Genomic DNA, 279032 nt, shown 5'->3' with positions numbered 1-279032 from the left:
ATATATATATATATATATATATATATATACTTTACAAGACATATAAATTTGACATATATATAGATGTCAAATGTATATGTCTTGTAAATAAATGAATGGCAGCAACATGTTTGTTAATTAGAAACCCTCACAGCTGCCAATAAAACCAACCAACCAGTAGTAGCAGCACTGATATTACACATTGTATACAGATGATTCCTACATTAACAACATCCTTAGTTCCACGTTAATCATTTCATTCTCAAATAGAATCGTGAAGACAACAGAAATAAATTGTGTTCTTATAGACTTTTATAGCTTATGAACATTTTATTCATGGGCCCCTGGTTAGGTGACCAAAGATTCAAAGTTTGGTTGATGACCCTGGTTTGGTAGCCAAGCAGCCAACTTTTGGTTGATGGCCCTGGTTTGGTGACCAGAGTCAGCTTGGTTCAAGGTTTTCGTTTTATTACCAAAGAGTCAAAGTTTGGTTCACGACCCTGGTTTGGTGACCAAAGAGTCAAAGTTTGGTTCACAGCACTGGTTTGGTGACATCAGAATCAATGTTTAGTCCACGGCCCTGGTTTGTTGACATAAAAGTCAAAGTTTGGTTTACGGCCCTTGTTTGGTGACCAAAGAGTCAACATTTGGTTCACGGCCCTGGTTTAGTGTCGAAAAAGTTAGTTTGGTTTGGTGACCAAAGAGTCAATGTTTAGTCCACGGCCCTGGTTTGTTGACATAAAAGTCAAAGTTTGGTTCACGACCCTGGTTTGGTGACCAAAGAGTCAACATTTGGTTCACGGCCCTGGTTTTGTGACCAAAGAGTCAACATTTGGTTCACGGCCCTGGTTTGGTGTCGAAAAAGTTAGTTTGGTTCACAGCCCTGGTTTGGTGACCTAGGAGTCAGTGGTTCAAGGCCTTGGTTTGGTGACCAAAGATTTAGAGTTTGGTTCACAGCCCTGTTTTGGTGACCACGGAGGGTCAATTTAGCTCATGGCTTTGGTTTATAACATGAGAATATATTTGGCTCACAGCCCTCATTTAAGGCGAGTTTCATGGGCCAGGTTTGTTAAGAATAGATGCAAAGTTTGTTTCACGGCCCTGGTTCAGTACTATACTAAGTTGGCATTAAACTAAGAATAACTGAGATATTTAAAACATTATATGCGGAGCAGTTTTTAGCCATTATCCAATTGAAATGGTCACTGCTGATCAAAATGCACATAACATGAAATTGAGCGTTGCATGTTTTGAAACCTGGCCATAATGGATTGATCAGACACGGTCACCCACATGATCAAATGTATAAAGCTTAAGTGGGCCGTACACTAGCATCAAAGCCACCGCAAGTACACCACCGTCAAAATAACCTAGTCTGTGGGGGTAATTGCTAGCCGGTTTTTGTCGGTTTTTTTTCTCCGCCAATATCTAACATGCTTGATATTTTTGATGCAATGCGGCATGTTCACCTGAGTGTGCGCCTGTTTTGGGGAACAAAAATCAGTAACTCTTAGCCAAAAAACTTACTTCCTTTTGGTCAAAATGTTAATAGTTTGGGCCTGAATTAGAGCCGCTTTTTGAATGAAACACCATATTGGTTTCTTCGACTCCACAGTTGCTCTAACAACTGCCGAAAACCGTCTTAAGGAGCACTCCTAACTACGGAGCGCTCCGATGTGACGCCCGTGATTTAGGTGATTAAAGCGATTGAGGTGATTTACACTGTTCTCAGGAATAAAGAAAATGTTAGAAAAGGTCGGAAATCCGTCTATGGTCGGAAGATTTTCATCCCTGTACGATAGTGACAGACGCAGCGCATGAAGCTGCATCGTTGTTGCTAGAGTGTGGGAAAAGTTTTCGGCGTCATGTCGCTGAAAAGTTGTTGCGACATGGTTGTTGTGGTGGCTTTGAACCCTAAATGGGTTCACAATCTGTACTATAATGCGTCAATAACGTAGATTAGAGTCTGGAATAATGCGTTGATCAAACAAACGTCAAAGAGCTTCATCATAAAAACTGACAAATCGAAGCATTGATAAAATTTCAAATACTTAAACTGCTGATGATGAAACAACTTTCAAATAAACTGATATGATCGTGAAAAATGGCAAAATAATTGTAACAAAGAGAAATAAAACTAACCATTGATACAATGATAAGGAAAAAAATAATATCGTCTGACAATGTGACCTCGGATTTGCGCGACAATAATATTCATCTTCAGGGATGAGAAATATAGCTGTAAAGCAACGATAACGGGTTTTCTGCATTAATTATTCCGCAATCTCTAACAACTAGCAATAACGGGTTTTCTGCATGAACGATTCCTCGATCTTGAACAACTTGCAAGCGATAAAATCCGTATTGAATTAATTTGTCTGATTTGTAGTCCGCAGAATTCAATTGGTGCTGCCGATTCACGGCCGCTGATTCATATGGAAGCGTTTAGGGACATGCCAGTTGCTAGTTGCTAATTGCCATATGCTTATTGCTAGTTTAGTTATTACTAGTTTGTTTATTGATAATTGCTTGTTCGTCCGCTAGCACCACCTCGGTGCATATTTCTGTTATTTACTGCATGATTATCAAAAGATGATACCCAGTAAAAAACCATCCTCCCCCAGCAGGGATTCGAACCTGATGTCATAAAGACTGTCACGGTACAAAACCCTGTCACACTAGACAGAGTGCACACATACACGCACAGCTTAGATGATGTCATTATTATCAAATCAGAAATCCTGTTTTATTTTAGTTGGGTTTTCCCATTTATAGATCTTCTGTGAAATTGAACTCGGCGATTATACAACAAGCAATCTGATTGGTGCTGCAAGTTTTCATGTGGCAAAGCTGCACATGTTCCTGCCCCCGACCTAGCGTGGCAGGGGTTCATGCTGTGGGTGAGTGTAGCCATCAGGTTCAAATGAGGAGCAGAGATGCCAACCTATATTTCATCTTTTAAATATATTGCTTCGTTTCTGCATTCGTTTCTGCACCCCACCTGAATGACTCTCAGGTCACCAAAACAGGGCCGTGAACCAAACGTTGAATCTTTGGTCACCAAACAAAGGCCATGAACCAAACTGACTCTTTTGTCACCAAACCAGGGCCGTGAACCAAATGCTGACGCATTGGTCACCAAACCAGGACCCTAAACCAAAAGTTGAATCTTTGGTCACCAAACCAGGGCTGTGACCCAAACATTGAATCTTTGGTCGCCAAACCATGCCATGAACCAAACTTTGAATCATTGGTCACCATTACAGGACAGTGAACCAAAGCTTGACTCTTTGGTTACCAAACCAGGGCCGTAAACCAAAGGTTGCCTCTCTGGTCACCAAACCAGGACCGTGAAGCAAACATTGCCTCTTTGGTCACCAAACCAGGGCCGTGACCAAAACATTGAATCTTTGGTCACCAAACCAGGGCCATGAAGCAAACATTGAATCTTTGGTCACCAAACCATGCCATGAACCAAACTTTGAAACATTGGTCACCATTACAGGACAGTGAACCAAAGCTTGACTCTTTGGTCACCAAACCAGGGCAGTAAACCAAAGGTTGCCTCTTTGGTCACCAAACCAGGGCCGTGAAGCAAACATTGCCTCTTTGGTCACCAAACCAGGGCCGTGACCAAAACATTGAATCTTTGGTCACCAAACCAGGGCCGTGAAGCAAACATTGAATCTTTGGTCACCAAACCATGCCATGAACCAAACTTTGAATCTTTGGTCACCAGTACAGGACAGTGAACCAAAGCTTGACTCTTTGGTCACCAAACCAGGGCCGTGAAGCAAACATTGACTCTTTGGTCACCAAACCGGGGACGTGACCCAAACATTGAATCTTTGGTCGCCAAACCAGGGCCGTGAAGCAAACATTGACTCTTTGGTCACCAAACCAGGGCCGTGAAGCAAACATTGACTCTTTGGTCACCAAACCGGGGACGTGACCCAAACATTGAATCTTTGGTCGACAAACCAGGGCCGTGAAGCAAACATTGAATCTTTGGTCACCAAACCAGGGCCGTGAACCAAACTTTGAATCTTTGGTCACCAAACCAGGGCCGTGAACCAAACATTGACTCTTTGGTCACCAAACCAGGGCCGGGATCCAGACTGTTGACTCACAGGTCACCAAACCAGGGCCGTGAACCTAACGGACTCTTTGGTCACCAAACCACGGCCGTGAACCAAATATTGACTCCGGTCACCAAACCAGGGCCGTGAACCAAACAAATGGTAAATGAAAAATACAGCCTAAGAAGAAACATTGAAATTAACCCTTGGTCACCAGAAGAAGAAAGACAAAGAGTGGATCATCAAAGAAACATGGTCAAAGACAAACAGCATAGAGAGCTGATGAAAAACTTGCTCAAAGCCAAGTCGCCTAGATTAAAAAACCAGATCAAACCTTCCAAAAGTTATACTCTATGGAAAAACAAAGACGTGAAGAAAAGTGCCAGAAGAGACAAGAGAAACTACGTTGAAAACCTAGAAACTGAAGCTGAAGAGGCCACTGCTTGGGGTGAAATGAGCCATGTATACAATATCACAAAACAATTATGTGGGAAGATAAACTCCAGCCAGTCAGCAGCAATTAAAGATAAGAATGGAAATCAAAGGTAAGAATGATGACATGAACCAGACAACCCTGACAACCCTGAACCAGCACAAGCAGATTTAGAGCGAGACACCAGTTCTCCAACTGCAGCAGAAGTAAGAAAAGCCATCAGATCCCTGAAAAGTGGGAAAGCGGCTGGCATTGACTGTATCTACGCTGAGACCTGAAAGGTAATGTGAAAATGGCAACTGCAGTCCTCACCAATCTGTTTGCATCAATATGGGAGGAAGCCTTCATCCCTAGCAACTGGACTAAGGGACTCATTGTCAATATCCCTAAGAAAGGAGATCTTCAAGGTTGTGATAATTGGAGAGGGATCACCATACTCACAATTCCAAGCAAGGTATTCAGTATGCAGGTATGCAGTCCCATATTGATGGTGCTATTAAAGAAAGGGCGCATCTCAATCAACCAAATCTTAGCATTAAGAAACATCGAGCAATGTGCAGAATGAAATGCTTCACTGTACATTAAGTTCATCCATTTCAGAAGGCTTTTTACAGCATTCATCGATAATCTCTATGGAAAATACTAAGAGCATATGGAATTGCTACTATGATCAAACTCTTCTAGCATCATTTTGTATGCAGTATCATCCTAGAAAATAATCTTACAGAATGGTTTGAAGTCTGGTGTACGTCAGGTTTGATACTGTTGTGATGACTCATGGATGCCCCACGGCCATAGCTGATGCCAAACACACAGCTGTAAAGAAAGCCGGTATCATCATAGATCCAGTGGTCTTCAAGGAAGTTAAGCCTGAGAAAGAAAAGAAGCCTCCGGTCCAGCCCTTTTAGACGTAGAAGCAAGCCAGGTTCAAACCTTTCAAGAAGAAAGGCACCAAAGATTCCGTTTAGAATTTTACCTGGCAACGATGAAGATGATGCTACGATGTTAGCAGAAATCCAAGCTGAACTTGATATGCCCGATGATTTTGTTGACTTGCTGAATTATATGATGTTTTGATGTGTCAGAAGATATTGAAGACATCACAGACGAGCTGCTACAACAGATAGATGCAGCCGAATAGTGGTTTCGAAGATTGGCCAGATGAATGGTTACCAGTGTTCGAGCCTGATGCAGATGTCCGGCATGATTTGCAGGGAACCCCTTGGAGATCATCCCGTTAAGGATTTACCGGTCGAAGAATTGATTCCACTGGATGAGTACTCGGACTCTGGACCTAAAGATATGGTTCAGCGGCTAATTTATGGGAAGCAGAAACTCCCGGGGTTATTCTACAAACTAAGAAAAATCTCTCGCATCTTACCAACAGTACGTAAGACCACGTGGTCAATGCTGTCATCAAAAATGGATACAGGTTAAACATTAAACCTGGGTACAGACATATGTACCATGAAACTAAGGCCTCTGGCATTATCGATCAGATAGATGAGGTTTCAGTGAATCAAGGCACATCGAACCAACTAAAGAAACTGACCCAATACTATGTCACAGGACATATAAATGGGGAAACCTGACGGGTCTATGCGACCAATTTACGATATGTCTGACACTACTCCGTTGCTGAAGCCTCCCCGTTCAAGTTACCTACTGTGGCGTCCGCGTTAGATAATAAAGAACAGAATATGTTCTTTACGAAGATTGATATTTCTGACGCGTTTCTGCACATGCCAATTGATGAGAATTTTGAAAGCCCTTAGGATTACACTATCGAAGGGGTTACTACCAATTTACTAGAATGCCATTAGGGCATGCGTGCGGACCGTGGCTTTCACAATGTTTCTATGGAGCGTTAGTCAGTAGTCTTACAAGCGTATGGTTTAAGATATACATTCATGATATACTGTTGCAAAATCGAGGCCCTGGGTCCACTTCCACAGTTGTGAGTTAAGATTTAACTCTGAGTTAACTCAATGAAAATGAACTAACTTTAACTCAAAGTTAAATCTAACTCAGAACTGTGGAACTGGGTCCTGATCAATTGCGTTTGGATACTGAGAGCTAAATTCAACAACCAGAAGAAGAGATTGGTATACCGTTAATCGAAAGAAGAGCATTACGGAACCGACTCAAAGAATTAAGTACCTAGGATTATGTATTTTATTCGCACAGTGGAGAAATTATGCTAGGATATAAGCGAAAGCGTTCCCTATATCTATTGCTGCAACAAGCAGCCGCTGCCATTGTGACCGCGAAATAGGTGACGAGAATTTGTGGTTATGTATTGTTCATAGCGCAAACGTTACGCTGGCCTGTTGCCCAACTCACAGGAGAGTTCGACATAATGATTTGCCTAACTCACAGGAGAGTTTGACACAATGATTCAGTACGTGTTGCGTTACGTAATCGAATTGGACACTTGTAAATGCTACTATGACAAAGAAGAGACGCTATACACTGATGCATCAATGCGGGATATTGGCTGTTTGTATAATGATACGCTTTATACCAGCGAGTTTGAGTCGCCTCACATTTTCATTGGTGAATTTTTGGCGCGGTTGAATACTGGAGTTTCAAAGAAACAATCGTAAATTTGTTTGTGGATAATATCACAGTGGTGTATGTATTAAAACATCGAAATGTTCATGTACTTTACTTTAGATCTTGTGTGGAATCATTCTTATTATATATTTTGTGTGAAAATAATTCAAAGTTAAAAGTCCAATACGCACTTTAGCACTTAATTAATCCAGTGGACCAGGCCACCCAGGTATAACCCGAGGTATAAACACTAATATCGCGGCGGCCTCTGATTGGCTCCTGGATTAAGGGCTTAGATATAAATAGGGCTTAGATATAAATAAAGTCAGATGGTCATTTCTAAACATTCAACTGTTGTATCTTGTTGTATAATAAAGAAATAAATTAATCATTATCATCAACAATACTCTTTCTCATCACTATTGGTTGGGTTATGAGAAAGACCACTGAACATACTTGTCTGAAGAGCTTTGTCTACTAAACACAATGATATGCAGGAAAAAACCAACAGACTGAATTAATTCTTAAAGCAGACTGTGTTAAATGTAAACATCTCAAATACTAAAGCTATAGTTTGAATGCCAACGAAACTCCAGTGGAAATCGACGATGAAAATATTGAGGATGTCGGAGATTCGGTCTACCTTGGAAGCCTGATCAGTAAAGACAGTGGCACTGAAAAAAACATTGAGATCCATTAAGGCAAAGCCTGTGGAGCTTTAACACAGTTTCAAACTATTTGGAAGTCCCAACAGTATAGTCTCAAGACACAACTGAGGTTGTATAACAGCAATGCAAGTCAGTTCTTCCTTATGGAGCAGAATGTTTACGAATCATCAAAAGTGACACGGACAAACTTAACACCTTCCACAATCGATGTCTTCGAAAAATATGTCGCATATTCTGGCTCAACAGGATAACCAGCTGGTCTTATCTGGGACCAGGCTCAAAACACAGCTAAGGACCGGTCCAATTGGAAGAAGTTCATCATGGCCTTATGTCCCATATGGGATGAAGAGGATTAAGTGAGTAAGTATCGCGTTATTGATATTCACGTTTGATGTGCGGTAAAAAAATATATACAAATATGTATATTGAGGTGGCGCTAGCAGATGGATTGAAAAAAAATGCTCCACTGGCAATGAGCATTTGACAACAAGCATTTGGCAACTAGCAATTGGCAATTTGCAACTAGCAACTAGCAGCTAGCAACTGGTATGTCATTTTAGCCCTTCCATAGATACCAGCCCAGGCTTGTGGACAAGTGAACTGCTATTTCATAAACTGCACAAATTTGAATGGTTTCAATCCGCGGTGGATTGTTTCTTCAATGTGGGAGTAATAAATCCTTATGATAAATGTTTACGGCTTTCATAACGGTGATTCATCAAAAACAGCCACAGCATTCGAAGATCTTACAGATCCTGATGATTTTATCGGAATCATATTTTTCGTAAGGAATATATTTCACACGTAAGTCTGATGGGTTCGAAAGGCCGCTCGTAAACTTGGATGCAATAATACCTATTTGATGTTATCAATTAATACGAATATTAATTAAACTCCAACCATTTTATGGTATATGGAGGAAAAAAATCGGTATTTACAATTAATTACAACATACGCAATTACATTAAAACTGAGAAAATAAATTGACGTATTTCATACAAATAAATCAGTGCGATCTGAAATAATTCTGATCACAGAAATAATCTTAGATCCATAACTAAGATGTATAAATGTGCTACCAGTATGTGAGTGGACCCTTAGGTCCTTAAAATAGCCGTTTGTTTTTATGACTGATACGGATGAAACCTTGTACGCTTCCGAGTACGACATTTTATCCAGCAAGGCAGAAACCCGTTATCAGCTTTGCAGCTATATTCTAAGATCCGTAACTAAGATGCATAAATGCGCTTTATCAAAGTGAACTACCCACACAAAGTAGTGGGAAGAAGCTGTGCAAACTTGGGGTAAAATAAGATCAGGTTCTAAAAGATTTCCTGATATACGTATAACTAGTTCACAGGGCCTTTTATTCTGTTCAGAAAACAAGAAGTCTCAGCTTGGAATATACTGATGTCAATAGAATCTATTCAAAAATATGAAAGTTGCTGGATGTATAATAGAACAATAGTCTCTCTGTCTTTGTCAATCCGTGTCATCATTGTCCACCAATAAATTGTACAGTTGTTCCACCTATAAATTGTGCAGTTTATTTCAGAAAACGTGTCCCCTCTTTGTGAAAACACTAGGATAACTAACTACTATCGATATTGATCTATCTTCAAAAAGTGAAGTGATCTGTGCCGCCTACTGCTGAAGGCAAATGAAGAGAATCTGAAAATTGATTAAAGTGATTACTACTGAAAGCGTCCTGGGCACATCATTTACGAGAAATGAAAATTATATTTTCAGTTGTGATATTTCTCAACATAGCTATTATGTTATTGTCTCAGCATTAATTCATTAACGATTAATAAAAAGTTTAGCTGAATTGATGTCGAGTTATTATCTCAACATAAATTTATTTACGATTAATAAAAGGTTTTGCTGATTTTATGTCAACGTATATCTCAGCATAAAATCATTAACGATTAATGAAAAGTTTTCCTGATTTTATGCCAAGTTATAAGCCACGTTCACACGACGACTAGTTAGACCAGTCTAAATGGGTCCGTACCTGGTCCGGTCCAAATCTAGACTGGACCAAATTTTGGTGAGCGTTTACACGGCGTTCCGGGCTGTGAATAAAGTACGTGCGCACCTAGGGGGAGAGGAGTTTCAGAAATCCGCACAAAAGCTTACAGAGGGAGGGGAGGGGGTGAGCTCAAAGCGTACATACTTTTCTAAGGGAGAGGGTTAATGGTAGTATGTACTTTGTGCACGAAACACAATGTGATAATAAGATGAAAACCCACTATCTACAGATTGACGATGATCTCTAGGGTGAGATCGAAACGTCGTGTCTTATATATATTTTAGATTGAATTAATAAATTCTTGTTTTTAAATTCTTTTAATCTGTAGATAGTGGGTTTTTATCTTATTATCCGTTTACCACGTTTGAGTGTGGTTATCGTTCTACACAATGTGATTTTTACAAATATCCCCTAGGCCTATATTTGTTGGGATTTCCTGGGAATTCCCTATTCTCAGTGTTTCACTCCATCAATACGTACATACTCGTCGCTAGATAGAATGCTGGTGAATTTCTACTGGCAACGTATTCAAAAAGAAGCAGTACGCCACCAGCTTTCGACAGTAATTATAACGTAAATAATTGTCAAATAATCGAATTGCTCGTTAAGCTATATTTCGGTCGCAACCGCGGCACAGTTTCTACCATTCAAGTAAATTCCTCATTCATGGCCAACTTGAATAACAGCCCTAAAAAAATTGTAAAGTAAGTCCATTCAAATATCGGGGGGCAATTATCTCGCGACAGTGAAACTATGCGCACTAACCAGGGATCGAACCTGGGTCTTGTAGAAGGCATTCGCGATATAAACCAGTAAAACTAATAGTCCATTTAACCAGCTTGTCATGCGTAACGACTGTAAAATAACATGTACAAGTCTCGTTTAATGATGCCTTACAGTACCTAAAGGTGTTTCATATTAATTGGTTATTAGAATACAATAAAAAAATGGGACGCATTTTCTGAAATATCCTGAAGTTCAAGACTAAAAATAACTACCACGACTGTACCTGACCCTAAATCCCCACCCACCTAAAACCTTCACTACCGCCCACCTATACCCTAAACCCTACACTACCACCCACCTAGATCCTTCACCCCTCCCTCCAAAGTCCTACCGCCACCCATCGTCCCCAGCCCACCCCTACATCCCAACCTCCCTCATTCCATCCCTCCCAGACCTCATTCCTACCTCCCTCCCAGACCCAATCCCTGCCCCCCTCCCAGACCCCATCCCTCTCACCCTCCCCACCCTCCCAGATCCCATCCTCCCGCCCTCCCAGACCCCATCCCTCCCGCCCTCCCAGACCCCATCCCTCCCACCCTCCCAGACCCCATCCCTCCCGCCCTCCCAGACCCCATCCCTCCCGCCCTCCCAGACCCCATCCCTCCCGCCCTCCCAGACCCCATCCCTCCCCGCCCTCCCAGACCCCATCCCCCCCGCCCTCCCAGACCCCATCCCTCCCGCCCTCCCAAACCCCTTCCCTCCCGCCATCCCAGACCCCATCCCTCCCACCCTCCCTCTACCCCTGCCTCCCCCCAACCCTACCCATCCTCCCCAAACCCCGCGGTTAGATAAGTTGAAGTGTTACGATGTTTTAGTGACGGATGGGAATTGTGAAGGTGAGAGAACAATCACTGTTCAATCACAGGATGAAGCAATGTAGTGATCTGTGTACTCTGTATCTGCGCACAATGTTACATGTATCTGTAACTGTTCAATCAGTCCGAAAACTACAGCAGTATAATCTAAAGAAATTGTAAACACATCCGATTGTGACGAAGGAACGCGATTGATAACAGTTGTGTTATTGATATCAGGGACCAGTTTCATATTGAAAATAACATTCGAGTTTATCAATTTAGAAAACCTGTAAACCCGTTATATTCGTTCATGTATCACTGAAATATCAATCGTAAGTTTGAACTAGGCCTAATCCTTCCTAATCCTATACACCAACGATATAAAGACAATTGAATGGATTCAATAAGGGAGCATCTCAAAATTTCAATACTGGCGTCAATTAGAATACCTAATTCTTTCTTACCCCACCCCTCTCATTGATTAGACACATGCCTAAGTTGGAACTATTGATTTTCTAATGAGAGACCACAGACAAAGATAAGACATTCTCACGAGGAAATTTTGATCGTAACTTTTAATCGAAAAATAGATTAGCAAAATTACAAGTGAAACTATTTAAGTTAATTAACTAGTTCGGCAGTCGTGATGAATCCCCTGGAGGCCTTCAGCCCCAATCCCTTCCGCAAGTTATTCGAATTGGAGTAACTATCGAAATTTTGAGATGCTCCCTAAACAAATGTGAAAGCCCAGATTTCATTTCGAAACATAGTTTATGACAAACACTATAAAACTGGTCCCTTAAAATCAAATCAACAACCGATGAATAAGCGATAAATGTAACTTATCTTGAATTTCCATTCAGTGAATCCCGATGACCTGTGCAGAATCTAAGAGTCTTATCATAAAACAGTGATTCCGGGTATCCCCGCGCCGAATCTAAGCAAGTCTGATAGTAAAGCACTGCTTCCTTGTCCTGTATTGAATCCAACAAAGTCATGTTAAGTACTGAATCCTTGTCCTGTGTTAAATCCAACGAAGTGTTACTGTAAAGCACTGATTCCTGGTAGTTCTGCGCCGATTCCAAGAAAGTCTTATTTGTAATGCACTGATTCCTTGTTGTCCTATACCGAATCCAAGTTCCCGTTGTAGTGATCCATACCTATAATAGACGAGTCAAAGATTGTTTTCTTTGTTAAGATAACTGCAGAATTATCGAATTCAAAATTCAAACTTACGAATAAAATTGTTTGCTCCAATCTGTAGGTCATTTATCCGGGGCTTTCTATCTACGGTTTTGCCTCCAGAGTTCAACATCAAACATGAAAGAAAGTAATGAAGATACACGAATAGATGAATATTATCTGTTTCTGAAACGGATGAAAACATTTTAAAGATGAAATAAACTTACACTGTTTTCACCGTTTCCGATGTCTCAATTCTTTATAAAATGGTTTAACACATCTACAAATGAAAATGGAAAGTATTAAAATCGATACCGGATAAAAAACAAGGCATAACTGATTCACTGAAGAAACATTTAAGAACATATAAGGCCCACAACACAGCAAGACCCAAGCCCATCTAGAAATATCAGTCAGACAACCATTAGCTCAGGCGCCGATTCAGACGGTGCTACAGGCGCGTTGGAAGCAATTTTTGATTGCTGCGGCCAAATGCCGATTTTGGACAGGTTCTAAATATTTCCGCGGTGAATTTACTTAATTTCTTCAAAAACGTGACATATAGAAAGACAAAAAAACATCATTCAGTAAATTATTGCCGCGGCTTTCCCAGCTGCAGTTGCTGCACTTCCAATGCCGCTGTGCTACCGTCGCGAAAATCTTGGGCCCTTTTTTTTTCTTTTTTCTTCATGCCCTCTAAGAAGAAGATGGCATCTTTTACAAGATAAGGTAGATAGTTTTAAACAAAAAGCACATAGGCCTAATTCTTCAAGATTTCGCCTTCATTTCCTGGAAGCTGCATCCCAATGCAGTTAAAATGCTAGATAGCATTTCGCGTCAGGGTTTTAATTGCCTGGAATTTGTAGCAAAGAGCAGATTTTCAAAATTTCAGAATGCCCTTGTTGATTGAGAAATTAAACGAGACTTACCTGTAAGTTGAAGTTTGATTGTAATTCTTCGGAATTATACCAGATGCGAGTGATTACATGCGATTGAGGCTACTTCCGTTACGTCACTATTCACAGTCTTAAAGAGGCAAGATAGATTTAAAAGAAAAGCATGAAAATCGTTTCGGAATAAAAACGAAAAAGATGCGAGAATTCTTAAATTAATCTGTATGAAACACAGAAGAAAAATAATATTTTAACACAAACCCAGATGCGAGATGGGTGGGCATTAGAAAAGGGCGGGCATGTAATCACTCGCATCTGGTATAATTCCGAAGAATTACAATCAAACTTCAACTTACAGGTAAGTCTCGTTTAATTTCTCAATTCTTCTCCATTATACCAGAATGCTCGTAATTCCATGAGATTTCAAAGTCATCTATTTTGCCGAAACTTATTATACACAAGGAAACAAACATAAATACCTTAAATCAAATTGAAGCAAGGACCGCATTAGCCAATTGCTTCGGAGGATGATCAACTACAGTTTTATTGTAATATTTTGCGAAAGTCTGTTCGCAGCTCCAACCAACAGCCTGGAGAATAGTGTTTATTGGAATAGTCTTAACAGCCGCAGACGCAGAAGCTGAACGAGTAGAATGACTGGAGTATCGGTTGATATCAACTCCAGAGGCGAACAAGACATCTTTAATCCAGCGCGATAATGTCTCACTTGACGCTCGTCCGTGAGGTTTGTTAGTAGAAATGAAAAGATGATTGTCTTTCCTAAGACCAGCCGTTACACGAATGTACTCTTTGATACAAGATAAAACGCAAATCGATTTATCATAAGGATAAGCAAAGAACGAAATCGGATGAGTCGGTTTCCCCGGTCTATCTTGTTTCTGTTTGACAAAAAGAAAGGTTATATGATCATCAAAAATGTTCATGTCATCGATACGTAATTGATGAAGCACATTACGACGAAGTCCTGAAACAAGTGCCATTAAACATAAAGTTTTCTTAGTCAAATCAGATAGAGACAAATCATGTAACGGTTCTACTGATTTCAAAAAACGAAGGACAATACCAACATCCCACGTATCATTATATTTAGGTATAGGAGGACGATTCTCGAAAATACCTTTGAAAAGTCGTTTCACAAGAGGTTCGGAACCAATATTAGCAGATGGTGACACAAAACTGAAAGTTGAAATAGCAGATCTTGCCGTATTTATCGCACTATATGACAAGCCTTTCTCATATAATGAAGAAAGAAAATCAACTAAAAGTTCTGCAGATGGGTTTCTATAATCAAACCCTCGGCGAGTCACATAATCGATCCATTGTCTATAATACACATCATATTGCCGAAGAGTTGAATCTCGAAGAGATGACAAAAGCAAATTAATCGACAAATTCGACAGACCCAGAGAAAGCAAGTGTTGTGTTAAAAGCGACAAACCAGCAAACTTAGCTGTTTGTAAATCGGATGGATTTTCTCTGGATCTTGAGGAAGACGTAGTAAATTCTTTCTGCAAGATAAAGTGAAAGTTTGATTAGTCAAGTTAATCAACTTTGGATACCATGATTGTGACGGCCAATTAGGCACCATAAGAATTCCGTGACTTTTTTCTTGTTGAATTTTAGACAGACATTTAGCAATTAAACTAAATGGAGGAAAGGCATACCAATACCAATTTGACCAATTCACAGTGAATGCATCTATACAAAAAGGTTGAGGATCAGGATGCCAAGAAATGAACTTAACCCGTAGGGTATTAATTCTAGATGTAAATAGATCAATTTCAGGTTGTCCAAAAACTCTGATAATATCAGAGAACGCAGTCTTATCTAATTGCCATTCTTTATTGACCGATTGAACGCGTGATAAAATATCTGCATCAAAATTCGATATTCCTGAAATGTGAGTTACAGAAAGCCATGAATTAAATTTGAAGACTAATTGCCAAATCTGTTTAGCTAAACTATTCAACTGAGGAGATTTTGTTCCTCCCTGATTCTTAATGTAGGCTACTGCAACGGTATTATCTAATTGAACAAGAATATGTTTGTTCTGAATAAGTCCACTGAACGATAAAAGGGCAAACAAAACTGCCCTTAGCTCTAGAATATTGATGTGATTCAATTTCTCTTGCGCATTCCAAAAAAAACCATAGGTTTTAGTTTGATTGATAATTGCACCCCAACCTGAAAGAGATGCGTCAGTGGTAATAGTTATATCAGGCGCATGACGTGTAATTGGAGCAGAAGCAGAATGAGAAATATTCTCAATCCACCAAATTAAATCAGTCTTAGCTTCATCAGAAAGAGAGACTTTAGTATTGAGATCTCCTAACGATTGAGAAAGAGAAATAGACTTAAGTTTTCTCTAAATTTCGATAATATAATCGACCTGCCGGCACAGCAGGAAAGGAAGAAACTAGAACACCCACGACATGGGCAATATGCCAAATAGACGGATTTGGTTTGAGCAACAATGTGGAGCACTCTTTGATTATTTTCTCAATCTTATCCTGACCTAAGAAAACCTTCCAAGTCATTGAATTCAACCAAAAACCAAGAAACTTTCTCTGAACATCAGGTTTCTTCTCTGACTTGACCACATTAATTAAGTAACCACAATTTTGTAATTGTGTTTTAGAAATCGATACATTCGAACTGCATTCGATACAATCCAGCCCTTGCAAATAAATATCATCGATATAATCAGCAGAGATGTAACCTAACTGACATAATGGTGTTAAAACCGGTTTTAATAATTTCGTAAAAAGTCTAGGCGCCGAAGAAATCCCATTAGGGAGACATGTATATTGAAAAAGATGACCTTTCCAAATAAATCTAAGGAATATCCTATCTTCAGGGCAAATTGAAATAGAATAATAGGCATCTTTTAAATCTAATGAAGCCATATAACAACCTGGCGTCATTAAATTCAGAACAGTATTCAATGAAGTCATTTTAAAATGACAATATTTTACAAATTTGTTCAGATGAGTTAGATTCAAAATGAGTCTAAACCCAGAGTCTTTCTTGGGGACATCAAAAATGTTTGAAATAAATTGACCATGAGATGGAGAAGCAAACTCAATAATTCCCCTCTGAAGGAATTCAGATAATAAAACGTCTATTGCAGACTGCTCTTTACTCGAAAAGAAAATAGTTCGAGGCAACTCCAATTGACATGGAGGGAGGTTTTCCCATTCAATGTGGTAACCTTTAACACAATCTAATAAATAACTGTCTGAAGTTAATGACTCCCAAAGGGTCAAAAAATGTCGAATACGGCCAGCTACAGGTAAGGAATGACTTACCATTTTTTCTGGTCCTGAAACTGGCCCTTCCTCCAAAAATCCTTCTTGTTTGGAGTATAATTTGAAGGTCTATAATTAGGATATGGTTGAAATCTGCCATACCGAGCACGACCACGACCTCTCAAAGCGCTAGAACGGCCACGACCACGAAAATTAGTAGGAAGAAGTTTCCCAACCATTCTAGTTGTCCTTTCGATTTCTTTTAATTTTTCGTCAAGGTTATCCCCAAATAATTGATCCCCAATGGGATTCGAGGGTAGCCAAAGCGGCTTGAAAGAATCTTTAAAATCTTTCTTAAGAAGCTCTCTCCTTCTCAAATTCAACTCAAAGTTTCCTTGAGCGATAAACGAAAGCGCATCATACAAAATGGCCCCTAACGATTTCCTATCTAAATGTTTAGAGGAATCAGTTAAACTTTCAACAACACGAGAGATAGCTGTAACACCCCGAAGATTCCAATTTTGGATTTTCTGCAGTTTAACATCAAAGGCTGCAGATTCTTTAGGAAGTTTCATCCATATAGGCTGATTAACTTTCGTAACAGCCAACTTTGATGTATTATCAGGACAAGCATAGTCCTTAGCCTTACGTTCTAGCTTGTCTAGAAACTCTTTCTTTTCTGGATCGTTGGATCCGAAACCGGATAGAAGTTGAGTCAATAAAGACGAAATATCTTCATTTAACGGAGGTCCAGTCACTTTAAAAGACTGAACCTCAGATCTCAAAAAGTCTAATAAATCATTCGAATCCTTGTTAACAGGAAGATTATTGTTGTCATCTGATTTATTAAAGAGACTTAAAAATCTCTGACCGATTGAATCAGAGTTAGAAACATCAGCAACATTATGATCATCGTTATGACAGGCGATATCTGAAGGACATAATCTAGATTAGACTGCATGGTTGAAAACGATACCCAACGGGTCCGAAAGTCTAATCGAAAAATAAATAAATAGCTAGGGCCTAGGCCTAAAAGGCACTAGCTAAATAAATGAGACCAAAACAAAAGTAAATTTAATAATTTACAAGAAAAAAGCTACGGATATTCAGCGATTTCCGAAGACTTACATTAAAAAAGGAATAAAAAAAGGCCTAAAGGAGATGTTGAACGATATAGTTCAGCAAAAATAATGAGAACAAATTCTCGGACGTCTCGAAGTGACGGAAGTCAGCAACTCAGTGACGTAACGGAAGTAGCCTCAATCTCATGGAATTACGAGCATTCTGGTATAATGGAGAAGAATTTCAAAATTATGCCCTTTTTACAGCCTAAGTTCTACCCTCGACAGTGGTCCATGCATCCGCCCCTGCAGCTCTCGAAGTTTTGGGCCCTTACTCTAAATACCTAGATCCGCCCCGGTCAGTAAATTCATCATTGGCCCTAATTTAATTTTTAAACTTGTCTTCTTGCTTGACTGATTTTCACCATGTGTGCCTAGTAGATTCACCTCCGAATCAATATGATTATGTCGATTACCCACAATCTAAGATGAAATATTTTTCGCCATTTTAACTTATGTTATGAATACTTACCGAATGTTGATTTCTGGGGTTTTAAAGGAGGCTGACTACGTTTGAAATTGGGCGAGGTTTTTGCCACGCGTTAGTTTAGCACGCCATTTTGATATTGATATTTTGATAGTGTCTCAGATAACCGCGCATGTCAAAATGTACAATGTCGGTATCGAGTTTCAATCGAGGTCGAATCCTGGCAGGGGAGATTCTCGTGCAGAAGGTCTCAGAAATCAGCGGTCTTCAGAATTACGAGCTCAGCCGAGCCTGCCTACAATTGTTCGTAGCCCGAGCTAACTGTATGGCAAACCAACAATTGTTATTCCGGTTGTCGGTTATCCGAATTATAGTTCAACGCTTCAAAGGCCCCGCACTAAAACCAGAGATAAACCTGGCCAAAACTAGTACTGAAATTCATTTGTTGTTTTTACAGAATTCTGGTTTTGAGCATATACGATGCTGCACTTTTTATGATTTAAGAAAGGATATGGACTCGAGCTATGTCGTGAGGGGGGGGGGGGGTTGCACGGTCACCGCCACGGAAGCCGAACTCACTGGTCTTGTCCTGAGGGTGTGAACACACACGTGCCTCCGGTCATATTTTTCTAAATTTCAATATGCGCACCGTCACAGAATTGTCAAGTTGTACAAGGTTGAAGATCATTTTGTCCATTTTAATATTTTTGGTGGTTTTCTACGTGTAAATAGTCCGATAGTTTATTGTAGATGTATTGCTTGACGTATAATCCTCTAGGTTGAGCCCGCGTTGACTAGATAGAAAGGAAGCTGACATTTCGAAACGAAAATTTTCCAGATGACTATGCCACGAAAGACCAGTTTTATCATCTAAATCATTTGTCACTTTGACGTGTGAGTTGTCGTCTCGCATTTAAATAGTTATCAATGTGTGTGTTGTCGTAGGCTTCGATCTTTTAAGTCTCGCATTTAGATAGTTATCAATGTGTGGTTGTCGCAGGCTTCGATCTTTAAACCTTCTTCATCTTAAGCGGAATCTCATTACAAGAATCTTGGGCAGCGTAAAATCTGTCTGTAAAACTCTTTCAACTTGAGTCAAATTTTAGTTCATTTGCACTCGCCGAAGGAACGAAATCTAATTCGCGTTCGCCTTTTGCGCGTATTGAAGTGAATCTCAGTTGAGGAAAAGGCGTTCCAGGATTGACCTGACTATAAGCCATTTCAAACGGTCTACAATGGAACAGGTTTTGAAAAAAATGATCTTCAACCTAGCTATTAAAATTTCGATATATTGAATTAAGCCGGTTCCGACTGGTTGGAATATTGTTGAATGAACCGGAACCTAATTTCCAATTATGTACTTCGATTTAAATAAAAATTCTGCCAAACTCGACCGCCGATCACACAACTATATCTGCATTTCGATTTCCGATTTCCCGGCCGGTGTGGTGGGTCTGTAAGGGACACTCAATCAAAAAAATCAAGCGAAATTTACCATCATAATTTCCATTAATCGGCGCTTGTTTTGTCTCTTTTCAATTCTATTTTCAGGAAGAAAACATTTGTGGGATAACACTCTAGACGGATGTAGTTAGGAAACATTTTATATTGAACTATTAAACATCCAGAGTTACTTTACATAAATTCGTGGTGAATAAATTTTTTCTTACATTCCAAATGATTATACTGAAATTCATTTGTTGTGTTTTTTTGTGGAATAGCTACAGAATTCTGCTTTTAAGCATACGATGCTCGCTGTCCAGGGATACAAAACATGCAAAAGTGCCCTTTTTATAATATAAGAACACCCCTTTCAAAATCCTGGCTACGGGCTAAACCCAATATTTAAAATGATTACTCAATGAAGTGCATTGATTAGCCGAATCGATTTGAAAAATCAAGTTGATAAATGTGTAGAATTCACTTTGGTAAGCTTAAATGCATTTGAAAAACCAACAAGCGCCTTTAAATTGTGCTGCCTTACAGGATTTCAAATTTCATTTTGAAAAATGAAATGCGCGGTTTTAACACCAACCGCGGCAATCGATGCTTCGATAGACGGCAGTTTCCCGATTTCAAATCCAATTCCGTATTTTAGGCATGCTCACTACTATTACTTCCTTGTTGCCGTCAATTTGGAAATTCTACCCAGTTTTTTAAGTTTTCGTCTGTATCTTTACGATGAATTGAGGTATGAACCTGAATTGTTAATTTCTAGAATAATGAAGGCGCTTTCTGATGTTTTGAATGCAATTCTTAAGTTGTCATCATCCGTACGAATTGTTTTGAAGCGGATGTGGTGGCTGGGGAAACAGGAACTTGGAACGAAGGAAAGAGAGCCAGAGTCACTTTTAAGAAGTTAGAATCACTCTAACTTGTAAGATCTAAGGCGCAATTGTTTCGAATCGGTTTGCAAAAACGTTTTAGTTTTAAGGAAAAACCATTTTTTTCATGCCGGTTTGGAAACCGGTTTTGATACCGGCGTTTTTTAGTTTAAACCGAAACAGTTTGTGTAAACCATGTATGCAAGCGGTTTTCAAAGTCAAACCTGACTTTTCCAATAGGAAGTGGATATTTTGCCAATGCAGCATTATTTTAGTATACACTATTTTGCCAATGGCTATAGGCCTATATAGGCCTAATAAGAATCTTATAGTTAGTAATGAAATATACGCAGTGGATATTTTACCGTATACGACAGAGTGTTAATTTCTGCTATTTTACCACAGCCTACATCGTGGCTTATTGGCTGATTTATGCTGCGCATGTGCACTGAAGTGTGTGACTTAAAAAATTCAAGTTTGAGAAAATTGAGCGGAAAGAGCGAGACTAATTACTAGCGTAGAATGTCCCTAATAGACCACCACGCTTGCTGAAAACCAACGGAATGTGTCAACTAGATATAGCACCTTACCTCACCCTAATCCTATACCTAGGGGTAAAACAGACCCTAACCCTAATCCTAGACCTCTGGGTCCTTTAGACCCTAAACCCATCGGAACTCTAAACCTAAACACAATGAAACAATTTTTTATTGTTACTTTTATTGTTAAATACTATAATATATAGTAATAACGTACGTTAAAATAGCAAAGTAAACACTTTGCCGTTATATTTCACGAAGTAGAAATTTAATGAAATTATACAAATTAAATCATTATATTGGATTTAGGGTAAGGGTTTCGATAGGGTTATGGGTCAAGAGGGTCCAGAGCGTTAGGGTTAGGGTAAGGATGAGGTTGAGGGTCCATTTTACCCCTAGGGATAGGGTAAGGGAAAGATGAGGCTATATGTGGTGAAAACTTAAGACTGGTTTTCAGTGAGCCTGGTGGTCTAATGGAAAGATGTTCGACTAGCAATCTGCTGGTCCGGGTGATATGCTGCTATTTTCTCTAACTCTGATCTCCACCACTTTCCTTGAATCAATTAGCCAATTAGAACGCGTCATTGGCAAAATAGTGTTAACAGGAATAATGCCGCTTTGGCGAATTATCACCTGCCTTTCCGATATGGCGGAATCAGCAAATATCCTTCCTTAAAAATCTCAAACCGTTCTGTCCCATTTGTTCTCGCTATGGCAAATCGGTTTGGGACGTAATATTTAAACCGGTTTCTACAAACCGAATTCTTTCAGACAAACGCCTCTACTATTTTAGCGCCATTTCATTGTCACGCTTTTTTCAAAATTGACGAATGAAAACGAAGCAGCATTTTTCCACGTGTCGTCAGGCAATCGGGAGCTTTGTCGTTCCCGTATGCCACAGTAATGACAATGAATGGTGGCTGAACTGGAACTGTAATGCTTTTTCGAACCCTCGAGTCTACACAGAAAACTACCCGTAGTTATGTAGGCCTGGTAGCTGGACTGTATGGTTTAGTCGCTAAGGTCTTCTGTGACCGACATAAATGATTTCATATTCTAATCATTACTTACCTTTTATTCAGATTCCATGTGTGATTTTATGAAAAGAGGTCAAACTGGTAGTTAGAATGCCTGGTAAAAAGTTACACAATGCGCTGGTCGACTCGCTGGTCGTGTTGGGCATGGATCGACATTCCGGACTTCGACCATTACTGAGTGTAAGATTTGGTCTTTTCGTCTTATTTCCACATCCGCCCCTTGGCCTATGGAAATGAATCTAAGATTCACTTATCTTGGAGTTTGGTTAAGTATTCGTTGATAATTGATCAGAAAAGTTGATTTGATTGAAATAGAGAAAAGATTGAAGCGTGGAAGTGCTGGCGACATGTAGCGGATCTTCACTTGCCATGAATAGAATCCTCTATTGCCACAGGAGTTCATATCCTACTGCGCACTAGCGTAGCTGGTGGATCCTAACTTGCGGCCTGCTGGATCCTTATTTGCTGCAAGTGGAATCCTCCGTTTTTCACAGTACAGTCAACCCCCGATATACCGCCCTCCCATTTATCGCCACCCCGCCTATCGCCAGGTTTTCTCACTGTAGGCCTACATCTCTATACAAATACATTGTAAAACACCCCCGATATACCGCCATACTCTCTATACCGCCAAAATCATTCTGCACCGATGTGGGCGGTATATCGGGGCTGACTGTAGGCCTATTTGATATCCTACTGCTTACTGCCCACAATTGACATCCTCGCTTACCGCAGAAGATATTATCATCGAAATCATAATTATTTTCAGCCGTTGAATGGCCCCGTTGCGGAAAAACGGGCTGCGACTTTATTCGGTCGCGAATTCGACCCGCAAGTGCTCGCCGTCATCAACCAAAATACGGCGTCGTTCCCGCAGAATCTGATCAACCGCGACCGGCGCTACCCGCCGATCGAATTGAACCCGAACCTCCGCGGTTTAGAGTCGCCGCAACAATTCGACTCCATTCACGGCGACAGCGGCGGTCGTCATGGTTTTCAGGAAATGAAAGATCGTCTCGAGAATAAACGCCTGCTGTCGGCTGCTCATCGCAGGTCGTCGTTGCGCAAACTGTCGTTGCGTAATCGAGAGATGGCCATGTCGTCGGACGAAGTGAAGGCGCTCACTCTGTTCTGTTTTCCAGGTGAGTGAAGTTCATTGGCCCCGATATCATAGCCTTTCGTTTTGCCTTTTATCTTATAAAAAATGAGCAGGGTCTAGTTAGAACAGTTGTAACTTTTACCCTTTATGCAACTATCGACCTGCTGTCTGTGCACACCCCCCTCAGATGTTCGATGTTCACCTTTTTCCTTAAACATGCTCGATCAGATGTCACCAACCCCTGGGGCGATACCCCAGAAATTTTTCTTTGAAAATGAATGAGGGCGTTATGTCAGAACCATCAAGCTTAGACAGACAGTCACCATTTGTGAAAAATGTGTTCTGAGGGGTTGGATACAAACAGCAGATTGACTGCTGCATTGGGGCTGGTTTTATTGTCGAGTTAGGGGAGACCATTTAAATCTGAATTACCAGGGGGCTGGCTATTATGGACCAGTTTTACCTTGAATCTCACTGGCGCTGTTTTTATGGAGCTGGGGTCAGAATAAACTGCATTGAATACACTCTACTTAACCGAGAACTTGATCCGGATGTTTTTATCTCCAAATTTCATAGGGAGTTAAACTCCGTAATGATTGATATATTTTGATGTATAAATTTGAATTTTCGGTGCCTCGCTGTTTTTACTGCTGATGACGATGATCATGTAATTTCGGGTCAAGGATCAGGGAAAATCAGGGAATTATCAGGGAATTTTTGATTTCCAGATCTGTAAGAAACCTGTATTGTTTTTTCACTAGATGGCGCGTTTGTGAATCACAGCGCACACAGAGAGAGGGTTCATCATCTGGTTTTAACCGATATAACAGGAGTGAGAACCTACGCAACTTGTGTCACTATGCATAGAAAATACGTCGCTACTCAGGTAGAGAAATAAAACCCTTCTGGGCCGAAGATATCCAAAATCTAACAAAAAAAACCCAGTGGGGCTCATCTTCACTAAAATGCTATTGAAATAATAGATGAGGCAATTCCAGAGAACCAGTTAACATTCACATGGAATAACTTTCCTAGTGTTGAATTTAGTATGGGCCGCGTCCAATGTTTCAGTCAAGCCGAATTTGGCCGAAGTTCACCAGTCATGGACCAAGTTCGCTAAGAGGGTTTTGTAGATTTTATGGATTGAGTTGAAAGTGTTGAAACTGAAAAAAACCCCAAAAATTCCAAAATCCATTTTCCAAGAACAATTTCTTCGGATTGATGTGCTGAAGATTATAAAGTTAGCATCGCTACAAATGCTCATAATGCATCCGGAAGTGGTAGAATTCTGGAGGAGGACCTACGCATCCCCATATGGTTCCGTGATAGGATATCCAGGATAAGAGGCTGGCTACATGCCTGTGCCTGCAATCCACCAACTGTATCCCTTATTACGAAAATTTGATACCGGCGATACTTAGATGAATATTTTGTTGTTTGTTCCAGACTGATTCCCGGGAGATGCCATTTTCGTTAGAACCCCCGGACGACGACATCAAACTTGACGATAACCAATATTATTGTTATGTGCCGAGTTGTATTGTTCTCATTTCGAAGTTTCCCTATTTTACCGTCCTTAAAGATTGTCTTTCTGGGTAAGTTTTCTTTTTCTTTCAAATTAGCTCTTCAGCTGAATGAACGAATATTCAACTCCCCGTTGACAAACTGTGAAACTTGGTCCTGTCCGCAGTCCAAAACAAGCAGTGTTCTCGCTGGGTTGAAATTAAAGCATGGTGGTGGTCCGAAAACGAGCGCTGCATCAGGAACTTTATATAATTTCTAGGTGTGCAGATGCATTTTCTCAGCATTTTGGAATCAACTGGTTTAAATTCGGTAATTTTTATGCAGTAGCGATCGGCGGTAGTTTCCGTGAGGCGCTTTTCTGCCGTATATCGGTAGTCTCACTATCGAACCCGACAAATTTTGTATAAAATTTCAATTGCCACAGAAGTAGTCCCTGTAGCCCCATGGATTTAAGTTAACATTTGAAATGAATTCATTTCAAATTGCAGTTTATTAAACCTTGTGTAAATCACACCATTGCGAACTCAATTGTGTTATTTTGTAGTAAGATGTAAGATTTCATGTGGTAGGCAACCAAAATCATTTCTTTTTGGCCCCCCGAAATTCGTCCAAACCTACTTGAATTTGAAGTGAGCGCTCAGATCTATCATTTTCACATTCCAAATACTCGAGAAATTGAAAGAGGAAGATGTTGATTTCGGTTCGGTATTTTGAGCACTTGGGTGTCTAGTTTATGATAAGCTATTGGGTTCAGATCCCGCTGTAACGGTTTTTCTGCAGCATAAAAAAAGGTTACAGGGTGGATTCGGGCAGCTTGAGTAGTAATAGGCAGGGTGAATACGGGTGGCTTGAGTGCTAATGGGTTAAAGACTCGTGTGAACCTATTGTTTATTTCCTCGTCTTCGTTTATTTCGTTCTCGAAGTGATTTTGTGTCGATTGTTAGAATCGTATAAAGAAGCGGATTCAGAGACGAGTTGATCGGTAAAAATAAAACGGCCAGCCAAGCGGCCACCTGGTTTGGTATCTCGACTGAAAATACAGCGCAAAACTGAACGATTATTATCGGTAACCAGCAAAACAAATTACAAAGATTGATTACTAAACTCCTTCGAGCTAATACCAGTTCAGTAGGATCGGCTCTACCCGACCCTGATCTGCTTCCCGATACGAGTCTATACATCTGAGCGTATGTCGTCATTATTGTAGCCAATATTACCGTATTAAACAAAGCAAAAATGGCGAATGAATATTGCCAGCCATTGACATTGATCGTCAGTAAATTCATAGGTAGACAAACTCCGGTTGTACCATAAAAATTGTCTCCGAAGTAAGACGACGATGAGAGCGGTAGAATAGAAACAGTATTGATAACGAGCCAACAAACACAGCAAATACCGATAACGTATTTTGGAGTAGTGATTGGATTCCTTGAAAACGGGTTGACGATATTTGAATATCTCTGACGTGTTAGAATTAAGAGAAAAGTTAAAGAGCCTTCGCACGAAACAGTCACAATAACCCCTGCGAGACGACACATTGAACTATCCGTCCAAGTTTCTGAATTCAGAAAATAAACACCTTTAAACACGTGGTCAGCACCAGCTATCAGAAATAGATAGATTGACATCAGAAAATCACAAGCGGCAATATTCATGATGAGGATATCGGAAGAGGTGTTACGCGTTCTGGAGGATTCCATTCGCAACGCTTGAACACGAAATAAAAGAACCAGACTGTTCGCGAGAAAACTGAAAGATGCAATCACCCAGGTGATGGCTCTAAGTACACTGTTACCCATCAGATCAGAGCATGTTGAAAATTGATCCGCTTCAGGAAGGCACCGGTCAACATTCGGAGCCATGCAGCAAAATTTGTAAGCATCCGAAGCAAGGTATTTCAACGATGTCAGATTGCTGAGAACATTTCCTTCTACGGATATTACTTCTGAATTGTTGACGTGATCCAGAATTGTAAGTGCAATCAATCCTGAAAAAGCATGATTTGAAATATAATGGATTTTGTTATTGCTGATATTTAATGCTTGTAATATCGGTAAACCTTGAAATACATTTTCACTAAGAACGGATATTGAAACTCCATGAAGATCGAGAACAGTAAGTGATGTCAGACCTCGGAAACTACCGTATTCTAAATGTTGCAGCGGATTTGCAATAAGAAATAGTTCCTGTAAGCCATTCAAACCTGCGAATGTATAAGCAGATATGGCCGTTATGTGGTTACAAGTAAGGTCTAATGTATATAGATTGTGTAGTTTAGAAAATGAATAGGGAACGATGTAAGACAAATTATTGCGAGAAATATCGAGAAAACGAAGATAAACGAAAGAAAAGAATGTGGACTCGTTGAATACTACTCGATTCTTCGGAATAATTAAAACCCGACTGGATTCAGTAAAATAACCAGTAATATCTGATATACATGCATTTTCACAATTGATGAAATGGCCCCGACAATGACAGCGATCAGGACACTTAACGTTACAGAAAGCCTCGTCATCTGAGTTATGTTTACAATTTACGACACCATCGCAAACTTCAGATTGCGGAATACATCGATTTTCCTGACCACATTTAAACATTCCCGGACAGGTCCATGTGATGCAGTTATGTTCATCTTCAGAATTAGCACAGTCTGATTCATTGTCGCAAATGTGTCTGATTGGTATACAGTAAGATGCTGGACATTTGACTGTACCAGCCGGACATTGGAAATCAGCGCAACCTTGCACATGCTCAAGCCTTCTACATACTGGGTAACCAATCGGCATCCTTTCTAAAATACACCTTTGGTGGCGGGAATAACAATGAGGAGAATCGAAAGAACACCTTTGTTCATCAGATTCCCTACAGAGTTTTGTGAAACGAGTTGTACAGTGATTGTTATTATTACAATAAACCTCTGGATTCAGCATCTTGTTAGTGACTAATTCATCTTCTTCAAGACTCCCACTACAATCCACGACACCATCCTGATACAGCTGAGAACTGATACATTCACCATCTGCGCACAAGAACCCATGACACAGTTCAGGAGTGCATTCCATTTCATCGGAGCTGTCTTTACAATTAGTGATTCCATCACACCTGGTAGACCTACCGAAACATTGACCACTCTTACAGCGAAATTGTTCGTGCAAACACGGGGGATGAAAACAGGAGTTCTCATCAGAGCCATCCGGACAATCCTGTATGAAATCGCAGAAACCACTGATTGATATAACCTGGCCATCAGAGCATCGAAACTGACTGTGTAAATTTATATCCGTACAATTGAGTTCATCTTCGCCGTGTTGACAGTCGTGTCTGGTATCACATACACGATGGTTGCTGATACATCTTTGATCATTACATTCGAACTGCCAGAATTTACAACCGCTTATGGAAGCTAACTCTTCACCAGTTACATTGTTGGTACACACCACGGAATGCACTGTATCTGTTAGATTATCAAAGGGTTTCATGAACCATTCAACAGATTGAACATAAGTGATTTGATCTCTGGTCAACATTGGTTTGATAACTTGGAACCCGGCGTCGTTCATTGTTAGAATAGCTCCATATTGATGTTGATATCGAAATTGGTTCATCAAATTATCTATATTGCTTTCAAGGTTTGAGGTTGTTTTCATGTGACACATATCTCTAGCACTTGAAATATTGATACCTCGATTGTTATTCCAGTCAGTAAGTATCTGATGACATTGTCCAGCTATAGTTACCCAACCTCTGAGGCAGGTTGAATTTGTGACCGTACCATCATTGGGAATCCTTGAAGTTAAGGTTTTATTTAACTGTTTCCTTGTTGCATTGTATCTTGACTCGCATATGAATGTTGTATGCGTCTCCACAATTTGACACGGGAATCGAACCCAGTTCGCCGATCCTCGTGGATTATTCAGTATCATGGCTGTACACGGCATATCGATGTCGTTTATTGGTTGTTTTCGTAGAGGAGATATCAATCCTTGAATAACTTCTGGTATCGTTTCATTAACAGCAGGCTTGTACCATTCTGTGTAGCTCAATGGTTTCCCATCAGTCCATGTATAATGACCAGCATTCTGCTAGATGAAAAAATAATGAATGTCAGTAATTTCTAAATTCGTTTGTTTTTTTTTTGTGTATGTTATAAGAAAATTTGTATTACCTGCCATTTCAATCCAATCATCACTATGAGAGCTTTTAGTGAGTACGCTTTTGGTAGAAGATGTGTTGCAAATAATCTTTTAATAGCGATCATTTCCTGTTCTGAGTTGATACTGAGTAGATGTCCCGCGTACTTCTGTCTACAGTACAATTCAGCATACTCCCAATTCAGACGTTTTTCTCTGATGTATTTGATGCAGGAAATTCCGGAATACAGAAATCCTTCTTTACAGTAAAAACCATTGGAATCTTTTATCTCTAATAATGCCTTGTGTAAAGTGTATTGTATTTGAAATGTGGGTATATGATTTTTTACTTCGAAAAGTAAAGAATTTTCTCTGATACTATGAAAAATCAGCCCATGTACAGCGTTATCTTCACATATCTTAGTTTCATGTAGGAATGTAATGGTTTTTAAATGTTTTCCATTATGGAAGATGTTGTAATTGATCTCCTGTAAATATGATATTGCATAATAATATTTCAGATGTTTCCCGTATGTACTTGTTTGGCATGAAACCGATCCAATATTTTTGATGACAAATCTATAATATTGAAATATGTTCTCATGTATTGCGTTTTCAAACACATAGAACACTGATTCTAGTGAATATCCTGCTGCTCCTGGGTATTTTGGTGACTGTACAAGTCCACATTCATCATAAGTCGTAATCAGACGTCGTCTACCCATAAGTCCAAAACTGTCAGTTTTCTTCAATCTTAGGCATCGACGATATAGTTTGACTATTAGTGGTTGTTGCCAGAAGGAATACTCATTATTGATGAAATGAACAGTGGTTAATACGAGACTGTTGTTGAGAATCTGACTACTCAAACTGAAATAATCGTCGCACGGCAATTCCATCTTAAGAAAACATTGGTCAATTTTATATTCATGTTTTGATAATATGTGAATGTTCTTTAAAGGCAGTCGTCGGTTTTCAGGTATAATCAAGACACAGTGTGATGTTGTATTGATTTGAAGTTCTCCTTCCTGAAGAACAAAACTGTCACAATCAGTAGGAGCAAATTTAAGATATAATTTGCCACCTGTTAACTGATCGTTATAGTAGTAAGCGTATGCTACTACAGTAACCGGTCCACCTGATGTTATCAGACTGACGACAGAGCGACCATAGTATGAACCAGGACAATACGGACCGTAGCGTCTAGCTGTGAAATTACTACCATCAAATATATGAAAACCGGCTCGAACACAGTTTTCTGATTGCACTGTTAGTCCAAACTGTTCTTCATAAATGTTCACTTTCCAGTTGAATTTTAATGTAGTTACACGATATAATTTACTCATCGATTTGGGGAAAAGAGAATGTCCTATTAACGAGTGTCCTCTTAACGAGTTCACTATCATCGAATGCTGTAATACATAAGAAAATTAATCATAGAGATAATGATAATGATACGATAATGATAATCATACGATAATAATTAGAGAATCCCATAATAAGAACGACAAAAATAATGTGAGGTTTCCTTGTGCCAGTAGTTAATTCGACGTTATGGCTATTATTCTATTTAGTTATTTTTGGGAATACTGTATGAGTATTCCTGAAGATGCACTGAGAGTATCTCTTCAAAATATATTTCACAGAAAATATTATCACTTAGGTGATCTGGCAAAATATTTGAGAGATTCGCCACAGGAGGATTTATGGACGATGTCATATCCTCTGAGGTATTTTCGTGAACACCCCTCACCAGAACGCGTCAATCTTTTGTCTGAATACGAAGTATGTATTTAAAGATAATTCTAATCAACTTACCGATAACCATTTCTCGTTAATGTAGATATCCGATGTTGTCATAGATTCAACTTCAAATTTGATTTTTGTATTTGATCTAAAAACACCGGTTCCCATTAAAACGCATAGAATTACGAGAAATCCGTGTGATTTTACACTCAGTGATTGGAGGTAGTTGTGACTGAGTAAAATATCAGGTTCTACAACGTGTAGCCCTTCCAGTTTATATACACCGACGACACGGGGTGACGAGACGAGATCACGCGTCCAGTTAAAAACGACGTACTGCAGAACATCGACTGTGATAGACCAGCAGTGTAAGTGTTTAGAGCGAGTTACTATGTGTGGCATTCCATCAGTTGGAATGAGAATTCCTGATTTATTGTCGACTCGATTTAACGGATTCGAAATGTTCCAATCTGATATTTTGTAAACTTGCACGAGTAATTCAGACTGAAATGATCGGCGCCTATTTGAAATGGTTTCAATACGTGCTTTGTTAGTTTTAGTATAAAACGATGAAGGTGGATGTCCAGTTTGTTCTCGTATAAGAGCTATAGGTTCGCTGGTGCTGTTCCATCCGTCGTAAATTTGAGGACTAGTTTTCACTGGATCCTCACCGGGATATAATTGGAAATCTATCTGTATGAACGTTAAATTCATAGCGAAACCATCTGGCATCCCGATCCATTCTAAAAACAATTTACATCCCCATAGAAAAAAAAACATGAATCTATAACCTGTTTCAGATGGTGTTTCTTTTACTTCACCTTTGCGGCATTTATGTGTAATTTTAAAGCGACTCTGTTTTTCAAAACGGTATATGATATAAACCCGACTACCTTGCGCTCCATCGCGGCTTCTAAACAACAATGAAATCAAATCTTTACTGCTGATATCAAGTTGTTTTCCTCCATTGCCGCAGAATCTGTTATCAGACTCACCACCGATGAGAAGATAGTTATCACTACAGAATATTGACGGCTCGATGTCGAAGTAAAGTATGATGTTAAAAGTTCCCGGTAAAGAACTGTTGACGAACCAACGATATTCAACACCGCGCATTAATGAAGGGTAATTCGGTGTAACGATGTAACCAGACGTAGAATCGACGGAGTAGTGAGTGTTGTTACAGGATGAACTGATGGTCACAGATGATTCCTCTATGATAGAGTCTGCGCGGGGATCAGCCAACATGAATATACAATCTCTACAAGCGATCAGTAAAACTACAAACAACGCTTGCATTCGCTGCATGTTGAACAAAATTCACGGCATCAAAACGAATGCATTTCATGAGAGTAGCTTCGAAAATGATTATCAATTTGCGAATGAGGAAAATTGCGACGTATTTTTGAACAGTATTTAGGATTGATATTTGCGTCCAATTATTTTGTGCAGAGCTCGCAGTCAAACTGGCGTTGGTCTCGTATTTTTGATCAGCTCCGTATCGCTGTAATTACCGTAGTTTCTGTATTTAGAGGTGTTTCAAAGTGTCTCGCTTTTCAATAATTATTTCTCTAGAATTATGTATATGCTGATGCTACCGGACTGTGCTCAGGTTATAACTTCAGTTCGATATAGTATTGGTGGAGAATTGCAGTTGATGTATGCGCAGCCAGTTGCAAGCAACTCTTGAGACAAAATTGGTTCTTATTTTCAATTATCTTAACTCTACAGTCAAAATTGGTTCTTATTTTCAATCATTTTAACTCTACAGTTAAAATAAATTCATTTTCAATTACTTTAACTTTACAGTTAAAATCATCTCATTTCCAATTACTTAAACTCTAGATATTCAGATTGTTATTTGAGTTCTATAGAGCCAGGTCTCGGACCAAACGTTTAGCATGGAGTGGCCGAAATTTTAGATATTTCAAACTTATAAAAATAAATGGTATTTTAATTTCGTTACAGCTTGGTGAGTCGAATTAAAACGAATCCCGACGATTTCGACGGCTACCTGAAAGACATCGCGATCCGACTGACGCAGACACCGGTGCCCCCTGCTGGCATGTTAGCCCTCGTAAGTTTTGATTCCAAATTCATGATAATATTCCGTTATTGGTTGATTTGCATGATGCTTTTGTAGATGACAGCACGTCAAATTCCAATAGAAATTCCCGGCGGAATGCTGGTGTTCTGGGTTGTTCATTCGCAGGTGCTGGGTCTCCTCACAACATTTTACTCAGAATGTAACTTGCAGTAAAACAGAGCATTTGAGTCCACTGCAGATCCAATCTGACGACTTGGCTTCTACGCAACAAAAAAAAATTCTGAAATTAATTTCGAAAACCTTTTCAAGCTTGTTGATTCTTCTGTTTAGATTGAATGTGGTCTTAAATTTTGTGTAACCAAAGGCTTTGTTACATATTGAATGAGTTACATGTATTGCAATCAAATTGGCTGGATAAGAGTTGATGAAAACCCAGTATCAAGAGGCCTTAGCGTTAGGTTTTTAGGAATGTCATGAATATAGCTGCAAAGCAGCGATAACAGGTTTTCTGCCGTGCGGCATCTTCAAGCTGAACGGGATTATAGAAATAAAGTTTTTGTCTTCGTTTCAGAGGTTCAACTTATTCGGTGAGGCGGTGCGTCTGCTACCGGCTGCGTTTCCCGGCAAACAGGTCATCGATATTCCGCTGTCGTGTATATTTTACTGTCTGCCGGTCGACGACATTCTCAAGGTCGTTAGCTGCCTATTGCTGCAGCAACGAACGTTATTTCTGTCGGCAAACTACGCGTTGTTGACCATCACTCAAGAGGTTCGCATTTCTATTTCTATGAAGAATTTAAAAAACTTTTTTAGAATATTTTCGAACACGAAGTCGATCATGGTAATTTCTCTCTTTTTAAAAAATTTCAAATTTCAGTTCTTTGTTTAAACATCTTGTTTTCAGGCATTTTTGAATTTTATCTATCCATTTATGTGGAGGTATACATACGTACCAGTGTTAGCGAACAACTTACTCGAGTATATCGAGGCGCCTGGTACATGGATCATGGGCTGCAGCTCGATACACAGAAACCAAGTTCAACAGGTTCGTTCTTTTAACGCATTTCTACTCGTACATGAAAATGCTTCCTTTCTTGATCAGAAATATTTAGATTCATGACCAGACTAAGTTTCACTAAAGCTGAATATTCAACTATATGTTGAAAAAATGTATAAAAACCCTTTATTTGACAAATGTACTCTTGATTGATTGTTGTAATCTGCTTTAATGTTTAAATGTTTAGTTAAATGTCATGTGCAATGATTAAGTTTTTGTGGAATTGCGCTATACAGGCACATGAATGATTATTATAATCTAACAACATACATAAAACTTGTCTAAATTCGTTTGGTTTTTATATCTAACTATTCATAGACTCATTTCAGTTTTGAAGCGATTCTAAAATCTGGGGCTGGTCTAAGTTTATGTTTGTTTAAAAACCAATTGAACAACTTAAAAGTCCAAGTCTAAGTTCAAGTTATACAACCAATCTAGCAACCTAGACCGATCTAGACCGCTTCTATGATTTTAAACTGGGGCCTTCAAACTATCTCCCATGTATGTATTGGGGAAATGTTAAAGATGAATTAAAGATTAAAGTTTAATTAAGTTTGAATGAGACTTAAGTTACCGGTACTTAGAAATTTTCTTAATGAAAACTTTTCAGGTTGAAGGAATCGTCGTCGTGGATTTGGATTACGGATGCGTGAATGTCTGCGAAACCCTCCTAGTTCCCGAAATACCAAAACACTGTGTCGACGCGTTCAAAGAATCGTTCAAATCGGCTAAAGTTCACTACGAACTCGAAACGGTCGATCGCCTGTCGCCGTTGACAATGGAAGAAATGGCAACGTCGCGGCGACAACATCAGTTTCGGTTTCATCAGAATATCGTTGGCTGTTTCGTTCAGTTGATGGTGAATTTATTCGGGTGAGTGTTTCGATGAAAAGTTCACAGCGTTGCCGTTCTGATTAAATTGTTCTGACTTGAAATAAAACCAGTGTCGTTGTCCACCGATGTAGGTAGGAAATCATTGTTTCTTCGGGATATAAGAGTAATTTGATTTGGAACTATGAAGGCTGCCATCTTTTCTGTTAGAGTCTTTTGGGGTAAATTGATAATGTCATATGGTAATCTATATGAAGGCTAGTAGTAAAACAGGTCTATGAGAGTGATTTGATGATGTTATTGGGTTATGAAGGCATTCATCTTTTCAAGTTGAGTGTACTGGGGTAATATGATTTGTCACACGGGGATTTATGAAAACTAACGTCTTTTCTTGAGGGTCTTTAAGACTAATTTCATGATGTTATAGAGGAATTTATGACATCCATTCTAGAAGGGTGTATTTTTGAGCAATTTGATGAGCAGATTGCAGAGCTAATTGGAAGCTGGTCGAATTCTTATTTTTGCTACATGACCCTTAGTCCAAAATCTTCAATGATCGGTTTTTCTGAAACAATGTCTCATTTCAGCGATGTTCGCAGTTATATCAACGTCGATAAGGCTAAATTCAAACATAAAGCGTTCCTGTCATCAAGGGCAACAGAGGAGAAACCATTTTACGAAGAGGTACGTCAACAAAGTAATAGGAAATTTCATTTGATTCGACTCGGGTTCCACAGTTACGAGGATCTTTCTCTACAGTAATATTGAAAATGAACTAATTCCGACTACTTCAAGAGTCGAGCCTGTTGAACTGGGTCCTAATTTCTACCGCACTTCGTTTCGGACATTATTTTCCTAGAATAATTTTACTCATCTACGGTATTGCTTTTCTCGTCGCGCTCAGTTTCTCCAGACGGATTTGTTCAACAAATTTCTGCAAGAACGATTCGCTCAGAAGCGCGACTTGTGGTCGATGATGGAAGAAAAAACTCGCGCGCCTCCAACAACTCGGAAAACATCGCGTTCTTCGTCGCACAGGTATGCAAATTTATATTCACGTTGCCTTCATAATCAATATTATTATCATTATTACAGTAGAATCCGCTTAAATCGGATCATTTGGCGCCAAAACAATTCATCCGGTTTACGGGAAATCCATATTGAGAGGCATTTTCCGGAATATTAATGAACAAATGGACTGCAAATATTGACCGGATAAGACCGAAATCCGGATGACGCGGATTCAACGCAGTTATATCAACGTCGATAAGGCTTATGACATCATGAAACGTCCCCTTATGACATCATGAAATTATTCCTGGAGACACCTCGAAAGATGGCTGCATGCATGTATCCTCCCATGAGATTAGCGAATCACTTCAATAGACACTTCCGGAAAAGAGACACTTCCTATGAGATCATTGAATTTTTAAAAATCTGATCCTATTTATTATCAAGCGAACCGATATACGATACAAAAAATGCAGATAATTAATAATGCCACTCAGATAATCACAAGATAATGATAACAGAGTGATAGAACGAACGGGTGAATAACGAAAAACCACTGAAAATCATTGAAACTCTAGAATGATCGTGACTGTTGATGTGAAAGGGTGATTTATGGTGACAATCACCTCGATATTATTTGTGCGATTTTTATTGCTAGGGGCAGTCAGTCTGGTTTGCTGTTAGTTCGTGAATCGGACGATATCCTGGATTTTGTATTACCCAAATACGTCGCGAAGGGAGGACGACATTTTATAGAACGAGCGATTGATGAACTTTCCACCTGCATAACGGTAAATGACCCATTCCCAAAAATATGGCTGTCACCCCCTGGCACTTAAAACATATCAAACAACTGCGTAGAATCTTCTACAATAAATGGTTGCCATCATCAATCCTCCAATGACATCATCAAATTACTCCTAGAGACACTTCCGGGAATGATGCTTCCAGAAATCTCCCTTTGATATCATCAAATTGCTCCTTTACATTTATATTTTGAGAAAAGGTGTCCGCCACCATCAATTCCATTCTCCTATGACATCAAATAACTCTTAAAAATTTATCCAGAGATTCTCTGAGAAGATGTATCGAAAAATCCCTAGAAGACATCATTAGATTGCTGGGTTTACCCTTTGAGAAGAGATGGCTGACGCCTTAGCCTTATATCTCCTAAGAAGATATCCAGGGATCCTTTGACCTTTCATCTTTTGATGTCAAGCGCCCTGTCTCACTCAACGTAATGTGACCTAACTTGAATTTTTTTCATCCTGAAACTTGGGTGTTATATTTCTAGAACTCAAAGTCGTCAAGTTTAAGGGCGTCGTATTTGTATTTACGAGGAATGTTACATATAACCAGGGATAATGTGTTGAACGGATTGGAAGATTTCTGTGCACTTTCCGCCAATGACACGAGACTTTTCCCGAAAACGTGAGTTTTTTAACCGATCAGTCTAAACCAGTAGCTTTTTCTTGAAAAGCCCTTCTGAATATCTCTGAATACCTCTTCTTGTTGTATTTTGATAACACATCATGAGAGTTCTTGCAATTTGCGACCTGCAGTGCAAATTTGTTACAATATTGCATCTAAGATGGCTAAATAGGGGCCGTATTGAATTTTTGATAAGATATTAGCCTATTATTCTGAAACTCTTTCATGTAGACTCGTCTTATTTTGCATATGTGTGTCACATACCAAGGCAAACTAGCTGAACAAATGATGTTACTATACAAAGTAAAATGGCTGACTGGTAGCTATATTAGATTTTGAAAGAATTCCTATTTGTTTAAAAATGTAGAAGAATGTGTTCAGTTTCATGTGGATTTCAACGGGGTTTGTAATTGACGAGGCATTGGTTTGCTTGGCTCTGGCAGGCAGTTCTAGATTAAGGTAGTGTTATTTATTTACCTGTAGCGTAGTGGATAATGTTATCTCGGACATGTCGATCAGTTCACGAGAAGCGTTAATGAAACAACCGATATTTACTAAACTCAACCGACAGTTTAACGTGTCCGTTTCCACTGCAATGCTGGAGAATGTTGACTTCACGTTGGAGCACGAGGTTACGCCGGAGGATGACGTCGGTATGTATTGAACACAATGAGGCATTGTGGAAAGTGAAAATTCAGCTGAGGATCCACCAAGTGTTTCTAGTGTTTATTGCGTTCATGGCTATTCCGTCCGTCCGTAGACGGAATCCAGTTATTTTGGGAAGTTTTGAAGACGCTTCAAGGTAATGTCTTGATATTTGGTTTATACATGTGTCTATTCTAGACACATCTTCAGCCCAAAAACTGGCCCTCTCGGATTCAAGATGGCCGACTGGCAGCCATTGTTGTTCGTCAAAATCAGCACTTTTTACACTTTTTGAACTTTTTGAGGGAAATTTTAAAGACGCTTAAATCAATTACCTTGATCTTTCATATATATTTAAATCCCCCCAAGGCCCATCACCATAAGAAAAATTGGGTCGATCGGACGCAAGATGGCCGTCCTATGACCTTTTTAGTGCCCAAAACTGTTAATTTTGGCCCAAATTCTGAGTCCTGTAGCTTCCTACTGGTTTGCCATTTCTCATTGCAATTTTTGATGGGTATTCCTTGGAAAGGGTTGTTTTATACCTGAGCCAGGTATTTTTGATCGGCCATTTGTGACGCAATTGGCGGCCATCTTGGTATCAGTACTCATTGGAAGGTGGGAAAAAGTTTTTCCACATTATATTGATACGTAAGCATATTTTGTTACCATAATTAATTGCAAAGTTGTTGCTCATGACATCATCTATGATTGTGGTGAGTTTTAAGGACATTAGTTATTCTATATGGTCACCAGGGGGCGTTGAATAGTAGAATAACTTAGTATTTCCTTATTAGATTGGTACCTAGGCATATTTTGTTACCATGATCAATTGCAAAGTTGTAGTTTATGACATGTTCTATGATTATGGTGAGTTTTAAGGTCATTGGGTTTTGAATATGGTCACCAGGGGGCGTTGAATAGTAGAATACTTAGTATTTCCATATTAAATTGGTAATGAGACATATTGTGTTATCATGATCAATTGCAAAGTTGTAGTTTATGACATTTTCTATGATTATGGTGAGTTTTAAGGTCATTGGGTTTTGAATATGGTCACCAGGGGGCGTTGAATAGTAGAATACTTAGTATTTCCATATTAAATTGGTAACGAGACATATTTTGTTATCACAATCAATTACAAAATCATAGCTGCTGACATGTTCTATGATTGTGGTGAGGTTCAAGGTCATTGGTTTTTGTATATGGTCACCAGTTGGCGTTGAACATTGAAATTGTTAGATTGTTGAGCATTGGAAACCACTTCCCAAGTGGGCATGGTGTCCCTGGACCCCTAGTTAGGTTTATTCTTGCCTCAAAAAAATTACTTCCACATTTCAATTGAAATCAAGTGAACTTTTCTCTGAAGTAAATCCATGTATCAAATTGTCGAAAGTAGAAAAGTGAATCTGATATCTTTCTGAGGCTCGTTTGATATCATTCGGATTCAGAATCCGCCTCTTGTTGGCTGAAAGGTGTTCTGAAAATGGTGGATGAAAAACAAACAAGTTGATTGAAATACTGCCCAGGGAATTTTAACTTAAACACCCTCGGCTTGGATGAAAATGGATCTTAATTTTGATAACCCCTTATTTCCACGGTTTGATACCCTCTTTTGCTTTGCACAAACGATGCTTTTTTGGGACAGTTGCCCTTGTAGCGCATACATATTGAACCGATCGCTCTTTGAAATCCTAGATCTGGCCTGGTAAGTCGATTCTAGATGAAACGATTTGAATTCCAAAATTGTTTCCAATTTTTGCAGCGTTTGCTGAATTTGCCGAGCTGATCTCGTCCGTTGAAATTTGTCACGACTACGACACGTTGCAACGTCTGTTTAAAGCCTTAACGATCACGCGGCAACCGAACGGAACAATGGGTAAATACTATATCCCGCATGCGGTTCCGCAGTTCTCGGTAACGGTTTTTCGAATTAGTTCGTTCTCGATGCAGCTAGGTACTAATATCCTATTGAATTTTCAGGGCCGAGTTTGGATCCAGTGACTTTTGATATATTCCACGAGTGTTGGCGAGAAAACGAGGTCCACTGTCAATCATTATTGGCATCCGATGACCAGCTCGAAGCCGGAGAGATGATTTTGAAAGTTTCGCCCCTCGTGAAATCGGACACCGGCACCGGTTATCTAATACTAACATCTAAAAGGTTTGGAGTTAACCGATTTTAACTGTTGAGTTTAACTGTTAATTCTCATTACATTTTCATGAATTTTGTTTTTTCATTTTTTAGACTGTTGTTTGTACTGGATGGCCGAGATATGTTGATCGAAATCGTGATGTTGAAGAACATTCTGAAATTAGAGAAGTTTAAACAAACAACGTTTCTATCATCTGTAGACACGTTAGCCATCTACTCTGTGGGTCAGTTCATTTAAGATTTCCCGGAAATCATCGCAAATCGAATAGATTATCAATTTTTAGATTCAGCGCAGCTGAATCTATTAGTATTAAACAGAGTGTTGAATTCGTGTTGACCGCTATCTCCTCCGAGTGTGAAATGATTCACGGGCTAAGGTCTGCATTAAGTTGGCTGTTATAATGGCAGCTAAGTGGCGACTGCTTTTGAAGGCTATTGATGAAGCCTAAATTGGGTAAATTGGCAATTTTATGCCATTTTTGGGGATTTTTAGCGATGTAGTGTGACATCATCTTGATCTACTAATGTAAACAACATGAGCGAAATTGTACAACATTTGCTGTCGAATTTACAAGTAGGCTTTTTAGCCCACTTGGGACTAAGCATATTTTGTTACCACAATCAATTGAAAAGTTGTAGGTCATAATGTGTTCTATGATTTTGGTGAGTTTCATATAAATTTCGTATGAATAATAGCTGACTCCTTTGAGCTTCGTTTACTTGTCAAACCAATCACTTTATGTAGAGTTTTCCACCATAATACACTGGATGTGTTTATTTCAATATTCCACTCTCACAAATTAAGTGACTGTTAATTTGGAATGAAAAATCTCTATGCTATAATACCGAGTTCTCCCTTAATTCCGTTACCATAAAAAATGGTTTACTTTCACTTCGAGGCAAGTTATCACCAGATTTTTATGAAAACTAGATTTTTCTTTATTCATACATAGAACAATGTGTACTTAGAAAACGGCCTAGGTTGCTATAGTTTTTCAATAAGATGGTAACGGAATTACGAAAGTAGTCTGGTACCGGAATTACATATATACATGCTTTTAAGAAATATGAATTTCTTTGGAAATTATTTACTCTAATTCACTATAATAAGATGCTGAGTACATCTCCTAGGTCACCTGCGTTGAAACAACATTTAAACTGTAGATCTGTTCAACTATATTTTATATGTACAGAACCATGCAAAACCTTCTGCTATAGTCCGGAATGATTTCACAATAAGCAAACAATCAGAGGGAAAATGATGCTGAATCAGCGTTAGAAGTTGAAGTGGAAACATCAGTTGAACCTCAGCTGGAATCTGATTCAAAATCTAAAATGATAACTTGCCCAACAGAATTCAGACGAAATGGAATTTTGGAATGATAAAAAACAGATTTTGATTTTCTGACGTAATTCCGTTACCAGACATTACCCATGGCTGCCCAAAATCTATGTTCCAGACAAAAAATTTTCTAGCTTAAATAGACATCCAAAGGTCTCCATTCAGCTGTGTTTGGTGTCTTGATATCTAATCTAACTTGCCATAAAAATTGATTGAAGTGTCTGAACTCTAATTCCGTTACCGTGGAATTGCCCTGTAATTAAAACTACCATGGAGTATAGTGCCTGTCACTTGAACTTCATTCATTGACACACACACTGAGAACACTGTCTATACGCAGTTTCATTGGCTTAGGTGTGGACTATTATACCATGGAAAATAGGGTGGGAAGGATCCGTCTGGGTGATTACACTATCATCTGTAGGGAAGGTAGATATGGCCTATGCGCTATTACTGTTACACTACATCGTCAGCCACACATTTTGTTATTGCAACAGATCGTTACATTGAAATAAACTAAAAAAAGAACATTATGATGTCTTTAGAGAACAATTAATCAATTTATTTTCACAATTCCTCAAAGAATTTCTCTGGATTTGGGAAAAATAGGACCACTTTTGGTTGGGGGAAAATGTCCGTCTAACAATAAAAAAACAGGCCCACGGAAACCCTGGAAAATGTGAATTTGGGTTTTCACTGACAAAACTTACATCTCCCCATGCATCCACTCACTACTATTTAGTCAATTTTAAACCCTGTCTTCCATATGGACGTTATGGTCCTCTTGTCTTTCAAATCATGTTATAACTGTTAAGCCGGACAACTTGAGCAATCTAGTGTATCATCCAACTCAGATATCACTGGCAAGTCGAAAGATCCGATTTGTGTGCAGTCTACTGACTGAAGCATCCAACTTGTACATCCATCTCAAGTCGGCAACATTTTTCTCCAAAAAATATCCGAATTTGGGTGAACTGTACGTTAAACAGTGTCTGTTTGTTTGTCGTCGTTGCAGGTGGACCTCGCTACGTTGTTTGTTTGAAAGATCAGCGTAACGAATGGGCGATGTTAATTACCGAAATGTGGTCGGGTGTAACGATCGCCGGTGCTCTAAGAGACGGCGGTATTGTACAACAAGCTGCGCAAAATGTTCAACTGTTAGACGCCCTGATTTTCAGGTTCGTTCATGCAATCACCAGTCTGTCCGCAATGGTTCCCCATGAACAGGGAAATTGGGATAAACTTGGCAATTTGGAATGTTTTGGAATTCAATAGATTTTCCTTTAAGCTGGGAAATTCATTTAACACTTGACGTAGCATAGTTCTGTGATGTCAATTGCTTTTCCGAGGCAATCTTCAGCAAATTTTGGGCTATTTAACTTTTCTCGATAATCTTGATTTCAGCGGACGCGATGAGGAGTCGTCGCATCACCTGGTCGTCGAAAAAGCGGCGCGAATTCTGTGTCACTTCACGAACCAACGCGAGGCAGGCGGGGGCGTGCTACCTCAGGGTACAGAAGAGGTGCTGCAACGAAAGATTAACCCGAACGCAAACGAGTTGGAGAGATCGACAGTTGAAGCTTTGCTCTATACACCTGGACGTGAGTATGACTTTCATCGAAGGTGTTCAGGAGAGACATTTTTTATTTAAAATCACTAGATAAACACTAGATATTCGACATTTTATTCGTTCATTTTTAAAAAGAAAAGTGATCACCCATACCTCATATACCAGACATTGGATATTTCATACTTGCAAAAAGTGCTTGTCCACAGTTAACTTCGTGTTCAGGACTCCACCTGACATGATTTTTTTTCAATCCACACATTTTCAATGAAAATGAACTACAAATACCAGACATTGGATATTCATCAGCACACCTGCCATAAGTGATCATCACACTTCGCACTTTGCTTAATAAGTAGATACTCTATTACTAATGTCCTCATATACACGTGTCATGTCTCAATTCATCCATCTCGTGTAGTATCATATTAATCTTTTCTTTGTTTTTTGGGTACAGTCACCACTTGACTTGGCCCAAAGTTGTCACAGCCTGTGGGCTCTGTGACTGCACCCTCGTTTATCGATGTTAATTCAGCATTTATATTGTTCATTTCATTGTTATCTTTAAGTGAAAAGTAAATTATATATTATACATGTATTCTTGACTTGTGAACTAATAACCCTTGACTCTAGACTTTGTGGGTTCTTTTATTCCAGGTATGGATTCGAATGAACAGATGGCCATCGAGCCGATGTTATGGGTTGGTATGGGCAGCGGCAAAGTCAAAGTGTACAACGCCAGCAAATGGTTTCTCGTATCAGAGTGTATACAAGCTGAGAAAAAAGTTGTAAGTTGACGAAATATTCCTAAATATTCTGGCTACCGTATCTTATCTAATTATTCTGAAATTGTGGCAAGTCATGATACACTAATGGTTAGTGTGCAGTGGGACATATACTGCTGCCGCACTCGTGGAAAGTTGGGATTCACCTAGCGCATAGTGTGCTAGTGCATATTGGGACATGGACTACCATTGCAGTCAAGAATTCTACAAAGATCCACCAGGTGGTGCAGTTTTCAGCACTTCACTGGGCAGTATGTATGTATGTATGTATGTATGTATGTACGTACGTACGTACACTATTTAAGTGAATCAACCTATACCGAACATCAGCAGTACAAAAGTACGGTATACCTGAAGGACATGCTGATTGCCAATTGCTAGTTTTCGATGTCAAAGGCCTGTTGCATTGAGCCATTCTGAAGTGAATCTGATAATTGTTTTCGAAGCTCGTTTGATAATATTGGTTTAAGGAGTTTAAAAATCAAGTTTATAGTTGAAATTGAGAACTTATTTCGACCAGCTAAAAATCCGATTGATAGTCTCATCATTTGGTGTCTCATCGGGTACTATGGTGATGGTCGTTGTTTTTAACAGGTGTGTTTATTGGCTGTTGGTGATCACCAGGTCTGGGCCGGTTCATTCGACCATGTGATTTACATTATTGATGTCGCTACGGCAACGTGTAATCAGAAGCTATTAGAGCATGATGATATGATGTCACACATGACTTTATCTGAGGATAAAAGGTAAATGTCAGTATAGTGTCTAATAATTGGGGGGGGGGGGGTTAATTCAATGATGTCATAGGAGGATTTGTGAAGGGAGCCATAATTTCAATAACAATTATTAAGACATCAGTAAGTGTCAGTAGGAGCAATTTGATGGTGTCTTAGGGGATTTTGTAAAGGCGGCCTTTTCTGAAATTGTCTGTAAGGGTAATTTGATGATGTAAGAGGAGGATTTGTGAAGGCGGCTATCTTTTCTGGAAGGGTCTAAATGGGTAATGATGATGATGCTGATGATGATGATGATAATGATGACATTTGGGGTTTTTTCAATAAAGGCAGCTATCTTTCTTGGATACGAGTAATTTTATGATGCCATAGGGGGATTATATTGATTGTTTCAATTTTCTGTCCAATAGTCTGGTATTCACTGCGAGTTTAAACGGTCAGATTATCACGTGGGACGCCGAAAGTTTGACAAAAATCGGTTCAGCGATACATTTAACGGCAATACAGGGTCTACAGTCGATAGTAGTGAAAGAAGACTGCCTCTGGTGCGGTAAGTGTCGACATGTTACATGTGCATGTACGTTTACAGGTGCATGTAGATGTGATCTCATATTTTGATTAACCCATTCGGTGTGTCTACACCGTAGTGCGACGTGCTGTGTATAAATTGATAAATGTTGCCAGTACACCGCATTGCAGTGTATCAATGTAATTATTGCATATTAGTGGATAGCGTGTAGTTAGTGATTACGTAGTTATAATCTCTCGAAAGATGGCAGCATCTGTCAAACATTTTGAAATGTTAGTAACTAATGATACGTCGCACCACAGTGTAGACACAATTGTGCCTTATGCCAATGATACGTCGCAGTGGGGTGGAATTTTTTTCAAATTTTTCAAGATTATCTCCACCTTGGGGTAAGGATTAGGCAGCATTAAAAAGGTTATAAAACTAAAAGAATTGTACGAAAAAACTTTGTAAGATTCGCTCAATTGGTGGTCATGTGACACTTGCTATCATGGTTAATGCGTTGCTTTTCAAGGCGTTAAGAAAGAAATTCTAGTGGTGAATCGCCATGGCGACGTGCTGCGACGACTCTTCTACGAGGACAAACAATTGAAACGGAAAATTCAAATAGACTGCTTCCTAGTCACGAATAACGGTCAGGTAAGTTAGAAATTTGAATCCAGGTCAGTTAACAGTGAAGGGTTTCACCAAGTTGGTTATCCTGGCTACGTTCACCGTCATGCTGGATCTTGTATAATGCCCCTATTCCTAGGCATTCCAGCATGTGTTAACGGTTCATTTTCATGCTGTGGGTATCCTTTAGCAGCATTTCTTACATATTTCCGAGATCGATTTAGGGGCAAAACCCAACGGAAATACGTGTTAAGCATTATGGGTCAACTGAGTGTTTCTGTTTAATTGCTACAGCGTCATAAAATGACTACCATTTTGACGCTTATTGCATTATCGAGCGTGCCAAGAAGTGTTTTTAAATGCACTGATAACCAACTTTTAATTTACATGCATATAAACGTGTTGGCAAAACTCGGTACATGGAGCTGCCGACTGATTCTGATTTTCAGTATTCGTTACTATTTCCTAATGAGAAATATTGACTCATTTGTTTAATGCGTATGCAAATATGAAAGATGTTACTGAGGGTCTTACTGTTGATTACTGATTAATTTGAACATTTTCTTTCATTCTTCGATGAATTGTAACTGAGAAAAATTCAATTTTTTACCAGCAGCTAATGGGCTATATCCCTAATTTTGTGGGTGGTTTGGTGGTTCTGTTTAATTGAATCGTCTAGGCGTTCCACTCTGGTATGCAAGTGCATGGGTTCAAGTCCAATGCACTATTGTAATGTCCCTGGATGCCACACCTGTCCACCTGTGGTTGATTGCGAGTTTGAAATGAATAAGTTGGGTATTTCCAGGTATGGACTGGTAGCGGTCGTAACAATGAAATGATCGTGTGGGATGCGGAGAATTTCTCACAAGTGAAAAAATTCACCGTTGAATGCCGTGGTTTCAGTCGTATGGTACTAGTAGGGAATAAGGTATGTACAACTACACGTATAGGTTGATGATGTCATAGTGGGATTTATAGAGGCAGCGATCTTTTCTGGAAGGTTCTGCTGCAGTAATTTGATGATAGGAAGACTCATAGACAGCCATCTACTACTCTAGGCATATAGGCAGTTGATAACCCAAAAAATAGATCGATGAAGTAGGGGAATTTATGGAGGCAGCCATATTTTCAAGAAGAGCGTGCAGGGGTAATTTGATGATGTCATTGAGGGATTTATAGAGGCATACATCTTTTTGAAAGGCTTTCTATAGGACCTGGATAATCTTATAAAGTCCAGAGGTCATTGCTTTCTGATGGCAGCCATCTTTTCTAGAAATTCCAATAGATTATTAATTGATATCAGGGGAATTTATGGAAGCAACCACGATATGAGGGTAGTATCTTGACGCATAATAAAAGTAGATAAACTGATTATCAACGAAATTACGGACCAAAACGTAGCACGGAGAGCATGTGTGACATACAGTAGTTATTACATACATTATACATGACAATCATCAGGACCTCGGAAATCATTATACCGTAATTCTTATTTCGTTTGCGTCGTAGATATGGGCCGGTTCTAAGAACGGATTGATCTACATATTCAACACGTACGACTGTAGTTTGGAGAAGAAGGTTCTGTCGGCTCATCTCGGCGAGGCGATACGCTCGATGTGCGTGGCCGACGATCGCTATGTGATCAGCGGCTCCGTCACGAGCGAGGGTAAAATAGCGATCTGGAGTACGACGTCGACGACGCCGACGACACCTATTGTCAGCATGAAGAGTCGGTCGGAATTCGAGGCTATCGGCGAAGAGCCGGAAGATGAAGATGATGCTGCAGAGGTTTAGATATTCCTGGATGTAAGGAGTTCTAAAAATTTCATACTTCGGGGAAGGGGTCATTCATTTATTACGTACGCATTAGGGGAGGGGGAGGGGTCAGTGCATTTTCTTACTGTAATGCACTTAATGTATACACAGAGTTGCCACTTCTCCGGATTTCTCCGGAATTCCAGATTTTTAAAAAATCCAATTTCATTTCCGGTTTTTCGGGAGAAGTCAAATAACCAAAAAACAAAACATCGCGAAAAAAATAAAATCAATTCGGGATTCGACCCTAAACATCAAAACGTAACGGCTCCGTAGAGGGTTCGAAAAAGCCGTGCTGCCACGTAGTGGCAACAACCCCGCAGTACACGATTAAACCAAGATGACGCGACGATCGAAATCGACTGACGCTTCATTTGTTTTTGGCTCTGGTTTATATATGAGGTGTATTTGACGGAACCAATCGCTATTTGAAAAAATGGTCTATACACATTGTTGTTATTGACATATCTTGGAGTGAGTGAGTGTATAACCTTTGAGAAAATGCTTACTGAAAGTTTGAAGCGACAGATTTTCATTGGATTGTAATTGACAGACGTGAAAATTGATACACACTTCCGGTAATGAAAGTGAGGCCTATAACACGTATTGCGCCAGAACGCATCTCCTGGCGTTCTAATTTCAAAATTTTTAAAATAATTTCAAAAGAGGGGGGTTGAAAATCTCAAATTTTATACGTACGTAATAAATGAACGATCCCGAAGCGTCTGCATCACTTGTATATCCCAATTACTGTAGACTTCTCCTAAATCAGTGCTGCTTATCTCGGTAAGCGGGTAATCTAGTGGTTCTTAAAGCAAACAAGGTTTCTAATTCTGTAAGCGCCTAATTGGATGACAAAAGGTTCTGGTTCCAACGGAACTGATTTAGGCGGAGTCTAATGTTCTCAAAATTTAGGGAGTTAAAGGTAAACATTTTGCTCAAATAAAGGAGTTCCAAGCACCTTTAAAAGCATTTTCCGTTTTGAAGGAATCAAGGAGTCGTAGGGACCCTGATTCAAAAACATCAAAGAATACAAGTTTTGTGGTTGTGCTTAGGGGCTTTTCATAAAGTACATTCCGAAAACATCCATGGGGAGGGTTGGAAGTCGTGGGAAATTGGGTATTATAAGTCAGCAATAGTTGCGCTGGGCCAAGATTTGTGCCCTCCGGGTCATATAAATGTTGCAATGTTCACGAGGGCCACCAAAAATAATCATCAGTCATTAGAATCGCTTTAGAACTTAAGTATTATTAGGCTGAGCCTAGACTGCCCACAGGAAATGTGTCAAATTTCATCAGTCTTATGAATAGTAAACTATATAAGGAACATTTGTAATCTAAAGATGCTGTCCTCAGGATTAATATATATTTAGTGGCTTATAGAGATGTATATCAATGATCTTGTATTCTATGTTTACACTGCGCGATAATCTAGTCGAATAAATCAATGACTTTTAGATGGAAGCATGTACAAAATTGTGCGTGGATATCTCATGAGCCCAAGACAATTTAGTTTCAGAAGGTGCTTAATTATTTGACAATAAGTTGATTAATCAAAGCCAATTTGATGATCAAAATTTTGTTGATTCGTGCTGTAGCGATCACAGCCAACTTGTGATTTCAAAATATGCCATCCTTTTATTACAGCATGTCCCAGAAAATGATTAGATATCCGTACGTTATTATGTTAATCTATGTTGATAAATAAATCTTTGTTATGGATAAGTAATCAGTAGGATGTCTTCTTTACATATTAACCCTTTCAGTGCTGACTAATTAATACCCTATATTGCTAGATTACTAATTACATCAATACACCACACTGCAGTGTAGATGCACTGAAAGGGTTAAGGATAATGACTCATGTAGACCACTCCCGGTTGGTTTTCGATTGCATTTATCAAGTTTGGTTTTTAAGTAGAATAGGTCACTTCATAATTAGTATTTGAAACCCAACCGGGTGTCGTCTACATGACCCATTATACTTTCCTAATATGTAAAGAAGACATCCCACTCATAACTAATCCATAGTGAAATCTATTTATTAATATTGATTAACTTAAAAATATTTGATTATTTCGGAGGAACCTTTTTCTGGGACACACTGTGTAGATATTGTTTGTTTATTGTTTATATACGGACAGATTGAGTTGATTTTTGCAATATAGATTTATTTTTCTTATAATCGATACGAGACAATTCGCAATTTTTTGTCAGAATTCAATATTTACCTTAAAAATACACATTATTTATACAATATTTACTATAAAAATACACAATATTTATACAAATATATTTAATTTTTCGATTACTTTGATTGCTGGATCTGTGGCCATCCCCATCCTGGTCAGCGCTTGAGGATCCACATTGCCCAATTCTGGTCAGCATTCGGTGTCTACACAGCCCAATCCGGGTCGGCTTTTGGAAATCTGTATTCGTGGGCGGAGATCCCTACTTACCTAATATTCCTCGTATTAAAAGATTTAGATTCTTGAAACACACACTGGTAGGTCAGTATTTGGTGGATTCCTGTCAGCCCTTAAAGGCCTGTAAGAAAATCAGCCAGTCACGAAAAACAAACAAAACATCTTCAAAATTGTATCGTTTATTTACAAAAAATTGCCATCTCGATGACGGCATCAATTTTTTACAGCACTTTAAATAAAATAATTGTATATATCATCAAAAAGGGCAGCTGCGACGGGCACACAAAAACCTCCGAATTTTGATCCCAGAAAAGTCTGAACTTTTGGTTTCAGTTGAGTCCGGAAATTTGCTCTGTATTTTTAAGCCACTTCCGGCACATATACGTATGATATAAAGTCCACGATCATTTTTTATCCGGAGTTTGAAGTCCGTACTTTGCTTTCATGCTGTCCAGATCTTGTTTCTTTTTCTCGGTGTCGATTTTCTTGAAAGCCTGCGACAAAACGAGCAAATATTATTGACAAAGATTTATACAAAAGGAACAGGCCAAAAGCACTTTGGAAACTAGAAGCTAAGAACCCTCCCTTCAGGATAAAATTGGGAGAGGCGCAAGTTTATCAAGCACCAGGGGCCAGTTGCACAGAGGTTGGTCAAAGAAAACCGGCAGATAAATGCCATAGTAACAATGAACTTTTTATTTGACATTATGTCAGCTATCGACTGGGTAACTCTAAACAATTTTTGAGCAGCTGCAGCCCCTGCCCCTGAAATTCACGCGCAATTATTTCATACCTTATTCGACTGATAGTATAGAACCACTAAATACCGGTTACAAACGTTGAAACCCGATAGATGATCGCACGCGTTTTTAGCGTCGAATATATCTTCGTAAACGACGAACGCCGTACCTTTAGTCTCCGGCGTGTTACCGCTAGAAAAGAGAAAGCATATTCATAAAATTCCCGATCTCCATTTTCTGGGGGAAATTTTCAAAATTTGTAACGTATCATTCCGAATATTCTAGAGGTTGTGACAATGTCATAGGGGATCCGTTGAGGCAGCCATCTTTTCTGGATGTGACCCTAAGGCGATAATTCGATGATGTCAAAGTGAAATTTTGGGGACAGCCATCTCTTTTTAAAGAACTTATTTGATGATGTCATAGGGTGAATATTATGGACGTAACCACTTCTACTGGAAGCATCTAAAGGAGTTATCGAATGATATCTCATAAGGAGGCTTTATCTGTCTAAGGATGTACAGGGAAATCTGATGATGTCGTAGGGGGAACCTATGGTTCCTTTAATTAATTGAATATCTAATTCAATTAATTTGATTGCCGCTCTCACCCTAGCGTTTTTTGCCCGACCAGAAACGTTGGACCAGGCCCCAGCCCAATTTTAGCACAAGACAAATGATTGCCTTTGAATTGCGACTAGCACCGAAATGACCCACTTCGCTTTGTTTCAGCATTGTTTAGTATCGGGTGAACGCGATCTCTAATTAGGCATGGGCCAAATTAAGCTTGAGCCTGATCCATGCCGATTGTGCCCGGGCCAAATTATCTATGTGTGACTTATAATTGATGCATTTTCAATTCATGGTTCCCACAGTTATATCAATTCAAAATTCCCAAGTATTTCATGAGTGATTTTTCAATTTTCCCGAATACAAATGAACACATATCGGCGTTCAACAGTCAACATTTTAGCGGAGAAAGTTACCCTTGGCATATGCAATATGTGAAATGTAATGAATTTCCCAAATATTTCCCTGATTTGAGGAAAATTTTTCAAATTCCCAAATATTTCCAAACCGGGAATTATTATTTCAAAATTCCCAAGTTTTCCCAATTTCCCTGTTCTATGGGAACCATGTCAATTAGACAGCCCTGGTAAGTTGCACAGTCAAGATATTTGATTCGAGTGATGACTGCCCGACTGGATGCTGGTACGCACACACTTACACTCTGATCTGTCGAATGGCTCCGTATTTGCCGAAAATATCGTACATTTCTTCCGTTGTGATTTTATACGGTAGATTACGTATATAGAGAATCCTGTTGACCTCTGGCGGTAACCGCACCTACAAAATCGAACTTAACCGTAAAATTCAAAAACCTACCGAATCAAATATTATTCAACCAATCTTTCGAAAACTTGATAACTCCATATATTTCCCCTATCCGCGGGCAAGTCATGCCTGATATGGGAAAAAATCTTGAAGAAAAGGGCATCCCGCTGGCACACTTTTGGTACCTTTTCAGAATTGCTGATAAAAATTTGCCGCAATTGCCCTCTTCTGGCTCCGTTCATCCTCGCTTGCCTGGCCGCAAATCCTTCATTGGTCTATTACCATAGCCCAAGATTTCCTAGATTAGCCAGATGTAGACTAGCAGGCGCTGAGTGGGAACCTGTCTGCCCAAAAAATTGTGGGCGATGTAATAGACCAATGAAAGGTTTGCGGTCAGGGTTTGTATTGGTGCGAGCTCCAGCGGGCGGCAATCAAACCCTGGCAAGCGAGGATGGCTCTCTGGCGCTCCGCTCTGCTTTACTACACCTGTCTGTCCTGACCTAGTCCTACTTCCTTGCTATTTCGATTTTTTTAAAAAGAAAATGTGCGCTTTTTAAGAACCGTTAAAGAAGCTCCCCTCACAATTAACCAAAAGGTCAAGAAGCATATGAGCAAAATGGATCGTCCAATAGATATCCCGATCTAACAGAATATTCAACTCTTTTTAAGCAGAATAAACGCAGACTAAGCCGGCTACACAACAAAACTAGAGCCAATTAAGGACGAAAATGACACCAGAAATCTTCAATTGTCGGACGAAGAATTATCCCAAAAGATAGAACAAGTATTTTTCTTGCGGACAGATATGAAAAAACGTCCAATCGTCAAGTTATAACGGAGCTTCGACAAATTCTATTTCGATTTTACTTACGTTCGTTTTCCTGCTCAACGCCATTTTGTTTTTAATCTCGCCCTAAACCGGCAAAATTTCCCAAAAGATCTGGAATATTCACTTAAATAACGAAATATTCTATTTACTTAACTTGTGTAAAAGGAAAAAGATTAACAAAAAAATGATTATTCGATGTTTTTGTCAGATAATTCGTTTATAGTCTCGTCGTAAAAATAGAAAACTTCACAAATCTAAGCATTTTCGAGCCTTATATTCAATACAGAAATATTTGTCGACCATTTCTAAGAGGAAGAAATGTGCAGTGCTAAAAAAGTTTTAGAAACATTTTTCAAAATCAAAATGATGGATCTCGTTTCCGGGTTGGAGGCTATACTGATGACATCACCACCTCCGGCTGAAAACCAGGAAGTGAAAATTAAAACTTGGATTTGTCGTCTTTTTCCGAATTTCTCGCCACTGATTTCGGATTATTCGATCAGCGGACAACAGGTCAAAGATGGAGACGAGCGGTGAAAAACTTTACATGGGATCAGCTAGTCAGGGTAAGTGTCGAAAAGCACCAGAAATTCGGAATTTTGATTTACTCGGCTGCCAGAGTCGGAAGGGGGCGCCACGTTACGGCGTCGTGAAATATCGTCTAATATGCATATTTTCGTGCTAAATTTTGTTAATTGTGGGTAGGCCACCTATGTGCTATGTGGCTAAAGGGTTGGGGTTTTTATTGGTTGTTAAGTTTTGGAAGATTTCGTTTCTAAAATGAATGTGGACGATTTTCGCCAATTTTACTACGTACATGGGTATCGGTGGTCGGCTAGCTAGTAGCTGAGTAAGAGTTGTAGGTACGGCAAAAACAATAATCTGACAATCCAGCGTCTATTATATGTATATAAATAACATAGACACATGATTAACAGGTTTTCATTTTTACAGCAACTACAAATCACAGGGACTTGTCACAATTGATAGCAAATGAATAAAACCAGTATCAATGACTAACCCCAGTATCCCTGTATAATGTTATACAGGGATACTGGGGCCGGTTATTGATACTGGTTTTATTCATTGACTCTCAATCGTGACAAGTCCATGTGCTACAAATAGACTATAATACGATCCCTTGTATGAGTCGAAAGTCTGTAGATATTCTGATGATGGTTTTTCGTTTAATCACACATGACCTAAATATAGAAGCGCGCAGAGAACGATTACCCGGTTAAGTAGACTCTGCCTTCCACGGTAAACTGGTTTCATCGGTGAAATTCCGTGAAATGTTTCTGATCCCAATGCATTCGTACACTAAATTTATGCCCTACTCGGTACCGCTGTACTCGGTAAATTCACCCAGTTTGATCAGGGGATCAGGTCACCAAATTAGAAAGCATGAAGGATAGGAATTTGCTTGGTGGCAGCGCAAGACACCGTATCACAATTTCCTTCAAAAGCGACATATTGCATGATGCCCTAAACAAAGTTTCATGAAATCATCTTGAGCCGTTACCAAGAAAAATGCTACCCAAAAAAATATTTACTAAGTGTCCCCTGGTGGCAGCTCCGGACATAGTATCAGGTTTTCCTTCGATAGCAACCTTTGGGACCTAGTCAGTAACCTGTCTGTGGTTTAGTTTCACGATCTGATATTTTCGGAATGGGAAGGTCATTTTTCAATGAAATCTTCGTGAGTCAATTTGACTCACGAGTAATTTGCCTGGCATTTTCTGGTCTTTTGAGATATCCGTCTAATTTTTGTTGTAATCAACGCACAATAACATTCGTAGCTTGTTTGATACCTATAACACCTCACCTGACGATCTTAATCCATGTGCAAATCAGCCTTAAAGTGGGAGTAAATTTCTGTCAATTCAACTGTGGCCATTCTGAAAACTTGTAGTGGGTGCTGGCACCTGTGGACTGAGGCCAGGACAACAGCACAAACTAACGAAACGAAACGACGAAATTGAAAAAAATTAAGAAATCAACACTAATTCACATTTTTCTAAATCCATACTTTATGATTTCATTATTTGTGAATAGACGACGACAGACGAAGTGTATATAACACAAGTACATCTGTTCCGGATATACATGAAAGGATACGGATATATCTAGACCAACTACCAAGTGAAATGTTTGAAAAACCTTTGGGAAATGATGGAATGTGAAACATTTAAGTAATGTGTTCGTCAAAAAATATTTTGATCCCCGTCGTGTAATGTGTTGCCCGGAATTTAGTCGTAAGCAGTCCGTTTAAGTTTCAAGTCATTTTATTTCGATGCATCCTGATTCAGTGATCAGGGGGCAGTTTCACAAAACAAGTTTGTACTTGTCAGGAGTTAGAATCGTTGTCCTCATTGACCATAGAAGCAACAACTAAACCGAAAATCTGAGTTAGACTTATCGGTAATCAGAGGTAACAGCTTAATGTTATTGTAACAAAAATGGAAAATAATGTGAGAAAAGCCGATGATAGATATGAAAAAATTTGAAACATCTGGGTCCGGTTTCATGGATATGGAAGAAAAATAGTCCCTGGGAATATTTTGAAATTCGTCAGGCCTATAACCATGGTTTCTCATTGTTACTACGGTGGTTGTTGCCAAGATCGAGGATTTACCCCTAGGGATAACTTTGATACTCAGTCTATGAAACCGGGGCCTGGAGTTCATCAATCCAACCCCTACAAAATCCATTTTGATTACTGGGTTTCTGACATTCGCACGTGTTACGCATATCAGTGTTTGTATCATATCGAGTATAAGGCCTAGCCTATGTGGTCCCGGTGTGTGGATATTGAAATCGATATTTCATATGATTTAGAAATAGATATTTTATCCTGGCTCCAGGGGCCACTGTTCCATAGCCAAGACTTAAGACCAGAAGAGGTCTTAAACCTTAAGACTGGTCTTAATTTGTTAGATTGGCTATAGAACTAAGTTTGTCTTAGACCGGTCTTAAGTCTAAGCCCTGTCTATGGAACCAGAATCCGACAGATGCGGGAAACTATTTCCTTAAATTCGTCGTTTTTGAACGGTTAAACTAGAACAGGGAAATATAGCTGAAGGTCTGTGCGAAATGTTTCCCAGTGCTGTTTAGGTAGGGCCAAACAATTTTGTGCTGTGCATGTATTTTGTATCTAAGTTGTACTTCTTTTATAGGCCTATTCTGTAAAGCGCCTTAGAGCCTTTTGGAATGAGGCGCTTTATAAGTTTTGATATTCAATTTCAATTTCCTTTAAGTTATTGAGATTTTTTCATTCTTTTCCAATTCTGGGTAGAAATAGAAAAAGATTTTTCAAGGCCCTGAAATTTTGTTTTTTTTTTCTCTATGGCTATGGAATAAGGTATGGAAAATCAGAAAATGGTCGCACAATAAATTTTCTTCCAATTTTGAATCCTAGGTCACGCCTAATTGTCCTAATTTGTTAACAATCAGGGGCCAGTTGCTCAAAAGTTGGTTAGAGCTAGCCAGTTGATAGTGGACATAGTGACAATTGAAATTCCATTGTTATGGTATTTATCCACCAGTAATCTTTAACTAACTTTTGAGCAATTGGTCTCAGGATTCCTTTTCAAAGTTTCCAGGTAACAAACACATTGTTCATACCACTAAGCGTTTGAGAAAAATTTCTATGAAAACATTGGGTCATTGGTATCAATAATATACTTAGAACGGGACATCTAGGCCTATATGAAAATAAGGTTGGTTATGGTATGTGTAACTTGGGGTGTATGGAAAATCTGCACCCTGCATAAATCTCTCCTTTCTGCACACTATTCCTACCCCTCGATACTCCTTAACCTCGCCCCTCGATTTCCTATTCTGATCACTCGTCGCGGTCACCCATTAGTTCGTCGTTGTTTTTTACAGTAGAGAAACGGACATTAATTCTATTTCCCCGGCGACCGGCCCCGTACGTGTGTCGTTTCTATTTATCCATCTGCTCGACGCAGTGGGTTTCAGCCGCACGTTAATTCCCGATATCCTCCCCGAACGACTCATTAGATGTTTACCATCTACTCTACTTACTTATATATATATATATATATATATATATATATATATATATATATATATATATATATATATATATATATATATATATATATATAAGATATATGTAGTCATTATTCATCCCCTGCCCGGAAATGACCTTCAGAAAATATTATCGTCAATGTCCATTTGCTTGTCTTAGGAGAATTAGATTATGGAAAACGGCTCGTAAGGAATAGACGAAAAAAGCTATTTCGACTTACATGTACCTCCCTCAATCTTTTCTCTGTTTCCCTTCCATTCTACCTCTCTTCCCTCGCTCCACCTCCTTTCTCTGTTTCCCTTCCATTCTACCTCTCTTCCCTCGCTCCACCTCCTTTCTCTGTTTCCCTTCCATTCTAACTCTCTCCCCTCACTCCACCTCCTTTCTTTGTTTCCCATTCATTCTACCTATCTCCCCTCACTCCACCTCCTTTCTCTTGTTTCTCTTCCATTCTACCTCGCTCCCCTCACTCCACCTCCTTTCTCTGTTTCCCGTCCATTCTACCTCTCTCCCCTCACTCCACCTCCTTTCTCTGTTTCCCGTCCATTCTACCTCTCTCCCCTCACTCCACCTCCTGTCTCTGTTTCCCTTCAATTCTACCTCTCTCCCCTCACTCCACCTCCTGTCTCTGTTTCCCTTCAATTCTACCTCTCTCCCCTCACTCCACCTCCTTTCTCTGTTTCCCTTCCATTCTACCTCTCTCCCTGTAACTTCCTCCCTTGCCTTCATGAATGCTTCTCTCTCCTTCCCCTCTTCGTTCTCTGCCTTACTCTTTCATCAACTGTACCCTTCCCTCCCTTCCATCATCTTCCCCTGAACCATTAACCCTTATCCATTTATATCGTCCTATCTCTCTATTTCTACCCATACCTCTCTATCCTCTCCTTTTCCTCTTTCTTTCCCTCTTGTTTGCGATTAGTCTCCACTCCTGATTCTATACCTGCCCGCCTCTTTCAACCCTCCCATTACTTCCTGACCTCGAATCTCTCCAAGTCTTCTACATGCCTCTCCACCTCTTATTCAAAGAATCATGAAGCCCCCGTCCCGTCTCCTGCGCTCTCTCTCACTCTCGCGAACTCTCTTTATCCCGCCGCTCCTGAATTAACGACGTATTGCATAGGATTTACATTTATCGACTGTTCTGTCGAGGGTTCGGCGAATACATCGCCTCGCACTCCTCGCCGCGGCAACCGCTGATTCGGCTTATATTTCATCCTCTCACTCTTTCTCAGGTCTCGCAAGTGATAGACAGTCGTGTCTCTCTCTCTCTCTCTCTGCAATATCGTGATATTTCGATATTATGCCCTAATTTATACATGTTTCTGCGTCGACGGTGCACGCATATATATATGTATATATAGGATAGTTTTGACTGGATTATTCATCAGATCGCGTTCGGTAATTGCGCGTTTTGTCGGTCATCGACTTTTAGCGAGGGTTTTTTTTTTCTGTGGAGAGGAATAGAATGTTTATTTCGAAGAGAAACGTTCGGAAATTTCGCGGCGATTGTTTTTGCGACGGAAAAATTTCAAGTTCAAGGCTAAAATAAAACGATACCTCGTTTCTCGTGATCGGTCGGGTGATTTTGTAAACGGCGATGAAATTTGTGATCAGTTCTTCGGCTATTACTGCTCGGTCTGTAATGGTTTTATAGCTTGTTCTTGATTTAAAAAGAAAAGTAATGTATACGGTGTATTTAGAGGGTCGGCCGGGTCAACTTTCGATCAAGCTCATCAGAAATGAGGAACAAGTTATCAATTTTTTTTTGCCTCGTGAGATGATTTTTTGTTTTGTCATTTTTCTTATGTGGTTCCCGCAGAACAGGGAAATTGGGAAAAACTTGGGAATTTTGGAATGATAATTCCCGGTTCGGAAATATTTGGGAAATACTAAGAATCTTAGATGTTTGATTTCAATATTTTCATAGCTTTCAACGTTTGCCTTGTTCAGCTAGGGATTAGGATTAGTTGCGCAGTCATTACTCAGATTTAAGATCAGTCTCTTTAGACCATTTGAGACCTAGGCCTATAGCCGATCTTACAACTTTTGGCAGGTCTTACGATTTAATGAGACCAATTTTGGACATTGGTTTCTGACCGCCGTGCAACTGCGGCCAGTTCTAACTTTTAAGGTTTGGTTAAGAGTCTTTTAAGGTTTGGTCAAGAATAGACTATAGTCTTAAATCTGGAGAATGTGATTAACTCCCAAATTGATTTGAGATTCGAACTAAATAATTAATTAATGAAACTAGATCTATTTCAAAGTTTAACTGGAGGGCTCAGCGAGGCCGGTTCCTTAGTCGAGATTTAAGTCCGGGCCAGTTGCACAGTCATGACTTAAGTCCAAAAGTGGTCTTAAATCATACGATTGGTCTTGTAGATTGGTTGTAGAACTAAGTTGGTCTTGGACTGGTGTTAAGTCTAAGCCATGACTGTGCAACCGGCCCCTGGGCCCAGTTGCATAGTCATAGCTTAGACTTAAGACCAGTCTAAGACCAACTTCGTTCTATAGCCAATCTAACAACTTAAGATCAGTCTTAAGATTTAAGACCAATTATGGACTTAAGTCACAACTCGCCCCTGGTTTTATAGATCTTAAGACTGGTCTCAGGTTGTTAGCTTGGCAGTAGAATGACGTAAAACGGTCTTAGACCGGTCTTCGATCTAAGCCCTGGGGCCGGTTCCATAGTGGAGACTCAAGTCCAAAAGTGGTCTTACCTAAATGTTAAGACTGGTCTTAAGCTGTTAGATTAGTTATACAACTAAAAGAGTCTTAGACTAGTCTTAAGTCTAAGTCATGACTATGGAACCGGCCCTTGATTTTGGAACACGCACGCGGACTCTGGATTTAAGACCAATGAAAAGCCCATTTTGATTCTGCAGCCAATCTACAGGCATCCGCTCGCAACTGGCCCACCGAGAACCCAGGCCGTTATTAAGCACGAGATTATTCGGAAAATTGTGGAAAATTTTCTCCTTTTTTTTCTTGGCCGAGAATCTGTAGCCATTAATTTTCGGATTAAACGAGCGCTTCTCGCGGTATAGTCGAGGCTTAGTTTTTCGATTTATTTCATATACGTATAATGATTGATGTCTATGGATAGTCACCGGTATCAGCTAGATGATGAAGTTTCTGCGGAGTTATACGATGATTTGTGGCGGATTTTCGTATGGCGATGATTTGGTCACGTCCGCAGTGTTTTCTTTTTCGATTCTCCGCCGCCGCCGACTGTTTATCGAGTCTAGAATGGTTTTGCATTTATGGAGAGATAGTCGTCATTTATTTAGGGTAATTTGATGAGGTGGTAGGGGGATTTATGGAGGCGACCATTTGGTTTAGGGTAATTTTATATAGGCCTAGGGGGATTCTGGAGGCAACCATTTATTCAGGGGTAATTTGATGCTGTCATAGGGGGTTTATCGAGGCAACCATTTCTTTGGGGGGGGGGGGTGATTTGATGATGTCGTAGGGGGATTTATCGAGGTGACCATTTATTGGGGGGGGGGGTGATTTGATGATGTCGTAGGAGGTTTATCGAGGCAACCAATCTTTCGGGATAATTTGATGATGTCTTAGGGGGATTTATCGAGGCAATCATTTCTTTAGGGGTAATTTAATTGTGTCGTAGGGGGATTTATCGAGGCAACCATTTATTTTGGGGGGAATTTGATTATGTCGTAGGTGTTTATCGAGGCAACCATTTCTTTGGGGGGTAATTTGATGATGTCATAGGGGGATTTATGGAGGCAACCATTTCTTTCGGGGTAATTTGATGATGTCATAGGGGGATTTATCGAGGCAACCATTTCTTTCGGGGTAATTTGATGATTCCAGGCGTATGACAGGATTTATGGAGGAAGCAATTGATTGTTAAGTTTATGGTTGTCGCCATCTTTTCTTGTGTCTTATCAGGGTATTATGTGGTGATGTCAAAATGGCGCTGCCGTTGTCTCCGGTACAATTGGTCCATTATAGCGAAATGAATATTTTCAAACAGATGAAGTTTAATTCGATTATTTCTGATTTATTGAATCTGTTTGACACAGATGTGTTGTGTTCAGTGTATATGATGCTTTGTATGGACTAGTATGTGATTAGCGGCAGAAGGTTTTGACAATTTTTCTATGGTCATAGGTCAGGCCTTGAAGGTTTAGATAATGAATTCGATTATCACAGTTTTAGATTCTGTTCACGGTTGAGATTCAGGATTCAGTTCCACGGTGTTTTGGATTCCAGATTCAGACACTGTTTTGTATTCCGGATTCAGTTCCACTGTGTTCTGAATTCTGGATTCAGCTCCACAGTGTTTTGTATTCTGGATTCAGTTCCAAAGAGCTTCGGATTCCGGATTCTGTTCCACAGTGTTTTGGATTCTGAATCAAACCCCTGTGGAAAGGGATCCTTGATATCGAAACTTGATAGGTTGTAACTCTACAGCCGTCCCGCTTAAAGTAATCGAGAATTTTTGGGGAAAAATGTAATTCGTGACAGAAAACGACAAATTGTGGAAGCAGTAAAAAATCGGGAGAAAACCGTTGAAATATATCTTCTATCCAAAACGAGCGGACCTACCGACCGGACTGGATGTTGGACCGCACCGAATTCCTGAAACGAATTGCCGCCGTGCGGTGGCTGCGTAAAGTCCGCGTGGTCGTGACGAAGACGACAAACGATGAAAATCTCGCCGATCGCGAACTGGAAAAATGGACTTGGAAATCGCAGAGCGATTGGCTGACGCCGGCGGCGACGAGTCCGGACTCGGCGTCGGCGCTGTCGGATATCGCGATAGACGCATCGAGCGGCTGGTGTTCGCGGATGGCGTACACGCCCTCTATCAGCCCGTCGGATAACTATTATTCTTACCTGCATCTCGTTCATCCTGCAGATCAATTCTCCGACGAAGAGGTCGACACCGACCGGCTGATCGGCAAAAAGGCATCGACCGGTTCACCAGGCAGCGTTAGCGGTACCGGCGGTCAAATGAAAGGTAGGCTTTTTGTCTATTCGGCGGCCGGGCCAGTCATGAAGTATACGTACCGGTTAGTGAAATTTTGCTGATTTTCGATTTTATCGGTTAAGATTTTACTGATTTTGAACGCCGTGCTATTGGTGCTTCCCACTCCCTCGATGTTTCTCGTTTCGAATTAACCCTTTCAGTGCATCTACACTGCGATGTATAAATCGGGGATTACATCGCATTGCGGTGTATTGATGTTATTAGTAATTTGTTTTTAGATGGCAGCACCTGTCGAACATTGTTAAATATCAGTAATCAACAATACATTGCGTGGTGGTGTAGATGCATTATGTCTATTATTTAATGCGCTTGGGGGAATTTTGCGAAAAATGTTCACGTTATCTCCAGGACACAGTTCCACAGTTGTGAGTTAAAGTTAGTTCATTTTCGATGAGTTAACTCGAGGGTTAAATCTTAACTCGGAACTGCGGAACTGGACGCAGAACTGTTGTCAACACTGAAAGGGTTAAGCTGATTTTTAAAACATATTAATCAATTTTCCCCTCGTTCGTTGTTTGAGTACGTACTTCACGAATGCCCCGTACCGCTGTATTTATTCGCATTACTTGCTAATTTTTCTTATATAATTTAAAAAAAAAAACAATAAATATCTTTATACATTTTATGCCATTTTGCTGTTTTCATTTTCTGCTTTAATTTGTTCCGTGTTTTCTTGCTTCTCGACTTGTGCGAGTCTCTCTGTACCCGGTTCCACAATTTGAATTTGATTTGGTTTGAATTTTGTAAATGGTAATTAGGGTTATAATGAGCCTATACTTAAGTCTTCTCAGAGTCAAATTTACGCTTGAAGCTAGGTCTAGGAGTTGACATTGACTCCAAGTTCAACATCCACAGTTCTCAGGTTACGATAGACTCCTTAGAGTGAAAATTACTTCTACATTTGTTGAATAAGTATATGAGTCCAATCAACCGATCTTGGTCCGGAGTCGGATATTACTCGACTTCAGAATCCATTCCAGATTGACTCCTGAGAGTCATCTGTATATAGCTGAGAACTGTGGAATTGGGTCCAGACCTACAGTTAAAGATGACTTCACATAGTCATGTAGTACATATCTTGTAACTGGTGAACCGGGTCTAGGCCCGGCGGATGAACATGACTCCACACAGTCATATGGTTCATATCTATAGGGCCAGGTAGAGTCACCACATACAGCTCATAACTGTAGAAACAGGTCCAGGGAATTACTGCACTGAGTCGGCTCATAATTGTGGAGATGTGTCCAGTGGAACTACAGTTGAACGTGACTCCACAGTCATAAGTGGCTTGTATGATTATAGGACACGGTTTAAAATGACTCCACAGAGTCATATGTGGCTTGTATGATTATAGGACACGGTTTAAAATGACTCCACAGAGTCATATGTGGCTTGTATGATTATAGGACATGGTTTAAAATGACTCCACAGAGTGGAAGTTTCTCCACATGTGGCTTGTGTGATTATAGGACACAGTTTAAAATGACTCCACAGAGTCGTAGGCGGCTTGTATGATTATTAGGACACAGTTTAAAATGACTCCAATGAATCATATACGGATATGATTACAGGACACAGTATAAAATGACTCCACAGAGTCATTACCGGCTCATCTGAATATAGGACACAGTTTAAAAAGACTCCGCAGAGTCATATATATATATGCCTGCGGTTGATAAACTGTAGAACCGGGCGCTCCCCTGAGTCAGTGCGTGTGCGTGTGTCTCGGTATATGTGAGAATTTATAGATATTACGTATTTCATATTCATGATGGTTAAATTGCCGTCTTATACAAACACTGCGCGTATATTTGAGTTGCACTCGCCGAATACAAATGAAGCTTACTGTGGCAGGTGCGGGTTTTATCGCGGCGATCATGTATCGGATTCTATTACGATAAATCAATTTGTTTTTCACGTCGCGAAATGTTTGATATTTTTTGATTCCGTCTATACGTCGGGACCGGCGCAAATAAACTCCCTCTCTTTTGATTGCTTGTCATGATTTGTGTTAGACTTTGATGTTTTCTTGGAATTTTTGCCACCTGATGGCCGGGGTATGGTAAATTCCTGATGGTATAAAGGTATAAGGCCAGCTTGGGTCATAGGAGGATATGGCCTCAGTGTTGGGATGGTAAGTCCCTGATGGTATTAAGGTATAAGGCCAGCTCAGGTCGGATTAGGGTTTGGTGTCAGCGTTGGTATGGTAAATTTCTGATGGTATTAAGGTGTAAAGCCAGCTAGGGGCAGATGAGAGTATGGTGTCAGTGTTGGGTTTGGTTAATTCCTGATGGTGTGAAGGGTCGAACGAAGGGTGTGGTATCAGTCGTGGGAGGATGGTATTACGCACCTGTAATCAAGATTTGTGGACGGATAAGATATCGGCTTCCATAAGATCCCGCTATGATGTCATTCGATTTTTTCCGTAGGGGGATTTATGGAAGCTTAGTACAATGACTACATTCAAACACGGTGACCGAATAATTAGATAAAAACCCACTGATGCACAAATTGAAAAAAAATTTTAAATTGAGAATTTACTCATTTCAGTATACTTATTACTTATACAAATTTTTTAATCGAGAATTTACTTATTATAAAAGCCACAACGTTTCGATCTCACTTCAGAGATCATCGTCGGGTATGAGATTATATGTATGTATGTATGTATATCTCGATTTTAAAATTCTTTTTTAATTTGTACATAGTGGGTTTTTATCTTATTATGGAAGCATCTTTTCTGGAAGCATTCGTCGGACGTAAATTGATGATGTCATAGGGGGATCTATGTAGGCAGCCATCTTTTCTGGAGGTGTCCATATATGTAAATTGATGTTACAGTTTCAAATTGTTTTTGTTGATATCGTAAGGGGATTAGGATTATGTAACCAGTATTTATTGTATGTTGATGATGGATGATGTCATAGGGGGATATACTAAAGGCAGCCGTGTTTTTTTCCCTTCGTACATTCATTCGTATATTCACGTCGTATTTTGTAGATGACTCGTTTGTTTACGAGACGGCTGCTATCGCTACTCCAGATTTAACGTCGTCCGGAGACGGAGTTCACCTCGGAGGAGGAGGGGCCGACGTCGATCCGGCGGAGAAAGAACGACTGGAGCAAGAGTGGAGGGATGAACTTCAGAAAGTGAGTTTGAGTTTTAACTCCCCGTCCTGGGTTGAGGGAGGGCAGGCCAGGTCATTACCACTTTTACGCAGTCGGGTCAATTGTAATTGTAAGTTAATCGCAATCGCATGACGCCACGTTTTGGTTTTCGTGTATGTATCCAACAATGGGATGGCTCCAAGAATATCCAAATCATGACATTCTGGGACTTCCCTTTCGATAGTATCTAGGCCTATACTATTTCTGGGTTCAAACCCTGGTGGTGACAGAGTTTCTTGGTCGAAGGTTCTTCTCTAGCCTCTCCTCCATTGGAAAAAAGAAACATCGAACCCGCTTATCTACGTGGCGCTCAGCAGGTTGAGGGTGTTAAAAAAAAAGTATCTATACTGGTTGGCTCTGAGAATTTCAAGTGGCTGGCTGCGAGCATATCCAAATAGCGATGTTCAAAGTCTTTCATTCTCAGTGGAAGGCTCTAGGAATATTAAAATCATGGCCATGAGGGGTAGACTTGATTTTGTGAGGAACTTTTTTTCTGTTATTGAACTTTTCATTGGCGTGTTATTTTGGTTTGTACACGTATGTTATTTTCGCCGATTTCGTTATCTTTGCAGACGGAAGATGAAATATCGACGTTACGCCACGTATTGTCGGCTAAAGTTCAACACGCTGCTGATCTGAAACGTAAACTCGGCATCACTCCGCTCAACGAGATCAAACACGACCTGTCGGAAGGATTGAAAAATATCAAAGAGTCCGGAGCGTAAGTATCAATGCATCGAGTGTGGCGCCCTCATTTGGCCAGTGCTCGAATCATGCTTCTGATGTAGCCAATAGTAAAGACCATACTGCCCTCTTGTGGTCTAGGATTGAATCATTTAAGCACTAGATGTGGCTCGCTCATCTGGTCAGGGGCGAAATCGTGCAGCACCCCCTTGTGGCTTAAAATTGAATCATTCAAGCACTATGTAGCTCCCCTTATGTGGTCAGGTGCAATATCCCTTGTGGATAGAAGATAAAATCATTAAGCACTTCAGTGTGCCTCAACCCTAGTGCTAAATCACTTGCAGTGCATCCACAGGGCTAAAAAAATGATAACGCTCCCAAGAAGCTTAATTGGAAATTGCACACAACGCTAACGCTCCCTTGTGACTGAACTAGAAATCACAGTCGCAGTGCCCCTCGTGACTGAAGTCAGACCAATTCGAGCCTAGACGAAATTCTAATAAGAGTTGTTACATTGTTACGCGTATGTGTTACGTAGGTACCGGAAGACTAATGAAAAATTGCATAATGTACAAGAGAAAATCACCTCGTCACAGGCGTAAGTTTGACAACCACCGACAAAAAAACAAAACAACCAAAACTCAAATTCAGCTAATAACGATGGCTTGGGTTCACTTTAGAATCGAAAAAACCCTGGGCCCAGTTGCGCAGTTGTGACTCGAGTTGAAAAATGGTAAAAAATTAAGGCCGGACTTACTTAAGTCGTTAGATTGAATATAGAACCAAAGTGAGCTTAGACTAGTCATAATTTCTTTGATTGGCTCGAGATCCAAAAATGAGCGCTTAGACTAGTCTTACCGAATGTACATAGCGTACCGTACTGAAGCCACTTCCATATTTGGCTCACACATAGACGAGTATATCTATAGGCACTAACCAATCTAAAAATCTGAAGCAAGTCTTAAGACGATTTCGGACTAAATTCTGGATATAAAGCCGGCCCCTAGTCCTAAGTAAGATATTACATTTGCTCTAAAAAGAAATAACAATTTCGAACTAATCTAAGCCTCAACTGCGCAACTGTCTGCCCTGTTCCGTTTATTTCTAACTATATTAACTCAGATCGCTAATTCTTGCGTGTTCATGAGTTCATAACTGCTTGTCTTCGTTGATTAATCTTGGAAAGCCGAGCATGTTCGAGCAACTCTTGCTCAGTTGTTGCTCAGTTATCTCTTCGTGTTTTGTGGTGGTATAGGGCATTCGCTATCTCTTGCGGGACCTTGTTTCGCCTGAAAAATTCATCCCAGTTTATTTTCGTCGATTTCAATGATCACGTAAGTTGACAAACTGGTTGACTCAAAAGGTAACCGAAGCTTGAATCTTATTTGTTTAGTGGAAACCGGTACTTGAACCCACACTCACAAAACCAGAACTAGGTCCCCAGTTCCACGGCCGTGGTTTAAAATGTGACTGCATACAGTGTTATGACAATGCTGGTTTCGTGTCTGGGCTCACTACGCAAGATTTTATCCTCAGAGCAGATTGTGATGCTGAACTTGTCTCGAAATTCAATGAACATAATGCCAAATCTGTGGATAGCATGTCATTTAAACGCGCTTTGACTGTAATTTAAGAATAACTCAATAAGCCCTTTAACACTTTCAGTGCTCACTAATTGATACCCTATAGTGTTCGAGATAATTTGAAAATTCTAAAAAATTCCACCCTAGTGTGTTGAATAACGGGTATACCACTATAGTGCGTCTACACTGCGGTGGGGTGTATCGTTAGTAACTAATATTTCACTATGTTTGACACGAACTGCCATTTTTTAAGGGAGATAATTACTAATTAAATCAATACACCGCAGTGCGGTGTACTAGCAAAATCTATCACTGATTTATACACCGCACTGCGGTGTAGACGCAAAGGTTTAAGTCAAATGTAAACAAATACTGCCGAACAGGGGTACGAGATCGTGCTCATTTGAAACTGGGTCTGGGACTGTTCTGATTGCATGGCATTCGCTTCCTTCAGCTGTATCTACATTGAAATCTACTGATTTATAGCGAGTTAGGATTAGGATCTTTCCTCCTCTCCCCGCCTCGTTGCTTGACAAATTAATTCTTCCTGATTAATACGTTTGTCGTTGTCGCCTCCGTATTTGGTAAACGTGGCTGATGTAGCTCCGTAATAGGGCAATAGATTTACGTACTTCATGAAAAAACAAGAATAAACAATGTGTGTTCATTTGCACAAGTAGTTCAGTTACTACTCATTTGTAGGTCTTGATAACTCAAGTTCGAAATAAGAATGTAGTTCAATGATAACTCTTTTCGTGAAGCTCATTCAATATTCAGGTTCAAAACATTCAAAATCTTTTTTATCGAAATAGATTTTTACTTATAAGCAATATTTTTTTGATTCTTCATATGTTTGATAATTTATGAGTTTTTAGGTTAATACTGTTAAATATTTTGTTTCAGATATGTGAAAACTGGTGCAGTGTTGAAAACGGCTGGTGAGAAAACCTCGTCGGCAATCAGTAATTTGAGCACAGCCGTCAAGGGTAAACTAGGAGATGTGAGGTACGTGAAAATATGGCTTTAATTCATGATTTAACCATCTGATAATCTCTCGTCTGGAACCACCACCCTCAAACAATCTGCCGCCTGGAACTTGACCCCCTCAGATAATCTGCAGTCCAATACCTGACTCCCTCAGACCGTATACAGCCTGGAACCACCAACTTCTCAGACAATCTGCTGCCTGGTGGAACTTGAACCCCTCAGACAATCTTGAGCCCAATACCTGTGACCCCCTCAGATAATCTGCAGTCTGGAACTGCTAACTTACCATCTGCTGCCTGGATCTTGACCCCTCAGATAATCTTCAGCCTGGAACCTGATCCCTCGTACCATCTGGAGTATTATACCTGCCTGTCACCCTCAGATAATCTTTGGCCGGGAACCCAAATTTCTCTGACATGTTTAGAAAATGTCTGCCCAGCTTATGTGCGTGGGTGCATGCAGGGTCCAGACTGCAGTGCACATTGATACCTGCATTTTTGCGTAAAACTACATCCCAATCTAAATCGAAAAGTTTATTCGTCGTTAAACTTCTTCCGTAACGTTTCTCGTTTCAGAAATTCGAACACTTTTAAATCATTCGAGGAACGTGTCGGGAACGCTTACACCACAGTGAAGGTATGTAGCCTGAACACTCGTCAATCTTAGCGCTCCAATACATATTTACTTTCACCGTAACAATATAATGTTGGGCGGGGGTCGAGCGGGGTTGAGTTTACTATTAACCATTACCGTTTTGTGAAACCTGAAGACGGATAGTACTTCAAAGATTAAGTAGATTCATCTAGAATACGAGCCTTCGCTACTAGCGCATAGTAGCTTGACCAGGTAAATGAATTGAATATATAACGATGAAGCTACTATGCACTTGTAACGAATTCTCGTACTCGTAAATAAATCTAGTTATGCTTCGAAGTACTGCCATTACGTTTTACCGATCGGACTCCCAGTTTTAACACGACTCCTCTACTACCGTTTTGCCCGAACAAGTCGACGCGGCCATATTTCTCCCGAATATGAATTTGATTTATGAATACTGATTTCTCTCTGTCGCTGCTGCTGTGATACGTTCGTCGTTTGTGGTGATGCAGGGAGCTGTTGAACACGGTATAACCCACGCTGATTATAGAGATCAGACGCTTAGCGCCGAGTTCAGCGCTCACCAGTAAAACTATAATTAATCATAATTATATTACAAAGGTTTGCGCCTCAATCAATTGCTATATATATATATATACATACGTATATACAAATTATATTACTTTATAACCCTGGCCTCAGTATAACCAAGCTTATATAGTAGCCCAAGTTGCACAGTCCTGGCTTAAAGTCCAAAGTGGCCTTAAATTTTGAGGGTGGTCTTAAGTTGTTGTTAAATTGGCAATAGAACTGAGATGGTCTTAGACTTAAACCTAAAGCAAGCTATCACTGTGCAACGGCCCCCTGGTTTTGAATTTCATATTCTCTGGGCCTGGTTTTATTTTCATACCATATACCAAAGTGACAAGGTGTCCTTGGGCCAGGTTTTACGCTCGGGGCTATTATCTCGGTTTTATAAGCCCGTGGCCCGCGTTTTGTATTCTTGGGGCTGGTGGGTTTTATCTATGCCCAGAGTTGGTTTTCTCGAAAGACTGACTCAAAATATTGGGTCCCAGTTCCACAGTTCTTCATTACTGAAGTTTGACTTAAAGGATAGTCTTATGAAACACTCAAAGCCTTGTGTATAGAGAACTGAGAAAGTCCCATAATAAAATTTTATGCAATAAAATTTCTGCTGTTGACTTAACAGCCATCATCAGGTGGTTGTAATTACCCGGTAAAAGCCAATCTTGGTTTCTTTTTGTTTAGTTTTATCGCGTAAGACTCTTTTGGGAAACTTATTCATTTGATGCAGTAGTTTAAATCAGTCACCTCTTTTGTTTTTTAATCTGCACATCAAATTTGAATCAAGAACTGTTGGAATTGGGTCCAGCTATACGACAATTCATCACCAGTGATAGATATTTATCATTATGAATCGGGGTGGTTGATTGAGATCGTGATAGCCTGGTGGTGAGCGTGTAAGGCCGAAAGCGCCACCTGGCGGTGAGGGATTGAATTACATCCAACTCATGAACTTCTTGTGGCTAGTTTAGCGGGGACATTTACAAGAAAGATCGCTTTTGCCCTCCTCTTTTTCTGTGAATCAAGTTACCGCCTACCGACAAAAAATCATGCGTGTAGTCTTTTCGAATTTTGATTGTAAACAAAAAAAAATGTATTGTGGCGCCCCCTATATGTGATTGCAGAGATCACGATCAGTGAGGCTTTTTACATCATCGACCCCCTATCAGCCACAGCGTAATCCACAAGAAATGGTGAGTGATTTAATCAATAGGTGGCAGTGCCTAGTCTCGAATTATGGCTAATAGGTGGCAGTACTTGTGTTGGTTGTCTTTCTGCTAGGGGGCAGTACCTCGTCAGAAAACAGACATGGGTAGCTGAATAACAGATGGTAGTCTGAAAAGCAGCTAATTGGTGGCAGCACATGTTTTGACGATCTGTCTGCTAGTTCGCGGCGCTGGTGCAACTGCTGCAACTTTTTGGCTTGACCTGCGAGGCAGCACCGTATATGATGTATACATGGGTGGCAGCACCGGGCTTGAAAAGCATGCTTCTAGGGGCGGGCGCTTATCGGGGAAACATCAACAGCATGATGGCAGTACGCCCGGGGCTCTGATAAAATTTGGTAAATTATGGGATTAAAAAGAATCACTTTTACATTTCGTTATAATTGGGTCAGAAAGGTGAACTATCCACTAGGTGGCAGGGCTATCTCCTCGTCGATTCTTTAAATGTCTGATAGGTGGCAGTGCAATCGGGAGACATCGCTAGCTCGGGTGACAAAAGAAAGCCAAAAAACTTCACTTCATCAATCGCTCAAATTTTAAATTTCTCTCAATTTTCTTATCGCTTTTTCAAATGCATACGTCTCAGAAATCCAAATCAATCGGGAATTTAAAGACTAAAGTGGTGAGTTGGGACTAAAAATGATCTTTTAGCTCGGTGGGTATAAATCTTCTTCGTCAGTGTTGTTTCAAAATGATGTTTGATGTCTGGCCATCGCACTCGACATCCGACCCTCCACGCCCTACCGCGTTGCGTTGTAAACCCTTCCGGAAAACATGGCCGCATTTGCGAAATCTTCCTATGACATCATCGCAATACCCCTGATTACGCTTATTTCAGAAAATATGCATTCATTAAAAATCCTTAAAGCGATCTGATGACATCATAGGTGGATCTAATGAATGCAGACATTTTACGTAACCACCAAAGTGGCTGCCTGCACCTACGATACCTATGATGTCATTAGTAACTGTGACAAAGTCTCAATTGATTTAGCATAGTGATGATATCATAGGGGACTTTCCCGATGCCGCCATCTTCTCTGGACGGGTCTTTGTGTACCTTAGCCCATCGCACTTCTTTGACTGAAGGAAACAGCTCGACTGTCTTTCGCCTGAGAAAATTGGTTTTCGGGAAAATATTTTAAGATCTTAATGAAATCTTTATTTCTATCCTACGATGGGTGGCAATATTGTACAGAATAAAGCTTGAACTGTGATGATTTCTTCTTGTCTGATTGAAACAATTTTAAACTTCAGAAATTACCGAGGCTGAGGGGTCATTTTCAGGCTCTGGACCCGATGGAATTTGACTCAAGGGTTCAACATTGAAACGGTCATTGATGTTGATTGAATATATTTTCACTTTAAGAAATCATGGAGGGGTCTGATTAAATGGTTCCGAAGTTCCGGACTCATTTTGAAGTCCAAGTTTTGAAATTCGAGTCTTTGGTTTTAATAAACCATTGAAAATGAACACATTGCAACTGCAGATTTCAATTTTTTCTGGTAAATTTTCCTAGGAAAAAAAATGTTCTGAAGATTAAAAAGAAATGTATATTTTGTAATCGTAATACGCCGGGTGTCCCAAAAAAAAGTGAATCGCTTTTCTCAGCGATAAAGAAACCAAATCTGCTGAAAATTTGTAGCGAATAACCTGAAGCTGCAGTCAACGAGTCGGCTGCAAAACATCGGCAATTACCGCAATTTGATCTCAAATTCAAAACAGCGTGCCAAAAATTACAAAAATGCGATGTCAACAATTATACAGTCATGCTGGTTTAATTTGATCACAAATTCAAAACAGCGTGCCAAAAATTGCAAAAATGCGATGTCAACAATTATACAGTCATGCCGGTTTAATTTGATCTCAAATTCAAAACAGCGTGCCAAAAATTGCAAATATGCGATGTCGACAATTACACAGTCATGCTGGTTTATTTTGATCTCAAATTCAAAACAGCGTGCCAAAAATTGCAAAAATGCGGTGTCAACAATTATTCAGTCATGCTGGTTTAAGTCGTCATCGTGTAAGTCATTACATTGCTGAAGTCGCTTCTTTTTTTAGTCCCGATTTGTATTTTGAATTCATTCGAAGTCATTTGGATTGGATGATGACAACCGTCCTAACTACCACGACTTCATCTTAGTTATATGTAAAAGGTCGCGTTGATATTGCGTTTTTTGTCTGTCCGATGTAATTTTCTTGTTAGTCGGAAGCAATAAATTTGAATTGTATTGAATCGTTCACCTTCACTTAATACATGTGAACCTGTTGTTTTCGGCCACGCGTCATTTATATTGGTTCCTATAGATATTCATATTTAGCGGGTGTTTTACTACGTTTTACCCACATGCGAGGGTAGATTTCATGAACCCTGACTAGCATGCCAGGGTTAAAACTAGGTCTTCGTCGCGCACATATTCTATGTATGTAGTTCGTAACCACATTTTTCGTCTCACTGAAAATTTGTATTTTGAAAACGTTCTCTTCGCATTTGTTTCGTCTTATATTTTAGAAACATAATATCTTTGAACTATCATATCTGGGGCCGGTTCCACAGTTGAGTCTCGGATTCGAGCGAGCGTCCAGATGGACGGTCAAAACTTCGTACTAGTCTAAGCTCGTTTTGTTTCTTAATCTAACAAGACCATTCTGATATTTTTTTTTCATTCTATGACCGATGTTATCAACTTATCAGGTAACCCTTTAGTGACTTCGGTCTAAGCTCATTTTAGCTCCAGAGACATTTATACAGGGCTACGTAACATCGGTCTAAAGATTGATCAACTATTTGGACTCTAGTCGTTACTGTGCAAATGCGTAACCTGCGTCTGAACTGAGGAACCAAGCCCTATAGGTTTATAGCTATGAAGGTATCATGCTTTTACCGACACTTGTTCATTTTTACACCTATATCTATATATACCGGTATATATATATATATCATTTTAGAAATTCTCTATCTTTATCTAGACTCGTTATTCATTATTTATGATACGTATGATTCTTGTAGTTGCAGTCGATATTTTTCACGCGAAACTCTTGCCGTGGTCACTTTGCGTCTAGAATTCCACAGTCGTTGGTTTTTGACTGTACATGTAATTGAAGTTGAAATTACAGTAGAACCCGCTTAATTCGCATCATGAAATTCATCTGGTGGCACTAGTAATCTATATTAAAACGGGGGCTGATCTAGCTTTTCGGAAAAGGGGTGCGCACTACTTACTTGGCTCACTGTTTACATATGGGGCAGGGTCTGGCTATGCTCCTCCGGAAAATTTTGAAAATTAGATACATTCTAAGCACTAACTTGGTTGAAATTAGTAATGAAATATGTTAACAATTTCGACATATTCTAATCATAAAGTCTTGGGTAGAAATTCCAAGGTCACTCTGCCGGAGAAAGGGGGTGAAGCCGCCACTGTTTAACATTGTATTTATATACATTTACGCATAGCGCATATTTATGGGGGTTAAATGGGGCTACCCTGGTGCCGGCCTGAACAAAATTAAGCGGGTTCGACTGTCGTTCATTTTGGAACCACGTCTTAGCAATTTTTTGTTTCGCGTTGTAAAATAGGAAAATTTTTCGCGAAGTAAAAATGGTAAAATTTCGCCGAGTTCTCTCTTTTTTCGACTATCAATTTTCATCCATGAATTTTCAATTTAGTTGTAAATAAAAAATGGCGCTTTTCACAACTACAACAAAAGATAAGATGTAGTTTTTAACTCGATCTTTTTGGTTTTTACATTTTTTATTTTTGAAATTTGCATAAAAAGAAAATTATCAAATTTATGTTTTTTTTCTATGGTGGAAACTAATGCCGTTTCTCAAACTTTATTTTTCGTATTTTTCTTTTGCAGTCGAAGGTGACGGGAAGCAAGTCGGAAGATAACTTCGAAGATATTCTAACGAGCACGAGTAAAGATGGCGGCGCCACGGCAACAAACAACGGGACAACGGCGACATCGCCGATGGCTACCACGACCAGCACGTCACCCGATGGCAGTAGATAGAAACTTCGACCCCTCGAAAAAAAAAAACAAAAAACAGCACCGTTCTTCACATTCCTGAACTTCGAATTTGTCACACTAGGGGGCACTGCTGCTTAATGTTTTGCGTGGTTTATAATTCTCGGCTTTGTTAGAATGGATGTAGCAACCCCCTCCCAAAATAACAATGTATTATGAACCTTTGTCACAATCTACAGAGGCACGTATGAAAACCTAGTTATACTGTCATGGCGTAGATTTAATATTGGTCTTGTCTCCGTAGTTGACAGATGAACTTTGAGACAGGGCTTAGTATTCAAGACCATTTTTGGGTTTAAGTCTTCACCGTATATCTAGGTTCTGCCTTGCTCTATCTTCGCCGCTTGTCCTGACAGTTCTTAACCTATGATTCAGAATGATAACAATGAAAAGTCCCGCTTCTGGTAAGGCCAGTTAAATCTTGATTCTGAGAATCGACATACAATCTAATGATTCAAGACCATGCAAGTCTATGCTTGTTTTGGTTCCATAAACAATCTCTCAAACACCAGTCTAAATTCATTTTGGTTTTATAAGCAAACCACAGTCTAAGCCCATGTCGTTTCTGTAACGTAAGACCCGTCTAAGGTCGTTTAGGTTGTAACAAAAACTTAGGACCTGTCATAGACCACATTTTGATTTAAATCCTGACAGTACAACTGCGCCCTGAGGATCTGTCGGAGCCAAACATCTAAAACCAACCACGCTTGGTGGTTGCATTTGAGTCCACAGGAAAAAAATCTTGTAAAAATAGAAATTTGTTAAGATAGCATTATGTATGATCGAAAAAAGCTTGCTCAAATACCTATAGTCAAAGCGCTATTTCCAAATACGTGTATTACATCATCAATTCATGCTGTTGTATATAATATATATATATATATATAAAGTACATGTATATTCAATAAAGAATTGATTGAATCGTACTTGTAATGACAGCAGTCGGCGGGCCCGTCATGGAGAGTAAAATTAATTCATGATTTAATTCATAACCGCGTTCACAGGCCGCGCTTCGCTGAATTTAGAGAAGACCGTACGGGTATCAATCCGGCCCCTACCCCCCCCCCCCCCTTTAGACAATCATCACTACGAATCACCGAGTTTACAATCAATTTTTATTCATCCGCACTTCACATGTGTGACTTCACATCGGACATTTTCGATTGAAAATCCATCATTAGATATTTTATCGGCAAACTTTTAAAAAGTGATCGCGCACACTTCAAATGTGTTTAGATATATTTCAAATATACTACAAGCACCAGGCAATTGTCAGTTCATGGGTACGTTACGAAAACTGATTGTCCACACTGCATGTGTTCCGAACTTCACTTTTAGTTGAAAATGAACTACAAACGCCGGACATTGGACATTTTATCAACACTTACAACGAGTAATTTTCCACACAGCATATGCGTTCAGGACTTCACAGTTGAAAATGAACTACAATCAACACTTTCAAAAACCGATACTTCACTATACAATATCCGAAAATGGAGGTGATTCAGAGCTGCAGATTGTCGGAGGGGTTTATTCCAGGCTGCAGATTGATACCCGCTTACTGTTTTATAGTTTCTATCGCGCCATTGCGAAAAAAGTCGTTCCAAAAAAAAAATCGGTGATTATCATATCGTGTTTAGAGAATACATTTAGTTAGAGTTGTATATTGATGACTTAGAATTTTAATTTGTACAGTATTCACCTGCCGGGGCCACAATACTTCCGGGGTCCGGCGTTACACAGCACGAAGTCGACCCTGGCGGGCGATTTCAGTCGCCGCGTTTGTTTGTTTGTTTGTTTGTTGTTGTTGTCTTGGTAACAGAGTTTATTTCTTGATTATTTTATTTCACCGGCGATGGCGAGCGAGGCTGATCACATCGACACGCCTGCCACTGCCTGCCACTCTATCCTTTCAGGGGTTATCAGTATTATACGTAACGATTGTCCGATTAAGTCTACTGTTTTCCGAACGATCATTTTTCCCATCGAAATGATGGAAGGACATTCAGAACAGAAATTCCGCCAATATCTCCTTAAGTTTCTTAGTGCCAACCCTCAAAATAGTTCCATATTAAATGTGGGTTTATTTTCACCATTATTCGGTTATTGGAAAAAAGAATAATTTTACAGTAGAGTTGAAGTTAATTCAGATTGTAGATTTGAATTAATTGAAAATGAACTTATTCTGACTGCGTAATTTTTGAATGCTTTTAAAAATGAGCTCGTTTTGGCTGTAGAAAATTACTGTTTTGACTGTTGTTAAAGTATTTGATAATGAATTGATTTTGACCTTGTAACCAAAACTAACCCTCAAATGTGGAACTTTCTAGGGTTTGAGCACTCGGACGAAAGATGAATACTTTTTAGAGAAAAACTCGCGCTTGGCTTTTTGCTGTATGATATCCCATAATTGTCGGTAGATCTTTGAAAATTAGAGAAAAACGGAGTTAAAACAAAAATCTGTAATTTGTAAATATAAGAATTTGATGATAAATCAGCATTGTGAAACGACATACCTGGTGTCAATTTTGCAAATAGGTTCTAACTCTCAAATTGATTTAATTTCTTCACCTATTCTGTTTACCTTAAATCAATTTAAGAGTTAGACTTTAAATTTCGTCTAAACCTGGGAAGCTTTTTGTCATTAACGAAAACCCTGGGGGAGTCGAACATAGTGTGAAATCCTTTTTGTGAAATTGCGCACCCTGGTGGTTACTAGTATAGTTAGCAAGAGAGAAATGTCCACGCGTGGATACAATGGAGGGATCGGTAACTCAAGTTGCCCAGTTGATGACAGAGTTTAAAAAACTCTTTGAAATTGAACTAAATATATATCGTATATAATGAATTATATTTATGATATTATGATGATATGCCAAACAAAAATGTAAACAATGTACTAAAAACGAATGACATCCTCATAAAAAAGAAATATTATGATCAATAAAATGTATATAAAATGAATATAATATGTTAGTATTTTCCTCTTTGTTTTTTGGCAGTTTACAGTAGTACCCTCTATTTTAGTATCTAACCTTCGTTTTCGGGAACCCGGTTCATCGTCTGCTGGTATTCAGAACGAGTACCAACTCGTTTTAATCCCAGCGCTATCGCATTCGTTCACTTATCATTCAAGACGGAATCCAGTTATTTTGTGGAGTTCTCGACACGCGCTATAATGCGCTTGATATTTGGGTTCGACAGTGAGGAAAAATAAATATAGCTGCAAAGCAGCGATATCGGGTTTTTGCGCTGCAGCACCATGTATATTCGATATAGAGGGAATTCTTACAGAAAATCGAATAGCAGTGTTTCACGACTGCACTAAGCCTGATGTAAGTAAGTTTTGGGGCCTGACGGACCTCTGATGAGATTGTGCCCTTTTGATCAAGAAAGAAATGACCCGCACTGACATGCGAGAGCGTCAGACGATTGACTGAGCTGAATTTGAAATTGGATTAGTGGAACCTCGTAACAACGAAGTTCACGGGACCAGAAAAAAAATGCTCGTTATAACCGATAGTTCGTTATACCCAGTATGAAATTAGTCAAGTCTCATTGTGGGACAAAATTCTATATTTGTGATATCCGATGAATCGTTGTAGAGTTCGTTGTCACAAGTAATGAGTAATAATTCGTGTCCCATGTCGGGCGGTGAGAGTTTGATAATTAGATATGATTGCCTGTTGTACACCTGCGCAGCGTCAAAAACATTAACGCCGCCAGAGTATCTCCAACCACGTCACCTAAACCATAAAAGTACATGTATATAGGAGACAAATGAAAGGCAATGCATTCCTCGGACATGTGTCACGTGGTTATTATTGATAATTGAGCTACATAGCCTAAATGGTGAAAACTGGACATACATCACACTTTTGTACTAACCCCCGGAAGTTTAGGGGGCCTATTATTATAAGAAATAGTCTAAAAGGCCTACTTTGAAAAACAAACGTATATCGAAATTTATTTACGACATAAATGTAATGTTGAACAGTAACAGAGTTATGCGTATAATTGATTATCATATCACCCCCAAGGTTGGTCGGGTGTTGTTTGAATATAATAATTTGCTCGTGCCTACAGCTCTCCGCGTTCGATATTTCATTTCATAAACATTTCCATACGAGCATCTAACACCTGCCCGCGTTGCCCCGTATGTAACACTGGGGGTAGGGGGATTGGCACAAGTGTTTTGCGTTGGCTTGCTTGGCCTGCATATTAATATGTATCTATATTGTACGTGCGTTAATTAATATTGTATGTGCAATAAAGATATTGTTGTAGACAATGAATTGACAAGAACGGAGATGGATGATCGGATCCAGTTTATCTACAGGAAGCCTTCACAGTTCACATAATTTGAAATGGAGTTCTTGAATCATTATCGACGTAAAACTTGACTCCAACTGGGCCGAGTAGTACACCCTACAAGGTTCAGATCCTCCAACCTACCAGCGTGAGACTAGGCTGGGTAGAACTATAGGTTCCGAAACCTCCAACCTATATGTAAACGTGGAACTGGGCTCGGTAGAACTAGGTTCCGAATCTAGAACCTAAATGCACATGGAACTGGGCTGGGTGTTCCGAGACTCCCAAACTACACATGGAACTGAGCTGAGTAGAAGGTTCGGAAACCACCAACCTATATAAAAACGTGGAACTGGTGGGTAGGTTCCGAATGCACAAAACCTAAATGCACATGGAACTGGGCTGGGTGTTCTGAAATTCCCAATTTACACATGGAACTGGGCTGGGTAGAACTTGGTGCCGCAACCTCCAACCTATATGTACGTCGAACTGGGCTGGGTAGGTTCCGAATCTGGAACCTAAATGCACATGGAACTGGGTTGGGTGTTCCGAAATTTCTAATTTTCACATGGAACTGGGTTGGGTGTTCTGAAATTCCCAATTTTCACATGGAACTGGGCTGGTTAGAACTAGGTTCCGAAACCAGCAAAACCTATATGTACGTCGAACTGGGCTGGGTAGGTTTCGAATCTGGAACCTAAATGCACATGGAACTGGGTTGGGTGTTCCGAAATTTCCAACCTTCACATGGAACTGGACTGAGTAGAACTAGGTTCTGAATCTGCAACCTTCGCATGGAACTGGGCTGGGTAGAACTAGGTTCTGAATCTGCAACATACGCATGGAACTGGGCTTGGTAGAACATAAACGCTTCGAGTGTGCAATCGTGGATCTTGTGGTTCGTGAACAGAAATGTATGTTCGTTCATTAGACAGTAAAACTTTATTGAATAGAACTAGTAAAATCTAATCAGCGCTTCAAGTTTACAGCTTTGATTCTTGAAACTGAGGGCCCACCAGTTCCAAGGTTACACGCGGGCGGTTAAGTCAATTTCAGTGGAAACATTTTAGTACTTTTTAAACTGTACAGCTCGAGTAATCGATACATCAGATTACTGCGCAGAAGTGTCAGAAATCTTTGCACGATCAGCAATTTTAGATTTTCATATCAGGCGAACGCGTTGCGTATTCATTGTCATTTCAACGAATGATTTTGCTGATCGAGGAACGCACACGTCCGGCGCACACGCGGTTAGTACTAACAGTTATACTTTACATAATATGCATATCATACGTATCATATTCACGCTTAAGGCGAATCGAATTCATCCGATTGCTGGGATCGGAATGATAAGAAATTTATATAGATTAACGGTTATTTCTTTAACATGCAATTTACGAATATATGAATGATTTTGAAATATGGTTTAATCGCATACAATTTTCGTCACTCCAAAAATTCAAAATTGATTAATAGTCAGAAGAGATTTATTCAGTGAAAATTACCTGATTTTGATTTGAATAAAAGCGTATTTATTTCATTGTTTTATCATTCATTTTCAGATCGAAATAATTCATCCGCACATTGACAATATTGATGACATGGGGAAGAAAGTTCTTTGGGTGCAGCTTCTGTTGGTTTTGTTAACCATGTACATACAACCGATTGATGCAGGTAAGGCGAAGTGCATTATTTTAACAGCCATCCTGACAGAGTATTAAGATGCAGATGATCGAATAAACCATTTTACAATGGGGTATCCGCAAAACCAGCTATTCCGCCAGATGGCGTGCCGAGCAGTAGGTCGTCCGTTGTCAAATCAGTTCATTTTCAATGAACTTTGAACTGGACGTATCGGCCCCACTCCGCGCGGTTGCGCCACCGCGCGGGATTTACGCGAAGCAGCAAACACAATCATGGCCACTCTCTCAATTTTCAATGATAGAAATCGTGTGTGCATTTCAATTATTTCGGCTGTTAGGGTTTAAGGCACAATATAAGTTGATGATGCGATATGGCGATGTTAATTAATGATAATTCCGCAGTGAAGCTAGTCACGAACGGTGCCGATTGAGTGTACAGCTGCCAAAAACACTGAAATGTGCATAGTTGCGTAACTATTTGCAGTGAATTGCAGACGAAACATGAAGCCTTAACGGCCGTTTAAAAAAAAATTATACCAATCGCAATTGTAAAATAAAAATGAGATAGAACCTAAGTTAAAATTCTGGCCATTTCTAAAATGTTATTACTAATTTTTAGTCAGTGCCGAACGTTTAGTTTTCCAACAATAATGAGGGGTGGTAGGTAGTCATGCAATTCAAGTCATCATTTATTACACGTTACATCCGTGTTGTTGAAAATCTCGCGAGTCCTGGACCAAACCCCATTGAACAATGTGATCTGTGTGCTGGCCACAAATGCACACGGATCACACTACACTACCCATTAAACACTCCAGTACCCACAGCTTTCATATATCCATCCAAATATTTAGAGTGTCTTTCTTCCTGGATTTTTGGACTCCCGAATTCATATATTATTACAGCGCCCACCAAATATACAATATAATATTTTCATTCTCTACACGGATATCGGTATGGTTTTCACGAATAATTTATTCTTTTTAAGAGAAAACTTCATTCAATTTTAACCGAAATGTTAGAAGAAATCGACCAACTATCTACTTGCGATCCTGGCGGTGCTAGCCGCCATTTCCCGGGTTGGGGTTATCTCGGAGAGCTTGTCGGATGCTGGCAATACCCTCTTCGTGGGGGTTGTTGGTATATAGCGAATCGATGTCCATGGTGACGAGTAACGCATTGGCGCTAAATTGTTTACCGGCCAAAATATCTAAAAAAATGATTGGTGTCTTTGACGTACGACGGGTGACTACGGGCGATCGGCTGCAAGTAGTAATCGATCCATTCCGAAATTTCGTAGGTTTTGGAACCACATTCGGAGACGATCGGTCTCCCCGGTGGTACGCGGTCGGGCACCGTCCACTTTTCGCATTCTTTGTGGATTTTGTGAAGCAGATAGAACTGCCTCTGTTTTGGATTATCCGGCGGTAAGAGACATTTGGCGGTTTTTAGCGGAATTATTTTTCGTCGAGCCATATTTTCGATGATGTCGCAGACTTCTTCCCCAGACTGTTCGAAGATCGGTTGCGGCAGCGGCTGATAATACTCGAGATCGGCGTAAGGCTTCATGGATGTAGTCGTAGCGGTCCATGATAACCGAGCGGAACCCTTATCGGCGGCGTTGATGACAGTATTAGTGTAGTCACGCAGCTGCTGGAAGGCTTAGCGTTCCTGTTCAGTGAGGTTATCATTTTCGCGACGCGTATCTATGGTTTTTTGAGCAGAACGCGGCGATTTCTGGTTCTCTGGTATCCGGAGCCCAACTGCTGGGCAGACGGAAACGTGGATCCTCGCGATCCGGTTTCTCATGGAAGTGATTGTCGAGTTTCATTAGCCAGTTGAATCGGCACACTCCCTTGGTGCGCTCGGTCGCAGCGGCATCAGAACCGATTCTCGGAGTCGGGCAATAAGTGAGGCCCTTTCGGAGTAGCTGATGTTGCGCCGGACTAGGGCGGAGTGAACGTGCGAGGTTGACCACCGAGCTCCTAAGAGCGGTGACCGGGTCGCGTCGCGCTTGGTTAGGTGCCAGTTCGTCGTCTTTGTCGGACCTGAAAATGGAAGAAATTAGAGAAACGTTGGTTATACCTTCAAGCCCGGAATAGGATTGAATCCATCAACGGCCTTACTAGTATCGAACATACTATATGCACCATCTCTTATTGCTAATAGCTTACAATCTCGATAACGAACATCATTGGTTAATTCAATTTGATTTAACTCACCAATAGTGGACCCGTTGGTCTCAATAATACTTAGTTTTAACCACTGAGTCAGTGGTCCAGCAGGGTGTTAGCTGTACCATGACCCCAGTGGACCTCGCCTCGTCTACAACTTTGAAGTATCGATCATCAATTGGCCGTATCGCGGTGACGTCTTCGTGGTTCTCGAGGAGTTCGTTGAAATTCCGGGCGAACAACTGGTGTTCGCGGGCTGTATTGAGTTGAACAAAAGGAACGAACGAGTGCTGGTACTTTCGGATTGCGGCGTTGATGAGGCGCTGTGTGGTCTTCATGGTGGTAGCTTTGAAGTTTCTTCTGCGGTCGTTGATTCCAACGCTGATGATCACGGTGTCTTGGCGATCCCAGCGCTCCGGTACAGCTTCGATTAGCTCGATGGGATGTGTCGTCTTGCAGCCTGGGAGCTCTCGATCTGGACGTCAGTGGGCGATTATATAGGGGGTCTATGAGTTTTTCAGACAGAGCTTGATCGCTGAATTGCGAACGGAAATCGATTGAAACTTCAAAAATCTGGATCGTTTCGGGGCTCAAACGGGAGCCAAAATTCTTACGAGCCTTATGTCGGGTCTGTGAAATAGATGGACAAGGCAGTTCGGCTTTGGCAAGCTCATCTGGTGAAGCGTTGCGCTATTAGCACTGCGTGATCGAATCCCGTAGCGGTTGCATGTTTTAAGTCCCGCACTTTCGTGACAAATCGTTATGTATTAAACTTTAAGCTACTGAACTGGGCTGTTGGCCTATATTATATACTGCAATAAAGTATTGCTATTTTTAACTGCTCTATTATCAAAATATAAAGAGTCTCATTTTGTATTTTGTAAGATTTCAGTAAAATCATTACTCACTTCACGTGGCAATAGGTTAATCCCTGTCAAACTAATTGGTCGTGCTCTCTCATTTCGTATTATATCTTCTTAAATACTTTCTTTGACAAATTGCGTGACGATCCCAATCCTGGGCATTTTTTCCCCTGGCAGTCTACCGCTGATATCATTGTTTTGGCCATATGGTTGTCGGTACCGACTTTAACTGAGGCCTGTATAAGTTAATTCGGTTATGTGACGATTTCGGTGCCAGAGCACTGATCAACGATTGACGACGATCGAAGACGAATTGCATAGAACCTTTTCCACATAAAACACACGTTTAGTCATTCCACTACAACTTCACACTAGAACTAAATAAATAACACGACATATCGATATAACGAATGAAAATAAATAACTCTATAATAAATTAATTAAATATACTACTTACGGCTCACAAGCCTTCTATCAACACTATATTCCTGCACAGCCTACTGCTACGTACAAAAACTCACATATCACACCATATCAAAGCCCACCCAATACTTATATAACCAAACCCACCCATGCCTAATAAACACATACTGAAAACCCCAAAACCATGACACAACTTATACACCACAGCACCACTGGAGAATACATACTAGAAAATGCATTGAGAATAAAACCAATATCACTCACACAAAAGTAAAACAATAAATAAATTAATTAATAGATAAAGCAAACACTGAAACCGTCATAGTTTACATGCTGAGAACACGTGATAGCCTGCCACATGTTGAAACAAAATGGCGGACCTAGTGCGTAAAAAAAATTCGCCTCGTCGGTACGACTTGTTTCGTTTCAGGAAATCTAATATCTGAATGTCCCGATGGGTGGCTACAGTATCGTGACGATATTTGTTACAAAATCTTCGACGAACAAGCCGCTTGGCATACGGCCCAAAAAGAGTGCTGGCGAAAGAATGCAATGTTGTTTGTGGAACAGAATCCGGATGAATTGAAATTCATGAAATCACAGTTGAATTCTGGTGAAAAATATTGGTTTGGCGTTCACTACGATAGACGATTCAGTACGTATAGATTCATTGAAATTCATGAAATCACAGTTGAATTCTGGTGAAAAATATTGGTTTGGCGTTCACTACGATAGACGATTCAGTACGTATAGATTCATTGAAATTCTAGATTGCTTCCTCTCCCTCTCCCTCTCCCTCTCCCTCTCCCTCTCCCTCTCCCTCTCCCTCTCCCTCTCCCTCTCCCTCTCCCTCTCCCTCTCCCTCTCCCTCTCCCTCTCCCTCTCCCTCTCCCTCTCCCTCTCCCTCTCCCTCTCCCTCTCCCTCTCCCTCTCCCTCTCCCTCTCCCTCTCCCTCCCTCTCCCTCCCTCTCCCTCTCCCTCTCCCTCTCCCTCTCCCTCTCCCTCTCCCTCTCCCTCTCCCTCTCCCTCTCCCTCTCCCTCTCCCTCTCCCTCTCCCTCTCCCTCTCCCTCTCCCTCTCCCTCTCCCTCTCCCTCTCCCTCTCCCTCTCCCTCTCCCTCTCCCTCTCCCTCTCCCTCTCCCTCTCCCTCTCCCTCTCCCTCTCCCTCTCCCTCTCCACACCTAATTCAAACATTTCCTTTTTATTCTAATTTTTAGCCAGGGATGATGGTGTACTGATTATATTTGACAATAAGCATTCTGGATCGGCTGGAAAATGCCTAACAAGTGAAGACGAAAGTGCCGACTGTTATGACCGATACAAATACATTTGTGAAAAACGTCTGCAATGTTAGTACCGTTTACCAGTCACCAATAGTTAACCCACAGTCAGAGCTAGGGATTGTTTTGCCACGAATTACGCATAAAATCAAACATGAATAATAGAAATTGTATTGTCGGTATGAGATTTGACCCTAAGCAGGATACGTGATTCGATGTTTGGGAACATACTTTCTCTGTGTGTATAAAAACAGGCCTCGGCTCGTTGTTACACATTTACGTCAAGCTGTATATATATCTAAACGCTGGTCAAGCGGACCAATGTCGATTTCAACTTGCCCGAAAGGACATCGGGTGGCCTAGCTCGGTCTGTTTTGGCGGTACATATATACCTGGTGCTAGTCATTGATAGCCAGAATGGACTGGCAGTTGAACTAAAACATTGATTTTAATCCATTTTACACTGTCTTGAAGGATTGCATCACAGATAAGAGTCACCATTTCTTAGTTTAACAATACCGGTACGTATGTTCCAGGCCTGCTAATTGAAGTTTTTTTTTATATCATGCATATACGCATGGAAACACATTGTTTAACTTTAGTGGTCACGTCTCTTTATTCAACCTCATTCGATGAAGACTTTTTGCAATCCTTCAATACGGTGTAAAATGGATTAGAAAAGACAATGTTTCAGTTCAACTGCCTCTCTCCATTCCGGACTTCTAAATGCCCTTTATCTCTAAAACTGACTGAGGTAGGCCTGCACCTGATGTCCGATACTTGATGAGTACGCGAAAACTTCACTGTCTTCTCTTTATCGTAAAATTGTTGATTTACGTTTAATTGGCAAATTGTTTCAATTCCTTTCAGATAAGTACGAAGTGCTAACCTCACCGAATTTTGAGTTAACCCTCTCCTGTCCGGACGACTTACGTATCGAGATGATACAGTGGCTGGCCGAACCCACCAACTCGAGTCCTGATTATTGTAGAATGAAAAAGATGGTATCTATTCAAATCAGCTTGTCGTTGCAATTGCTAGACAAGAGGCACCCCGCCACGGCGCGTACACGTCTCATTTCTTTTTCAATCACAGGCTACTGAAGTTGGCCATTTCTTTCCAAGGCTAACCGATAAGTGGATAAGTGTATTAACTGATTGTGAATCGAAGAAAGAATGCGTATCAACTTTTGGACCGACTAACCTAAGCCCTTGCGTGTACGAGAAGTCGCATGTGGTGTACGCATGTGTCGATCCAGTCGGTATGTATCGCGCTCAAAACCCATTGCACCGGCCGCTACACAGGTGCATTAACCCGCTACAGTGTTGCGAGAGGGCAGGGAAAATGCCAATGTATATAAAACCCGCTGAGACCACGAATTACTTGGTGTGGACTAGTTAGAACCGTATTCTATGGTAGGCTGATAAGGGCCACATGACCTCGATGATAGAAAAACGCAAAACGAAATTATAGAACAAAAACGAACGTTTACTTCGTTTTCACACCCTAGCAAAATGAACTTCACCGCGCAAAAAAAACTATAGTATTATAGAGCAAAAACGAAAAGATTTGTTTTTACCCTATGGACATTTTTTCTCGATAAATTCCGTTTTGCGGTTTTCTACAATCGAGTCATATAAAAACAAATGCATTAGACTCTTATCAGCCGCCATAGTATTTAGAAACAATATTTAAGAAACAAACATTTTCTTTATTTATAGTAGGATCGTCGAATTACAATAGTTTGTTTTAAAGCAGTGTCATCACCTGTGGTGCATAGGGTCATGGTCAAGTATTTTCATTAATCTTTTGAACGTGAAAACTTATTATGATATCTTACTTTTTCAACGCAGAATGCCCAAAATTTACCAGTGCCTTGTCGTACATCGGAAGAAGTTATTTCAAACGTTATATTTGGTTCACTCGCAATGGAATGTGCTATGGGCGCCACTTGGCTAAGAAAGACTTCATGGATGCCGAGAATATATGTCAAGAATATTCCTCGTATTCGCACATTTTCTATCCGCAATCGAACTACGAGATGGATTTGCTGTACATGGATAAAGTGTAAGTGAAAAATTTCATCAGTGCTTCTTCAGTGAGGAACCTACGACCTCCTGTGGCAATCGAAGATCCCACCTATGGCAGGCGAGGACATAAGATCACCTAAATCTGAGCAATCATGCGTATCAGATCCACCTGGTTCGCTATTAGTTACTCGGGTCTTCCGCGTTTGATTTCTTCTACATTTCAGTTGAAACTGAATGAGTTTTTCTTAAACAGGAATTTAAACAGGTTTTTCAATGAAAACTATACCGATAGCTGAGTAGAAAAATGGAGTTATTGTATATTTGGTGGGTCTTGTGGTGATATTTACATCCGGGAGACTGAAAATCCAGTTCAAAGCTCATTGAAAATGAACTTATTACGAGATGATAACCAATGTCGACTGAGTGCTCGTCACGCCATCTGGTGGCAGAGCTGGTGTTATGGTTCCCAAGTCGTTTTTTTAATAGACGGATCGCCGGCAACACGTTGTACTATTTACCGATGATGAACGTCGTAAATAATAAAAGTATGACAGTTATGGGCGACTAATCATTGCCTTCCACTTATTTCACCCATCGTGTATCCCTAACACCTAACAGTGAATTTTTTCAGGGCACCATCCCTTCATTACTTTGGAAAATAATTTTCTGGAGCTACTTATGTACACGGTCTGAATGCACATTCACCATAGTCTGAGTACCAGACGACGATGATAGATTCAGTGTTATGCTATTGAATATTTCCAGCATTAAAGATGCAGAGGAGATCGGAGGCTATCGATATGACAGGAGTACCAGGACATGGTATGATTTGGACGGCCACCGAGCTACAGAATTGTCTCCCACCAGCGACTACTGTATCGAACTTCATATTAATCATGGTTACCGCGCGACTTCGTGTTTCAATCGTTTATCCTTTGCCTGTAAAGTTCCCAACATACGTAAGTGTAAGCTTACCGCGTTCTTACAGTCAGCCAAGTTCATATTGATTGTTTGCTGCTACATCACGCAAATATCACAGTTTTTTTTGCTGCCACATGCAAATAGGGCCTACTACATGTAGGCCTTCAATTCTTTTATTTCTGCCAAGTACGAGTACTATGATTGTACGTGTGTTCATTGTTAGAAAATGGCATTACGTGGTTCCGATGTAGTGCAAGGGTGGATCCAGAAATTTGAGCCGAGGGGTCAAGCTCAGTGTTTTCCCAGGTAGACCTATAGTCTTATGACATTTCAATGAAAAATGCATTCATTAAAATGTGTGCATTACCTACAGTTATTTCTGGCAGACACCAAAATAGCGATCGATAAAGATCAGAATTGTGGTTGTTTCATCGTTGATATGAATGGTATCACTATCAGAACATTTTCTAACACAGAGCGGAGACCACCAACCCCCCCCACCCTTGGATTCGCCCCTTCATCTTAATAATTAATATTCGAGACGAAGTAGTATAGTTTTCAATCTCGAATCTGCCGGCATAAAATTGCAGTTTTAGGTTATGAGAATGTTTTAAGATTCCATGCAATAAATGATCATGTTCAATATCAGATGACAAAATATTCAACTATCTTCCAGGAAACTCGTAATATTTCTTTTTTTTCATTGCAATATTTTGTTTCCCTTTATTTACCGTATTCAGAATGTTCTCGACCCCTCGGAGTTAAAGACGGCAGAATCGAGGATATCCTAATCACCGCTGATAACTTCGATTCCGATTGGGAACCACATTATGCTCGACTTGATAATTACGCCGGTGCTTGGTGCGTGAACTCGGGACAAGTTCCATCGTTTTTAGAAATAGAGTTTTCCGACGTGGAGAAGGTTTTCGGTAGGTGATCTTGAAGTGAAAGGCTGAGTCCAAGAAAGAACATGTCTATCCCACCTTTGAGCGCAAACAACAACTTTTACATAGTAGCAACTTGAGGACAATGAGCAATTAACGATATCGGCTACTTTTACTCTATCAAACAGCAACTATGGAAAACCAAGCGAAATGAAAGGAAGACTAGTTGTTTTGAATGTGTACTACTGGAAAATTAGCCGGTATCGTTAATTTCTTATTGTTTCCAACTTGCTACTACGTTTGAGCTCAACGGTAGGATAGATCTGTTCTTGGATTCAGCCTTTCAAGTATGAAAGATAATGATGCTTGTGACGCATTCGATTCGATAGATTATAAAAAGCATCAATTCAAAAAAGGCATAATATAAAACGATAGTGCATGTATTCATATTTCTTTTCCTAATCCGACGTTGGTTGTTCTGTTATTTCTGTGACTCCGAGATACATCTTGTAAGCAGTGATCCTGAGCCAGTTTTGGTGGGCTCCGAGATTGACTCAAATCTTTGACATTCCCGTACATAATTTTTTCTTCATGGGCTAGCAAGCTTGCGTTCTTAGGAATTTCTTTCTAGTTTCGATCAACCAGCTACACGAACAACCCGATCTTTCTGAAGATAGAAAATAACAACACTGCCTTAAAAGGGAAGTCCATAGCATCTAGGGTGTAGACGAGGAATGTGAAAGATATCAAGATCAGTTTTTCTATCACCAGCTCTAGTGTAGTATGATGTTGAATATTGTTAACAGGTCTCCAAATCCAAGGCTTCTCCACTGATAACGGCTACAAATTTGTATCGAAATTGAAAATTACCATCAGTACTGATCGTGTCAGGTGGTCTCAGGTCTACCTCGCAGAAGGAAATGATGTAAGTTTCCATAATTGCTCGAATTCAATCTGCATTAAACAAAAACATTTATGTCTGAAAAACTGTCATTTTTTTCAAATCTTTTCCCCTGACCAGAGCCCTTCTGTCTGACCAGGGAGGTGTGGTCACTTCCACTTTCTTACTAAAAGATAGCTGGGACTGGTTTTTATGAAGCTAATTACATAATCAAATCACAGATCGTCGAAGTCATTGGAAATGAGAGGGTCGCCCCATGAATGCCTAATCATAAGTTGAACCTTATAGTTGACATCTTTCAACTAGATGACGTAACAAAAACAGCACTTGAAGCGCACTTTTCTTCGCATTGCAGATATTTCCAGGGAACAGCGACAGGTCAAAACTTGTAACATCGTACTTTTCGCGATTGTTGGAGGCACGATACATACGTCTGCATGTCTTGGGAATAAGTCGCGGTCTAGGCTGCCTACGTACCGAGATTCTAGGTTGTGCAGGTAGGCGTAATCATTCCTACTGGACCATACGAACGCGTTTATAAGTTTAAGTTAAAGTTTATTGAAATAAACCATCGTGGTCCTTAATTTCTAATATATGTAGGCATTTAGTTTCTAGTAATTACGCTACGATACTGGTTGTAGGTGGCTCTGTTCAATTCAATGGGGAACCCGCAACACCAGCCATTCCACTAGATGGCGTGACGGGAAGTAGGTCTTCCGTTGCCAAAATAAGTTCATTTTTAACTTTGAACTTGATCTTTAGACTCCCGAATCCATATATCACAGCACCCATCAAATACAATCACTTTCATTTTACTCGCATATCGGTTTAGTGATAATGATTTATTCTTTTAAGAGAAAGGTTCATTTAGTTCTGATTCAAAAATAGAAGGAACCAAACGCGGTCGACCCACTATCTACTTGTGACACCTGGTAGATCCTCGTCTGCCATGCGTGGAATCCTCGATTGCCACAGTAGCACTGCGTGTACCCCGAAGACCTTTTCCTTTTGTACATACTGGATTTTTCGAGCTTCGATCTTTTCATATTCACTGGTTAAACTGATCTGTATTTTATAATAATAGAATTGATATCTCCCCTAATCGGCCGGGTCGCTTTATACAATGCAATGAAATTTGTAATCAGTTCATTTCTATAGCTGCTGGGACTGTTGTGGTAAAATCGATCATTATTTAAAAAAAGTAATCTACAGGGTAGATAGGCGGCCGTCCGATTCAACTTTTAACCTAAGCAGAAAGGAGAAACACGGTATCATTTTTAGCCTTATTATACTGAATTAGTCAAACTTATACATGTAATGATTTAGCCCCATTTAACCTAAATGATCGAAAAAATATCTGAATTAATCTTCGAACCAAAAAACAACTCCCCTTTTCGTCACGAGGCTCATGATGGAGTATGCAAATAGCACACCGGTGGTATGAATGTCGGAAGTCACCTCACACCCGGTATTTCGGTATATCTCGAGTTGTTGAGCTCGTTATGATTCTTGCCTTGATTCTTCAGTTCGCGGAGGATGGGGCGAGTGGTCGGATTATTCTCCGTGTTCAGCCAGCTGCGGCGAAGGCTCGAAGACTCGAAGCCGAATGTGTAACAACCCGATACCGCGTCATAGGGGCAAACAATGCAATGGGCCTTCATCGGATGTAGTCGAATGTGCCCTTAGAGATTGCCCAGGTAAGTAATAAACTAACATCTCATCTATTTGAAGCATTGGATCCAGCATGCGAAACGAAATACGATGGTATTGAATAATTCTTAAAGCAATTGTGGTTCATACATCAAAACAGTCTTGTTTATTTCCATTCGATTTTTTTCCGATGCAGTCTTTCTAACATTGAAAGTCGTCGATGAATTAAGTCCCACAATATAATCTCGTATGATTAAATCTATTAAAACCACCTGATGATGGCTGTTAGTCAACAACCGAAACGTTGTGGTTTCATTTTGATAAATCGTATCACATAAGATTCTATTGTGGGAAGTCTAAATCCAATTACACTTTACACATCCTCGCTTGCCAGGTTTGCTTGCCGCCCGCTGAAGCTCACGCCAACTCAAACCCTGGCCGCAAACCCTTCTATAGGTCATCACGATTTCTTGGGCAAACAGGTTCACGCTCAGTTTGTGTTGGCGTAAGCTCCAGCTGGCGGCAATCAAACCCTGGCGAGCGAGGATGCACTTTACACGGATTACAGTGTCCAATTCGATTGCGTCATCAATGTTCGTTTTGTTGCTAACCTTTTTACGCCTGTCTTATTGAAGTCGACGGCTATTGGAGTTCATGGGGTGGATGGTCGCAGTGTTCTAAAAGGTGCGGCCGAGGAACACGTGAGCGGTCGAGAATGTGCGACAACCCTCCTCAGAGTGCAGGCGGTAACGATTGTGTGGGGAATTCTACTACAGTTGAAGATTGCGTCAATATTGCCGGATGCTATAGGAATAGGATGCCATGTATGTAAAGATTAAAACCATTTGAGGTTATTTCGAATCGTTTTTATATTCTATTAATTCCCGATGAAATTCCGTCAGTCTATATCTCAGCGGTCTAGTGATCAGCGTGCACGGCCTACATGCCGTAGATCCCTGGTTAGAGTCTTACTTAGGTTAAGGTTCATCTATGAGCTAGGGTTAAGGTTGGGTTTTCATTTTCCGAACAAGGAACGCACCTTTCAAGTTACACTACTGTCTGTCACACCTACTCTCCGTGCGACGTTTTGGTCCTTAATTTCGTTAATAATCGGTTTATCTACCTTTATTACCCATCAATTTGTTCAGTGAGGAATTTGCATTCAGAAATAAACAACAATTTTCACTAAAGTTGTTTTTGTTTTCATTTATCAGCGATAGTTTACTCAGCATACGCTCGCGTAATGCTGAAAAACCCGCTCCGCTGACGCTCGGAAACGTTACAGTGACGTCATCACCTGCTCATTAGCATATCAAAATACAGTAGGTGGCGCCACGTGACGGGCCATAAAAGCCGTTTTTCAGCATTACGCGAGCGTATGCTGGGTAAACTTTCGCTGATAGATGAAAACACAAACAAATTTATGCCAGTTCATGTTTTATTTCTGAATGCAAATTCCTTACTGAACAAATTGATGCATAATATTTACAGATCAACCGATTATTAACGCAATTACGGATCAAAACGTCGCACGAAGAGCAGGTGTGACAGACAGTAGTTTACTTACCTGAGTTGTGGAAGTGAGTATTTGCGCGATTATTTTGATACTACTTGTTGGTAGAATATTGTTTTAATCAGATCAGTCGTCTGGAAAGATATTCAAAAAATTTCAATGCAGGCTGAAATTGCGAATTAGGCTCTATAACCTCTGTAAAATTGGGAATTATAACTTCAAGAGATATTTAGATATTAACAAATTAATAGCAATTTAATGGTGATTTTTTTGACGCGTGGTTAAAACATGCGGTCCTTGGTTTCGCGTCGTTGCTGCGCTTCAAAAAACCAAAGAATCACCGGCAAGTATCTGCTAGTATATACATTAAGTATATCAAGAAAGGGAATGCAGAGCTAATTGAAATTCAATCAAAAGTTGTGTTTCAAAAATGAGTTAAAATTATCGCAACAATGGGGACCTCGAGGGACCGCTACAAAATGGCGCCTAGAAACTGGAAACTTCTTTACTTTGAAATATCGATTTTGTTTTCCAATTATGTGCATGATAACGAACGGACGGCTGACGATATGCATAAATAAATTCTGTGTAAATTTCTTATCATATTTCAGTTCAAATGCTTATCGAATAAGACAAGCCAAATTTAAACTTGCCATTGTTTCAATATGGATCCTCATCTTAAATGTCTTCCGTTGACTCTCTTGGTTGTTGCCATGTATGGAATAGTCTGCTATTTTGTGCACCACTATTGACTTATATCTTAACGTACTGCAGTTTTGCATCATTCGTGACTTGTCACGAGAAGGGGTATATATGTTAACCGGAAAGCGTTCGACTTATTGATTTCAACATGTACATGAAAAATGAAACTGTTTGTTCTTCTATGAATTCTTGATATTTCAGTCCTTCCTGGGGATAATATTGGTTACGGATGCTTTAAATTCAGCAAATACCAAAAAGCGAACACTGAAGATATATCTTTCACTATGCGGAATCTAACTATGGACCAATGTTTGTTCCTCTGCCTTGAAATCAAGCGTTACTGTATCGGGGTACAGTTTACCAACGGCACTGATGGCGTTCAACCAAAGTGTGAATTCATACTTTTAAAATCAGCGACTAGATCCAAATTTCTTTTGAAACTTGGAAGCGGTAAATATTTGTGTCGATCAGATGAATGTCAACAATTGAACGTGCATGTCTAAGATTTGACAACCTGTCTTAATTGATAGGACATCCCCAAGCCTAACGGCTACACCAATAAAAGGGGATGCCTAAATGAAAAATGCATATCAAAATATACAATGCCATTGTGGCAAGAAAAGACCCATCAGTACGTCACATCAGAATATAATGATAGGCCCTTTCTATTTGTAAAACAGTTTTGTTTTCAATTCTTTAGGTTATTATAAGGAAATGCCCGATTACGCTGGAACCAGTGAGGTTGAAGATGAAGTCGCTAGTTCGGGGAGTTGCCGAACGATGTGTAACGAACACCACTTGAAAGGTTGTATCGGCTACGAATATGTGGGGAACAACCAGTGCAAACTATACAGATTCCCATTTGAATCGCTGAGTCAACCCGTTGAGGGTGCATTTCTTTTTAAAAGAATCTGCCACAAGAAACCACCGTCGCAAACACGACTTTTTCAATGTATGTATAGTAATGATGACATCATCGGCAGAGTTAATTCTCACTAACAGCAATAAACAGACGTCTGTTCGGTCGTTTTTATTGGTTTTCACGTTGTTTGTTTCAGCAAACATGGCGGATGAATACAGTGGCTGCTTCTCGAAGAAGCCGAATACATTAATTAGCTCCGTTTTCACGTTTGTGAAAGGATTTCAAACGGCTGAACAATGTATGCTTTATTGTATGGAAAGTAAAGACTATTGTTTTGCTGCTTCTTATTCCCCGATCGATTTCAACTGCTTGGTATCACTCATGTATCCAAATTACGATGATAAAACTTCAATTTATATCAGAGAGGGTGACGGTAAGTGCCGTTTATCATACCACGCCGAAAGGCCCGAAAAGGCCCCGCACACGAGCCAAAAACTGCGCTGCGCACTTTCCGGACGCAGTTTTCGGCTCGTGTGTGGGGGCTTTTATGATATAGGAAGCTAGGGAAGCCAGGAAACGAAAATATCTTTTAAAAATCGGGGTAGCCATTTTTTCCCCCCAACGCCCAACTGGTTGGGCCTTTAAAGGTGCAACCACTGGCAAAATAAACTACACGTTGTTAGCCCTAATTATATCGCTCACATCAAGCTAAAATCTAAAAATCCGACTCTCTTCAGATAAACAACTTTTCCAGGCATCACCAACGCCTCTCATTCCTGCGCCCATGCGTATATAATCAAAGCTTATACATTTTTAGTAAAATACATTCAGTTAGTCATATGGAGCTAACGTGTTATCAATCGGTATGGTCGCCACTCGGACGGCCAGAGTCGACGACATCAGAAAACCCTGATTGAATTGATATCGGTTGAATTAATATTTGTGAAACTGGACCAATGAATTTAATAATAATAATAATTCCTCTCCCCTACTTTGAAATGAATTCGAACATCAACATTTTCATGGATTTCAGATAAATTCTACGGAATTGGGAACACTACTGCACCGCCAGGTTTCGATCCGATCGAAAATTACCCAGCGGGTTCAAACATTTCTCGCGAATTGTGTCAAGCGAAATGCTACGATGCACGAAATTTCGAGTGCGCTTTTTTCATATCTTATTCTGATGACAACTGCGCACTATTCGAATTGGAGCCAGTATTGCAAGACTACGACGGAACCGATACTTACATTCGCACGTGCCTCGGACCACAATCGACCGGTCAGTATACCACAATACACGTATCTGGCATCGAGTTAAGTTTTATTATGATATCACATCACAATTACATCTTTATTATTATTACTATTATTATTATTATTATTATTATTATTATTATTATTATTATTATTATTATTATTCCTCACGTTATTATTATTATTACTACTTACCATTAAACTTCATTTTTCGAGGGGCCTGAACATCCTAGTGATTGTAAAGCTTCCTGGCTCGGTACATATGTTTAATTTTATATTCCTTTTAATTGATGATGGAATCATTATTACAATCAGTCGTCATTACTCTCATAGTTTTTCTTCGAGAGGGCTTATCAATTGAATCATTAACAGCCAATTACCCGTAGTATTCAAAGCAAAGGCCAGTAAAAAAAGTTAGCAATCTTCTTAAGACGTGAGGTTTCTCTGTCGTTCGCAAACCATTCAAGTCAACGCGGTTTTAAAACTACGCAATGAATCGCGAGAGACGAGTAAAATCTAAATCATCACGAGGTCGAAAAAGTTTTTTAAGATATCGAAACTTTGAAATTTATCAAAAACCTATATCAACGGTTTTACACTAAAAACCATTTTCAAGGGATGAAGGTGATGATTCCTTGAAAATGGTTTTTAGTGGTTAAAGATTCGGGTTTTTGATAAATTTTCGATATTTAAAAAACTTTTTCTATCGCGTGATTGTGGGATTTATATTCTAACCATTAAAGTCGTCACCTGATAGGTTGTCACATTCCTGAAGTCGTCAATTTTAAACGGCAATTTATGAGATTAAGTACTCAAACAAAGTTGCTTCAATAGGACAAAGTTACGGATTATTTTCACGTTTCGTTAACAGAAATGTGGCGTACCCTTCATAGTGGTCTATTTGCCGGCGAAACAGAAATGTGAGTATCAATTAAAACAGCGGAAAATTCGAGTGAACCAAAGAATGGAATTCAGCAAAACGAAGTTCGTTAAGGTTCCACCGGTATACCGTTGTCGAGAGTCAGCGGAAAAACACAATAACTATTATCTGTCTACCTCTTTTTCATCAGCGATTTTTCCGCGATCGATCTTACCGGAGTAAGACTTCCCGATTCCTTATTCGACGGTGCAAAATACGTCACCAAAATGTACGTTTTATTGAATTATCGTGAATTAAAAAAAAAAACATTTGTAGCAAACCGTTTCGTCTGGAAAAATTTTTTTCATCGGTTAATTTCAGAAAAATGGCTAACATCAGCAGTATACCGAATGGACTATTTGACGGATTAGAAAATCTGGAAGAGCTGTAAGTAAACTATTATTACTATAGCGTTTATCAATAAATCTATATCACACCATACATGGTTGTTTTTTTTAGCGATTTATCGAGTCCAGAGACCGTGACGATAGCCCCAGATGTATTCGGTAACCTAAAACATCTTAAACAAATAAAAATGTGAGTTATTTTAGCAGAATATTCATAAATTTGTATATATATTTGCATGATTAGCGATATTATGATTTAAATTGAAATCATCGACTTCCTCGTCGAAAATCGTTAGATTCATTCATAACTGAATGGAAGTTTTCATTCTAAGATCATAAATTCTTATTAGATAACAATGATCGTTTTCTGTGTTCTTTTAGCAATTTCGACTCATCATCTTTGATCCACTACAGAATGATTTCAGCATCTCCCGTCCTGAAATTAGAGTAAGATTTCGTTATCTTTATTTCCGAGGGGTTCTGAAAATAAATCTATGGCAAGTGGTCTTATGTCCCATATAATTTGAAGCTCGTAAGATTCGAGCCTCCGCTGGTTTCGTAAAATATACTGATTTCTAGGTAAGGTCCGGTCAGCGGATCTCTGGCCAGTCACAAAACGATACCACATAAACCCATCCTCATTTGCCAGAGTTTGATTACCGCCTTCCGAAGCCCAGTCCAACACAAACCCTGGCTGCAAACGCTTCATTGGTCTATTACATTGTCCAAGATTTCTTGGGGGGGGGGGCACCAGTTTATGAATTGAGCCAATCGGATGAGTTGTTTTTCACCGGCAGATTCGCTACACATCTAGTTGGGCTAGATATATAGACGGGTAGTCGCTTAGCCGCAACCCGTCCGCCCAAAAAATAGTGGGCACTGTAAAAGGCCAACGAAGGATTTATTGCCAGGGTTTGCATTGGGGTGAGCTCTAGCGGGCGGCAATCAGACCTTGGCAAGCGATGATGCATAAACCAAAATGACATAGTGTCATAACTCGTTCGTTTAAACCATTTTCAGTATAAACGCTCTGATAGAATTTAGAGAAATCGTGCAGTCACCCGACGTCGTACCTTGTGGACGCAGGAACTGTTATTTACAATGCGGTTCGCCCGAATTCCTGAGACGCGACGAGGAAAATGGAATCATTACTATCTACGAAACTCACTTGGATTTGAACCAGATTTTGACCGAAGTCGAAGATCGGACGGATCTGAGGCAGTTACGCATTTTCGCTTTCTCCGTTTCGTTCAGAGGCCATTTCATCGTCCGATACGATCTGCAAATCGTCGCTAAGACTTTCTACATGGAAGAAGGCTCGTATTTGAAATTCAACGTTAGGCCCACTACGAATAGGGAATTGCTCGGCTGTAGGACGCGGTTCATCAGAACATCGGACGCGTCACGAACGCAGGTCGCAATCTCGTACGATGACGCCGAAAATCTGGGTTCGCTTTTACTCGTCGCGTCGGAAATAGTGGCTCCGTTTCATTGTACGGTCGCCTCAAAGGGAAGCTTCGTCATTCCCGCTCAGCGTCTCGACTTCTTACAAACGGCCGTCTTTTGCGCGAAGAGTCTCGTAGAAAATGGCGATTCGGAAAATTTCGACATCGGCGTCGATCTGCTACAAGAGGTCGCCGCGGTTGCGTCGGCCGAAGCGTTGAGAAACTCCGGGTGTCCGGCGAATAACGACCTGCTGCAGATGTCGTATTTAGCGCGACAGAACGAGATGGACGTCACCTTACACGAACTGTTCGACGTGCACAACGTACCCCCGATGTCGATGGAAACCTATAGAGGATACTCGAGGATTCTGGCCACGATGCTTCGCGATTACATCGACAATATACGATTCTTGGAGAAAAACAAACAAAATACGGCCGATTCGCTATCGCGAATCAGAGCATCGATTCGCGAAATGGATCAGCCGATATCGAATATGGAAAGTCTGAAGAACGACGGTGAGAACGCGTTTCGTGTCGCCAGCAGAACGATCCTCATGTTAGAACACGAATTCAGGAAGGCTCGAGAAAAGTCGTCCGCAACCCTGAAGAGACTTCGCGATAATATGGCCGACATGGAAAATTTGGATATTTTGAGTATAGTGTCGGGGGTATTTTCGAACACCGATGATGTGTCACCGGCAGTCATAGTCAGCGGAGTGTCCGATTTGGCCATAACTATTAGAGACATTCTCAACATGGAAGCGGTAATAAAAGATATAATTCGAGTCAGTAGTAGTTTCACGACAGGAGTCGAAGGCGGCTCGATAGAAGATATATACGACAAGCGCACGGTGAAGGGCACCGCGAGACTCAGAGTGCAAATCGGAAAGTGGAAAGTTATGAAAACGATGATAGAAAATCGACTGGATGGGATGACGATTCCAGCGATAGCGACTTATATCAACGATGTGAAGGCCGCGCTCGCCGAGATGACCGTTTGGGGCGAAGCGCTGACTAAAGAAGCCATCAACATCGGCGTCAGAGTGCAGAGCGTTACTCGTATGAGACAGAATCTACGACTATCGCAAATTTACAAAGCGGAGCTGCAAGAAGAATACGAAAAATCCAAAGCCGGTAATAAAGTGACGAAGCAGTTGCTGAACAAAGTCTATAGAAAGTCGTTTTATTATCGCGAACTGGTTTATGACGTCATCCGTTCGTATTGCCAATCGAAATTCTACAACGAATTTACCGATTGTTCGACAGACGACATTCCATTATTGAGACACGATTTGCATACCGTCTTGATAAAAATCCAATCGACCACTCTGTTCCAACTGGAACCCGACCTGAGATGCAGCAGCAAACCGCTGAACGTCTACCTGAATCTGCGAGATAACGGTGATTGCGCGTCGGGTGGTAGCGTAACCGAGTCCGAATGCCCGATAACGCTATTGAAACGGGATCGACGCGTACACTTCGTCATCGATATCGACGAGCCGGCGTTCGCCGATTACGAACGAATTCGCATCGTCGAAGTGAGGATCGTCGTACACGGGGCTCAATCGAACAACGGCGAATTAGGTGTTTTGTTGTCGAGGGCCGGCGAATTTTCGGACAGGTACCGCGGCCAGATCTATCGGTTCTTCGGCACTGGTAGAGCGATAGGCTACAAATATATGATTTCAACAGGTAATATTGTTATTATCGATAGAACACCAGGTTGTATAATCATGGCTTAGACTTAAGACAAATTTAAGACCATCTTAGTTCTATTACCAATCTAAAGTTTTAAGACCACTTTTAGACTAAGTCACGACTATGCAACCGGCGCCAGGGTCAGGTTTTCAAATATTTGTTTCAGTTATTCATCGAAGCGTGAAAACAATGTAGTTCTAATCGCCACTTTGTATACGTATACCAGATTGTAACAAAATCATTTTAACGACTTTACTGTGGATATAAGCTAAAATCTGACGTCAAGCCTTTTGAAAGGCCACCACTGCCGTCTTGATCGGATGATGACGTCACTATCGTGATCCAGACGGCAGTGACCGTTGAAAGGCTAGATGCCAGTTTCTTCCTAACATCCGGAGTGAATTCGTTAAAATGATTTCAATTTATCAGTTTCACGGACAACGTATCTTCATGGTTCTATACGTAAAACATTAATCAACTTTTGATCAATTGGAGCCTGATTGATAGTAAAGAAGTTCAGAAGTTTCAGCTGTATTTCAAAATTTTAAAATCCCAGAATTTATATCGTTTTATTGATTTACAACATATGTGAAAATTATGCAGCATTTCGTTGCCAAGCTTTTAATCGTAGCCTAGCTTCATATTTACCATGCGCCTAGCGTTTCATCAACTCCTCATTCTTTTTTTCCAGAGGAAATCATGGAATTCGGCTGCATGTATAACGAGAACCAAGACGCGCTTTCCGCCTTGCCTCCTTTCACAACCTGGACGATACAAATACAAGATGCGTCGATTGATTTGAGTCATGTCACACGCGTTGAGCTAAAATTCCTGACCTACTCGTCAAATACGGCGCAATGCGACGAAAATGCGATCGGTTCTGCTCGAGTCAGACGTTCAGATGATTCCATATCTCCAGCTTGTTTGGGAAATAATTAATTCTTCTTCGCCGAACTCCGCGAACTCGACAAAATTCTTATTATGCATACGTTTAGACTATAAATACATGTACATGTATACCAAATCAATTTTCAACATTCAAGACTAGAATCATGTTTCTTATCGCGATGTGTCTGGTTGAAATAAATTAGTCGGAATAATAACGGCGTCTTCAGAGTTTCATATCTTGGTAGGCTATATCGTTTCTGAAGGATGGTCACCAAGCTCACAAAGCACGTTTCACTGTTGTAATCTTCTGGAGCCAGTTCCATAGTCGACTACTGAGTGACACTCATAAAAATGATGTTACATATCTAGACGTTTCGGCCCCACTCCGCGCGGTGGCCCCACCCCGCGGGATTTACGCGAAGCAGCAGAACACAAACACGGCCATTCTCTCAATTTTCAATGATAGAAATCGTGTGTGTATTTCAATTATTTCGGCTGTTAGGGTTTTAAGGCACAATATAAGTTGATGATGTGATATGGCGATGTTAATTAATGATAATTCCGCAGTGAAGCTAGTCACGAACGGTGCCGATTGAGTGTACAGCTGCCAAAAACACTGAAATGTGCGTAGTTGAGTAACTATTTGCAGTGAATTGCAGACGAAACATGAAGCCTTAACGGCCGTTTAAAAAAAAAAATTATACCAATCGCAATTGTAAAATCAAAATGAGATAGAACCTAAGTTAAAATTCTGGCCATTTCTAAAATGTTATTGATTATTATTATTAATTTTTAGTCAGTGCGGAACGTTTAGTTTTCCAACAATAATGAGGGGTGGTAGGTAGTCATGCAATTCAAGTCATCATTTATTACACGTTACTTCCGTGCTGTTGAAAATCTCGCGAGTCCTGGACTAAACCCCAATGAACATATCCACATATCATACCCTCTAACTTGCCTTTTAAATCAATCCTTCTCAACAGGCAGATTCCCCGATTTACTTAAAATAGCTAAAATAACACCTTTACATAAAAAGGTGACATAAACCTGATCGAAAATTATCGACCCATTTCACTACTAAATTCACTTTCCAAAATCTACGAAAAACTTGTACATAGACGACTATCTAAATTCATTGACAAACACCTTTTTGCTAACCAATATGGTTTCCGACACAGCCATTCAACCGAACATGCAATACTCGAACTCATAGACAGAATTTCTAACTCACTAAATAACCATGAATGGACAATAGGCATTTTCCTGGACCTTTCGAAGGCTTTTGACACTCTTAACCACGATATACTACTAGATAAACTTGAACATTACGGCATCCGAGGAATAGCAAGAGATTGGTTTTCCTCAAATTTTTCTAATCGTCAGCAATACGTTTCGTACAAATCCTACAACTCTTCTACACTATCCTAAAACATCGGTTTACCCCAGGGTTCCATCCTAGGTCCACTTCTCTTTCTAATTTACATCAATGATATCTATGCCTCCACGGTAAACATGAAGTAAATATTATTCGCTGACGATACAAATTGCATTGCTTCTCATACACACCTCAACACACTCATACAGTATATTAATTATGACCTAAACATATTGAATGACTGGCTTATCGCTAATAAACTAACCCCTAATCTGAACAAAACTAAATATATCATATTTCATAATTATCAGAGAAGACCATTCATAAACCACATACAACAAATCAAAATAGGCAACTTTGAACTTGAAAGAGTAAAACAAATAGATTTCCTCGGCTTGACAATACATGAAAATCTGAACTGGAAACCACATATCGACAAAATACACAAGAAAATTTCACAAATTACTGGTATCATAAACAAAACTAAAAACATCCTAGACACACAAAATTTACTTTCTCTTTACTACACCTTAGTCTATCCTCATTTGAACTATGGCTTGTTGGCTTGGGGCCACTCGCCTTATAATAAAAAATGCCTCCTAATCCAAAAGAAGATTGTTCGAATAATCACCAACTCTAAGTACACTGCACACACAGACCCACTTTTTAAAAATCCTGAAATCCTCAAAATCAATGATGTCCTCATCCTTAAAACTGCACTTTTTATTCAAAACACCATCAAATCTTCACCCCATTACTTTTCTAATTACTTCACCGCGGAAAACTTATCTCCTTTAGTCAACATCAGAAAAAGCATATATTTAGACCACGCATATTCTTTATTTTCAAAACAAACACCGCCAACCCCGCATCAAAATTCACCTCAAAACATTCTTCCAAACATCTGGCAAAAACTACCTTTTTCCAATGACATCCTACAAACAAGCAAACAAAATTTAAAACGTAAACTCAGACCATATCTCACCTCCGCCTACAATGATATCCATCAATGTAATAACCCTAATTGTTATAATTGCTCACTCTCCTGAACCCTCTAGCTTACTCATATAAACTCTCCTGTAATTATCAAAAATCATCAACTTTCATTTCCTTCTCCTTTATTTCTTCATTTCCCTTTCGTTTTTTTCCCTGGGTGCTTGCGACAGCGGCCTAAAGGCTTTGCTTGGCCCACACTGAAAGCTACTGTTCTCTCTCTCTTTTTATAATTGTGCTTTGTTTAAAAAAAATGTAAATTTTATTGTTTGTTTTTTCTCAACCTGTGTACATAGCCTGTCATGCTTTCTGTGAAATAAATTTGAACTTGAACTTGAACTTGAACTTGAACAATGTGATCTGTGTGCTGGCCACCAAAATGCACACAGATCACACTACACTACCCATTACACACTCCAGTACCCACAGCTTTCATATATCCATCCAAATATTTAGTGGCTTTCTTCCTGGATGCCATGAGTCGCGATCGATATTTGGTAGACCTGTACGCACAGTGCACCCGCAATGGGCCGATTTATATTCAACGCATTCTTTAGCAGGAAAAGGGTAAACTAAGGTACCGAATTTCCCAATTATGTACTTAAACAAAAATTCTGTAAATTTGACCGCCGATCACACAACTATATCCGTGCTTCGATTTCCGGTTTCAGAACCCCACCGATTTAGAAACGGCTGATAGACAATTCCTTCCAAAAGTGCCCAAGGAAAAATTAGAATTCAACATCTTAATGTTCTCGTCGCAGAGCCAACGTCACGTGTCAATGACGCCAAACTATCCTCGCACACTAAGCACACGCCAAACTATCCTCGCTTGCCAGAGTTTGATTCGCTCTCCGCCGCACTCTCCTCCATCCGACCGTCGTGATGACGATATCGGATTCTGCCTCTGCAAATTACACTATACAGATTACAGATTATGTGTAGACCTTTATTATTAACTGTTGGGGATTATAACGTTGTCTCCTTAGGCATCGATAAGTGTCGCCTTGAGCACAATCTACCAGATGCCGTGGTCGCGTGAATGATAAAATGATGATTGAATAATTATAAAGATATAATCGTTACCGCGAAAAACGATTATTGTGAAGAAAAAGCCTTAAATGACGAATGTCCATATGTGCGATTTAGGCCCAAAAGCGCTGTTCGACAGACCCATATGAAGAGTAGAGATACAAGCCTAGAGATATACGTTTATCTGTTGCTTTTTTATTTGAATATTACTGATGCAGGGCTGCCAACTTCTGAAAATTGCTATCAGTAACAAATTGAATTTTTTTCAGTAACATTTCATTGAAATATGAATATGAAATGTTCAAATCGATCAGCAATCAACGGTAAGGCCCTCAGTAACACCTTTCATATTTTTGTATGCATCAAATAACTCTAATCAGTATTTCTTGATATGTTCATATTGATCAGTGATCAACAGTAAGACCCTCAGTAACACCATTCATATTTTTGTATGCATCAAACTAATCAGTTTTCATAGTAAAATGATCATATTGATCAGTAATCAACAGTAAGACCCTCAGTAACATATTTCATATTTCTGTATGCATCGAAACATCAGTATTTCTTATTATAAAAGAGTAACAAATACCGAAAATCAGGAACAGCTCTGCAGTTGGCAGCTCTGCTGATACAATTTCGTCTCCAAACTCCTCGCTATTAGAACACGCGGATTTTAGCAGCCCTCTCCCCAAAACTGCATTCATCCTGAAAAATCCTCTGCGCTAGTTTTAGATCGATTAACAAGGAGAATAATAATTGAAAGTATGCTCGAAGTGTATCATTTCGTGCACAATTTCTTCGTATTATGTTTTTAAACATTTTTCTGCACCTTGCGCTTGAATAAGCCTAGTTTAACCGCTCTAGTTTATTTTAAGGCATGAAACCCGAATGCTGCTGCACTGCAGGGGCGTGTCTACGAAAATTATAACCAGCAAGCGGCTGGGACGCGAGAAGGCGTCTCCTCGAAAATACTTCCCAAACGAAATTTTTTCCGAAAAGATTGTCACATTTCCCAGTGTAATGTAGAATCGAACTCGTTAGCGATCATTCATTCATTACGTACGCATTATGGGGGGGGGGGGGGGGGTTGGGTAAATGCAAAAAAAATGGAAAAATTCAAATTGTATGCGTACGTAATAAATGAATGATCCCTTATGTCATCAGATTAGTCGGCACATTTCTTTAATCGTCTCTTGAGTTCCAAGTTGTATTTTCAATTTATTAATTGTAAGTCGTCGACATTAGATGATCACGATCGTCTTAACAACGACGACTACCCCCGGAATGCTGACGAACATCACTGTCTTGGCAAAAGATAACCTTGATACGAAAGAAGTGGCCAGCACAGCATAGTTCCCCATACACAGATGCAAGTCGTATTTGAAATATTACACTTGGTCCCTCACCAAATATAAAATGAATTAATTACATAGACGTTGACAATTTGAAATAAATCTATATAATAGGTATAATTATTATTATCATTATTATCATTCTTTATTTACGAATCAATTAAATTATTAGGAAATTACAGATAATAATATGGTAATGTAAAATAAGTCGATGGATACCAGGAGAAGGTAAAAACTTGTAACCATAAAACATGGCCCTGGCACCCATGGAAATCACACACGCACACACATGCACACAACCTTTTACCAAACTATCGCACTTTGACAAGCACACGCATGGAAATCATGACAAGGCAGTGAAAAATGATACAACAAATCCAGATCAATATACATTAAACAGAGATTAAACATAACTATTGACCCATTAACAGATGATGTTTGAATTTTTTTTCAAAAACGTAGATACTCTTCGACTCCTTTAAAGTTTGATTGAGTGAATTACAAAATAGTGGACCAGAAGTCTTTACTGAAAACTTACTTCTTCGAGTTTGAATTCGAGGGATTTCCATATTGTTTAAGCTACGAGTTCGATAATTTTGAATTTCATTTCATTTCGAAATTGAAAATGATTATTAAAACAATCAGGTAGCATGGATTTGTCATTATCAAACATAAAGCATCCTAATTGTAATTTGTTCATTTCCCTGATTCTTAGTATTTTCAGTCTTTTAAAAAGTGGCTTAGTGTGTTCCAGTAGATAATTTGAATTTGTTATTATTCGAACCGCACGCTTTCGAAGTAGCAATAAGGAATTTAAGTAAACATTAAAATTTTGAGCCCAAAATATGTTGCAATAACTGAGATACGACTCCACTAAATAAAATGAAATATAATTGCATTCGTAATGATCGCATGATAAAGAATGTACGTCGAAATTGTGCGATATCTACACGATACAAAATTCGCCCGCGTAAAGTTTATGAATAATTATGATAATAAAATATCGACATTTAACAAGTTATTCAAAATAATCATATAAATAATCATATTATACAATATGTAACACACAATAGGCCTACTTCCGATATTTCATCATAATATATACCGTTGACCAGCAGGACCCTGTTCAACAATCGACAGATACCTCACAGTTATGATCAGTTCACCTTTCGTTGAGGACTCACTACAATAGCTATGGCTATCACATCGATGGTACCAGCAAAATGTCAGACAGCTTCCAACATCAATCCCCGGTCTCGGCAGGGGTTCGAACCTGATGGCATCGCAAGGCTCAGCCACGACGCCAACTAACTCAAGTTCGAAGCCTTGCCAAAACTGAGGGAAAGGCACACCAGACTCTGACAAATTCTGTTTGATCTTTACAGTTTTAGATATGGCATAATTTGTATTCATCTTTCATTGAATCTGAAGAAAATACGGATTGATCCTAAGAAGACATCCAGCGTTGATGTCGCACTGGGGCATCTCGCTCATCCTCCCCCGGCAGGGATTCGAACCTGATGGCATCGAGATTGCAACGGGGCGACCCTGCCACACTAGACCGAGTGCACAGCTTAGGTGATGTCATTATTAGCCAATCAGATATTCCGTTTCATTTAAGCCTGGGTTTTCCCATGTATAGTTCTTCCGTGAAATTTGACTCAGCGATTATGGAACGAGCAATCTGATTGGCACTGCAAGTTTTCGTTTGACAAAGCTGCGTATCGGTCTAGGTATGTAGCGATGCCATCAGGTTCGAACCCTTGCCGTGGGAGGATGTGCTCGTTCGGCACAGTACCGTATAAGTTTAACTGTACCATTACAACGACTGTGGAACTACGTTCATATCATCCCAGAAATCGCAGAAAATCAAAACAAAAAACCTCGGTCTCACCTCGATTTTTCGGAAAATTATCTTTTGTACTTTTTCATCGATCAAAAATGCTTGCAAAGATGAAAAGCATATAGAATACGTTATGCATAAAAAGAAAATTCGAACAGGAAACACGTCACGCATATGTTACAAATTCGAACCGGAAATACGTCGTTCTCATCTAGAATGAAACTAGAAAGAATCTTTCTATGTGGTCGGGTTTACAACAAGATAACAATTTCAGTTCAATCAAAGACGTTCAAATGAGTCGACTCTGACTTCCAGACAACTAGGCCTAAGTCAATTCGCACTGTTCAGAAATTTTCTCATAGAGTCCTTTATTTCTATGTCTGATTTCTTTTTAGCCCTCACCGCAGTTTTTCTTACAAGTTTTCTACCGCAGTTGTTACCGCCGCTCGAGTCGGAGCGATTCCACATCTGCCTGGTCAGCGATACGTAGACGGTTCTGTCGGCCTCGGGCCGATTAAACGACACTTCCGGTCGCACGCCGTTCACGATTAGCGTACTAGGGCCGCGGCGTTTGTCCGATTCGCTTCGGGATATTTCCGAAATCGACCGACTGATGCCGCTAGCGAACGGTAACATGCGTCTCATATAGCGGCGAAATTTCGTCTGCATCGTAATGTAAATCACCGAATTAAGAAGCGTGTTTATTTTGGCGAAGAAACTCGGCAGGAATCGCACGTAGCGGGTTAAAAGGGTCTGGTCGCCATATTGACCGATAAGAACGACCGTAGCGTAGGGAGTCCAGGCGGCGATGAAAGTCACCATCAAAGCGATTGATAGCTTCGCGAAGCGGATGTCGTGACGGGTGATCGACGAGCTCTTGCTGCCCGTCATGAAGCTTACGTGATGCGCCATATGCTGCACCAGTCGCGTATAGCAGACAGAAGCGACCAGGACGGGTATCACAAAACCGCACGTGAATATCGTCAATATGTACGACGAACAAGATGACGTACGTGTGCGGTAGTCCATTGAGCAGGAGCCTTCTATTTCCGGTTCGATTTGACACCAGCCCACCAGGGGCCCGATCATAAACCCGACTGCCAGAATCCAGCATAAAGCTGCGCAAAGCCATATTCGTTTCTTGATAACTTGTTTGAACGCCCTGAGCGGTAACGCTATGACGTAGTACCTCTCAACGGCCACGGCGACGAAAATGTTTATCGATAAAAAACCGGTGGTGCCCACGATAAAACCGTGAAGTTTACAACCTGAAAATAGACACAAATAGAAATGTGATTGATAATCTATTCCCATAATCTACAAGATGGCTCTAAAATAATTTATACGCTGGTCAGTCATTTTCAATACATTTAGAAGGGTGATTATTGGGCGCCTTTCGTAAATCCGGCCACCAGATGGCGTGGCTCAGAGGTTTGGTTTACATTAATTAAAATCAATTCAATATCTATTTCTAAATTTGAAGAGGATTTTTTAACTCCCGCCAAATCCAAACGTTTTCAAACGAGCGTCGACAGAAATGTATAGTGGACTGATTTTATGGGTAGTTCGTTGTCTTTAAAACGCGGACGTTTTCGTTAGTGGACCACTGTGGTTTTATTGATCGGTTTTTACAACTCAATACATTATCAATATTAAGTTAATCCCTTATGGGTTAAACATAATGCCCGTCTATTAAACCGGCCCCAGGGATTTTATTCGACTTTCGCAAATTCACTCTTCAAAAGCGGACCTTTTTTCGGATTTCGGGTGGTTCGTCCCACTGAACCTCGCCCTTACGCACCGGACCTGCGTTTGTGTTTGTGTTCGGACCCCATTTTTTGTATCATCGCTAATTGATTGAGAAAATATGATTCAATTATCGTCTGTTTTTATTGTATCGCACCGCAGCCACCGTACTGCGAGCACTGAATCAGGGGATTTTTTTCTCCATATAAGAAATTCACCGTATAATAAAGAAGTTTCCAGTTTCTAGGCGCCATTTTGTGGCGGTCCCTCGAGGTCCCCATTGTTGCGATAATTTGCGCTCATTTTTAAAACATAAGTTTAGATTGAATATCATATAGTTCTGCAGCCCCTTGCTCGACGAAATCAATTTATACACCATTTTAAAGGAAATGAAATGCAGATATTTGCTGGCGATTCTTGGAATTTTTGAACGCAACAATGATGAACAGTGACGATGTGAAACCAAGGACCGCATATCTTAACCGCGCGTAAAAGAAATCGCAATATTTATTAATTTTAAAATATCTAAGTATCTATTAAAGCTGTATTTCCAATTTTCACAGAGGTTAAAGAGGGTTATTTGCAGTTTAAGCCTGCGTTTAATTTTTTTGAATATCTTTACTGACGACTGATCTGTACCCGCTTGAGTTTGAGATTACGCGCAAAAGGGGTCTCCCACTGCGCGCCGCCATTTCAATGAACATTGAGATTTGTGAAAAGAAATCGCAGAAATAGGATTTTATACTGGTTTGTAATTACTAATATTGCTTCTGATGGTTATATATTACCTTTATTTTCGTATGGTTGAAAATGGACTTTGAGTGTTTTGATGAATTCGAGTTTTGTAGCGTTGGGAAATTAAAGGATTTCTTGTAAGAGTGGGGACTTTCCGTGTTGGTTGCAAATGTGGCCTAGTTGAGAACCTAATTTGCGTTTCAAACGAATGTACCACTCATGGTTGGACACTAGAAAAAAATTCTAAGTTTTTATATATTTTTGAATATGTGGCGCAGCTGAAAGTTGCCAAACTGGACGTTGACCCCCTAAAACAGAATATCAAATGGGGGACAGATCTGAACCCCTTTAAATATTATATTGGAATTTTATATCAGTAAGGTTTTCTGGTCGATGTTTTCCAGCAAGAAGGTTGAGATTCAGTAAATTCATCGTATGATCCCAGAATGAGGGATTACCAGAGAGGGATATGTGTTAAATATGTCCTAAGCGTTTAAATTGACTGGCACATTTCACCATCGACTCTAAAACGTTTGATTTCACCGAACACAAAATCGGCGCTAGGCTGGATGGGCTGTATACGACAATATTCCTCAACTGGGCCGTTCAAACTTCAATAGCGGGACAAACCGGACCCCGAAACCAGCTAAACGAATTGCCCCCGCCAAAATACGGTACAAACAAGATATGGATTATCATCTCAAAATATCCCCATGGAAAATGTGAAGAAATCAAATTGCATTTAAAGATTTCTTGTCGCAAATCTCAATGTTCAGTGAAATTGCAATGCGCAGTGGGAGACCCCTTTTGCGCGTAATCTCAAATTCAAGCGGGTACAGATCAGTCGTCAGAAAAGATATTCAAAAGATTTTAACGCAGGCTTAAACTGCAAATTACCCCCTTTAACCTCTGTGAAAATTGGAAACAAAGCTTCAAGAGATACTTAGATATTTCAAAATTAATAGATATTGCGGTTTCTTTTACGCGCGGTTAAGATATGGACCTTGGTTTCACATCGTCACTGTTCTCAATTTTTGCGTTCAAAAATTCCAAGAATCGCCAGCAAATATCTGCATTTCATTTCCTTTAAAATGGTGTATAAATTGATTTCGTCGAGCAAGGGGCTGCAGAACTATATGATATTCAATCTAAACTTATGTTTTAAAAATGAGCGCAAATCATCGTAACAATGGGGACCTCGAGGGACCGCCACAAAATGGCGCCTAGAAACTGGAAACTTCTGGAACACAGAGATTTGAATATCGAACTGAAAACGCCCATTGATGATAATAACCTTCAGCTTACTTCGGGTAATTGTTATTCTCATGGGCGTCACGCGGCGATGTTATGAAACGTAGCGTTTCGGTCGCGTTCGTTATAATTAATTGACAACGGGCACTGATAATGACACGTGCGGTTAATGTTGACAGACCCAGATCCGGTTTCGTAAGTTCACACCCACTCGCCTATCGCCGGTGATAATCATGGACAGTTATGCTATACGACACTGATGAATGTATACATCTGATCGAACTGTCACAGCAATAATCTTGTGTACGCATCATCTCTGATGATCTTTATGAACTTCTTCGATCAAATGATGACCATGTTATGTATATCATTAAGTTTTGTTACGTTGCCTCAACGGTTGACGCTTAAAACCATTGTTTATTTTGACGCTAGATCCTGTATCATAAGTTCACACCCCACGCCTATACTTAGTGATAACTATAGATTACGTTATGACAGTTTGATGGTTTTAGATGTTGAGAATGGCTCATAGATTCTCTCCTAGTCGTTTCATCTTATTGCGGGTTTTTCGCTTCCAAACACCAGAATCCAGTTGTACAGTTCCCTGAGTTAAAACTCTTAGCGTTAAAACATTGAAAACGAACTGATTTTATCAAAGAATTAACTCGAACTCACAATTAGACATTCTATCAGCCCACAATCAAAAGGTGATTGTCGGCACTTCAAGCGGGTTGTTCCAGGATTCCACGTTTTCAATATGGTCAACTGCCAACATAAAACTTGGCCATTCTATCAGCAAACTTTCAAACATTAATCGCTCCAGACTATACACGGTGAAAAGGACGCAACGTATTGATACCCACATTAGTAAAAAGTCACGAACAGACATGGATAGCACCAATTTTAACAACAACTTCTCCAATTTCAAATTTACATGTCACGACTCCACATGACTTGGTCGAAACACGATCCAATAAAAATCTGGTCAAAATCGTGACAGTTTTGAACTTTGTGAAGTCGAAGAAAAATAGCCTTGACTTCAAACTAAGATTTTCCACGCACAGACAAATGACCGTGAGTAATTTGAATCCGCTGATGCAGCATTCTGCAGTGTCACATCCATAAATTCCACCTTGACACCATCAAAGACCCTTTTAAAGACCCTTCAATAGAAGATAACCTAAAGACTATTGTAAAAATTATTGCCAGCCCTCTACCCAGATGAATATCAATATAGCATCGTTGATTCACCCCGTAAAGACCCTTCCAGAAAAAATTATTGGCTGCCACTATCAACCCCCCTAAGACGCCATTGTGACGCTTCCAAAAAGATGGCAAAAAAACTTTTCAGATAGTCTCGTGGTAGGTCGAGATTCTAAATCACTAATAAGCGGAAGGAAGTCCAGAATTCCACAATCGGGGAAAAAATAATGCGAAATTCAAAATATAAGCGTATAAGAGAGCACCGTCGTTTGTTTGAGGTGATCTGACTAGCGGCCGTTAGATTTGAGTATTAGGCCGATGGCGATATTTCGCACGTCAGTATAGATGTACATTAGATGTACATTCGATGTACATTAGAATCAGACGATAAAGGGTAGTTGTAGAATGTAGGTAAACATCCCTTTTCCCTCAAAATAGGTTCAAATCTCCACTTGACAATTTGAAACAAAAAATTTCAAAGCATGATGTTTTTAAAGTTATATGAATTCATTGTTATCGTTTTTAGTTAGTTTTTGCCTTTTTTCGATCATGAAAATGAAGAATATAAATGAAATCTAGAACTGATGAACTTTTAATTGGTAATTGTTTTTGAACCAAGCTGCAATTTATTTTAACAAATGAATATGAAAAAGTGAACTTTAAGATTGTACTATATTTGCATTCGATTCAAAAGGTGGGGTATTTAACAATCGTGAATTATTACTAGGGTATTTTACCGCGAGCCGGGATGAGACGTACCTACATCACCGAGAGGGTCCCGTCCGATAAATAGTGATATCACAACGGATGGTATTCCAAGAGACACCATCAACATATCACAGACGACCAGGTTGATTATAAGAATGTTACCATGATTCCTCACCGAACGATATCTGAAATTGGAAATAAAAATGATTTCGAAAAATGGAATTGATGTTGGTGGCGGGGTAGGCGCGCTCAGGCGGTGGCACAAGCTTTCTTGATCTAGATTTATCTCCAATCAGAAATAACGGCTTTGCAACCATGGGTGAACTTCGGTTTTTGTAGTTAGCCGACTAGTGGTCAGAGCTAATAGCTGATCGCACTATAAACGTAGTTCGGTCTTTGCGCGTTTCACGGTGTCGGCCATCTTGGAACTGAGTGCCGAACTGCAGCGACCGTGTACAATCCCTTGGTTCACTATTTATGGACTATAGTGCCGAATAACTGACATTCGGTTTCACTTAGTTCGCAAATGGTCGATCAACTCCGATAACCGAAGTTGCCCAGATGTGCGCGATTAAGATACAGTCAGTTTTACGCAGGTAAACATAATTTTTTTCAACTTTGAACTAAATCATCCGACATCATATACGAGCCTGTGATAAATTCACTTTTCTACGCTAAGTGTCCATGGCGTATGTTATCATTTATAATGGATTCAGTTCGGATAGGCTTTTACTCGATTTTTAATTCGAATTTAGCGTATACGTAAGACCGGGTAGCTTAGCGCGAATCTTGGAGTAATCAATACTCCAAGCATGAATGTAGGTAAAAATCCCACACGGTAAAAAGCCGTTAAAAGTCAAGTTTTCTATGAAATTTAAGTATAAAACCTAAATGAAAACAGATAATACTTTTTACAATAATGCTTAGGGTAGGCCTACGTAGATATTTTACTATTACAAACTAGATTTTTCTTTATAGAAATTTTTCAACTACGATAATGTGATTTAAAAGTCACAGGATAATGTCATTGTTATGCACGTAGCTTGGTAAAAATCGCAGATTTACCAAGGTGAATATTGTGAAAAACACCACGGAAAATTTGAAATTTTTGAAAATTATTTAAGCTTTTCAACCGGATATATACCGGGGGAAGTTTTACCGGGTGGTTTTTACGATTTACGATTTACGATTTACGATTTTATTTACACTCCAACCATTTCCATGGTACATGTATGTACAAATATTTACAAAACAACACTGAAGTGATTAAAATTTAGAGAATGAAAACGTAACAAGATATATATACATCAACTATTTACAATACTATATATACTATTAGAGGGATCTATATACATCTAAGCCGGTCTTAATGAATTTAGCTAATTTGACCGTTGGGTTTTTCAATATCAAGGGTATTAAAGGTATTCAAATTCAAATAGTTTTTGCGGGGTTCGTTAAGCAAGGTACAGTCAAACAGAAAATGGGATTCGTCACCTTAAGTATTATAAGTGGGGTATACCTGTTACCTACTAGCGCACCTGGCGGATCCGTAACTTCAGCAGGTCAAAAGTTAATTGCGCCGTCTTAAGTAAATGATATTCACAGGGTGGCTTTTGAAATACAGCTTCACACATATGCACACATACAAACATGTCATTGCGTAATAACCATCATTACCGGTACGCCGTAAGAAATTTCTTCGAGGTAACAATATGATCTCCTTGAATAACACTCTCTTTTAAAAAGGATTCAAAATAGATTTTGCCACTAAGCCAACGGTGTAAACAAAGATCTGAAAAGGATTTTTTTTCCTCGTTTTTTTTAGGCTACTAAGCGCAGTTTCTATGGACAATGAAATACAGTTGACGTAGCTTTGATTTTTGTTAGAAAATTAATAAATGTGTTATGTGTTTTTCTATAAAAATCTATATGGAAAAAAATCTCCATGATTTATGTATGCTGACAAAATTGCAATAGAATTTACAGTTGTGTGAATAGTACAGCTGTGTGAATAGCTGTGTGAATGCTGGAGCCAGTGACAAAAGAAACCCACACAACTGATAGACCTTCACGATGAGGCACGGCAACAGAATCGGCTGATTTCTCTCCCCTTAATTGAGAAAAAGGAGCACCGGCTTATAACCGAACCAGCTTATAATGTCGCACGTGGAGCCAGCGTGTTGAAGAAAGTAAACCCTATCAACCGTGGAACTGGAGCCAAAGACAAATGACATCCAATCATATGCGGAACAACGCATATTGAAACCAACGCAACTGTGGAATTTAAGTCAAATGAAGCCATTGGAATAGTTCCAGGCTCAAATGAAGCCCCACAGTGTAGTGCTGGTTCCCGGTTGAGATAGAACCCACAAAACACTGTAGAACTGGAGCCAGAACTAACGAAAGACACAGAAAGACACACGAAAGTCACATTTTGGAACTAGATCTGCAGCCAAATTAACCCGCACATTATGTGGAACAGTTCCAGGCTCAAATATAAAATCCACGAAAAGTGGCACTGGATGCGCGGTAAAATTAAACCCATCACAATTGGGAGGGGATCACTCACCTTGCAAACACAGCTACGATGAATGAATTGATAAGGAATGTCGATAAACCGACCGTTCCTAGGATACATGCCAGCACGTAATCCAAAGCCGGTATTATTGTTTCACCGGGCAGCCCGGTCACCTGCAGCGGGGACGAGTTAGCACCCGAAATCCGTACATCACCTTCCATACTTATCGTTGAATTAAGTTGCATTTCGATTCAATCGCTTAAATCATTCAATTAACGCGCTAATTAATCAATTAATTCTCTGAATTACTATGCGTCATTTTTGCAACGCGTAACGCAAACGAGCCATTTATCGTTCAAGCGTCTATTAATCCGAAATCATAAAATATACGTCGCATGTTTAGCTTTGTTCGCCAACAGGAATTAACCAATCTACAGCTGGCTAGAAATGCGCTGAACTTCAGACGTTGGAAGTGAACTATAACTCGGTTCATCTGACGAACGTGCTTTTACGTTACTGATTGAATCTTACGTAACGAACCGCCGTTTGAAGCTGCGCGTGAAATCCGGTCTTGCCGCGGTTCTCCTTCAAATCTTTCCGCCGCGTCGAGGCAGTTCCGCTGATTAATATCTCTAAGCTCTCGGACGATGGGGTTTTGAAGCGTAGCTCTCTGATACGAGTACATGAACGACGTGTACGTTAGCCCTACGAGAACGATTGCTCGTAGGCGTGAGCATCACGCCGCAACTACCGCGACCACGCGCTACTGCGTCAACTCAATACAACGCGAATGGCAGCGGAGAATCTTCCGGGTGTAACTAGACTAGAATAGTCGCTGCAGCATCCAGCCGACACAACCTCTTGTTGTCTGTACATGTAGCTGCTCTCCCTCCTCTATCTTTTACCTTGTTGGAAATACATGTTGAAATCTCCATTTTCCAAGAACCGATAGATCATGCAACGTTTTAGGCGACGAACTAAATTTCATCTTTGATTATAACTTACTTACCGAATTCCGACGAATCTACAACTGGTTAAGTTTATCAAAAATGTTCTAGATGTATACAGATCCCTCCAATAGTATCGTGTCGAAGTCCAATATTTCCCAAAGTAGTAGAACTACCGCGATGTCCTAAGCTTGGTTAATTATTTCTAAAATGTATTTCTATTGGATACTAGGTCGATGTGCTGCTCCCGTGCACAGCGATGGCTAGATGAGGCTATGTGCCTTCTTTGTAAATACTGCTAGATTCTTTAAAGATATTTGGGTATTGTAATGTAAAGCGATTCAATTTTCTTAAATTAGGGAAATTTACTAGTTGCTGCGGTATGTACCGACTTCTTAAACTTTCGAAAAAAGTATACTCCATGAAATAGTATTCATCGCCGATTTTTAGGTGTCGGCTCATCTCCCTACAACCACACTGTGTAATTAAGATTATACGTAATGCAATATTATAATTATATCTATTTACAAACTATATCTTTAAGTTGAGAACCTATGCTATCTATTTACAATCAAATCCTCATATCATGACACATAGATATTCTATATTTCTTTTCATATAAAGTGACCGCTAGGAGTGATCATTTTCTATTAGGACCAGGGGGATTCTTACTGGGGGATTTTTATCTACGTTCATTTTCAAGCGATTACTTTCGGTTTCTCTTGGTTAAGCAGAAGTTTGATTATACAGACTGCATGGGTTTATATATACAAATATTGTCGCTAGAGTAATTATTCCTTATTACGCTTTTAGTGAATGATCACATTTTACGTGCGATTGAAGGAATTACATAACTGTCATCTTAAGTTAATACGGTATCAAAAGCGCGAAATCAACTATGTTTGATTTTGATATGAAAAACGATGGCTTTTTTAATTTTCTATTTAGGGCGGATTTTCATACAGAAATATTCACGAATTTCTTTACCCAGTAAAAGATATATGTAGAAATTTGCCAGAAAGTTACCGTGTGAAAACTGTGTAAATATGTCGTGTAGAAAATTTATTTGTTCCGGTGAGAATGGTAATAGCGGTAGGAAGTGTAAATGTTGCGAGTGAAACTGTTATAAGCATTACTGGGCCCAAGTCGGATATAGCATAGTATAGTGCCTTGGCGTAGAGTTAACAAGTTGTGCGGTTAATGTATCAGCGCATTAATACATTGGCGCATGAATACATTGAGAATTGGGTATTAATGCGCAGCAAAGGAACAGTTTATGTACAGGTTGACCGACGACTAGTGACAGTTGACTACTGTTGGTAGTTTGTTGGTTGGCTCATTGAAGAGATGATGGAGTGCATATCTCACCCGCTGGTTGACGGTCGACGGATGACACGATGCAATGTTGTCGCCAATTTATGTACAAGGATCGTGGTGACAAAAATGAGAGACTATATCATCCGCTGGTTGACGGTCGACGGACGACACGTCGCAATGTTGTCGCCAATGTATGTACAAGCATCGTGGGCTGACTGGTTGACTGGTGACCACAAAACACAAACAAACAAGAGACGTAAATCTAAACCGAAACAGTAAACTATAAGCATCAGCTGCGAAAGTTTCATTTTTGATTTTGAAAAAAAAGAGCCGGCACGTATCGACGTCGTTCTGTAGCAATGTGAACAATGCCATATTTCACCGTCCCCACGTTTGTTTTTTTTTGAAGGCGCATCTCACGATGACAGTGATGAAAATAAATAATGAATCTCCTGTGAATTTGAATGCTTAACCGTGTTGAAACTAATATCAACTAATATCAGAGAACTGGAATTGACTAAAGAAAAATAGAAATGCAATTTGTATTAAGTATGGGGTTTATCATGTGTTTGGTCACGTGGTGTGTTTGGTGTATCAGGTTAATAGATCGTTAATAGTGAATTTGTTGGTTGGCAGACACGTCGACACGTTGACACATGGAATGTTAATGGCTGGCGATGTGAATGTGTCGACATGACAACTTTCTGTGGGATACACATTAACCGAACAACGCAGTAAGCATACGCGAAGGAACTATACTATGCAATACCCTAAGGGTATAAGTCCATTACTGTTTTACGTTTTGATTTAGTAGTTTTCTGATCAGACGAAACCAACATTGAACCTCTGAATAACTGATTTATTATAACAGAATTTGACGTTAGAATGAAAGAAACTCTAAGGATTCAAACTATCAATCAGGAATGGAGAGCTCACAAAGTGTTCAGGCCTACTGTAGAAATAAAGGCGAGGGGGCATGTTGGATCGATATCTCAACGAGTTAGCTTCTTAGTCTAAAAACACTTCATTTGCCTCACTCTTGATTTACAGCGTTTTCAGTTTGAGGAAGAACGTGAATTTCATCAAGTGCGGAATTCGTGTTTTTTTTTGCTTCATAGTCTGCGAAATTCTCTCGGCTTGAATCCACTTTACACGTATCTGGATCCGCGCCAAAATCGAAGTAGTCTAGTCTCTTAGTAGTGTGGGACGTTGCGTTGGGAATTGAAACTATGCAATCGTTTTCGGCGATCAAATCTAAAACGTAATCAATCATCGAAATCAACACCGTAAAAAGAATGATTTGTTTAGCCTAAAGTGAGCGTTCTGAATGCCAAAATATCTCCGATTGTTATTCAATAAACGGAAATCGACAATGAGCGTTATGCGAAACGGTCACTTGATTGGTTAATTGTGTTCACCTACATTTAACGGATGCGAGATTTTGTTTTTGTTTTTTTACCATCGTCAGAAAAACTCATAGTATTCGTCGTGATTGTTATCATTCCCCCTTTCCAGACAGCTAACGTTCAAAAGAATGAATCTCTTATCAAATTCGACTATACAAACCTATGTCTGTCACACCTGCTCTCCGTGCGACGTTTTGGTCCGTAATTTCAGGATTGATGATTGGCCCCGCAACCAGTTGTTCCATAGTCATGGCTTAGACTTAAGACCAGTCTAAGACCAGTCGAAGACCAGCTTATTCTATAGCCAATCTAACAACTTAAGATTTAAGACGACTTTTGGACTTAATTATCGTTTGTGGAACCGGCGTAAGAAGGATTATTTTGATACACATGCGTTGGAGTTAGAATCACAGAGATTACGGGTTCTAGTGGTAAATTTCGTTTAAATTCGATACCTACGCACCAGATGCTCAATTCGAAGCCGCCGGAAGAACCTGTGTTTCCCATCCCAAACTGCAAATTTTGTCTCGCGTTTTTACTATTGAATATACGTGGCCTTATAATCTACTAAAATCTGTGCTGAAAGTACAGGCATCATCAGATCAATTAAACCTTCAACATGTGTCATATTTTGAATCAAATTACATATCATAGGTATATTATTTTGGTATTGTGAGTTGATAATCAGCTATATATAATCACAGAGTACTCTACTAAATCTAGCCAGAAAACATGGCTCGTAAACGTTACAGCCTCTTTTGACATCTAATCAGGTGCCACTTCCCCCTGCAAAATCACCAAATTTCCCCCAGACAAAATGCCATACGACAGCAGCCAATTACCGCTACTTTGACATCTTCCTCCGTGTGACATCTTGAATTGCTATGAATACCCCTGCCAGGAACCTAGTCAACCGACTATAGTACAATCAATACTTCGCTTTTAAAGACGACCTATCTACCCGCTGGGGCCAATCAATCTCAATTTTAAAGCTAATCGTGCGCACTCCATAGTCACCAACCTGACGCGTGATGCATTTTACCTCTCGGCTCAAGACCGGAAGCTCTTTATTAACAATCGAATCGTAGTACGTATCATAGATATGGATGGCTTAATTAATATTGCACAAGAATTTTGAGCATTTTGTCAATAAACTGCATTCAACTTTATGATCAAAACGCTAACCTCAGCATCAATTTGAATAACTAAGAATCGAGACCTATAGAAACGTATTGTATTCTCGAGGAGTATTGAATCGAAGTTTTCCTGATCAATACGTCCACCCTTATAGAATTACCACACGACCTGTTGCAGGCACCGTATTCACGAAGCACCGGTAGGCTAACGAGACACGTACTAAGTCTGCCCGTATGTTTACACAATTCACGAAGCACCGGTAGGCTAACGAGACACGTACTAAGTCTGCCCGTATGTTTACACACGAACATCTTACGTGGCACGTAACTCACTGGTGTGTCGTATACAGTCCTTGGTCAGCTGTACCAATCGTATCAGCTGCATCGCTGTAGTCTGGTATTTTTTAGCTTGGTATAATATAGAAATACACATCGAATAACGTCTGGACACGCATCATAACGCCCGTCACACACGTGCGAAAACCAAAAAAAAAAAAAAAAACGTACGGCAACGTGCGCTGCAGGAAGTTCGTACGCAATGAGCCCGGAATTGAGTCCAGCAGTGCAAATCTGTCAAAAATGCGCTCAACGAAGGAACGTCGCCCCTCGGCCACTAGATCGGGTGCGCAGGTACTTGCGGCACCAATCAGAATGCTCGTTGTATAATCGCTGAGGTAAATTTCACGGAAGAACTGGAAAACCCGGGCATTGATATACCGTCAAAATGAAACATCAAATTAACGTAAAATATGAAGTTTGACAGGTAAATTTGATGTTTCATTTTGACAAAACATCTATGCCTATGTGTGATGTCAACAACTTACCTACGTATCATTGTATCTGTTTGGTCAATTTAGCCTATAAGATTAAAAGTTGTACCTTTCCAATCTATATCCTTAAATTATTCACATTGTAAATAAATTTTTTCCATGTTAGGGTGTTCTTTTTGTATTTCTGTACTCATATTTTTTTCTCTAAATCCATTCTGTACTAATTATTGTACGAAAAAAGACTTATTTTCATCAAAAAATATAACTGCTTCCATAAATCTCTTTATGACAAAAAATTTGCCCTCATCTGCATAGACATTTCTAAGATGGCCGTCTTGGTGAATCTCCTAAGATATTGGAAATCAACTAATCCGTCATTGGAGAGGGTGCTTTTGTGTCCCAGTGAATATTGGGCAGGACTTAATAAGGGCGGCGTGGATGGTTATCGGGGATAGGACTAAACATCGACCAAAACCATCCGATACAGACCAAAAGCTGCCAAACACCGATCAAGATTCCTCAATCACAGCGGCTGGTCACATTTGACAGTATAAGGGTAATATAAGCGGCAATCTCGTCCAACCCACCGTCCAAGATTTCAGACACGGTATCCGTTTTATCCAATTGACAACTCGTCCTTCTGGGAGATTTCCATTCCCAAAGCCGAATAAAAACCAAGAATTAAACTTTTGACATATTTATTGACGACCGATATCAACAAGCTACAAAATACACGATATACATTATATAAGTTTATACTTTTGATTTAAGTCTTCTAGCGTCAGCATCTGGGTATGATTATAGGCGATGATGTCAGGCGGATTTGTAGTGTAGATACACGTCCCGACAGAAGCGTCTAGCAGTGAACCCCCGACTGAACCAATGGCTCAGCGTCAGTACTGTGCATCGATAAGGCAACATCAAATAAACTAATCTCTCCTGACGCTGTGTACATTCTAATAATCACGTTTACTAAGACAAAAGCCCAAATAATTTGTAACGATCTTCGAGGAGATATAATCCGACTTAAATCTTTCGTCTCTTCCCTAACGAATACTAGTCGAGATATAACAGTATATATGGAGAAAACGAATATGACATTGATACAAAAAGAAGACAAACATACTCTAAATTATAGAGGTACATGTAATTAATTACATACAGAGAATAAAGATTCAGGCTCCAAAACCATCTATTTGGTATCATGACATTATCCCGGGCATTTTCCGCAGTAAGATTACCCCATCCAAACTTGGCCCCGAAAATAAAGTCCTCTAAGGATTTTTTTATCGGTGCAAAAAGATTGGGAGGGAGAAGGGAAAAAATCGAATAGACAATCACAAAAGAAAGTTTTTAAATATGTGTTTTAAAATGGTACCGGACCGAATTTTTGTTTTTGGAAAAATTGTTATGAAAACACGAAGGACTAAAAGGAAATTCTTATTTTAGTTTTGGTTATTTTTTGCAGAATTCTTACGCGGATCCGAGAAAAAATACTCAGACAAATTTTTCTGTATAATAAGGGAATTTCAAGAGGGGAATTCTATAGGGTAATCTAACCGTTGGGTCTTTGCATGAGGTGGGGAAATCACTGTCAGGGGAAGCTGTCTCAGTGATTTATTCTCAAAGGAATATGTAGCAGAAAAGACGAGTCTTCTGTTCAAATGATGGCCTTTATAAGTCCATCGAGGCTCTCATCACTTGACAAGATTGCGCCTAGCATCTACATAATAATAACGGGATTATAATAATTTCGATATCTCTAATAATAATGATAATGATCAATATATTTATAATAGTATTGATAATAAAATATAAAGGTATAGTATAGTAACAAAATGTAACAAAAGTACTTATAAAATCTAAAAACATATAATCGTTTAATTTCTTCGTTCAAATAGTAGGTACGAAATAGGGAGGGGATGGGGGTCATGGAATTTAGTACTAGGTTTGTATGTACGGTGTCTAGAAAAATAGATGTAATATTCATTATGAAAGATTTTGTACGTGCTTTATGTGTATTTTTTAAACCTCATAAACACGATCAATACCGGCGTCTACGTAGGGGCCCTACATAGGATCCTTCAGGTTAGACATAGTCTTTAGATTAGGTTAATGATAAACACAGCATTGTCTGTTGAATTACTGGTTACTGGCTGTGTACAGCAAGAGGGTCATATCGAGATCTAGCTTTTGTTGTGGATGCTTCGATAGAAAAAAGTTCTTCAGAATCCTTTGGATAACCTATCCGCCCTACCTCCCCACTAAATCAGAAAAAAGTTCGTTACAGAAAACTAAACCTATTCCTTTGGTGGATTCACATACTTTCTTGTTTAATCTAATATTACTAAGTTTACTAATTTCGCAGTGTTTCGTTACATTCCACAACCAGCATCAGTCTGGGCGAACTTCGGTTTTCGACTAGTGGTCGCAACTAATGACCGAACACACTTTAGTTCGGTCGTAACGTATTTCACAGTGTCGGCGTCTTGGAACTAAGTCCGAACTATAGCGACCCTGCTCAATTGCGTGGTCGACCATTTCCTGACCATAGTTCCGACTAACGGTCATTCGGTTTCATTTAGTTCGACCATAGTCGACTAACTCCGATAATCGAAGGTGGCCCAGTCAGCATCTCCGGCTGAAGGTCACTGGTCATGTGTACAGCAGAATGGCACAACAGGTCACGTGTTTATACAGAATTGATTATTTCAGAATATCAAACATGCGCGCTGATAGTGTTGCGTATCCAGGTTTGGAAGGCAGACACGCGTGTGTAAACATCCGGTTTACCCGCGCTACCGGAATTCGGAGCATTTACATATCTACAAGGAAAACCGGCGCTGACAACTCCAACCAGACGCCACGAATTAGTGTCATCCAAACACACCAAAGGACTTCCGCTGTCACCCTGCAATAGATCGAGTAAAAACAAGTTGATGATAATAATAGATTGAAATTGGCGAAAATTCACGTCAAGTTTTTTTCGCAATCAAACTCTATAATAATAGGTGGTATGCATGGAAAAATAATCAGGGTGAATTCATAAAATTTGGAAACCTGCGGAGACATCATTCACGAATAATGCAGATTTAATTTTTTCATGATTATTTTTTCTAATTCCCTCAACCCATTGATACAATATATTGCCGTGCATGTTTTAATTGCCGTTTTAACGGGTATATTTCATTTACCGATATTTACAGTGGAAGTATGAATCTTTGTTGAGTTCAATTAATGTTTTTATTTTAAATTCCATTCTCTACTCACCGCGCAAGCAGTTATTTGGTAATGCAAATAGCCGGCGCACAGTGCCGTCGAGACGTTCACGAGATCGCCGTGAGCTTGTTTACAGTCACTATCCGACCTCAAACGCATTTTTGCGTCTCGTAATAACGGCACACGAATTTCTGAAAATAGAAACCGATTCTAATCATACTCTAAACCCATCCAACTGTGGAGCTAAATCGTCTATTTAACAACCGGTATCCCTAGTAATGACGTGAACACAAGGCTGATGAGTCGTGAAAAAATTGTTTTGGAGGGCTAGGCATTCAAAGGTAAAACCGTTATATCAGATTCTATCGAGTGCGTGCGAGATTGGCTTCGCTTTTCTTCGTTTATTCTGCGAATGTATTTGATCACCGCCCTTCGACAATAAATCTAAAACTAGAATGTTGCCTTTAGACCCGAAGACGTGCATATATCCCGCATCAGCACTTCGACCCATGATCGTGAAACTGTATAAGGAGTAGGTCCCTAAGGGTTCATATGATGCTAATTAAAATTAGCATAATACGAACGATTAGGGGAATCTAATGGACATATGAGGCTAAAGGCCCATCATGCGCCTTCAATTAACCACACTAAAAATTACGACGTTGCCGAAAACACACTTTTAGGGTGAAAAGGAGACCCATTCGATCACCCAAATGTCAGAAAGTCGGCAGGTGTTGTATTAACTACTCAATTTATACAGATTATGTAACAATTCTTATGTGAATTTAGTTCTTTGAATAAATTTTGTTCAGTCTACCCAAGCATACGTCTGAGCGCAAGCATACTTACTTAATATCGGCTTAGCAATTCCAAAATGATAGTTTGAAAGAGTAACTTACATCGCGGCGATATCGAATTCATTTTTTCTTTCGTGCGCATGATGTAAATTGGTGTATATACATTATAAGCAACAACAATTTCTAAGATAAGTACATAGAAACCCTAGACTGATACTTGAACTTTATTTCATTGCCCCTTATATACAAATTACAGAGGAATAGTCAATCGATCTAAGTAGAAAAAAATGTCATGTATTAGTTAGTTAGGCTGGCTTACTGCAGCAACATGGTTTTACTGTAGTAAATTATAAAAGCCTGTGAGGCCTAAAGAGTTAGATATTGAATTGAACTTCATCCAAATTCGATATGTTTGATACTTACTGGACGATTGGTCGACGTCGCCCCACCCACTGACGTAGCAAAGACTAGATTTGCGTCGTTGAAAATCAAGGTCGTCGGGTAGACATATCGGTTCGATGTAAGACGTCGTCGGGACTGATTTCGCCAGCCGGACCAGAGCGATGTCCATCGCCAGTCCTTGTGGTTTCGAATAGGTTGGGTGTACGATTATCTTCCGGCCCCTTACCCGCTGGCCATGCACCCCGGCCTGGTTTCTGACGATTGTTCCCAGGAAGAAGGAGAAATATTGCGGTACTAACGACATCGGTTGTTGGCGCCCCCTACATAAAAGAAAACAAACGATAATAAGGATTAATACTAACTGATAACAGATTATCATTTAAAAGCGCGTAGTACTAAAACAAATTCAAAGCTAATTACAAATTATGCATTTGGTTTTTTTTTAAACAGTGACTAATCATAAAAGCCTTTGAATAACATCATTTCCATGGTCTTAAGTTGTTCGATTGGCTAAAGATGATCTTAGACTAGTATTATGACCAAGCCATGACTTTGGAAACGGGTCGGGAAACAGAACTGTGAAATAGAACGGCCGAATTGTAACGACGCTATGAAAATGGTTTTGAACGCCGGAGCCGGAGGAATACGTAAGATATTGAGATTGTTAACGATGGGTTTCAACAGAGTCCTCACTGGAAGATAATAATAGTACATCAGGGCCCAGTTCCATAGTCATGGCTTAGACTTAAGACCAATCTAAGACCATCTTAGTTCTATAGCCAATCTATCAACTTAAGACCAGTCTTGAAATTTAAGACCATTTTTGGACTTAAGTCTCAACTGAGGAACCATCTCCTCGACTTCATCTTACGAACTCTCTGCGTTGACAATGCATGTGACTTTATTCGGTACCGTCGCCTGACTGATAATAGTTGAAATAAGATCTGCACCAAGAAATCACCCAGTCCTAAGTTAGATAGCAATGTCGGCTGATATCAGCAAGCATGAAATTTGCCTCCTCGAAATGCCTCGTTTAAACGTGTATCGTCGATTTTACGCGCCATTGTATAGTTCCCATCCACGTAATAACAACGTAAACACCATAGAATAGAGTTTGTTTATAGTGATTGAGTGCACAGTTTCCCCTTATCAAAACCGACATGTGATAGGATTAAAATCGAAACGTAGAAGAAATTGAAGCGCAAATATCGTAACCAAGTAACAAGTTGCGACACCTTGTGGATATGCACATGCCACGCATAAAATCATCCATCGCAACATGTCTGACAGCTCACTAACGACACCTGGTGCATAGCTTCTATTCGGTTCAATATATTAATTAACGGAAAAACAGGACAATGAAATAAGAAGAAAGGTAAACAATTAAAAACGAAAACGAGAAAAAAACAAAGTTACAACAAGAAAATTAACTTTAATAAATTATTTGACGCCTGCGAAAAAATGTAGAATTTCTGGGAGAAGCTAATGTGGAATTGCAAATTTGAAATCGAAGTTTTAAGAAATTTGGGGAATTATGAGATTTGGCGATTGGGTAGATGATACAGTCTTCAACTGGTCTAATTTAAAAAAAATTGTCAACTTGTGACCGACATCGATTCACTTTTGCCTCTAAGCTGGTCTGCAACTTCATTGCCTCCATGGTTGAAGAAAGAGTTCTTCAGATGTTTGCTTCATCATGACGTTGAGCATATCGTGTAGCCAGTCGGCCCGGTCCTGGGGCCCGGTTTGGCTGTCACTCGATATCCTAGACTTGAGTCTGGGTTGAAGTAGACATTGTCATTTAAAGAACTTATTCATGTTATTCTGTATGAATTAACCGTGTGTCTTTTATTTTGTATTTTCTTATTCTAAAATTTGTAAGTTTTTTAAATTTTATTCCGGAATTTCAATGTAATAAGGATCAATAAAGTATTGAATTGAATTGTCACCTTATACACATGCCATCAATGGACGCGGAGCCGTATATGACAGCTATGCTATTATAAATTGCTAATCTCATGAAACCTGCATACCCCTATCGAACATATTTTCTAAAACATTTGAATATTGAAATTATATGTTAACACGTTTTTATATAGACCGCTTGTAGCCGCCGATGAAATTCACGCCGGCCCTACTCAGATCGTAGATAGCTTCGTCATTCCACTAGCATCCCCATGTCAGGGTCTGACTTTTATATCAGACTTCCAAATCGTGTATACATCCGCCATTTAACCGAATAATCCGATTTACTTATCATTTCGATTTATGCCTGTTGCTCCTGATATAATCATACATCCTTTACTATTACAATATGTCTTCTCGTGATATTCAATGCAATATAACAGTTCGACGTTCAAAAATAGACGTCATTATATAATCACAGGGAGCCATTCTACATCTTTATCAATAATATTTTGCCAAATAGCTTGTATGTGTACACATAAACCTGTGACGATTTGCACATCGATTTACGGTTGTCGTTTCTAAAATGACGCTGAATGGTTAACATTGTTTAGGTTTCATAATGGTAACGTTTTATAAGGCGTCAAAAAATATATTGTAGCGCGCTTTTCCGTGTGGCCTTGCAAAGCCTTAAAGGCGGCCAATGTCTGCACCCAATGCTGCGAGTAGATTCCTCTATCACAGTAGTTTATATCCTGCTGCTGCATACTAGCGGCACCTGGTGGATGCTCACTTGCTACAGGTGGAATCGTATTGCTGCATTATTATTAGATCATGCCATACTGCGCACGAGCAACACCTGGTGGATCCTCACGTGGTACAGCAGCACTTCCGCTAAACCATAGATACAAATAATGTTATATATATATATATATATATATATATATATATATATATATATATATATATATATATATATATATATATATATTATATATAAATATATATATATATATATAAATATATATATATATATATATATATATATATATATATATATATATATATATATATATATATATATATATATATATATATATATATATATATATATATATATATATATATATATATATATATATATATATATATATATATATATATTTTCAAGTATGACGTACCAGATTGGATCGAAGCAATGTGCGGCAGTTACCAACCATTCCGAATTAATCAATGACGCTCCACAACGAAAAGTACTATGGAAATACAGCGAGGCCATCCACGGGTATTCGCCTGCCAGGGCAAGATCCCCGCCGATCATGTAGGGTGATACATGTCCCAGGTTCGAATCACGTTTACCACAACCTAAAATAGATGAAATAGAAATTGAAAATGTAGTTACCCTCATTTTCACTCCCTGTTTCATGTTGTTGAGACATAAGAATTATTCTTATTTAAGCAAATTCATTGTCCTCTGTAACTAGGCTTAGCATGTGCTCTTAACAGGGTCAATCCCGAAGAAAAGACGCTCTTGAACGGGTTAAAACATCTTCACCTGTCAAGGGATCCGAACTCACTCACCATACTCGAGTAGCCAACTCGGCTTATTTATCAAGACGCCTTACCAACGCGCCAAGCCAATTCGTCCGTACAGGCGAGTGGGTTCGCATTTCAAAATGGCGCCTATGATGAGTGCGTTCGTCGATAGATGAAAAAACAAAATGGCGGATTTTTCAATCGTAGAAAATGCAGGTTGCGGGTCGGTCGTATATTAAAGGTGTTTCGATTTTTACCACGTGATCATACGCGACTGTCGAATCCGAGTTTACCGAGGTGATCAAATTAAAACGCCTTAAGCTCTGTTGGAATTTCCGTTAGAAGGACCATCAGCGAACGTTTTAGCTAATCAAAATGATTTTTAAACGCATTTCATCATCAGCGTGGGTTCGAATCCTAGTATTTCTGAAAAGATTAGTGTCGCTTCCAGTCGCAAGAGCGCGTATAGGTCGGTTGCGACTGGGAGCGACGTGGCGGAAAGTTGAGCATGTGCGACTCGTTGCTACTGACGTCGCTGGCAGTCGCAAGGGAGTGTAGGTCGGTGGATCGTCACGACGCAATCGCCGCAGTGCCGTTGTTTATTTGCTGTCAATCTTGACATCGAACAAAAAAGTCCCGTGGACGCGGTCTGGACCTCGTGTTTACGGGCGGTCACGTTGCCCTTAACACATATAATGCATAATCTAAGATAGAATGTTTGCATGATAGCGACCTTAGCCATTGGAAAAAAACAATTCTCTGATTAGCCACCAGAGCGACTCCTTGCGACTAGAATCAATCAAACACTTTTACGATGAATTTACTACCTTTCGGTTTACAAGTTAATCTCACGAAGCGCCCTCTATTGCACTGACTCGACACTAGGTAACCTCCTATCGATGGCAGTTTACGGGCCCCGGTTGGAATCTGTGCAACTTTTGAGCCATATGTTTCGTCCACGAAAATTTGTTGCGTCAGCATTTTCCTAAAGCAAATAATCAGATATTAAGATAATTCAACTCGCAACCGTTGAACGCCGTTTACAAGATTCAAAATTACCCTTTTCCGATTAGTTGGCACAAATCGTCTGCCCAGGTGGCGTTCCAGTCGGTCGCGCAGAGAGGCAGATACACCCCAGACGAGGACCACACCTGCACCGCATCCTGGCTCGAATTCACCGTCGTCGTGGGAATCTTCACTGTGTAATTTCAATAACAAGAGGAAGAAATAACAAATACGACGAAGGGCTAAGTAATGCAATCGCTCGTTGCAGGCAAGGGCCGTCACGGACCCCTGGCTAGGGAGGATGACCGCCGGTCCACGAGGGTTAATGATAATTCCCCACTTACCGCAGTCTCGTTCGTCCGAACCGTCAGTGCATTGTCGTACGCCGTCGCAGCGAGACGACGCTGCTACGCAAGTGTAGTCGGCGCAGGTAAATTGCTGATCGGTAGACTGACAGCTACCTGCGGAAGATAGAAGCTAAATAAGAAAACTAACTCAACCGTTTCAATGAGGGATATAATGGTACAAATATGTTCCTGCATCTATAATGTTTGCGGAAGCCGACCTTGTTCAAATATCAAGGGGATCATCTTTTAAAAGGAAAATATTTCGGGATATGTATTTTTCAGCGAGTACCAGGCGGCAAGTAACCATCAAAGCTGAATTACGCTTTGAAAAATTGTCCCTGAGATGGTAATTATACCGACTTCGACTTCGGCGAGTTAACTTTTAATTCTACCTAAAGGCGATTATGCGACCCCCAACACGCGCGAAGACGCAGCGTTTTTGTCAGGTCACCAACGTGTGGTCATAACGAGACGAAGACGATGAAACTTTAATTAATGAAATGTGAAGCTGCTCTCTGTTAACTAATTCAAGCGTCTCTAGCTGACTACTAGTTAGGTTTTATGCCCATTCTGGCTCTAGTACCTCTCAGCGTCAGGGGATAGGGAAATCGGAGTCCCCAGTTTCATTGTCATTTAATTGACTTCTTTTAAATGCTAGCAAACGTAAGAAACCGACTGTAGGGCAAGCCTTTGTTTATTTAGTCCCAACCATCGCTCCGAAACGTGTACTTACCGCAGTTCAATTCATCCCAACCATCTTTACAATCACTGAATCCATCGCATTTCCATTCGTTTAGAATACAGTCACCACCGGGACACCTCAACTCATTCACCGAACACACTAAAAGGAGATAGTAATAACATTGAAAATTAAATCGAACTTCAGATGGATCCAGTTTATACAGTGGGTTTAAATTGTCTTCGACCCCAGTTCAATAATTGTATAGGTTTAATTTGCCCCTGTTTTGAAATTTTATGAATTGCTTTCGACCGTAGGTTCAGTTCAGGGTTTAATGATTTATGTAGTACCAGTTGCACAGTTGCGTGGGTTTGATTTAAATTTTTTCCTAGATCCACATGGGGCGGCTTCAATTGTCCCTGGTTCCAGTGTTCTGCTGTTGTATGGGTTTTATTTTTTCTAAATTGTCAGTGTTATCTGTTATCCGTGGGGTCGGAATGAGGCGCTGGGGTTTGACGCTTACTGCAGTTTGACTCATCGCTGTTATCTCCACATTCGTCGAAACCGTTACACCGTTTCGTCTGCGTCAAACAAAGTCCATTCGTGCAGTTGAATTTACCGGAGCAGTCGCACCCGAGTTCATCCGTCAAATCATCGCAATCCGCAATCTCGTTACATAGTTTTTCATTGTCGATACATCGACCGGAGGACTTGCAAAGATACCGCCAACTTCCACAAGCTGAAAAAAAATCCATGCACTGCTGTACGTTGGAATAAGACATACCTAAGAATCGTATATCGATCGACCTACTTTCTGGGCAGTTCAATTCATCCGAACGATCAGTGCAGTTGATTCGGCCATCACATCTCGCTTCTCTAGATACGCATTCGTTACCGGTCGCACATTTGAAGTCACCGGGCAGGCAGATAACTGAAAGCACATACATATGACTGATTATTCTTCTACGAGAAACCAAAAGACTTTTTTAATCATGTGAGAAATCTGTTTTTTTTCGTGCGTCTAACCGTAAAGGAATACGTTGCTCACGTGCGGCCTGAATCAGGCACCGTGTTACGGTTAAAAACAGTTTCAACCTTCTACTAGCCCGTGTTGCTCACGAGCAACACCATATTTTCGGCCCATCCACGGTCCGGTTTTTATGAGATTTGACCTTTTAAGGCCAATGTAGCTCACAAGCAACTGGTTTAGTACCTATATCAATTGGCAGATGGCGACACTACACGGTGTCGTTTTTCTCACTGGTGAATCAAACATGGCTGACTTCATGACATACAAATTATGTAAAACGAAGGTAAGTTCTAGTGTATTTTCTAGTGCAAATCAGACTAAAACCATGATATAAATGAAGTGCACTATTATGGGAGTACAAGAGGGGTGTAACCATGACATTAAATCAATGAATTCTGCAAATTTCGGCTGACACAGAACAGTTCATTTCAGCGTTGCTCATGAGCAACATGGGTTGAATCTGTTTTGACCTAATTCAATTCAATTCAGTTAATTATTATTGCTAGTTTAGGTCATTACTTTCATCCATTTCTGATTGCCAGTAGAAGAAAATACATACAAATTCTTGTTATTTCAGATGAAAGAGCTTAAAATGAACGGCATACAGTGAAAATATATTCAAATAGGAAACATTTTGATGTAATAAGTGGAAATGAAAGCAGCAATTCGGGTAGCGAAAACGTGGGTCACCCCGAGCCCGAAACAATGGACTGTCACCGTTCTTGTACTATCACATGGAGTTATTTGTTATAGAGTCTAATACTATAGAAGCTATTTTACTGTATTCCAATCTCAGATAATAAAGGACGTAAAAGTTCGTAAATATTGGGTCATTTATCATTATATTTTAAGTTGAGAGCCGAATAATCGTTATTATTTGTAAATATTGGTAGGAAAAATCTGTGTGTATGGATGAATTTTAACTTTCTAGTCATCAGTCTAGGCCAAGGTATCAAAATATGGAACTCTGAGCTGACTAGCTGAATGAAAATTTTTGTGACAGGTCTGCCACTGTCTACTTATGTTGCTCACGAGCAACATTACCAAAAACCGAAAATATAGGCCGAAAATGAGCTTTGACATTAGGAATCAAAAACCCACCCCTTTACCATTTAGGATCTTACTGGAAATAATTTTCATTCAATTAAAAAGATAAGTGGCGAGTAGAGGGTTTTAAACAGGATTACTCCGACGAGTCCGTGCAAGGAAGTTAAAATACCACATTAATCTAAGCCTTAGATAATATGTAGTCTATTGAATGCTTTTTTCGTGTTGGGCCAAACTTTTGCTCGTTATTTGGACAATATATTACACGAACTCGGGGTAGAATTCCATCGGTCTTAACATCACCGAGTAAGAGATAGCGTCTATTGAACGTCATTAACTCTTACTAGGTAGTCGACTTCAACTCGGAGTAGAATTCTATCAGTACCAACTTTACCGTAGTAAGAGGAAGAGACTACAGTACTTCTCAAACTGCAACTCAGTATTTTACAATCTAAACTTAAACGCGGTAAGAGACAGAAGGATCTTTATTACTCAGTATTTGACAACAACTCGGAGCCAGAAGAAATATCAATAGACCGAGTTGAAACCCAGGATTCCCAGGTTTTACAAGACTAATGAGACCATGGAAGTATAACCTAGCGTTTTTACGGTAATGGGTCTATGTGCAGACTTAGCACTTAGCACATGTGATTGTATTATGGTCCAGGACGCCCAGTTCTTGGGGAGGATTATAACGATCTAATGATTAAATCCTTAAACCTAACGAATTTGTAGTTCACCTACAGTTCAGAACATCACGGAGGCGGGAATGGCGCTTTGATCTCGTTTCAATTGGGTATGATACTAAGACAATGACTAGAAAACTTCAAACATGTGGTCGGTTCTCCAGCCCCGGTAGGTTTGAATGACAAAGATCGTTTTTCATTAGACTGGCTGTGTTTATAAATAACAGTACTAACAGAGACACTGGGGCCGGCACGAACGAATACCTCAGATCAATCTTTACCGATCGTCTAATGAGTACATTTGAACGTAGAATAAAATAAAATGGAATTCGATGAATTTGAATTGTTTGCTCAATAAAGTAAAATTGACATGAATTTGACTTTTTGCGGAATAAAATTTTTATTGAATTTGCAATTCGTGCACATGGCTAATTTGCATATCAAGGTCATCTATCCGATTTGAGAAAAAGCTTTTTTTCCCGTACAATTGTCAAGGATTCAGAAGTGCAAACTTCCTCTCAAAAACCAAATTGACTAATGGTGTATCACAGGAATCGGTCTTGAAATTCAATTTTGATTCTTTAAATCAAACCCGCAAATAAAACAGCCGTCGATACCGCGGAATCACGTGAACACCTGATGACTTCAGCGGCTAAACCAATCATAGAGGAGACAATGCTTTCAGATTGACTTTTTAAACCCGACAGCTTTGCGTTCAGATTTTCGAGAAAAACCTGATGTAAATTCTAACGAGGCCTTTTCTCGAAATTCGGCACGCTTGAATGCACGATTTGTATCATGAATATATGCCCAGGTTACACAGTGAAAAAGCCTATCATCTGGAAACCATCTGGTCAATTTAATTCGCTCAATTTGTATAGAAATATGTTCAGTGTACGGCTGGCCTAAAAATCAAAATAACTTCCCGATGATGTTATTCTTACATTATTAACATGTTCCCAAATGTTTTGATACTTTATCAGTTTGTATCAAAAATATTGCCAATTTCTGGTCCTTGAGTCCTGAAAAATGATAAATTTACAGCGCAAAATCGTACAAACGTGTCAATTATACTTCTAAACACTTTATTTGCGGACCAGTTTATGAATTGAACGTGGGCCATAGAGCGCTATATCCGCCTATGATCTCAACTTTCAATTTATTACGTAAGCTATTCGTGAACAAAATGCGGTCGGCGCACAATAGAAACTTCGCTCTATTTATTCTTTCATTACCGCCGACAAAGAGGACCGATATTTCGCAAATTGGATTCGGGAGGTTTAAACCTCCCAAGGTCAAATCACTAAAATTGTGACCTTCGTGGAGATTATCTAAAAAGCCGATGGTAATCAAATTTAGCATAACTTTTTACCCAAACGTTCAATGGCATTCCTAAGTATTTGATGAAAGTTGAGAAATCATAAGATATTCATATAACCATGGACTCTAAAACCTAAATCGTATAAGAGTCTCTGATATAAAAAAAACTTCGCATAACGAAGAAGCAAAAATTCGAATCTGATTCATCTGTTTGGAATTGATTCTTATGAAATGGAAACAAATGCGTGAGCACCTACTCATTCATTCAATTTACTTTGCGGCTTTACAACGGCTATTTCACTGGTTCTGCGTGATGAGATAATTCTGATTAAAGTTATTGTAATAATTTCTATATGTATATACGTAATGATACTCTTTCTGAATAAAGGATGCACGTTATTCGAATCCCCACCATTGTTCTCTACAATGTACGTTAATCAAACTCACGATAAAACCAGATCCAAAACCATGGACTCAAAAACAAAGAATCCGTGGTCAAACATACAATTCTAATTTCCCCGTTAGTTCACTGATGCCGCCATCGAATGCAAGGATTCTAGCCAATCAGAGAGGCGCATGTACACATCCATTGGCATGTTAGTTATAGTACAACTTAGACAATAATCAAGGTTCGAGCCAATGAACTAGAATATGTTCTTTCAACTAACTAGAATATGTTCTTTCATCGAATACAAATAACTCAGTAGTAGTCAGTTAGTTGAGTTTGTTTGACTTGATTTGTATTTCATCAATCAATCTATTTCATTTTATTTTAAAGTACAAACTAAACGCTTGAATTGCTTATAACACGACCAGGTATGAATTAGAATAGATCGGCTTAATATTTCGAATGCAAATTTGGCGTTTAAGCAATCGGAAATTCGAAGTGCTTGAGAAATTTTTCAATACGCACATTACTTCGAATAGCGATAAGTTCATTGACACATGTGACCATTGTTTTGTTACTTTCGATAGCGAGTCGAATAAGATATGGGACAGCTAACGACAGCACAATCGCAATATCAACAGAAGTTCATTTTATCCTACATGATGAGGCTAAATTCAGTGAAATCGATCGTGTTCTGAAATATAAATTTTCCTGGATACATGTTGTTCATTGTAGCTATTCTATGCGGTTTTACATTAACCTGCAATAACATATTGACCGTTTTCAAGAACCCAAAAATTACAATTTGCTGGGAATCTGTTTTTTTTTCAAAAACAACCCAAACCCGAAATTGTGTACAGTTAGTACGCAGCGTATATAATGTCGGATTAGAGAATATTGAAAAAACTTTAAAAAAAGTTGAGTGAAGGGAAATAAGCTCAGCAGTGACAAATTGTCATTTCTACCCTTCACGTGATTAATTGATGTCCAAATATGTTCTACCGTGAAAACTCTGCATTTAGCATCAAACGAATTTTTGTATACGTATCTCAGGATGCATGCTCTTCAAAAAGGTAGCCTATTAGGAAAAAACTTACCCGGTAAAATCCTAATTTGTCCTAAACGATATTCCAACTATTATTTTGTTAATTATTCAACTATCATCACTAACTGGGTAAGTTAGTTGAACTTACATAAAGATATATCATTAGGGACACTTCAATTTCACACCATTCAATATCATAAGGGAACAAAATTCTTTGAAACTTGGTTAATGGTAGTTCTTAAGACTAGGTTTTGTTTCCGGAATTTACTAAATGTACCAATTCTAATAATTCACTCATTGAAGCTTCTATACATTAGAAGCGAAAGCTCGTGCGTCGAAATAAATAGTTAACCTTTAAAGTACTACTTGTCTCTTCATTTAAATTCAAAATATAAGTCTTTATTGATTCTTTTTTGTTGGAATATGCATAACTTTTTCTGGGCAAATTTCTATATTCTGTCAAGTCATGGACTCTAAAACGATTTAGACATTAAAGCGTTTTAGAGTCCATGGTCAAGGTATTTTGGCTATAACGAATATAACTAACTCCCTGGGGCAACGATGTGGCTGATGAAATGATCTCTCCCATTGTAATCCCACCATTTAATTACTCATTGTATAACAACTCTCACAATTAAGCCTCGGACTCTTAAACGAATTATGAGTGCATGCTTTAGTATAGGCTCTGATATAGAGCATATTGTCTTGATTTAGAACATGTATGCATAAACTCTAGGCTGCAAAGAAATACGTTTTCAGCGGCTCTAATCGAGTTAAATCTTTCGTGATAGATTAACACAGAGAGGCGGCACACAATCGCTGCTTATTGACATTAGGCACAAGCCACTGTTATGTTCATTAGTAAAACTAATATAGAATGAATAAGTGAGGAGGGAAAATGTATAAATTAAATTTATAAATGAATTTATAAGAATTTAGCATGCATCGGAGTGCACTTAAATTGGATTATTACAAAATAACTCACTTCAAAATTTATGATATTGTTTCATTGATATTTATTACTTTAAAGCAATTCACTTTAAGAACTTTGGTCAACAATAAGTCTGACCTGCAAATCAAATCATCGGGAGACCAAATACTGTTTCAAAAAATTATATTGCTAATACATTCCTAATCTTAACCTTTCGCCATAAACCTACTGGATTTAGGGCCTGGGGCATTTTAGATGGTTGTAGGTAAAAATCCCCTAGGTAAAATCCTCACTTGGCGATTTTTCAAGAACATTTGAAAGCACGATATTTATTCAAACATATTCATCCACAATACAACTGCAATATATTTAACTGTGCATTGATCTCTTTTGTTGAAATAAATCTTTAAATAAATTCATAGAATAAATGAAATTAATGAACTTTTTATTCATACTATCTTTTCATAATTTTATTCATACTATCTTTTAATTCGAACTAAATAACTCTTGTTAACTTGTGGTATAGTATGCTTATGATATGGATTCGATTTACGTATCAATATTTTCATGTTGACGGGGGCCTGATGATGGCTAATAGCATTAGCCGAAACATTGCTCGTAGAAGATTTTTTGCTGAATTCATTGTGGGATTTGCCTCGTTATTCACCATACACGGATATTGTGTATTTACTTCTCATTTTCATGTTGGTTTTGAACAACTTAAATTTTGCGATTCTAATACCTTATTAACTTTAGATGACAGTAATACCTTCAATTTACATGTAAAATATGATCACTGCTGAAAGTGTAATAAGGAATATATATTTACTCCAGTGACAATATTTTGATTCTAAGATTTAATTCAATCATCTAGTCCGAGTATGTATGGTAAAACTTCTGGCTAACCAAGAGCTAACCGAATACCGACAATAGAAGGTGGTCGCTTAAAAGTTAGTTAATTTACGCAACAGGAATCTATCTTGATTTCAAGGGCACTTCAATTAATCGTTTCAATAGTGACCACTGTAAATTAGCCAGTAGTTTAAATGACCGAATTCAATCAACCGATTCGTATCCTAAGAATGAGAATTGTATCTAACCACAGTAGTTATTCCTCATCAAACGTTCGGTCATCATATTATACATCTATACATCATTACTATCATCTTTAGTTAACAGAAGTGCAATTAAATCTAGAATCTATGAGTTGAGTTTTTTTAGACATAATAAATTGTAACAAATAAAATGTAATAATAACAAAACTTCTTTACAGAGTTCAAAATATAAACCAACAATCTCATCTCAAGCATGTACTAGCGATGACGCTATGGGATAAAACCAAGTCTCGATTCATTGCCTAAAACGTGGGTACATTCATTCAAATCAGGACTAAAATACGCTTATATGAATATCTTGCATGATATCATTTTACATTACGGGTGTCTCATAGGCCTGGTTTTACTTGTACATTGTCATCAATTGATTAAACATCCCAAGTAACTTCTTTATTTACTTATGGCTTAATCACTGGTATTCAATAGCTAGTCGGCTATAGAAAGACTAACCCGATAAAATTCCATTAACCGTTAGTCCAGAGTCGAACACTGTTCGCGCGTTAATTCGCAACGATTTTAAAGAAAGAAAATGATTGCATGAAATCTACTTTTCGTATCAATCGGCGTCCAATCTCTTAAACCATCCTAAACACAGTAGTGTAGTAGTTTGTGTCTATTTGCTTTTGCTGATGTCATTTAACATAACAATGGAAATGTATTCGTTTATTTGGAAATTATATGAAGAAATGGAGTAATCATGTGACAAATCAAATTATTACTGCAAGGCAAAACATAGCGCACTTCAGATATATGATATGGTCTTAAAGACTTTTCATATATTAACAGTCCAGTTTAACGTCTATTGATATGAATAGTCCAGTTTTGATATGACTGTGCCAACAGTTGGAATAAAACCTATGAAATCTAGGGGCATTTATCTCATGAAATTTAGATTTGAGATAATTGTATTGTATTGTATGAGGATTAAACATTTCAATGGCTGGTGATTATTTGTGATAAAGTAATCAGTGAGATGGACTGTTGATGTAGCCTTGATTGAGGCACTCGGGTCAGATAATATTTTTAGATAAAAAAGTGCATTTGTTAAAGCAGAACACATGATTTTAAACTAAATATAAGTAGCTAAACCGTTAATTTTCATTCCTAATTTTCATCACTCCCGATTATCAAAAATAATTCAACAGTTTGATTAACGGATAGTTGCAGTTAACAACATTTCTATCTGATAGAGAAGGTATAGAGGTATACAGAGGAACAAGAAAAGAACATCCAACTAGACACTGGAAAATCTTTATTCGGGTTTTTTACCGGGAGCCTTTACCTTGGGGTATATTTAACTAGGGGATTTTTACTGAAAGGGACCTTTACGGGGCGAGTTTTTACCCGATCACATCGATTATTGAATGACATGTTCGATAAAATCATGACAAAAACTGGTATCACTGGTTCAATTTGCTAATTTTCGCTATTCGGGTGGTTCTGTAGATTATTGGCTATACCGTTGGTAACTGACTAGCTATTTGTATCACTGATCGGACTGTGAAAATATAGCTTTGACAAAACCACAACGAGAAATGAATCACATGCAATATTTTACTCGAAAACGAGCTTAACCATGGAATCAGTAACGTATTTTCACAGTCCATGGCTGAAATGACGCTGTTGAAAAAATCAATGAGAAATACTGCCTCCGATTTTTATGACGAAAATATAGGAATAAATTCCGAACAGAATCAAATCAGGTTGTTCTTATTGGTATTGTGTATACATTTCATTTATTAGATATTTCAAGTAATTCGTGTAATTAGGATCCAATAATGGGTTTTTCTTTCGGTTTTACGTAATTTACAACTTACCAAATATGGACTACATGGTTTGACATTAAAACCAGTGAGCATTATGGTATCAAGTTCAACCAAAATTGATAACGATCGGCCTTTCGTAGAATCTCCCTGAAGGTCACAATTTTAGTAAATTGACCTTGGGAGGTTTAAACCTCCCGAATCCAATTAGCAAAATATCGGTCCTCTATGTCGGCGACAATAAAAGTACCATGCGCGTAACTTTCTATTGTGCGCCTGCCGCGTTTTGGGCACGAGTAGCTCACGTAATCTTAATAGAAAGTTGAGATCACAGGCAGATATTGAGGTCTATGGCCCACACATAACATCATAAATTGGTCAGGAAATAAAGTGTTTTGTGGTATAGATGACACGTTTGTACGATTTTACACTGTAAATTTATCATTTTTTAGGACTTAAGGACCAAATATCGGCAATATTTTTGATACAAACTGAGAAAGTATCAAAACATTTGAGAACGCGTTTATTTTGTTTATTTCATCAACTCACAGCGGCAGGATAATATATTCGTATAGACGCGCGCGTCTGCTTATGTATAGTTTGTATGCACGCAGTCAGCATTCAGTGATGATAGTATGAACAGCACTCTCATCGCGTGTTAGCCTCGTACATCAGACAAACTAATCGGCAAACTTAATGAAATCCATGTCAGAATTTAAGAAAACTGCCTTCTCGAAAGCGATTACCGTATATAAGCGACTAAACTTGTCGAACTGATCACTTCAGCACTGTGACTAGTTACAACCAATCATAGCGTCGTTTCCCATAACTACGTCAAAAGCGCTGGCATTCCCAAAACAACCAATCAGAGCGTGGGTTTTTCCATAATCACAACAGCGCGCTGCGCTCGAAAAAGCAGTGCCGTGCCATCAATATGTGCCATAGTCTAGCCATAATCTTTCAAGGAATTCTGTAAATTTTCTTCATTAAGTGACGGAATTATTGGACAGCGCAATAAACTCGATCTAACATTCATTAGTACACATAAGTTGTATACTGCGAAAAGTGTAGATATTATGTTGTTACGGAGAAAACTGAACGGTAAGAATTTGACTGACCTAGGAGACAACATGACGTCATTTGAACAGGATAACAAAGTGGTCGTTCACTACGTGAACCGACCACAAAAACGAATGAGTTGTGTCTGATCTATCAACACTTACAGCAGACGGCTTCGTCTCGACCGTTCGGACAGTCCGGAAACCCATCACACACGCGACTTGACGATACACAATCAGTGCCGTTACCGCAATCAAATACATTCGTAGAACACGCTGGAAAATAGAATTATTATGATAAGAATAATAGTGACATTGATCATAATCTTCATTCATCAAATTAACACAGAAATTTTACATCGATTTGACAGCAGGGAGTGAGGGGAGGAAGGGAGGGTGGGGAAGGGAGTGAGGAAGGAAGGAAGGACAGCCTCATCTCGATCGGTAAGCAATGGTTACTTCAACTTCCACAGATTTCACATACATCGCTATCAACTAGTCTAACAAAGGGCTAGATCTTAACTTTATTTTTGGGTTTTTCTTTATACGTAAAATAGTGTTTTTGTTGCAATGCCAGGTAATGCTTTTCGAAATTTTCGAAACTTAGTAAAGCTTCCAGTGTAGTAAGAAATCGATAATTTTGCTCATGCGACGGGACATTATTATTTCCATTTTTCGAAAGCAATAGCTTTTGTTTTGTCAGTATTGGTGAGCCTCCACCTTCTGTATTAAATAACAGGCTTGTCTAGCGCATATAGTAGTCAGGTCGCAGAGTCTGAAATCAGAACTGCGTCGTCTAACGCTCGACTAATTCGCATCTTCGTTGTAACACCACTGAACAATACAGGGTACAGTTTTCGAGTTATTTTAAGGTCAAATTATGTGGTACTGCATACTCTACTGTTTGTGGAAGCTGGCCCGGTTCAGATTATGGAGATAATTTTTTTTCATATTTCAAGGGTGTGTATCTCAGCATATTAACAGGAATCCCTCGAATAACACAGGCTTAATTTGTGATACTGCGAATTCAAAGATAAAAACAGGAAAAACTTGTTAAATCTAAATATCATTTAAAATTCAATTATCATGTCAAATTACATTGTGGGCGGTATATTCGGGGATTGACTGGTGCTTCCAAATATTCAATTCTTGACTCTAGTCATGTCCTAGATAATTGAGGCTTTTTGCACTGTCAACAATAAATAAATTCATGCTTGATGTCAAATAATCACATACTGTTTACTAATATTTTTCATATTTGTATATCATTTATATTCCATTTTTACAAAAGCTACAATGTAATAGGACATTACGGAGCAATAAAGGTATTTTGAAATTAAAATTGAATTGTGTCAGATCATCCTCCCTCGCTCGGTTTTGACTGCCTCCTGTCGAAGCTCACGCCTAAACAATGCCTGGCCGCAGACCATTCATTAGCCTATTATCACACTTCCCAAACTTCTTTTGTTGATATTTGCCGCTCAGTGGCCACCAGTCTATGTATTAAGCCAATCAGATACATTGTTTTTTTACCGGCATTTATCAATACCAAAAATCTGATTGGATAAATATATAGTGGATACTTAGTGGCAACCCAATATCCAACCAACACATCTTAAACCGGTGAAATAGACTAATAAGGGTCAGCCGGTATAGGGTTGTGTTGAGCTTTGGCTGGAGACAATTTAACCCCGGGCCCTGCAAGCAAGGATACTTTAAGTTTGGGTGCTCAAGTGAGTGAAGAAATTTAACAATAATAGCATATTTAACGAGACGAAGCAGAGGTTTTCACGAGGATATTCCCTTACCGGTGCAGTTTCTTTCATCATCTCCAGATGGACAGTCCTCGTCACCATCGCATAACCAACTTTGCGATATACACCGACCGCTAGAACATCGATAACGACCCTGGGGGCATTCTATAGAATAATATCACCAAATAAACAATGTTTTTGTCCTGGGTTGCGGTTGTTTTTATTATCTTCTGATGTTTGCATTTAGCTTCTATCTAAATGTGTGTGAGAGGTCACCTATGTGTGGTCGTAACGGGACAAAGCCGATGTATTACTTGAACAAAATGAAATTGAAATTTCCACAAGAGGATAGTCCCTTACCGGTACAGTTTCTTTCATCCTCTCCAGATGGACAGTTCACGACACCATCGCATAACCAACTTTGCGATATACACCTGCCGCTAGAACATCGGTAACGACCATGGGGACATTCTAAGGAACAATATAACCAAATTAACCCTGTTTTTGTCCGTGGCTGCGGTTGTGTCGCGACTCATGTCACGATTATTATCATTATCGGTAATCCGGGGCATTCAACACATGTATCATGTTTCTACAGTACAAATCATGGATGAATATTAGTGCCTGGCAGTACTTATCCTGCTGCCATGAAACAAATTGTGTACCGAATAAATCTGAGGGCCCACTAATTCTATATTGCTTCTGAAACACGTTCTTCGTTGTTCGTATATGGTTAACCAGTCATGACAAGGTTGTTTTTATTATCTCCCGATGTTAATTGATATTTGCATTTAGATTCTATCTAAACGTGATTGACAAGTGACCTAAGTGGGGTCATAACGAGGCAAGGCTGATGAATCTTAAAGAAATGAAATCATTGAGGTTTCGACAAGATTATTCCCTTTCCGGTACAGTTTCTTTCATCTTCTCCAGATGGGCAGTCCTCTTCCCCATCGCATAACCAACTTTGCGATATACACCGACCGCTAGAACATCGGTATCGACCCTGGGGGCATTCTATAGAATAATATCAACCAAACTATAGCTGCAAAGCAGCGATAAAGTGTTTTCTTTGCTGTAACTGCAATATTCGCAATGAAGGAAATTTGGATTTTTGGGATTTGAACCTAATGTGGCACCATTGGCACTGAGCCAAGGCGGTATCCTGAAAATAACTGGTTACAAAAGTTGGGGAGATGTGTCATGGATGATTAAGATTTCCTTTGTTGACATTTGCCGCTCAGCGGCCATCAGTCTATGTATTAAGCCAATCAGATGCGTTGTTTTTCAACGGCATCTATCAATACAAGAAATCTGATTGGATAGACATATAGTGGCTACTTAGACCGGTGTAATAGACCAATTGGGGTCAGCCGGTATAGGGTTGTGCTGAGCTTCGGCTGGAGACAATTTAACCCCGGGCCCTGCAAGCAAGGATACTTTAAGTTTCGGTGCTCAAGTGAGTGAAGAAATTCAACAATTATAGCATATTTAACGAGACGAAGCAGATGAAACTAAAAAATGGAATTATTGAAGTTGTCACGAGGATATTCCCTTACCGGTACTGCAGTTTCTTTCATCATCTCCAGATGGGCAGTCCTCGTCACCATCGCATAACCAACCTTGCGATATACACCGACCGCTAGAACATCGGTATCGACCCTGGGGGCATTCTATAGAATAATATCAACCAAACTATAGCTGCAAAGCAGCGATAAAGTGTTTTCTTTGCTGTAACTGCAATATTCGCAATGAAGGAAATTTGGATTTTTGGGATTTGAACCTAATGTGGCACCATTGGCACTGAGCCAAGGCGGTATCCTGAAAATAACTGGTTACAAAAGTTGGGGAGATGTGTCATGGATGATTAAGATTTCCTTTGTTGACATTTGCCGCTCAGCGGCCATCAGTCTATGTATTAAGCCAATCAGATGCGTTGTTTTTCAACGGCATCTATCAATACAAGAAATCTGATTGGATATACATATAGTGGCTACTTAGACCGGTGTAATAGACCAATTGGGGTCAGCCGGTATAGGGTTGTGCTGAGCTTCGGCTGGAGACAATTTAACCCCGGGCCCTGCAAGCAAGGATACTTTAAGTTTCGGTGCTCAAGTGAGTGAAGAAATTCAACAATTATAGCATATTTAACGAGACGAAGCAGATGAAACTAAAAAATTGAATTATTGAAGTTGTCACGAGGATATTCCCTTTCCGGTACTGCAGTTTCTTTCATCATCTCCAGATGGACAGTCCTCGTAACCATCGCATAACCAACTTTGCGATATACACCGACCGCTAGAACATCGATAACGACCCTGGGGGCATTCTATAGAATAATATCACCAAAATTAACAATGTTTTTGTCCTGGGTTGCGATTGTTTTTATTATCTTCTGATGTTTGCATTTAGCTTCTATCTAAATGTGTGTCACAGGTCACCTATGTGTGGTCGTAACGGGACAAAGCCGATGTATTACTTGAACAAAATGACATTGAAATTTCCACAAGAGGATAGTCCCTTACCGGTACAGTTTCTTTCATCTTCTCCAGATGGACAGTTCACGAAACCATTGCATAACCAACTTTGCGATATACACCTGCCACTAGAACATCGGTAACGACCATGGGGACATTCTAAGGAACAATATAACCAAATTAACCCTGTTTTTGTCCGTGGCTGCGGTTGTGTCGCGACTCATGTCACGATTATTATCATTATCGGTAATCCGGGGCATTCAACACATGTATCATGTTTCTACAGTACAAATCATGGATGAATATTAGTACCTGGCAGTACTTATCCTGCTGCCATGAAACAAATTGTGTACCGAATAAATCTGAGGGCCCACTAATTCTATATTGCTTCTGAAACACGTTCTTCGTTGTTCGTATATGGTTAACCAGTCATGACAAGGTTGTTTTTATTATCTCCCGATGTTAATTGATATTTGCATTTAGATTCTATCTAAACGTGATTGACAAGTGACCTACGTGGGGTCATAACGAGGCAAGGCTGATGAATCTTAAAGAAATGAAATCATTGAGGTTTCGACAAGGATATTCCCTTTCCGGTACAGTTTCTTTCATCTTCTCCAGATGGGCAGTCCTCTTCCCCATCGCATAACCAACTTTGCGATATACACCGACCGCTAGAACATCGGTATCGACCCTGGGGGCATTCTATAGAATAATATCAACCAAACTATAGCTGCAAAGCAGCGATAAAGTGTTTTCTTTGCTGTAACTGCAATATTCGCAATGAAGGAAATTTGGATTTTTGGGATTTGAACCTAATGTGGCACCATTGGCACTGAGCCAAGGCGGTATCCTGAAAATAACTGGTTACAAAAGTTGGGGAGATGTGTCATGGATGATTAAGATTTCCTTTGTTGACATTTGCCGCTCAGCGGCCATCAGTCTATGTATTAAGCCAATCAGATGCGTTGTTTTTCAACGGCATCTATCAATACAAGAAATCTGATTGGATAGACATATAGTGGCTACTTAGACCGGTGTAATAGACCAATTGGGGTCAGCCGGTATAGGGTTGTGCTGAGCTTCGGCTGGAGACAATTTAACCCCGGGCTCTGCAAGCAAGGATACTTTAAGTTTCGGTGCTCAAGTGAGTGAAGAAATTCAACAATTATAGCATATTTAACGAGACGAAGCAGATGAAACTAAAAAATTGAATTATTGAAGTTGTCACGAGGATATTCCCTTACCGGTACTGCAGTTTCTTTCATCATCTCCAGATGGGCAGTCCTCGTCACCATCGCATAACCAACCTTGCGATATACACCGACCGCTAGAACATCGGTATCGACCCTGGGGGCATTCTATAGAATAATATCAACCAAACTATAGCTGCAAAGCAGCGATAAAGTGTTTTCTTTGCTGTAACTGCAATATTCGCAATGAAGGAAATTTGGATTTTTGGGATTTGAACCTAATGTGGCACCATTGGCACTGAGCCAAGGCGGTATCCTGAAAATAACTGGTTACAAAAGTTGGGGAGATGTGTCATGGATGATTAAGATTTCCTTTGTTGACATTTGCCGCTCAGCGGCCATCAGTCTATGTATTAAGCCAATCAGATGCGTTGTTTTTCAACGGCATCTATCAATACAAGAAATCTGATTGGATATACATATAGTGGCTACTTAGACCGGTGTAATAGACCAATTGGGGTCAGCCGGTATAGGGTTGTGCTGAGCTTCGGCTGGAGACAATTTAACCCCGGGCCCTGCAAGCAAGGATACTTTAAGTTTCGGTGCTCAAGTGAGTGAAGAAATTCAACAATTATAGCATATTTAACGAGACGAAGCAGATGAAACTAAAAAATTGAATTATTGAAGTTGTCACGAGGATATTCCCTTTCCGGTACTGCAGTTTCTTTCATCATCTCCAGATGGACAGTCCTCGTAACCATCGCATAACCAACTTTGCGATATACACCGACCGCTAGAACATCGATAACGACCCTGGGGGCATTCTATAGAATAATATCACCAAAATTAACAATGTTTTTGTCCTGGGTTGCGATTGTTTTTATTATCTTCTGATGTTTGCATTTAGCTTCTATCTAAATGTGTGTCACAGGTCACCTATGTGTGGTCGTAACGGGACAAAGCCGATGTATTACTTGAACAAAATGACATTGAAATTTCCACAAGAGGATAGTCCCTTACCGGTACAGTTTCTTTCATCTTCTCCAGATGGACAGTTCACGAAACCATTGCATAACCAACTTTGCGATATACACCTGCCACTAGAACATCGGTAACGACCATGGGGACATTCTAAGGAACAATATAACCAAATTAACCCTGTTTTTGTCCGTGGCTGCGGTTGTGTCGCGACTCATGTCACGATTATTATCATTATCGGTAATCCGGGGCATTCAACACATGTATCATGTTTCTACAGTCCAAATCATGGATGAATATTAGTACCTGGCAGTACTTATCCTGCTGCCATGAAACAAATTGTGTACCGAATAAATCTGAGGGCCCACTAATTCTATATTGCTTCTGAAACACGTTCTTCGTTGTTCGTATATGGTTAACCAGTCATGACAAGGTTGTTTTTATTATCTCCCGATGTTAATTGATATTTGCATTTAGATTCTATCTAAACGTGATTGACAAGTGACCTACGTGGGGTCATAACGAGGCAAGGCTGATGAATCTTAAAGAAATGAAATCATTGAGGTTTCGACAAGGATATTCCCTTTCCGGTACAGTTTCTTTCATCTTCTCCAGATGGGCAGTCCTCTTCCCCATCGCATAACCAACTTTGCGATATACACCGACCGCTAGAACATCGGTATCGACCCTGGGGGCATTCTATAGAATAATATCAACCAAACTATAGCTGCAAAGCAGCGATAAAGTGTTTTCTTTGCTGTAACTGCAATATTCGCAATGAAGGAAATTTGGATTTTTGGGATTTGAACCTAATGTGGCACCATTGGCACTGAGCCAAGGCGGTATCCTGAAAATAACTGGTTACAAAAGTTGGGGAGATGTGTCATGGATGATTAAGATTTCCTTTGTTGACATTTGCCGCTCAGCGGCCATCAGTCTATGTATTAAGCCAATCAGATGCGTTGTTTTTCAACGGCATCTATCAATACAAGAAATCTGATTGGATATACATATAGTGGCTACTTAGACCGGTGTAATAGACCAATTGGGGTCAGCCGGTATAGGGTTGTGCTGAGCTTCGGCTGGAGACAATTTAACCCCGGGCCCTGCAAGCAAGGATACTTTAAGTTTCGGTGCTCAAGTGAGTGAAGAAATTCAACAATTATAGCATATTTAACGAGACGAAGCAGATGAAACTAAAAAATTGAATTATTGAAGTTGTCACGAGGATATTCCCTTTCCGGTACTGCAGTTTCTTTCATCATCTCCAGATGGACAGTCCTCGTAACCATCGCATAACCAACTTTGCGATATACACCGACCGCTAGAACATCGATAACGACCCTGGGGGCATTCTATAGAATAATATCACCAAAATTAACAATGTTTTTGTCCTGGGTTGCGATTGTTTTTATTATCTTCTGATGTTTGCATTTAACTTCTATCTAAATGTGTGTCACAGGTCACCTATGTGTGGTCGTAACGGGACAAAGCCGATGTATTACTTGAACAAAATGACATTGAAATTTCCACAAGAGGATAGTCCCTTACCGGTACAGTTTCTTTCATCTTCTCCAGATGGACAGTTCACGAAACCATTGCATAACCAACTTTGCGATATACACCTGCCACTAGAACATCGGTAACGACCATGGGGACATTCTAAGGAACAATATAACCAAATTAACCCTGTTTTTGTCCGTGGCTGCGGTTGTGTCGCGACTCATGTCACGATTATTATCATTATCGGTAATCCGGGGCATTCAACACATGTATCATGTTTCTACAGTACAAATCATGGATGAATATTAGTACCTGGCAGTACTTATCCTGCTGCCATGAAACAAATTGTGTACCGAATAAATCTGAGGGCCCACTAATTCTATATTGCTTCTGAAACACGTTCTTCGTTGTTCGTATATGGTTAACCAGTCATGACAAGGTTGTTTTTATTATCTCCCGATGTTAATTGATATTTGCATTTAGATTCTATCTAAACGTGATTGACAAGTGACCTACGTGGGGTCATAACGAGGCAAGGCTGATGAATCTTAAAGAAATGAAATCATTGAGGTTTCGACAAGGATATTCCCTTTCCGGTACAGTTTCTTTCATCTTCTCCAGATGGGCAGTCCTCTTCCCCATCGCATAACCAACTTTGCGATATACACCGACCGCTAGAACATCGGTATCGACCCTGGGGGCATTCTATAGAATAATATCAACCAAACTATAGCTGCAAAGCAGCGATAAAGTGTTTTCTTTGCTGTAACTGCAATATTCGCAATGAAGGAAATTTGGATTTTTGGGATTTGAACCTAATGTGGCACCATTGGCACTGAGCCAAGGCGGTATCCTGAAAATAACTGGTTACAAAAGTTGGGGAGATGTGTCATGGATGATTAAGATTTCCTTTGTTGACATTTGCCGCTCAGCGGCCATCAGTCTATGTATTAAGCCAATCAGATGCGTTGTTTTTCAACGGCATCTATCAATACAAGAAATCTGATTGGATATACATATAGTGGCTACTTAGACCGGTGTAATAGACCAATTGGGGTCAGCCGGTATAGGGTTGTGCTGAGCTTCGGCTGGAGACAATTTAACCCCGGGCCCTGCAAGCAAGGATACTTTAAGTTTCGGTGCTCAAGTGAGTGAAGAAATTCAACAATTATAGCATATTTAACGAGACGAAGCAGATGAAACTAAAAAATTGAATTATTGAAGTTGTCACGAGGATATTCCCTTTCCGGTACTGCAGTTTCTTTCATCATCTCCAGATGGACAGTCCTCGTAACCATCGCATAACCAACTTTGCGATATACACCGACCGCTAGAACATCGATAACGACCCTGGGGGCATTCTATAGAATAATATCACCAAAATTAACAATGTTTTTGTCCTGGGTTGCGATTGTTTTTATTATCTTCTGATGTTTGCATTTAGCTTCTATCTAAATGTGTGTCACAGGTCACCTATGTGTGGTCGTAACGGGACAAAGCCGATGTATTACTTGAACAAAATGACATTGAAATTTCCACAAGAGGATAGTCCCTTACCGGTACAGTTTCTTTCATCTTCTCCAGATGGACAGTTCACGAAACCATTGCATAACCAACTTTGCGATATACACCTGCCACTAGAACATCGGTAACGACCATGGGGACATTCTAAGGAACAATATAACCAAATTAACCCTGTTTTTGTCCGTGGCTGCGGTTGTGTCGCGACTCATGTCACGATTATTATCATTATCGGTAATCCGGGGCATTCAACACATGTATCATGTTTCTACAGTACAAATCATGGATGAATATTAGTACCTGGCAGTACTTATCCTGCTGCCATGAAACAAATTGTGTACCGAATAAATCTGAGGGCCCACTAATTCTATATTGCTTCTGAAACACGTTCTTCGTTGTTCGTATATGGTTAACCAGTCATGACAAGGTTGTTTTTATTATCTCCCGATGTTAATTGATATTTGCATTTAGATTCTATCTAAACGTGATTGACAAGTGACCTACGTGGGGTCATAACGAGGCAAGGCTGATGAATCTTAAAGAAATGAAATCATTGAGGTTTCGACAAGGATATTCCCTTTCCGGTACAGTTTCTTTCATCTTCTCCAGATGGGCAGTCCTCTTCCCCATCGCATAACCAACTTTGCGATATACACCGACCGCTAGAACATCGGTATCGACCCTGGGGGCATTCTATAGAATAATATCAACCAAACTATAGCTGCAAAGCAGCGATAAAGTGTTTTCTTTGCTGTAACTGCAATATTCGCAATGAAGGAAATTTGGATTTTTGGGATTTGAACCTAATGTGGCACCATTGGCACTGAGCCAAGGCGGTATCCTGAAAATAACTGGTTACAAAAGTTGGGGAGATGTGTCATGGATGATTAAGATTTCCTTTGTTGACATTTGCCGCTCAGCGGCCATCAGTCTATGTATTAAGCCAATCAGATGCGTTGTTTTTCAACGGCATCTATCAATACAAGAAATCTGATTGGATATACATATAGTGGCTACTTAGACCGGTGTAATAGACCAATTGGGGTCAGCCGGTATAGGGTTGTGCTGAGCTTCGGCTGGAGACAATTTAACCCCGGGCCCTGCAAGCAAGGATACTTTAAGTTTCGGTGCTCAAGTGAGTGAAGAAATTCAACAATTATAGCATATTTAACGAGACGAAGCAGATGAAACTAAAAAATTGAATTATTGAAGTTGTCACGAGGATATTCCCTTTCCGGTACTGCAGTTTCTTTCATCATCTCCAGATGGACAGTCCTCGTAACCATCGCATAACCAACTTTGCGATATACACCGACCGCTAGAACATCGATAACGACCCTGGGGGCATTCTATAGAATAATATCACCAAAATTAACAATGTTTTTGTCCTGGGTTGCGATTGTTTTTATTATCTTCTGATGTTTGCATTTAGCTTCTATCTAAATGTGTGTCACAGGTCACCTATGTGTGGTCGTAACGGGACAAAGCCGATGTATTACTTGAACAAAATGACATTGAAATTTCCACAAGAGGATAGTCCCTTACCGGTACAGTTTCTTTCATCTTCTCCAGATGGACAGTTCACGAAACCATTGCATAACCAACTTTGCGATATACACCTGCCACTAGAACATCGGTAACGACCATGGGGACATTCTAAGGAACAATATAACCAAATTAACCCTGTTTTTGTCCGTGGCTGCGGTTGTGTCGCGACTCATGTCACGATTATTATCATTATCGGTAATCCGGGGCATTCAACACATGTATCATGTTTCTACAGTACAAATCATGGATGAATATTAGTACCTGGCAGTACTTATCCTGCTGCCATGAAACAAATTGTGTACCGAATAAATCTGAGGGCCCACTAATTCTATATTGCTTCTGAAACACGTTCTTCGTTGTTCGTATATGGTTAACCAGTCATGACAAGGTTGTTTTTATTATCTCCCGATGTTAATTGATATTTGCATTTAGATTCTATCTAAACGTGATTGACAAGTGACCTACGTGGGGTCATAACGAGGCAAGGCTGATGAATCTTAAAGAAATGAAATCATTGAGGTTTCGACAAGGATATTCCCTTTCCGGTACAGTTTCTTTCATCTTCTCCAGATGGGCAGTCCTCTTCCCCATCGCATAACCAACTTTGCGATATACACCGACCGCTAGAACATCGGTATCGACCCTGGGGGCATTCTATAGAATAATATCAACCAAACTATAGCTGCAAAGCAGCGATAAAGTGTTTTCTTTGCTGTAACTGCAATATTCGCAATGAAGGAAATTTGGATTTTTGGGATTTGAACCTAATGTGGCACCATTGGCACTGAGCCAAGGCGGTATCCTGAAAATAACTGGTTACAAAAGTTGGGGAGATGTGTCATGGATGATTAAGATTTCCTTTGTTGACATTTGCCGCTCAGCGGCCATCAGTCTATGTATTAAGCCAATCAGATGCGTTGTTTTTCAACGGCATCTATCAATACAAGAAATCTGATTGGATAGACATATAGTGGCTACTTAGACCGGTGTAATAGACCAATTGGGGTCAGCCGGTATAGGGTTGTGCTGAGCTTCGGCTGGAGACAATTTAACCCCGGGCTCTGCAAGCAAGGATACTTTAAGTTTCGGTGCTCAAGTGAGTGAAGAAATTCAACAATTATAGCATATTTAACGAGACGAAGCAGATGAAACTAAAAAATGGAATTATTGAAGTTGTCACGAGGATATTCCCTTACCGGTACTGCAGTTTCTTTCATCATCTCCAGATGGGCAGTCCTCGTCACCATCGCATAACCAACCTTGCGATATACACCGACCGCTAGAACATCGGTATCGACCCTGGGGGCATTCTATAGAATAATATCAACCAAACTATAGCTGCAAAGCAGCGATAAAGTGTTTTCTTTGCTGTAACTGCAATATTCGCAATGAAGGAAATTTGGATTTTTGGGATTTGAACCTAATGTGGCACCATTGGCACTGAGCCAAGGCGGTATCCTGAAAATAACTGGTTACAAAAGTTGGGGAGATGTGTCATGGATGATTAAGATTTCCTTTGTTGACATTTGCCGCTCAGCGGCCATCAGTCTATGTATTAAGCCAATCAGATGCGTTGTTTTTCAACGGCATCTATCAATACAAGAAATCTGATTGGATAGACATATAGTGGCTACTTAGACCGGTGTAATAGACCAATTGGGGTCAGCCGGTATAGGGTTGTGCTGAGCTTCGGCTGGAGACAATTTAACCCCGGGCCCTGCAAGCAAGGATACTTTAAGTTTCGGTGCTCAAGTGAATGAAGAAATTCAACAATTATAGCATATTTAACGAGACGATGCAGATGAAACTAAAAAATGGAATTATTGAAGTTGTCACGAGGATATTCCCTTACCGGTGCAGTTTCTTTCATCATCTCCAGATGGGCAGTCCTCGTCACCATCGCATAACCAACCTTGCGATATACACCGACCGCTAGAACATCGGTAACGACCATGGGAACATTCTAAGGAACAATATAACCAAATTAACACTGTTTTCGTCCGTGGCTGCAGTTGTGTCGCGACTCATGTCTCGCGACTCATTCATTCAACGCATGTATTATGTTTCTACAGTACAAATCATGAATGAATATCAGTACCTGTCGGTACTTATCCTAAATCTGAGGGCCCCCACTCATATTGTACGAACAACGAGGAACGTATCTATTGCTTACAGAAATACGTTCCTCGTAGTTCGTATATGGTCTACCATCAGTCGACAGTTTGTTTTTATATCTCTGGATTTGATTAAGATAGAAACAAAGTAAAAATATCGATGAACTCGGCTGATAATAAACTTTTTTATGATATCACTCATTTATAAAGTTAATGCAACAATGTGCGCTGGTGAAGTTATAAACATTGATATCGTCTTCCCGATAATTCAACTTGAATTATTGCTCATCTCATTCAAAAGTTCGTAATTCTTACAAATATTAATCTACATTTTTGAAATTTTCAGACGGTTGGCTTTCCTATCTTAAGATTATATTTGATATTTTTGTTAAGTTTCTATCTAAAAACATACCTGAAGGGCTCGATGAGGGGCTCGAGGTTATGGGTCCGGTAGTTGAGATTTCTTGGGTCGTCGCTTTAGGAAAAAGAAACAGCCGTTAAACGTTTCAATAATGAACATGCAAACACAGATTCAATTTGTGTCTTATGACATCAGGTTGTGGCAGCATAGGAAGAGTTAGCGCAGTGTGCGCGCTACATTTATACATATTGATTTTACTCGGCTAAGTGGACCATGCTTCATCACAAGACCTGCTCATAACAGGATAAAGCCGATGAAACTCAAAATATGAAATTTGTGAAGTTTTTACAAGGATAGTCACTTACCGGTACAGTTTCTTTCATCTTCTCCAGAGAGACAGTCCCAATAACCATCGCATAACCAATATTGCGATATACACCTACCCGTCGAACATCGATAACGACCCTGCGAGCATTCTGTAGATAAATAAAACCATTTGACCACTGTGTAAGTTCTGGGCTGCGGTTGATTTTCCCATCTTCAGATCAAATTTGATATTTCTATTAAGCTTCTATCTTAAAACATACCTGTTAAATTCGTTGTAGTGGTTGTTTGTGCTTCAGTGGATTGGTGATATGGAGTGTTTATTTGTGGTTCAGTGGATGGATGATATGGAGTGGTTGTTTGTGCTACAGTAGATGGTTGGTATGGAGTGGTTGTTTGAGCTTCAGTGGATTGGTGGTATGGAGTGGTTGTTTGTGGTTCAGTGGATGGATGATATGGAGTGAGTGTTTGTGGTTCAGTGGATGGATGGTATGGAGTGTTTATTTGTGGTTCAGTGGATGGATGATATGGAGTGGTTGTTTGTGCTACAGTAGATGGTTGGTATGGAGTGGTTGTTTGAGCTTCAGTGGATTGGTGGTATGGAGTGGTTGTTTGTGGTTCAGTGGATGGATGATATGGAGTGAGTGTTTGTGGTTCAGTGGATGGATGGTATGGAGTGGTTGTTTGTGCTACAGTGGATGGTTGGTATGGAGTGGTTGTTTGAGCTTCAGTGGATTGGTGATATGGAGTGGTTGTTTGTGGTTCAGTGGATTGGTGGTATGGAATGGTTGTTTGTGCTTCAGTAGATTGGTGATATGGAGTGGTTCTTTGTGGTTCAGTGGATTGGAGGTATTGAGTGGTGGTTTGTGGTTCAGTGGATTGGTGGTATGGAATGGTGGTTTGTGGTTCAGTGGATTGGTGGTATGGAGTGGTTGTTTGTCGTTCAGTAGATTGGTGATATGGAGTGGTTCTTTGTGGTTCAGTGGATTGGTGGTATGGAGTGGTGGTTTGAGCTTCAGTGGATTGGTGATGTGGAGTGGTTGTTTGTGGTTCAGTGGATGGATGGTATTGAGTGGTTGTTTGTGGTTCAGTGGATTGGTAATATGGAGTGGTTGTTTGTGCTTCAGTAGATTGGTGATATGGAGTGGTTGTTTGTGGTTCAGTGGATTGGTGGTATGGAGTGGTTGTTTGTGGTTCAGTAGATTGGTGATATGGAGTGGTTGTTTGTGGTTCAGTGGATTGGTGATATGGAGTGGTTGTTTGTGGTTCAGTGGATTGGTGGTATGGAGTGGTTGTTTGTGCTTCAGTAGATTGGTGATATGGAGTGGTTGTTTGTGGTTCAGTGGATTGGTGGTATGGAGTGGTTGTTTGTGCTTCAGTAGATTGGTGATATGGAGTGGTTCTTTGTGGTTCAGTGGATTGGAGGTATGGAGTGGTGGTTTGTGGTTCAGTGGATTGGTGGTATGGAGTGGTGGTTTGTGCTTCAGTAGATTGGTGATATGGAGTGGTTGTTTGTGGTTCAGTGGATTGGTGGTATGGAGTGGTGGTTTGTGGTTCAGTGGATTGGTGATATGGAGTGGTTGTTTGTGCTTCAGTGGATGGGTGGTATGGAGTGGTTGTTTGAGCTTCAATGGATTGGTAATATGGAGTGGTTGTTTGTGCTTTAGTGGATGGTTGGTACGGAGTGGTTGTTTGAGCTTCAGTGGATTGGTGATATGGAGTGGTTGTTTGTGGTTCAGTGGATTGGTGGTATGGAGTGGTGGTTTGAGGTTCAGTGGTGGCTTCAGTGGATGGGTGGTATGGAGTGGTTGTTTGTGCTTCAGTGGATGCGTGGTATTGAGTTGTAGTTTGTGCTGCAGTGGTTTTGTGGTCTACAGTGGTTGTTTGTGCAGCAGCGGTTGTATGGTCTGCTGGGGTTCTTTTGGCTTCAGTCGTTTTCACGAATTCAGTAGTTTTTCGGGTATTAGTGGTTTTCGGGGCCTTAGAGGAAAAGGAAAAATTCCTTTCGGTAGTCGCTTGCCCATTGCTGACTCTACTGGTGCTTTGTGTTGTAGTCTCCGAAGGTTCGTAGACTAAATATATCGAAGTGATACAATAAAAGAAAAACATTCAGAATAATAGTTGTCCCTACCACCATTTTAGGATGATGCATGTGTACATGCACATTTTTGAAATGTAAAATTATTTTCGAAAATCAACCAGTTTCGATAGAACTATGGAAGCGAAGGTGATGATTAAATAAATCAAATAAATGAGGAGAGGGCGTTAAAGGCAACTGGTATCAATCAGCAGCCTGGACACACTTCTCCTTAAACTTTCTTTTTTTGTTACCCTTCTCATTATTTATCTTCCATACTTCATGTGCTTTGAGAGGTCTTTACAGAGATATATTATGAAATGACGACGAACTAGAATAACCAGACATACGATGTTTTATCAGTACACTTTTAAGAAGTGTCCGTCCACACTCCAACAGTGTTCAGGATTTTCAATTGGTGAACAAAAATTCAACAACAAACACCTAATGTTCGGTACGGAAATTTGCCGTTACACTTCCAGAAAGTACATTTTTTTTAAATTTTAGATGGATCCAAATTGGCTGAGGGGTTCATTCCAGGCCTTTCTTAGAACTCACGAATACGTCATCAATTTCACACGATAGCATTATTTCAAAATGTACCTTGTATGTTCATAGGGAGTCTGACGGCTATACTCCGGGAACTGTCGATGTTCACGTTTTCCAGTGTTGAGTCGTTACGTCCGAGAAACTTCTCTAACGTAGATAACACGACAATGTCATTCAATCGCGTGATCGCATCTGCTATAACGCTGCCATTCCTGGTGTCATTCACACAGAAATATGAAAAATTTGTACAAGTTAATTTTTATCCGTCAAAACTAGGGACCCTGAGTCAACTTATTGATTTCATATACATCTGGGGGTTCCAGAAAAAATTTGCTACATCTTTGCCGTTTCTTTCCAGTTGCTACAACGAGATATCTCGTAATTGGAAATAGAGCTAATATATAGTCAGCCGTTGATCAGAATTGAATGACCAATGAGCATTGAGAATGATGCAGAGTTTGTTCACATTACCAGCCAATCAGAAACTCTGTAATTCAATGCGCCAGAGTGCAAATATTTAACAGGGAATATGATGTATCAGCTGCGAGTACACTCCTAATGGTAACGATGGAGGAACTGGAACAACGAAACAATAACTTGCAGTTAGCGGCGAATGTGTTAAATAACATATCGGTAACTAAAGGTGGGCGTAGGCCGACCTGGGCTTCACTCCCACCTCCCTGCTACGACTTAATGCGGCCCCGATTCAACGCATGGCTGGCAGTCGAAAAGGTGCGTAGGACACCGGGTATTGTTGCTTGATGTGTTCAGTATTTGACACGTTTTATTTTGTCATGAGACAAAATATGATCTAAACGATTCTGACGATTTAGAATTTCATAGATTTTGGTTTACCTGAATTCCTTAATCCGCGTTGAATTATACAATACTGACAGTGATGTGTTATAAAAAGCATCGTTGAAATAGTTGATTACAGCAGTTGATAGATTTTGATATTCTATAGTTTGACTGTTCGCTAACGCAGTTGAGTATTCCGTTACCATTGTCAATTGTATGAGATATGTTTTCGAATAAACTACGATAATAAATAAAGGAAAACAAACGAATGAATCAATTGAAAACGATATGGCAGATCGTAATGGAAGGCAGCAGTTGAGAAATACTCGGACAATTTGTGGACTTGTTGCAGATAGCCTAAGGCTTAATTCTTTAGCTACTTTTCAGCGAATTCGGTCAATCCATCGCTGGGGAAAATATGTGTCAAATGCGTTTTTACTTTTTTGGCACACCCGAACAAAAGCCTACAGATAACATAACACAAAACATGTTCAACAGTTGCTATTTGTCGATTTGTGTTTTCCATGAGGACAACGATTAAAATACATTGTCGTTTCAAGCTTATAGATAAAAACTGATACGTTAAGCTGGATCGACTTGCGTAGAACTTACCGTCTATTATTGGATTAGTAGGTAGTACAGGGCCGGGAGCTGTTGCATCTTCACTGCTGAATAACGCAGATCCGTACACTAGAAACATATCAGAAGTGGTTTAATAAAAACAAATTAAGAAAGAATGGTGCACGCCCGCGGGTGGTTGTCCGGAGGTATCTTACGGGACTTCCACAAGATCCACAAATGTTGTTTGCACTTCTGGTTTGAAGACTTACTCTAAAAAAGGCTTATTTCTTTTTGAACATTTTTAGAAGGGTATTTTTCCTGCGAATATGAAATCTGATATGTATTTATTCTAACTGCCCTTGAAGATTTATAGCACATATCTAGATCTTTTTTAACCGGGAACCATCGAATGGAGTTCAAATAGTCAGTATGAATACGTCACCATCCGTCAGCACCGAAGTATGTGTGGTAAAGGGCCTGCACATCAGGCTAATCAGTAAACTATATAAAAGGGAAAAGCGAATCGTGGGGGCTTCAGAGATAGAATGTATACATCTGGCTGAGTAGACTCAAGAGTTCGAGTTGTTTTTACACTAAAGAGGGTTACAAGCGGGTGCAATTACCAACAACACTGATAAGAAGATATACGGTACAAAAGGTGAACCAATTATTTCCTAGGATTAATAATTCAGAAAATATATGTATCAATTTCGGTTTAAGGTCCTATGAGTTGGTTCTAATTTTGATCGCGAGCACTGATGGAGAATACTTACAACTGAAGTATATCGTACACGCGAACGCCACCAGTAGTAGGATGACTGTGATTATCGCGAAAGCGCATTTCAAACTTCCGCAACAAGGTTTTGCTTCGGTCACGTAGCGGATGAGTTTCTCGCGTTTTCGCGTACTGGCCGTTTTTGGCGGAATTCTGGTTGTAATCGTTCTAGACGACCATCCGGCCAATTCCGGCCAATTCTCGTCGCCCCAATCTGTTGCGACGTCACTGTCGACCACGCTGTCCAGCTGATCGACATACGCGTAATCGTTATTGATCGTTTCGTCGGTGACGTCATGGTTGCGAGCGTCCAATGATCTAACGGGTTGTTGTCGAGATCGGCCGGACGGAACAACCATCACGTGATGTAAGAAAATGGTTCGGTCCAATTTGCCGCCTGAATCGTCATCGAACCGGAAATTGCTGACCGGACGTGGGTGAATATTACGGTGATTAGAGTCACCTATCTGTTGGTGTAAACGTTCGTAATCATTGGGTACATCGCGTGGTTGAGGGCTAGGCAATTCGTCTGAGGGGTATTGGGACCTTCCTCGATTGCCTGCCTGAAATTAGAATAAAATGAAGTTGATAGTTTGTCAGGTTCTGCTTCATCTTCAAAACGAAACACTAAGAATTTATATTACCTCAAATCTTTCTTGGTTTCGCATAGTTCATATTTTCGATGGCTTTGACTACTGTCAAAATTAGCTACCTATGATTACTTAACTCTACAGGACCATGATTATCTAATTTTTATTGGATCTTTATAATCTTTTCCGCCGTCTTCAGTTAAGACTGTCATCTGGTGAATTTAATATAACGCATGATATCCACTCACAACAGTTTTTACAATACTATGGCGATTAACGAATATAGCAATCATCATAACTTTTATCTTAAAAGTATGGGTCAATTCCAAGCTATCCATAAGGTACCAGGCTTAAATACTTAAAAAAGTACTTAAATAAGTCCAATAATGAGAACTGACTAAGAAAGACTAAGAAAGACAATTAAGCTTAACCCTTTTGTCTGGTAGAGAACAAAAGCCTGATCCTAAAAAGTAAGATCCGACCCAAATTCCCACAACATCTAGGAAAATAGGATCTAGATCTCAACTATAAAACCGGCCCATGGTCTTAACACTATACTTATAAACCTGGACACAATCGGCGGACTAAATAGAGTAAGCAGAATCACAATCGACACTATCTTTTCATTAATCAACCTAACGCCTGTTTTACTAGTTTAGTATTTCTACACATACTTATCCTGGCTTCGACACTGAGGAATGCTCTAATTTAGAATGAACATGGATGACGGTCTTTCAATGCGCATAGAACTGTCTGACCGCTTTTGTTCTGTATCACCACTACGTCGCATGGTTTACTGTTTCTGGTGTTTGGACTGTAAACTCTGACTCACTGCAGCGATAGCTGGGAAGCTGCCTCCGTTTTTGGCTTCAGGATAGCAAGCTCAGCTTGTTTTTGCGTGCAGTGGTTGGTCTCATTAAAACCGGTCTCATTAAAAACTACCAAAACCCATTTGCGACTATTGATTAGCCGGGCTCGCCGCCTTGATGATTCACTGGCGGTCTCTAATTACGCATAGAACTGTCGGACCATCAGAGCAGTATGTGCTTTGATCAAAACCGATCAAGACTGTACATCTTACCTACGATCAATTATCTCAACTTGAGATAATTGCTCGTAGATCTAAATCGCGTGCCTAACGGTCTCTCAATGCGCATAGCACTGCCCGTGACGCATCTACGGACCTAACCACGGACCTAACACACTTATACTTTTAAGCAAACTCAGCACCAGCTATGACGGAAAACTGCACCCGTTGGAGAGACCACTTCCTTCATAGGATATGACTCCAGTAGCTTTGATTCCACGACCACAATTTTGAACAAGTGATTCCGGGAGACTTGTGAGATGGGCTAGTGCATGTCCATCGGATTATTTTGAGCTCCTTCATAATGTTGTCAACATAGAAATAAGCTGCATTTCAGCACAGTAGTCAGGCTTAATATTTCCCCAAGATATTGTCACCATAGAACCGCTATATTGTTTAAGAACCGGTTACAAATTTATCGCCGTGTATAGCTGAAGGTTTTCTGTGGTACGCGACAATGTCTTCATAGAGCAACGTGGAGTTATGCGGTTTTATAGTCTCTCAATGCGGTAGTAGCCTAGTATTCCCTTTGTTAAGAGAATTTTAGGGAAATCACCGGTTTTCAGCATTCCATTGAAGAGTTTAAATGGACGAGTGAAATGATTCATATAACTTCATTTTATCGTCATTTCTTTTTATACCCCTAATTCTATACCCCTTTATTATTTTTCAACAAACATTTTATCATTTAGGTCTCTGATATTGCATGATATAATTCCAGTTTGTTGAATGCCTTTGGTTGACTTTGAAGCACCTTGAGTTCGCGTTCAACAAACATTATCGATATTATCTTGAAATTCCTCCGTCGGGACACTTATAGATTTAAAGACATTTCAAAAAGTTTGAGCATTGCTCTTACTGTTTAGAGAGATGACAGCTTTATGAAATTATAATTATCATACTGTTATTATTACTGTTATTATTAAATCATATAGCAACTCGTTTCTGTTTACGTTTGTAGTAATATTCAAGTACATTGGGACGGTTGGAAGCCGAGAGCTTTCTCTCCTCTGTTTTAAGTTCTTTTCTTCTCATATTTAGTCTCTGTCGAACCATCATTGTTTCCTTGATGTTTTTCTCTTCTCAAGCTTTTACTAGCTACGCATATTATTTATGGTATACTGATGTAATCTGGGGCAACAAAACTGACACATCATCAATAACCTCAGATAGGTATTCGATAAACTCAAATTCTCATTATTTTCAAATTCACGTAGGAGGGATGCTTTAGTGTTTTCATCCCAAGTATATTTCATACGTATAGGTTAACAACGCGAACAGGCTATATGTTGTCGAGTGTTTGGGGTAATACTTCTTCAGGACTTCTATAAGAGAAATTTTGCAATGGTCTGAATAAATAAAGTATGGTTCCACGATTTATGGCGAATCAGACTAGGATATTTTCTAGATATTTGTAACGCTTTTCCATTTGCAAGCGGGACCTCTGCCGCGGACACAATAGAGCGCGCTAAATATGCGAGCTCATCAAAGGTTTTGGTCCGTTTGATGCCGTTGATACCTCCTTCACATATATATGAATATTATGTGAACTGATAATATAATAAATTCATTTCCACAATAAAATTACAACATGTCATAAAGAGATATACAAATATGAAATGTTTTAATATTATGTGGAGGAGATTAGATGAAGCCAATGAAGGCTTATAAAATCTCTAATCCCCTAGCATACACCGATTCACTCAACTCATACACACATGCAGTCATACACCTTCACCAAACATGCACCCACACACGTAGTCACTCAGGCGGTCAATCACACTATCTTTCATTCACTCTTACAATCTGGTAATAGATGACAGATACAGACAGATTAATTACAAATTCATTAGATACAATTTAAGTTTTCTTTTGAAAGTATCTATACACGACAGTTGTTTTAAACTTTTTGGCAAATTATTCCAGACAACAGGACCAGAAATTTTTACTGTGAATTGTGTTTTGTTAGTCCGAAATCTGGCAACACGAAAAGAATTCATATTTCTGGTTGAATACGAGTGTATATCAACATTCTTTTTGAAATACCGATTAAAGGAATTTGGCAATTTTGAATTATTGAATTTGAACATAAATAGACTTAATTGAAATTTTGTAATATGTCTAAATTTTAGGATATTCAATTTCTTGAAGATAGGGTCAGTGTGTTCTAGGAAATGAGACTTATTAACTATTCTTACTGCTCTTTTTTTGTAGTAAAATTAGTGGATTAAGCTTGTTTGCATAATTACTTCCCCAGATTAAATTACAATATTGTAAATGAGGATAAACAAAACTATAATAAAGGGTAATAAGGATATTTGATGGGAAATGCTTTTTTAATCTGGTTAAAATTCCAATGGAGCGTGACACTTTACTGCAGACATATTTGATATGGACATCCCAATTTAATTTGTCATCTATAAAAAGACCAAGAAAATTCGTACTATGTACACGTTTGATTAATTCTCCATTTAACCAAATGGAAGAATTAAAGTGATCTACACGACCAAAAATCATAAAGTGGCATTTCGCAATATTTATTGAAAGTTTGTTTACTTGATACCAGATGCCAAGTTTCGCCAGTTCAGAATTTACTATGGAAACCAATTCTTTGATATTAGAGTTACTATATAAACAATTCGTGTCATCGGCAAAGAGGATAAAATGGAGTAATTTGGACGCATTAACGCAATCGTTAACGTATAATAAAAAGAGCATATGGCCTAGAATAGAACCCTGGGGTACACCAATTGATATATTGAATGGAGACGATAAGGTATTGTTTAAACTTAAAACTTGACTCCTGTCAGTCAGGTAGCTTTTAAACCAATCATGAGGAACACCTCGGATTCCGTAATAATCAAGCTTCATTAACAAAATGTCATGGTTAACGGTGTCGAATGCCTTAGACAGGTCCAAGAATAATCCAATAGTAATATTCTTATTTTCCAAGGCTTCAGAAAGATTATCAACAACCTTGGTTAATGCCAAATCTGTTGAATGTTTTGAACGAAAGCCAAACTGGTCGGGGATTACAATATCCTGTTTGTTACAAAAGGAAACCAATCTGTTGTAAACTAGTTTTTCCAGAATTTTTGAGAAGCTAGGAAGCAAAGATATGGGTCGATAAATATTTAAAGAATTAGGGGCTCCGGATTTAAACAAAGGACAAACTTTCGCAATTTTGAGTTCATTGGGAACTTTTCCAGTCTGAAGACTACGGTTAAAGATATGGGATAAAGGGAACTTAATGATGTCAATCACCTGTTTTATAACAAAAATACTCAAACCATCGACACCGGCACTCTTCTTTAAGGGGAAACCCGAGACCACATCACTTATTTCATGAGGTGAAGTCGGAAAGAGAAATAGACTTTCATTGACACGTTTATTCATATATTGATGAAAGGATTGCCCTGTATCAGGGATTTGAGTAGCAAGCCTTTCACCAATATTTGCAAAAAAATTGTTAAACTCGTTGGCGATGTTTATATTACCAGAAATAACACGTTGATCAGAAGTAAAAGAATTAGGCATTTTAGAATAAATGTTTCTACCTAAAACTGTGTTCAACAGTTTCCACTTTTCTTTCATATCATTTCCAGCAGCGAGCAATTTTTCAGAATAATAATTAGATTCGGCTTTGTTAATAAGCTTTGAAATGAGATTTTTGTACGAGTTGTATTTTGATTTTATTTTTTCTGAACGTGTTCTAATAAATTTCCTATAAAGGTTGTTTTTTGTTTTAATTGCTGCGATAATACCAGGAGTTATCCATGGTTTATGGAATGAGGGATTAATATGATTAACTGGTACCAGAGGGAAAACTTGATTGAAAACTAAAGAAACTTTTTCAATGAAAGTAGTGTAAGCAACTGAGGGATTATCAGATGAATACACTTCACTCCAGTTAATATTCATTAGTAATCTGTTGAAATTAGAAATATTGCGCTGCGAGAAAATTCTAGTTTTAAAAGGTTGTCTGTCAGACAGAGGCTGATCACCAGTGCAGATAGTAAATATTGGGTAATGATCCGAAAGGTCGGTCATAAAAATCCCAGATTTGTGAACATGTCGCAAATCGTTACAAAAAATATTGTCAATTAAGGATGTCGAGTCACAAGTTACTCGAGTTGGCTTGTCAATCAAAGGTGAAAAAGAATGAGAAAATAAAGATTCGAGAAATATTTCAGTATCTTTGTGCGTATCATATTAAAGTCCCCCACCAGGTAGCAAAGTTTGTTCTCGCGAGTAATTTCTGCCGTTAAAACTTCAAATTCATCTTCGAAGTTGGTAATTTTCCTCCTGGAGGTCTATATATTACTCCAATAATAATATTGGATTTCTTATCTAAAACAATTTCGATGAATAAAGTATGATTCCTAGTTGATAAGTCTGTCCGTACTTTGAAATTGAAATTTTCCTTTAGGAAGAGAGCTACGCCGCCACCAAGTTGACCATTGGCGCGGGATTTAAAAATACTCGTGTAACCGTTAATTCTATACAAATTGGAGTTAGAATTATTTGAATTAGTCCAAGTCTCGGTCAAACCAATGACCGAAAATTGACCATTACAACAATTCAAAAAATCAGTTAAACTGTCAAAATTTTTGTTGACACTTCTGATGTTATGAGAAATGATGGATAGACTTCCCCGTTCAAGAGGAGAATCCTCGTCAACATTAAAGTACAAACAACTGTTGTTTGTACAAGGTATATCAGTTACTGAGCTTTTCATACAAATAACAAGTCATGGTGTTTGACTAATATTCAACGTATTGTTTTTTCCTGGTTTTTTCTATTGAAGGTGGTGTTCCGGATAGTGATCTCTCCTTTCGTTTTGCCGAGGTCGGTGTGCAGAAAGCATCACTAGTAACAGCATCTATTGCCTCGCAAAAGTGTTTAAGCAATGCAAGCTTGCCGGTTTCACTGAGGTGAATACCACTTTTATCGATCGGCGAATAAAAGTGGTCCAAAGCTTTACCATACGGTTTAAGTTTCAATATAGTGTCATTATCAATAAACATGATATTCTGTTCCGCGCATAGTTTCCCGATATGGTTGTTAACTGCTATTGCAAGGCTGTTGTACTCTTTTACGTTGTTGGAGTTACCTTTTCTTGGAATGATACTAGAGAAGTGAATCTGGGCTATCAGTTCCTCTACACTGCCCGACCCACCATAGACCCATTTTTAAGGTGTACCCGATTCAATACATCGGAAGATCGCTTCCACGTTTTGTGGATCGCAGCATAAGTACGGAACTACGAGCAATATATTATAGTACAGACTATGTCGACACGGGCTATGATCCTAACTGAGCGGAAAGACTCATCTGCTGCTCCAACTAGTGCAAAAACAGACGGAGATTATTGTGAACGACTGTTTGCTGGAAAGTATGGAAAGTGCGCCTCGCGTGTGGCCTGTTTAAGTTTTCCAGGAAACTGCAAATGATTCAACTGACAGGGTTCGTCCATCCTCCCCCGGCGGGGATTCGAACCTGATGGCCGTGAGCAGTGCATTTTGCAAACCGCACTGAAAATGGGCGTCAATGGTGACCGAATTATTGATAGATGATGGTCTGCGATAGATGTCTTAGACCGCGGTCGAAGAGGACGCCATGTTTGATTTCACCGACTAAATCGTTAGCTTGCTCGCCGAGCAAGTTAGTCGATTTAACAAATAAATTTACGAAACCGCATCCATAAACGCGTTGATTTACCAAATCCGATTCACTAAACCGCGCGCCGTAAACGTGAAACTTAAATCGATTTACAAAGATTCAGTTTCGTAAAAGCGCCTTGGGTTAGTGGGCAGTGAATTTTAGAAATTGGCCAATTTACAAAAATTAATTGTCCAACAAACTCCATACACAGTGTACGTGTTAAATGAAATCGTTCAGCATCCAGGGAGACACACTAGCTAGGATGGTAATATCAAAGCTGTGGGCAGTTGTGTTAACGTGTGTAGTGTAGTGTGATCCGTCTGCATTTTGTGGCCAGCACACCAGATCACAACGATCATAGTTGGTGTAGTAAATATACGTCCAGGGAGAGGCTACATGTCAAATACGTGGAAAAATATCAATATTTCAAAATTGTTCACATGTTCAAAGATCTGTCTTAACCACGGGTCCCCCGGTATGCTGATAAACACGGATTAAATAAAGAGGAGACATGTTAGGCTTTTTCAATTACTTAGAGGACGAATCCTCCGAAATTCTGCCAAAAATTTAATGCTGAAGATATAAGATATAGGTATGCGTTTCTATTCATAATTTGAAAAAAAGAAATTATTTTCTTGGTATTTTTCCGTCCTTATTCTCGACCTAATCATCTGCAAAAAGTCACTTATTCTCCCATCATTTGAAATCATTCCAATGGAGTTTGCACTCTTTTTCTTTTTTCTGCTGTCTTTACAAAAAGTTACGTAGAAATACTAACGGAAGAATAAGGTATGCTCTCTTACCATTTTCACTTCAGTGATAGTGAAAGTTCATATCCTATTGTTCCCCGTTGCCAGTACTGCAGTTTTGATGGAACAGTTTAACTCGGGATAGTTTTATTCGGATTTTCACTTATTTCGGACTTAAGTGAATTATAAATGCTTAAACTTTTAAGGTACATATTTACTTAAGTTTAATCTTGATACCGGTTTGGACACACACCGTCAAGTAAATTTAGGAAAGTCCATATTAAGAATTTTGTTTATTGTTTAAGTGTGTTAGTATGGTGTCAGTGGTCATTTAAAAACAAAAACGTCCCGGGTGAAGTTCTGAACGCATTATGTGAAGTGTGGATAATTAAGAATGGTAGGTAATGAATTAAGTAATGAAAATTTGAGGGGGTCAGTAAGGCACTAAGGCCACGAGCTAACTTTACCTGAAAATCAATAACGTCCTTCTTTTTCGGCATATCAACTCCTCGAATGTTTGTGTTTGAGTGCTCCCGAGGCCACTATCAGTTCGGCGGCATCAGCGGAAATACGTGAAAATCGGAATCTCGCTGGAATAGTTACGAATAGAAATGTAAAACCTGAAGTAGTTTTCAAAGATATAGGTTACACTATTTTGCAAGAAAAAGATTACACAATACAACTGCGTCAATGGAGAATAATTATTTATGGCTTTTTTTGTTCTGCCCGGTTGCCCGGGGTTCTTTTGGAACTAGCTGATATATTTCAATCGACGCGGGGAATCCAGATCATAAAAATGAATATTGGTCGACTGTTATGTCCCATTCTGACCGGGAAGTAAAACTATTGTCATTGTTTCATATTATGCTATTAGAGTATTGCTATTGGTCTCAAAGCGCAATTACTCTCAAGAAAATTTACCCTTACTTTGATTAGCTGTGAGTCCCTTTTTAAAGATAGATTTAGTTATTAGGATTTCTGCTGCTTCCGCAACTTTTATGCAACGTAATGAATCAATATTCTCCTATCACAGATATCCCTTGACGGAGTTAAAACCTACGCGATTATACCAAATGCAAGAACCTTGAGATACTGTGTGAGAAAATCATTTATCGTTGAGTTTTTAGTTTCGCGCTCGCATGAAAGTTGTTCAAAACAGCCCGATGTTTTAACAAAAATGTCACTGGCGCACCCTTTCCACGATTGACCATTTGGGCACCATGGGATCGAATATATGGACCCCGATTTTTGAATGAGATGTTTGCTTCTAGTAGTGGTTGCAGTTGTGCTTTAAAATACGCTGATGTAATGCTAGGGAACTCTCATAATGGTTCTCCTGCAGCGCCAGCTACAAATCTCGGTATTGAAATGAAAATCGATACATTATGCAACTGGTACTAGGATACTACGAATCCCTTACGTAATTAGTTCTTACTCTTAACACTAATGGGCGTAAATTTTGACAGCTTCATTTCAACATCAGTTTTTACCAGAACTTGGTATAAGTGCTCTGTGCAAAATGCCAACCGACATAATTAGATAGTCCATTTAAAATGTCTCACAATTTCTCGGGCAAGATTTTGTATCATGGCTTTGCCTGGCAAAAAGTTTCATGTATCGTGGCTGATAAGGGCCATATGCATTACTTTCTATATGACCTCGAAAATAGAAAATAGATTCATCTTCGCATTCTTGAATCAGAAACTGGTAAAATAAGGTCGACGAAAGGCACGGTATAACTTTAACGGTGATTTTTGAGACACCGCGTGAGAAACGACTGATAGACAAATCCTTCCAAAAGCTTCCTAGGAAAGAATTCAGCCCGTAGCCGTTTCATTTTAATCAAGTGCCCTCTCCCGCCAACTTCGTTCGTCCTGGGAAAATCCTTTGCGCGAGTTTCGGAACGATTAACAAGGAGAATAATTGAAAATATGCTCGATGTTTATAATAAAATAGAGTCCGTGATTACTTCATGCACAATTTCATCGTATTAAGTTTTCAAACAATGTTTTTGCGCCCATAGCTGGGAATAGCCTAGGTTGAAACCGCCCTAGACGCGTCTAGTTTCGTTAAAGACCTGGAAACGTCGCTGTGGGCTCGAAGGGCGCCCTCTGAAAATACTTCCCATAACATATATTTTCGCCGAGAGGATTGTAAAATTTGCAATTTCCTCTGACGGATTTTAGTTAAATGGAATGTTAGAAATTATTCTTAATATGCCATTTCTTATTAGGCCATTTAAATGGAATAGTTGCGGTGAGGTCACATTCTGATATTGATGGATTTGATATGTTGTAAATTCCCTCATTTCATTCCCTCATGCAAAGCTCATTTCACTTCCACCATCTCATACCACCTATCGGCCAGCAGTCCATTTATGGCTCAATGAGCTTAAAAATAGCATACTGCTGAGTGGTAGAGTTCTACTTCGGATATAGACTCCTTTCTCACTCACCATTCACCCACCTGCACTCACGCTGTATACCAATAAATTCCCGTTTCTATCATCCTAATATTTGGACGTTTCATTCAGTCGTTCTGGATATATATAGTTTTCTGGCTCCATTTCAAGTAGTTTCTGAGCTTTATATCAGATTACCGATGGCACAACACAAAATTTCACTTGACTGAAATTGATTTTGATGGAATATGATTTCTTACAAACGGCACATTTAGCGTTAAGAAGAACTGTCAGTAATTTACTGTTTCAAATTAATGAAATTTCGCAACGAACCACATCAGTGCAATGTATAGTCGAACTCGTCATGTCATCATTGTCGGAACAATTCGTCGCTTGAATTACAAAGTTGTATTTTTGATTAGATTTACTAAGTGTAAGTCGTCATTCTATGGTGGCTGATAAGGGCCATGAAAATATATCCCGACAAAAAATAATTTCGTCATGAAAAATAAATTTCCATCGAAAAATATTTTGTGAGTCAAAATAATTTTATGAAAAATAATTTTCCATCGAAAAATATTTTTTGAGTGAAAAAATTTCGTCATGAAAAATAAATTTCCATATTCGCGACTGAAAATAATTTCGGTGTGAAAAATAAATCGCCTTCAAAATATTTTTTGTGAGTAAAAATATTTCCATCAGAAATATTTTTATATGTCTAAACATATTTTTGCTGTAAAAATAGTTTGGGTTTTCCCGTTTTCACGCAGCAGTGTTTGTACCGTCAAGTATGTAGTGTGTATGTAGTGTGTTGAACGGGGCATCAAGTAAAAGATGTCTTAGTTTTCGATCCTACAGCAACTTGTATCCGTTATTTTGGCCCTTTTTATTGATATGCGGAGTCCATTACATTTGACCAAAAATGGTTATTTCTAGATGGACCGGAGGAATCAAAATCAAGAGCCCTAATTTAATTTGATTTTGACTGTAAAAATTTTTGGCCCTTATTTATGTTCACATGGACCCGATGACGGCACCACCATCCCATCCTTCCTAACATTAGGTCACAAGGATTCGTCACGACATTTTCGGATCAAAAAAATGCTCTACCCAAGTACTCTGATTTTACATGAAAGTCGTGCCAGGTATATGCGGTTCAATCGACAAAGCGCGCACTAGCGGAAAACCCCACAAATATTTTTACACTGCGAAAATATTTCAATCGTCGGAATACATTTTGAAGGAAGGCGATTTATTTTCTCATTGCGGAATTATTTTTTACTAAGCATATGTTTTGAAGGGAAGAAAACTATTTTTGCTAACGAATATATTTTGAAGGAAATTTATTTTTATCACAGTGGAAATTATTTTCACTCACGAAATATTTTTCGATGGAAATTTATCTTTCATGACGAAAGAATTTTTTTGTCAGGAAATATTTTCATGGCCCTTATCAGCCACCATATGGATCCGATTACCAAAAGTATAGAAACTCGTCCGAGATTTTTAGTCATGCGCAATGTATCGGAATTTAAAGACGAAATTGGTCAAACATGTAGTCGGTTCATTTCCTTGGAACTAGTTGATATTTGGACGTAAAGAATTCAGGTCATAGAATGAATATCCGTCGACTGTTCTGTTCCATGTGACCGTGAAGTAAAACATTCGTCGCATTCCCTCTCATATTCAGTGAGTTTATACGGATGAATTTTTGCTAGTTCACTAGCTAGCGGCCTGAAAGACCACTTACTTTCAAGAAAGTATATCCTTTCTCTCATCGAACACGTGTCCCTTTTAATTGATAAAGTTTGTTATAAGGATTTAGCTTATACAGCGATATGAATCAAAATATCCCTTGGCGGATTGAAAACTTACATGAGATGTACCGAACGCAAGTAAAGTACCTTGAGATACCGCCAAGATATTCTTGGCGACCCCGTTTGGGGACCCCACACTGTGTGAGAAAATCTTTTATCGTTTTATCGTTGAGTTTCACATTCGCGCGCGCAAGAATCGTAAATCGTAACAGCCCTATCTTTGAAAATGTCAATGGCGAACCATTTCTACGATTGACCATTTTAGGCTCCAGGGGATCGATTATGGGACCCAAATCCTTAAAACGAAATAGATACACTCATCAAAGATCTCAGTTAAAAATACTGGATGAAATACCCACGCTGGGCTGTGCGGTCTGCTTTTATTTGTCCGCCCATTGCGTGAAACATATCCAAATAACAACATCTTAGAACTGTTGTTGGACGAAAGACACGATACAACTTTTACAGTGATTTTTGGGACACCAGTTAATAAATGACTAATAGACAATTCCTTCCAAAACTGTCACAGGAAAAATCGAATTAAACCCGTGGCCGCTTCATCGGCCGTTTCATCGAAATGTTCTGGTCGCAGATCCATCAGGTCCATCCTCACTTGCCAGGGGTCCGGTATCACTCCCGAACTCGCTTCCACCAGCCCCCTGGCCTCACGAAGCGTGATTTCATTACTGGCGCTGTTGCGCATGACGTCATATATCGCTTTGCGAAATACTTCCTTGTTCAGTAAAACGTTCGTTGATTGGTCCATTTTACGGGAAAACCAATCGAAGCCTAAAGTCGTTTGTTACAAGCGCTGTGATCGGTACGACCGGATTCTGGTCGGCTAGTAAAGACTCCAACGACTTGTGAGGTCAAGGGGTTAGGCGAACCCCGAACAGCTTTATCGTAGTGGGTTCGAATCCCTTGACGGGTGAAGATGCATCAGGTCGCGTGTCGTCGACAACGTGCCCCTTTGTAGTACACGCCAAATTATCCTCGCTTGCCAGGGTTTGATTGCCGCCAGTCGAGCTCTCTTCGATCCGTTGTAATCCATGGCGATATTGGATTCCGCAACATGCTCGTAAAGCAGATTACTGATTACAGATCGCGGACCTGTATTATCAACTGTTAAAGATCGGGTTTGTCTCCGCAGCAGGAAGTATTCAGCGACGCCTTGAGCATAATAATCTACCAGATGCCGAGGATTGCGTAAATGACGATGAAAAGATCATGGTGTAACGACTCTTCTAAAACGATGATTGTCAACACAACGCCCAAAATAATGAATGTATATATGTGACCATCCTCCCCCGGCAGGGACTCGAACCTGATGGCATCGGCACGAAACCCTGCCACACTAGACCGAGTGCACAGCTACACGCGTAGCTTAGATATGATGTCATTATTAGCCAATCAGAAATCCCGTTTTATTTCCGCCTGGGTTTTCCCATTTATAGTGCTACCGTGAAATTTAGCTCAGCGATTATCAACGAGCGATCTGATTGGTGCCGCAGGTTTTCTTGCGGCAAAGCTGCGCATGTACACCTGCGCACACGGTCTACTGGGGCAGGGGTTGGTGCCGTGGCTGAGTGTAGCGATGCCATCAGGTTCGAATCCCTGCCTAGGGAGGATGATATGTGACACGGCGATGATCTCTGGTATTCGGAAAATAATTATATTCATTCAATAAATTATGTGTAACAGCAGCTATAGGTTTCGAGCAAATTAATAGTTCCTGGTATCGTCAATAAACTCAGTTTGAACCGAACTAATTCAGCCTTGAAAACTATTCAGTTTGGGGTCGCCAGTTTCATAAATCATTGTTTTAATATCAGATTAGCATGTGGTTTTCACATTAGTTGCAGTTGCTACAAGGGACTATTAATTACTGAATTAATAAATTTAAACAGTTGCAATTATCATAAAAGGGAATCTAACATAGTTGGCGCTCGCGCGACGTGGCAGTTTGGCAGAGCGTGGTTCAGTGATTGTAAAAAATGAAACGTTAGAAGCGAGAGGTACCGGGATCGATGCCCGGGTTCTCCACCAGTGATAGTAAAAATGAAACGTTAGAAGAATCTTCTCCAGTGAATAGTATAGCTTTTATTTTTATTCTTCTCTCAGGGCTGTTCTCCAGTTCCGGTGCAATGTCTCTCGGTCTCTCTCTCCCTCTCTGTTTCGGGATCCCCCCTATGTAGGCACTCGCGAAACTGCCACGAAACTGCCACGTTGCGCTCCTGCCACGTCGCGCGAGCGCCAACTATGTTAAATTCCCTTTCATGATAACAGCAACTGTTTAAATTAATAAACCATTTTACAGTTGCTAACCGCCATTTTGTTAGGGTACTTTTGTCCCGTATTGTTGGGTCATTTTTTTCTATTTTTTAAAAACTATCCGTGATGCGTGTTGTATCATATTTCATCTGTCCATGGATGGATTTTGACAACTTCAGCAACATTCAAACCGCGTGAATTTTTAGTTTTCAGTTATGTAAAAATCATTTCTCAAATTTACAACAATGCGACATGAGAGCGATATAAAAATCGGTGGTCAGTTTTTGCCGTGCGCATAGAAATCAAGGGTACTGAACTTTGAAGTTCGTTATTTTCAGAAATAATTTTCTAAAAAATCCAAGCATTTCAAGAACTGTGCGCATAAATGCCCCCTTTCAGGTGAACTTTGAAATTTTAAGATATCTTGCCTAGTTTTTTTCCTATGGCACTTTAACTGCAGCGCGTGTATTGTCATTCCGAGATTCGGCGCTGTTTTCTTTGCGTGTATTTCAGTATATGGGTGTTTTTTTTTCATTTTTACTACACTTGTCTCTACGGAAAATGGTTTTAATTGTTGGTACGAGTATCAGGTTTTAATATTACGTCATTTATGCAATATAATAGATCGAAGACATTAGAGATGTTGGAGTTTAAGGGATTTTTTTACCAGTTTTAGCAGCGAGACTGAACGGCATTTTGATCACGTATTCGAAGTTGCGCGCGGGAAGAGAATATATGGGCCTATATTGAGATGGAAGAAGAAAAGAAATATAACACTCAAAATCGAGTATGATGACCATTTAAATCAGTAGTCTATCAATAAATTTACATAAAAATCTACTGAAATTAGATGGATTGAGAAGTGGTCAAAAAGCTGGACAAATGGGTTGGGGCAAATATTCAGCTACTTTCTATGAATACTTTCTATTAAGTACACACAAGATTGATTAGATTGGGAAGAAAATATAGGAAAACGTTTTCTTGCTTTGGTGGTGACATATCAAGTATCAAGTATCCTAATGTCAGACACAGGTGATAAAAAGTAAAAAGTGACATCTACCATCACAAAATCGCAAGAAGTGTGTGGATTGCATTTACAACAAAAGAGTGATATTTTGGGTTTTCTTGGGTGCATGTACGTAAGCCTCTGCCTGCTGTAAAAGCGGCTACCAATACAGCCATTACGAACTAGCGCCGGAGAACGGAATACAGTATTAATGCCGTAATATTAAAACCTGATACTCGTACCAACAATTAAAACCATTTTCCGTAGAGACAAGTGTAGTAAAAATGAAAAAATAACACCCATATACTGAAATACACGCAAAGAAAACAGCGCCGAATCTCGGAATGACAATACACGCGCTGCAGTTAAAGTGCCATAGGAAAAAAACTAGGCAAGATATCTTAAAATTTCAAAGTTCACCTGAAAGGGGGCATTTATGCGCACAGTTCTTGAAATGCTTGGATTTTTTAGAAAATTATTTCTGAAAATAACGAACTTCAAAGTTCAGTACCCTTGATTTCTATGCGCACGGCAAAAACTGACCACCGATTTTTATATCGCTCTCATGTCGCATTGTTGTAAATTTGAGAAATGATTTTTACATAACTGAAAACTAAAAATTCACGCGGTTTGAATGTTGCTGAAGTTGTCAAAATCCATCCATGGACAGATGAAATATGATACAACACGCATCACGGATACTTTTAAAAAAATAGAAAAAAATGACCCAACAATACGGGACAAAAGTACCCTAACAAAATGGCGGCTAGCAACTGTAAAATGGTTTATTAATTCAGTAATTATGGTCCCTGGTAGCAATGGCAACTAATGTGAAAACCACATGCTGATCTGATGTTAAAACAATGATTTATGAAACTGGTGACCCCAAACTGAATGGTTTTCAAGGCTGAATTAGTTCGGTTCAAACTGAGTTTATTGACGATACCAGGAACTATTAATTTGCTCTAAACCTATAGCTGCTGTTACACATAATTTATTGAATGAATATAATTATTTTCCTAATATCGGGGAGAGTTCGAAATGTCGTATCTTTCGATATATTTTTTGATTCAAGAAATTATCGGCGTTTTATATTCTCAACCTGTAAATAGTGGCTTTCTATCATCGTTTTTTATCCCTACGTTTGATTTTGGCTATTCTATCACCAACGATAGTACGAATTAGGCCCAAAAGCGGTCGACCGGTATGAAGAATAGAGATACTAAGCTGAAAGTTGTTCACTGGTTTTCTCCTCTTTTTCATTCAAATACTACGGAGGCTTAGCGACTGCAACAGTTTCGTCTCCACACTCCTCGCCGTTAGAACAAATGGATTTGAGCAGCCCCTTATATCAAAAACTGCATCTTCAACCTAGGGAAATCCTTCGATCGAATTTGAGATCGATATCAACAAGGAGCATGAATGAAAATATCTTTATTGTCAAATTGATCTTTAAGTCCGTAATTATTTCGTTCACAATTTCTTCGTTATATGTTTTCAATACGTTTTCAAAGACAATCTGTATTGCGCCTTGCACTGGAAAAAAAACTAGGTATAAACTGCTCCTGTTTCTTTTATGTCATGAAAACATTGACGCCGCTGAGAGGATTGTCAGATTTGCCAGAGCAATGTAGAATCGACCCCGTTATGTCATTCGTTGGATTAGTCGGTATATTTCGTCAGTCGTCCCTTCAGTTCCAAGTTGTATTTGTTAAATTCAATTTACTAAGTGGTAGTCGTCGACATTAAAAGATTGTCACGACAACGACGACCATCGGGTGTGTATTGACGAACATAATTAACTTGGCAAAATGCGCAACCTAAATAGGACAGCAGAGGTACTTATGTCATTCCCATAGTTCCCCCGTGCACAGCTGTGCGTATCCCACACACGGCTAGAACCCTCACAAAATATTAGTAGAATTAATACATATAAATGGACAGTTCAGGGGAATCGATATAAAAGGAAATGGTCCCACGATAAAGAGTGTACAGCAAAATTATGCAGCATTTCACACACGCTGGCACAATGACTGTGGAATGAAACAGCAATTCACAACAATTTATCAGAAATCGTGCAAAATCATAACATGATACGTCGGTCTGAATGGTTTTCTTAAAGATTTTCTTTTGTACTTTTTTGTCAACCAAACATGCTTGCAAATACGACAAGCATATAGAAATACGTTTATATATAAAAAGAAGCTTCGAACAGGAAATACGTCATGCATATATTATCAGTTCGAACCGGAAATGCATCGTACACATGTAGAATATAACATCTGGAATTATGGCGGACATATTTATTTCCTTTCTCCTTTTTTTCGTTTTTTCTTTCACTTTTCTAAAAACTAATCTGATGCACGTTTCATCTGGTCGATTTTTAAAATGATTTTCTTCAAAAAATGGACAACAAATCTCACCAATAGTTGGTAGAAAAGAAAGAAACGACCGACCAGTACATGGAAAAAGTACCATGCGGCAGCTAGTAACTGTAAAATGCTTAAATATATTCGACTTCTTAGACAACCTTGCAACCATTCGATCTATCACTGCAGTTGGAGAAATCGAGTCAGTCGCACAGATTTATCTCAGATACTTAAATTCACATCTCTTTCCATCAGGAGAAATATTTAGAAATGATTCAACCACATTTTAGAAATATATCCCTCGTATATTCCTAAAGAAAGACATCACATTTTGTTTGTTTAGGTTTTTTTTCATAGAGTGCGAACGTTATTTCTATGTCTGGTTTGTTTTTAGCCCTGACCGCAGTTTTTCTTACGAGTTTTCTACCGCGGTTGTTACCGCCGCTCGAGTCGGAGCGATTCGACATCTGCCTGGTCAGCGATACGTAGACGGTTCTGTCGGCCTCGAGCCGATTAAACGACACTTCCGGTCGCACGCCGTTCACGATTAGCGTACTAGGGCCGCGGCGTTTGTCCGAGTCGCTTCGGGATATTTCCGAAATCGACCGACTGGTGCCGCTAGCGAACGGTAACATGCGTCTCATATAGCGGCGAAATTTCGTCTGCATCGTAATGTAAATCACCGAATTGAGAAGCGTGTTTATTTTGGCGAAGAAACTCGGCAGGAATCGCACGTAGCGAGTCAATAGGGTCTGGTCACCGAATTGACCGATAAGAACGACAATAGCGTAGGGAGTCCAGGCGGCGATGAAAGTCACCATCAAAGCGATTGATAGCTTCGCGAAGCGGATGTCGTGACGGGTGATCGACGAGCTCTTGCTGCCCGTCATGAAGCTTTCGTGGTGCACCATATGCTGCACCAGTCGCGTATAGCTGACCGAAGCGACCAGGACGGGTATCACAAAACCGCACGTGAATATCGTCAATATGTACGACGAACAAGATGGCGTACGTGTGCGGTAGTCCATTGAGCAGGAGCCTTCTATTTCCGGTGCGATTTGACACCAGCCCACCAGGGGCCCGATCATAAACCCGACTGCCAGAATCCAGCAAAAAGCTGCGCAAAGCCATATTTGTTTCTTGAGAGCTTGTTTGAACGCTTTGAGCGGTAACACTATGACGTAGTACCTCTCAACGGCCACGGCGACGAAAATGTTTATCGATAAAAAGCCGGTGGTGCCCACGATAAAACCGTGCAGTTTACAACCTGAAAATAGACACAAAAACGTTGTCAATTATGTTATCAACGAGACGGCGAAACTCTTAACCTTTCGTCAGTCATTTTCAGTTCCGGAAGTACATAAGAATACAGCCTGGAATTTTGTTCAATTTCTGCAAATTCATTATTCAAAAGCGAGCTTTTTCGGATTTTGGGCGAAATCCCCTTAACCCGCCCCACGTCTCGCAGCGGTAAGTTCATTGATAATTGATTGAGAAGATGTGATTCATTTTTTTCAACTTTCGTTGTTATCGAACCCTCGACACCTACTGAATCGGGAATTTTCGTCTTTGAAAATTTATTAGTATAATTCCCGACGATTTGAACGATTTAATGAGTCGAATATCGAACTAAAACACGCCCATTGATAATAATATCCTCGGCTTACGACGACGGGTGTTGTTATTCTAATGGGCGTCACACGATGATGCAACGACGATGTTATGTAAGGTTGCGTCTAGGTCGTTCGTTTATATAATTAATTGACAACGGCACTGATAATGACACGTGCGATAAATGTTGACAGACCCGGATCCGGTTTCATAAGTTCACACCCACTCGCCTATCCCCGGTGATAATCACAGACAGTTAATGCTATACGACACTGATGAATGTATACATCTGATCGAACTGTCACAGTGATAATCTTGTGTGCGCATCATCTACGATGATCTTTATGAACTTTATCGAACAAAATGATGATGCTTTTTTGCGTATAGGTTTTGAACGTTGGCCTCAACGGTTAACGCTTAACGGCATATTGTTTATTTTGACGCAATATACAGTCTCATAGCTGCAGTGAACTGATGCAGATCTCGGTGTAGAGTTCACGAATAAAACCAACAGTTACTTCTGAACAGTTTATTGCCTTACAGTTTCGAGATTCAAACTACACCTCATCACCAGAGGAACAAAAATACAATAATAATGATTGTCTTTTTTTGTTCCTCTGATAATGAGGTTTAGTTTAAACTCTAAACTGTAAAAGCCGGGCATAGGTCGGCCTTGCGACGGCTTGCGACTCACTGCGACGCGATTCACTGCGACGACTCACCGACCTACGCTACCTTGCGACTGCCAGCGACGCCAGTCGCAATGAGTCGCACATGTTCTACTTTCTGCGACGAGACGCGACCGTCGCAACCGACCTACGCGCTCTTGCGACTGGGAGCAACTAGTAGCACACAGTCGCTGGAAATCGCGTCGCAACCGACTTGCGCCCACCAAGGTCGACCTACGCTCAGCAGGCAATAAACTGTCTCTACAGAAGTAACTGTGGGTTTTATTCGTTCACAGTTTTATAGGTTCACACCCCCGGTGATGATTAAATTGAAAATTGAGCTGCAAACACCGCAGACATTAGAAAATTTATCGGCCCACGTTTAAAAAATGTGATCGTCCACATTTTACATGCGTTCGGGACTTCACCCGAGACATTTCTAATTGAAAATGAATTACAAATACCAGACGTGGACGTTTCTATCGGCACACTTATACAAAAATCGAACGTTCACCCGTCGCACGCGTTCTGGGCTTCACCTGAGACATTATCTTATGAAAATGAACAGCAAACGTCAGCTCAGACATTGTACATTTTATCGTTTAATCGGCTCACTTTCAAAAAGTTATTGTCCACAGTCATGACGTGTTCAAGACATTTTCAATCGACGATATACTGCCACACCACATTTTATCGGCGCACTTTCAAAATTGATCACCCGGACTTTGTACGGTGAAAGTAGAAACGGATTGATTCCCGCATTAGTTTAGAGTCACGAACAGACTGAGATTGTACCAATCTTAACAGCAACTTCTCAAATTCTAAATTTGGACCTCTTTCCTGAAATTGTCATTGTTTACGATATTCAACCTACACGTCACGACTTGCTATGACTTTGTTGAAACATGACCCAATACTCATGGCAAAATCGTGACAGTTTTCAAGTATGAAGCCAAACATAAGTTGCCTTGACTTCAAACATCAACATTTTCCACGCTCCTGACACATGACCGTATGTTATTTGAATCCAATGATGTAGCATTCTGCAGTGTCACCTACAAAATACCACTTTGGCATCATCAACGTACCAATATAGATTCTTCCGTCGAGGATAACCGCTAGAAATTATCGCAACTCAAATAAATCACATAACATGATTGATTTACCCCAAAGCCCTTTCAGAAAAGATGGCTGCCTCAGTTGATCTACCTATGGCAATATCAATTTACTGCCTAATATACTCACTTCCAGAAAATATGACTAAAAACGTTTTCAGATAATCACGCGTTCTGTTTTGAAATTCTAACCCGCTAACGACCGGAAGAAAGTCAGGAATTCCACGTGTGGAGAATAATTGTGCAAATCGCTATCAATAATCACATTCTAAGCACATTCATCAAAAAGATATCTTCGAAATTTTATCGATTCAATCATTTCTAATGAGTTTCTAAAGAAGTTGAATTAAGCCTAGAATTAATGAACCTTGAATTCGTAATTGTTTTTGAAATCGAGCTGCAATTTATTTCAACATTCTAATATGAACGATTGACCTTTAGGATTGAAGTATCTATTTGCGCTTGATCCTAACAATTACCCGGCTTTTGAATTCATTGTCGTCTACTTTGAACAGTTGCAAATCAATACTTCTTGCCTAGGGGATCATTACTAGGGGATGTTTACCAATTTTTACTAACTATAGGGTATTTCACCGGGTATTCTATTTTAGGGAAGAGACGTACCTATATCACCGAGAGGGTCCCGCCCAATGAATAGCGATATCACAACGGATGGTATTCCAAGAGACACCATCAACATATCACAGACGACCAGGTTGATTATAAGAATGTTACCATGATTCCTCACCGAACGATATCTGAAATTAAATCAAGAAAACTAACTTGAAAGTTTATTGACGCCTTGAAAAACAACACACAAACTGCTTAAAACTGCCGACAGTGTTTTAGAGATGATATTAACTATATTCGCATGTAATATCAAGGATCAATAAACGTTTTTTAGATTTGAATAAATCAATGATTGAATTGAATTGACCGGCAACCAGTCGAACCCCGATATATTGACGACGTAGCAGACATCGTCTCAAAAATAATTATCAAAATTTATTGAAAATAAAATAAGAGTTATGAAATACATTCAGTTAAAAAATCGATGCCAAAAGTCACAATTGTAATTGTTATTTTGAAACACCATATTGATGACGTAGTGCACATTGACTCACACATAACCCCTCATAGGCTTATTACGCATACTAGGTATCAATGTATACAAACATTATTGGAATCATTGTTTTTAAGGCGTCAAATACTGTTCCAAAAATGGAATTGATGTTGGTGGCGTGGTGGTGGCACAACATTTCTAGATCTTAGCTTTCTCCAATCGGAAACAACTGCTTTGCAACCATCGGTTTTCGTGGTCTGTCGACTAGTAGTCGGAACTAATGAGCGATCGCACTAGATCTTTACGCATTTCACGTTGTCGCCAATCTTGGAACTAGTTCCGAACTACACCGACCGCGCCCAATCCGTGGTTCAATATTTGCGGACTTTAGGCGCCGACTAACTGAGATTTGATTGCGCGAATTGTTTTCAGTTCGAAAATAGTCGACTAACTCCGATACCGGTAACCGAAGGCCGCCCAGATGGGCGCTCGACTAATTACAGTTCGCTCGTACTTTACATAAACTAGTTTAGCTATGGAAGTACTCTCCGTATCGTATATAGTCGGTTTTACGTAAGAAAACTTTATATTCAATTTTTCACTTATCAATGATCCAACATCATATACGAGCCTGAAATATATTCACTTTTCTTCGCTAAGTGTTCGTGGTATAATTTTGCATTGATAATAGATTTAATTAAGAGGAAATATCACTCGATTTTTGAATTAAGATTTAGCGAATACGTAAGGCAGGCTAGCTTACTGAATAAAGCGTACCTAAAAAATCTGTGCCTGCAGCAATTCAAAAGTTTATTGTCCGATCGAGAGCAAATAATATCTACAAGATGGCCTAAACATGTAGCGTTCATGCACACTCGCATCGATACAAACATGTACCGGTACCTACACTATACCCATAATGACATCAGTAGCATTGCCGTTACCATTGCCATTAACAATCTCCTTGAAGACGATCTTAATTCAATCAGGAACCCGAACAGATTATCGCTTTGGCCAGACATGAAGGATTCGCAGGAGATACTACTATGTAAAAAAATACCTGGAAAGAATTACTGTTCTCGTTAGGTCTTTAAGCGCAGGGTTCTTAGGAACAATGAAATACAGCTTGTAGCTTTTGGTTTTTGTTGGAAAATTAATAAATCTATAATGCGTTTTCAATAAAAATCTATACGGAAAAATCTCCATGATTTATGTTGACGCTGCTATTCTTAGCTGACAAAAACTTTCAATAGAAATTACAGCTGCGTGAACCGTTCAATTGATTGGAACTGAAGCCAGGGACGAAGGAAAACCACAGAACTGTGAACTGGAAGAAGATTCAAATTTAACTTGGGTCCCTGATCTCATTAATCCATGGTTCATGGGTTCGATTCCTGGGTAGTAACGGAGTTTCTCGGTACAAGTTTCTTCACTGGTTTCTCACCCCCTAATATTGCGAAATAAGGAACCGCGGGATTATAGTATCCTGCTTGGAGCCTGCGTATCGAAGGTTAACCCGATAACCTAGGAACTGGAACCAAAAGACAAAATGACAGTTCAGCAACTGTGAAACTGGACCCCTGATGGGTGAAACCTGCGTAATTGTGGAACCTGAACAAAAAAAAATGTAGCTGCAAAGCAGCGATAACGGGTTTTCTGGATGCATGTGAAATGTGAAAATTAATTACCGGGTATTCGATGGAAAAAATAAAATGAGATGATTTGGATATTATCGGAGCAATCCTCTTTTTGGTTGAATGGTCTAACCCCAGTATAGTCCCCCGTGATTTGGAAATTCTCGGAGCCCTCCTTTATTTACTTACTAAATGACGTCACAAACTGTTATTTCGCCGGTGCTTGTTGTCTAACAATTCAATTCAATTCTTTATTTACAGTAACCTAATAAGTAATTTTAAGTTTCAAATAGGATGGAAAGTACATTCAGACAATCTGTTGGTTCAGAGAGACCGTTATTACAGTATCAATTTATACATTTTGGTTCGAAGCTGTCAGTTGCCGAATCTGAATGAAGATGAATTTTATTTGACGAAATCGGCGGAAAATATATAATAATAATAATAATCAACAGAATTTCAAGAGGGTTTTCGACGAAAGTCAGAAAACCCTAAAAATAAAACCCACGCAACTGTGGAAGTAAGCCTACAGTCAAATTAAACCACACAAATGTGAACTAGTTCCAGACACTCACATAAAACACAAGCCGTGTAGGACTGGTTCCAGGGTGAGACTGTGGAACTGGAGTCAAAACTAAAATCGAAGCCATACAACGTTTTTCGAACTGTGGATTCACAGACAAATTAACCCGCAGCGTAGGGCTGATTCGAGGGAAATACGAGGAACTACACAGCATTGGGGTCGGATCCACAGTAAAATTAACCCACTCAAAGGTGGAGCAATTCTAGCGACAAAACCCGCACAACGACAAAAGTGGAACAGTTCTAGCGTCAAATAATACCCACGAAACTGTGGAACTGGATGCGGAGTCACAAAGCCCATTATATCTAGGGGTGGTTAAATCACTCACCTTGCAAATACAACTACGATGAACGAATTAATAAGGAATGTCGATAAACCAACCGTTCCCAGGATACATGCCAGCACGTAATCCAAAGCCGGTATAATTGTTTCACCGGGCAGCCCGGTCACCTGCAGCGGGGACGAGTTAGCACCCGAAATCCGTACATCACCTTCCATACTTATCGTTGAATTAAGTCGCATTTCGATTTAGTCGCTTAAATCATTCAATTAACGCGCTAATTAATCAATTAATCATCTAAATTACTTCGTAAAATTCACATCGCGTAACGCAAACGAATCACTCATCGCTGAAGGGTTTCTCTAATCCGAGAATGTGAAATATCCATTTTGTCGCGTGTTGAGCTTTTTTCATCAACGGAAATTAACCAATCTACTCGCAAGACATGTTTAACTGCGGCGTTGAGCTTTTGATGCCGAAAGTATATCAGATTTCGAATTAATGCCGACGACGTTGCGTTAGGTTATATACTGATTAAATTTTACGTAACGAACCGTCGTTTGAGGTGCCACGCGTGAAATCCAATCTCGTTGAGGTTCTCCTTCGAATCGTTTCGCCGCGTCCGGGTTCTGATAACTTATCAGTTCCGCTGATTGATATCTAGTTTACGATTAAGCTCTCGGACGATGGAGTTTCGAGTGTCCGCTCGTTGATACGAGTACATGAACGGGCGGGTCTGTGTAGGAGTAATCAGTCGGTGTAGGAGTAATCAGACTACTCCGAGGTCTGCGTGCTGCATCACGCCGCGCCGCGACTAATTCGCTGCTGCGTCGAGTATTGCGCGAATACGATTGGCAGCGAGGGATTTTACGAGCGGAATTAAAACAGCCGCACGGCTTCCAGCCGACGCGTCCTCCTCGTGTGTCTGGCCGAGACAAGGCGATGCATTCCGAAGGAAGAACGTTCTTAACAGGATTTAGAGAGCGGGGGTTATTTGTTATAAAATGGAGCTTTCTGGTTTCATCTTATGCATGGAAACTGCCCTTTAACGTCAATGTTAGTGCCAAGAATATTTAAGCAATTTTACTTATAAAAATGCATAAGTGCTCTCATATTTCTTGTCTGCACGAGTGAGAAGAATGTTTACTGTCAATATACTTGGTCCTTAAAAGATCAAGGGTTGTACAAAATGATGTATAATGAAATTCATCCCCTATAGCACTGTTGCAAAGAAGTGCAATACAGTTAGATGACATACAATAAAGACAAAAAGAGATCGAATAAAAGGTTTTCAAAATACTATCATACATAGAAAAAAAAACAACAATTGAATATGTACGGCGCATACACAGTATTGTAATGGTAAAACAGCTGTTCAGTACAGTAGTGATTTAAATTCATAAATCCAAACAGAATGAAGCCTTCCTCAATATATTTATATAAAGCTAGAATAGCCATTCTCAAACGTGGAGAACAGATGATAAGTTTAGAATACCACTCTATATGAAGAATTTCAACGATGAAAATCGAATTTTATTTAACAAGAATTAGAATCAAAATACACGAGGTTTCGGACTCTCACTAGAGATCATCGTCAGTGGGAATGATAATAATAATTAAATTCGTTTTCAATCTTTTATATTTTGATATAGTGCGTTTTAAACTTTTTATATACATATATATTTAGATAAACATTTAGCCATTGGTACAGAGGACTGTGATTATAGATTATTCGCGTTCAGTAACATCTAACATGTGAGGGTATTGGAGAGAAAGTTCCTTCAACTGAACTGAAACTGAAACTGTATAACGATTGAATTGAGTTGTCTGTTCTGGTCGTTTCTACCTCCGACGTATCTGTTCTTGGAGAAAACTGTTTGATTATTTCAAGCTGTCCGTTCCGGTAAATCACGTCTTAGGCCTAACATGTCGCTGCTTTTCCGCTACCGCGAGGTAGGTTCACGCGCGAAAACCGATGTGTCTCTTCGAGGACGTAAACGAGGTTTATACGTTGATGTTCATGTTTAAGTCGTCCATTCTATACTCGGCCATGAGCGGCTCTAGCAAGAACTCATTTCCTCTCCGGAATGGTGTTCACCGAGAACTGATGTGTCTGTTCTTCACTCTGAGGTAAGGACGTACGGGCACAAGAACCCTTTACCGAAAGTGTCGGGGTCCTGCCCAAGTAAATCTGAAAAAAAAATATTTTCAGAATCACGATACGGATTCCTAGCTCAGAAGAAGTAAAGACTACGATTATTAGTAAGAAAATGCGGCTTTATTGCAGTACTCAAGGCGAGAGCTGAGTAAGTGACCACGGCTTGCCGAAGCAGAATCCGTTCATCCACCAGCATAAATTCACTATCATTCCAATTTAAAAAACAAATATTACTGAAATACGCGTAATTATTCATCTCCCGTTGAGGAAAAACTTGGTATGTGTTTAGTCTTAACTAAACTTGACTAGACTGCTATACTAGACTATCTATCTTTGTAATCATTATTATCTGTGGCATTTGCTTTCTCCATATTTGTAATCAATCATTATTATTATTATTATTATTATTATTATTATTAATCAATCATTATTATTATTATTACTATTATTATTATTATTATTATTATTATTATTATTATTATTATTATTACTATTATTATTATCATTATGAGTATCTTTACCTAAATTGCTGAAATATTAATGGTTATAGTATATTGCCGTAATTATGATTATCATTGTATTTGTATTTGTATAAGTTATTGTTGTCATCATTATCAGAATTTGTATTATTATTATTAGTATTATTATTATTATTATTATTGATTAGCATTACATGTACTATTATTGTTAGCATTATTATTATTATTATTATTATTATTATTATTATTATTATTATTATTATTATTGATTAGCATAATTATTATTGTTAGCATTAGGATTATTTATAGCATTATTTATAAGTATCACTGCACATTCCCCTGCACTCTGCACAAGGTTCCAGCGCCTTAATTTTATGTACAGCCTGTTGGCTTGCACTGGATACCTCGTAACCGATTTACGAAAATAAATTATTAATATTATTATAGAAAGAGAGAGAGAGAGCGACGTGAATCTCTGGGTTTTATACCCATGAGGACCACGTCATCAGAAAAGTTAAAACAATAGCCAGAAGGCTAGACATATTATCATTAATATCAGTACTGACCATATGACCAGCACACAGGACTTTGATTGATCAGGTCATGTGTCCTGAGCACTCGTCTTACGGAACAGTACTGCCTATAAATTATTGTTAAGATGCATTCTATATATCAATGGCTAGTAATAATTTGCCACTGTTGTAGCAGCCTTTGGGCCAAGTTACGAAAACGTAATCTTACAAACAAAAAACAGGCCGCAGGGCTCCTCCTGAAAACAAAAATGTCCAGTTGATCACTCTAAATTCGCACTTTGAAGAGAGTGGGGTCTGCTAACAATCTATTCACATGTCTGTTCAAATCAGGTTGATTAGTATGTACTCCATTCGCCTCGCATCTGTTACGTGCCGACGTGATCCAGACACACAACACTGCATAATTCATTTTTTCCTCGCATATTCATATCCACATTTACTGTCTCCCTTTCAATTGAAAAGTCAAAACCGTTTAGCGGTAACTAAGTCGAACCATATGGCTGATAACGTGCTACTAAAATGGATTATAAAGGCAATATTACGTGTATGTATTAAACATCATTGTCAACGGAAAATATAAATCGTCACTTTTCTAACGATATACAACTTAGATTTTGTGTCAATAAGGAAATGTACGACAATAAATCGCGCTAAAGGTTTTACTTTTACAACACAACGTTAAAATCTGTCCAAAAATATTACTGGACCCGCGGGACACCGCCTCAAATGGCGCCCGGTTACTGAACATTTCCTTATCGTAGTTATAATGAGCAATCGCCCCCTGCTTCGATCCCAAATGGTGAAAAAACTTCGGACACGAAATAGTAAAAAAATCCAATGAAATCTATCCCCATCAAATAGATAACAGCGTCATTCCCGATTTTAAGAATAAGAAAAAGATAACGAGCAATCTGACTATTTTCATTTTGACCTGAAATCAGGACTTTGCGATCGGATGCTGCTGAAGTTGAGGGTTAATCCGCACTCGGTGGCAATTTCATTTATAATAATCTCATCAATGCATTTCATCGTGGCGACGCAATCCTTCTGCCAAGAAAGTTCGGCGCACATCGAAGGCAATCTCATTTCTATTGCAGGTATCATATAGAATATAGGAATCTAACCCAATAGACATGCAGATTTAGTCGCAAACTGACGTGCTGAAGGAAGTACATTGAAACCCATTTTCTACATATTAACTATAAAAAACGATTTCGTCCAGCGATCCGGTCCCTCGCGAGAATTCAAAACGTTGCGTACTTCTCAAATTTCGAATTAAGTTTTTGCTTAATTTTGTTTTTATGTCACTCGATTGTGGAAAGCGGGTTTTGATCGTATGACGACATCGTGTATTATTATTATCATCTACGTCACACATTATACGGGTAATGTGCGCGTAATTCAACCTAGATTAGACACCGTATAGTAATTTATGTAGTTTTATCTGCACCGATAGCAAGAAGTAGATTTTTTGACGCCATTAAAAAAGTTAAAATGTTTACTCCAAGTAATGCATTGAAATTGTGCGTTGTATAATGAGTGTGAGTCAATGTGCACTACGTCATCAATATTGGCATTTAAGAATAATAATAACATCGTGAATTGTGGCAGTTATCAATTGAGTAAATGCATTCCATTACTCTTAGTATTTTTAATAAATTTTGATAATCATTTGGGAGGCTGTGAACTACGTCATCAATGTATCGGGGGTGGACTGGTTGGCGGTCAATTCAATTCAATTATCGATATATTCAAATCCAAATCAACTTTATTGATCCTTGATATTAAATGATTTACATCATATTTTTCATTCTCAACATTACGCCATTTATGCGTTCAGTTTTTCAAGGCGTCAATAAACTCCCAAGTTAGCTTTCTTGTTATGCCTGGCTATAAGAAAAAGTGAGGATTCATCATTATGGGCTTACGTTATTCCACTTGAAGCAATTGACGATCCCAAAACTGTTGCCTGTGTGCAGTAAGATATCAATCATCGCGGTAATAAAGGATCCGTCGTGGCAAGTGACGTGGCAAGTGACATCAAGTGCGGTCAAGTCTGTAAGTACATCGTCGATCCTGGATTTGTTTTAACGAGATCTCAAATTCATGTATGATGAACCAAACGATCGATCCGAGTTTATCAAGAATGGTCATTGGCTCGACGATTGTCTTCAGGGGGCTAGAAATGTAAATCTTCAATTGGGGCCTAATTGAAAATTAACGAAATTTCGCTGTCGAACGTTTACCAATTAGGTGCGCTATCTCGCGGAAAAACAAAGTCCTCATGGTCTCTTGTTCTACGATGCAATAAAGAATCAATCGTTTGGTCTGAGTGGATGAATGGAGGAATTTTGAAATGGAGGCTAATCGCGTAAGCTTCTTAGACTGAGAAGACCATGAATTTGCCTCGCGCAAGATTTACTGTGTTTTGAGTTTGATGAACCTGAACTTCATCAACTTTGGAATTCGTGTCGTTTCTCTACGAATGTGTGAATTATTTGCTTTCGCTTTCCCAGCTTGAATCCACTTTATTTACGTATCTGGATCCGCGCCAAAATCGAAGTAATCTAGTCTTAGTCTGGCATACACGCTGCGTTGATATTGAAATTATGCAATCGTTTTTTTAAGCAATCAGATTTGAAATGTAATCAATCATCGAAATCAACACCGAAAAAAAGAATAATTTGTTCAGCCCAACGTGAGCGTTCTAAATGCCAACATTTCTCGGACTTTTATTCAATCAACGCGAATCGACATTGAATGTCATGCGAAACGGCCACTCTTTCAGTACCCTTTTAAATCTATTTTTAGGGTTTTCTGAATCTCGTCGAAAATCCTCTTGTAATTCTGCTGATTACTATTTCTTTTCCCCTTTCCAGCCAGAAAAATTTCATAAAATGTATCTTCTCTCAGATTCGACTACTAATCAGCAATAGGCGCTCTAATCAATGTAGTGATATTCATAGCACTCTAGAAGCGTGGGATAAGATTTTTTTTTAAATGCATTCGTCGAATTAATCTCACGACGAATATGCAGAGACCTTACTAGATAATGGATTAATTTCTAATCCTTAAATTCCTAATATTACCCGACGACCTTGAGAATGGTCTATGTGCAGGTCAAGAAGAGGATTGCTCCGAGAATAACCAAATCAGGGAAATCAGCTCCGTTTACTAACGGCTACTGAACGCGTTCAACAAAGTGAGAGAATTCTGAAAACGAAGATTAGAATTATTTGAGTGGCGCCACGAAAATGCCGGTACCGACTAAAATAGGTCCTGCAAACTCTACCCGACAAGAAAATGAAATAACGTGTAACCGACCTGCAATGTCGATCTGGATACGTCATTTAAACCCACCCACGTAACAGTGAAAAAACATCGTCTTTATTCTGATTTAAGATGGATTTCGACCAAATCTAAGAACGATATTTGAATTAACAAGTCAGAAAACCCGTTATGGCTGCTTTGCAGCTGCATTTTTCTTTCAAGATTAGCTTAAATTCGAACTTGATTGGTTTTTGTTCAGCTGTTTGTGAGTGCTTTCCGAACATTTTTTTCATTTTTCCATGAGTGTCAGCGTTTCGCAGTTTTTGGGCTATGCGAGGGCGTGTTTAGTATCATGTTACATAAGATTATCGAAATGCAATGTTTTATGGAACTACAATACCGAGTGCTAAGAAAATGACTATCTTTTGCCGGTACCCTCAAGGCTCTAGTCGACACCTTCCTAAACAACAATCAAAAACTCTATTGTACCTTTATAGATTATAAAAAAGCCTTCGACTCTATTTGGACAAGGGCTTTGTGGCACAAACTTATTAACTGTTGCGTCACTGGCAAAGTACTTAACGTTATACATAATATGTATCAAGGTATCAAATCATGTGTTTTTTTCTGATAATGAAATGTCAGATTCTTTCGATAGCTATTTAGGGGCAAGACAATGTGAAACTCTGTCTCCTGTATTATTATCAAATATGTGTCGATTCAGCCTTGTTTAGCCTTGTGTCGATTCAGATGCTCGCTCAAACCATAAGTTTCCTATTGAAATCAGTAGATATCGTTAGATTGAGCGAAACCATAGAATTTGTTAGAAATGAAATTTGGCAGCAACTGGAGACGAATTCCATTTTCTTTTAGTATGTCCTTTTTTCAAAGCCTGAGAAGCAAATTTACACCTAGTTACTACTACCTAGTTACATCCCAATGAAAATACCCTACATAACCTTTTCTGTTTGAGAGGTAAAACTTTGCTCAATCTGGCGATATTCATCAAAATAGGTATAAAATCGTTTACTTAATATAGTGTATTATCATCAGATTTCGATACTACAATTGCGCTGTACCTTTATCTTCATTTGCATTATAATAGTCATTACAATTATCATGATGATTATTAGGGTTTTCTGACTTTCGTCGAAAACCCTCTTGAAATTCTGTTGATTATTATTATTATATATTTTCCGCCGATTTCGTCAAATAAAATTCATCTTCATTCAGATTCGGCAACTGACAGCTTCGAAACGAAATGAATAAATTTATACTGTAATAACGGTCTCTCTGAACCAACAGATTGTCTGAATATACTTTCCATCCCATTTGAAACTTAAAATTACTTATTAGGTTACTGTAAATAAAGAATTGAATTGAATTGTTAGACAACAAGCACGGGCGAAATAACAGTTTGTGACGTCATTTAGTAAGTAAATAAAGGAGGGCTCCAAGAATTTCCAAATCGCGGGGGACTATACTGGGGTCAGACCATTCAACCAAAAAGAGGATTGCTCCGATAATATCCAAATCATCTCATTTTATTTTTTCCATCGAATACCTGGTAATTAATTTTTCCTTTCGATCACATGCATCCAGAAAACCCGTTATCGCTGCTTTACAGCTATATTTATTATTGTTATCACTATTATTAATATTATTTTCATTATTATCATTATCAATATTACTATCAATATCATTATTACTCATACTATCATTATAATTTTTGTAATTTGCTGTTATTTCTGTGTAATTTTTGTGCTCTGTGCAATGTTATCATAACTTGTGGAGTAAATAAACTACACTGAAACTGTGCATAACCTTGGTGAAGCGCTAACGCTATTAAGAAAATCCACACTCATATAACGGAAGATTAAGTTCGAGAAATTTCCTTTCAGCTAAAAATCTTATTCATCCAATGTTTCGACTTTCACCTTCAAGAAGAGGACTATCAGGTATAGTCGAAACGTTGAATGAATGAATACATTCATAGCTCAAAGGAAACTTTCCGGACTTTATCTACCCTTATATTACTGTGGGATTTTCGATATACTATTCTGTATGTTAAACGGTCGCTGATTGGTCAATTTCGGCCAGCTTACCAGCCAATCATAGCCAGCTCTCCGCTTAAAAAACGGTCTTGCATTGTTCCATAAGAAATGACATAGCGGCTAATCGGCCAATCGGAAACCTTAGGTGTCCTTTATATGTAAAAGGATTGATTGGTCCTCCCAAGGCAAGTTCGGGAGCGATATCGGAACACTGCCAAGCGGGGATGAACAGGGATAACTGATATTTTTACCAAAACGTTGGAATAAAAATTTCCGAGTTGATACATTATTTCATTTAAATCTATGATGTCAATCGTAGAAACCTGTATTCTCTATTCCTAACTGCAAGGTTTATCTCACTGTTTTGTTATTAGATATGATAATGCGGCATTAAGATTAATGAATCCGTGCTGAAACTACAGGCGTCGTCACATAAATGAGGCGTCAGCGAGTATCACATTTTGAATCGAATTACATAGCATCGGTAACTTTTGAGTTGATAATCAGCTATATAATCACGGAACACCTGATACTCACACCAGAGAGTAGTATTACGAGCGTCGTAAACCTACTACATTAAACTATATTAGTTGCGTTTATTATACTCTAAAATCCCCAAACGACCTCAACACCACATTATCCCATAAAACCTGCCAGAAAACACGGCTATATTTGTATACGTTACAGGCCCCTTTGACATTTATTCCGGTGCCACTTCATGAATACCCGTATGACGTCATCGAATCTGCCCGCTAGACACTTCCAGATGACTACCAAAATCCGTTCTTCTATGTCACCCTCACAGCTCGCTTGCATGCCATAAGAGAACCGTATTCCAAAAATATTCTTCCCCTTCGTGTGACATCTTAGATTGCCATAAATACCCCCACCAGGAACCTAAATCAACCGATAAGTATCAATATAAAGCGATACTTTTCCAATCAATCCCAATTCAGAGCTAATCGTGCGTACTCGATATTCACCAACCTGACACGTGGTGCATTTTACCTTTCGCGTAGGCGCCTCAAAATCGGAAGCTCTTTATTTCTAGGAGTGGTGTGGGAGATTGGTTAGAGAGTTCGGTTAGGGGAAGCCGGGTCGCGGGTCGTGGCAGTACATTTACGTGGTGTCCACCTTGCGAGTAATTGGGCACCTGGGCTGATATATGACTTCTGACCGCTTGTTTGCTGCTCGGTGTTACTTAACCCTATGGAGAGATGACTGATGCAAATGTAAAGTGCCCCCTGAGCAACTTCACTGGATTTAACGCTAAATAAGTGATACCACAATATTATTGTTATTATCACTATTTTTATTATTATTATTATTATTATTATTATTATCATTGTTATTATTATTATCATTATCATTATTATTATTATCATTATTATCATTATTATTATTATTATCGTCAACGATAGAATCGCAATACAAATCATAGAAATATGGATGACTTAATTGATATTGCGCGAGATGTTTGAGCATTTTGTCAATAAATCGCGTAGAGCAACGTATAACAATATTATCAAATCGCCAACCTCATCGTCAATTTAGATAACTAAGAATTGAGATATTCTAGTTGCAAGAAGTATTGTTTTGCACGTTTTCCGGATCAAGAAATCCGCAAATAAAATCACGGCGCGACCTGGCGCTGTGTCCAGTTGTAACCATATGTATCAGCTGCTTCGGTGTAGATATCTTTATTGCTTGGTCCAATGCAGAAATGCACCCGACCGAATAACGTCCGGACATGCGCCGTTAAGCCGTCATAAAGCCGTTCGCCCGTCAGCGGAAGAAAAACATGTGCTGTGCAGTAAGCGCAGAATTGAGTCCAGCAGCGCCATCGGTCAAAAATTACAAGTGCGCTCAACAGACGAGCAGTGTTAAGCGTACGCGCATCACATTGGCTATATTAACCGTATTCATATATATATGCGTAATGAATGTGTGTGCCCAAATCTATATCAATAAATCTAACCCCACTTAGCCCTAACTCATTTCAAATGTTGATTAATATCACTCAGACAACACTAAATATAGAATTCGAAATTTAGAATTCAAGGTTTAGATTCATCGTCGAACACACAGCAACCAGCTAAATCTGAACTCTATGCATTACTCATTACCCATTACTCATTTCATTTCATCTTGTAGTTGAATTTACTTTATATACCGCCTGTACGAATTAGTTTCATTGAGCACGCGGTTCGAGTACGTATGTATTCCTGAAGATGACTATTAGGTTATAGTCGAAACGTCGAATCAATGAATGATTAGGTCAAACGAGAATTTTCGTCCAATTTTCTCTAAAAGTTCGTTTTGGCGCGCCAAAACGAAGAAAATTCCGTTTGGGCGCCCCCGCCAAAACGAACTTTCGTTTTGGCGCCCCCAACAAAACAACGAAAAACGTCGAAATTTCTCTAAAAGTTTTGGCGCGCCAAAACGGAGAAAAATTCGTTTTGGCGCGGTTATTTCTGTTTTGGCGCCCCCGCCAAAACAAACATTCAACCACAGTAAGCGGGGGCGCCAAAATGAAAATTCCGTTTTGGCGCCCCCGCCAAAACGGAATTTTCTTTGTTTTGGCGCGCCAAAACGAACTTTTAGAGAAAATTGGACGTTTTTTTTTCGTTTTGGCGTTCTGGCGCCCTCATTTACATACCAGAAATTTTACGCTATGGCCCTTATCAGCCACCATTGAACAGGCTGATTGAGGAAGTTTTTAATCAGAAGCCATAAATTATCGGTTTTCAGTTTTCAATACTTTCAATCTGTAAAAAGCGGGTTTTCATTGCAGTCATTTTATTATGTATTTATACGCAAATATCCATTCAGAAAATTACTTTACACACAGAAAACGATATTGAACTGAGTAGCGCTAATACTTTTTAACGCCAGCCTATAAATGGAGCGTGAAGAGGTCGGATTCAGTTGGCGAGCGTGCCACAGCTCTCTAATTTACGATCCGTTGATTATGCAGTCTGTTCCAATTCGACTATCGATTTCCACCTTAATTGATTCAATATGTCAGTGTTGCGTGACTTTACATCTGTTGATCTCTATTTACAACATAGTTCAAACCGGAATGAATCACCCATACTGCAGTGCTGCTAGCTACATGTCAGCGGAGTAGATTTTCGACGATTTACATCGGTATCCGCAAATATTTTACGATAAGAATGATAATATTGCAAGGGGTCAATTTTTTTGCTCAAAAGTTGGTTCAGTTAACCAATGGGTAGTCGACATGTATCGACAGTTCATTGTTGAGCCAACCTGACACTTGCGCGAATTTTGTCCCCGCAATGGCACGCCTTGCCATCCCGAGGGTGCGTGTTATTGCGGGAACAAAATTCGCAAAAAAGGAATGAACTTTAAAAAGGGCCACAATCCACACCCTGCGAGGGACGAAGCTCGAAGTATGAATATTTTCAAAATTTTGAAATTTCGCGTTATATTAATGAATGTTCCCGTCGCTCGAGGAACATGGAAGAGAAATGTCAACAAGGCAGCTTGTAAACTGATCGTATCGAATGAAAATTTACTTGATGAATTTTTTTCAACCACTTGTGTACAGCGGGTTCTATTTCGTGAATATTTTTTCCGAGGGCACTTGAATAACGACTATCGCGCGTGCTGCATGTGCGGCAATCTTCAAGTTCAAATTTTTGACCCTTCCCATCCTCCCCCGGGAGGGATTCTAACCTGACGGCTTCGCTACACTCATCCACGGCACGAAAACTTGCGGCACCAATCGGATTGAAACTTGCTCGTTTTGTATCACCGCCGATGAAAATTTCACGGAAGAACTATAAACGGATAGGAAAAAAACGGAATATTTGTTCGGCTAAAAATGACATAATCGAAGCAGCGCACTCAGTCTAGTGTGGCAGGGTTTCGTGTAACGATACCATCAGGTTCGAATCCATGCCGAGGGCGGATGGACCCGCCCCTGCGAAGCCATTCGAAATTAACCAATCCGTAACTTTGGAATATGGTGGTTGCCTGTCCCAGTGAATATCGGGCAGTGGGATTTTTGGATGGTGTCACTGGTCATCGGTGATATAATAAAGGATCTTTAGTGTATTAGATAAACCTCCAGACATGAGCGTCTAGCAGTGAAAACCCCTAAGTGAGCCTAGGTCTAAGCGTCTGTACTGCGTGCATCGATAAGCGATAAGGCAACATCAAATAAACTAATCTCCGGCTCTGCCAGCATACTAATAATCACATTTACTCAGACAAAACGCTCAGATTATTTCCAGTGATCTTCGATCGAGGGGATATTACAGTCTTATCTTTCTTCTCTTCCCTAACGAGTACCATACAAAGGAAAAGGGAATACTGATATAGATATGATTATAAACAAAGAAAACAAGGCCGTGGCTGAAAACCATCTATTTGGTATTAACGACAATTCCCCGGGCATTTTCCGCTTGTTACATTACCAGTCATAATTCTTTTTATCAATCAATGGAGTAAGAATTAGAGAGAGAAGGTAAAATATCAAAAAGATAACAGAAGAAAAGAATATATTTGTAACGGGCATTCTAAAATGGATGGGAACAGAAGTGTGTTTAAAAAAAAAAAATTGCGAAAAACATAAATCCCTCGGGGCCCTTTTAGGAAATAGGCTTCCTACGTCAATATTTCGATATGCCATCATCAAATAATCATACTGGTAGCATTTCTAGACAGATGACTGCGTAAATTGATGAAAACATTATCAACTTACCCCCAAAGACCCGTACAAAATATATGGCTGCGGTCCATAATTCCCCATGTGTCACAGTAAAAGGGCTGCTACTAAATCCCGGACAATCATCAGTGAACTTGAAAGAGGGTGGCCCTCGAATTATCAATATTTCATCTCAAAACTTCAGGACTTTTTTCGTATAAAATAAACTTTAAATCATTTATTCAAAAATACTTTGAAAATTACAAAATTCTCATCGATGTAATAGTAACAAGATTATGATAATCATTCCAATATCTATAAGGATATAATAGATGTCATAGTATCGAATAATAATACATAAAAAGGTATAGTATAGAATTGTTTAAAACGTAAAAAATTGTACTACCGGTAATAAAATCTAAAAACATAGTAGTTGGATTTCTTTTCATACCGTTGGCATGTCAATTCACCTCCTGCGTAATAAATAAAGGAAGTTCTAAACGGTAACCGACTGTATATATAGCAGATTTCTTAGTGATTCGGTTTCAAAAATAGAAATTCCGGATTGCGAGGGAAATCCGGAATCTGGTTTACGGATTAAGTGCTCTTTCGAGGCGTTCGCGTGCGTCACGGTTTCTTAATTTCAAAACCTCGCCGCTGAATGCCGCTTTATAAGCCGTCAAATACGACTTATTTTTGGCAGCCTTCACGTCAGACGACCGCCGCAAAGAGGTATTCCAAAAAGCGCAATCGGAAAAACTAGCCACATTTTAGTCGCGTTAGTTGGATATGTTTTTCTTGTAACCTCTTTAACGCTGCTGAAAGCTATGAAATGATGATTTGTTCCCCGACTGCTGAGCTTAAAAATTGACCCCGCCGGCCGCCAACCACGTACATTACTTTTTAAGATCAATCAGGCTAAGCATTACAGACCCGGCAGCTATAGAAATGAACTGATTAAAATTGTTGTCGCAATCACATGAGTGACCCGGCCGCTGCGGAGAAACGACGTAATCATTTTCAGCCTAAGGACGAAGGTCGTTATTTCCACCAGTAGAGAATATGGTCTCTATGAAGTAAATATCAATCGACTTTGTTGCACGCGCAATTCAAAGTACCAATTCGTGATATCTTATAGCGTGGTTATATTCATGAGCAATGTGGGTAGTTAGTGACCGACGAAATCGTCATTCAACCATAGGAACTTGAAAATGGAGCCATGGAACTAAACCCCAGTCCAGTTATTAGCTACTGACTATCCCCTCCGCAACTGTCCCTTCCTTATGTCATCACATTTCGATGAGTATTGAAAATACCCAATCTTATACATATATCTAAACTATCAGTGCGGTTACTGACTGCTTACAGCAAATACAAATGTAAACTTATTCGGTGAACTCCAGAAAACGTGAACATCATTGAGGATGCGGTTCAAGGCAATAACGCGACTTAAAAACCACGTAAGAAACTAAATCAACAAGCAACCGAACAATTTTATGTTGGGTCTGTGTATAGGGTCGTAGAGGTGAAACCACACACTGCCAGTATAGTTCGAATTCCGCCGATCGATACAGCTTAGCGCATGGGCGGAACTCCCTGTATGTAATCATACTATTCCTATTCATAGACTATGAGATAATTGATCTTTACGCGCCGTTATAGTAGTAATAAGAAGCCATTGAAAGTCGTTCAGATGGGCGCTGAGACATTGAAACGTCGGTCAAACTTGTGCGCACCGTGTAATTAGAGCGGCCATTCATGATCCGATGATTCGTGGCACTAACGACGCTGACAGAAATGCGCTTATACACATTATGCAGAGTGTAGATGGAGCAGATTGTCAGAAAGAAATGGTTTTTGAAAAACTGCTAATCGGATAAGCAATACTTCTTTAGAATTCAATGGATAACCTCTCCGCCCTCCTACCTCCCACCGCTCCACTAGCTCCGAATAGAGTTAGATGCAGGAAAAATAAACTGATCCTTTTAGTGGATTAACATGCTTTTTTATTTAACCTGCCATAGCTTAGTGTATGTACTTTCGCAGTTTAGTTGACAGGTGCGCCGCTGTATCCGGGGTAAAACTAGCATTATTGCAAAAATTCGCGGATCCGAATTTTCTCGGATCGGTCTGATGATTAGGGATGCCACCATTGTCACAGTTTAGCAGAATTGACGGGTGCGTAGGTGGATCTTCGGGTTGGACTTAACGGACACTGGCGGTACTTATCATCATTAAGATGGTTTTTTAGAATCACGAATCGAAACTTGAAAGGTTTTCTCGCGTCGAAACAGAAATCACCGACGTCGATACGAATTTCTAATAATAAGTCACCCGTTAAATCGCGTCCATTGATGCACGACTTCGATGCGGAAGTAATTCGCGTCGAATCACAGTATTACCCCCGCCAGCAGTAGCAGCAGCAGCACTCACACGCACTAATCACGCCATCCGCCGAAAAAATAGCGCCCGGCTTATATTCACGTGATGTTCTGTACGCCATGGAATCGAACCGGAAGCATACAACTGGCGCGTAAGGAGTACCAATACGCACCGGATGGCGCTACGATTTACCCAGTTATAACGCAACTGTAAAACTTATTGATTTCCCTTGTACATACCTCTCGTCTAGGAAACGAGCGTAAACAAATGTGACGATGGTGTAGAAATGTGTAGCGCAGATGAGTTGATTTTCGATGAAATTCGAACTTTATTTTTTAGTATCCCGATATTATCAAACGAATCGTCACAATCGCTGAGTGTTGGCTTAAAATTCGATTGAAACTGAAGCGCATTAACTCGGTAACCGCTAGCGAACCTGGCGGATCCTCGAAGAATCCTCGCTTGCCACAGAAGCCGTGTCGGTGCCTCATTTTCTTTCTCCATAATCGCTTTATGACGTCATCAAATTACCCTCGTAGATAGTTCGAGATGAGATGGATACCATTCTGTGCTATTCCCATTGGTATCTCTCGCAGTATTGATGGTCACGTGTTTAGTTTAATTTATGGCACAGGGTCATAACTGGTGCCGTGATTAGTCTAGTCTTATGGCCAAAAGATGGTCACAACTGGTCATGATGTTTATTCGTTCGTGACCCAGGAGCGACCAGTCGATGATTACGCGTTCAGACATGCGCACTGATGGTGTCGCGTATCCAGGGTTGGAAGGCCGACACGCGTGTATAAACATCCGGTTTACCCGCACGACCGGATTTTGGATCGTCGATATCTTCACAAGGAACGCCGCCGCTGACCACTCCGACCAGACGCCACAGATTGGTGCCATCCAAACAAACCAACGGACTTCCACTGTCGCCCTGAAAAAGATCAAGTAAAAGTAAAGAATTGAACACTTGAGTCGATGGTAAAATGAAAATGGACGAAATTCACGGCGAATTCTCTGTGAGCTTTTTATTCCTAATCAAACCGACTGAACGTAGGGCAGAGATGTATAAGAAGATCACGATGAATTCAGAAAATTAAAATGATTATTATCATAATATTTTGTATTTTATTTGTATTTTATTTGCAATATCACAAAGAACATAGAAACACATGTAGTAAGTAACACATGCGAGCAAAGATAAGAATGAGATTGCCAAGGACCGAAATAGTAACAATGATAATGATGAATTGTGATAGATTATGGTAAGTGGCGATGAATTCGAAAAAAATCCTCCTGGCATCCTGGGGGTTCACCCATTCGTGGAAGTGGTTGTATCCGCAGTGGTCGACGCCTAGGAACCAAGATTCAGACACCAAGATTCCCTGGTGAACCTGCGAACTTCTTTTACGAAAAACAGCTATTACGTTTTCATTAATCGTCGTTAACGAATTAGTTTCGAGATAAGGAACGTGAAATCGGAAAAATTTTGAATTTATCGAATATAGTTTTTATGTTGAAATATTACGGATGCGTCTATGGGGACCTGATGGAAAAACCATTTCGAAAACGATTTTGAAAAAACTAATGAAGCTTCGATAAAACACAATTCAATAACTCCGTAACTCGACCAAAGGCTGAAAAGGATACCTTTTTTCGGCCGGGGAGAAATTATGTACTCTGCAAAGAAACTTGTCATCCGGTGTAGCTGTCGGGTCTGTCATTGTTCGTCATGATTTAAACGAGTTTATGTCCAAGGCATAAGAGGCGACCGGTCGGGTCAACTTTGAAGCTCAGCAAAAATGAGGATCAATCAGTAAGACTAGCTAGGTAGTAAATTCCAGGATTCTGGAGTCGACCGTCTAAATAGAATGCGCAGTCGCGAAGGGATCGCCGAACCCTCTCAATCGTCATTTGAACGGCGCAGTTTGATGCGTCTCTAGCCGAAAATCGTGATATCCACACACGCGCGAATAATTTACGGGGAAGCGAATATTCTCCCGAGAGAAATCGAAATTTCAATCGGTGAAAATCAAGGCTGATAACAACTGGCAGCGATATTATGCGACAAATCAAAATCCATAGAGCAGCAAAAGAATGCGCTTCAAATTAGCGAAGTTGATTATCGAAAATGATTACACGCGTGAAACGCGGCTAGATCGACGAACTAAACAAAAAAAAAGAAAAGAAAAGCAAATCCGCATCATCATCAGTTTGCGAAATAGAAAACTTCTCCTTTTCAAAAACTGTATTCATGTAGAAAAAGGCTCAAACATTCACAGCCTCAAGGCTCCTCTGTGGTCCTCTCTAATATTCTGCAAAAACCTCCCGTATCGATATTTATCTCGTTTTCTATCGAATCGAAAAGAAATGAATATCGTACCATATTTCCAAAAGATTCGGATATTTCGGAGATGATGATTGTAAATGCTCTAACGCCGATAAAAACCGCATCGATGAATCAAGAGTTGTTTCAATACGAAAAGCGAATTCGTAAAGGCGGGCGTAGGTCGGCCTTGCGACGCGACGCGATCGTCGCGTTGCGTCACAAGTGGCCGCGCAAGTCGGTTGCGATGCGGTTGTCAGCGACTGTGTGCGACTAGTTGCTGCCAGTCGCAACAGCACGCAGGTCGGTTGCGACGGTCGAGTCGCGTCGGAGAAAGTAGAACCTGTGCGACTCATTGCGACTGGCGTCGCTGGCAGTCGCAACCCGTCGCTGTATTGAACTCAAATCAAGTTTAGTTTGATTTGAGTTCCATGGACGCTGGCAGTCGCAAGGTAGCGTAGGTCAGTGAGTCGTTGCGACGCGATCGTCGCTGGCGGTCGCAGTGAGTCGCGTCGCAGTGAGTCGCAAGCCGTCGCAAGGCCGACCTTCGCCCGCCTTAACGATTTTGTAATCGAGTTTACGGAGCCCCGGAGGGGACATAGTGGGAAATAAATATTTTTGTTTTCCTTCGCACGAAGTGTTATTCGTTCTAACGATTGAAATGTTTCTCGTTCGAACGAATAAAAAATATATCTATTTCTCACCATGTCCCCTCCGGGTCTCCGTACGAGTTGGCAAAATTAAGACAAATTAGCAGCTGAGAGTGTGTCTTCAGCAGATCGACTTTTATCGAAACTTTGATGCATCGCCTCTGTCACGGCTTATCGGGCGGAATAAGCGATGTTCCAACCCGCTTGCGTAAAATATACCATTCATACCCAAGCAATATCTCTGCGTTCTGTATGAAATCTCTCGGTTTTCGCGCAACACGCCTAGATCGCGCGGCGCCGCTGCAATCCCCTGAGGAAAACTCATCATCGCGCACGCGCTGAAATTATTCATTATTCAAATTTCAATCGACGCGTTTGGAAAAAATATAAATTGAAAATTATGTTTTTTTTGAATCGACGCGCAATTATCATCTCGAGTGTTAATTGATAACCGCACGAAACAACTACACGCATTCTTTATTGAAAAGATTTTCAGTTTGTAGGCGTTCATTTTTTTAAACATAGCGTCCAAGTGATTGTACAGCCTCGATGGCTCTGTTCGGGTCGCTATCATCAATCTACTAATTCTGTCATGTATGCGGTACTTGATTTGTAATTTTGTATTCGATTTAATTGACGATGAAATAAATCATCGTTATTACTTATATGTAAGTTTTGATTAAATATCGATCAGCTATACAGTCCCTTACTCGCTAAACTCAATTCTAACACCTTCGCAGATTTTTGCTGGCGATTTCGGATTTTCATATCAGCGACGCAGTGAACCCAAATACCGCATAATTTTACCGAGCGTAAAACCATTCGCGAATCTCGAACTAGCCTAGAATCCTTATAATATCTATACGCCCCCATTTTCCTGAGGTTTATGAGATCATTTGCCGTCTGATTCTGCGTTCGAAGTTTTTGAATATCTTTCTCGACGACTGACCTTATTTAACAATTTGTGTTTCGAGATGACGCACCGAGGGGACTTCCTACCGCGCGCCGCCATTTCATTGAACATTTAGCATTTTCCTAACGCGCATAACCGTAATACGAGTGGTTCAACTTCGAAATAGGTCAACATAGCTCCGTCGTGGATTTTTATTCAACTGAAGAGAGTATAGTTCGGTTTCGACATGTTTCACAATTCCAACGATTTAAGATTGCCGACCTATTTTGCTTGTCGACAATTCCTGCGAATGGATTTGAAGTATCATAGGAAATAAAGGACCATGGGTCCAGTAGGATCAACTGAGTACATTTTAGTTTTGAGCACACAAATCGATTTAGTCTCGGATTTGCAATAACGTATGACCAGCTGATAAAGATGAAGTCATGGTGCATTGTGTAATAAACATGTTCAATTTTGGTAATATACATGGTAATGAGTTTCCTTTATGAGTCACAAGTACATGGTAAAGCCATTCTTGATAATGATGTCACTGGGAAAGCCCTTCTAAAGGAATTTCCGAGTGATGCCCTTCTGAAGGGCTTTCTCTGTGATGTCACGAAACAAGCATCGATTAGTAGAATGAGGAAAAAATTCATTGAAATTTTGCACATTTTCTCCCGGCACTTCCGAACAGCTTGAAGCTGGTGGACGAAACTTGCCATATCAATTCCAATACCTATTTCCCTCCGAACGACAAAATATCAGTTGTGTATATCCATTGGTTACAATTTGTGCCACCAAGGGCTAACAGAAAGATACACTTAGTACCGTTCTTTAAGGATTAACACGAATGATCATAAAAAGGTGTTTTTGAGTTTATAATTCATTTTGAAATTCTATTTTGTACTCACTCCGCAAGCAGTTATTTGGTAATGCGAATAACCGGCGCACAGTGCCGTCGAGGTGTTCACTTTATCGCCATAGGCTTTTTTACAGTCATAATCCGACCTCAAACGCATCTTAGCGTCTCGTAACAACGGCACGCGGATTTCTGAAAAAAAATAGAAACAGATATAATCCGAATGAATTGGGAGGAAAAAACTGGACGCACAATCGAATCTACCCGCACAGCGCCGTGTGGATCTGGAACCAGAGACAGATAAACTCACGTAGCCGTGGAACTGGATCCACAGTCAAATCAAGCCCACGCAACTGTGGCACTGGATGCATAGTCAAATTAATCCATAAGCCGCGATCACACGGAGACGATTTGGCCCGGGCCAAATTGGCACGGATCAGGCTCGGGCCAAATTTGGCCCGTGCCTAATTAGAGAGCGCGTTCACACGTAAACCATTCACTCGATACTAAACAATGCCCAAAACAACGCGAAGTGGATCATTTTCGGTGCCAGTTGCAATTCAAACGCATTCATTTGCCTGGTGCTAAAATTTAGCTCGGGCCTGGTCCGACGTTTTTGGTCGGGCCAAATTTGGTTCGGGCCTGGTCCGACGTTTTTGGTCGGGCCAAATTTGGCCCGGGCCCATTTGGCACCCGTGTGAATTATTGTTCCGGGCAAAGAATGCTCGCGGATATAGTCACATTAAACCAACGCAACTTTGGATCTAGACCAAGAGTCAAAATAAACCCCCAAAATTTCTACTAGACCTAGCTTGGATTTAAAGCCGCACAAATGTTGTGATGCTGGTCCGCAAATTAAAACAATTCAACTGTTGGTGATCTTGGTCCAAAGTCAATTCAAATGAATCCCACAGTGTGGAACTGCATCTACAACTTGCATAATGGCGTACCGTTACAGGGAAAAAAATCAATTAAGAAAATGAGATATAAAAACGTGATTGGAAAAAATCTTCTTAACCTTGCGGGCCAAACGCTGGGTAAGTCTTCCTTTCAACAGCGGGTAGCCATGGCAATTGACATTTATTGAAAAAAAACCTGCTTTCGAGGGGAGTCTACTCGTAGATCGAGGTGCAACCGTTGACATCAGATTTTATCGGCTGCATGCGAGATTGGCTTCGCGTTTTCTTCATTTATTCCGCGAGCAGATTTGATCGCCTTCCTTCGTTCGACATAAAACCTAAATTCATCGCGACATTTGACGGCGTTAATCAATGGGACTTACCGCCGGACTAAATCCTCGTTCAAGTAACTAACCGACTGACTAACGAGCTACACGCGGCCGAATACGAAAATATGAAAGCCGATTTCCGCGCCTGATGAATTGAACTTTCTTCGGAATTAATTATCCAAATTCGATATGTTAGATACTTACCGGAAAATTGGTCGACCGAGCCCCACCCGCTGACGTAACAAAGACTAGATTTGCGTCGCTGAAAGTCAAGGTCGTCGGGTAGACATATCGGTTCGATGTACGACGTCGTCGGGACTGGTCGCGCCAGACGGACCAGAGCGATGTCGTTCATCAGTCCGTGAAGTTTCGTATAGACCGGGTGGACGATTATCTTTCGGACTGGTACCCGCTGGCCGTGCGCCCCGGCCCGGTTTTTTACGATCGTTCCCAAGAAGACGGAAAAATATTGCGGTACAATCGACAGCGGTAGTTGGCGCCCCCTACATAAAAAAGCAGAAGAACATAAACATTAATGCTTCACTTAATGAGATTTTTAAATAGATTCTTAATTTTCTTATTTTTAGTCTATTTCGGTAATAACAATTGTTCTAATTAGTAGTCCCTCGTGACCTGTTCCATAGTCGAAACCTTAGTCCAAAATGGTCTTAAATCATAAGACTGGTCTTAAGTTATTAGATTGGTTTGAAAGAACTAAGGTTTTCCAGGACTGGTCTTAACTAAACCATAACTGTGGAACCGGGTCTAGAACTGGAGAGTGAAATGTGAAAATATACAAGTATGAAATATTTTGATATAATGTGATCGAGGAGATTAGATGGGGCCAATGAAGGCTTATAAAATCTCGAATCCCCAGCACGCACCGTTTCACACAACTCATACACACAAACAGTCATACACCTTCACCCAACATGATGATAATGGTAATCATAAGGATGTGAAAACGTTTATGGCACCCGTTTCGATCAAAAAGGAATATGGTTTTCCAGCGCTTTAAGGATAGTGAAAATGCATCTAAATATTCCCCACAGAAAGGCAGATTCAGACTGGCGCCTGGAAACTGTAAAAAGGCTTATTAAATGGTTTCCATATGTTTGATTGTGGTTTCCACAGACAACTGGCCGTTTAAAATGTCAATAAGTTGATAAACCCACGTAGGAAGAAAGAAAAAAATTGAAAATGGCTAATAGAATCAATCAGTTGAAACGCTAAACTTTCTAGTAATTTTGTTTTTTTTTTACTGTGTTGGTTTATCAACTAATTGTATCTAATCTTATTCAGATCATCATCAATTTTCTCTTAATCCAAAGAGTTCCACAATGATTGAGGCAATAGATTGGAAGCAGCGTCTGCCGGATCAAGAGAGCGCTTGATTGGAGTGAACGTCGAGGTACCAGATGATCAAAAATGAACTGATTTTGACAAAGTATGACCTATCGATAGAATCATCACCGACAAAGAAATCGGTTCATTTTCAATTTTGTTTGATAGAAAACCTAGTAATCAAACGGTCGCATTCCAACAACGGTACGAAACTAGTTTTTAAAGGTCATCCCCAGAGCCACGGAAATAAGATATTGAGAACGCGCTAATGATAAGGTGTCGTCGACAGTCCTCGCTGTAGGACAATAATAGTAAATCATGATTTCATGACACGAAACCATCGAATTTCTATCGCAGGCACTCAGAACTGGGGAGTTGACGATGCATGCGCATTAGTTCGGTACGCCTCTACTTAATCAGATGAATCGAGAAACTCGATAAGGATAGATAAAATAGGAACTAAACTAGTCGACAAAATTCCACAATAAAAAAAAAACTATCAGATAGTTTGACGTTTCGACTCAAATCTATGAGCCATTTTCAAAAACTTCAGTTTTTCAAAAAAAAATTCAGTTTTTGAAAATGGCTCATAGATTTGAGTCGAAACGTCAAACTATCAGATACTTTTTCTTTTTTATTGTGGGTTTTTGTCGACTAATTGATATTGGACAGCCACTTGTCTATGGAAACCAAAAGGAACTAAACTGTCCAAGAAATCATCGCAGTCCGACGATAGAGCGCAACGTAAAAAACATTTATCCTTAATATTTTTACGCGCAATCTTTTTTATAGTTTCTACGACACGTAATAACTACGTGCACGTAATACAATATGGTAGTTTATGCGTAGTCATTACAATGTAGCTAATCAGCCAACAAAAATGATAGGATACAAATCGAAATGTGGAAGAAATTGAAGCGCGGAAAACCTGGTGGATCGGCACTTCCCACAAGTAAAATCATTCATTGCCGCATGTAGCTGATGTACTACGGCTCACTAACGCCATCTGGCGGACCTAATTTGCAAAACAAATGGTATGCTATATTGCTTGTAGAATATGTCAAACTGCACATTAGCGCACTTGGTGGATCCTCACTTGCAAGAGGCGAAATATCTAGACGATATCCTACTACTGCACACTAGAGGCGCCCTGTTGGTCCTCACTTGCTGCAGGAGGATTCCTGTAGGCCTATTGCTATAGTGGATGATGACCTACTGCACGCAAGTGCGCCTGGTGGGTCCGCGCTTGCCACAGGAGTGCTGTCGGTACCCCATGAATACAAATAAATGTTTGAAATGATATCTATTTTCAAATACCATGACGTACCCAATTGCGCCAAAGCAATGCGCGGCAGTTACCAACCATTCAGAACTAACCAATGACGCTCCACATCGAAATGTATTGTGGAAATACAGCGAGGCCATCCACGGGTATTCGCCTGCCAGGGCTAGATCCCCGCCGATCATATAGGGTGATACATGTCTCAGGTTCGAATCCCGTTTACCGCAACCTAAAAAAGAAAGTAATTTGAAATGTGGTTACCCCCTGTATCTTAGAGTTGCGTCTGTAAGCATAATAATGTTTGCTCTAACAACGCTGTATATATGTGCTGCTAAGATGTTACTTGAACGGTCATTGCTCAGTTTTGCTTCGAAGACAATCTCCAGTGACGCCGTACTGTAAGAAAATATCGATAGGGCATCGATCGCTATGAATGAGAATCGAATGAAAGTCGACGGCTTTACTATTAGATAATGATAAGCCCTCGTGAACCGTCTCGGATCATCGGTTGGATCACGTCATAAGAATTACCTAAAGACTATAGATCTAAAGCAAATCTAAACCGCTATATCGTGTCCCATGTGGCCAGTAAAAACGCTAGTTTTATTTTGTTTGTGTGCAGCGGATTACGCCAGCTCTTTAGATTAACGATATCAGTGAGAACTGTGATGATAGATTTTCCCAGTGCCACAACACGCCGTTGTTGTTTATCTGCTGACAAGCTTTGCCTCGACCATACAGCCCCGAAGACGTAAGTCTAGACTTCGTGTTAGAGTGTAGACACAGTAATCGATTGATGAATCGGCGATCTCTGTCACGTTGACCTTAACCATGCAGGTATTGGCATAATTAAAGATGTTTTTACGATACGGCTTTGATTTCAGATTTTTTTTTTTGATATAGCGACCACTAGTGATTGGAAAAAAAACAAACGAGTTCTTGGTGAACTGTCGCTCTCAGAGTTCGGGCATGAGTGTCCCCTAGTGAGAACTACGGACTTCACACTGACATGATGCTATATTTGTTAGCCCCACTACAGCAAAGCGACCGACTCCCTACATAGCAAATGGAACAGACACAAGTGTTCATGCCTGCATAGCGATTCTATGAATCATATAAATAATATTGATGAATTCAGTACCTTTCGGTTTACAAGTTAGTCTCACGAAGCGCCCTCTATTGCACTGACTCGACACTTGGTAACCCCCTATCGATGGCAGTTTACGGGTCCCGGTCGGAATCCGTGCAACTTTTCCGCCATACGCTTCGTCCGTGAATATCCGTTGCGTCAGAATTTTCCTAAAGCAAAGAATCAGATGTTGAGATATTTCAACTCACAACAACCGTTGAACCCCGTCTACAAGATTTGAAATTACCCTTTTCCGGTTAGTTGGCACAAATCGTCTGCCCAGGTGGCGTTCCAGTCGGACGCGCAGAGAGGCAGATACACCCCAGACGAGGACCACACCTGCACCGCATCCTGGCTCGAATTCACCGTCGTTGTAGGAATATTCACTGTGTAATTTAAGAAGGAAATAACAAACATGTTACAAACGATTATTTTGGGGAAAATATAAATTTTCGATACTATTTAGGAAAATATCATTATATTAGTAAGGTTTGCCTTCTCGTCTAACAGGCCCAGTTTCATAATTAGGACATAATTCATGTCCAGTCTAAGCCATTGATAAAGCGAGTCGATATATATATAAGTCTGGACCCGTTATAGAGATAGACTTATAGTTCCGGACATGTTAGATCGTTCCGTGCGTCAATCGTTTATACCCGGTCTGAAGTTTTAGTTCGGAATCATATTTACTGTTGCCGTATCTGTATCTACTGGATATAATCATTGCCACAATTAATTCGCATCTCCCATTTTCTAAAGGTAATAAATCAAGGGATTTCTAGGGGAAGTTAATTAATGCGTTTTCGTTATAAATGCCGTTATCGATGTTCTGCAGCGTTTTGTTTTATTTATGTTATGTTTAGAAGATCCTCTCCCGCTCCGTTTTCGATGATTCTCGATCCCCAGCTTTCGGACTAGGAGACAAATTACATTTCGGCTGTTGGGAGTTTCCCAACACGTCTAAATTGCTTCTGTATTTATTAACGTTTATTAGCGAGCGAGGTTTCATTATATGGATCATTCGTGTAAATAAATCGAGCGTTCCGTTGATGAATTCATCTTGATTATATCGATCGTCGTCACGATATCACCTACGCCCTACGCCCGTGCTATTAGTTCAAGAGAGGAGCGATAGGTTAACATATCCGGGGCAGGCTCGAGGGTCATTCTGTCATAATTGGTCATCAGTATATACATTTCAGTGTATGTCTGTAGTTATAAGCGCGGCTGTTATTGCGTCTCGGTCACGATCGCCAATCGACCTCTTTCGGGAATCAGTTCAATCGGCACCCGTGTACCGATAATTTCCCACTTACCGCAGTCTCGTTCGTCCGAACCGTCGGTGCATTGTCGTACGCCATCGCAGCGAGACGACGCAGCTACGCACGTGTAGTCGGTGCAGGTGAATTGCTGATCGGCGGACTGACAGCTACCTGCGGGGGATATGAAAAAAAAAAAACAATGAATGAATGAATCAATCAATTACTCATTGCATTATAGTTACGATATAAATATAAACAATACATGTATACAACATTCCACGAATTTTGACTCAGATTGACCCCGGCGAGCCAATAGCTGTTCGCGGCCGAGGCCTCGTGAGAATGAAAAACGAAAGAAGCAAAGACAACAAAAAAGCAAATAGAAAGCAAGGGGGAACAATGAGGAGAAAATTAGATGACAATACAGAGACGCGCATACTCAATACTGCATATATTTTGTATCTTGTACAGGGATGAAAATGTAAATAGAAAGACTAGGGTGTTACGCGAAAAGGGCGAGCTGTATAACCGCTGGCCGAATAGCTAGTTCTATGACACCCGGGTTCGATTCCCGGTGAGTGCGCGCAATTCAACTGTCACTTCTCGTAATCGTAATGTTATGAGGCTAATCGATGGGTAATACTTGGTAAGAAGGGGTGTCATGAACACTTGACCGTTCAATGACGCCCTGAAAAGTAACGTAGACGTCATTCACTGTTGGATAACCAATGGGGAACCGGCACACCAGCTATCCCGTCAGATGGCGCCACTGAGATATCAGACGCACTCGATCAAAATTAGTTCATTTTCAAGTAACTTTGATCCCAATTTTCGGGCTTCCAATCCAAATTTTGGGAAAATCACACATCGAAATATACTCTGATTAGTCTTTAGAGATCATACGTGCTACGATTTTCGTATATCATGCATAGAATTTGAGAAATTATTGTTAGATTTTAAATTGAGTTTGAGAAGAAATCCAGCGTCGACGTCGTATTGTACACTAGCGACCTGGCGGATTATGGCGGAATTCCGCTTGCCACAGTAGCGCTGCCGGTTATACCATTGTTGGATGACTGCATCGCTGTACGTATTTATTCGTGGCAAGTAAAATTGGATTGAATTGAATTACCAGCGGCAACGAGTGTAGCAACTAAATAAAAACTATAAGATGCGATATCGAATGCGTAGTGCGTGCGCTCACTACCAATTATCAAAATATAACCAAAATATAGATATATTTTAAATGGCGCATGGCCAAGGCGTATATTATTGACAAATAAGAAACGAAAAACGCCCTCATCCAGCGCAAGCCGTAGTTCAACCATGGATTAATAAATAAGCCGAGTCCAGTCGAGTGGGGATTCTACTGAAATAGCATCTTCGATTCCGCCGGAAAGGTAAAATAGACGACCTTGACACCGTCGAATAACTGGAGGAGTGTTATGTATTAGTGGTTATATCATCTACAGACGAGTTAGCGAATTATCACGCGATATTCTTGTAATTGACACGATATGTATCTCTCAGCAAGTAGCAGGCGGCCAGTGGTAATCGCGAGGCTTAATTACGCTTTGTGAAACCGGTCCCTAGATGGAAATTATAACCAGACGACTTCGACACCCATGAGTTAACCTTTATATTCCACCTTAAGGTCACAACTGCGATTGATATATGAACTCATTGACTCCAACACCCACGCCGCGGAGTTTGACAGGTCACCTATGTGTGGCCATGTAATGAGAGACGATGCAGATGAAACTTTAATTAAGACACGTTGATTCGCTCTCCATAAACATCGTTTCCATAAACATCGTCAAAAGCGTCTCGAGAATTATGTAGACTAGCCTTCAATCCCATTTTTGGCACTGCAAAGCCCTATCTACCCATTGGGGTATAGGGGAATAAGAAACGCATAGTTCTTTGTTTCTCAACTGCCTTCAAATGCAAAACAAATGCTAGCAAACAACGTGGGGATTTTGGTGTCAGCCTTTATTGTTCTGGAACGTGTACTTACTGCAGTTCAACTCATCCCAACCGTCTTTACAATCATTGTATCCGTCACATTTCCATTCGTTTAGAATACAGCCACCACCGGGACACATCGACTCATTCGTCAAACACGCTGAAAGGAGACAGTAATAACTATTGAAATCGCACATCAAACTCAACTCAAGTGGATCAAGTTTTCTTAACATTGGGTTTAAATTGTCTCCGGCTTCAGTTCCACAATAGTGTAGGTGTAATTTCTCTATGGACATAGTTCCATAGTTGTAGGGATTAAATTTGTCTCATGAATTTTGTTTCACAACTATAGGTTTAGTTTTTCTATGGATTCAGTTCCACAGTTGTGTGGGTTTTATTTGTCTTTGACTCCAGCTCCACATTTTTACAAGGGTTTAATGTGTCTAGGGATCCATTTTCACAGTTGTATGGGTTTATTTCGTCTACTGAACCCGATGATAGTTGACAAGGGTTAATTAGATAATGATACAAATATTTATAACTTCCGGAAAAACAAATAGAAATAGTGATTAAATGTGAAGAGTTGGTTTTAGAGATAAGGAAATGCAATAGTTTAGTCTGAGGGAATATTTCAGGAAACAGGATTCAGAAACATGGTATGTAGTGTTGTTGGTTTGGAATATATTTCTGTTCCGAGTTGCTGGTGGTGTTTTCAGATTGTGTAGAAACCAGACTAAATTTGGTAGGGAAAAATCACTTGGTAAAAACTTGGTAAAGAGAGATAGTAGTTAAGCCGGTAAACAGCAGAGAGAAGGGAGTTCGAATTTTGGCAGCCGCCAGTACAGTTGTTTGTAGATCCCATGGGATTGCCTCGTTGTTAGATTATTTTTGGGAGAACTTCATCTAAGAGGCGATCGATCAATGGTGGAGAACCCGGGCAAGTTGTTTGTAGATCCCATGAGATTGCGTAGATGTTAGATTATTTTTTGGAGAACTCCATCTAAGAGGCGATCGATCACCAGTTCCACACCATTACATGGGTTTAATTTGTCCGTGGGTCCAGTTCCAATGTTGTGCGAGTTAAACTTGTTAGATTGGCTGTCTGTATTTGTCTGCGTATCCAGTTCCACATTTGGTGTCAGTATTTATCTCTGGATCCAGTACCACAATGGGTGGCTCTATTTGTATCTGGATCCAGTTCCACAGTTGCATGAGTTTTAGTTTGTTTCAATCATCAACTTACTGCAGTTTGACTCATCGCTGTTATCGCCACATTCGTCGAAACCGTTACACCGTTTCGTCTGCGTCAAACAAAGCCCGTTCGCGCATACGAATTTACCGGAGCAGTCGCACCCGAGTTCATCGGTCAAATCATCGCAATCCGCAATCTCGTTACATAGCGTCTCATTGCCGATACATCGACCGGAGGACTTACAAAGATACTGTCCACTTTTACAAGCTGAAAATGAATGGATAGTTTTTTGTAAAAGCAAAAGCCATTTTTCAATCCCACCTAACCCTGTGTTAACCAGGGTAGACTTTGCCCAGGTGGTTATGCTCAAAATTTTTCTTCAAAATGCTATGTTTGAAGATTAAATCAAAATATTTTGTCAGTTTTCATAAAAAGAAACTCTGTTATTTAAGATCAGAAGCATAAATCTGAAAATATTTTGTTGTCAAGTTTATGTAAACTTTTCATATTTTACCAATGTTGCGAATTTGCAACATTTCGAAAAACTAGGTCAAACAGAGGCAACAATCAAAATAACTTTAATTATGGACTATTAGTATCATGACACGTTCAGAAAATGAATTGTATAATTTTCTGCCCACTAGAAATGTGCTTGGTTAACATAGGGCCAAACAGCCTCGATAAAGTGACGTTAAGTGATTTTCACTGTTTTTCGAGGCCCGCTTTTACATACTTACGTAGCTGAGCCTAAAATCATTAACAAAAAGGTCTCTAAAAATTCAGGTTTTGAGCCGCGATCACACGGAAACGATTTGGGCCGGGCCAAATTGGCACGGAGTAGGCTCGAGCCAAATTTGGCCGTGCCTAATTAGAGAGCGCGTTCAAAAGTAAACCACTCACTCGATACTAAACAATGCTTAAACAAAGTGAAGTGGATCATTTCCGGGACCAGTCGAAGTTTACACGCTATCATTTCAGTGCCTTGTTGAAATTTGGCTCGGGTCTGCTCCGAAGTTTTCGATCGGGCCAAATCTGGCCAGGGCCAAACAGGCATGGGTCTGATTAGCACCCGTGTGAAAAAGCTCGTGTGATCACGGCTTACCTTTGGCCGTTTGATGGTTTAAAACGTCTTCGAACGTCTGAATTCAACGGTTTTCAATTCAACCTGTTCGAACCGGTTTATCCATGCGCCGTTGAATTTTGCAACGGAATGTTTAAAAAATCGTTTATCGATCGACCTACCTTCTGGACAGTTCAATTCATCCGAACGATCAGTGCAGTTGATTCTGCCGTCACATCTCGCTTCTCTAGATACGCATTCGTGACTGGTCGCACATTTGAAGTCGCCCGGCCGACAGATAACTGAAAATACAAGCACATACATATTCAGTCTGGTTCTTCTTGCACGATTTTTTGTCGTGGCCCATCCGTACGGATGATTTTTCTAAAAACTGGACCGAATCAGCCACCATGATCGTTGAGAAACCATTTCTAAACGGGATTTTTTCCCAATAATTTTGAATCTAAGGCAAGAAAATTTAAATTCTACGGTCTATATCTGAAATAATATGTGTAATAGATCGAATGGTTTCGCATCGGGTCAAACTCTAAATCGATATTTGAAAAATATCTTACACGAACTCAGGGTAGAATTCGACCGGTCTTAACATAACCGAGTAGAGAGACAGCGTGTATTGGATTTCTCTTACTGTTTCTTTGTTTATTATACTTTTTATTGAATTAGCCATCAACTAGGGGTAGAGTTTTATCAGTCCCATTTACAGACCGAGTCTACACCGCAGTAAGGAGCAGAGTCTACTGTATTTCTCAAACTCTTACTCAGTGAGTCGAGAAGATACATAATATCCGTGTATGATGGATAACGAGAGAAATCGATCCCACAATGATTCAGTACGCCTGATGGTGGCTAAATAGTATTTAGCCGAAACGTTGCTCAAAATATATACTCTTCTATTCAAGAGTTTTTCATCTTTGACTGAATCATTGTGGGATGTCTCTCGCTATTTTGCTGATTTGCCATCAACTCGGGGCAGAATTGTATCAGTCCCAATTATTACAGACATAGTCTTCACCGCAGTAAGAGGCAGAGTCAGAGTCTAGCGCATTTCTCAAACTCTTACTCAGCACTTGTCATCAACTTGGGGTAGAGCCTAATCAGTAAGAGGCAGAATCTACTGTATTTCTCAAACTCTTACTCTGTATCTTATACCCTCCACGTAAACGCGGTAAGAGGCAGTACTTTCAATTACTCAATTAATCGGTATTTGACACCATCTCAGAACCAGTAGGTATATCAATAGACAGGGCTCAAACCTGAGATATCCCAGTTTATCCGAGACAACTCAGACCATGGACGTATGAACTATACGTGCTCGGGTACTTTTATTAGGATCAAGAACGGTCGGTATCTGGGGTTATGCAATCTAATCAAGCAAGTCCTTCAACCCGAACAGGTACGCGGTTCACCTGTAGTTCAAAGAACCGTGTAGGCTCGGATAACGTTATAATTTCGTTTTAATCAACAATAATAGAGATTAATCAAGACGGCTTAATGAGTCGCGCTTGATAGAACAAACAAGATTATAGTCGACATTTACAGCAGGCGTGTTCGTCCCGTCCGTTCGGACAGTCCGGAAACCCATCACACACGCGACTCGACGATACACAATCAGTGCCGTTTCCGCATACAAATTCATCCGCAGAACATGCTGAAAAGTAGAATGATAATAACAGTAATAGTAATGCTAACACTAATGATAATGATAATAGGATTAATAACAATAATAATGATAATAATAATCATATTTACAATATCAATTTTCAATCATCAAAGTAATTATATTTGTATACATTTTACATCGATTAACAGTAGGCATTTTACACTTTCACACTTCATATGATTATCATTTATATATATGAGCAGGTAATCGCAAGAAGCAATTTCCGTCTCTTAAACATCCATAAAATCCCTTTAAGAGATCGAAGGATGTTGTATTCATGAAATGAATAAATCTATACATGTAGTGGGGAGTGATAGTGAGCCGCGATCATTCGGATTGCCGTCTGGCCGTGGTCGAACTGGCCCTGATAAACCCCGCGAGTCAAAGACGCATGGCCCGTCCCTAATCAGAAAGTTCGTTTATCTCCGGAAACGATTCCTTTCTCATCAGGAGATTTACTCATGACGATTCTATTTCTGCATGTATCTGTATCGAGGAACAATTTGGTAGTGTAAAACTAGTGGCTCGAACCGAACCTAACAACGGCCAAATTTAACACGTTTGTGTGATCGTAGCTTTAAATTACACAACTTCACAAGTTAAGATTTTATTTTGCTCCATATGTTTTACAGAGAGGTTTTGAGCACAGATGATTCTACCCTACAATACATATTACAAATTACAAGGATGCCAAAAATGGCAAAAAAACCTAAATTGATAGGAGTTTTTGCTGGAGTTTATGCGAAATTGTTTTTGTTTTCTGGCGAACTTCTGGCCAACTCGTAACGTGTAATATGATAGAAGTCTGATACAATCACGCTCTAAAGAAAAAAAAAGGAAAATGAGGTGTTGGTTAGATTTGACTCGGGGCAGTTCGATTAGTTCATATATGTATATGTACAATGTTTCCTCCTCGTATCGCGTGGGTTCTTGGAACTGATTAGTCCAACTGCCATACCTTGGATACAATTTCACACGCGCATAGCAGTTTCATTTCAAATTATTATTAGTTAATCTGTCTACGTCCGGTATAGCATTACTGTAAACTGGTTTTATATGACAAATACTTGATGATTTCACTTCGATTCAGCTATGGACCCTGCTCGAAAAAGGGTGTGGGTTTAAATTCATATTCGAATCTGCATGGATCTTACTTCGCAGTTATGTAAGTTTAGTTTTACTCTTTGCCCAGTTCCACAGTTGAGTGGGTTTGAATGGACTCTGAGCCCAGTTTCACCTGTTGCGTGGGTCTAATTGACTCTGAACCAGGTTCCACGTTGTGCGGGTCTAAATTGACCCTGAATCCAGTTCCACAGTTGTGAGGGTTTTGATTGACTCTGTGAATCTAGTTACACAGTTGTGTTGGTTTAACTTCACTCCGGATCCAGTTCCACAGTTGTGTTGATTAAATGTTTCTCTGAATCCAGTTCCGAAGTGTTACGTGGACTACAATTGGGTCAACTTTCATAGTCACGCATGGGTTTAATCAACTTACCGGGACATCCACTCTCATCAGCTTTATCCTGACAGTTTGTAATGTTATCGCACTTGTGTTCTTTTCCATAGATACATTGTCCATTACCACACTGTACCGCGCAGGCTGAACAAAAAAAATGACAAAATTTTTCCGTTAATGACATTGTCTAAAATGCTGCATTGACGCATGTTGGGTGAAGCGACTGATAAAATGATACTAGAACGGTCGAAAATTTACTTGCACAATCTCTCGAAAGCACGGGAAGGCCTAAATGCTTCCGAGTAAACTGTGAATAACGCGGGATGTCTCATCAACCCGGTGTAAACAATTGTCTGCGAAGCCGGCGGTGATTTTGATATTATTAATCAGTTAATCAGGCCAAATCCTTCGCCCCGCTCCCGGTTCTACGGTGGAATACGCATCACGATATTTGCAATTATTTCTAATCTATATTAACGAAACTCACGAAGAGATTCCAAATCTTGATTATGTTTCGGAAACTTTGATATACGAAAAGATCCGATAAGCAAAATTTTCCGGCTTCAAGAAGGAGGTGGCAAAATATTGGACCATACTTAAGTGACCTTAGAATTACGTTATTAAACGAAAACGAGAATAAACCTAATGGTGAAAGCATAGGGAGTTGACCAATAAAGCCGGTGGTAGCAGATATGATACCGATAGCGAGGCCTCAATACATCTGAATTCATTGAACACCTGTTATTCTGCACTGTTGCTGACTTCTTTATTTTATGTTCACATGAAGTCGCAGTACCCGCTTTGAGCTAGGCCTGGTGTTTGACCCCCACAAGGATTTACTCCTCGGGGATCCGATTTCGATCTATATGTGTATTTAGCTCTTGCTACATACGATAGCGCCATAGTCTTCACCCATGCGCCATCTATCTTCATTTGCTGTCATTATCGAGGTATCAAATCTGATACCGACGGCGTTGTACGCTTAGAATATTCAGATACCCCTGTAGTGTACTGTACACAGTATGTATATGTGAATATTGCGAATAACCTTTCTTATCATTTCAAATATCTTTGTTATTCTCCTTTTGTATAGATATGTGTACCACGGGAATCGGTAGAAGAGATAATAGAATTACTATCGTAAACCTCTCTACAACGGAGAGGTCCCCAGAACCGAATACGTACATTGCAGAGAGGTTTAATTATCTATAAACTTCTTTTCTACCGCCTCCGAACTATTCCGGAGAGACACTTACGGAACGCGGAGTCGAACGACGCCAGCAGTTTCTTCACGTCCGAGAAACCGTTCGGGAGTTTCGAGTTGCCGCATCCGTTCGGCGAGTGGAAAAAGCTGGTAATTCCGACGAGCGTCCAGCGTTCAGCCGAGTCTTGACAAACCAACGGGCCGCCGCTATCGCCCTAGATACGAAAATGGAAGAAAAACATATAATTCGTTCTTATCGCCGCTGAGATCGGATAATTGGAATCGATCTCACAAAAACGTGGCTCCTACATGATGTTTGTACCAACGGATTGAGCGGGAGAAATACAAACATATTATAGAGCGAATTCCACTATGTTAACGAAAGCCGAAGTCCGAAAATGTTTCTGCAAGAATGCTTAAGATTTTTCTGAAGAAAACTACTATAGATTAATCGTCAAATAAACTACTGGCTCTGGGAAACATTTTCGAACTTTGTTTTTTGTTATCATTTTGGGCTTCTCTTTAAATAATAATGATATTATATATTTACAATATAATTTATAATATGATTGAATTTTGGGAGCCAATAGTCTCCCTGTGCTGGGAGCAAATCGGTCGGCGCCAGTGTCGTTCAATGTGCACCCTGGGCCAAACCCGGGAAGATGACGCACCTGGCAAACGCTCATGGTACCCGACTCGTAACCGGCGCAAAGCTGTACGTCGTGTATGGTTCCGTGCCAGCTGGAGTTGCATCTATTCAGCGAAATTAATTTCATTTTTCCCTCCTGCAGATCCTCAGTTCCGCCTCCTAAAATAAGAAATTAGAATTTCGATGAATCCTCTTTTAAGTTATTTTCAAAATTGGTCGGTAGTTTGTCAAAACTTGATCGTTAATTGCAAAGAGATGTTTCGTATCAAAAAGGGCACTCAAAATATCCAAAGACTCCTTTTGGAGTACAATGTATCCATAACTTCGGGAGTAACGTAACCCAATCCGACGGTATCAAAATTGGTCGATTATTTTTCAAAATATGATAGTTATTTTCAAAATTTTAGAGAAACATTTAGCGAAGATTTTTCCCGTTTATGTTACAGCATTTAACAGTCATTTTCAAAATCAAAATCTACCAGTGCTGACTAATTGACACCCGAAAAGTGCCGGGGATTTACTTTGAAAAATTTCATCCCAGTTTTTTTTATAACGGGCATACCGCTGCGTACCGTTAGTTACTAATAATAACTTTGGTTTACAGGTGCTGCCATCTTTCATCAGAGATAAAAACCGATTACTGAAAATATTTATACACCGTGATGCGGCGTACTAGCGAAGTTCATCAACGATTTATACACCGCACTGTGGAGTAGACGCACCGAAAGGTTTTTTTTAGGGGAGGGCAAAGGCCACAATTATCTAAACAAATACGAACCATTTGAGTCGATATCACCCCAGCCGATTGTGTAACATATCGAACTGGAAGTGAACATCTCTCGTTCCCGGCCAGGCAGACAAGCCGGCCGTATCCGATCGGTGAAATTCAACGGTCGTTTCAGTCGCAATGCCGCCATGTCGTACAAGTCTTTGGTGTAGTGCGGATGGACCCATATTTCGGCCAGTTCCGCCGTAACCCTGTTGCCGTCCGGGTGGGATTTCTTGGTCGTACCCAACGCGACCGTATAGCTACTAATAGGATCGCTCCTGTAATGACAATGCGTGGACCGTTTACGAGAAATCCGAATCGACATCGAGAAATTATAGCTTTCAGGAACCAGAGATCCTTGGACATTGAGATGTCGTCGAGAAAATCAGAATTTCGGGACATTTTGGGAAAATGAACAAAACGCCCCACCTTTCATCACCCCCACTATAGGTGTGGCTTGGAGACAACTTGGCTTAAGTAAATAGTCTTGCTTTTTCATGAACTCAAATATAACGAATATGCATGCATGTAGGGCTAGTTGGCAGGGTACTCTGGCATGTATCGATGCTTTCGCGTTCGAATCCCTGCCAGGGAGCATGTGAGGTAAGGGAGAGGGTAATTGACTATGGGGATCTATTCCATATTGACTATGAACCATTTGAGCGCCGGTGAACTTTCCACGAGAAACTGGCACTTTATAAATCTGCATTTATCATTGTCATTGTGTATACAGGTACATCTCACATCCTCTTCAACGATCGAAAAATATGTATGTCATACTAACTTTTTGATGCAATGTCCTGCCGTCAGTACGAGGTCTTTACCGACCAGAGTGCCGCCGCAGATGTGTTGGTTGTTCAGCCGCAATGACACCGTCCACGGCCACTTGCCGGCGGTAGCTGGACGTCCGTTCAACACGTACGACGTGGAAATCGAGTTACTAGCCTTACCGCAAACTGTACGAAAAAAGAACCTCGACAAAATTACTATAAATACGGTGTTTTGAAGGAAAACCACATTTATGAAGAACCAAGAGGGCAGTTAGTGATGATGTATACGGCTTTTTGATAGTTAGATTTCCAATCCCATTGATTAGAAATTACTTTTTTGAATTACGAATCGTGAGATAGATTTTTGAGTTTGTGTATTGTAAAATCACCCATTGCTAGCGCCCCCTTAGAGCTATAGCGCTATAAACGACTGCAAAAAGACAGCTATTAGACAGCATTAGAACCCGTTGAAAATTTTGACAGGTTTCACTTCTTTGCCGTCCAGTGGAAATAGGTCATGGCCGCTGACAGCTGACCTCGGCACAATCTGCCGGATTCCGATGGCAACCGACAGCCAATCTAATCGGCGAATGAGGTGGATTTGTGAGATATGAATTTCCAATACCACTTCGAATTGTTTTAAGCTGTCCCTCTTCGATTGTCGTAGCTGGTTATATGATATTTTTACGGGTTGTTTTTTTAACGTACCTAGATCGTTGTATTCCGCGGTTACGATTCTTTGACAGGTAATTACCTCAGTGAATTGCGCCGCAGAGCCGGTAATCAACCTAGCGAACGGACCTTGGAACGAAGCGACAAGTGAACCTTCTCGCAGGAGCTTCCTGTTGATATAGCAAGACACTGCTTTAATGAACGCCTAAATCGAATAGGATAGCGGAAGGTTTACGGTGGCGAGCGAGGATTCAGTGATGAATCGCCAGGATCGCTAGTGGCACTGGGTTTCGCGTTTCAGTTTCCTTCTACATTCCAATTAATGTCGAGTCAAATTTTTTCGTTGGTAAATCAATTTTTAGTGAGACCTATACCAAAAACTGAGCAAGAAAGCTGGATGGCTTGTTTGATAATTTTCGGATAAGGAAGCCTAAAAATCGATTTAAAATTTTATCGATAATGAACTGATTTTTTTACTTAATGAAAAACCCAGTATTTTGTTGCGCCATCTGGTGAGTGCCCAATTACGTTGCTTGCATCCATAAATCTACTAATGACATCCACGAATAGATAGCCTTTTCTAGAATAATTGAATTATCCCTATAGACGCGTTTAAAAAAGATGCCTGCTCGCATAAAACCCCCAATGAAATCTAGACACTTTCAGCAATTACTAGGCGGTCAGTTTCAAAAACCACAACGTCTAAATTAGATCACCATATTATGACGCCACAAATTACCAATCCGCGCTGCCATTCGGGGACATTTCAGGGGACGCAGATCACTGACAAGAACAACTTATTTTTACCCCTTCGCTAGCGTCTCGCCAACCATCTCCGTTAGACTAGTGTTCCAATCATCGGTGCAAATTGGAATATATTTGCCGCCGACCAAAGCTCGTAGAATACCTGAATCAGCGTCTATAGAAACTGAAAAAATAAACAACAACAAAATAACTTTAGGCAAATATAGTTGAAACGATATTTGAAAATGTTTTGAATGTTTGGGTTTGTTTCTGTGATGATTTTTTGGCTGTTTGTGATCGGTGGAAGGGGTATTCACTATTTAGCCAGGGGATGGGGAAGGGGAAGGATATGATCGCTATTCAGCATTTGAGGGAGGAGAAGTATTCGTTATTTCGAAGCTACAACAATTGTTGTGAATATCATCAGAAAATTGATGACCCACTACGAAAATCTAGAATTCAATACATTTTGAATGAAGTTTCACTAGTTTAAGCTGGAAAGAAAACAAATCAAATTGATAATTTTCAAAGATGATCTTTTTAAGGGATAGAAAACTCACAACAATCAAATTCATCGGAGCCGTCCTTACAGTTCGCGACACCGTTACAACGGAGTGTGCTGTCTACGCACGAGTAATCTCGACAGACGTATTCGCCTGGTTTACAATTACCTAAAGAGAAATTAATCGTCAAAATATTAGATATCAGAACAAAATTTCCGATATCAGAATTCCACGGGATAAGAATTCAAAACTAAGATGAACGAAATCGAATTATCAGAATAAATGGAAAATTCATTTTGAAATAACAGCCTCTACGTGGATTGATCCTTTATGATATAATTATAGTTATGATATATTATATTATTTGATATATATCCGATATTTTGCATTAGAATTATTTTTGATAATGAAATATCAAAATCGACCACAAGATTTCTCGAAACATCAGCGGGATTATTTCAACCGAAGTTAACATTAAAAGGGTGTTTCCGTTAGTTTACTTACTGCAGTTAGTTTCATCGGAGCCGTCCTTACAGTCGAGTTCCCGATCGCAAAACCATTCGTTCAACAAACATTCGCCATCGCTTACGCAACCAGTCTTACCAGCTTCGCAGGCTGCGAAAAAAGCATCAAACTTTGAGCGCCCATAATTCCCCACATGACATCATCAGATTTTCCCCCCTATAAAAAGATAGCTTTACCCAAAACTAACTCTGCCCCATGACCCTCCATGACATAGTCCCCATATCAAATAATCAAATTACCCCGACAGACCAATCCAGGAAATATGGCTGCTTAAGTAGATTATCCTATTGCATCACCAAATTATTCACAGAGAAAGACATAAGGGTCGAATGTTTTCTTCAAGCTAATGATTTATTCATTCAACGTTTCGACTATATAACCTAAAAGTATCATCATCAGGAACACTAGTCTATCGTTTTCCTGAAGATGACATATTAATTTATTGTCGAAACTTAAATAACTAGCTTGGAGGAAACTTTTCGAACTTCATCTTTCTCTCGTTTCATTAGCGTGGATTCTCATCGTGACAACACGCGGAATAGTGTTTCATCAATGGTTAACCTTATTTACCCTAAACATTCCAATCTGCGGGACCCAGTTATGAGTTCAGATTTGACTCAGAGTTAACTCATCGAAAATTAACTAATCTTAACTCCGCGTTTATTCTCTAACTGCGACTGCGGAACGGGATCCGGAAGTATTTCAACCAAACAAAACACACTTACTGCAATTCAACTCGTCGCTTCCGTCAGGGCATTGTTCGATTCGATCGCATACCTGAGTAGTCGGGATGCACATTCCCATACGACATTGAAACTCGTTCGCATTGCACGCTGAAAATATACACAACACGAACCCTTATACTAGCTGACCCGGTGGTAGTAAACCCTCATCCCTGCACGAGGTCCGACTGAAGCCACTGGGACATGTTTTAGTAAATCCTGAACTGGAGTTTTTGAAAATACGAAAATTATTATCAACTTTGAACCTCTTGAGCTCAGTGCCCCCTGAACAGACATGTTTTTTTTTTAAATTTCATTCCTCCAAGTTCCCCCAGCGACTCCTAAAGATAAGAAATGTATCATTTGGATTAATTGTTTTTTATGGGTTATTTTTCTTACAGCAGTTTTTCTCGTCGGATTGGTCGTAACAGTCGATTCTAGAATCGCAAACTTGATCGACCGGTATACATTGTAGATTTTCACATGTGAATTGGTTCTCTTTTGGACAGCCTGCAGAACGGAAAGAAAATACATAGAATATAGAGAACCAGAGTGGTATTAACTTGACCATGGATGCAGTTCTACAGTTGCGGGGGATTGATTTGACTTTGGACACTGTTTCATACTTCATGAGGGTTTAATTTTACTCCGTACCAACTTCCTCAGTTTTAACGGTCTAATTTGATTCTAGACTCGGTTGTACAATTGTGTGGTTTATCTTGCCTCAGTATCCAGTTCGACACTTGCATGGGTTTAATTCGACTCTGAACCCAGTCTCATACTGTACTTTTGCGGGGTTGATTCAACTGTGAACCGAGTTGTTTCAGACCCAGCAGCTGTCTAACACTTACGGTAAGCGGGACAACGTCCGGGGTCCAGGCCTATGTCGTCAATTGCCATGTCCGATCTGTCTCCATCTCCACGGATTCCTTCGATTACTATGTTTACCGATACGCCACTTAATGGTAGTTCTGTTTGGGCGTAGTGCCAGTCCGAGCCTTGGTTTCCCGAAATCGACCAGAAGGGTGTCGTCAGGGCCGTCGGGCTTCTATATCGAACCTTGAACGTAGAAAGCAACAATTACAAAATTCACGAAGACATTTTTGATTTTCTGTTTCAAGGAAGTACTGCAAAATAGTATATGATAGCGTTTGAGGAGCACTGGGCTATATCGGTTGTCGGTTTCTTTGCATAGCCTCCTCTAACCTAATCGAGGTTTCTCGGGGAACGTGGAACTCAGTCTGTGATGATCATTCTAACGTACCTGCAGTGTTCCCATGTTTACGCCGTACATGTGGTAAGCAAACCGTAGGCATGCAGGAACGGTCACCGTAAATCTAGCACGAGATCTAAATTTAAGACTCGCACCTTCTGCGAGATCAGATGCCTCCATATAGTAATATCCACCTGAAGAAAATCACGTATGGACCATGCAAATATATATACGGAAGCCTCTAGGTGACATACGAGAGAATGTCACCACAATTCCGACTTAATATGTTGAATTTCGAGTTTTCTTTTCATGTCGAATTTCCAGTTCCAGTAAATTATGTCGAATTTCGTGTTATTTTCATTATCATCTCGAAATTTGGCATAAAAATAACTCAAAATTCGACATAAGTACCCGGATTTCTACATAAAAATAAGAAGAATTTCGACATAACTAACTCGAAATTCGACTTATGTCGAATATTGACTCATGTCGAAATTGTGAAATGATTATCTCGTATGTCACCAGGGGACTTCCGTATATATATGAGATCCATGTGAAAACGAAGAAAACTGTCAGTCGAAATAATTTTTTCAATTAAGTTATATTATGTCTACAGTAGAATTAGTTCCTTTCCAATTAACCCGAAAAGGGTCGAAATAAGTTCCTTTTCAATTACAGTAACTGAAAACAGTTTAAACAAGTTATCTTTGAATTACTTTAGTCAAAACTAGTTCATTTTCAATTACTGTTGCTAAAAATCGGTCCTAATGAGGCTTTTTTCAATTACTTAGGTCGAAATAGTTCTAAATAGTCTAAATGCGTTCCTTTTCAATTTATACTTATGTCAAAATAGTTCATTTCCGATTACTATCACTTTAAGACAGTCTAAATAGGTTCCCATTCAATTTCTTTAGTCGGGAATAGTTCGTTCTCGATTACTATTACTCTGAGACGGTCTAGAAAAGTTCATTTTCAATTACTTAAGTCAAAAATAGCTCATTTTCAATAACTAAAAAACACTATTCACCTTCATTCACCCGATGAAGCTTCTACTCACTATATATTAGCGAAAGCTCGTGCATCAAATAGATAGTTAACCTTTAAAGTACTACTTGTCTCGTTTTATTTACTCAAAACCCTTTCGTGAAAATTAGTTCATTTTCTCAGCAAACGCTTTAATTCTGCAGTGAAAATTGCAGTTCAGATTTTAAACCATACCTGTTCCTGTAGGTGTGGTGTGATCGAACCCCGGCCCGGTGAAAGTTGTCGGTGTATTTCCTTTGTTCGTTTTCCAACCTCCCTCAACGTACAGACATTTTTTGCCGTCTAGCACAAAACAGTTGAAATATTTCGAAAAATCATTGCATTTTCTGGAATGAAAATTTGAAAACATAATATTTGGGAACCAAATCTTGGATTAGCGGGTTTAATATCTCTCTATTTACAAACCCTGGTTTTGCCCTCGCTCTTAACTCGATGCGAATCTTGGGCCGAGTTTCAACTTAAGTCCTCGAGTTGTTTCAAATGAGATGAGGATTACGTCCCTCATTCGTGATGGTGACTTAAGCGCGGTCCACAGTTTTGTGGGTCCACTAACACTAGGTGCATTTCCAAGACGCGTTAGCTGAAGAAGACTGTGGTCAGTTCCACAGTTGCATGGGATTGATTTGACTCAGGCCCCAGTCCCGTCCAGGGCGGTGTGTTTTATCCGTACATAATTACCACGTCACGGCATTCGACTTTTGTATATAACCCCTCGGGGTCCCTTTTTGTCATTTTTCTATTCATGTATTCTTTCTTTTATTTTCTCTTCTATCTAATAGTGATGACTACACTTTTCGTATGGTATACTTTTAAGTGGAGAAATAAACTTATGATATTAGTAAAATAATAATCTACTTACGTCTCGTCCGATGCATCTAAACAGTCGACACGACTGTCGCAGTGTTTAGAATCCGGTATGAATTCATCCCCTGATGCACATGGCCAGTAACCCTCCGGTTTTTCTGCAATTACAACGAAAAAAATTGTTATCAGTTTTACATTGTTTTTCTTAGTAACGAGACGAGTAGTACTGTAAAGGTTAACTATTTATTTTGACGCACGAGCTTACGCTTCTAATGAATAGAAGCTTCATCAGGTACTGAATGAGTCACTCATTCACCCGAGTTGGTGTCAAATACCGAGTAAGAGTTTGAGAAATACAGTAGAATCTGTTACTCGGTTAGGTTAACTATGGTAAAATTCTATCCCGATGTGATGTTAAACTGAGTAAGAGTTTAAGAAATACAGTGAAGTCGATTAGGTTAGGACTCTGGTAAAAACCTCCCATTCAGAGTCAAGTACTGAGCAGGAATTTGTGAAATACAATATACTCTTTTTATCACTCGTTTAAGTTTAGGCTCGTGCGGAACTAACCTGGTTTTTTGCAGAAACCCTTAGTTAGTTTAATGTCATCGACGGCCACTACTGAATTACTGTCGCTCGACGATTGTTTCTTGACTTGAAATACGATTCGGTATTCGCCCAAACTCGTCAGATATAGTTCTTTGTAACGCCATTTCTCGCCCAGGTTGAAAGTGGACCGCCACATGGTGAATAATTTGTTAGCAGTACCTGTAAATGGGAAATAATGCGACGTGTTGTAGGACCATGTACGGGCGGCAGGATTCCGGGGACGTATTTGTTTGAAAAACTTCCCGCTTCATACCGAGTTCATAGATTGGAAATTCCTTTTCTGCAGTCATAGGTAAAAAACAAATATAATTTCTAGGGTTTTTTTATCACTATTATTAGAATGACAATACAATGTTTTCGAAAGAGCCTAAGACGTTTAATTTTCAACCTTTTTGTATACCTAAATCGGATTCGTTAAATTGGATATTATAGCCGCGATCGCACGGAGACGATTTCACCCGGGCCAAATTGGCACGGATCAGGCTCGAGCCGAATTTGGTCCGTGCCTAATAAGTGTGCGCGCTCACGCGTAAACCACTCATTCGATACTAAATAATGCTCAAAGTGAAGTAATTTCCGTAACAATTGGCAATTCAAACACAATCATTTCTCTCGTGCTAGAATTTGGCTCGGACCTGCTCCGACGTTTTTTTTTCGAACAGACACGGGGCCACGAATGTGAAAGGTGTTCCGAATTCGGCACAGGCCGAATTTGGCCCGGACCAAGAACGCTAGTACGAATGAATTTTTTTGACAGAATATCTCGGAATAAAATCGACTTTACTTCTAAATTTAACCGAAATTATTTTTCTTCGAGATTTCATGTGAGTATTAGTTCCTATTCGTTTTTGATTCAAATATTTCAAATATATCGCTTTACAAAGATATAAGATTTTCATGAATCCTTGAGTAGGGAAGTTAATTACCTAGATAATGGACGCTTAGTTCAGCCATGTCTAGTGGAGAATCCCCGTACATCATATAGTAAAACTGCAGACAAGTCGTACCCGACACCTCATAGGGGATCGACTCGAACGCAGCCGCGCCGGAACTGGACGGGTTGTCTTTGGACGTCCAGTAGAGAAAATGACCTAAAATTGACAATTTAAGTTTTTAATTTAGAAATACCGGTAAACATGTTATAAAATAATGAAATGACCCGCAATTGGGCAAAATTATTTCAAAGATCGAGTGAAGCTTAAAATAGCTTTTAATATTTGTATCATTCGATGGATTATATTATATGGATTCAATCATTCTTTTTAGAAATTTTAGCTGTAACGTGCGCGCTCAGAAATTTGTGCACTTGTTACTTAATTTTCAATTCCACATGTTCAAGTTCAGTGTTTATATTTAAACCAAAAATAACATTTTGTACTGGTATATGGGTTAGTTATCTATTGAATAAGATCATAGTAACAATTTTGACCAATAGACTACACTTGATCTGCTTTGTGTTTTCATGAATGGCGCATAGAATAACTTTAATTTTTGAAAATGAAATTGCAATGGAGAAAATGAACAAGGAAAACATGGTTGTTTTAGAGGCATAATCATTTCCACGATGCTTCTCAAGAAATGAACGTATTCTCCTCATTTTGTTTTTTAGATGAAGAGTGCCTTACCGGTTTCGTTTGCGAACGTGTGGTCGATCGAAGGTCCGTTTCGACCGACGATTTCGGCTCCACTCGACCATTTCCATCGCTGAGTAACAGTGCGGTGTCTGTAACCGCAAATAGTCGACGCCTCCATATCGCAAGTGGGGCTCCAACCTTTCAGAAAATAAAACGAAGGTTAAAATGTTAACTATGACTTACAGGGCAGTACGGATGCGTCCTGGTGACATCGATTTGGGCAAAATAAAAATTTGATTCAATGTGGCGGCTGATTTGGCCACCATAGTCGGCTCTTTATCTCAAGATTGAATCATTTACGATAAAATAATTTCATATATCTTATGAAAAAATAATAACTCGACATAAAATCGGCTTTTTATCCATCAAGAATTAATCGATTAATCAAGAAATTGATAAAAGTAAAACGTAAAAAGAATAAAAAGTATTCAAAAGTATATACACATTTCTTTTCATTTTCTAAACTAACGAAGGGTGGTACCAACTGATTACATTTTTGAAAAACTTAAATCTAGATAATATATAATTCAAATTTCACTAACTTGAATTTACAATTGTGGCACTAAAACGTTTCAATAAATATTATTGTATTTTGCTGCGAGGTAATACTATACCTGCCCTTTGCAACACACAATCCGAAGCGAAATTCTTCAGGTTTTTTCTTTCTACCGGTATCTCGATGTAAACTTACCGCATTGGTCCTCGTCGGAATTGTCAGCGCAGTCCGAGACCGTGTCGCATTCCGCCGTTTTACTGATACAATGGTCGGTGCTGCGACATTTAAATCCTTGCGATCCACAATCTACAAACAGACCGACGAATATAAGCAAGTAGTAAGGTAAAGATAGTAATGGAACCTTATCTCAACCGAAAGAAATCAATCCATTTAAACGTCAAATTAAAACAAAATCTTGCAAGTTTCATCGATCGTAACACCACCACCAGGTTTACAACTATTGGTGCAGACTGAGTCTTAGTTTTCCGCTCACATATCCGAATATCTTTTTCAAACTGTTGTTCCTTTCTGATATGATGAAATCTGTTTCACTTTCTTACCGAAAGGAGGACACACTCCCGAGGTGACTTTGACGTCGTCCAGGGCTATATCGCTCCATAAGCGACCTCCGCGAATGGCGTGGAATCCGACCCTGATATTGCCCGGTTCTAAATTCACCTGTCCCAACCTCCATTCGTTACCGCGATTACCACTGACCGTCCATTTCTGATACATACTCGTCGCATTCTGTAACACCAAAGATACATTTCTGGTAATATGCATTCATTGTGAATTACCCAGCAAAATGGTGAATTTAAAGTGTGATTTATAGCCATGATATATGGACATGGCTAGGAATTACATTATAATTTCTATTTGTAGGCGGACATACATGTTTATGTAATTTGTTGTGAATGTATTTTCACATGAGTTGTATTTTTTTTCTGCGCTCTAAGCAAATATCTTTTTGCTGAGCTAAATAAAGTATACTATAAAACAAAACTTTACTTCAATTTGTGAAAATTAAAATATGAGATCACCTTAGTGATTTAGATAGTATCGATGAAATGGGGATAGATTTTCGAATCACTAAGATCACCATATCCACCACGTGTGTGCGTGCAATTTTGTTTTGTAACTTGGCAAAATTTTCTGAAGGTTGGTTTGTAACATGACGGGATTATCTTGAACGCTGGTTTGCAACACAACGGGATACTTTCGAACGATAGTTTGTATTCGACAGCATATTTTGAACGGCGATTCATAACTCGATGAGGTACTTTTGAACGGGTTAGTAATGAAGATAGTTTACCTTTGTCAAAACACTCAAGGAGCCCATTGTCTTTCCGTACATGTGATAATAAAACATTAAACAGCTGGTTTCGTTCAGTCGGATTTCGGGCGACCACATTAAGGTTCCGTCACCTGGTTGACCCATGGACGACTGAAATTTTTATGAAATTCAACAATTTAAGATCTCTCATAAGATAATAATTCATGCTAGAATAATACCCGTGGAAACCACGGGTGATTTCCTTTTACCCAGAACTTCGAACTGTTCAATTTTTTTGGCAATGGAATCTTGTTTGCAAAATATGTATGCAGCTACACGGGACTCGAACCCCGGACCCATTAGGAGCAAGTCTTGCGCTCTAACTAACTGGGTCATTATGCAGTAAGAGTCTACGATTATAATTCCTGCTTACTGATTGGCTGAAATTTCATCTGCCTTTTTTGGCCCCTATACATATTCTCATACCCGTTGCATTAGTTTATGCAATGATTGACTACCAGACAAAATTCCAAGTCCCAATTCTTCTCCACGTTTTCTTCTCTTAGTTTCGTATAGTTATCTTTATGAAACTAGACTTACTTCTATGTACATGTAGTAGCCGGTTGAGTTACCGGTGGTATGGTCCGCCTGTGGACCGGTCTCGGTCGTCGACGTCGGCCCGGACATTCTCAACCACTGCAACGGGTCGTTTCCGAGTGAGTAACCGCACAGAAAACTGTCTTCAAACTGGCAAGAAACTGATACGTCTGAAAATAGTTTTGCAAAACAGGATTAGTATTTCAACACGCGATTATTATCGAAGTCAGATTTTTCCGCACGTTTTGGAGGATTAAACAGCTGCTAGCCGCCAATCATCTAGGGAACACTTCTGTCACGTATCCCTGGGTCGTTTTATCTCTTTTTAAAGATGATCGATAATACGTGCGGTTTTATGATATCCTAAAAACCTTCCTCAAAACCTTGATGAAAATAGGGTGGATGATCCTTAATTCAAATATTTTCTCCGACTTTTAGAGTACCTTTCTGTGGAGAGTGCTAGAATGGGCTATAGTAAACCATTGTAGGTCGGAAAGCTCGGGTTGAAAAATGGGTTGAACGGAGACTGAGGACGATTGAGAGTGGACTGTCTGCATCGAGAATTCTTGCTAATGGCAAATGACGATTCATCAAATTCGATGGGAATCTACATCCATAATTTTGTCGAATTCGGTGAATGAGGGCCAGTTGCACAGTGCTGTATAAATTGGTCTCATATCATTGATCGTAAGTTGTTAGATAAACTAGCGAACGTTAAAGAACAAAATACCCTGTGGACTGGTCTTACATCTAAGCTATGACCGTGCTACTGCCCCACAACGATAAGCCTAATTTTAGACGTGGGAAGCTTAACGTCAAGATGGTATATCTAGATGAAAGTTGAACTAAAATGAAAATGAACTATTTTTGATCCGCACGCCATCTGGTGTGGGAGCTGGTGGCGCCAGATAAAAGGGAATATATCGATTACTCGATTACGTACCGCATAGTCTAATTTCGTCGCTGTTGTCCCCGCAATCGTCTTTCCGGTTACAAAGCAAGCCCGTATCGATCAGACATTTACCATTGTCGCATATAAACTGGCACGGGTCTGAAAAATATCAAATACCCGATCATTCTACTGTTGGACAGAGACGAGAAAAATCAGGATCCAGCTTAACATTTCCCGTCTAAATCGGACTCTAAAGCCCGAGGCACACGCGGAAAAACGTTTGTTTCATCAACAGAAATCAATTTCCTTCATTTAAATGGGGTCGGAGATATTTGAGATAATTTCGTAAACTGCTCATATCTATCTCAAAGAAACATGCATGATACAAAATGGTTTTCATCTTCACAAACGACCTACCGGAAGTGGTGGCGATCCACGCAGACATTTGAGTGACGTTCGTGAACACCGACGGTCGCATCGGAACATTACAACCCTGAGTCATGAAACTAGCGACACCGGCTAAAAACCAGTTACCAAAGCGGTCCTTACACTGTAGCGGCCCTCCGCTATCACCCTATAGAAACAATAGAACAAAAGAGTAGGTCAGTTGTGCCGAAATAGCTAGGCTGGCCGTATCTAGTTGCACAGGTGTGGAAACGCTTCAAGATTTAGTTCTTTTGGAGCTATTGGCAATATTAGAGCACAGTACCGGATTTGGACCCTTCCAAATATGATGGCCTCCTCAATGAATATCCCTATCTCCTTACAAAATTGCCTACTAAAAATGTGGATCGTTTTTAGTCACGTTTCCCAAAAGAGATTCGAAGGCATGATCTTAGGGAATTTACGGAGGCCATCATTTCCGCAAGGGGTAATTTCCGGGGGTGTCTACTGGGAGGTATTTTGGTGATTTATTATTTAAGGCAACCATCATTTCCGGGAGGGTAGCTCGTTATTTTTTCAGTTTTGATAACCGTTTTGACGAAGAAATTTCGTGCAGTTTGTTTTGAACGCAAACGTACCGGGCATATGGAGATATGACCGGAATTGTACCCTGCACAGATTGCGGTATGCGGTACTCTCCCTTTGTACATCTCGGTTCCGTTACATTTAGCCGTCGTCACGAGTCTCATCTTGGCTTCTTTCAAGATTTCTGGTTTCTCCGGCACTGAAATTGGTTAATCGAGAAATCAGGATTCTTATTTGTAATTCAATAGATCTTGCCTCGGCAAATTTAGATCAGTTACGATTGACGACCCCCACACTTCAAAAGTAAAATAATGATTAGTAACTTATATAGGCCTTCTCATTCTCAATACTTTCAACGATTCAGTAAAACTATGATTTGCTACTTATGACAGCCTTACTATATAATGAACTCTCCCTCTCCCTCTCCCTCTCCCTCTCCCTCTCCCTCTCCCTCTCCCTCTCCCTCTCCCTCTCCCTCTCCCTCTCCCTCTCCCTCTCCCTCTCCCTCTCCCTCTCCCTCTCACCTTTGAAATCAGTTTGTCCCCATCCAGAAATATAACATATCGAAGACGGCGGGAACACGTGGTCTGTGTCGGGTACGCAGATCGGCAGTATGTAATCGGTGAAAGCTACTGGTGTTTCCAGAATTAGAATCGCTATATCGAACCCGTCGCGATACTCGTGAAAAGACGGGTGTATTCTGATATTGGCGATTTTCCTCGTCTCTAAATTCGGGTCGTCTTTCTTCGGTTTGCTTCGATATTTCGTGCCCAGACGAACCTCGTACAAATCCGGCCTGTCGTAATACTCCCTGCGACACGAAAAATGATGACAGTTGATGATGATTTAATGGCTTTGTCAGTGGATGGAATTTGCATATCATTTGAAAACGAGTAATAAGGCCATTTAAGAAATTTGATGATGTCATAGAAGGGTAGATCATGAATAAATGGGGCCAGTTACTGGTAACATTTACGCCGGAGGATAACTCAATCAGTTTTCAAATTAGTTAGCCCCTGGATTGAAGTTGATACAAGTCTATGAAAGTGGATCCTGTTTTTTGGAAAGATCTTTCATTTAGCTTGTCATTTCAAAACGAATCACCAGGTAATTTGATGCAAGAGCTTCATAGCTTAGTGTCATCACGGAGATCTAACGTTCATGACAGGCAGCTTTCAAATTTCCCTGAGTTACTTCTATTTATGACGTCATAGATGGATTAATGAAAGCGATCATGTTTGTTGGGAATACGTACTTAGTGATGCAGTGCGCGGCGGTGATTATAGTGCGTTCGCTTATCAAACTAGCGCCGCAGACGTGAATTGAAAACTCGAAAAGAGCCACTTGCCAGGGCCACCTTCCCTCGGCCGCATCCTGTCCGTTCACTACGTAAGGCGCTAGCAGATTCGAATTAGGCTTACCGCAACCTGTGTACAGAAGAATGAAATGATCGAGTTGGCTATTTGGCCCTAACACTAGGGGATTGTCCTGTTGAAGGTTTGACGGGTTGACCGTGGAATTATGTATTCGAGCACGAGGGGTGTTATAGTGCGTGGCTCCAGAAATCTCTGAACCACTGAAGTTGACTATAATGGCCTTTTATAAATACATTGGGACAATTTCCCCTTGTTCTTGGTTGTATTCTACTCTTTAAGATAGAAATGGTTCATTTTCGATTAGTACGACCCCCGATTCAAGTTTTAATTAACATCCTTGGCTATGGTGGCCGATTTTGAGAAAATCAAAAGAATATGGCGCCCAATCTCCACCAATATACGTTACATACATATCACAGTTAACATAATACATAGCGCGAAACCAAGGTCGCGATTCATATGATTGAGACTCACTTCGTTGGCTACAGGAAATGTTCAGCAGTTTCCCGGATGGGCAGTTATTGCTGAAAAACGAAAATGAAAAACGAATTATTTTTTCTTTGACCGCTGATGCAGATTAGAAAAACGACCGAAAATCTGTATTTTCAATAGTGAATTTATTTGGCGAATTGAGGTCAATTTTCAACTGAAATTACCTTTCGTTGATCACAGTTAGATTCACTTCTGCCGTGGCAGTAGATTTTAACATAAATCGTGACTCTGCGCCGACATCCATTGAGCCGTAGCTATTCACAGATCTAAAATAAGTAGAATTGAAATAAACAATTATCGCGCTTAGATTCCGTTAAATAGAAATCGACGTAATGAGCATACATATTTCTGAAACATAATTTCTCGCATAAAAAAGTTTGATTTTATAGTCCCGTGGCCTTTAGAGTAGTTTTCCGCGTAGAAAGAGTGGAGTTTTCTTTGAAAAATAAATTTGCTGGATATCGACTTTTAGTATTAAGTGAAGAAATCAAATCGATTGAACAGTTGAGACTTTTCGTTAGATCTGTCAGCAATCAGCCGGTTATACCCAAGCTGAATTGAAATTTTAAGTCTTTTAAGATATGAATAAATGAGAATGAACTTATTCTAATCCGGGGTCAGGTTTAACAAAATGGATTAACTAAGAAATATAAATCGATTCGATTTCATCGATCAGGTTTATGTTAAATCGACTCATGGGTTGGCCCTATTCGTTGAAGTTTAACCTTAAAAACTATCGCAGGAGCTGAATTTTCTGTGAAGATATATTCCTTATTTCATTCAAGCGGTAAAAAGCATACAAATATTTTCTTACTTCGCTCCAATTTCGCGACAAACGCTATCAGCGAACGAGCGGTCCACTTTGTCCATGCACAATGGTAGCCATACACCGATACTTCTGTAAATCTGAACAGCACCCGGCTGGGACTGAATTCGCACTGAAAATTGAGTCGAATCATCCGTTATGAATCGCAGAACGCGAGGAGCCGAAGAAAAATGACATGTTTACCATAAATAAGTCGTTAACTGATAAAAAGTATCGTTTTCTTTAAAATGAAATGGTAATTCCTGAATGGGTTTGATGGCATGGTTAGAACTTACGGCAGTTAAATTCGTCCGACCTGTCGCTACAATCGTAAACGCCGTTACATCGTCCACTCAATCTGATGCATTGATAGTTCTTACACGTAAACTCACAATTCACTGAAATTGAAAATTAAAATCGCGCTCATTAATTCTAGTTTAAAAAGGTGAATCCCGTGCGACGTTTCTGCGAGGTTAATTGATTAGCCTTACCGCAATTTTTCTCATCTTCCCCAGATGGACAGTCCTCTTGTCCATCGCATAACCATTCTTTCATTATACACAGACCGCTGGCACATCGATAACGACCGAGCGAGCAATCTATAGAATGATATAAACATATCAACACTGAGCAAGTCGTGGACAGTGGATGTTTTTTTCCGATTTTCACTTAGCTTTTTATTTAAAAACGTACCTTTTATATTCGTTGTGGGCGCCATCGTTGTTGGGCTTGCAGTAGTGGGCACCATTGTTGTTGGGCTTGCAGTAGTGGATACCATCGTTGTTGGGCTTGCAGTAGTGGGCACCATCGTTGTTGGGCTTGCAGTAGTGGGCACCATCGTTGTTGGGCTTGCAGTAGTGGATACCATCGTTGTTGAGCTTGCAGTTGTGGGCGCCATCGTTGTTGGGCTTGCAGTAGTGGATGCCATCGTTGTTGGGCTTGCAGTGGTAGGTGCCATCGTTGTTGGGCTTGCAGTAGTGGACGCCATCGTTGTTGGGCTTGCAGTAGTGGGCGCCATCGTTGTTGGGCTTGCAGTAGTGGGCGCCATCGTTGTTGGGCTTGCAGTAGTGGGCGCCATCGTTGTTGGGCTTGCAGAAGTAGGCGCCATCGTTGTTGGGCTTGCAGTAGTGGGCGCCATCGTTGTTGGGCTTGCAGTAGTAGGCATCATCGTTGTTGGGCTTGCAGTAGTGGATACCATCGTTGTTGGGCTTGCAGTAGTGGGCACCATCGTTGTTGGGCTTGCAGTAGTAGGCGCCATCGTTCTGGGGCTTGCAGTAGTGGATGCCATCGTTGTTGGGCTTGCAGTAGTGGATACCATCGTTGTTGGGCCTGCAGTAGTGGGCGCCATCGTTGTTGGGCTTGCAGTAGTGGATACCATCGTTGTTGGGCCTGCAGTAGTGGGCGCCATCGTTGTTGGGCTTGCAGTAGTGGATACCATCGTTGAGGCGCTTGCAAATGTGGGTTTCGTTGTTGGACTTGCAGTAGTGGGCACCATCTTTGTTGAGCTTGCAGTTGAGAGGCTTGCAGTTGTGGGCACCATCGTTGTGGGGCTTGCAGTTGTCGATCCCAATGTAATGGGTTTTGCAGTTGAGATTTTTTGAGTAGTGGCTATATAAAAAGAAACCGCCGTTTAAGGTTTTAATAACGAATATGCAAACACCGGTGATGAAGTGATGCGTTGTATATTCAAATGTGTCGCCTACCTGTTACAGTTATCCGTTCAGAAATACCGGTACAGTGGGCAGAGTTGACATGGACACAGTAGTTATTAGCGGATATTCGAGTCGTAATTACGTGCCGAATTCGGGGGAGTGAAACGTTTAAATTAAATGTGGATTGAATTGTAGCGACGATACTTCCTGGGCTGAAACAGAAATTAGAAATATGCCTATGAATTGGAATGTTAATCAAGGGTAAGTAGAGGCTTTAACGGTTTCATTTAAGTACAAATATGGCTAGGTTTTGCTATAACTCTATCCCTTTTTGAAACCACACAATCGTTTATGTATTCTTGACTTAATGATTGAATATTTCTCCAGATGGCGTTCTAGTGCAGATATAATCATTTTTGTCAGCGCCGACAGGAACGTTCAAAATCTTGTTAGGGTATAATCTGACGATACATTTTGTGATCGATTTAAAATAATTACCGAAAGTTCACGATTACGGACGTGCCGTAATCTGAACCGAGGCTGGAATTTTTGAAAAGTGAATTGACATAATCCGTTAATATCTTCGACAGCATCTTAAACTCTGGTGAGTTCGAATTGGCAAGTTCCGGCCGCCACGTATCCAGTAGAGTCAAAACCAACTCGTAGACCTTAGAGCCTGGATATAGGAGACATAAAAGAAACGATTAGTTTTCGGAATTTATTGTAGATTATGCTTTGTGTACCTCATGCGGGAGCCGCATTAAGGTGAACATAGATGAATACCTTCGCGGGAAGTTGGTGTAATTAAGAATACCTCGATGACATCATCAATTGCTTGATATTCCATTCATCATTGACAATTAATTTAGAAAACGAAAGCTTGGTTGATGATTATAAAGGCAACCGCATAGTCAATTGATGATAATTCAAGTAATACTTGTTATCGTGGTCACATTACTGATTTCATAGGAGGATTTATGGCTGATTATCGTTCCAGGAATTGTCATTAAGAGCGATCTGGTGATTGAATATGTATATGAAAGCCGCTACCTCATCTGGGAGATTCTTATATAGCGAATTGGCTGATGTTCAAGTGGTATTTACATTTTCTTTCTCGAAGGAAGGGTCTTATACTAGTAATCTGAAGATGAAACTATGAGGAGCCGTACGGTGGGTTCTCTTATAGCAAAGAGAGTCATATGGGATTTCTGAGCAAAATATTTCTCCAGAAGAAGCCTTAAAGGAATGTTTGATATACGTACGTATTTTGCATTCGGCAATCAATGAAGAGCAAATGCTTGAATTATCGCAGATACGTGTTTCATCGATGCATTGACCATCACAATAGACATAGAGCTGCGGGCAAACTATAATACAACGAGATCACATTAGAAACTCGCTCAAAACATGATAACAGTCGCATAATGTCACGGGGGATTGAATACCAGACACGATTCTATCTACCATAACATCTACACTACATTAATGATGAAGGACTTACCAAAACTCGTTGATGCTAAACTGTCGGTGGTTGTTGTAATAGTATGGGAAGTGATAGAAATGTTGATAAATTGTGGCGTTTGGGCAGCGGTTGTGGTCGGAGTCTTTGTACCAGCAATTGAGGTGGTTTGAGCTGCAGTGGTGGTGTAGTATGGAGTGGTCGTTTGCGCTTCAGTGGATGTGGGGTATGGAGTTGTGGTTTGTGCTTCAGTGGATGTGGGGTATGGGGTGGTTGTTTGTGCTTCAGTGGATTGGTGTGGAGTGGTTGTTTGTGCTTCAGTGGATGTGTGGTATGGAGTGGTTGTTTGGGCTTCAGTAGATTGGTTTGGAGTGGTCGTTTGTGTTTCAGTGGATTGAGGGGTTGTTGGTGCTTCAGTGGATGTGGGGTATGGAGTGGTTGTTTTTGGTTCAGTGGATGTGGAGTATGGAGTGGTTGTTTGTGCTTCAGTGGATTGGTGATATGGAGTGGTTGTTTGTGCTTCAGTGGATGTGGGGTACGGAGTGGTTGTTTGTGCTACAGTGGAAGTGTGGTATGGAATGGTTTTGCGTGCCTCAGTGGATTGAGGGGTTGTTTGTGGTTCAGTGGATTGGTGATATGGAGTGGTTGTTTGTGCTTCAGTAGATGTGGGGTACGGAGTGGTTGTTTGTGCTACAGTGGAAGTGTGGTATGGAATGGTTGTGTGTGCCTCAGTGGATTGAGGGGTTGTTTGTGGTTCAGTGGATTGGTGATATGGAGTGGTTGTTTGTGCTTCAGTGGAAGTGTGGTATGGACTGGTTGTGTGTGCCTCAGTGGATTGAGGGGTTGTTTGTGGTTCAGTGGATTGGTGATATGGAGTGGTTGTTTGTGCTTCAGTGGAAGTGTGGTATGGAATGGTTGTGTGTGCCTCAGTGGATTGAGGGGTTGTTTGTGCTTCAGTGGATTGGTGATATGGAGTGGTTGTTTGTGCATCAGTGGATGTGGGGTATGAAGTGGTTGTTTGTGCATCAGTGGATTGAGGGGTTGTTTGCGCTTCAATTGATTGGTGGTATGGAGTGGTTGTTTGTGCTTCTGTGGATTGGTGATGTGGAGCGGTTGTTTGTGCTTCTGTGGATTGGTGATATGGAGTGGTTGTTTGTGCTTCAGTGGATTGGTGATATGAAGTGGTCGCTTGTACTTCAGTGGATTGGTGATATGGAGTGGTTGTTTGTGCTTCAGTGGATGTGGGGTATGAAGTGGTCGTTTGTGCTTCAGTGGATGGGTGGTATGGAGTGGTTGTTTGTGCTTCAGTGGATGTGGGGTATGAAGTGGTTGTTTGTGCTTCAGTGGATGGATGGTATGGAGTGGTTGTTTGTGCTTCAGTGGATGTGGGGTATGAAGTGGTTGTTTGTCGTTCAGTGGATTGGTGATATGGAGCGGTTGTTTGTGCTTCTGTGGATTGGTGATATGGAGTGGTTGTTTGTGCTTCAGTGGATTGGTGATATGGAGTGGTTGTTTGTGCTTCAGTGGATGTGGGGTATGGAGTGGTTGTTTGTGCTTCAGTGGATTGGTGATATGGAGTGGTTGTTTGTGCTTCAGTGAATTGGTGATATGGAGTGGTTGTTTGTGCTTCAGTGGATGTGGGGTATGGAGTGGTTGTTTGTGCTTCTGTGGATTGGTGATATGAAGTGGTTGTTTGTGCTTCAGTGGATTGGTGATATGGAGTGGTTGTTTGTGCTTCAGTGGAAGTGTGGTATGGAATGGTTGTGTGTGCCTCAGTGGATTGAGGGGTTGTTTGTGCTTCAGGGGATTGGTGATATGGAGTGGTTGTTTGTGCTTCAGTGGATTGGTGATATGGAGTGGATGTTTGTGCTTCAGTGGATGTGGGGTATGGAGTGGTGGTTTGTGCTTCAGTGGATGTGGGGTATGGAGTGGTTGTTTGTGCTTCTGTGGATTGGTGATATGGAGTGGATGTTTGTGCTTCAGTGGATGTGGGGTATGGAGTGGTGGTTTGTGCTTCAGTGGATGGGTGGTATGGAGTGGTTGTTTGTGCTTCAGTGGATTGGTGATATGGAGTGGTTGTTTGTGCTTCAGTGGATGTGGGGTATGAAGTGGTGGTTTGTGCATCAGTGGATTGAGGGGTTGTTTGTGCTTCAATTGATTGGTGGTATGGAGTGGTTGTTTGTGCTTCTGTGGATTGGTGATATGGAGTGGTTGTTTGTGCTTCAGTGGATGTGGGGTATGAAGTGGTTGTTTGTGCATCAGTGGATTGAGGGGTTGTTTGTGCTTCAATTGATTGGTAGTATGGAGTGGTTGTTTGTGCTTCTGTGGATTGGTGATATGGAGTGGTTGTTTGTGCTTCTGTGGATTGGTGATATGGAGTGGTTGTTTGTGCTTCAGTGGATTGGTGATATGAAGTGGTTGCTTGTACTTCAGTGGATTGGTGATATGGAGTGGTTGTTTGTGCTTCAGTGGATGTGGGGTATGAAGTGGTTGTTTGTGCTTCAGTGGATGGGTTGTATGGAGTGGTTGTTTGTGCTTCAGTGGATGTGGGGTATGAAGTGGTTGTTTGTGCTTCAGTGGATGGGTGGTATGGAGTGGTTGTTTGTGCTTCAGTGGATGTGGGGTATGAAGTGGTTGTTTGTGCTTCAGAGGATGTGGGGTATGAAGTGGTTGTTTGTGGTTCAGTGGATTGGTGATATGGAGCGGTTGTTTGTGCTTCTGTGGATTGGTGATATGGAGTGGTTGTTTGTGCTTCAGTGGATTGGTGATATGGAGTGGTTGTTTGTGCTTCAGTTGATTTGGGGTATGAAGTGGTGGTTTGTGCTTCAGTGGATTGAGGTGTTGTTTGTGGTTCAGTGGATGTTGGGTATGGATTGGTTGTTTGTGGTTCACTGGTTGTGGGGTATGTAGTGGTTGTTTGTGCTTCGGTGGATTTGTGATATGAAGTGGTTGTTTGTGCTTCAGTGGATGTGGGGTATGAAGTGGTTGTTTGTGCTTCAGTGGATGGGTGGTATGGAGTGGTTGTTTGTGCTTCAGTGGATTGGTGATATGAAGTGGTTGTTTGTCCTTCAGTGGGTTGGCGATATGGAGTGGTTGTTTGTGCTTCGGTGGATGTGTGGTATGAAATGGTTGTGTGTGCTTCAGTGGATTGAGGTGTTGTTTGTGGTTCAGTGGATGTGGGGTATGAAGTGGTTGTTTGTGCTTCAGTGGATGGGTGGTATGGAGTGGTTGTTTGTGCTTCAGTGGATTGGTGATATGGAGTGGTTGTTTGTGCTTCAGTGGATGTGGGGTATGAAGTGGTTGTTTGTGCTTCAGTGGATGGGTGGTATGGAGTGGTTGTTTGTGCTTCAGTGGATTGGTGATATGGAGTGGTTGTTTGTCCTTCAGTGGGTTGGCGATATGGAGTGGTTGTTTGTGCTTCGGTGGATGTGTGGTATGAAATGGTTGTGTGTGCTTCAGTGGATTGAGGGGTTGTTTGTGGTTCAGTGGATTTGGGGTATTGAGTGGTTGTTTGTGCTACAGTGGATCTGGGGTATGGAGCGGTTTTTTGTACTTTAGTGGATTGAGGGGTTGTTTGTGGTTCAGTGGATTGAAGGGTTGTTTGCGCTACAGTGGATGTGGGGTATGGAGTGGTTGTTTGTGCTACAGTGGATTGAGGGGTTGTTTGTGGTTCAGTGGATTGGTGATATGGAGTGGTTGTTTGTGCTTCAGAGGATGTGGGGTACGGAGTGGTTGTTTGTGCTACAGTAGAAGTGTGGTATGGAATGGTTGTGTGTGCCTCTGTGGATTGAGGGGTTGTTTGTGGTTCAGTGGATTGGTGATATGGAGTGGTTGTTTGTGGTTCAGTGGATTGGTGATATGGAGTGGTTGTTTGTGCTTCAGTGGATTGGTGATATGGAGTGGTTGTTTGTGCTACAGTGGAAGTGTGGTATGGAATGGTTGTGTGTGCTTCAGTGGATTGAGGTGTTGTTTGTGGTTCAGTGGATTTGGGGTATTGAGTGGTTGTTTTTGCTTCAGTAGATTGGTATAGCGGTGTTGTTTGTGCTACAGTGGATCTGGGGTATGGAGTGGTTTTTTGTGCTTTAGTGGATGTGGGGTACGGAGTGGTTGTTTGTGCTACAGTGGAAGTGTGGTATGGAATGGTTGTGTGTGCTTCAGTGGATTGAGGTGTTGTTTGTGGTTCAGTGGATTTGGGGTATTGAGTGGTTGTTTTTGCTTCAGTGGATTGGTATAGCGGTGTTGTTTGTGCTACAGTGGATCTGGGGTATGGAGTGGTTTTTTGTGCTTTAGTGGATTGAGGGGTTGTTTGTGGTTCAGTGGATGTGGGGTGTGTAGTGGATGTTTGTGGTTCAGTGGATGTGGGGTATGAAGTGTTTGTTTGTGCTTCAGTGAATTGAAGGGTTGTTTGTGCTACAGTGGATGTGAGGTATGAAGTGTTTGTTTGTGCTTCAGTGGATTGAAGGGTTGTTTGTGCTACAGTGGTTGTGTGGTATGGAGTTATTGTTTGACCTGCAGTTGTTGTTTGGGTTTCAGTGGTTGTTTGAGCAGCAGTGCTTGTAGTGGGGGTTTGGGCTGTAGTGATAGTTTGGGCTGCAGTAGTTGTTTGGGCTGCAGTTGTTCTTGTGGACTCAATGGTCCTATTGTTCTCAGGCGTTTTTAGGGCGTCGGTAGTTGTTCGGGTCAAAGAGGTTTTAGGGGCCTTGGTGGAGAGGGAAAAGTCGTTTCCAGTCGTCGTGGTGCTTTGTGTGGTAGTATCCGATGTTTCGTAGACTAAAATCATGCAACGTAACAGAAAAAAAAGAAAAACATGCTGAATGATAGCTTTCCCTACCACCAACCCTCAAGGGATGATTGATGCGTGCGTGCACTTCTAAAGTAAGATTATTCAGTTACAACAGAATTATAAAAAGTGAAGGTGCCGATTAAAGTGATAAATCAAATTGAGGAGAGCGCATTAAAGCAACAGGTATCAATCAGCAGCCTTAACTCAGAACCCCTTAGACATTCATTTTTGTTATCCTACAAATTTCCGCCACACTTCATGTGCATTGACTTCGAACTGAAGGCGAACTGCAATCATCAGGCATTACGTATTCCATCAGCACACTTTCAAAAAGTGATCGCCCACACCCAAACAGGGTTCGAGACATTACTAGCACCGTTTTAATTGCAAATGAACAACAAAAACCAAATATATACGGTGAAAGATTTTGCATTTACACTTTCAGAAAGTCAATTTCTGAAATTGGTGAGAGCTGCTGATTGTCTTAGAGGTTCGTTCGAGGCCTTAGAAACATTTAAGGAGTTTGCGAATACGCCACACATTCAACCCAGAAAAAGGATTTAAAAATTTACCTTGTATATTCATAGGGAACTTGATGGCTATACTGCGGGAATTGTCGACGGTCACGTTTTCCAGTGTTGAGTCGTTACGTCGGAGCAAATTTTCTAAGGTCGATTTACCGACAAAGTCGTTAAAACGCGTGATCGCATCTGCTATAACGCTGCCATTCCTAAAATGAGTGAAATAGCATCTTAAAACCTGTAAAGTTCATTTTTATCCGTCAAAACTAGGGACCCGGAGTCAACCAGTTGATTTACCATAAATTTTTGGTTTTCAAAACACGTTCGCTGCCGCCATGTTTTTTTTTCTCTACGTTGCTACTACGAGTTATCCCGTAGTTGGCAACAGAGCTATTAAGCCATTGATCGGAATTGAACAATGAGCATTTAGAATGAAACGTAGTTCTTTCACACTAGGAACAGTCGTTCAAAGTACCAGAGTGCAAATATCTGACGAGATAACACGTAGTGGCAATGACGAAGGAACCGGAACTACGAGATAACTCGTAGTCAACAACGAATGTGTAAAGATGACATCTTAGAAACTAACGGAGGGCGTAGGCCGACTTGCGACGCTTTTTTTTTGTTTCAACCAGAGTCGCAGAGGATCCCAAAGCATGGCTGGCTGTCGCAAAGGTGCTAAGGGCCTTGTTGCTTGACGTGTTTCAGCGTCTCGACATGTTGTATTCGTCGTAAGATTTAATTTTGTCTTCATGATTCTACAGAATTTCATAGATTTTGGTTTTTACCTGAATCCTGCAACTCGTGTTGAATTATACAATACTGAGAGTGATGTATTATAAAAAGCATAGTTGAAATAGTTGATCACAGCAGTTGACAGATTCTGATATTCTATAGTTTGACTGTTCGCTAACGCAGTTGAGTATTCTGTTTGCAATGTCAATTCTATGAGATATGTTTTCGAATAAACTACAATCACAAACAGAAGGAAACATTAGTAAACGAATAAATCGATGAATAGATCTGCGAATAGCATTGATGCATTAATTAATGATTCGTCGAAGAATTGATCGATGGACAAAAGTTATATCGCATCTCGCGAAAGAATGAACCAGTCGAAAATACTCGCACAATTTGCGGACTTGTTGATGATTCGCTAAAACTTGTATTTTTTGCTAATTGTTTTACTAGTTTTCCACAAATTCGGGTAATATATCGCTGGGAAAATTTGTGTCAAAAAGCTTTTCACTTTTTAACACATCCGAATAAAGGCCTACAGATAGAATAACACAGTAAATGTTTGGAAACGGGGAACCAGTTTCACGAAAAAAAGTTTAACTAGGTTGCTATTGGCGAATTCATGTTTTCAATAAGGACGACAAGTAATACTTCATAAACTGATTTATTAAGTGCGACCCAGTTGATTGGCACCTTGGAGTAATCATTTGTAGTTTTGCTTAGCCTAGTGAAATTACTTTAAGGGAGGAGAACTTACCGTCTATTATAGGACTAGTCGTAGATAATACAGGACTGGGAGATGTTGCATCTTCACTGGTGAACAATGCAGATCCGTACACTAGAAACAGATTAGAAAAGGTTTCATAGCATAAGGTCAGGAAAGAATGGGTGGTGTTCCACGGTTGATGTTTAAGGTCAGGAAAGAATGGGTGGTGTTCCACGGTTGGTGTTTAAGGTCAGGAAAGAATGGGTGGTGTTCCACGGTTGATGTTTAAGGTCATTAAAGAAGAATGGGTGATGTTCCACGGTTGATGTTTAAGGTCAGGAAAGAATGGGTGGTGTTCCACGGTTGATGTTTATGGTCAGGAAAGAACGGGTGATGTTCCACGGTTGGTGGTCCAAATCAAAATCCAATTTTTGCTACGGATCTCCGGAGTCTTAAAAAAGGGCACAAGCTGGCCTACAAAAAATCAAAATAGTGAACGTTCTGCAAAAAAGGGTATGAGGGTATTCTTAATATCGATATGAAACTGCTTATATCCCTTTTTACCTGATTTGCTTAAGAAGATTTGGCTAAACCCTCTGACCCCTGGAACCGTTCGATGGAATTCCAGTTGTCAGAACTGGTAAAAACTTGGCGCTATCCTCAAAAGAAGATGGCTGTTGAGCGCAAATCAAGTGGTTTGGTACATCTCAGATGCCACGCTCGGGTGGGATAGGTATACAAATTGCTTTATTAAAAGTGAACCAGTTATTTCCCTGTATTATTAGTGGAGTCAAAATGCACCAAAGTTTGATTAACAGAAAAGCCAACTGTAACGCCATCTGGTGGTTGGATGTTATATGAGTTTGTTCTAATTTTGAACCCGCGCGCTGATGAGGAAATACTTACTACTAAAGTATATCGCGCATGCATACGCCACGAGCACCAGAATGAAAGTAATTATCGCGAACGGAATTAAGCATTTTAAACTTCCGCAACAACCGTCCGCTTCGGTCTCGTAGTCGGCGAGATTCTCGCGTTTACTCGAACTGGACTCGTCCGTTTTCGGTGGAATACTGGTCGCGATCGTTGCAGACGTCGACGATTCGTGATTCGGCGAATTCTCCTCGCCGGATTCTGGTGTGACGTCACTGTCAACAACACTATCCAACGACGCGGCCGGATTGATATACGCATAATCGCTATTGGTCGTTTCGCCGATGACGTCATCATTGAGAGCGTCCAATGAGGTAGCAGGTTGCTGGTGAGACAGGTCGGACGGAACAACCACCACGTGGCGTAAAGAAATGGTTTTATCCGGTTCGTGGTCCGAATCGTCATCGAACCGGACACTGCTGGGGGTCCGTTCAATTTGAACGGAAGTGACGCATTGTCCTTGGTCAGTTCGAGATTCGGGCACCGAATCGGCCGCGTATGAGTAATCTTCGGATATGTCGTCGGACACGGCCGCGTCCGAGTTATCGGCCGCGATGGCAGCATCCAAATAGTCTAAACCCTCCTCGCTGTTTGAGTAGGCTGTATTTAGGTACCCCTGGTTAGGTTCGAACCTTCTCGTCGATTCTGGTTCATCCTGCGTGTATGCAGAATTTGTGTGCGCACCATCAGCGGTGACATCTACAGGCGATTCCCTTTGCGTACATACTTCCGGTTCGGCATGGCTGACCGGATGTTCGTCAATATTATGGCGATTAGCGTCATCTATACTTTCGTAATAATTGGGTTCTATATTTTCGTAATAATTGGGTCCATCACGTGGTTGAGGGCTGGGCAATTCATCTGAGGTGTAGTGGAAACTCCCCTGATTGCCTACCTGAAATTAGAATGAAATTATATTTGATAGGTGCCATGTCAACTATACTGGCACGTTCCACTTCGTCTTCAAAACCTAACACTTTAGTAGACCTCTATACTTACTAGAAAGTATCAGATTTTTCAAAGCTCTTGCTTACGTATAGTTCATTTTCAATCTCTTTGACTTCGTTAATCAGTTATTTATAATTAATTCACTCTACAGCAAAAACCAGTTTATTTTCACAATTACTTTTGATCTACAAGTCAATGGAGTTTGACTCTCAAGTCGAATCTTACGCACAATTGTGGAATCTTGCCCCGATTTCATAATATATATTTTTTTTTACAAATGACCGATTGAAATTTTGACTTGAAATTTAGTTGGAGACATTTTTTCACTTGTATGCTCTTGGTCTATTGAAGAAAGCTCTGTTCAGAAATGTCGATTATGAATGTTCGCTATTCCGACTCGCAACTGGCATTTCTTTTACTGTGTAATAGATATGATTTTCTAATACGATAAAATTCCACGCACCTGTGGCCCTTGATATTTCCTGGGTTTTTGAAACTCCTTGTTTAGTCTGTCGGTGTTTATTTGACCTATAGGAAGTAAATTCTCCAACTTGGCATTTCCCAATAAACAGCGGCCGTAGGTATTTGTTTGAATACATAATTTGAAGGGTTTGAAAGACGACTAACAACTTCAGCTACGAACTTTTAGATTTGTAACAATACAGTAATCAATTGATTATTTTGAATTTACTATTGCTTTTGAATTTTTATTCATTCATAAAGAACATGAATATGAATATGAATTTACTGTCATTTCTATGTTAATATCATTTGATTCTTCAAAAGAAATATTCAAGAAACGATGAAATTATCCTTAGTCGAGGTAACAGAATGATTATCTATCTTTTATTGGATGTTCGTTCTTTGTTCGCATCATACCAATTTTTTTAAGTGATAAATGAATGAATCGATTGTAATAATTGATTATAATGTTAGAAGTATGTATTGAAGGATTTTAACTTGTGGGTTCCAAGTCATTCATCTTGGGTTGGGCTTAATTAGATATTTAAATCGCCTAATTAGACTGATATGAAATATTAGACTCGAGGCGTGGCTTAAGCTTAAGTCGTCTCTCTGGAACAGAAAAAAGGTCTGGTATAGATGCTTAGGCAATTTTTGGGCTTAACGTCTCGACTGACTTAAGAACCGGCACCTGAGGTCAGTTTTCCCAAAATCAGTTAAAGAAAAGTTGTACCACACTGTTATTTCAATGATCAAAGAACCAGTAATGAACTCGAATCCTCGTTTGAGCAACCGTGAAAAATATCACGAAAACGACAATATTTGCATCCTCCGGCTAACTTAAACTAACTTTTTGGAAACTGAATCCCACGGCATTACTTTTGAATAAGCCGATCAGTATGGTGGCTGATTCGGGCCATGTAATAAAAAAATCACAAACGTTACAAATGTTTTTTTGCGGACGCTTAAAAGTCGTTTTGTTGCGAGATAAAACGACTTTTTCTTGTTTTAACGCGGTAATTTTTCGTTTTAACGTGGTAATTTTCGTTTTATTGCGCGATAAAACGACTTTTAGGCGTCCGTAAAAAAAATTTGCACCATTTGTGATTTTTTTACATGGCCCGAATCAGCCACCATAGATCAGAATTTAAAAACAAGCGGCGTTTTATAATTTGACCACGCCCGGGGCCTAAAAACCGGCTCTTCCTTACATCCATAATAGAATACCGTTCCTTTAACTGAAAATAACCACATTACTTTCGTTGAACAAACTTCGCATTCTTCAGGAGTGATTTCCATGAATTGAATAAAGGCTCGTAAATACCTATGAACGCTCGAGCAAATTGAAATAGAAAGTAAAATGTTTCGGTAAAAATACTCGCGTAAAATTCAGGTCAGTTTTTAGTTTTTTATGCGTATACCCCATTTCAATTGTTTTCTCAAAAGTGACTTCTACACGCGCGTGTTAAGTATATTTTCGGCTGTTACTTGTTTTCGAGGTGAACTTCGAGGTGTCACTGAAGGAGTCACGGTTTTGATAATGACGCATCGATCGTTGGTCGTGTCACGAAAATACCATCGAAATGTATTTCTATGGAAGATACGACATCAAGCTGTACAACCTCTGGATCGATTGGTCTAGTTCCATTGGTCTACTGGTTAGCACGCTCGCGCTTTCCGCGTAATCTTACGGTCGCACGCTATGGAAACGAAGATTTTTCCATGAAAAAATCTTTACCGGAGTATCCTGCACAAAAATTCAGGCACAGGAAAGAAAAGTGATACGAATCGAACCCAAAACCTATGTCCGTTTTCGTTCGTCGCTAATAGCAGCTGCTATCTAATATACATAGCGCATTTTGCATTGTGTGATACAAACCAGCCCCATCACTAGGCCTATTTGGGACTAATATCGAGGGAATTATCCAAGCTAAGCGACTTGAATTACATTATTTTATTATATTATCTTGTTGTAATTTTCTAGTGTAATTTAATTCGTGAATAAAGAAAGAAAGAAAGAAAGAAAGGGGATGCTCTAGCATCCCAAGCAGCGAATTTTTTTTTCACACCAGGTTGGTCCTTTTTGCGCAACCCCGCCTAATTTCCGGCTTTTTGAATCGTAGTTTCTGTATCTAAAATGATCCAGAGGGTTAGAGTATTATCTTATGAGCGTCCAAATAAGGGGGGATGTAGGAATAGGCTATGCGTTATACGGGTAGTTAAGTGTAAGGTACGGAAGCGTCCTAGGGACACCATTTATGAATGATAAGATTTTCATTTTTAGTTGAGATATATCTCAACATAAATATTATTCACGATTATATCATTCACGATTAATAAAAAGGTTTCCTGATTTTATGTCGAGTTACTATCTCGACATGAATTCATTTAGGATTAATAAAAAAAAATTGATAAAGCAATATAAGATTTGAAAAAAATTCGAGCGGGTTCGCGCATGCGCACAGGACCTAGTGTGAAAATAAGTTCGCCCCCAAGCACCCTTTGGATCCAACGTCAGTCTGCAAACGAGAAAACAAAACAGAAATCTGTTGCACGTCATCAAAAAAATGCAGTGCAACTTCTATTCCTGGCGAATATTACTGAACTAAGTATTCAACACGCGTGACCCGAACGTTCGTCCGTTGTTTTGCGACTATACGCGCTGTCCGATAGGTCACGGTTTCAAGGTCATGCGTGGATTCAATAAAAACCGTATACAATAATTCTGATCATAAAACTATTATAGCGACGGAGCATATATATATAAATATATATATATATATATATATATATATATATATATATATATATATATATATATATATATATATATATATATATATATATATATATATATATATATATATATATATATATATATATATATATATATATATATATATATATATATATATATATATATATATATATATATATATATATATATATATATATATATATATATATATATATATATATATATATATATATATATATATATATATATATATATATATATATGTATATATATATATATATATATATATATATATAAACATGTATTCGATACATATATAGACATATGATTATACAAACTACGTAGAATCAAGTTAACAGTAAAACACTTCTCGAGGGGTTGAGTGTAGGACAGAAATCAAAATCATATCAATCATAATTCTTTAGATAAGAGGCACGGAAAAAAGCTAATTGAAATGTCCTTTTCTTTTGTGTGTGTACATAGCCGTCAACTATATCTGTGTAGCCTACAGTCACGTGAATATTTCTTCGACTCGATAATTCTTTTACCCAATCGCACGTTTTAATATATATATATGGAATACGTCCAGATGAGTCTGCCGCTGTGAATTTGAATTCAGTTCGTCAAATATTGTATTATACATGTGTATTAAATCACTGTGCATTAGATCATAACCCCAGCAGGCTTGGGTTCAGGGGGACATGTGAGATGAGTGACGAGTTCTTCGAAATTAACCCCTGGGTCCGCTCCTAATTGTGACTAGAAAACCAGAAATGATTTTTTGACTGCAAAAGCGGGGCCTGAGTCAAATTAAACCTGCACAACTGTGGAATTGGACCCAGTATCTAAAAAAACCCACTCAACCATAGTCGGATTAACCCACAAACATAACGAAAGTGGTTCATAGATCAAAATAGAACCCGCACAGCTGTCCTGGGACTTATTCCAGAGTGAAATAAATCCCCAAAACATAATGAAATCGGTTCAAGGATGAAATAAATCTGCACAAATGTGGAACAAGGTCCAACATCTTCTGGCTCCGTTCTATCTTACCTCTGATACATCTTCAGTATTCACTCTATGCTTAGATAGATCAAACCGGTTCGGTAGAACGCCGCGAGGCATCTCCTAGTTTTCAATGCGTTGTTTATCGAAAAATCCCGGCTATTTTTTTCTAAATATCCTTAGAATCCAAATATATTTCGGACGGCGTTAAACTTATAAAACGAGCATTTTTTCTATTCGCATACGAAAACTGCTCATTTACAAACGGATAACATAGTCGGATTCCCTGGCGGCTGGAACAGCGCTAATTAGCCGCAATAACAATTATCCCTTACTAATTGTAACATCCCAATTATCTCCAAATACATATACGGCAGACACGATCCTGCTGGCGTTTTATATGTATAGCAATATATTTCCTTCTTTTTAAAAACAGTTAAGAGCCACACAGTAAGAACACGAACAGGGACCGCCCGCGCGACTGTCACTCGGCCAACGTCTAATACAGCACACACGCTGTGTCTCACCGACCCGTTTAAGACAAATACCGGTACTTTCAACGTGTAGAACACAGTGTTCACGTAGTAGAAGTGTCACTGTCAAGTATTTGAATATTGTTTGAATTCCGGGTATTAGCTTTAATGCGTTTCACTCCTGTTTCCGATTTGACGCCTTCTGATTTTTAGATATGAACGATCAATTGATTATAGCTCAAAAAAAAATCATCAAAAGCCAATTTTCGCTTATTATTTTTGTCAGTGCTTTTGCGCCTAGGTTCTGGCACTAAGTTGATTTATTTTCAATAAGAAATTCTAATAATATGTCCTACTGTTTGTAGTTCATTTTGAATTATGAATGTCTTAGGTGAAGTCCTTGAATACATAGAGTGAAATAAGGATGATCGGCTTATGAAAGTGTGCTGAAGAAATGTCTAATGTCTGGTGTTTTAGTTCATTTTCAATTAAAAAGAAATGTCCGAGGTGAAATATCGCGGACGATCACGTATGCTGACAGAATATAAATTGTCTAGTAGCTGGTATTTGCTTTTAACTTTCGATCGAAAAACAGTTAAGTGTGGACGATCAACTTTTTGAGAGTATTCTGATAAGATAACTAATGACGTCTGGCTTCTGTAGTTCATTTTCGATCAGGTAATAAGGTGGCGAATTCCTGAAGATCACGTAAAGAGTGGACGATCACCTTTTTTTAGAAATATGCTGAGTCTGGTGCTATCAAAAACGTCCGAGGTGAAGATCAGAACGCGTATGTGAAGTGTGAACGATCACAAATTGGGAGGAATAGGGGTAAAGTAGCGAATATCTCAGGGGGTCAGTAAGCCAGTAAGATTATGAGCTAACTTTACCTGCACTTGAATATCGTCCTTCCTTTTCGGCATACTAACTCATCGAATACTCGTATATTTAAGTGCTCCTGAGGCCACTGAACAATTCGGCCGCGAGTAATCAGCGGAAATACCTGAAAATCTCCAACTCATAAATAGAAATATAAAACCTGAAGTAGTTTTCGAAAAAAAATTAGGTTACAATATTCCAAAAGAAAGCGATTACCCGATAGAATTGCGTCAATGGAGAATAATTATTTATGGGGTTTTTGTTCTGGTTCGTGATCCGTGGTTCGTTTCGCTGGAACTAGCTGATATTTGAATGAACGTAAAAAAAACTCAGACCATAAATGGAATATTCGTCGACTGTTCTATCCCTAATTCCGATCGTTGAGTAAAAAATTTGTGACTTTCTCAGATTTAGTCAATGAATTTTTGCTAGCTGACTAGCTTAATATGTGGCCTCAAAGCCCGCGTTCTTTCGAGAAAGTATATCCTTTCTATGGTGCAACAAGTTTTCCTTTGTTGAAAAATTGTTTTATAAATTGAAAAGTTGGTTATCAAAATCTTTATTTTGTAGTGAATTATTTATATCTGGCTTTAAAGCCAACATAATTTCCAGACAAAAAAGAGATATATCTTTTCTTTTAGGTTCCTCAATAGTTGAAACCAAACTCTTTTAAATCAAATTCTAGATTATTTCCAATCGAAACATTTCCCCTTTCTGTCAGAATCTAAAAAAGAAACAGAACCAAAATGTTGGCAAATTTTCTAATACGAATCACTTAATACAATCTAGAAATGGAGTCGAACTACGTATAATCTGTGTAGTTTTGCTAGTGATATATGTCATCCATCATCTTCGTTTGTATGTATATGACTATGTATTGTACAGGTTGAGATGTATTGTAACACTGGGATTGTCTTTTATAAGGCATACAAATAAAGCAACGTAAACCACAGCGAAGAAAAGTAACGCAAAAATTAGGTTTAAAAATGTAAAAGTAAATTAAAAAATCAAGAGTAAAAAAAAACTAATGTATAAAGGAAAAGTTGTTTAAAGTGTTAAGAGTTGGAGTTAAGTATCAAGTTAGAGTAAAGTAATAAGTCCGATTAAAATAAGAACGTAAAAGGTAGCAGTAAAGGGAAAGGTAAAAGTAAAGGTAACTGTAAATTAAAAGGTATAAAAGTATATTAAAATGTAAAAGTGGATCAAGAGTCACAGTAAATTAGAAGGTAAAAGTTAATTGAATGGTTACAGTTAAGTTAAAGTTAACAGTAAATCAAAAGACAGTGTGAGTAAGGGAAAACAGTGAGTAAAGTAAAAGACGTTTCAATCAAAATATCTCAAACGTATTTAAGTTGGCCAAACGTTATGCGGTCGTTAACGAAGGAAAATGTCGTTCGAGAAACTACTATTGTTTGAGATAGGATGGACTTTATATCTGAAATATTGTCACTTCGTGGAAATGTTTTACAGTCGCGGGTAATTGGATTACCGGTGTGGGTGGACTTCGTCCCGGTATTTAAAAGAAAACTTGATTTTTTCTTATAAGCCCTCAGCCGTAACACGTTATACCGTTTCGATTTAACCACAGGAGAAAAGAAACAATAGATTTTAAACGAATTCGGCCTGGGATATCTTCGACTTTGGAATATTGGCGATATAGACGAATGGAAAACCTCCAATACTACTGTGGTACGTAATTAGAGATTCCACCTATACCGAAGCCAGACATGTATTTGCGGTGGGGCCAATTTCCATGAAAGTGGATCTTTTTTCAAGGAAGTGGAACTTTTTGTAGGGTACCCACGCTAATGTCTTGTCCTGAGAGTACTCGCGCAGACAATCTTAAAAAAAATTAGATGCAAAGAAAAGCAATTTGCTTCTTTTTTCCTACAATTTTTGTACATTCTTTGAAGGCACGTACATGCTCTGAAATCGATGCCCAGATTTTCTTAAGCTCGGGTGGAATTTCGTCAACGAGCCCCTTCCCCCTCCCCCCTAATAATGGACTCGGCCTATGTGTTTACTTTCTTCTTCTTAAATTCTACACAATCTATTCAATATAAATGGAATAAATTTTTATTCTATTAATTCATTGATTAAATCAAAAGTTAGAGAAGCCCGTTACCCGACGATCCGTTAAAACTTTCAACCAATCGTTAAAATCCAGTAACCTTTTTGAATCTCGGGCTACCACATATCGTTCCTGGCTACGATCAGTTCGAATGAAAATGCTGTCATTTTACCAATAAAAAGTGAAAAATAATCAATTTCTCGTGATAAGAGGGTGCTCTTTTGGCTTCTTCAATGCCGATATGAATTCGACACTACTCCCTCTCTCTCGAAATCGATATTTCTCCCGATGCTCTTCGTCTGCGAAAACGAATTAACCGAATTTATCTTACTAGTCGAATGTCAACATTTCGGCCTCCGAACGAATGTACTAGATGAATCTTATCAATTAGTTATGTATAGAACAGTAATAGCTTCAGAACATCCGACATTTGCTGTAATAATTATGGATTCATTCTTTGCTGGGCACAGAACTTAGTAGCTCATCGCTTTTATTTGGGAAAAACTATAAATCATGGTTAAATCGGTCAGTTTCAGTCTATTACGATAATGAGTTGGCTCGGTGTTCCACAGCAGTGACTTTGAGACGAGGCATTTAAAGAAACTTCAGACCCGGGCAATACCTCCTAAGAAAGTACTATGCTAAGCTGTAATATAATTTATATTTATATTTATCATTTTTCTCGATGGCGGCCATTTTATATAAATATAAATATAAATTATTTTTCTGTGTGATTTCTTCACACAAAAAAATGGCCGCCATCGAGAAAAATGACAAATATAAATATAAATTACTTTTCTTTGTGATTTTTTCACACAGAAAAATGGCCGCCATCGAGAAAAATGGTAAATATAAATGTTAATTATTTTTCTGTGCGATTTTTTCACACATAAAAATGGCCGCCATCGAGAAAAATGGTAAATATAAATGTAAATTATTTTTCTCTGTGATTATTTCACATAGAAAATTGATTTAATTTAAAATAATTATGTTTCTGGGATCTACTAAAAGATAAATATAACTAATTATTTTTCGTGATCTCACACAGAAAAATGGCCGCCGTCGAGAAAAATGATAAATATAATTATATTTCTGTGTGATTTTTTCACACAGAAAATTAATTTAATTTAAAATAATTACGTTTTTGGGAGCTACAAAAAAAAAAATAAATATAATTGTCGCCAAGATGCTGCCGTACAAATCTGATTAGTTATTTTCTAATCAGAATTCTTGCTATCAACGATCGATTGTTTATGATCGCCGCATTCATTCTTTATCCAATGAGAACTGTGTACATTTACGCCGTTTTGGGAGATGTTTTGTTTCGCCGGAACGACTGGAATTTTGGTGTAATTTTTATCTCGGTAGCTTTGCCTTTTTTCGACATATTCCAGATAATGCGTAACTGGGGCACTATAATGCTTAGTCTAGAGCGGTTAGTTGTTGTATTGTTTCCAATTAAATCTCATAACTTTCGCATAAAGTTACTATCAATATGGTTGTTGGCGTTTATTACGCTACTTAGTTTCTGTGGCCATTTCGTAAAATTCCTGCCCTCTCATAATATTATATCTTCGAATTTCCCCACCGATTGGCCATACATTACGACGCATAATAAGGGCAGGAACTGGGATGTTTGGTTCAACCATTTCAAATGGAATATGATCGTTTCCACGCGTTTTCTATTCATGTATCTTACCGCCTTGATTCCAATTTGCTTTTTAGTTATCATGAATAATATTCTACTTCTGGTGACATTTTACCGTCGGGTTATTCGACGATCACAGCTCGGCGTTACTGACGAATCGTCTAGAAGAGAAACGAGGGTATTAAGATGGTTTTATCAGTCGTTTCGGTGTTTATTATTTGCGAAGGTTTTGGTTTCATCGACCGTTTAATGGGTCTAGGATATATCCCGCATTTGAATACGATGAGACCAATAGCGTTGGGGTTTTCTATCATCGATTCGTCAGTAAACTTTATCGTGTATTGCGTGACGAATGCAAAATTCAGAAAAGTGTCCTTTGAGATAGTTAAGCGTATAGAAATGAAAAACAATTCAAACATTACTGCGTTACATTAATAAGGCAATCCTATCAAAAGAAAACTATTTCTAAACGTCTGATTCAATTGGGCATATCATTAATCGCATAAAAAGCTATTTCAGAATTCAGTTAAAGCCTTTACACATAATAAGCATTGGTTTATGCACTTTAGAACCCGGTCGAGCGTCCTCGACCAATCAGATGGCGGAATTTGCCGTTTCTATTGCGTGTAGAAACTTATACGAACTCTGTCACTTAGAAACAAACCGGTTCTATTTCGTGTAGAAATTGGTCATGTGACCAACCATGTCTCTGAAAACGCCAGAAACGCGTGGGATTCGAGACCACTGACATCGTTACCAAAAACCTACAACTTGACACCTAAGCTACGAAGGATTGATATAGGAGGGCCCGTCCGTGTGTGATGTCATTTTATATTGTTCTTGATAAACATGAATTATATATTTATTCTTCTTCCTATTGATTTATTTACTAAATTCACATTTTTTATTCATACCTATATGTATTGTGGATTAATTCAAGCTGGTAATTTAACCTACTGCATTGAATAACTATAACTATTTAATTATTTTTATTTATTCATAATTATACTTATATTTTCATGATAAGAATAATTATTTGATTATTCTATCATAATTATATTTAAATTTGATTCTTTTTCAGTAGGCTTGCAGTTAATCTTAAACTGAGTAACGTAGTGTATGAAATGGGGATATACATTTCAATATCATTAACATCCTTTAATACGAGTAACGTTACAATCGGGATTCGAACCACGAGCAACCCGAAATTGACAGTGGCTTCTGGCACCCTTAGTAGAATTTTGATCCATGCCATTTCATCGGTTTTGCGCTAGAAACTACATCTCAGTAGTTAACTGTTTTTTAAGAACAGCAACCAACGACCATCCTCTCTGGAGAGGGTTTGATTGCCGCCCACCGAAGCTCTCACGCAAACACAAACTCCGGCCGCAAACCCTTCAATTGGTCAATTACATCACCCAAAATTTCTTGGCTGGACAGGTTAACGCTTAGCGGCCACCAGTCTATATCTCAATCCAATCAGATGCCTTGTTTTTACCGGCAAGTTTGTTCGACTGGTGGGCGCTGAACGGGAGCCTGTCCATCCAAGAAATCGTGGGCGATCTAATAGACCAATGAAGGGTTTTTGGCCAGGGTTTTGTTTTGGGGACGGATATTAAACACTGGCAAGCGAGGATGCCAATGACTGTTAGTTGTATTAAATGTACTAAATATGAAATAAGATAAGAGTGAAATGAAAGCCCTATGCAAACGTACAAATGTTTTATGATATACCGTGTTGCATATCATTTCTACGATCATGATTTGCCTTGCCTAATTTGTACGGATATCGAAAAATTCATTAAGCAAAATAAATACCTAAAGCTTATGCGTCATACTTATTGCCAGTGGCGTTTGCATATACATAACCGCCATGGGTAATCATATTCTTTATATATAATGTCATTAGTTCAATAGTTCTTAGAACGAGCATCGCAAAACGGAGAGAAAACAAATTCTAGATTTCATACAATTTCAATTTCCATGGAAATGTGAGCAAATATTTCACAAAAGAATAGTCAAATTGTCTCAGTTTACAGAGCTAGCTTACGAGATGTTCGATAAAAACATTACGAGTACAAGTGCCACGTTGACAATGACAAAGCGCAGCTTGTGTCAGATTTATGAATCTCGCCCAGAGAAGTGGATCAACAAATTCAGTGTTTTTACATATTTAGGATGGTATCTACCGGCGTCAGTGCTGGGTATAACATTCAACGCATTCACGTTGTTTGTTCTAAAACGATTCAAATCTGATACTTATTTTCTCATCAAACTCCTCGCTGTAAACGATCTTTCGTTCATGATCGCTACGTTCATTCTGTATCCGCTGAGAACTGCGTACGTTTATACCGTTTTGCGAAATATTTTATTTCATATAAATGACTGGAATTTTGGTTGGGTTTTCATCTACGCCGCTAGGCCATTTTTCTACATATTTCAAATGACGCGTAACTGGTGCACTGTACTGCTCAGTCTAGAGCGTTTAATCGTCGTATTGTTTCCGATGAAATCTCGTAAATTCCCCAAAAAGTTACTATCGATATGTTTGATGGTGTTCATTTCGTTACTTAGTTTCTGCGGCCATTTCGTTCACTTTCTACCACCCAATCATTTTGTATTCCTAAATTGCCCTACACATTGGCCATACATTACGAGGCGTGGTAAGGGCATAAAGTGGCGCATTCCGTTCAACCGTTTCAAATGGGATTTCGTTATATCAGAGCGTTTTCTATTCATGTATCTTACTGTGTTGATTCCAATTTGCTTTTTAGTTGCCATCAATGTTATTCTTATTTCGGTGACATTTTACCGTTGGATTATTCGACGATCACAGCTCGGCGTTACTGACGAATCGTCTAGACGAGAAACGAGGGTTCTAAAAATGGTTTTATCAGTCGTTGCGATGTTTATCATCTGCGAAGGGTTTGGTTTTATCGACCGTTTAATGGGTTTAGGATATATCCCATATTTGAACACAATGAGACTGATAGCTTTGGGATTTTCTATCGTCGATTCGTCAGTAAACTTCATCGTGTATTGCGTGACGAATGAGAAATTCAGAAAAGTGTCCTTTGAAATAGTAAAAAGCATCAAAACAAAAAATTAGTCAAACTTTACTGCGTTACGAAATGAGGCAATCCTATCAAATAACTATTCGGAAACGTTTGATTCACATGCATCATTCTTTGTTTAAAAAACAATTTCACAATTTAGTTAAGCTTCGTCAAATTGATCATTTGAATACACTTGCCATAGATAGTAAGAATGATAATCCACTTTGTTCTATGGCCCATTTATTTATAACTATCTAGCTAAGACTGGTCTATAATCTCATGATTTAAACCATTAAAGACTGACAATGTTATGTATTGCCGAACCAGTCTCGTGGTGGCATAATTGGGTACCCACAACACAACGCTATTGTGACAAGCAGAATTCTACCTGTATTCGCTTGCTAGCGTGCAGCAGGACCACCACATCGAATTTCTCCTTTATATGTCGATTTAAATCTAAATAATCAATCCACAAGATTGCCAGATTCCAGAGAACCAGATGATAAATAGAAATAGTTGTTACAAATCTATGTTCATTTGAGGCGTGCTTTATCTAGTTGCAGTTGTACGGGGCTAAAATCCAAATTCATTTGTTTTTTCGAGCTATTGGACTTGGTTTAATACTATTCAATAAAACAAAAACATGAACGAGATATCATTTCTTAATAGCTTTTTAATAACAGCGATAATTTGAAATATCGAAAGAACTAAGAAAATCCATATATAGTGTGAAGTCGTGAAGTAAGAAATATTTTGTTTTATTCACACTATCTACAGGTTTTTTGTTATATTTTATGATTGAAAAAAACTCATATACTGGTGATTTCATAATCGGGATTCGAACCATGAACAACCCAACCTTGCGAGTGGCTTCACCACCATGATAGAAATTTTTCCATGCCATTTTACCGTTTTTTTTTTCGAGAGAAACTACCGATCATTTTGGTTGGATTCATCCGGCCGACGTGCTATTTTTCTACATATTCCATATGATGCGTAACTGGTGTACTGTACAGCTCAGTCTTGAGCGGTTAATCGCCGTTTTGTTTCCAATGAAATCAACATTTCCCAAAAAGTTACTATAAATATGGTTGATGGTGTTCATTGCGCTAATTGGTTTTTGTGGCCATTTCGTTCACTTTCTAACCCCCAGTCAAATTGTATTCCTAAATTGCTCCACCCATTGGCCATACATTACAAGGCGTGGTAAGCGCATACAGTGGCCTATTTGGTTTTAACAACTGCTGTCAATAAGGTTGATAATGTTTATTTCACTAGTTAGTTTTTGTGGCCATTTTGTCCCGGCATTTTGTCCGACTTATACCTTCCTATTATCTTGCATTCCTAAATAGCCCAACCCATTGACCATATATTACGACGCGCAGTAAGATACCATCCATTTAGCCATCCAATTAGGTACATACGCAAAAATCTTCCGATTTTTGACCACCCTCCCGCCTTGTACGCTACTGTTCTTTTCAAATTGACGTACGTACGCTAGAACGATATGTGTGTATAAAAATTCGACGTTTTATTATCTTTATAACACGAATTAGTTTTTCCCTAAGCGCATAGGCGTCATCTATGGTACGCGGGTATCTATTCTAAAGCAGTGTAAATAAAATCATCATCGATGTCGCAGTCATTATTACAAAATTATAAAGAATCCGATTGAGAACGTAAAATCCTTAAATCTTACTTTTTAATTTGAATGCAGAATGAACGGTCAATATGTGGTAGTGTTATATCTACCAGTGTTGTTGTGATGGTTCACTGTGTTCTAAGGCCGTATCTCGGTCCTGGGTTCTTGACCTGCTTGTAATGCTCTCGCACATAACTTGAACGATTTCTTAAGTTATCTATTCGTATCTATTTCTCTTAACCAGGTGTGTACATTCTATCTCCCTCTCGGGCTCTCCTTAAGACTCGCTCTTCTTCCATTTTTATATTATTTATTGTTTAGTAACGTGTGGAGGCCCTTTTCCACACATGGCTTGGTATTCACGGATTGTGACGTATTCAAACGTCACAACATTCCTCCAACCCATATATGGAGTGTTTACGTACCTACACACGTCGCGATGACCTGAAAATACAATTTTCGCTCGTCGGAGCTCATGACCGTGCCATATTTAGGTTTTCCTTAACGGATACATACGTCACATCCCGACGTATTTATTTATATTACTTCTATTTATTGTTTATGTATGACGTACGCGTCAACGCAGGTTGTCTGAATAGCAACACTGGCCATGAACTCCAGCTTCCGTACATTACTTAAAGTACATTACTGCTATAGTTTAACCACCGATAACGGAATAATATAATATTAATAATAATATTTCAAGTATTTACCGAGGAAGGACAAGTATCATTTATCTAAACAAGAGAAAAAGGTGGATTTGACAGAACCAACATCTAAGAAGTAAGTGTGGATAAAAATGGAAAATTTGTTCACGTCTTATTGCTATCGAAAGATGAGAGTCTTGCTATTCCGCAGATACCATTAGGTTCAATTTCATCGTCTAATCATAATTGAGAGTGTGGTTTTAGCTTTCGAAAGGTACCTACAGCCTAAACATGTAGAATAATGTTATTCTTATGATGAAGGGATTCCGGTTTATTATGAAAGACACTTGAGGTGAAAAAAAGTATCACCAATAGCACTATTATCGATGAAAGATTTATCATCACATGTCTCGAAGAATGATAGACGTAAACAAATAAATCAAATGTAAGATACCGATGCTTATGAATATGGCTGTATACCCGACATATGGCTGTATGGCATCGGCTATTAATAGTAAAACAGTAGCTAATGGCCGACCAATGAAAATATCCAAAGCGAATAATGTCTCGTAATGTTGATCGTATTTCTGATCTGCAACATCTGACAACCAAGAATAATAAAATCCACCGAACAAACTAATTGCTAATGTATAGATCATATCCGGACCGAACGCTTGCCAAATGTTACTTATAAACGGATAAGAAAACATTGAAATTGTAGCTAGAAGGCAGTAAATTATAGCGTAAATCCATCGGTAATTTCTAGTTTTAGACACAATGAATCCAAATACATTTGTAGTGATAACAAAGAAAACTGCTGATGACAGTCTTACAGTCCCTAGTTGCCAATTCACCATCGTAAAACTTTCCATAATCCATAATGGCATTAACGTATGGTATGTGATATATATGATATCATCCATAAAGTTGATGCCGAGTAAGACTACTGTTTGCGCGTCAGTGAGCATTGCTTTCACAACTCTGAGCTGGAATTGAGTTTCTGTTTTTGAATCGTCGTGGTTGTTCGGTATTTCAATGAAGGCGCGAATAAGTATCGTTAGCCCTAATGCAGCAAAAAGTATCCAAAATGGAGTAGCGCGCCCGATCAATTGAACCTCGTACAAGGCCATTGCGAAACCAAAGGCGCTTCCGCCGACTCGACAACTGTTTATAACCGAAAGTGCCACAGCTCTGTCCGATTTATTTTCGAAAGCAAAAGATACCATCGTTGACCCAGCATTTACTACGATTGCCACTGCAAGTCCTATTAACGAATTTGCAATCGCCAGAATCCACCACAATGACGCAAAAACGCACATGAAGATAGCGCTTTGTGCTGTTAGTAGACCGAAGCAGAACGGATATAAATGTCCGAATTTGAAAGTAAGTCTACCGCTAAGAAGAGTGCCCAAAATCAGTCCTGCATCGAAAGCAAATCGAGTAATTTGCACCTTTACAGTTATCCGTTTGTCCGCCGAGGATGTATTTTGGACTTCCTTCAGGAGATCAGATGTAACGATAATTACAGTTCCAGTAGTTGTTTCGAGTACCAGTAATGCTAAACTAACAATACACACAATAACTACAGGACTGCACTGAAACCGCATCTTACAAGAACTACACTTTCCTTCTTCTGGAACTTTAGAGAGAGTATCAACAGCTCCGTATTCAGATTCCTCGCCAGTTGCGCCATTGTCAACCAATACTTCTCTATCCGCATCGTTATCATCCATCGTCACTTTCAATCCATTGAGCAGCATCATATCGTTGTTGACAACAGGTGGGTTCGAGTTGTTGAAATATTACGCAAAAACGTTCATAATCACCAGATCCGTGCTCAGTTGCTGTTATCTAGATAACGAGATATCCTTCGTGGTAATCAGTAATGGTCATCGTATGAACAAATCGATTGCTTTTGTCTTTTCTTCTCAAAACCTTGCGTGGCGACGTTCGTATAGGTGCGCGGCTAGAATGATAGATTAAGTTCATTGCATGACATGGATTGTAAAAATAATCTGAATAAACCAGTAGGAGTAACGGTATCATAAGCAGTTGTCTTGTTATGTGCTGGATTGTCCGGAAGAGACCACATTGATATGATAAACGTCCAAGGCCCACAGGACCTCGCTGGTAATGAAATCCAGGACAGCAACCACAACATAATGAAAACATATCATAGACAACCAGATGGATCCCAGTGCCTCGGAGAATGCGAGGTTGGAAAAAAAAGTTCAAAAATACCGAACATCTGACAACCGAGCTTGAATAGCAGACAAATTCACAACCCCCCCCCCCCCCTTCGAGCTTCTTGGACGTCTCATGGACAGCCCCACGCATGTGTGCCACGTGTGTTTTTTGGTGTGAAACGACAAAATATTAAAGTGAGTCGACAGTATTCTTTAAAGTACTAAATTGTTTCGATATATTCAAAGAACTAATGTAGTTTAAATGGTAATTAGAATAAATTTGAATTGATGGATTAGCTTTATTATTAAACACGTGTTTTACGTAACCAAATTCATGTAGGCGACAGATGTACCAGACTCAGTATCGGCCCAATTAATTTTCATGTACGAAAGTCCTATTTAATTGGCACTTCGCGTGGTGCTATCTAAACGGTTATCCGCCAGAAAGGCTTCAGAATTGAGAATGCTCTAAAACCAATGAAATCAACATTGATGTTCATTACGACATATTAGTGTATGGCACCAACTATCAATAGTAAGATAAAGACCCGACTTATGGAAATATCTAAAGCCGTCTTTAATATCGTCTCGGATGTTGATTTACATAAAATCAATTAAAGTTATGAAATAAATCTAATTACAAAATAAACGCCAAAATTTACAATTGTGATAGTTATTGAATAACGCATATACTATCGCACGAAAATAAATCATTGTAACGGTTTTTATGGCGTCAAAAATTATGAGGCTATCTATTATGTTGACGTTGAGCATTCCTTTCACAACACTGAGCTGGAATTATGTTGTTTCTGTTTTTGAATCGTCGATGTTGTTCGGTATATCAAAGAAGGCACGAATAATTATGGTTAGGTCTAATGCAGCAAAGAGAATCCAAAATGGAGTAGCGCACCCGATCGATTGAAGCGCGTACAAAACAATCGCGAAACCAACCGCAAATGCCAACAACTGTTCGATTTATTTTCGAAAGCACTAATTAAATATCATTTTTGAACCGGCATTAGCTGCGATCAACAATGCAAATCCGATTATTGAAGAATTTGCAATCGTCAGAATCCACCACAATGACGCAAACCTGGACACGAAGATAGCTTGCGCTGTTTGAAGACCAAACCGGATCAATTCCGTATTTAAGGGTAAGTATAGGTCTACCACTTGGAATGGTGAGATATAATCAGTCCTAAATTCATAGAAACTCAAGTAATCGAAACCTTTATAGTTACCTGTTTGGTTCTCTGGGGATTTATTCGGAAGTTGTTGAATGAAATCGGGGGTGACGACGATTGCAGTACCACAAATTGCTTCAATTAGATTACGGACAGGCAATAATGGCAGGACTGCACTGAAACCGTATCTTGCAACGGCTACACTTTTCTTGGTACAGTATATCTGATTAATAGACAGTATTAATCATAGTTCCGAATTCTGTGTTACCAGCAACGTCTTCGTTCTAATTACTCAAATAATTCGTTGAATTCTTGTCTACCGCTGGTTGCGATATTCAAGTCTAAGTCCAAAATGTCACTTGCTAGTGTAAAATACCATTAGTTGGTTCATTAATCCGTTTGAACCATTTTATACGTGGTGACATCCGTAGAGACTGCAAATGATTTGTTCAGGGTATTGGTGTGAAACTTTATCAACTACTCAAACATCGGCATTTATTCAAAGCAGTAAATTGGTTAATTAAATCGGCATTTAAATGATATCGTAATTGCTCGGTAAGCTTGAATTTCAAATTTCATGATGTAACTATATTTTGTATCATTAGGAGTGATATGGCTGTGCGGTGTGGTGTAGGTTGACATTTTTAAAATCGATGGTGTACACGTTCGTATGTTGAAACACATCACGCGCCGCATTTTCTAACGAAAGAACCATTCGACTCCGTCAGTACGCTTTTTCACAATCTTGATATTTTTAGCGATTGGAAAGTTGATTTTTCGCAGAAGTTGTAATGAGTTTTGACATTAAAGAAGACTAAAAAATAAACAACGAAATTAAGATTTCTAAAAGAGAAAGAAAGGAAGCTTCTTGTTCTGTGTATGATAGCAGTTTTTAAAGGAATTTTCTCGTGCTGTATTTTGTTGATTTGTCATTTCAAAATACACGTGTATTGCAAGTGTACTTCAAAATACACATCCATATAACATGCCTATTGTCAAAATACACGTGTATTCAAGTTAATTTTTAAGTTATTTATATTTAGACGGAAGTTGATAAGAAATTTTAATCGAATATATTAAATGGTAAAGTGACGCCATCTGGCGGGACGGGCCGGTATTTGTATACCACACTGAATAGAGAAGTTTCCAGTAACCCGGCGCCATTTTGAGGCGGTCCCACAGATTTTAACACTTTTTGAACTAAAACCTCTAGCGCGATTAATCGTCGTCCATCGCTCTCAAAATGGCGCCTGGTAACTGGAAACTTCCCTATTAAAAACTAGTCAATAAATTGAAAGCAACGAAGAGATATAATTTCTTAATACATGTAGCTTATTAATAACAATTATAAGTTGCAATATCAAAAGAAGTAACAATATTCATATATTCAATCGTGTGAAGTTAAAGATATTTATTTTAAAAATAATATTTACAGGTAATTTTGACTAATGATTAAGGAAAACACATTCGAGCGCCTTCATTGAATCGGGATTAGAACCACGAACAACCCGACTTTGGCAGTATAGCTTCTTCACCTTGTCAGAGGATTTTTTTCCGCTCCGTTCTATTAATTTTGCGAACTACTACAACTCAGGGATTAATTATTTCTAAGAGCAGCACCTTCTGACCGGCTGTTGTTATGAAACGTTCTAGAGATAAGTTGAGATTTAGTGTGATTACAAACGACGTACACATCTTTTATAATAAACCGTATTACGTATCAATTTTACGAGTATGAGTTGCCTCGCCTATTTCTACAGCCGTGACTTTGCTAACGAAACACTTAAGAAACTGCCGACTAAAATCCCTAATCATTGGGGGCCTATACGGCTTATTGCTTGGCCAAACATGAAATGATATTGTAGATTATGGTGGTACCGTCCGCCTGCTTTTTCTTGAGTACATTCCTTCAAGAAAACGATTTAAAGATTTTTTGGTAGCTGACCCGCGTCTGAATCCGTGCCTGGATCCGCTTCCACGGTTGAAACCTCCCAAGATATTACTATGACTACGCTAATCTGATTTATGTTCTTGTTCACAGTTTAGGCCAGGCGAAGGTTACATTGTGGTACGTTTGGTTCCAAGGTTGAGACCTATACCTATGATGAGATACATCTAAGCTTATCTTTTCATTTTGTACAAATTTAACGAATATATCATGTAACCAAATACCTAAAGCTTATGCGGTACTCATTGTCAGTGGCGCTTTGAATGAATATATAATCGTCAAAGGATCTGAAATTCAAGAGAGAAAACGTTATAAGGTCATTAGCTTTTTGTATGGGCAGCGCGACACGTGGAGAAAGATCTAGATTTATTCATTATGTTTCAATTTCGATGGAAGTACGACCAAATAGGTTCTCAATAGACTCATCAAACTGTCTCTGCAGAGGTCGGGGGCTACAGTTTATGAGATGTTCGATAACAACATTACGAGTACAAGCACCGCATTGACGACGCGCAGCCTGTGTCAGAGGTATGAATCACGACCAGTAAAGTGGAAACACAAATTCAGTGTTTTTGTGTATTTGGGCTGGTATCTACCGGCCTCAGTACTTGGTATAATTTTCAACGCATTCACGTTGTTAATTCTAAGACGATTCAAATCTGATAGTTATTTTCTCATCAGGCTTCTCGCTATAAACGATCTTCTGTTTATGATCGCTGCATTCATTCTTTATCCACTTAGAACTGCGTACGTATATACCGTTTTAGGAGATATTTTGTTTCGATCGGGTGACTGGATTTTTGGTGCAATTTTCATCTCGTTTGCTTTGCCTTTTTTCTACATATTTCAGCTGACGCGTAACTGGTGTACTGTACTGCTCAGTCTAGAGCGGTTAATTGTGGTATTGTTTCCTATGAAATCTCGACGATTTCCCAAAAAGTTACTATCAATATGGTTGATGGTGTTCATTGCGCTACTTGGTTTTTGCAGCCATTTCGTTCACTTTCTAGGCCCCAGTCATATTGTATTCCTGAATTGCCCGGCCCATTGGCCATACATTACAAGGCGTGGTGCGCGCATAAAGTGGCCTATTTGGTTTAATCGTTTTAAATGGCACCATGTAATTTCCGCGCGTTTACTATTCATGTATCTTACTGTCTTGATTCCAATTTGCATTTTAGTTATCATGAATAATATTCTGCTTCTGGTGACATTTTACCGTCGGGTTACTCGACGTTCACATCTCGGTGTAACTAATGAATCGTCTAGACGAGAAATGCGGGTTTTAAGGATGGTTTTATCAGTAGTTTTATTGTTTATCATTTGTGAAGGTTTTGGTTTTATCTCTCGTTTACAGTCTTTAGGATATATGCGAAACGTTGCGGGCATGAGACAAATAGCGTTGGGATTTTCTATCGTCGATTCATCAGTAAACTTTATCGTGTATTGCGTTACGAATGAGAAATTCAGAGAGGTAGCTTTTGAAATAGTTGACCACATCAAAATGAAAATATGAATCAAATATTAGTGCATTACGTAATACGTAAAACAATTCGATTGTAAACCTATCGTCAAGAAACATCACTGACGACGAGATTTCACTGATTTCACCTCCTTGGCCGAGGCCTTTTTACCCGGCTCCATGACCGATAGATTCAAGCTACGGCTAGACATAGAGGAGTTTACCCGTCGTTTACATCTACGGACAGTTGTGGTGAAAATGCTGTTGCTTTTTCAATGTAAAAGGAAGATAGAGACAAATTTCTCTTCACGAGAGCTTGCTTTTTTATAAACGATAGCCATTTTCAATCGATACCGCGATGAGTTCAAACCCTGTCGGAATCGATTATTCTTCCGAAGCTCTTCATCAGGCAAAACGAATCTTTAATATACAAACAAATCGTATGTAGCCAGTCGAATGTCGAAATTTTGGCAACCTACGGAGATGAATTTTGTCAATTAATGATAAGTAAATTAAAGACGGTTATGGCAAAGAACCTCCGATATTCGCTATTGGGGGGAATTCAATCTTTACTGGATACAGAACACAGAGCCGATCGTGTCTCAATAGAGGGAGACCATAAATCCGTGTTAACTTGAACGATATTTAGTCAATTACAGTTTACTGATAACTTGCTGGAACCGTGAGCTAATCAAAAACCTTTCAGTGATGAGTCAACGCACCGTAGACGCAAGTTTATTCGAGTCTACGGTCGGTGAGAGTGAGCGGGGGAAGAGAGGAGTGTGGCTCTTAAACAAAGCCAATAAATGTGAGAAACTATACAGCTCAGTGGTTGTCCATATTCCAAGAAAAGCGGCCACTGATCGGCAATGAAATGCACTATTAAAGGGAAAAAATGGGATGAGAGTGAAATGATGGAATTATAAACTTAAGCATCTTCTACGATATTAGCTTGCTTTAGATCACTTCTACGGTTGTGAGTTGCTACGCCCAGTTTCACTTTGTTACTTAAACGAGGAGACGCTCCAGAAAAGAACCTAGGACCAAGATCATCAGCTGAGACCCCCTAAAACCATATTAAGCTGGTCTATGTCCTCATTTACAATTAGACCAAGCTAAGCTCATTGAATATAGTTTATAAATAGTTCCCGAAGTGAAACTTCGTTGAGACAAACTCATAGAAGAACAGATCTAACAAATAAATCATATAACAAAATACCTAAAGCGTTAATCATATCCAATGGCTCTTGAATGTATCCGTCAAAGGATATCAGATTCCATAGATAATGTCATTTGTTCATTAGCTTTGGAATGGGAAACGCGAAACGAAGAGAAAATCCTTTATCCATTCATTCAGTTTCAATTTCATTTCAAGTTTGACCAAAAGGAGGTTAACAATGGATTAATCAAACTGTCTCTACAGAGATCGTGGCTTACAGTTTATGAGATGTTCGATAACAACATTACGAGTACAAGCGTCGCATTGACAACGCACAGCCTGTGTCAGAGGTATGGATTTCGACCAGTAAAGTGGAAATACAAATTAAGTGTTCTTACATATTTGGGCTGTTATCTACCGGCGTCCGTGCTGGGTATCATATTCAACGTATTCACGTTGTTTGTTCTCAAGCGATTCAAATCTGATAATTATTTTCTCATCAAACTCCTCGCTTTAAACGACCTTTTGTTCATGATCGCTACGTTCATTCTTTATCCGCTACGAACTGTGTACATTTACGCCGTCTTGGGAGATATTTTGTTTCGATCGGAAAACTGGAATTTTGGTGTAATTTTCATCTCGGCTGCTTTGCCATTTTTCTACATATTCCAGATGACGCGTAACTGGTGCACTGTACTGCTCAGTCTAGAGCGGTTGATCGTCGTATTGTTTCCAATGAAATCTCGAGGACTTCCTAAAAAGTTACTGTCAATATGGTTGATGGTGTTCATTGCGCTACTAGGTTTTTGCAGCCATTTTGTTCACTTTCTACCTCCCCATAATATTGTATTCTTAAATTGCCCCACCCATTGGCCATATATTACAAGGCGTGGTGCGGGCATAAAGTGGCGTATTTGGTTTAATCGTTCTAAATGGCAACATGTAATTTCCGTGCGTTTTCTATTCATGTATCTTACTGTCTTGATTCCAATCTGCATTTTAGTAGTCATCAATGTTATTTTGATGTTGGTGACATTTTACCGTCGGGTTATTCGACTTTCGAAGCTCGGCGTAACCGACGAATCGTCTAGAAGAGAAACGAGGGTTCTAAAGATGGTGTTATCGGTAGTTTTATTATTTATTATTTGTGAAATTTTTGGTTTTGTCGATCGTATACCCTTTTTTGTGAGCAGTACAAAACGATTTGTGGATATGAGACTAATAGCGTTGGCATTTTCTATCGTCGATTCGTCAGCAAACTTTATCGTGTATTGCTTGACGAATGCCGAATTTAGGAAAGTGGCTTTTGAAATAGTTAGGAACACTAAAATATAGAATTAGTCCAAATCAACTGCATTGCTTAAAATGAGTGACCATTTCAAATTATTGCAGTGTTCTAATCATCAGCGGCGTATAGCAAATGAAATATCTATAGGTAAAGTCATTAGTTATTTGAATGGCCAACGCGAAACGGAGAGAAAATCATAGACCTCTTTATTATTCTTATTTTAATCACCGTGTCTTTAATTCTATTCTAATTTCGGTGACATTTTACCGTCGGGTTATTCGACGTTCACAGCTCGGTGTAACTGATTAATCTTCGCAAAGGGAAATGAGGGTTTTGAGGATGGTTGTATCAGTAGTTTTGGCGTTCGTTATTGTTTGTGAAGGTTTTGGTTTTATCGACCGTTTAATGGGTTACAAACATATCCCTAGAATTGACACAATGAGACAAATAGCGTTGGGATTTTCTATCGTAAGTAAACTCATCAGTAAACTTTATGGTCTATTTCGTGACGAATTTAGAATTTAGAAAAGTAGCTTTTGAAATAGTCAAAATAAACAATAAAGATATCAGTTGAGTCAAACGTTACATTAAGTAATTTAGAAGCTCATTGCTAAAGTATGTGTAAAATGTCTGATTCAATTGCTGCGAACATTCTATTTGTCAACTCAGTTAAACCCCAGGTCTATAGATATGGGTCATTTGAATACACACAAGCACGGGTATAAGCAATTTCTTGCTGATACCAATTGACAAAAACTGTCTTGCTATAAGACTGGTCTTATATCTTGAGATTCAAACACATTCATGACTTATGCAAATTGGAACCAGCTACACCCGGCCCAAAAAGTTACTATCAATATGGTTGATGGTGTCCATTGCGCTACTTGGTTTTTGCAGCCATTTCGTTCACTTTCTAGGCCCCAGTCATATTGTATTCCTGAATTGCCCGGCCCATTGGCCATACATTACAAGGCGTGGTGCGCACATTAAGTGGCCTATTTGGTTTAATCGTTTTAAATGGCACTATGTTATTCAGGGGACGAAGGAACCCCCACTGACGAAGTTCCACCCAAAGGCCAGCCTAAACTGGACATTGGTAACACTTCTTCATTCGTTTTCGCTCAAAAATTTACATGCTTCCAAATTAACTAGATTTGAGGCCAAATTATAGAAAAAAGTTAGATTTTGTCCCAATTTGCCATAGGCGTGGTTTGTCCAACCTCAGTTGTATGGGGCTAGAATTTAGGTGAAAGTCAATCGAAAATGCTGATTCGTGTAAGGTTCAAGTGGTGCCATCTGGCGGGACAATCTGAGGTACAGGTAATGTTAAAAAATTCTGTGAACACGACCGCCAATCACACAACTATATCTGTACGTCGATTTCCGATTTCAAAATCAAACCTCCTGTTTCGCTCCCGTCAGGTGTGGTGGGTCTGTAAGGGACACTCAATCAAAATATCAAACGATATTTATCAACCAAATAAATAACAGGGACAATCCCTATTTTAAGATCAAAATATCAAAAATTGAATATCAAATAAAATGAAAGCAACTATCGATATTTGTTTTCCAAGTTATTTAATAACATGATAAATTGCGGGATAAAAAGAATCAAGAATATCTATATTCAATCGTGTGAAGTTAGAAGATATGTGTTTTTTCACAATGTTTACAATATTCAAAATATTTACATCATCACTTATAATTTAAAGAAAAAAACTAACATTTCGAGTTATCCTTTAATCGGGATTCGAAGAACCAACCAAGCAAAATCTGCGCCTCATTATATATGCAAATACATGCAAATGTATTCTATATGACGTAACACCGGTTTTCCTATTCGATTCCAACGGTTTTTCGTATTGAACTTCAATGACGAGACAATGTTGCCACAATCGTGCCATTTAAAGGCAGTGCATTCGTTAAAAAGGTCGGCTATATTAGGTCCGCGTGCTCGCTGTCACCGCCGGAATGTTCACCATTGCGCCATCTACAGGGAAGAAGAGATAGAACCGATTGATTATTTATTGACTTACAAAGAATCGATATTTTTTTCGTGTGGCCGTTCCGGTTCAAGTCTTTTTTTATTTTCAAATTCAAAATCGAGCGAAAACGCCAGGACGCAATGGGCGGCATTTTTGCGTGGCTATTCGCTTCTACTTATTTTCTAAGAATACTCTATTTTTCCTTGATCCCTAACGACATTACAAGCTCAATATCATCTGACACGGCTCTAGAGGTGCGCAAGGGGGGAGCGTTTCACGGCATGCCCTTTTTAGTTGTTTTAACGAATTAACACGGAACAAATCCCATTGGAACGGGAAGTCGTTTGCTGATACGGACCCGTGGACTTAAAAATGAATTTAATCGTTATCTTTTATATACCTGAGTCATTATGAGTGGCCATGTGAGTTTGTAGGTTCCCCTTCTGGTTGAATCCTCGGTCACAGATCGGGCAATGGAACGGCTTTTTATCGGAATGAGTTCGCATGTGGTAGGTCAGATGCGTCAACTGTTTAAAACCTTTTCCGCAAACGCCACATTTGTGAGGCTTTTCGCCTGAAACAAATTAAGAAATATATACATTCGTATTACACGAAATATAGCTAAAGAAATGTTTGAATGAGTTGGTTGAATTCGTTTTCAGATATCTAGAAACTGTAGTGAACGACGTAGTTTTCATTTCAACTGCTTAAAAACCTCAAAGTTAAATCTCAAATCAGCGCTTTGAAACTGGCTCGGGAGTTAAATAAGTTCATATTGTAATATAAAACCCCTGGAATTAGATTTAGAACAGTATCTAAGTCTGCTTTCGCTATTGACGTTGAGAAATAGGTCGTTTCACCACAAAGTTTCCTTTTCGAGAACAGCTTCCAATTCGAATAAAAATTTGATTGCAAAAAGTGATATTCAAATGAAAATGATATCACGTTACTTAAACGTAGGAATTAAAGCATCTATTAAAGCTGAGTGAAATAATTGAGCTGGATAAGCTGAATGAACTCGTCTCGTCAAAGGGGTTTATTTTCTTCGGTTAAAGAATCAAATTTTGGTTAATTTGAGAAGAACTGATCGCGTTGTTGAGTCAGGTAGGAGAGGGGTTAATACCTGTATGCGTGTAACAGTGTATTTTCATATCGATTTTCTGGTGGAATCCTTTACCGCAGTACGGGCAGACGAACGGCCTGTAGTTGGTGTGCGTTCGCATGTGAGTCTGTAAGTTCGACGCGCGGTTGAACGCTTTAGCGCACACGGTGCACACGTACGGTTTGTGAGAAGTGTGCGTCATTTTGTGTCTGGTCAGGTTGCCCGGTTGTCGGAACGCGCGGCCGCACTGGTCGCAGGAGAACGGCTTGGCGCCGGTGTGTATGCGCTGAAAATAGAAACACAACTTCTGAAAACACGCAACATTTCTAAGGGAATTGTGAGAAATGATGCAGCCTCCATATATAATCCCCCGATGATATCATCGAATTACCCCTATAGACCCATTCATAAAAGATGGCTTCCTCCATATACCCTCCCCAATGAAATCCTCAAATCACCCTTATGATTTACTCTCCAATCTTGAGTGATCGTAGACACTTACTTTATGAGTGACCAAAGTATTGCTTCTGGAAAATGCTTTGTCGCACACGTCGCATTTGTATTTCTTCGGCTGCGGCGGCTTCTGTGAAATCGCACTGCTTCCGGTCAGTGGTGCCGTCTGGTGATGGTTCGAAACGAGTGGCAAGAACATCCCGACAGGCATTGCGCTAATTTGCCGGACGCCTCGTTCATTGTCACTCAACGGCTGCCATAAGTTAATTGCGTGTTGTAACTCGCTATTACTGGCGCTCGATTCAGAGTTTTCGGAACTGTCGCTGGTTTTCGAGGTTTCGTTCATAGACGTCGCCACTGTTAGTTCTAATTGTTTCGGTTTCGTAGCCAGGCGCTCCGGTGTTTCGCGCATCGGGGTCGAGGTAAGTCGGGATTCGAATGCGAGCGCCCTCTGCGAGTCACTAGAAGAACTGATATCGTCTGGCGTCGATTGTTTGTTTTTGGCGTAAATCAACGGCGAGTAATCGTCATCTACAATGATCGGCGAGTCTCGGTCGTCGTCGTCGGCTGTTTCCGGAGACGATCCCGAGCTTATCGGACCGTCGACGCTATCGTCGCCCTCTAGCGTTGAATCATGGTGCGAATATTTCCAGTGTGGTGGCGCAGTGGTTTCGTTAGCAATCGCCCCACCTGGCGGTCGTGTACGGATGCCGTCTTGTAGACAGCGATGGTACATCGAATACCCGTAGTTTATGAACGAGGTATACTGAAATGGTGATATTTGATGCGCCAGGAAGTAGTTTGGTATGATACCCATAGGGGGTGGTAGTGAATAGGCTATATGGGGCTGCACATGGCAGTAACTAGCGCTGCTAGGAGGCCGCGGAAACGATGGACCGTGTTGAAAAGACCCCGCGGGAATCGATTCCTGAGATGAAGACTGGCGGTTATGTTTCACGTGAGAAAATGCGGAATGATCCGTCGTTTTAATCGGAGTGAGTCCGTCCGCCGATGACACACCCGAATCAGGTGATGTGAAGACCGTACGGTCGCATACTGTGTCGCCGCCTTGCGGTGTGCCATGTACTTCACTTATCACGGAGTCGCGTGACGTTTCAAATATCGCCGCGGACGAAGACGATTTATAACTTCCGCCATAACCGGAAATGGCATTACCCTCTCCTGAAATCAGAAAACCAGAATTTTGAAATCAAAGGGAATTAATTCTTGGTCCGTTGTAAAATAAATCTCAGCTCGAAGGTTCTGCAGACCTTGTTACGGAATCGACGTTTTTAATGTGCCTTGTCAGTTGTCCGTTACCTGCGTTAACTGACAGGAACGAAAGCAGATCCTTTTTTTAAAGAGGACTGGTTGCTATTTACAGAGAAACTAAACAATATATTATCGCTAAATTGGGCGCCGCGTGTGTTACTACTCGTTTCGTCATTTACTACAAATTCACATAAAAGACCAATATAATCACTATAATCCATCTATCTATTTATTCATATTACATCTATTCCGTGTCCAATGAACTATCTGTGTTTTTATTGATTTAATCATACGTTTTTACGTCTTGCTAGAACCTACGAGCAATTATCTATCTTTAGATAATTGCTCGTAGCTAAACCGTATGCATGACGAATTAAGGACGCGCGTAATTGTTTTCACTAAACGTTTTTCTTGATATGATATGATTCATTTTCAGGTTAAATATTTACAAAATAAATCAATAAGAAAATACATTAAAAATGTGATAATATCAAATGAAGAAAAGTGAAATAAATATTGATCGTTTGAAAAAAAAGAAGAAAATTTTGTAACATCACATTTCAAACCACGTTTTTGTGACGCTGCGCGGAATGCCACAAACAAGATTCATCTATCAAACAGGTGGTTGCGCGGGCGGCTTCTTTAAAAAGCCACTACAATACCTAACGTAAACAACCACCCGACGCATTGTCGCACGTCACGTCGTAACAATTAGACGTTAACGGCAAGTCGCGTGACGTTGATAATGTTTTCATTTATTGCCAT

At 39.6% G+C, this 279032-nt stretch overlaps 9 protein-coding genes across 21 annotated transcripts; 3 read left to right on the top strand and 6 right to left on the bottom strand.

Moving 5' to 3' along the window:
• The first annotated feature begins 20350 nt into the window (after nucleotides 1–20350).
• On the top strand, nucleotides 20351–49421 carry LOC141910212 (DENN domain-containing protein 3-like). Of its 2 annotated transcripts, XM_074800930.1 has the most exons (25): nucleotides 20351–20413; nucleotides 22168–22302; nucleotides 22892–23264; nucleotides 23983–24107; nucleotides 24668–24816; nucleotides 32593–32701; nucleotides 33243–33440; nucleotides 33576–33716; nucleotides 34339–34601; nucleotides 35147–35243; nucleotides 35464–35597; nucleotides 36229–36361; nucleotides 36865–37001; nucleotides 37485–37654; nucleotides 39412–39525; nucleotides 39630–39810; nucleotides 39895–40025; nucleotides 42159–42321; nucleotides 42548–42744; nucleotides 43368–43498; nucleotides 44090–44241; nucleotides 44640–44779; nucleotides 45273–45397; nucleotides 46176–46298; nucleotides 46880–49421. In XM_074800930.1, exons 2-25 carry the CDS (start codon nucleotides 22213–22215, stop codon nucleotides 47162–47164), a joined length of 3861 nt encoding a protein of 1286 aa, XP_074657031.1. In that variant the 5' UTR covers nucleotides 20351–20413; nucleotides 22168–22212; the 3' UTR covers nucleotides 47165–49421. The 2 variants fall into 2 exon arrangements, with proteins under 2 accessions (XP_074657031.1, XP_074657032.1); XM_074800931.1 differs by lacking the exons at nucleotides 20351–20413; nucleotides 22168–22302; nucleotides 22892–23264; nucleotides 23983–24107; nucleotides 24668–24816 and adding an exon at nucleotides 24876–25004.
• A 367-nt stretch (nucleotides 49422–49788) lies between these two features.
• Nucleotides 49789–52611, bottom strand: LOC141910217 (splicing factor 3B subunit 6-like). Its single transcript, XM_074800942.1, has 4 exons — nucleotides 52556–52611; nucleotides 51578–51696; nucleotides 50404–50542; nucleotides 49789–50104 (listed from the first exon to the last, which is right to left on the bottom strand). Exons 1-4 carry the CDS (start codon nucleotides 52577–52579, stop codon nucleotides 50015–50017), a joined length of 372 nt encoding a protein of 123 aa, XP_074657043.1. The 5' UTR covers nucleotides 52580–52611; the 3' UTR covers nucleotides 49789–50014.
• Nucleotides 52612–52909: 298 nt separating this feature from the next.
• On the top strand, nucleotides 52910–77399 carry LOC141910214 (tumor protein D54-like). 4 transcript variants are annotated; one of them, XM_074800933.1, is made up of 9 exons: nucleotides 52910–53079; nucleotides 61453–61554; nucleotides 64585–64733; nucleotides 65324–65472; nucleotides 65974–66033; nucleotides 67922–68023; nucleotides 68581–68641; nucleotides 70312–70380; nucleotides 74279–77399. In XM_074800933.1, exons 1-9 carry the CDS (start codon nucleotides 53034–53036, stop codon nucleotides 74429–74431), a joined length of 891 nt encoding a protein of 296 aa, XP_074657034.1. In that variant the 5' UTR covers nucleotides 52910–53033; the 3' UTR covers nucleotides 74432–77399. The 4 variants fall into 4 exon arrangements, with proteins under 4 accessions (XP_074657034.1, XP_074657037.1, XP_074657035.1 ...); XM_074800936.1 differs by lacking the exon at nucleotides 61453–61554; XM_074800934.1 differs by lacking the exon at nucleotides 65974–66033.
• A 9673-nt stretch (nucleotides 77400–87072) lies between these two features.
• Nucleotides 87073–101234, top strand: LOC141910337 (uncharacterized). The gene is made up of 14 exons (XM_074801072.1): nucleotides 87073–87206; nucleotides 87935–88128; nucleotides 88831–89019; nucleotides 91402–91572; nucleotides 94441–94692; nucleotides 94799–95035; nucleotides 95636–95884; nucleotides 96731–96779; nucleotides 96930–97007; nucleotides 97100–97165; nucleotides 97238–97315; nucleotides 97507–97572; nucleotides 98146–100262; nucleotides 100960–101234. Exons 1-14 carry the CDS (start codon nucleotides 87073–87075, stop codon nucleotides 101205–101207), a joined length of 4128 nt encoding a protein of 1375 aa, XP_074657173.1. The 3' UTR covers nucleotides 101208–101234.
• Nucleotides 101235–108081: 6847 nt separating this feature from the next.
• LOC141910336 (rhodopsin, GQ-coupled-like) lies at nucleotides 108082–116133 on the bottom strand. Its single transcript, XM_074801071.1, has 3 exons — nucleotides 115964–116133; nucleotides 113446–113579; nucleotides 108082–109019 (listed from the first exon to the last, which is right to left on the bottom strand). The coding sequence occupies exons 1-3, from the start codon at nucleotides 116131–116133 to the stop codon at nucleotides 108082–108084; spliced, it is 1242 nt and encodes a 413-aa protein (XP_074657172.1).
• A 6051-nt stretch (nucleotides 116134–122184) lies between these two features.
• On the bottom strand, nucleotides 122185–168971 carry LOC141910239 (uncharacterized). 9 transcript variants are annotated; one of them, XM_074800956.1, is made up of 32 exons: nucleotides 168852–168971; nucleotides 160293–160857; nucleotides 159571–159648; nucleotides 159016–159196; nucleotides 158215–158372; nucleotides 155798–157606; nucleotides 155576–155686; nucleotides 155262–155324; nucleotides 154588–154698; nucleotides 153932–154045; nucleotides 152733–152843; nucleotides 151224–151334; nucleotides 150262–150371; nucleotides 149715–149826; nucleotides 148753–148862; nucleotides 148206–148317; nucleotides 147240–147353; nucleotides 146041–146151; nucleotides 145075–145188; nucleotides 143876–143986; nucleotides 143570–143680; nucleotides 141927–142037; nucleotides 132190–132309; nucleotides 131902–132117; nucleotides 131433–131540; nucleotides 130697–130813; nucleotides 130407–130545; nucleotides 130175–130332; nucleotides 128993–129176; nucleotides 125928–126226; nucleotides 124759–124898; nucleotides 122185–124399 (listed from the first exon to the last, which is right to left on the bottom strand). In XM_074800956.1, exons 1-32 carry the CDS (start codon nucleotides 168882–168884, stop codon nucleotides 124208–124210), a joined length of 6234 nt encoding a protein of 2077 aa, XP_074657057.1. In that variant the 5' UTR covers nucleotides 168885–168971; the 3' UTR covers nucleotides 122185–124207. The 9 variants fall into 9 exon arrangements, with proteins under 9 accessions (XP_074657057.1, XP_074657061.1, XP_074657062.1 ...); XM_074800960.1 differs by lacking the exon at nucleotides 145075–145188; XM_074800961.1 differs by lacking the exon at nucleotides 147240–147353.
• Nucleotides 168972–178523: 9552 nt separating this feature from the next.
• Nucleotides 178524–185420, bottom strand: LOC141910335 (rhodopsin-like). Its single transcript, XM_074801070.1, has 4 exons — nucleotides 185251–185420; nucleotides 182267–182400; nucleotides 178665–179515; nucleotides 178524–178559 (listed from the first exon to the last, which is right to left on the bottom strand). The coding sequence occupies exons 1-4, from the start codon at nucleotides 185418–185420 to the stop codon at nucleotides 178524–178526; spliced, it is 1191 nt and encodes a 396-aa protein (XP_074657171.1).
• A 13232-nt stretch (nucleotides 185421–198652) lies between these two features.
• On the bottom strand, nucleotides 198653–238944 carry LOC141910238 (uncharacterized). Its single transcript, XM_074800955.1, has 44 exons — nucleotides 238541–238944; nucleotides 238339–238446; nucleotides 238144–238245; nucleotides 237857–237980; nucleotides 237207–237308; nucleotides 237025–237074; nucleotides 236430–236601; nucleotides 235699–235985; nucleotides 235228–235373; nucleotides 234623–234779; nucleotides 234257–234364; nucleotides 233317–233483; nucleotides 232756–232887; nucleotides 232004–232190; nucleotides 231639–231749; nucleotides 230939–231085; nucleotides 230240–230404; nucleotides 229275–229472; nucleotides 228760–228862; nucleotides 228075–228226; nucleotides 226908–227050; nucleotides 226495–226702; nucleotides 226043–226153; nucleotides 225647–225754; nucleotides 224901–225011; nucleotides 224454–224564; nucleotides 223957–224077; nucleotides 223186–223319; nucleotides 222492–222663; nucleotides 221717–221985; nucleotides 220961–221097; nucleotides 220342–220504; nucleotides 219125–219229; nucleotides 217507–217617; nucleotides 216131–216250; nucleotides 214940–215155; nucleotides 213749–213856; nucleotides 211786–211902; nucleotides 210717–210855; nucleotides 210482–210639; nucleotides 209386–209569; nucleotides 206919–207217; nucleotides 205539–205678; nucleotides 198653–201690 (listed from the first exon to the last, which is right to left on the bottom strand). The coding sequence occupies exons 1-44, from the start codon at nucleotides 238923–238925 to the stop codon at nucleotides 201499–201501; spliced, it is 6780 nt and encodes a 2259-aa protein (XP_074657056.1). The 5' UTR covers nucleotides 238926–238944; the 3' UTR covers nucleotides 198653–201498.
• A 5-nt stretch (nucleotides 238945–238949) lies between these two features.
• LOC141910334 (uncharacterized) lies at nucleotides 238950–253932 on the bottom strand (the record flags this gene model as incomplete). The annotated part of the gene is made up of 9 exons (XM_074801068.1): nucleotides 253861–253932; nucleotides 248613–249534; nucleotides 247758–247838; nucleotides 247051–247231; nucleotides 246314–246471; nucleotides 240762–240866; nucleotides 239998–240175; nucleotides 239551–239711; nucleotides 238950–239455 (listed from the first exon to the last, which is right to left on the bottom strand). Coding segments are annotated over exons 1-9 (2364 nt in total), but the record flags the coding sequence as incomplete, so codon positions are not given.
• Between the last annotated feature and the right edge of the window lie 25100 nt (nucleotides 253933–279032).

The sequence above is a fragment of the Tubulanus polymorphus genome, chromosome 8 (genome assembly GCF_964204645.1).
Source record: "Tubulanus polymorphus chromosome 8, tnTubPoly1.2, whole genome shotgun sequence".
NCBI classification, from domain to species: Eukaryota; Metazoa; Nemertea; class Palaeonemertea; order Tubulaniformes; family Tubulanidae; genus Tubulanus; species Tubulanus polymorphus.
The sequence above is the reverse complement of the archived record's forward strand: the minus strand, read 5'-3'. Positions and strand labels throughout refer to the sequence as shown.

What these genes read in the sequence shown, in the direction of transcription:
- LOC141910217 (XM_074800942.1), bottom strand. Translation starts at nt 52,579, where the DNA reads ATGGCGTTGAGCAGGAAAACGAAC. An exon ending in GCCATTCGACAGATCAGAGT is followed by an intron (nt 50,543 to 51,577) that starts GTAAGTGTGTGC and finishes TCTCTTTTCTAG; the next exon opens with CGGTAACACGCCGGAGACTA. An exon ending in TATACTATCAGTCGAATAAG is followed by an intron (nt 50,105 to 50,403) that starts GTATGAAATAAT and finishes GTTTTGTCGCAG; the next exon opens with GCTTTCAAGAAAATCGACAC.
- LOC141910214 (XM_074800933.1), top strand. Translation starts at nt 53,034, where the DNA reads ATGGAGACGAGCGGTGAAAAACTTTACATGGGATCAGCTAGTCAGG. An exon ending in AAAATCACCTCGTCACAGGC is followed by an intron (nt 66,034 to 67,921) that starts GTAAGTTTGACA and finishes ATTTTGTTTCAG; the next exon opens with ATATGTGAAAACTGGTGCAG. An exon ending in GGTAAACTAGGAGATGTGAG is followed by an intron (nt 68,024 to 68,580) that starts GTACGTGAAAAT and finishes TTCTCGTTTCAG; the next exon opens with AAATTCGAACACTTTTAAAT.
- LOC141910336 (XM_074801071.1), bottom strand. Translation starts at nt 116,133, where the DNA reads ATGGAAGGTGATGTACGGATTTCGGGTGCTAACTCGTCCCCGCTGCAG. An exon ending in ATCGTAGCTGTGTTTGCAAG is followed by an intron (nt 113,580 to 115,963) that starts GTGAGTGATCCC and finishes TTCCAATTTCAG; the next exon opens with ATATCGTTCGGTGAGGAATC. An exon ending in GGACCCTCTCGGTGATGTAG is followed by an intron (nt 109,020 to 113,445) that starts GTACGTCTCATC and finishes GTCTATTTTCAG; the next exon opens with GTTGTAAACTTCACGGTTTT.
- LOC141910337 (XM_074801072.1), top strand. Translation starts at nt 87,073, where the DNA reads ATGTGCTATGGGCGCCACTTGGCTAAGAAAGACTTCATGGATGCCGAG. An exon ending in TTGCTGTACATGGATAAAGT is followed by an intron (nt 87,207 to 87,934) that starts GTAAGTGAAAAA and finishes GAATATTTCCAG; the next exon opens with CATTAAAGATGCAGAGGAGA. An exon ending in GCAAAATACGTCACCAAAAT is followed by an intron (nt 97,008 to 97,099) that starts GTACGTTTTATT and finishes GGTTAATTTCAG; the next exon opens with AAAAATGGCTAACATCAGCA.
- LOC141910239 (XM_074800956.1), bottom strand. Translation starts at nt 168,884, where the DNA reads ATGCCGAAAAAGAAGGACGTTATTGATTTTCAG. An exon ending in AAGATGAAAGAAACTGTACC is followed by an intron (nt 148,318 to 148,752) that starts GGAAAGGGAATA and finishes TATTGTTCCTTA; the next exon opens with GAATGTCCCCATGGTCGTTA. An exon ending in TGATGAAAGAAACTGCACCG is followed by an intron (nt 142,038 to 143,569) that starts GTAAGGGAATAT and finishes TCTATTTTCCAG; the next exon opens with CGTGTTCTACGAATGTATTT.
- LOC141910238 (XM_074800955.1), bottom strand. Translation starts at nt 238,925, where the DNA reads ATGGCGCCCACTACTGCAAGCCCAACAACGATGGCGCCCACTACTGCA. An exon ending in CATTTCCTGTAGCCAACGAA is followed by an intron (nt 236,602 to 237,024) that starts GTGAGTCTCAAT and finishes TTCTGTACACAG; the next exon opens with GTTGCGGTAAGCCTAATTCG. An exon ending in GTCGTTCGACTCCGCGTTCC is followed by an intron (nt 219,230 to 220,341) that starts GTAAGTGTCTCT and finishes TTTTTTGTTCAG; the next exon opens with CCTGCGCGGTACAGTGTGGT.
- LOC141910212 (XM_074800930.1), top strand. Translation starts at nt 22,213, where the DNA reads ATGCCTGGTAAAAAGTTACACAATGCGCTGGTCGACTCGCTGGTCGTG. An exon ending in CTAATACTAACATCTAAAAG is followed by an intron (nt 39,811 to 39,894) that starts GTTTGGAGTTAA and finishes TTCATTTTTTAG; the next exon opens with ACTGTTGTTTGTACTGGATG. An exon ending in AGAAGACTGCCTCTGGTGCG is followed by an intron (nt 44,780 to 45,272) that starts GTAAGTGTCGAC and finishes TTGCTTTTCAAG; the next exon opens with GCGTTAAGAAAGAAATTCTA.
- LOC141910335 (XM_074801070.1), bottom strand. Translation starts at nt 185,420, where the DNA reads ATGGAAGGTGATGTACGGATTTCGGGTGCTAACTCGTCCCCGCTGCAG. An exon ending in ATCGTAGTTGTATTTGCAAG is followed by an intron (nt 182,401 to 185,250) that starts GTGAGTGATTTA and finishes ATTTAATTTCAG; the next exon opens with ATATCGTTCGGTGAGGAATC. An exon ending in GGACCCTCTCGGTGATATAG is followed by an intron (nt 179,516 to 182,266) that starts GTACGTCTCTTC and finishes GTCTATTTTCAG; the next exon opens with GTTGTAAACTGCACGGTTTT.